The sequence below is a fragment of the Cervus canadensis genome, chromosome 21, assembly GCF_019320065.1.
Source record: "Cervus canadensis isolate Bull #8, Minnesota chromosome 21, ASM1932006v1, whole genome shotgun sequence".
NCBI classification, from domain to species: Eukaryota; Metazoa; Chordata; class Mammalia; order Artiodactyla; family Cervidae; genus Cervus; species Cervus canadensis.
This window is the reverse complement of record NC_057406.1, coordinates 5,723,665-6,006,015: the sequence shown is the minus strand read 5'-3', so window position 1 is coordinate 6,006,015 and position 282,351 is coordinate 5,723,665. Positions and strand designations below refer to the sequence as shown.

Genomic DNA, 282,351 nt, shown 5'->3' with positions numbered 1-282,351 from the left:
CCTCAGTTTCTTTTTCATAAATGGAGACAATAGCACCTACATTGAAGGGTTGTTGGGAAGATTAGTTTTAAAAAAATTTAAAAAGGTGCTTCAGTATAGCTCAATTAGTTGCTCAAATATTTGTTGAATTAATACACAATAAAACAGTATGTACTCCAGACATCTGTCAGCCATGAAAGTGTATTGAAGGCAGCATGAAAAGAGGAGAAACAATTTACAGACCTGCTCTGTTACATCCTAGGTGTCTGGGCACAGGACAGTCGCAGTCTGTCTCTCTCTTTTTTTTACCTTTCTTTTAGCATTTGTTCCAGAAAGGGTAATTCATTATTTATGACACACAAAATGCATCAGTGTTTGTCACTCTCCTGAATTTTTTAATCACCAACATCATGTGTTACAGGGCACAGATCTGCAACCACCGTGTGCATCGTTCTGCAGTAGTTTACTGCTTATGACACTTGTTTATAATTGGTGCACATGTAAGTTTAGACATCAGAAAACAAACCTTTAGTTGGAAAAAACAAACAGTGCCAAGGAAACAGAGTCTAAGCTCATACTGCTTGTCACATGCCAGGCCAATAAAGCCCAACAAATAAGCCCAATAAATCGAGAGACAGGTTTTGGGAGCAAGGAATAATGACTTTATTGAAAAAGCCGACTGACTAAGAAGGTGGTAGGCTCATGTCCTAAAGAACCATCTTGCCTGAGTTAGAATTCAGACTCCTTCTATACTAAAAGGGGAAGGGAGTAAAGTCAAACACTTCTTGGTTCCCATCAGCCTCCAGAGGGGATTTGTTCATTTCCTCCTGCCACCTTTCACAGGTGGACCTGGTCAGGAGGTTCCTATGAGCTAAACAAAGGTATTTTAGCTTAATGCTCTTTACCGGGAGAGCAGGATTCCCAGAGATGGGCCATTATGTAGAACTTAAGTTTATAGGCAGCATCCCTTCAGTGATTAACGTAATAGAATACAGAAAGGTTCTTCCCTATTACATTAACACAGTTAATACACAAGATCAAGAGTCAGCAAACCATTGGTCAAATCCAGCCCACTACCTGCTTCAGAAAGCTAAGAATGTTGTTTCTTTGTGACCACTTGCAACTTATTTGATGATAGCGAACACACTAACTTTGTACCCCAAATAAGTGAAATTATCTCCCCTCCTGCCCCCAAAGAAATCCATTCTTCTCATTTGTAGATCTCAATTGTTATTCTATTTTTAATCAATTAAAAATTGTGAATTTTTACAAAAGTGATGAAAAGCTAACAAGGTTATAAAACTTACATTAAGCAAGGAAAATAAATTAAATTTTTTTAAGTTGTGAAAATGTGTGGAACTTTTAAGTGGCAGAGTCTGGATTTGAACCTAGGAAGCCTAATCGTTCACACTACTGCCCTCCTGAAAAGCAAAGAGCCGCCTTCCGGAGAGATGGTGCACTTTCAAGGTGATGCTCTGAGCTTCGTTTGCAGGCTTCCTGAGACCTGCGCACCGCCTTGCCCAGGCCCCCGGAGCGCTTTGAGTCCATCACCATTTATGTTTGGCGCCATCTAGTGGAGCCAGAGCTACTGTGCACCCGGCTGCCTACGTCTGCCCCTCCTTGGTTCTGGCCTCAGCCCTTAACCCCAGGAGGTAAGGTTAAGGGTCACAGATGATGTGCTTAACTGCTGGCTCCTAGTAGGTGTTCAGTAAACACTGTTTCCCAGATGAAACGTCTCTGCAGTGGCTGGTTTCTGAGGCTGGTTCCTCGGGGTCATATTCCGCCAAGGAATATGAAGAAATACCCACAAGGAGTGGGATCAGCTCCAATACTTTGGCTACCTGATGTGAAGAGCCAGCTCATTGGAAAAGACCCTGATTCTGGGAGAGATTGAAGGCAGGGGAGAAGGGGGAGACAGAGGATGAGCTGGTTAGATAGCATCAGTGACTCAATGGACATGAATTTGAGCAAACTGCAGGAGACAGTTAAGGTCAGAGGAAACTGGCGTGCTGCAGTCCATAGAGTCACAAAGAGTCAGACACGACTTAGTGACTGGACAACATCGTGGGGTCAAGACCCCATCGTGGGGTGATCCGGCCCAGCCCCTTCCTGGCCTCTGCTGTCTACGGCCCTCTGCTTCCTTGGCAGGTGGTCCCACTGCCCCACCCCCCAGGCAGGGGTGCTGTCTTCATGTGGCCCCCACAGCCTTCTCCACCCTGAACACGGCACATCCTTCACCCAGCTCATCCCAACAAGGTTGATGGCAAAGTCTGTCCCGGTGTCTTTTTTGCTAAGAACCACCAGCTTCACATTGACTGAGGGCCAGAACTCTCAGTTACATCATTTTGAAGTTTGATGCAAAATGAAAACGTGGCAACTCTTGTTCAAAAATTATTAGGAATTTCAAAGCAACTACAGCAGCGTTAACCACATGAGGGGCCAACCTGCGCATGGGGGCCCTGGGCGGCGGCCCCGGTGGCTGGCCCATGAAGCCCGCCCTCCTGGGTGCACGACAGCATCCTAAGATCTTAGCCAGAGCTCCCCTCATTAACACCCTCTCGAGGACCCTGCCTGATGAGTAGTTTTATCTCATACATTATTTAATGTGATAAAATATTAATACATGCAACATAAAATTTACTATCAGTCAGTCAGTTCAGCCACTTAGTCATGTTCCACTCTGTGCGACCCCATGGACTGCAGCACGCCAGGCTTACCTGTCCTTCCCTGTCCATCATCAACTCCTGGAGCTGTCCGAGTCCATGATGCCATCAACCAGCCTCTGTCGTCCCCTTCTCCTGCCTTCAGTCTGGCCCAGCATCGCGGTCTTTTCCAGTGAGTCAGTTCTTCACATTAGGTGGCCAAAGGATTGGAGCTTCAGCTTCAGCATCACTCCTTCCAATGAATAGTCAGGACTGATTTCCTATATTAACCTTTTAAAGTGTCCAGTTCAGTGTTGTGATACAGTATATCCACATTGTTGGGTAACCAATCTCTAGAATTTAGTTATCTTGCAAAACTGAAACTTTTCCCACTAAACACTAATTCCCGTTCTCCTCCTCCCAGCCCTAATGACCACCGTTCTACTTGCTGTCTCTACGAATCTCACTCCTCCAGGTGTTTCACCTAAGTGAAAACATTTAGAATCTGTCTTTTTTGTGACTGGCTTATTTTATTTAGCATAACATCCTCAAGTTTCACCCCTGTTGTAGCCTGTGTGAGCATGTTTATTTTTCTTTTTAAGGTTGAGTAATATCCCATTGTATGTATTTACCATGTTGTTTATTCATTCATCAGTCAGTGGACATGGATTTGAGTTGTGAATAATCTTTTGACTATTGAGAATAACTCTGAATATGAGTGTTCAAATATCTGTTCAAGAGTCTGCTTTCAGTTTTTTTGGATATATTCTCAAATATGGGCTTGCTGGATCCTTTGACAATTCTGTGTGTCATTTTTTTTGAGGGACTGCCATACTGTTTTTTACAGTGGCTACAACTTTTTTTAAGTTTTGAGGCACTTTATTATAAAAAGCTGGTGCGTGAGTGCGTGTGTAGTCATTCAGTCATGTCCGACTCTTTGCGGCCCCCATGGACTGTAGCGCGCCAGGCTCCTCTGTCCATGGGATTCTTCAGGCAAGGATACTGGAGTGGGTTGCCATGCCCTCCTCCAGGGAATCTTCCTGACCCAGGGATCGAACCCAGGTCTCCAGCATTGCAGGCAGATTCTTTACCATCTGAGCCACCAGGGAAGCCCAAAAAGCTGGTACATAAATGAATAAGTATTTCAAATTCACCATCCAGGAACTCCCTGGCTGTCCAGTGGTTAGGACTCCACACTTTCACTGTGGAGGGCCTGGTTTCAATCTCTGATTGGGGAACCACGATACCACAGACTGTGCAGCTTGGCCAAAAAAAAAAAGGTAAAATTCATCATACATTTACTTCATGTTTTAACTTGACCGTCTAGTAAATCTTTAGCATCATTGATTTTAGACTGCTGTATGAGGAGATTCTCCCTTGCATTTGTGATTTAAAAGCATAATTCATTGATAAACATTGCTTACTTTTCTTTGCTGGCCATAGGACTTACACTGTAGCAGTACTAGTGCCGGTTCCCTTGTCCCTTTGGGTTCAGACCCACCTCTGTCGTAGCCACCACGGAAGGCACATTTTGATAGACTTTGAAACACTTGTTCTGCTTAAGGTTCCATACGCTTCCTGACCTGTGTGGAGACATAAAACGGCCTGCAAGTCCTGCAGCAGGAGTGATCAGCCCAGCGGCTTCCACTTCACTGGCCGAGGGTCCCGCCCGGCTGCCCTGCCCGCCCCCGGGCCTGGCTCATCCCAGCCCAGAGGCCACAGCCGCTGATTCCACACCTTGACCACCCTGGCTACAGCATTTCTTTTTTCCTTAGTTGCAGCATGTGGGGTCTAGTTCTCTGACCAGGGCTCGAACCTGGACCCCCTGCATTGGGAACTCAGAATCTTAGTCGTTGGACCACCAAGGAAGTCCCATTTTACATTCCCTCCAACAAAGCACAAGGGTTCCAATCTCTCCACATCCTCACCAACACTTATTTCCTGTTGTTGGGTTTATTTATTTATTTCAGTAGCAAGGATGATGTGGTATGATATCCCTACTCTTTTAATATGATGTCTGAAAAAAAAAAAGGAACCTGAAGCTTGGAGGCAGGAAATAGCTTGGCCAAGGCCATGAAGTCCATCCACGTCATTAACCCAGCTGCGATGGTCACTGATTGCCCTGATCGACTCACGTTGCTGCGGAGGAGGCCAGCCTGCCTTTGTCAAGGTGCCAGCCAGGACCACTCGAGGGTTCTGACGGAGCCCCAGCCCAGCTCCCTGAGGCCACGACGAACCTCCGGGGTGCCCAGTTACTCAAGAGCCAGCAGCAGCCGCCACCCTGCTTAGACTCAGGGCAGTCGGCACGCCCGGCCCTGCAGGCTCACGGCCCTCAGCCCCTCAGCCACCACCACGTGCCCCCCGCCAATGCTGTCCCGCCCCCCAAAGCCTCCTGCAGCCTCAGTGCCACGCTCAGGTCCTGGTGTGGCCAGGTCCCCAGCACCCGCACCCTGAGCCCCGGCTGTGTGGAGGCCAGAAGGCCAGAACCAGGATCCAGCCCGAGCATCCTCTAAGACAGGGGTCCCCAACCTCTGGGATGTTATGCCTGATGATCTGAGATGACGGTGAGGTAATAATAATAAAAACAAAGTGCACAATGAATACAGTGCACTTGAATCATCCCGAAACGGCCCCCTGTCCTGGTCCATGGAAAAATTACCTTCCATAAAACTGGTCCCCGGTGCCCAAAAGGTTGGGGACCACTGCTCTAAGGACTGAGGAGGGGCTCCGGTACTGGCCCTGGCTCTGTCTGACCCGTTTTTGACCCACAGTGGGAGTCGGGGGAGAGAGCTGTCTGGTGTGGAGCCAAAGGAGCAGAGTTCCTGTGAGCTCAGACATGATGGAGAAGGGACGTCCCCGGCGGTCCGGTGGTCAGGACTCTGTGCTCTCACTGCTAAGGGCCTGGGTTCTATCCCTGGTTGGGGGGCTAGGATCCCGTATGCTGCACAGCACAGCCAGAAAAAGGAAGAAATGGGTGAGAATGGAAATGGGGAGGGAATCAAGACCTGGACCTCCTTGGGAAAAACCTCTCAGGAGTAGCTGCTTTCTTGACAGCATGGTTGCCCAAGAGTGGGTTGCGAGCTCTGTTTAGAGGCAGGACCAGCATTAGAGAGCACACAGTTCATTTGAAACATAAGTTACCGGGGCCTCACTCCATGAGTGGGCTTCCCAGGTGGCGCTAGTGGTAAAGAACCCACCTGCCAGTGCAGGAGACACAAAAGATGTGGGTTCGATCCCTGGGTCGGGACGATCCCCTGGAGCAGGACATGGTAACCCACTCCAGTATTCTTGCCTGGAGAATCCCCATGGACAGAGGAGCCTGGCGGGCTGCAGTCCATGGGGTCACAAAGAGTTGGACATGACTGAGCGACTAAGCAGCAGCTGATGAATTAAGCTCCCCAGGCCCAGTTCACACCACGGTCTCTGCATCACACCTCCATGGCCACAAAGGCTGACACCAATTCCCTGTTCAGCACAGCTGGAAAGTGAGGCTCATGGGGGCAAGGAGGCTGGCCCAGGCCCCACAGTTCTTCTTTAAACAAAAAATCTCTTTTTAAAAAAAAAAAAAAAAAAAGAATGTATTTATTAGATTGTGTCAGGTCTTAGTTGTGGCATGCGGGCTTAGTTATTCAGCAGCAGGTGGGATCTTAGTTGCCCAACCAGAGATGGAACCTACAACCCCTGCATTGCAAGGCAGATTCCTAACCACTGGACCACCAGGGAAGCCCCAGGCCCCATGGTTCTTCCGGGCCCCCCGCAGGCCTGGCCCAGGCCCTGCAGAAGATTCGCAGGGGCGGATGTTCGGTCCTGACGGGGCTGCACAGGGCTTCGCCTCTTCCCTCAAAACCAACAGTCCCACCTCACAGGCACCGAGTATTAGAGGACTCAGACCTCTACATGTTCAGCTGAATAGTTTTTCCCAAACCCAACCACCCCCCTAGACACTGAGGCCCCCAAGGGCAGGGGCTTTGGACGCCCTGTGTTGTCTCCAGAGTCAGGCTGCTCAGGGGAGACGCCAAGGGCAGGCTGGGATGAACAGGTGAGGGACCCTGAAGCTGGGAGTTGGTCCCACCCGAGTTCCAGTTGGGGCTTTGACCTGCCGGCTTCCTCGTCTGTGAGTTGGGCTCCAAAAACGTGCTTCCCCGGATTAGAGAGAGGAGAAATCTGTGCTGCAACGGCTTCTCGGGCTGTGGGCACCAGCCCAACGCAGGCGGCTACGCATCTGTTTCCAGACCCTGATGTTGGGCAAGATTGTGGGCAGGAGGAGAAGGGGGCAACAGAGGATGAGGTAGTTGGATGGCATCATGGACTCAATGGACTTGAGTTTGAGCAAACTCCGGGAGATGGTGAAGGACAGGAAAGCCTGGCATGCAGTCCATGGGTCGCAGGGTCGGACACGACTGAGCCACTGAACACCACCACCACCAGGTTTAAGCCAGGGCCTCCTCTCCAGAATTCTCCTTCCCAGGAAGCTCGGTCCACTCGGGGGGCTCAGCCCAGTCCCTCGGGGGGCGATTGTGTCCCTCCACCTGCTGGGTGAGCAGCTCCCTTCCTTCTGAGGCAAACGTCCACACTTGAGCTTCCAGCCCCCACATCTTTGCTCACACTACCCTCCAGCCCAGAATGTCCCCCCGTGAACAATCGGGGTCAGAGAACGTGCGTTTGGCATGTTTTGAGACACCAAGCTGCCCTCCCGGGAGGCCGCATCCACATGTGTTCCCAGTACAGCTGCCCCAAAAGACAAGGTTTCTGCAGCTCTGCCCACGCAGGGTGTTATCAACGGCTCACACGCTCGGCGGTATCAGTATTGTTTTATGTGCGTTTCTTTCGTTATTCATGGGGATATGGGAGTACATACACTTCTTCAGAAAAAAGGACAGGACAGCAGAACTTTGTCTTTTTTTTTTTTGCAGCTCCGTGAGGCTTCAGTTTAGTTCAATTCAGTCGCTCAGTCATGCCCGACTCTTTGTGACCCCATGGATTGCAGCACGCCAGGCCTCCCTGTCCATCACCATCTCCCGGAGTTTACTCAAACTCATGTCCATCGAGTCGGTGATGCCATCCAACCATCTCATCCTCTGTCGTCCCCTTCTCCTCCTGCCCTCAATCTTTCCCAGCATCAGGGTCTTTTCAAATGAGCTTGGGGGATCTTAGTTCCCAGACCAGGGCTTGAACCCACACCCTCAGCAGTGAAACTGCCAACTCCTAACCACTGGACTGCCAAGGAATTTCCCCCTGCAGAACTTCAAACGAAATTATTTCCTGGGAGTTCCTCAGCAGTCCGGGGGTTAGGACTCCTCACTCTCACTGCCAAGGGCCCAGGTTCGATCCCTAGTTGGGAGTCCATAAATAAATAAACAGTTCCTATGAGAGAAAACAGCCCTGAACACTGTGGTCTCCCAGGCCCTCATCGTTCTTCCAGGCAGGGGAAGGGGAGTTGAGAAAGCCATGATCAGCAGTCGTGAGATGAGGAAACCCCAGGGCCTGGAATGAGAAACTGTGCACCTCATCACCTGCGGGGCCTCAGTTTCCTCCTCTGTAAAATGGGAGCTGCAGGTCTCATCCTATAGGGTTGTTGTTGATGATGAAATGGGATGGAAGGACTTCCCTGGTGGGCCAGTGGTTAAGAATTCTCCTGCCAGTGCAGGGGACGCAGGTTTGACCCTCAATCTGGGAAGTTTTCACACGCCCCAGGGCATGTGGACTAAGCCTGTGTGTCACAACTCCCGAACCCACACACTGTGCAGCCCGTGCTCCACAACGAGAGGAGCCACTGCAATGAGAAGCCCGCCCGTCGCGAGGAAGAGTAGCCCCCCGCTCGCCCCAACTAGGGAAAGCCCACGTGCAGTGACGAAGACCCAGAGCAGCCAGAAACAAACAGAGCAGTGTGTACATGTAAAAATAAACAAATAAATAAAATCAAAATGAGAACCAAGATGGCAAAGGGGAAATTCATTCATCTGTGAAACAGATGTCTACCGAGGGCTCGTCACGCGGGGTGCGGAGGAGTGAACGCATACACAGCCTCCCCTCTTGGGGTTTACAGACGGGGCCTTCCTGGAGCAGAGGCGTGGACAGCAGCGGCTGCCGACACCATGGCCAGTCATCCCTGCTGAGTGTGGGCCGAGGGAGCCGCTAGGACCTCTGTTATTGTTTTGAAAAAATCTGCTATCGTGCTGATAAACTCGGCTGTCAGGAGGGATGTTATTTCTGGGTGAAGGGAGGTTCTGCGGGACCGGGGCTCTTCCTGCCGGCACCCACGTGGGCCTTGTCCCTCCTGCCAGACCCGACTTGAGCGATAACCTGAGGCCTTGAGCCTGCTCCTGGCAGGGGACACTGGTGGCCAGCGCGGCAGGATGTCCACAGTGGGCTGCCCAGGGCCTCCACAGTGTTTCAGGAGCAGATATCACCCCCTCCCTGACCCTGGATTCCTGGAATTGTCTGACAGAGTGGAGGTCTGTTCTCCGTCCCCCTGACAGGTTGCAGGAGATTAGGTTATTTTGGTCACACCGGCCATTTCGGTTTTTGGCTGGAGCTTGTGTCTATTAAATTGTCCTGGCTCTGAGTGGAGTGGCCTGACTGGTTAAGCCTCGTAATCTGCTCTGAAACGTGCTGGCTCTGTTTCCAACTGTGATGGTCCCCTTGTCATCAGCACCGCTGGCCTCTCCTTGGGTTCCACCATGGGCTCAGCTTGCCAAGTACTCTCTGGCAGCCAGGAATCTGGATCTTGAGTAAATCCTCACTCTTCACTGTCTCAGGTCTGATTCATTGTGCTTTGTTTTATTGCATTTTAATTTGTATCAGCTTTACTTTACATACCCCAAAGTATGTAGGCATTCAGCTTACATACAAATCTGAAGCATTCAGCTCAGTGCAAGGAGACCCAGGTTCAATCCCTGGGTCCGGAAGATCCCCTGGAGGAGGGCCTGGCAACCCACTCCAGGATTCTTGCCTGGAGAATCCCATGGACAGAGGAGCCTGATGGGCTACAGTCCGTGGGGTCACAAAGAGTCGGACACAATTGGAGTGACTGAGCACGCGGGCACCCCTCCGACCACCAAGCGCGTCACCCCAGAAAACTCCCTCCTGCCCCTTTCCAGCCAACACCCCCCCACCTCGAGAGGTGGCTGTTAGCCCCTCCATCACACAGATGCGCTTCGCCTGCTCTCCGCCTTCACACAAACAGAATCAGGCAGTGTGTTCTCTCTTGCGTCTCTGCTTCGACCTTCTTTCACTCACCATGCTGTCTATTGAAAAGTTACTGTTGAGGGCGCTTCCTTGGTGAGTCAGTGGTGAAGAATTAGCCTGCCAATGCAGGAGACACAGGTTCGATCCCTAATCTGGAAGGTCCCACACGCCGTAGAGGAACTAAGCCCAGAGCGCCACAACTACTGAGCCCTCGCTCTGGAGCTTGAAAATGCTGCAGCCCGTGCAATGCGACAAGAGAAGCCACCGCAATGAAAGCCTGCTCGTCGCACCTAGAGAAAAACCCACACACCAGCAAAGACCCAGCGCAGCCAAAAATAAAATGAATAAATACATATATATATTTTTTTAAATTAGTGTTTGGGGAATTCAGTATGATGTAGGTGATGGATAAACCCAGATGCTGTTACTGAAGAGAGGGTTTAAGAACTGAAGATGCCAAAAGCTGCATGATACAGTCAAAAATTTTTATTTTAAAAATTACTGTTTCATGACTAGAAACATAATACACATGTATAGCAAAAGTTACAAATACTGTACAAGAGAAAGAAAAGACCACTCAGCGATCCCCACACCTGTTACCCGATCTTGACCTTCTGGTGTGTTCCTCACACAACTTCCAGCGAAAGTGAAAGTCGCTCAGTCATGTCCAACTCTTTGTGATTCCATGGATATAGTCCATGGGATTCTCCAGGCCAGAATACTGGCCTTTCCCTTCTCCAGGGGATCTTCCCAACCCAGGGATCGAACCCAGGTCTCCCACATTGCAGGCGGATTCTTTACCAACTGAGACACACAACTTTCAAGGCAAATCAAAAAAAGTCTTCTATGTGAATCAACTCACATTATATTAAGACTTATCCTGCAGCCCTTGAATCTCAGTTGAGACAGCACAGGTACAGACGTCTTTCTGAGTTAGTGCGTATGGATTGACCTCAGACTTTCACATTGTATTACTTAGAAGCCGGTCCCCAGATCTGGGAAAGGTGGAACACGGGAGAAATAGGAGCTGAAAACAATTCCCAAGTCTTTGCCCTGAGTGCCTGGAAGGCCAGAGCGGCTGGCGGCTGAGATGGGAAGGCTGGGTGAGATGTCAGCTGGTGGGGTGCCGGTTTCTTCTGGCTGCGCAGGGCTGAAGCGCCCCCAGATCGGCGGGGAGATGGAGGAGCTTCTTTGCCGCCCAGTGGTCACCCGCTTATGCTCTCCACTCCATTTCCTGGGCGGCGGTCTTAGCCCTCTGTTTTCAGGCCCTGGTGTCCCCGCTCCCTGTGGCGCTCTGGCCCTAGGCAAGCCAGCGCCGTGGCCTCCCTCCAAGGCCAGAGTCTGTCTTGCATCAGGGGCCCCCCGTGCCCCCCATGCCGGCTCCTCACGCTCAGAGGCCCCTGTTGAGCAGAGCGGGCTGAGACTGCAAGGGGCCCAGGAGTTCAGCTCCGGGGCATCTGGGCCTGACCGGCTCATTTCCAGGGGTTCGCAACACATGGGAGATTCTAGGGGGCCACGGAGGGCAGAAATCCATCTGCATGTGTCTTCGGGGCTGTGAGGAGGTTCCTGCCAAAGCTTTGGGGGAGAGTTGAGGGAAATGGCGGCTGGGGTCACTCCCTCCTCTGGGTTTCCCAGATGTCATTCAGGCTGCCAAGGACCAGACTTGACCTTCAAAAATAAGCTCACTGCTGCTGACTCTTGTCCCCAGAGGCCTCTCGCCAGGACCTGGAGAAGTATCTGGTTCCAGGCAAGCACCCAGGGCTCTCCACCCACCTCCAACCTCCTCTCCATCTCCACTGGCTCCCGGCTGGAGACCCACCACACGGCGGGGCCCCAGCCCTGGATCTTGATCTCAGTCAGCCCCGCAGTCCCTGGGAGTTCTCAGAGTGCCCTCAGCTGTCACACAGCCTGGACCCCAGACGCCAGAGCCTGGGGTCCTCCTGCTACACAGGTCACGCAGCCTGGTCCTTGCAGACTCAGCCTACACCCGCCTGGCAGCAAGTCCAGGTGGGGCTGGCCTGAGCCCACACTCTGACCCCAAGGCCCAGGGGGAACCGCCCATGCACAAGTTCAACTCTCCCATCTTGGACCACCATTACCAGGCTCAAGAGAGACCAGTCCCCATGGGTTCCTCACGAACACTCCCGCCTTCCCCCACAGCTCCAGGGACGACCATATAAGTGCACACCCACTCCTCACATGGCGTCTTAGTGCAGGACTGTATTTCCTTCCAGAATATTCTGTACGGATTTTCTTTAAATGTTGGTCTACACTGGACACACTGATTTGTAAAGTGTGTTTCATTAAATAGATGATGTATCTCCAAGATAACAGTTTCTTTGTGAACATGTCAAACTCTTCATCAGTTTTTTTTTTTTTTAATTTGGCCACACCATGCAGCTTGTGGGATCCTTGTTCCTGACCAGGGATTGAACCCACGCCCTCGGCAGTGAAAGCATGGAGTCCTAACCATCAGACCACCAGGGATTCTCTCAAACTCTTCAGCAGTTCTTAAACCCTGTCTTCAATAACATCCTCTGGGTTTATCCATCACCTCCTATGTATCAGGCATCACGCTGAGAGCTTCCTGTGCGTTCACCCTCACAGCAGCTCTGGGAGGTGGGAACTTCACAGAGGATGGGCTCAGGAAGGCCCATTGCTGCCTGAGGCCACACAAGTTATAGTCGGCGGAGTCAGGATTCTAACTCACGGCTGTGTGACCCGGAGTCCCAGCCCTCACCGACCAGGCTGCAGGCTCCTGACTCAGAACATGCCTTTACCCCGATTTCCATTTTGTTTCACTTTGAGGGACTCATTGGAAGGGACCCTGATGCTGGGAAAGATTGAGGACAGGAAGAGAAGGGTATGACAGAGGATGAGATGGTTGGATGGCATCACTGACTCAATGGACATGAGTTTGAGCAAATTCTGGGAGATGGTGAAGGACAGGGAAGCCTGGGTGATGCAGTCCATGGGATTACAAAAAGTCAGACATGACTGAGCGACTGAATACAGACTCAGCAACAAACTCAACAACAACAGACTTCCCAAAGCTCAGCTACAGACCCCCAGGTCAGACGCATCAGAGAGACCTGGGTTCAAGCCCCAGCCCTCCAGTCTCTTGGCTGTGTGGCCGTGGACCCCTCAGGACCCCTCTTTGAGGCTCAGTTTCTCCATCTGTGCAATGGGGCGATCCACACTGCAGGGGTCATCCAGGTAAGACACCCAGCCCACCGGGCTCTCAATGGCCTCTTGTCCTGGGAAGCTGCCCCCACAAAGCATCTACCAGGTGGGCGCGAGTGGAACAACACTGTGAGGAGCTGTTCGCTCTAGCTCCTGGCAAGGAGCTCAGGCCCAGCTCAGGCAAGAATCTTGAAACCTTTTGACAGGTCCCTCCTGGTACTACAGAGCCCCTGTCAAAGCTGGAGGATTTTCCCGACAAGGTTCCCAGTCAGTTCAGTTCAGTCACTCAGCTGTGTCCAACTCTTTGCGACCCCATGGACTGCAGCACGCCAGGCTTCCCTGTCCATCACCAACTCCGGGAGCTTGCTCAAACTCATGTCCATCGAGTTGGTGATGCCATCCAACCAACTCATCCTCTGTCGTGCCCTTCTCCTCCTGCCCTCAATCTTTCCCAGCATCAGGGTCTTTTCAGATAAGTCAGTTCTTCGCATCAGGTGGCCAAAGTATTGGAGTTTCAGCATCAGCATCAGTCTTTCCAATGGATATTCAGAGTTGATTTCCTTTAGGATTGACTGGTTTGATCTCCTTGCAGTCCAAGGGACTCTCAAGAGGTTCCCAAGGCTGGGACAAAAGTCTGGGATGGCACATGGAGAGACAACCATTTACAACTTGCTTTGGGGACATCTCCAACAGTCCAATGGTTAAGACTCTAGGCTTCCGATGCAGAAGGTACGGGTTTGATCCCCGATGGGGGAATTAAGATCCCACATGTCTCGTGGCAGGGCATAAAAGAAAAGTAAAGAAAAGTAAAATTAAATAAAACTTGCTCTGACCCCTGGGTCCCCTGGGTGGGCCCTGGATGCAGAGGCCAGCACTTGGCAAACTTGCTTGGCCAACCTTCTCCCTGGGGTTCCCAGCTGCCCTCTCCTCCTGTCTCAGGCCTTGGACATGGGAATGTCCTCGCATCTTTCAAGTCTTTTCAGGAAGACTGCATCCTCACTGAGGCTTCCCTTGACATCGTGGCTAAAGGACCCACCTCTCCCCCACTCTCCTTGCACTCCCTGGCTTTTCTCTTCTGACTTGCGTGCTTGCTGTGTGCCCAGCTGCCCAGAGCTCTATTTTCTGGTCAGCTGGTTTCTCCTCCACTGTGTCCCGCACTTGGCAGTGAGCCCTGTATCACTGCCATGAACGAGTCATCTCTAGATCTCCATCACCCACACCCCAGCCAGGCATACTGTAGGTGTCAACCAATATTTCCTAAATGAATGATCAAAGCAAATCACAGTAAGAACAAAACTCAACCCTAGCTTGGCGCAGAGGGTCTGCTGGCCCATGGACCCCACAACTGCAGAGAGGTGTGGTCATGGCCCCAGCAGGAGGGGCTTACCTGGGGCTGGGGCATCCAGAAACTCTTTGGGAGGGAGGCTTCCAGGCGAGGAAGGGACTCCCTGGGGGTTAGGTTGCTCTCCGATAGCAGGATCCACAGTCCACCGGCCCTGGGACAGGCCAGCAAATCTCAATGAGGAAAGGGAAGCTGAGGCCCGGGAGGTGTGACGCCAGCTATGGTGGGTGGAAGGGACACTGCAGCAGGAGTAGGGAGACCCAGGCTTGACTCCACCTCTGTTGTTCATGGGCTGGTTGGTCTCTTACAAGTGGCTGGCTTTCTTCTGCAGAGCCTCAGTTTCCTGATCTGTAAGATGGGGCCATAACGTTTCTCTTGCCTGTACTGATACACAGACTGTTCATGTGCACTGGCGTCTATAATAACATGGGACAGTGGTAAGGATTGCAGGCAATAATAGAAAATGCTAAGCACTAGGATTGAGGGATCTGAATGGATCATGGCAGCTACTATTGTTACTGTTATTGCTATTATCATGTGCTATCCTTTTTTGGACTGACAGGAAGCCAAGGCCTTCTACAGGCCCAATTCCTATTCAAACAGCTTTTGCTTCCTCCTGTCCATTTAATCTGGATATTACTTGGGAACCTCGCAAGGCAAATATTTTCACTCACCCCTTCCTTGGGCACTTCTATCCCCTATCTGTCCCCAAACTGTCGTTTTTCCTTCATCTGTTCTGCTAATGTTTGTTGTTGTTCAGTCGCTAAGTTGTGTCTGACTCTTTGTGACCCCATGGACTGTAACACATCAGGCTCCTCTGTTCTCCCCTATCTCCCAGAATTTGCTCAAACTCATGTCGATGATGCCATCCAACCATCTCATCCTCTGTCATCCCCTTCTCTTCCTGCTTTCAATCTTTCCCAGCATCAGGGACTTCTCCAATGAGTCATTCTTTCCATCAGGTGGCCAAAGTATTGGAGCTTCAGCTTCAGCATCAGTCCTTCCAACGAATATTCAGGGTTGATTTCCTTTAGGATTGACTGGTTTGATCTCCTTGCAGTCCAAGGGACTCAAGAGTATTCTCCAGTGCCATAACACCAAAGCATCAGTTTTTCAGCCCTCAGCCTTCTTTATGGTCCAACTCTCATATCTGTACATGACCACTGGAAAAACCATAGCTTTGACTAGGCTGACCTTTGTCGGCAAAGTGATGTCTCTGCTTTTTAATACACTGTCTAAATTTGTCACAGCTTTCCTTCCAAGGATCAAGCATCTTTAATTTCAAACCACTGCCCCCAGTGATTTTGCAGCCCAAGAAAAGAGAATCTGTCACTGCTTCCACTTTTTCCCCTTCTATTTGGTATTAAGTGATGGAACCAAATGCCATAATCTTAATTTTCTTAATGTTGAGTTTCAAGCCAGGTTTTTCACTCTCCTCTTTTACCTTCATCAAAAGGCTCTTTAGTTCCTCTTCACTCTCTGCCATTAAAGTGGTGGTGATGGTGGTTTGGTCACTAAGTCGTGTCCGACCCTTGCGACCCAGGCTTGCGACCCTTGAAGCCCGCCAGGCTCCTCTGTCCATGGGATTCTCCAGGCCAGAAGGCTGGAGTGGGTTGCCTTTTCCTTCTCCAGCCATTTATCTAAGGTTGTTGATATTTCTCCTGGCAATCTTGATTCCAGCTTGTGATTCATCCAGCCTAGCATTTCATATGATGTACTCTGCATATAAGTTAAACAAGCAGGATGACAATATACAAACTTTTCATACCCCTTTCCCAATTTGGAACCAGTCTGTTGTTCCATATCCAGTTCCAACTGTTGCTTCTTGACTCACATACAGGTTTCTCAAGAAATAGGTAAGGTGGTCTGGTAATCCCATCTCTTTAAGAATTTTCCAGTTTGTTGTGATCCACACAGTCAAAGGCTTTAGTGTAGTCAATGAAGCAGCAGAAGATGTTTTTCTGGAATTCCCTTGCTTTCTCCAAGATCCAGTGACTATTAGCAATTTGATCTCTGGTTCCTCTGCCTTTTAAACCCAGCTTGTACATATGGAAGTTCTCAGTTCACATATTGCTAAAGCCTAACTTGAAGGATTTTGAGCATAACATTGCTAATATGTGAAATATGTGCAGTTGTACGGTAGTTTGAACATTCTTTGGCATTGCCCTTCTTTAGGACTGAAACGAAAACTGACCTTTTCCAGTCCTGTGGCCACTGCTGAGTTTTCCAAATTTGCTGACATACTGAGTGCAGCACACCTACTATGTGCCTGACACCATGTCTTCAGCTTTGAGATCCCTCTGGAAACATTCTTACACACATCAATGAGATCATGCCTTTGCTTTGCCCCTCTCTTTTTAAAAAATATTTACCTTTATTTGGCTGCGCCAGGTCTTAGTTGCAACAAGTGGGATCTAGTTTCTTGACCAGAGACGAAACCCAGGCCCCCAGCATTGGGAGCGTGGAGCCTTAGCCACTGGACCACCAGGGAAGTCTGCTTCCTCTCTCTGAGTCTGTTTTCTCATCTGCAGAGTGCGTTTAGAGAGAAGCCCCTATTTTGGAAAGCTCCTCCTTCCGTCTGTAAAGCTGCTGCTGCCACTGCTGCTAAGTCGCTTCAGTCATGTCCAACTCTGTGCGACCCCATAGATGGCAGCCCACCAGGCTCCCCCGTCCCTGGGATTCTCCAGGCAAGAACGCTGGAGTGGGTTGCCATTTCCTGTAAAGCAGCCCAGGGCAATGCAGGCTTTGCAGGGTTTGGAGTTTACCTGATTTGAGAGACCCTAACAGAAAGGATTACAAAATCAGAAGAGGCCAGGAGAGAGGGAAGGAGGGGTCTCGAAGCCGAAACTCTGCTGGGAGTTCACTAAACCTTTGATGATTATCTCCTCTGACCCTCCCTTTAACCCTATACGGTGGAGGTGGGAGGGGGCATGCTGTCATCCCATTTTACAGATGAGAACAATGAAGGAAAAAAATATTCATGACATCACTCCAGAGGTGGTAAGGAGGGGTGGGGGGACTCCCAGTAGGTAGCGAATAGCAGAACTCAGGGGAGAGGAGCCCCCCAGCACCTGCTCTTTCGCTCTCAGAAGAGGCAGCAGGACGGAGGCACACAAGCCTGCTGTGTTCCCGGGACAGCAGCTACTTTGTAACCCTAGTGGTCTGCCCTGCCCTCCTCCACCTCCACACCCCAGCTTAATATCGGTGGGAGCTCAAGACTCTCCTGCTCCCTAACCCACCCCAGGGCTGGGGACCATCCCTCCTGGAATTTTTCTGGTGTCTCCTCTCACCCAGGAGGTTTCCAGGGCCCTTCTCTGCCACCCATTTCCCCCCAGACCCAGGAGCCCAGAGCCGCAGGGACTGTCCTCACCATGGCAATAGGAACACAGGTGAGGTGGATGGTACAGCTGGAAGGATAGGGGGTGGGAGGAAGGGGGGCAGGAAGACCCCTGGCTTTGGTAGGATGCTGCTGAGGCTGTTTCTACAAAGCTGGAGTCTGACTTTTCACATCTGTGAAAAAGACTTAAAAATGCCTAAAGCCTGGACTTCCCTGGTGGTCCAGTGGTTAAGAATCTGCCTGCTGGGACTTCCCTAATGGTCCAATGGCTAAGACTCTGAGATCCCAGCACATGGAGCCTGGGGTTCGATCCCTGGTCAGGGAACTAATATCCTACATGCTGCAACTCCGGGAGTTGGTGATGGACAGGAGGGCCTGGCGTGCTGCAGTCCATGGGGTTGCAAAGAGTCGGACAAAACTGAGCGACTAAACTGTACTAATGCCGCAACTAGCGGCATAGCAAAAGAAAGAAAGAAAGAGAGAGAGAGAGAAAGAAAGAAAGGAGGGGACACAAGTTCAATCCCTTGTCTGAGAAGATTCCACATGCCTCAGAGGAACTAAGCCCCTGGAGCACAATTGCTGAGCCCACTTTCCTAGAGCCCTTGCTCCACAACAAAAGAAGCCACTGCAGTGAGAAGCGCAGATAACTAGAAAAAGTCTGCAGGGAGTAACACAAAGGCGCAGTGCAGCCATAAATAAATAAATTGTAAAAAAAAAAAAAAAGCCTAATGCCTGATGGTTGCAGGGCCTGGGGGAGGAAGGAGGAGTTATTGTTTAGCAGGTGTGCGGCCTGTTCTCAAACATGGGACGTTATGGAGATGGATGGTAGTGATGGTCGTCCAGCACTATGGATGGGTTTTGCCTTTTCATACTGCTCAGGGGGTTCTCAAAGCAAGGATACTAAAGCGGTTTGCCATTCCCTTCTCCAGCGGACCACGTTTTGTCAGAACTCTTCACCAGGACCCCTGAAGAGCTGACTCATTGGAAAAGACTCTGATGCTGGGAAAGATTGAGAGCAGGAGGCAAAGGGGCAACAGAGGATGAGATGGTTGGATGGTATCACCGACTCAGTGGACAGGAGTCTGAGCAAACTCCAAGTGGAGGACACAGAAGCCTGGCGGGCTGTAGTCCATGGGGTTGCAAAGAGTCGGACACGACTTTAGGGACTGAACAACAACATGGATACCACTACACAGTACACTTCCAAATGGTAAAGATGGTACATTCTGTTATGTGTGTTTTCACACAATTAAAAAAAAAAAAAATTGAAGAAAAAAACAAACCCAAACAAAACTTAACTCCTGAAGCGGCCAGCACAGAGAACTGGGATATTTGAGCACTGAAGTCACGCTGTCATTTAGCAGGTCATTAAGTTCTCTTTCATGCATGTACGTGGGGGAAAAAAAAGCATCAAGAAGCCCTAAGGACTTTTTGGGGCAATCCATGTCAAGACCCTGGATCACCCACCCAAATGTAGTCAGGGGGACTCATCCGGACAGTTCTGCCGAGCGAACCACAAACTTGCAGAGCGCAGGAGGCAGAGAGATAGTAAAGAGTAAACAGATCACCCCCTAGCCGCTCTGTTGCCTTTTGGACCCCGCTAGGTCCTGGAGTCGGGCGGGGAGGCGGCCCTGGGGGCGGGCCGGGGCGGGGCCGGCGGTTGACACCCTGGCGCACGCGGGCCCCTCGCCGCAGACAATACGCCTCCCGGCTCGAGCGCTGCGGACGCCGCCGCCGTCACCACCCGCCGCCACTGCCACCGCCGGACGCGAGGTGAGCCCTCCCGCCCCTGCTGTGACCCTCGCAACGCTGCCGGCCGCCCCTCCGCCCAGCCCGAGCCCGGCAGGTGAGCGCCCCGGGGCTGCCCTGGGCGCCCGCTGGAAGGTAGAGAGGCCAGTGGCCCCAGGTTTTCCTGTCCCGGCTGGATTACTTACTTGCGGGCGACGTCTGGGGACCCCGGCTCCGAAACACTCCCCTCGCTCGCCGGGGTGGGGGGGCTCCAGTTCCCCGGTGGGCGATCTTGGCACCCGCGGCCCCTGGGGGCCTCAGTCTCCGCATCTGTGCAATGGGATGGCCCGTCTGCGCCGCGCGGGGGACCCGGCGCCCCATCGCCCTTCTCCTCCCTCCGAGGCCGGACTCCCAGGTCCTCTGGGCATCGGACCCGAGCGCAGGGCTGCCAGCCCAGGGCCGCGACGGCGCGGCCACCAAAAGAAGAAAAAGGATGGGGGTGGGGTGGGGGAAGATGGCGTCGGGCACCGGTCCCCGCCGGCCCCGGGGTGGCGGGCGCCGCGCACCGGCCGGGGGGGCCCGAGCCCGGCCGGACGCGGGACGCGGGGAAGTCCGGAACAGGAACTGCGCGCCGGGCGGGCGCGGCGCCCTCTGCCTGCCCACGCCCGGGGCAGGTGCGCCCCGCGGGGAAGGCGCCCGGGCCGCTGGTGCAAAGCAGGGACCGCCGGGCGCGCCCCATCCGGGGACCGCGAGGCGTCCCGCCGCCAGCCCCGCGCGGCCAGAACCAGCCCTGAGGGGCTCCGGGCTCCCCGCCTCCTGGATGTGAGTCGTTTTGTAAACCGTTAATTGTTCCTATAGTTTTCGCCAGGACGTTGTTGTTCTTGCCGCTGCTGCTATTGTAGCATTTTCCGAGCACCTATGCGGCTTGGTTTCCTTCCTAAGCTGCGCTGCAGCTCCCCGGGAAGGGAGGGTTATGGCTTTATCCTTACCACGTTAGGGAGGGCTCTGTGCTGGCCGGCCTCCAAGGATGGGAGGTCTCCTTGTACGGATGGAGAAACTGATCCTGAGTTCAGGAGGCGTTATAAATGCGGTCTAGCTACAAAGCCCAGAGCTGTTTCCTAGAAGCCAAGCCAAGCTCTCCACTCAGCCACTTTCTGGCTGTGTTGTCTTCTCTGGGTTTGGGCACCCCTAGCCTCAGTTGCTCGTTCTGTAAAATGGGTCCATGAGGTTTCCCACCAGGGTTGGAGGAACACCACCCCCGAGTGTTGGTGGCCGTTAGTGACTTCTCCGGAGTTAGCTCTTTAATAACTCTATTTCTACTTATTCTGGGCATGCCCTTGGAATGAGTTCTTAGGAGGAGCGGCACATTTGGGGCGATTGGCACTTGATGCCTCAGTGGCCGGGATCCCGGTCTTCGCACTGGGCTGGCGGTGCTGGTCTTCCCCACAGTCTCATCTCCCCTCCCTCCTCAGTCCAGCATTTGGGGATTTCCCACCGTCTTAACCTCAAGGTCACTGTGGCTTCTCCAGCCTTACCAACGTTGGATTGTACAAGTTTACTTTTGCTTGTGTTTGGTTTGGGCAGAGTGGGGTCTGGGAAGAGTGGCTTCTGGGGGACAGTGCCTTGGAATGTCCTTCGGGGCAGGAAACATTTTTAATCTATCCTTTAAAATGGCTGCCAGGTGATTTTTTTTTTTTTGATGGGAACTTTATCAGCAGGAATATTTCTCTAAGCACCAGAGATTCTGTGCAGCCTTCCATGGGAGGGGGTGAGGCCTAAAGTAAGTGGAGTGATGTACTGTAGCACCGCCCCTGTGGATGTCAGACTCACTATCTCAATTGCTTCCTCCTCCGAGAAGCGTTCTGTGAATACCTGACCTAGAGCTGCAGCCCTCCCACTGTTCCCGGGGGTTCCTCTCCCCTAAAGCCTTTTTTTTTTTTGGATAAGTAAGAAGTGGATTTATTTAGAGAGATACACATACCATAGACAGAATAGAGTCTGTCTCAGCGAGAACGGCCTTGGGAGAAATATACTCTACTGAGAGTGTGGGCTGGCCTAGGATTTTACTTTATTGTTTTCAGGACTCTCAAGGCAGTATGGAAATTACACGTGCTCACTTAGTATGATTTACACGAGCCTGTAGCTCCATTGGAACAGGAATTTATTATTTATTTTTTTCTTTTTCTTTTTGGCCATGCCGCACAGCTTGTGGGATCTTAGTTCCCTGACCAGGGATCGAACCTGAGCCCCTTGGCACTGGAAGCGCAGAGTCTTAACCACTGGACCACCAGGGAAGTCAAAGAACAGGAATTGAGAAAGATCACACTAGAGTATCCCCCGTGCCCATCACAAGCTGGGCACTCTGGGAAGAAGCTGGTTAGAGCTTCTAAACATAGCTGGTTGTATGTATCAATATGTTTATTGTAAGTTTTATCAGGTGGTCAGTAGATATAGAAACTGGGCTTCCCAGGTGGCGCAGACGGTAAAGAATCTGCCTGAAATGCGGGAGACCTGAGTTCCTTCCCTGAGTTGGGAAGATCCCCTGGAGGGGAGGGCATGGCAACCCCCTCCAGTCTTCTTGCCTGGAGAATCCCCATGGACAGGGGAGCCTGGCGGGCTGCAGTCCATGGGGTCACAGAGTCAGACACGACTGAGCGACAAAGCACGAAGGACAGATGCAGAAACTAAGCTGCAAAGAAAGGAGAAACCAGTGTCGGTCCATCTTCTCACGTCTGATCGTCTCGGAAATGGACGGGGGTCCTCGGTGAGCGGCCCCGTCCACCAGTGAGTCTTGACCCTGACCTCCGAGGTGTTTCCCCCTCTCCCTGGAAAGCATCCTGTTTTTAGTGATCCCATTAAGTTTGTAGACAATTAATGGCTTCTGGCTTCCCCTCCTGTGGCCGTAGTGGATCCCACGAGAGTCAGGCTGTTTTTCTCTTGGCCCAGAACAATTCTTCGGTGTTTCAAGGAAGTTCCCGGCACGCTCGGGTTTTGTTGTCGGCGGCCACCAGGAAGCCTGCGGAGGGTCTGAGTGGACGTGTGCGGCCGGCGCTTTGTCCTGCCGTGGGTTGGTTGGGGCCGGGCCCTGGGCGAAATACAGAATGTAAGCAAATAAGTCCCCGGCGCGAGTCCCTCGCTGGCCTGGAGGCGGGCAGGAGAGGCCGGGCCTGGTGGTCAGGGCCCTGGGGCGGGCTTGGGGAGGGCAGCTGATTTCCCTAGTGTCAATATTGGGATGTGACAACACAAAACACCCGCTGGGCCTTGCCAGGCGCTGCCTGGTAAACCTGTTTTTCTGGAGGTGGGAGAAGACATGGGGTCACCCAGAGTCAGAGGAGAGGCAAGCTCGGGGCTGGAGCGGGCAGCCCACCTGGCTCTCTGGGCAGAGGCACTGGGTCTGGCGTGGAACTCAGCGAAGGCTCAGAGACCAGCCGGGGAGATGGGCGGATTTCCCATTTGCAGACAATGACGCATCCGGGAAATCCCAGCAGTGAACCGGGTGGGCGTGCACCTCTGCTGAGCTCCAAGTTCACGGACCAAGAGCCTCCTGTTAGTGAGCACTGACCATATACCAGCGGTCCCCAATCCTTTCGGGACCAGCGATCGGTTTCCACGGACTTGGGGGGAGGGGATGGTTTGGGGATGATTCAAGCACGCTATACTGATCATGCTCTTTCTTTCTGCTATTATCACATTGTGATATAGAATGAAGTAATTATATAGCTCACCATCATGCAGGGTCAGTTGGAGCCCCGAGCTTGTTTTCTTGAGCTCAGGGGGTCATGCGGGCGTCGGGGAGCAGCTGTAGGTGCAGATGAGGCTTTGCTCATTCACCTGCCGCTCACCTCCTGCCGTGCGGCTGGGCTGCTAACAGGCCGCACACCTATCCGGGTTTGCGGCCCAGGGGTTGGGGAACCCCTGCTGTGTGCCATGGATGCAACCTCTGCCTCCTCTCAAAAGCTGAGCGTGTCGGGTCCAGTGTCCCCTGGCCAGGAGTTGACTGTCCCGTGGGCCCAGTCCCTTCATTATGTTGGACCTTGTATTATCTGGTTCCCTTGGGCTGTCCTCGTTCACTAGTTCCTGCTCTGAGCCAGGGCAGACAGACAGGTAAACATTTAATGAGACTGTCATGGGCTGTGTGCCTAATCCAGGTCTGTTTACACAAGGTGCTGGGTTAGGAGCAATTAATTCTGTCCTGGGAGGAGGTGAGTTCTGGGCCTGGAGGAAGATGCAGGTCCCTGATGCCAACCTGGGGAGGTAGCGGGAGGTGTAAAGGTGGGCGTGAGGGTGTGAAAAGAGAGGAGTAGGCAGCCCAGGATCTGTCCCAGGAAAGGGGAGCCCCCAAGGCTGCCGACAGGAGGGGTCCGTGTCCAGATCTGGTAAGTGGTTGAGACCCCGCAGCGCTGGGGAGACCCAAAACTGTCTGGAAGGAAGGAGACTGTGAGGGCCACGTCTCTCTGAGCCCCTAGTGTCTGGCCCCAGGAGCACATAGTTCTTCATGTAAATTCTTGTGACCTTTAATTGAAGTATAGTTGATTTACAGTATTGTGTTAGTTTCAGGTATACATCAAAGTGATTCGGATATATACATATACATATATATATGTGTGTGTGTATATATATATAATCCTTTCTATTAGGTTATTACAGGACACTGAATGTAGTTTCTCATGCTATATAGTAAGTCCTTATTTGTTTTATATATGGTAGTGTAGATCTGTTAATCTGACACTCCTGATTTATACTCCTTCTTTCCCCATTGGCAAACATAAATTTTCTGTGCCTGTTCTGTAAACAAGTTTATTTATACTGTTTTAGATTTCACATATAAGAGATATCATTTGTCTTTCTCTGTTTGAGAATGGTAATCTCTAGATTCATACATGTTGCTGCAAATGGCAATAGTTCATTGTTTTTGAAAAAAAACAGTGAAAGTTGGTTGCTCAGTTGTGTCTGACTCTTTGCGATTCCATGGGCTGTAGCCCACCAGGCTCCTCTGTCCATGGAATCCTCCAGTCAAGAATACTGGAGTGGGTTGCCAATTTATTCTCCAGGGGGGATCTTCCAAACCCAGTGACTGAACCTGGGTCTCCCGCATTGCAGGCAGACTCTTTACTGTCTGAGCCACAGGGAAGCCCTCATTCTTATAATGACTGAGTAATATTTCATGTGTGTGTGTGTGTGTGTGTGTGTGTGTGTGTGTGCTGGGAGGGGATTTCCCAGGCGTGTGTGGGCTTCTCAGGTGACTCAGCAGTGAAAGAATCCGCCTGCAGTGCAGGAGATGGGGGTTTGATCCCTGAGTTGAGAAGATCACCTGGAGAAGGTAATGGCAACCCAACCCACTCGGACATGACTTCACCACTTAACAACAGCAATCATCTGTTGATGGGCACTTGCATTGTTTCCATGTCCTGGCTGTTGTAAATAGCACTACTGCGAATGGGTTTTCATCTTTTCTAGATATGTGCCTAGGAGTGGGGTTGCTGGATCACATGGTAGCCCTGTTCTTAGTTTTTTAAGGAACCTCCACACTGTTGTCCATAGTAGCTGTACCAATTTACATTCCCGCCGACAGTGTAGGAGAGTTCCCTTTTCCCCACACCCTCTTCAGCATTTGTTGTTTGACATACAGCCTTTTTACACTCATGCGGCAGACCCAAGCAGTCCCTTGGCACCTGTTCTTTTTCTAATGGTGATGGGGAAGCCCAGGGTCCCTTTTAGGTGCCAACAAGGACGCGGTCCCCTGGGATCCCCTCCAGACTGGCCTTGCAAGGCCGCCTCAACATGTTTCCCCCACCTGTTTCCTCCTTGCTTCGTTGAAGTGTGTATCCTAACACACACCGAAGTCTGGGTGGCTCATGAGCCACAGGTACTTAGCTCTCACTGTTCTGGATGCTGGAAGTCCAAGGTCAGGGTGTCACAGACCTCCTGTATCCCCAGTGGAGGATGTGAAGGGGGCACTCCTGGGCCTGGTTTAGAAGAGTCCTAACCCATGAGCAGAGCCTTCGGGATCTCCTTGCCTCCCCAGGCCCTCCCTCCCCTCCTTTTCCCATCACGGGCGTTAGGTTTTCCACAGAGGAATTTGGGGCGGGGCAGAAACATTCAGACTTCGGCCAGCTGGTTTAAAGACGATTTCAAAATCAGTTGTCAAGAGAATTATTCACCTGTTACACTTTCTCTTCAATTTTTTTTAATGGATATTTGAGCGGGAAAGAACAGAAGAGAATCTGTCCCCAGTGCTTGTTTTGTGAGTGAAGAATTAGGGGGTCCAGCGGGGCTTTAGGCTAAGATCAAGTGTAGTGTGGGGAATTTCCTGCTGGCTCAGTGGTAAAGAATCCACCTGCCAATGCGGGAGAAGAGCAGCAGACACGATCCCTGGGTGGGGAAGATCCCCCTGGAGGAGGAAATGGCAACCTGATCCAGTCTTCTTGCCTGGGAAATCCCATGGACAGAGGAGCCTGGTGGGCTACAGTCCAGGGGGTCTCGAAAAGTCCGACACGACTGAGCAGCTGAACACAGGGGCTAAGGAATTTGTCCAGAGTATCACAGCCAAGCTGGACTGGAACCCAGGGGTGTCTGCAGCCCAGGGCCCCTTGGCTCAGCGTGTTCCCGCATAAATAGTGTGTAACCAGTGAGATGTAAACACATCTCAGAACAGGTTCCATGTCTTGCTCCTGTCAATCACAGCTAATCATGACTTCTTTCCTTCCATTTTAGAGGCGGCCACCCTGCCAGGTTGGGAGGAGAAGAGGGTGCTGGCTTTGCATCGCTCTTTTCACTGACATTCCTGAGATCCTTGGGCCAGGCCCTGGGGAGCCCAGTCATCCCACAGCAGCTCTGGCCAAGAGTGTGTCCTGGCGTTGGGGCCGGATTTAATGGAGCTCCTCCACCTAAGTGGGCGACAAACCCTTCACTGTTAATTTGTTTGTTTGTTTCAGCTTCACTCAGAATATTCTTTTAAATTAATTTTTGGCTGCACTGGAGTTGCTTGGGCTTAGTTGCCCCAAGGTACGTAGGATCTTCCCAGACCAGGAATTGAACCCATGTCCCCCTGCATTGGCAGGCGGACTCTTATCCACCAGGGAAGTCCAGAAGTGCATTTTTAAAATGCACATTTCTTAAAAAAAAAAAAAGTATTCATCTTACAAATTATCCTACAATCCAAATATATAGTAGCTTGGAAAATAATGTGTAGAAAACAAAAGCCAACGTAAAAGACGGATTAAAACAGCTAGAACAGTACAGGCTTTATACAGCTCTGATTTTACGGTTTTCTTATTGCATCATCAGTATCAGAAATCTGTTCCTTCAGCTGGCTCCATTGCTCAGGATTTAAAGAAGTACATTTTCTTCCTGGTTTCATTTCACCTTCCAGATCCATCCAATAGTCTCCCATAGCCCTTCACTGTTCTAACCCTCAGTTAATCCGGAGGGAGGCTGGACCCAGTAGATGCTAATCCAAAGGGCGTGGGGTTACTGAGCTTTAAACTACAGGACCAGAGAGGGCAAGCCTTTGCCCCGAGGCCATCCCAGCCAGAAGCCAAGCCGAGGTTGGATTTCTCACTCTCTCTTTTGTTTAATGTGTATTATTTTTATTTATTTAATTATTTGGCTGCGCTGGGTCTTAGTTGCGGCATGCGGGATCTGGTTCCCTGATCTGGGATCGAACCCAGGCCCTCTCTTTCGGGAGCTCGAAGTCTTAGCCCCTGGGCTCGCAGGGCAGTCCCGAGGTTGGATCTCTTGCAGTGTCTGCACCTGGTTCAAGGTGGCCCAGGTCAGCACCTGCGCCGGGCTTCAAGGCGGAGGGCTGCGATGCCGGTGCAGTGGTAGGACTGAGGAAGCCCATTGCTCGGTCATGTCCGACTCTCTGCGACCCCGTGCACTGTAGCACCGCCAGGCTCCTCTGTCCATGGCGATTCTCCAGGCAAGACTGCTGGAGTGGGCTGTCATGCTGCTGGCTTCCAACTCCCATGCTGAATTTCCAGCCTTTTGCTTAAAATACCTTTCCCTCCTCTTACCTTCCTCTCCCCTCTCCTTTCCCCCCAGTCGTTCCTCCATCACTTAAGGGAAGTGAGCCCTGCCCACCTGAGACCAGCTGCTTCAGGCATCTGCAGGTTCCTAAGTCTGGCCTCCCCTGCCAGGTGGGGAGGGCGTGGGTGGGGTGGGGGCTGGGACGGGTTGGATGCTCGATTCCTGAAATAGACCTTGAAGACACACATTACCCTTTCAGACAAGCATCACCCTTAACTCAGGCGATGAACTGGAAACAATTATTTTTGCTCAATTTTTTGAATTAGTGAGACTAGCACTAATATTCAAGAAGACAAACATTTAGAGTTAAGAAAAATTAAGTCTCCTTCTTACCTTTTTCCCAGAGAGTTCCCTTCCCCTCTTTCCTGATCTTCTTTCTCTTTTGGGAGATGGATCTGTGCAGATAGAGGTGTTTGTCTTTTTTTTTTTTTTTAACACATGTGTGCAACACAGAAGGCAAAGGGAGAAAGGGACGACAGAGGATGAGATGGTTGAATGGCATCATCGACTCAATGGACAAGAGTTTGAGCAAACTCCGGGAGATAGTGAAGGACAGAGGAGCCTGGCATGCTGCAGTCCATGGGGTGGCCAAGAGTCAGACACCTTAGCCACTGAACAATAATAACACAGCACAGTCAATCTGTGTTCCCTGCTATGTTCATGAGCCTTCAAGATCTTGGCGCAGCGGTACCTGCCAGGTACATGCAGGCCTGCGCGGAGGACACATTTCTAGAAATCAAAGGGCTTGTGCATTTGTGACTTTGATAGACACTGTCAGACTGACCCCAGAGAAGTAGGGACTAGCGGGCTGTCACTCCCTCCTGGATCTGTTGGTTCCTTAACCAGCTATGGAGCCGCCGCCCCCGCGAGGTGGCAGAAAATGGGCCACTGTGGTGTCTTTCGATGCTCTTGGCAGCCCTGGAGGCTGTGCTGCTTCTGTGCAGAACTCTCTCTGAGCTGGGCTCAGAGTTAGGTGACTGCTCCTGTCTCACAGCAGCGGCAGAGCTGGGACAGGAACCTGCGTCTGTCCTGCCCGTCAGGGCTTTTCTGCTGGATGCTGTGGGCACTGGGTGCTTTGTACCCTAGGGCACTGGCGGGGGGGTGCCGGATGCGTGGGGGGGCCCCAAAGGAAAAGACTGAGGGCCAGGTCTTTGCAGCTGGGTCCAGGGCATCCACCGGCCTGGCCCCCAGGACTCACCTACCACAGAGGGCCTCACCGGTTCCTGCTTTGCTGCAAGGCCCTCAGAGACATGGGGAAGGCTGGGCTAGGGGGCGACTCGCGGTCCCCTCCTCAAAGCCGGGGCAGCTGTTTCCACCCCAGTGTGTGTGTGGAAGAGGCACACCCGTGACACTGCAGACTGGCCGGTCCAGAGCCGACGCCCCCTCCTTCCAAGCCCCACAGGCGTTCTCGTGACTGTGGGGGCAGCGAGGCTCAATTTGCATCCTGAGATCCAGCGGAAAATGGGTTTCCACTGCGTGTGTAGGAGGGTGAGCGTGGGCTGCCGCCTGCGTGGGTGTGCCTTCCTTTCCACCAAAGAAGGGTTTTAAACTTCTTCTTTGCAAATACGCTGGGAAAAAATAGACGCTTGAAACCAGTCCAGGCTCCTGGATCTGCAGCTGCAGTGATGTCAGTTCTTGCCCCTCTCTTTACTCACTTGACAGGCATTTATCTGCCCGGTGCTGTGGGCTGGGAAGCAGGGATTAATAACGATAGTGACGGCAGTTCCTTTTTTTTTTAACCTTTGTTTGGCTGCACCACAGGGCTTGCAGGATCTTAGTTCCCCAACTAGGGATGGAACCCTGGGCCCCCTGCAGGGTAAGCTCTAACCACTGGACCCCTAGGGGAGTCCCAGCTCCTGGTTGTCCCCCGTGGAATGGCTCTTGCTGGTGTCCTTGTTGACGGGTGAGGGAGCTGGGCACAGGGGTTGTCCCCCAGGACACCCAGCGGGGGCCAACAGGGGTGTCAGAGGAGGCCGAGAATGGCCAGCAGCACTGGCCAGGCGAAGACTGGAGGCCTGACATGTCTGACATGCACTCTTTAGTGTGGTGGGAGCCGGGTTAGGATTGGGGCGGCAGGGCTGAGGTGACCAGCGGGAGAAAAGCTCCTGTAGTGTCCCCTGAGGGGCCTGGGGAGCAATGGAGCGGGTGGAGGGGTCAGATCTGAGGCTGCTGCGCGGAGGTCGGATTGGAGCCCCCCAGCAGGAGACACGCCAGACGGGACGGGCCCAGCCCTCAGCCTCCGCTGGAGTGAGGGGGCCGCTGGGAGGGACCCACTCTGGGGGGCTGCTGCAAGGCCCCTGCCCGTACTCTCGGCCACACTGTCCTCTCGCTCAGATCTACAGCCCCAAGGCCAGCCTAGGTCTACTTGTCGATTCTCCTCCGTTAGTACCAGCCAGAACCATTGCACTGACCGGGGCAAGAAGGCTGAGGACTTGAATTTCTTCACTTCCCTTATTAATAGATACGGGGTTAAATGGTGAGCATTTTCATCCACGTACAGGGCTTAAATCAATACTTGGCAATAATTGATACCTAAACATCAGCCAGGATTATAAGACAGTGCCAGTTCTTTTTTTAAAGAAAATATTCTTTATTTGGCTGCACTGGGTCTTACTTGTGGCATGTGGAATCTTTAGTCCCCTGACCTGTGATCGAACCCGGGCCCCTTGCGTTGGGAGTGCAGAGTCTTAGCCACTGGACCCCCAAGGAAGTCTCTAGTGCTGGTTCTTGCCTGGAAAAGGAACCCTATTAGCATGGGACCATTATGCCCATTTAGCAGATAAGGAAAATGAGGGTCTTGCCCAAGATCTCACTGCAAGTGAGTGGTTGGTTAGGACATCAATTCAACATTCCCCCGCCTGTTTTGGAGCATCAGGGCAGGGCTCAGACGATGATCAAGGGAAGAGGGGAGTCTGCTGTCTAGACCAGGCCATCTCTGATCAGAGAGGTCCAGAAGGGTCTGGGGACCCACAGGAAGGTGCAGAGGGGCAGGCCCTGCCCCCGACAGCTGAGTCCAGTTGGGAGGCACCGCTGGAGCTGCTAACACGCAGTGTGGGCCTCACGCCCGAGCCGCCCGTCGTCACTGTCCCAGGTCAGGCACCGGCCCCGTAGGACTCAGGGACCCTCATCCTTTGGTACCCAAGGTGCCCAAGGATTCTAGGCACGTCTGCTGGGAACCGAGGGATGTTGGGATAGTGGGTCAAGGTGAAGCTCAGGCCACGTGCCCAGTGAAGTCCCCTGGTGACCCCTTACCAGTGGGGCAAGGCTGTCCATGGGGGCACAAGCCATCTCTGGAAAGGGAACAGCCCCATGCAGAGGGGCTTGGAGGGGGAGTGGGGGGTAAGGGAGCAGGGAGACAGATGCAAATGAGGGCTGGGGCAGCTTTCCCTGGAAAATGGCCATTTGCATAGACACTCTGGCCTGGTGCCTGAGGGCAGCGAGAGCTCCTGGTCCGAGTTCCTGAAGTGCCCGCCCAGCACAAGGTCAAGTTCACTGGGCTTAGAGCCTGTTTAATGTTAAAACCTGTGTCCATTTATCTGGATCTTTTAAGCCCTTTAATGGAATCTGTATTTATCCATAAAGGCATTTTTTTGGGGGGTCACCCCCCCAACATTGCATAGTATGCCGGATCCTAATTACCCAACCAGGGATGGAACCCGTGACCCCTGCAGTGGAAGCTGAGAGTCTCAACCACTGGATCGCCAGGGAAGTTCTTGTCCATACAGATTTTAAGCACCCTTTCTTAGATTAAAAAAAAAAAAACCCTCATATTTCCTGATCAGAAACCTTATATTTCCACAGTTGTATTTACTGTCTACAATATTTTCAGGTTGTCTTGTAGGAATGCTCTTGATTTTTCTGTGTTGATCTTGTTAAGACTCATTTACGGGACTTCCCGGGCAGTCCAGTGGTTAAGACTCCATGGCCCAAAAAAGAAAGAAAGAAGTTTGTTATCATTCTTTAGTAAGTTGTATCCAACTCTTTTGTGACCCCATGGACTGTAGCCCGCCAAGCTCCTCTGTCCATGGCATTTCCCAGGCAAGGTTACTGGAGTGGGTTGCCATTTCTTTCTCCAGAGTGTCTTCCCTATCCAGGGATCAAACCTGAGTCTCCTGCATTGGCAGGCAGGTTCTTTACCACTGAGCCACCAGGGAAGCCTGAAAAAAAAAAGTCTCATTTACCATTTTCCCTATAAATCTAACTGAAGTCCACTCCCCTCCCTGACCATGGTGTCAATGCCCCTCCTTCCAGGGGGGTTGACCGGGGAGCAGGATTTGTGACCCTAGTTCAGCATCCTCTAATCATGAGGGGAAGGGATGAAAGTCATCCCTGGCTACAAAAGTGGCTGCAAACCTTACTGGTTATGTCATCTACTCTTTCGGGCAGTGTGGCGGGTGGATCGAGACCCTCCTCATAGCTTTTAACTGATAGACCCCAGAACAAATGGGTGAAGATTTAGGCCCCGAGTGGTACCTGTGCTGGGCATCTGTGTTGCTAACAGCCTTTTAGGGGTCTTAGAAAAGTCCCCGGGACCCCCCCCCGTCTGTGTGTGCTGGCCTGCTGGTTTGCAGCGGGCTTGGGGTGGGGTTGCTGGCGGTGGGGGCAGCCTGCTTTTAACACTTTGCCTGCAGGTGCCCTCAGCAGGTGGCTGCACCCTTCCCCTCACCCCGCCTTGGGTGCCAGGGGCCACCCTCCTGGCTCCACCCACCAGGTCTGACCTGACAGTGCCTTTCAGCCCATGGGGGAAGGGGCTGTCCTGACAGGTGCGGCTGGCATATGTCAGACCGGGGCTCTTTTGTGGCCCCTGTGGCTGTGTTTACACGTCAGCTCTCTCCAGCCCCAGCGCCCGCGACCTGCCTTTCACGTCGGGCTTTCATCTGGAACAGATGTAAAACTGTTTCTCTCCTAGGAGACTGAAGCAGCCCGCTCCCTTTGATGCAGACTCTGGCCATGTATTCTCTGTGGAACAATGCTGTCCTTATGCGATTTCTTTCTCAAAGGCCAGGGTGCCCCAGACACCCAGATGCCTGTCTTCGCCATCCGATGATGTCATGTCCATCTCTGCGTGCAGTTTGGTTGCATTGTTGGGAATGACTTGTCTAGACTCTCCCGGTAACACCTGGAGGACCCAGGACCCTTACCTGCCGGCCCACGAGCCCCTGCCCCGTCTTTGCGTTTCCAGCCGTCACCCTTTGCCGCGGGAAGCACGTGGTGTGCTGAGTGTAGTTCTGCCTCTGAGCTGCAGTCAGGAGTGAACACTGGTCCACCCTGGCCTGGGGAGCAGGAGGCCTGGGTATGAACCAGTTGATTATTGATACAATTAATTTTTTTTGGGGGGGTGCCACATCCATGGCATGTGGGATCTTAGTTCCCTGACCAGCAGTGGAACTGGTGCCCCCTGCAGTGGAAGCACAGAGTCCTAGCCACGGGACTCCAGGGAGGTCCCTACCATTAATTATTATTGAAAGAATAATGCATTGAGGTCCAGAGGTCATAACAGTGCTGCTCCCCACCAGGCTCTGCTCAAAGTATTAGTACTTGGGACGCCCCTGGTGATCCAGCGGTTAAGAGTCTGTCTTGCAGTGCAGGGGATGGAGGTTCATTCCCTGCTCGGGGAACTAAGATTCCACATACCTTGGAGCAACTAAATGGGCACGTTACAACTAGACAGTCAGAGCACCGGAATGAAAGATCCCACATGATACACTGAGACCCAACACTGAGCCAAATAAATGAATCAATGTTTTAAAAAATGTTTTGACACTTAAAGGAGGTTCCTTCATCCCCCAGCAGCCTAGTGGGGGGACTCCGGACACCTTACAGATGAGAAAACGGTGACATCACACAGCTCCTGAGTGGATGAGCTGGGATTTGAACTCGGGCCCTTTGGTTCTTCATTGTGTTCTGGAGCGAAGGCTGTTTGATACCGCGTGGGGTAAATTCTGGTGAGCACCGTCATAGGCCTAACCAGCTGTCACACGTGATGATGTAAACAGAACTGCCCAGTCCATGTCTGCTCCCTTTCAACCCCCAGGTCAGACTCTGAGACCTCGTTGACTGGAAGTGGGTTACAGGCCCACCACTAGCTGCAAGGCATGCCGGGGAAAGTGAGAACAAAAGTGTTAGAACTGGCGTAGATGACACACGTCAGGGCCGCCCCAGTGAAAGCTAGTTCTATCAGCAAGGAACCCGGGGAGTGGAGAGGTGAGACAGTCAAGTGGAGAAAGGAGGTTATAAAATACTGGGGAAGGAGTGATTCCATTTTTTTTTTTTAGGTTCTCATTAGTTAACTGTTATGCATTTTGTTGTTGTTCAGTTGCCAAGTGGTGTCCAACTCTTTGTGACCCCATGGACCTGCCGCACGCCAGGCTTCCCTGTCCTTCACCATCTCTCAGAGTTTGCTCAAACTCATGTCCATTGAGTTGGTGATGCCATCCAACCATCCCATCTTCTGTCATCCCCTTCTCCTCCTGTCTTCAATCTTTCCCAGCATCATGGTCTTTTCCAACGAGTCAGTTCTTCGAATCAGGTGGCCAAAGGATTGGAGTTTCAGTTTCAGCATCAGTCCTTCCAATGAATATTCAGGGTTGATTTCCTTTAGGATTGACTGGTTGATCTCCTTGCAGTCCTAGGGACTCTCAAGATTCTGCTCCAGCACCACAGTTCAGAAGCATCAGTTCTTCGGCTCTCAGCCTTCTTTACGGTCCAGCTCTCACCTCCATACGTGACAACTGGAAAAACCACAGCTTTGATATACGTCAGTCTCAATCTCCCAGTTCATCCAACCCCACCCCTAGGAGTGATCCTGGTTTTGAAAATGTGTGTGCTATGCTGTGCATGTGTTTAAAAACTGACACTATCTCTCTGGCAGTTGGGATCGTGAATGACTTTTCCTTGCTTAGTTTATGATATTTGCCTTTTTCTGCTTAGGGGGAGTAGCAGTAGGAAGCTGGCAGAACCCAAGGAATTGGCACTCTGGATGGAGCCCAACCTTAGTCCACTATGACACCAGACATTTGGAGTTTTTTGCTTGACTATAGGCCTCTTGGGGACAGCATCAGAGCCTTGCATTTATAGTCCAATTTTCTCTTTTTGGGATGGCCACACCATATGACTTGCAGGATCTTAGTTCCCCGACCAAGAATTGAACCCGGGCTGTGGCAGTGAAAGTGTCAAGTCCTAACCACTGGACCACCAGGGGAGAAGTCCCTGATTCTCTTTTCACAAAGGAAGAAGGCAAGACCCCTTATAAATCTTCTCCAAATCCCTGAGACATGGATGAGAGAGAACAGAGAGGCATGGTGACCCTCCCAGAGGCACACAGCAGAATTCATGCCAGGGGGAGCTGGGGTAGAGGTGAGATGACTAGTAAGTGATACCCCAGGCGGCACACTTCTGAGCATCCAGTCCTTGTCTTTTTTCTTCCAGAGAAGAAATGTATCAAGCAAGACCCCTCTCTAGGAACCTCTTTTTGTACACCTTCCTACAAAACCATGGCCCAGGCTTCCTAGATGACCAAGACTCAGGGCTTCCCGGCGTGACCAGTATCTTGGAGTTCCACCCCGTCTCCCCCTACAGGTAGGTCCCAGAAGCCTCTGGGCCTGGCCCACCCCCGTTCCTGGTCAATGACTGTGGCAGGCGGTTAGCAGAGTCCTCTGCGTTCTCCGGGCAGGGCTGCGGAGTGGAAATTCCCCAGGTGTGATCACGGAGGCAAGCGCCCTGGGCGGAGCTGCTCATAGAGGAACCCCCCTGAGCACCCAGCACAGTCAGTCCCAGGACCGCCGTGCGGTGCGGGCCATCAGAATGACTCAAGCTTATGGCCTTGACGGAGTGCCTCCTGGCCCTTCTGACCACAGTCACGTCAAGGCCTCATAAGAGATGGATTTGGTTTTAGAGAACCAGAAGGAGGTGGCTTCAGATGCAGTTCCGAACCCTGGCGTTCAAGGCAGAGAGGAGGAGACTGTCCCAGCATCAGTGCCAGGGTACTAGAGGCTTCCCTCCCACTTCAGGCCGTGGAAAACTCTTAGTCATTAGGCCTTGGACTTGGGCTTGGGGCTGGTCTGGATCTTAGGGATGGAGGGACTTGGAAACCTGCCCCCTTCCCCTCCCTGTAGATGGAGTTGGGGGCAGAGTCGCCCTGACTTCAGCCTGCCACCTGATTGCCCGCCAGCCCTCCCTAGCGTCACCGTCCCCGCCTCCCCACCCCACCCCCCACCCCCGCCCAGACTGGGCAGGTGGCCGGGGCTAGGCTGGGAGGGACTTGGAGTCCGGGGAATTTCCAGCCAAGTCACCGGGTTGGAATGTGGGCAGCCCCCTGGGAGCAAGGCTGAAGCCGGCCCAGGTGCCCAGGGTGTGAATGTGAGCATCTCCGTTTCCATCAGGGAGTCAGTGGTGGGGGAGGGCCAGGTAGCCCCTCCTTTCTCAGAAGGGGTGGTGACATCAGGGGTGGGCTCGGGATTAGGGACCCGGGAACACGTCCCAGAGCTCCTCCCTGCACTCGCTGGGGCGCTCGGATTACCTTGGAGGGGAAGGGAGGCTAACTGCTGCCCCAGGCATTGAGTATCTCCCTGCCCTCCCACAAGCTGGGGGGCAGGGGGCAGGCTCCACCCGCGCAGCCCCCTCCCCAGGGTCCAGCACCTGTGCTCCAGGGAGCCCCCTGGGGATGGGACCTCCCTGGCTTCTCCTGAAGCAAAGTAGGAGCCAGAGGCGGGGGCGTGCGAGGGTTCCCTGCCCCCACCCTGGTGGATCTGGGGGTGGATCTGGGGGTGGGTCTGGGGGCGTGGGGTCACCAGCCCAATCCCCCCAGGTCCCTTTCCTTGCCTCCCGCAGTGACAGTCCACACTACCTGGCCATGCAGCTGGCCTCCATTGCCGATGAGATGGAGCTGAGGTTGCTGCTGCCCCAGCTCGATGAGCCCTTCTGGATGACCATGTACAGGTGACAAGCCCCAGCGGGTTCCAGGACGCCCGCAGACCAGGGCTGGCCCCTGAGGCTCCATTCATGGCGGGGGAGCCCAGAGCTCAGAGCCCCCTGGTCCCTGGAGCTGGCCTGGGCCACAGACCCCAGTGCCCTTCTTGCCCCCATCCTCAAGCCGAGACGGCCCCTTTCCCGCAGGGTCTTGACTGAAGACGACAGGAAGTGCTCAGGGAGCCGGGATGGAGCTCCGTGCCCAGCTTTACGGGCAGAGCCTTCTGCGTGGGGGAGGGGGTTCTTGCAGGAGGACTCAGCTGCCAGCATTTGCCAGCTTCCCTGCAGGTTCTCAGAACCTCGCAAACTTGCCCGGGTGAGACCAGAGAGAGCCTTGACTACCGAAGACCAGGATGCAAGCTGGCAGGGGCTCTTGGCGTCCAGGGAGGCAGCCTGCCTCAGAGGGGCCCGGGCCTCGCTCGGAACACGACTCCTCTGGGACGCAAGTCCAGATCCCCACCGGGGTGAATTTAGAACCAGAGGGCCGGGTGACAGTGGGTGGCAGGGGACAGGCCCTCTCCGCCCCAGCGGTCACCTGTGGGCCACCTCTGGCCCCTTTCCTGTCTAACGGCCCTGCCCCCTCTTCTGTCCTGCAGCTTGTTTTTCCCCTACAGCCACGTAGGGCTCAGGGATGTTCTGAGAAGCTTTATGGCTGCTTTCACCAACCTCAGGGAGAACCGAAGGCTCTGGAGCTTCCTGACTCTCAGGGACCGGGTAAGCGAGCCTTGAACTCCTGACCTTGATTTCCGTCTGGCGAGTGGTGACCGCTCTGGAGCAGCTGCTCGGGGCTCGCCCTCTCTGAATGTCACTCCCGACTGTCTCGTCTTGCCCGCTCCCCCCATCTTCTACTGCGGCCTGGTCCCCAGGGGCCTCTGGGTGTGAGGCTGTGGTTCATGGGCTGGATGGACGCATCTGCTTCCTCACCTGGGCTGTGTTTCTCCCCCTCTGCCAGGAATTGCCTTCATCGGGCAGACTGGCTGCTCACAGTTGCCTCTTGTCCTCACGAGCAGCTTTCCGGACCCGTCCCCTTCCCTCCCTACCAGTGCAGCAGAACGCCCCAGTCCATCCTGTCCGTATCACACCGGTTCTCCCAGCATACCAGCAGCCCCCAGTGGGCTGGCCTCCTCTCCTGCCGCATCCTTAGGGCCACGGTCCGCTCCTACCTCTCCCGTGTTTCTCATCTTTCCTGTCACCCGGCCCCAGACCCCTCCAGTCCTTCCTGCGGCCCCCACATTACCCGACGACTCCCCGCACCACCCCCGTTCCCACCCTCGCCTGGCTGATTCCCCGTGTCCACGGGGCGGGGGGTTGAACGGGCGGGCCTGCTGCCCACTGGAGGTCCTCACCTGTCGCCACCTTCATCCCACAGGTGTCGCCCAGCCTGTGGCCCGAGCTGGCGCTGTCCCTGCTGGTGGTGGCGATGCTCAGCTGGGGGTGCCGCCTCCACTGACCGAGCAGCTGGTCAGTGTGGGGGTGGGGCTGGCCCCTCCCCCTCGACCACCACCCTGGCGGTGGCCCGTTTTTGGTTTTGTCGTCTTTTAACTGTTTTCCAATGATGCTTTTTTTTTTTTTTTTTTAAATATTTAAACTCTGAGTGCTGGGACACTGGGGTTCATACCAGTTTTTTTTTCTTGTTTTTTTTTGTAAGAGAAATGAATTTATTATACCTCTGGGGTCGTTACTGGTTAACGACCTGCTCTCCCGGCCCCAGCCTGCTCTGCAGTGGCCTGTCCTGAGACGGAGCCTCCCTCTCACGGGCTGGTCGAACAGGGGGCTGCGGGGGGAGTGCTGGTCACACCCCCGTGTCTGGGATGCCCGTGGCACAGAGAATCTGCTGGAATAGATTTCTGCGGGGCGAAGAGAGCTCAATAAAATGTTGCTTTCCAGCCCGTCTGTGGTCCTCTCTGGGGGTCGCTGGGCTGCATCCTGCTGGTGGGGTGTGGGGGACGGCAGGGCGGGCGCCGGGTCACCAGTGCGCCTGTGGTACCACCAGCTCCTTCCTGCACCTTCCACGGCTGGCGTGCTGCTTGGCCCGCACGAGCTGGATTGCTCCCTCATCACGCCTTGGTGCCGGAAGCCGGCCATTAGGGAGTCCTTCCTTTGGGCTGTCAGTGCCTCTTACAATTGGGCCACCTGCCCTCCTCGCATCTCCTCATCCAGGGCTCCCTGCTGGGGTGCAGAGAGGGGGCTGGGCAGGGGCACCCGGGGCAGGAAGCCGGGCCCGCACCCTGCGGGCTCAGCCCACCCCAGACCTGACCTGGAGGCGGTTTCTAGACCCTGCGAGGCGGGCCCTCTTTCCCCTGGTGCTGTCTCTCCCCACCCCCTCGTGCCAGCCCTGGGCTAGGGTGAGCCACCTTCCAGCTCCCCCACCCCCGTTCCACTCCCCGGCCCCCAGCATCTTCTGCAGTCTCGTCCTCCACCCCCTCCAGGACTCAGGGATGCTGAGTCTTACGCTCACCCCCACTCGGCCCTGGAGCTGACCCAGCAGGTGCAGCTACCCCCCAGCAGCTCCAGGTCCAGCAGGCTGGTCAGACCCTGCCCGCCCCACCGCACACCTTCCAACCCTCATGACTGAAGGGACCGCCTCGCACCCAGGCCTTATGCCACAGCTCCCCAAGGTCTGGCCCTCCACGGTTTTGAGACTGGACTTCACTCCCTTTCCCAAGGTGTCACCATGTCAGGCCCTGAGAACCTCACGGCGGGGCTGGGGGGTGGAGCCCAGAATCTCCCAGTTCCCAGGCAATGGCTGGGATGTCCCATCTGTGCAGCCGGCTTTGTCTGGAGAGCTCACTCTCCATTCCAGACTGGTACCACATTCCCACCAAGCTTGTAGACCCGGGAGTGACCCCAGGGCTCACCCTGTGTGATCTACTGACTCCTAGGCCCAGGGACCCACTGTAGAATGGCTAGGGATGTGGCAAGGCCAAATCCAGAAGTGCCTCTTCCAGGAAGTCCTCCCAGCTTGTTCCATCTTGAGCTCTCAGGACAAACTGCCCACCCCGCCGTGTAACCCATGTGGATGCCCATGCCTTTTCAAGGAGTTTGGGGCTCCTCAGAGGAGAGAGGAGCCAGAAACACCGTATGGAGCCTCCGGGTGTGGCTGATGCTAGCTGGGCAGACTTCTCCCTGCGTGAATTCAGGGTTACTCGTTTGCCAGGGTCATCCTGTCCTGGGGTTTGCAACATTCTTTCCGTCTGTGGTATCAGGAGCCCCAACTGCATTACATCAGCCACTGGTGTAGGTTCTGGGGATGTAAAGAAGGCAGAGATCCCTGCCTCAGATCTCACATTCTCTTTAGGGAAGGAAAAGATGCACACTCATCAGCTAAGAGCACTGTCCGGTGTGTGCTGAGGGCACCAGGGGACTGAGAAAACGCTGGGGCCTGCAGAGGGTGAGGCGAGTCCTCTCCAAGGAGGGGCTTGGGGAGCTGGACTGCAGAACAAAGGCCCTGGGGTGGGGACGGGCTGGGGCGCGGAGGCAGAAGGGCCAGCGTCGGCCTCACTGTATCTCCCAGTTCACGCCAGCCCGGGCCTGGGTTAGCTGCCTGCCGTAGCTCTAGCTCCCACGCGGCACTTGACCTTCTGAGCCAATGCAGATCCGGCCGTGGAGGGCCAGCACTTCACTCCCGTCCACCTGGACAAGCCCCCAATGGGGGAAACTGAGGCCCAGAGGCAGGGGACTTGACCAAGGTGGCCCAGACTTCCATCACCCTAGGATCCTCCAATCCACAGACTGGGATCCAGAGTGAAACCCGCTCTGGCTGCTCCAATGTGGCAGTTTCCATAGGAGCAGAGGAGCTGAAAGCAGTCTCAATCTTGAGTCCACAGCAACACCAGAAATGACTCTCCAGTTTCCAAAAGGGAGAGCCGGCTTGTCCCTGTCAGGCAGAGGGCAGGGTGACATTCGGTTACCCACTGGCCACAGGACTCCTACTGGGCGGTCCCTGAGACAAAGAGCTGCGCCCAGAGGAGCAGGGAGGCCTGCAGCCTGGACGGCCCGCCCTCCACCGCCCGCCCGTGGGGCTGTGCCCCTCAGAGCTACCCGAGACACAGCCAGACGCCTGCGCCTGGACTGGACCGCTGAGACGCATGGTCTCCCAGGCTGCCTGTCACTGACAGCTCTCAGCCAAGGGGGCTCCAGCAGACTCAGCAACTGTTCACAAAGTAACGAGGGCTTCCCTGGGGGCTCAGGGGTAAAGAATCCGCCTGCCAGTGCAGGAGATGGGTGCGATCCCTGATCTGGGAAGATCCCACGTGCCAAAACTCCCGAGCCCATGCTCCCCAACAAGAGAAGCCTCCGCAGTGAGAAGCCCTCTTTCAGGGCAGCTAGAGAAAGCCTGTGCAGCAATGAAGACCAAGCACAGCCAAAAATAAAATAAATAAAATACAAACAAACAAAGTTCTTTGTGAAGATCTGATTCTCTAACAAAACAAAGGAGATCCAAGCAGTCCATCCTAAGGGAAATCAGTCCTGAATATTCATTGGAAGGACTGATGCTGAAGCTGAAACTTCAATCCTTTGGCCACCTGATGAGAAGCCGATTCATTGGAAAAGACTCTGATGCTGGGAAAGATTGAAGGCAGGAGGAGAAGGGGACCACAGAGGATGAGATGGTTGGATGGCATCACTGACTCAATGGACGTGAGTCTGAGTAAATTCCGAGAGTTGGTGATAGACAGGGAGGCCTGGCGTGCTGCAATCTATGGGGTCACAAAGAGTTGGACATGACTGAGCGACTGAACTGAACTGAATAAAACAAAGTCTGAAGAAATAGTTCTTCATTGTGCTCCAAAGGGCATGCAAACCTAGGCCTTGGTCAAACAAGGATCTGTGGCAGTGATTCTCAGCTGTGGGAGGACTGTGGGCTGTGGACACGGGTGGGCGTGTCTGGGGTCACAATGCCCAGAAATGTGACTGGCATGCAATCGCTAGGCGCCAGGACAGCGGCCCACGAGCACGTGACCATCCCACACAGTGAAGGCTGGTTCTGCTCAAAGACCAATAGCACTCTAGTTGAGAACCACAAAATTAAAAATGAGAGACCCTTAGGAGCTTGGGGTTTGCAGATACAAAGTACTACATATAAAATAGATAAAACACAAGATCGTACCGTACAGCACAAGCAATGATATTCAGTTATCCTGTGATTAAACCATCATGGAAAGGAATATGAAAAAGAATGTATATATATTAGTATACCTAACTGAATCACTTAGCTGTACACCAGAAATTAATACAACAGTGTAGATTAACTAGACTTCAATTAATTACAAAAGAGACACCCTACTGAGGGTTTGATGCATGCCTACACGAGTGACGTTTCCAGACGAGCCCAGACATCTCACCCCCAGTGAGGTTCCCCAGATCACTGTGTAATGAAAAAGCCACCCCAGAAGGTGAGAACTGATCACATTTAATACTGATATCAGCAGCGGGCCCCTGCGCGTGCTCCCGGTGTGGGGCAGACTGAGGATATGCTCGGAGGGCGGCCCGAGCTGGACGCGGCCCTGGGCACACACAGGCACTCGGGTGACTGCAGTCGAAGGGGTGACGTGGGGTGGGGGAGGACGCAGGGCCCCCAGCCGCCCTCCCCACGCCGCTCCCGCCTTGCTGAAGGACCCTCCTCCCCACCAAGGCAGAGGCCACTCGCTCCCTGGCACACAGTAGGCACTAGAGGTTTTCTGTTGGGAAGTAAACACATGGGGCACCGTATGAGTGATGGGGACAGAATGGCTGCCAAGGCCCGCTGGGTCCTAAAGCCCTTTGGACTCAAGGGGCACAGGAGCTAAGGTTTTGGCTGCGTCGTGTCCAGAGGAGGCTGGGCCAGCAGAGGAGGGTGTCCAGTGCTGGCCTCAAGCCATGGCCCACGGCGCCCACACGGCCAGAGGCCAGGCCTTCCCAGGCCTCAGAACACTTCTGCCTACAGAGGAGCCGCCTGGGGCCTGGGGAGGCGACGTGGTCTGCCCAGGAGGCGGGGGTGGAACCCACTGGTCTGCACAGAACCGGCACATTGCAGCTCCCCAGCGCTCAGACATGTTTCAAGGGCGGGAGAGACGGACACCGGCGTGTGAAGAAACACTCGTTTCTAGTGCTTTCCACAGGGCATTCAAAGCACACTATCCTCCCGCTCACGTGGAGGCGGCGGCCTGACAGGAAGGCCAGGCTGGGCTCAGCCCCCTGGAGCCCGAGTCCTCCTCGGCCACAGCCCGTCTACGCCAGGGTCCGCGGGAGGCCCTACAGCGGCTGCTCTGGGTCCTCGTCGGCCTCCAGCACCTCCACGTGACTGTAGGACCTCCAGGCCTGCAGGTTACAGCTCTTCAGGATGGTGCCCAGCTGCTTCCCGGGCCCCACCTCGAACGTCTGGGGGAACGCGGTGCCCTTCTTCCTCTCGTATATGGCGTGCATCGTCTGCTCCCACTTCACCGGGGAGACCAGCTGCCGGACCAGCAGTTTCTGGATGTGTCTGGCATGCGTGTATTTGTTCCCGTCGACATTCGAGTGCACGGAAACCAGGGGCTTCTTGACATCAATCGCCTTTAACACCCGCGCCAGGGGCTCCACGGCCGGCTCCATGAGGCTGGTATGGAACCCACCGCTAACTGGCAACATCTTGGTGCGTCTGAAGTGATACTTAGAGGAATTCTTCTGGAGAAACTGCAGAGCCTGGGAGAAACAAGAAGGGAGGTGTAAGCCAGCGAATCTTAGGGGAAGAAACACACAGGGAGGCGGTCACTACTGACCAAAGTCATCAGTCCTCCGTAGAGAATATGTGTATCTCTACACACCCACGCGTGTATTTCACCCCGCACAGTTGCAAAGTCGGTGTCCTGGAAGCCCCTCTGACCATTTGCATGCCCCGCCTGGGTAGGTGACCATCCTGGGCCTCAAAGAGAGCTGAGGCCGGGAAACGCAGTCCTGTCCCGGCTCCGTCCCTCACTAGCTCAGTGGCCCCAGGCAAGTCTCTGAACTTCCTTTATTCCATCCGTGAAGTGAGCACAATTTCATCTACTTCATAAGACTGCTGGGAAGTGACCAGACAGGAGGTGTGAAAGGATCTGACACACAATAAAAGCGCTATCTAATCCTGCTACTCATCGTAACTGTTAAAGCTTGTTTCCTTGTTACTCCGTAAACTTCAAGATGACAATTCAGGAGGCTCCGAGTCTCATGTCACAATCCAGGGTCTGAAAGCTCCCATCTGGGGTTTCTCTAGAGAAGACCAAAGCTCTCCTTCCTGCAGCCCGAAGTCACTCCCCGAAGGCTCCTCTGTCCAGAGGGGCCTCTGGGACTAACAGGCCCAGACTCAGAACCACAACATACTTGGCAAGTATCTTTGAACAGTGTATATTCTTAAGAGATCCTGAGCCCTCAGGACACAGCCCAAGGCATACGACCCTGATAGCCATTCCCCGGGATCCAGCAAAGGGCTTCCTGTGCGCTAAACCGTCTGCTGCGGCTCTCCAACCTGACGCCACCCATGGCCTGCTCAGAAGCTGGGCTAGCTGATCCCAAAGACTCAAGGAAAGTCACGGTAGCTGAACGACCTTGGGAAATTTTGCTTTATCCATCTCTGCCTCAATTTCCTCACCTGCAAAATGGGGATAACAACAATAGCTATCTCAGGACTGCGATAAGAACCCTGCCTGGCATACAAGCCCTACGGAAGGGTGAGCAATTACTGCCTTGTTACCGAGCCCTGGGATTGGGAACACGGAAAATACAGCAGGGGAGCTCTCTGTGCCACAAAGGGGACGAGGGGCTGATATTTTCGGTTGGATGGTGCTTGCTTGGCCCGCCCCGTGGGCCCCGCCCTGCAGGAATGTAGCCTGTGTCCAGGCAAGGCCGGTGCAGCCCGTGGCTCATAAGAGGTCACTAGCCTGGGCCCTGAGTCTGTCTATTCCACACCAAGGTCACTGAGCTGTCTGAGCCCTGGAGCAAAAGCCACGTGGAACAGAGCCCAGCACAGAGAACCGTCACGGAGGGTGATGCACACGTGTGGGCAGCACAGAGGGGGCTGGGCCGTCACTGCAGCAGAGTCCAGCCTGACCTGGTGCTTCACGCCCAGGACCATGCTCCATCCGTCTCCATCACCCCGAGGGATGTGCCTCTGGTGCGTCTCAACAGAGGCCTCATGGACTCCACAGCCCAAGCCCTTCCCACCTCACCTGCAGCTGTCTGATCACCGGCCCCTATGGAGACAGCTACTCAGCAGCACTTCCTGCATCACTGCTGGGGTCTAAGTCTTTCTGCGGGAAGTCTCTGGACTCACCCCACTCGAGTTCCAGGCGTCAAGGCCACAGTCCCAGGGTCCAGAGGCTCCTGTGCCTGGCGCTCAGCCCAGGCCCGGGTCTAGCAGAGGGCAAGCTGTTCCACATCGACCGCTGGGAAGAGCTCCGCTGCCCGGGGGGCCTGCTGCACCTGAGCTCTTTGCTACAGTACTTCCCGCTGCACCAAAAGGCTGAATCTGGGAAGCCCAGGAGTTGCCGCCTGGACTGGATGCCCACCTGTCTGGGAGCCCTAGAGGGAGACGCCTGCCCCTCCTGGCCCATTCCGGGCTTCCTTCTAAGACTACTAGTGGGAATGAATAGCCAGCTCCGTGACGAACTTGGGGCCACTGCAGCTGATCTTCCCGTCATCTCAGAACGGTTCCAGGAGGAACCCGCTGGCTCTCCCTGATTCAGAGAAGATACAGAAGGACCCCTGTACACCGACCGGCAAGGCCTTACCGAGGGGAGGAGCCCAGCACGGTTGAGTGGAGAACAGACGGGAGCCCTCCTCCCGCCTCCACCATCACGGGCACTGGCCTCTCTGCCTCAGCTTCCTGCAGCGAAGCTGCCCTGGTCACAGCACAGGACCAGCCCTGAGGACTGGATGAGCTGAGCCAAGACGGGGCAGCACCGGCCTGACTTCTGCACCCCACAGGCCCCAGCCGGGCTCACAGAACTGCCCCTTCTGTTTGGGGCGCCTCCTGGCCTGGGATGCCCCTGCTCTTGGCAACCCCACTCTCTGCGTGTCCACCAGACATGTCGGCCCTCAGATACTTCCCAATACCAGGGTTGAGCAGAGTGCCCACTAGGCTCGGCGGGCCGCCGGGTATGCAGTAATTCCACCTTCTGCACCTGACCGGGCTCTAGGAAGGCTGCTCCTGCCAACACCAACCTCCAGGTGTCCTGAGATCACCCTGCAGTCAGGAAAGAGGTAGTTGGACACCTCACACACGGGGTTCTCTATGCCCCGAGTCCTGCAGTGTTCCTGGGCTTCCAGACAGGCGAAGGCGAACTTGGACTGACGCTGGCCGAGGACGGACAGCATACCACTGGGGACGGCTTCCGAGGCTTCCTGCATGGCCTCAGCTCGAATTTTCACTGCGTACAGACCTACGCGGAGAGAAGTGCATTTGGAAAAATCAGGGCACGTGATTGAGAAGGGAAGCCCAGACCTGAGGAACAAAGCTGGAGACGTGGGCACTGGGGTCCATCGCCAGCCTGCAAGCCGCCACTCCAAGGACCCGACTGCACAGAGACGGTCCCCAACCAGCAGGGAGCAAGGCACAGTCCCGGCACAGTACAGATGAACCCACGGAGCTTCCTGCCTGAGAGCTGGCTGGTGCAGGACGGCGGTTCTTAACCAGGGTGATTCCCCCCAGGGCGGTGTCTGGAAACAGCTTTTGATCATCGGGGCGGTGGGGGGGGGGGCACTGACATCTAGTGGGCACAGGCCAGGCATGCGGTTCAACAGCCTACGCTAAACAGCCTCCAAGTAAGGGTCATCTGGTCCAAAACGTCAACAGTGCTGCTGAGAAGCCCTGGCATAGAATGGAAAGGAAGAGACTTTGAGCTGCATCACTTAAGGGAAGTCATAACCTCCTTCCAGGTCAAATTTCTGGCTAGTACAATGAAGATAATAATATCTAGCCTGCCTGAACTGTAGTGAAAACTGGGAACTACAAATTATTTCAGAGAAATGGCGCTGAACAAGGAAAATAATTAAGAACCTTTAGATGCTTGGAATGTGCAAAGATGCTTGTACAAACTACAAACAAGTACATGAATTTTAATGACATAATTATCGTAAATCAAGCATGACTGCCCTCACTGGAGAGCTCGGCACTGGCAAGGCAGATGAGCTGGAAGGCAGGGCTCCCGGCTCAGTGTGGCTCAAGTGTGAAGCGGGAGGACAGGGCTGTGTGCCCGGGGAGGCAGCTCCCGTGATCGTGATGTGAGAACGGACTGAACACGATTCACAACAGCCAGGACACGGAAACAGCCCGTGTCCACAGGTGAACGGATAAAGACGTGGTGTGTATATATACAATAGAGTGCCACTCAGCCACTAAAAAGAATGAAATAAAGCCATCTGCAGCCACATGCGTGAACCTAGAGACTATCATGCTAAATGAAGTAAGTCAGAAAGACAAGTACCATGTGGTATCAGTCACAGGCGGAATCTAAAATACGACACAGGGGGACTTCTCTGATGATTCAGTGGTTAAGCATTTGCCTTCCACTGCCAGGGACGCGGGTTTGAACCCTGGTAGGGGAACTAGCATTCCGCATGCGGCAGGGCAACTAAGCCACAACTAGAGAGAAGCCCACGCGCTATAACAAAGAGCTGATGCAGCCAAAAATAAATAAATAAAATATGAAAACAACTAAGAAAACCCCAACACCAATGAACATGCCTCAGAAACAGACTCAGATACAGAGAACAGACCACTTGTGGCCGCCAAGGGGGAGGGGAGGTGGGGAAGAAGAGGACCGAGAGTTTGGGACTCGCAGACGCCAACTATGATGCACGGGGACACACTCAATATCCTGTGATAAGCCATAGGTAAATGAAGATGAAAAGGTATATATGTATAACTGAATCACTTCACTGAAGAGCAGAAATTGACACAACATTGTAAATTCACTATAGTTCAGTAAAAACAGAAGAAAAAAGAATGGACTGCGATTACTGGATAGCGTCGCCCTGGTCCTGGGCCTGCTCCCTGGTGGGGAGGAGATGATCAGACCAAGAAGCAGTTAGGGGACGAGTCCAGGGTTTGACGGGACAACAAGGTCAGAGGAACAAACCCTGCACCCTTCTCTCAACACATCTTCATTCTCCCAGCACTGTGTGTGTCTGTGCTGGAGTTTTAGCCCCTTACACAAGCAGAACTGTGGAGCAAACACATTAAGAGCCCGTGTTAGGAGGCAGGAGGGCATACACAGAAACGTGGATACCTTCCCAGGCAGGCATTAAATAATGCAAACGTCAAGTGAAAAAACACATGTCAATAATTCTGCAAATTTTGTACACATTAAACTATATTTCTATAAAGTATCTTTATTAGGGTGAAGAAATACGAAAAATTTTTTCACTTTCTTGACCAGGCTTTCTTTCTATAATGCATTTTAAAAAAAGAGGTGAAATTCACATAAAATATAACCAGTTTTAAGTGCACAAATGCAGTGGTATTTGTGGTATCCAGCATGTACAGGACCTTCCCGGTGGTCCAGTGGTTAAGGATCCACCAGCAAAGGCTGGGACACAGGTTCAATCCGTGCTCTGGGAAGCTTCCACATGCTGTCAGGCAGCTAGGCTTGTAGGCAGCAACTACTGAGGCCACACCCTAGAGCGGTGCTCTGCAACAGGAGAAGCCTGTGCACCGCAACTAGAGACAAGCCCCCGTGCAGCAACAAAGACCCGGCAAGGCCAAAAAAACCTTCCCATCAGCCCACAAAACACCCCACCCCCACCGAGCAACCGCTCTCCATCTCTCCTTCCCTCCACCCCCCGGAACCTCTAATCGGTTGTCTCTATGAATTTATGTATTCCGGACATTTCATATAAAAATAAGTGAGTTCTGTGCCTGGCTTCTGTCACCTAGCATGTTTCTGATGTTCATCCATGCTGCCACATCAGTATTTTCTTTCTTTTTATGGTTGAATAATATTCCACTGGATCAATCTACCACAATTTGTTTATCCACTCATCTGATTATGGACATTTGGATCATTTCTACCTTTTGGAAATGAATATGAATAACGCTGTTACAAAGATCTCTGTACAAGTTTTCCAGTGTGGACATGTGTTTTCATTTCTTAGGTACAGACCTGTGAGCAGAACTACTGGGTCACAAGGTAATTCCATGTTTAACTTGAGGATCCACCAAACTGTTTCCACAATGGCTGCACTGCTTTGTATTTCATCTGTGTGTGAGGTTCCTACATCCTTGCCAACACTTACTATTTTCCTCTTGTTTTTTTAAATTAAAGCCATCCTGGTGGGCATGAAGTGGTACCTCACTGTGGTTTTGATTTGCATTTCCCTAATGGCTGGTGGTCTGGCATTCCCATCTCTAAGAATTTTCCACAGTTTGTTGTGATACACACAGTCAAAGGCTTTGGCATAGTCGATAAAAGAGAAGTAGTTGTTTTTTTGGAACTCTCTCGCTTTTTTAATGACCCAACGGATGTTGGCAATTTGATCTCTGGGTCCTCTGCCTTTTCTAAATCCACCTTGAGCATCTGGAAGTTCATGGTTCACGTACTGTTGAAGCCTGGCATGGAGAATTTTAAGCATTACTTTACTAGCATGTGAGATGAGTACAACTGTGTGGTAGTTTGAGCATTCTTTGGCATTGCCTCTCTTTGGGATTGGAATGAAAACCGACCTTTTCCAGTCCTGTGGCCACTGCTGAGTTTTCCAAATTTGCTGGCATATTGAGCGCAGCACTTTCACAGCATCATCTTTTAGGATTTGAAATAGCTCAGCTGGAATTCCATCACCTCCACTAGCTTTGCTCATAGTGATGCTTCCTAAGGCCCACTTGACCTCACATTCCAGAATGTCTAGCTCTAGATGAGTGATCACACTAGCATGATTATCTGGGTCATGAAGATTTTTTCTATATAGTTCTTCTGTGTATTCTTGCCACCTTTTCTTAATATCTTCTGCTTCTGTTAGGTCCCTACCATTTCTGTCCTTTATTGCGCCCATCTTTGCATAAAATGTTCCCTTGGTATCTCTAATTTTCTTGAAGGGATCTCTAGTCTTTCCAACAAACTATGGAAAATTCTTAAAGAAATGGGAATACCAGACCACCTGACCTGCCTCCTGAGAAATCTGTATGCAGGTCAGGAAGCAACAGTTAGAACTGGACATAGAACAACAGACTGGTTCCAAATTGGGAAAGGAGTATGTCAAGGCTTATATTGTCCCCTTGCTTCTTTAACTTATATGCAGAAAACATACAAAATGCCAAGCTGGATGAAGCACAAGCTGGAATCAAGATTTCCAGGAGAAATAGCAATAACCTCAGATATGCATATGACACCACACTTACGGCAGAAAGCGAGAAAGAACTAAAGAGCTTCTTCATGAAAGTGAAAAAGGAGAGTGAAAAAGTTGGCTTAAAACTCAACATTCAGAAAACTAAGATCATGGCATCTGGTCCCATCACTTGATGGCAAATAGATGGGGAAACAATGGAAACAGTGAGATACTTTATTTTCTTGGGCTCCAAAATCACTGCAGATGGTGACTGCAGCCATGAAATTAAAAGACGCTTGCTCCTTTGAAGAAAAGTGATGACCAACCCAGACAGCATGTTAAAAAGCAAAGACACTACTTTGCCAACAAAGGTCTGTCTAGTCAAGGCTATGGTTTTTTCCAGTAGTCATGTATGGATGTCAGAGTTGGACTATAAAGAAAGCTGAGCACTGAAGAATTGATGCTTGTGAACTGTGGTGTTTGAGAAGACTCTTGAGAGTCCCTTGGACAGCAAGGAGATCCAACTAGTCCATCCTAAAGGAGATCATCCCTGAATATTCATTGAAAGGACTGATGTTGAAGCTGAAACTCCAATCCTTTGGCCACCTGATGCGAAGAACTGACTCATTTGAAAAGACTGTGATGCTGGGAAAGATTAAAAGTGAGAGGAGAAGGGGACCACAGAGGATGAGATGGTTGGATGGCATCACCGAGTCAATGAACATGAGTTTGAGTTTGAGTAGGCTCCGGGAGTTCACGATGAACAGGGAAGCCTGGTGTGCTGCAGTCCATGGGGTCGCAAAGAGTCGGACATGACTGAGCAACTGAACTGAACTCAATGACTGGTGATGTTGCACATCTTGTCATATACTCTTTGGTTCTTTGTAGATCTTTAGAGACATGTCTATTCAAGTCCTTTGTACTTAACTATAAGCAAAATGTTTACCTGTTTACACACAAAAACCTTAAGAAATGAAATTAATCTCAAGATCAAACACTGATTTACTCTCTTTCACTTAATGAGTACCTACTGAGCATCTACCACATGACAGGCACTGGAGGTCCACGAGTGGACCAAGAATGCACAGGAACAGTGGGACAGACAGAAAAGCAAGATGCTTTCACAAGACTACAAGGAGAAAGGAATTCCCTGATGAATCATTCAAGATGAAAATCAGGCGAAGCCTGGTCCTCAGATCCCACTGTCATCTCCACCCATGTGCCCCCTTCTCTAACCCTGAGTAGGTCTAGAATTGTTTCTGGCAGTGCCCCTTTCCTCAGTGGGCCCTGCAAGACAACACCCCGTGCATGAAACCAATCCCCTTCCTGTGTACCTTCAGAAAACTCCATGGCTCCAGCGAACACTAGGGCTGCAAATTCTCCCACGCTGAATCCAGCAGCAGCAACACAGTTCTCAATGACCTGCAGGGACAGATGCAAAAGAACATGAGGCTGAATTCTCGGGGGAGTTCAGTCTGGGGCTCTGCACTTGGGCGCTGACTGTGTTCAGTGGCTCAGTGAGCCAGGTTCTGCTGGCCTGGTGCTCCAGCTGGAGGACAACACACTGAAGTGGTCTCGACCATCACTGACCAGCCCTTTACGGATGACGAACTTCCCTGGCAGTGGAGGTCAAACCCTGCCATTGGACTCCGTGGATAAGCTGTGACTCCAACCCAGGGCTCTGGATTCTCCTGCTTCTGCCTCTCAGGCCCATGGAGACACAGGGCACTAAGTACAAAAGTTAAGCGCATGACCTTCAGAGTCAGAGAGCAGGATCTGATGCTCAGCCTGGGAGAGTTCCCTAACCTCCTTGCCTCAGTTATCTCATCTGTGAAATGGGCAGAGCACGACCTATCCCCAAAGGGTTGCTAAGAGAGAATTATATGGAGATAAGGGCTCTAAATCGCTCAGCACAGACCTGGCCCAGGATAAACACTGGATGAATGTTATTATCACGACTTCACAGGACCCCTTAAGCTAATTACTATCTCTGCTGTCCTCTTTCCCTATCCATAAAATAATGCTACCAACCTCACAAGGCTGTGGTGAGGATGAAATGGGGTAAAGCTCTGTCTTAACATGTTTTGATATTAAATCATCCCACAACTTCAAGTGAAGAAATACTTTCATCATCTTCTCAACGACCCTTCATAAAGGTTCATCCTTCTAAAACCGTTTAGTAATTCATTAAATGATTGAGGATCACTTACAATCGAAACCCGGCCCCTCACTCCCTTCACACACTAGGCAATTTTCACAGTATATTTTATTCTCTGCTATCTATCTCCCTGCAAGGAGATCCAACCAGTCCATCCTAAAGGAAATCAGCCCTGAATATTCATTGGAAGGATTGATGCTGAAGTTGAAACTCCAATGCTCTGGCCACCTGATGCGAAAAACTGACTCATTTGAAAAGACCCTGATGCTGGGAAAGATTGAAGGCGGGAGGGAGACCACAGAGGATGAGATTGGTTGGATGGCATCACCGACGCGATGGACAAGAGTTTGAGTAAGCTCCGGGAGTCGCTGATGGACAGAGAGGCCTGGCGTGCTGCAGTCCATGGGGTCGCAAACAGTCGGACACGACTGAGCGACTGAACTGATCTATCTCCCTTCCCTAACACGCAAGCACCGATTCTCGTTTTGCTCACGCCAGTTTATCTCCTGCGCCTACAACAGCGCCTGGCACAGGTGGGACCTCAGGAAGGACCTGCCAAACCGAAGTCGGACGCGGGGAGCCCGGAGCCTCACCGCCGGCTGCAGGTGATGCAGTTTCTCCACGGCGGCCAGCGAAGCCACGAAGACAGCGGGCTGGCAGTGCACGGTGCGGTCCAGGGCCTCCTGCGGCCCGCGCAAGCTCAGCTCCAGCAGGTCGTAGCCGAGCACGCGGCGGGCGGCGTCGTAAAGCTCGCGGACGCGCGGGTAGCGGAGCAGCCCGCGGCCCATGCCCACCACCTGGCTGCCCTGGCCGGGGAAGAGCAGCACAGAGCACTGGCCCGGCTCCCGCCGTCCCGCCGCAGCCTCCGCGTCCCGGGACCCTCCGTCCGCCGCGGTCGCCTCTCGTAGCAGCGCCGCCACGTCCACAGCAGCTGGCGGAGGCCGTGGCCAGTTCGAGGAGCCGTGGCGGCCGCTCACGCTCCGGGCCCAGGCCCGGGCGGCCCGCGCCACCCGGACACTCATGGTGAGGGAACCCGGCCCCCACGCTCGTCACCGGGGCGACCGAGGCCCGACATCCGGCGGCGCGGCGCGGTCCTTGACGTATTTCCCGCCGGGCGGGCCGAGGTACCAGCTCAGAGAAAGGTTCCGCGGGTACCAGTTCCCGCCCAGGCTCTGAAACTGGTGCCTGGGCTCTAGGGATCTGTGGGGCACGTGCTAATTTAAACTCGCGCTGGAAAGAAGAAAACAGCACACCGCACCCTGAGCCCTCATAAACATTTATGGACTAAGCAACTTAGCGCAAGGTAATATTCGACCTAGCGGTGGAAAAGCGCTTGAAACGTTTCCATGTTCCTTATTGTATTTGATTAACCACCAGTGGTGTGCTCTCGTTTATGTTAATAATTCCGACAGCCCAGACACACTGTAAGCTTTCAGTAAACATCTGTTACATTGAACAGAGTCCTGGGTATTTTTTTAATTCCTCACAGTAACGCTATGGTTACTTTGGCCTTGGAGTACAGAATGAAGCAGGGCAAAGGCTAATAGAGTTCTGCCAAGAGAAGGCACTGGTCATAGCAAACACACTCTTCCAATAACACGAGAGAAGACCCTACACATGGACATCACCAGATGGTCAATGCTGAAATCAGATTGATTATATTCTTTGCAGCCAAAGATGGAGAAGCTCTATATAGTCAGCAAAAACGAGTCTGGGAGCTGACTGTGGTTCAGATCAGGAACTCCTTATTGCCAAATTCAGACTTAAATTGAAGAAAGTAAGGAAAACCACTAGACCATTCAGGTATGACCTAAATCAAATCCCTTACAGTGGAAGTGAGAAATAGATTTAAGGGACTAGGTCTGATAGAGTGCCTGATGAACTATGGATGGTGGTTCATGACACTGTATAGGAGGCAGGGATCAAGACCATTCCCCCAAAAAAGAAATGCAAAAAAGCAAAATGGCTGTCTGAGGAGGCCTTACAAACAGCTGTGGAAAGAAAAGAAGTGAAAAGCAAAGGAGAAAAGGAAAGATATACCCATTTGAATGCAGAGTTCCAAAGAATAGCAAGGAGAGATAAGAAAGCCTTCTTCAGTGATCAGTGCGAAGAAATAGAGGAAAAGAATAGAATGGGAACAACTAGAGATCTCTTCAAGAAAATTAGAGATAGCAAGGGAACATTTCATGCAAAGAAGGGCTCCATAAAGGACAGAAATGGTAGGGACCTAACAGAAGCAGAAGATATTAAGAAGAGGTGGCAAGAATACACAGAAGAACTATACAAAAATGATTTTCACGACCCAGATAATCATGATGGTATGATCACCCACCTAGAGCCAGACATACTGGAATGTGAAGTCAAGTGGGCCTTAGGAATCATCACTATGAACAAGGCTAGTGGGGGTGATGGAATTCCAGTTGAGCTGTTTCAGGTCCTAAAAGATGATACTGTGAAAGTGCTGCACTCAATATGTCAGCAAATTTGGAAAACTCAGCAGTGACCACAGGACTGGAAAAGGTCAGTTTTCATTCCAATCCCAAAGAAAGGCAATGCCAAAGAATGTTCAAACCACCGCACAGTTGCACTCATCTCACACGCTAGTAAAGTAATGCTCAAAATTCTCCAAGCCAGGTTTCAATAGTGCATGAACTGTGAACTTCCAGATGTTCAAGCTGGTTTTAGAAAAGGCAGAGGAGCCAGAGGTCAAATTGCCAACATTCGTTGGATTATCGATAAAGCAAGAGAGTTCCAGAAAAACATCTATTTCTGCTATTGACTATGTCAAAAGCTTTGACTGTGTGGATCACAATAAACTGTGGCAAATTCTGAAAGAGATAGGCATACCAGACCACCTGACCTGCCTCCTGAGAACCTGTATGCAGGTCAGGAAGCAACGGTTAGAACTGGACATGGAACAACAGGTTGGTTCCAAATAGGAAAAGGAGTATGTCAAGCCTGTATATTGTCACCCTGCTTATTTAACTTATATGTAGAGTACATCATGAGAAATGCTGGGCTGGAAGAAGAACAAGCTGGAATCAAGACTGCCAGGAGAAATACCAATAACCTCAGATATGCAGATGACACCACCCTTATGGCAGAAAGTGAAGAAGAACGAAAGTGATGAAAGTGAAAGAGGAGAGTGAAAAAGTTGGCTTAAAGCTCAACATTCAGAAAACTAAGATCATGGCATCTGGTCCCATCACTTCATGGAAAATAGATGGGGAAACAGTGAGAGACTTCATTTTTTGCACTCCAAAGTCACTGCAAATGGTGACTGCAGCCATGAAATTAAAAGACTCTTACTCCTTGGAAGAAAAGTTATGACCAACCTAGACGGCATATTAAAAAGCAGAGATATCACTTTGCCAACAAAGGTCTGTCTAGTCAAGGCTATGGTTTTTTCCAGTAGTCATGTATGGATATGAGAGCTGGACTATAAAGAAAGCTGAGAGCTGAAGAATGGATGCTTTTGAACTGTGATGTTTGAGAAGACTCTTGAGAGTCCCTTGGACAGCAAGGAGATCCAACCAGTCCATCCTAAAGGAGATCATCCCTGAATATTCATTGAAAGGACTGATGTTGAAGCTGAAACTCCAATCCTTTGGCCACCTGATGCGAAGAACTGACTTATTTGAAAAACCCTGATGCTGGGAAAGACTAAAGGCCGGAGGAGAAGGGGATGACAGAGGATGAGATGGTTGGATGGCATCACTGACTCAATGGACATGAGTTTGAGTAAACTCCCGGAGTTGGTGATGGACAGGGAGGCTTGGTGTGCTGCAGTCCATGGGGTCACAAAGAATCGGACATGACTGAGCTACTGGACTGAACTGAACGCTATGGTAAATAGGTGCTATTACTATCCTCAATTTACACATGCTGGATCCTTGAGTTGGGAACATCCTCAGGAGAAAGGAAGGGCTACCCCCTCCAGTATTCTGGCCTGGAAAATTCCATGGACAGAGGAACCTGGTAGGTTACAGTCCATGGAGTCTCAAAGAGTTGGACACAACTGAGCAACTTTCACTTTCACTTTTCAGACAAAGTCTCAAAGGTTGAGTGGCAGATGGTTAGTGACAGAAGGAGGACTGGAGATTGGGATTATCTGGTTTCTGGGTGGTGGTGCCAGCCTGGGTTAGAGAGAATCTAATTCTGAACTCACCTGTATCTACACCCCGTTCCTCCCCTGCCAGCCTCTAAGGAGCTCTGGACACACACACACACACACACACACACACACATACCCAGGCACACAGGCTCACTCACTCCACATCACACACACACACACACACACACAGGCACACACAGGCTCACTCACTCCACATCACACACACACACACACACACACACACACACATCCAGGCACACACTCACTCACTCCACATCTCAGACTGAGAAAGATCTAGGTGGACTCACATCATCATCTCCCAAGTGAGCTTGTCCTGAGAAAAGAATCAGATGAGCAAAGACATAGCTCTTAGGACATGTACAGACCCCTTGCTTTTGACACAGAAAAGATGGAAATGAGGTGCATATCCAACTAGAGGTGATTAGTTAATGATGGTAAGTCCATACAATGCTGTGTCCTCAAAGATGTGGAAGAGATTTTCAGGTTAAGACATAAACAGAGGACACGCTGCCCCCAGAAGCCCATCAACCCACAGAAGAGGAGTCTTCTAAAGACATAAACCACAGGACAGAGAGAACAGGAAAGGGGGACCTAGCAACAGAATCTCTTCCAGCTAGGAAGCAGGATGCCCAGTATTACCTGATTTAGCAGACTGCAGACAGCTGAGAGCTGAGAACCAGCCCTTATTCATACAACAGAATTCTCAAATGCTTAGGAACTGGCAGCGCTAGCCACTTGTAGATCTAAGGGTTAAAAAGGCTGAAATAGAACTATTTGAAGGTGTCTTTGAAGACGACAGATCTTTAGATATCTTTCCTCTCTCTAGCTCTCCCTCATTCTGGCAAATTCTTAGCTTTGGTAGGGGCTGGGCAAGCAAGGGACAGGGGTGAATGTGAGGACTGTCCCGAAACAGTTGGTACTGACTGCTGAATGCAGAGACTCTGCCCATGCTCCCCCCATCTGGGCTCCCAGAAATGTGCAGTCAGACCCCTACCCTCCAGGCGAGAGCCGGAGGGCCCTTGGGGACTGGGACCAGTCCAAGAAGAAAATCCTAAAGATACTGACAGGGACGTCCCTGGTGGTCTAGTGGTTAAGAATTTGCCTTCCAATGCAGGAGATGATGGTTGGATCCCTGGTTGCCACAACCTAAGATTCTTCAAGCTGAGCAGAGCTACAGAAATTAAAAAATAACAACAATGCATAGGAATCAGAGACTATGATGAGAAGAGAAAGTAACTGTCTGAAGAAAGCTGCCCTTGAGCCTGCGTGCCACAACAGAAGATCTCACGGGCTGCGGCTGAGGCCCGACACAGCCAAAAATAAATAAACAAATATCTAACAAATAGATGAGGATATTGACAGACCAGGAAGTTACCGAACAGCCACCAAGTTCAAGTCACAGTGAAGCTAATTCAACATATACCATCCATAGACTTATTTTCCTTTTTCTTCTAATCATGAGCAGCCAGCCAAAGATCCCCAAACATCTGAGGAGATCCTCTAACATACAGAAAAGTAAATAAATAAATAAATAAAACAGCAGCAGCGTGGGAATTCCCTGGTGGCCAAGTGGTTAGGACTTGGTGCTTGCACTGCTGTGGTCCATCTTCAGTCCTTGGTGGGGATTGGACCTAAGATTCTGCAACGGCGCAGTGTGGCAAAGAATAAAAAATAACAATAACAAAAATAAATCATAGCAACAATATAAAATAAAAAATAAGAACAGCATGTCCTCTGTTCATGTCTTAACCTGGACATCTCTTCCACATCTCTGATAGGAATCAAAGACTATCTTGAGAGAAGAAAGTAATTGTTTTAAGAAAACTACCCTTGATAACTGAGAGGTAAGTGAAGCCATTGCATCAGTGAAAAAAAAAAAAAAAAAACCAGGAAGTTTTTTCTTTAAAGAACATTCAGAAAACAAACAAACCAAAAAACAGTGCCTTGGAAATAACAAATAAGACAGCAGAATTTAAAAAATCAATAGAGGGAGTTCCCTGGAGGTCCCATGCTTGAGGCTCCATGTTTCCAATGGAGGGGGCACTGGTTTGATCCCTGGTCAGCTAACTAAGATCCCACATGCAAAAAAAAAAAAAAAATTAAGTAAAAAAATTAAAAAATCAATAGAGGTCCAGGAAGAGAAAGTTGAAGAAACTTCACAAAAGTTTTTCCTTTTTTTTTTTTTTTTTTAAAAAGCAAATTATGAGAAGTAGGAGAGGAAAGGAAGTTAGAAGACCAGCCCAGGAAGTCCAGGATTCTGAGTAACAGGTATGCAAGAAAGAGAAGTGAGGTGTAAGGAAGGAAACCAAAACTTTTAATTTCTGAAAAATAAAGGATATGAGCGTCCTGAGAGTTGGCACCACGGATGAAATTAGACCCACATCGAGGAGTTATCAGTGTGGAATTCCAGAACTCTGGGGACAAAAAGCTTAAAACCGCCCAGGAAGAACAAAACAGGTTTTACACAGAAAGGCTCAGAACGCAGAAGGGCTTCAGCTGGCTCATCAGTATGGCCTCATGATGCCGTGGGGCAAGGATCTCTAACTTGGAATTGTCACTCAGTCAAGCATCCTTCAAGTCAGCCATGGGATAGAACGCAAGATCTCCGAAATGATACCTCCTCTGCTGTCTTTCTTAAGGCTGCCTCCTGGAGGTTTCCCTGGTGGTCCAGTGGTTAGGAATCCACCTGCCAATGCAGGGGACACGTGTTTGATCCAAGAAGATTCCCCATGCCATGGAGCAACAAAGCCTGTGCACCCCAACTCCTGAGTCTGTGCTCTAGAGCCCGTGCTCTGAAACAGGAGAAACCCCACAATGAGAAGCCAGAGCACCACAGCTGGAGAGGAGCCCTGGCTCGCCGCGACCAGAGGAAGCCCGTGCAGCGAAGAAGACCCAGCACAGCCAAGAAAAGAAAAAACAAAAGCTGAATATCTGCCGAGCCTGGCCTAGGCGCGCGTCCACCCTTGGCTGTCTCGATCACTGTCTGATGAGCCCTTGTTCTCCCCTCCATGTCCTGCTACCTGGCTCCTTAAAGGACACTGTTCCACCTCACAGAAGGGTCCACCTCACAGAAGTGTCCACAGAAGAGCTCCTGAGAGCTGGACACAGGGGCAGTGAGCTCAAAAGCAAGAAGACAGACCACCCGCGCCTCTGACTGCTTTGTACTGAATGTTCACACCGCCGCCCTGCCGTACACGCTGATAGGGGAGCCGCACCCCGGCCTTGCCCTCCGGCTGCCCCCGAGGACTCTTGTCAATGCTTAGGGAGGCTGAGGCCAGTTTGTGCCCCAGAGAGTTCAATTTCATCTTCCCAGGGGTCTTCCTCTGGCCTGGCCATCATGTCCACTCTCTCCAGCAGGCGAATCAGTATAGGGCTGTTTGATATATGTTTCTGTTTGTTTGAAACAGTTCACAATTAAGAGAAACAATGCAGACAAGTGTTTGATGAAGTAGAAAGAGGTTTTTGATTTATTGTAAGGGGAAGAAAACAAATTTACAGAACCAGTGACTGTACCGCCTGAAGGCATCCATGCAAAGGCACGTGTGCCTATATGCTTAGAGAAAGGCACAGAAAGACTCTCTAAGTGTTGACGGTGGGTGATGGGAGAGCAGGTGACTTTATTTTTTTCCTTTTGTCTATATTTTCCAGTTTCTTTAAATACGAATTACTCATGTAAGAAGGTAAACACACAGATAAAACAAGAGGGAAATAACTCCATCTGAATCACACTTGGAATTGAGAAGCCGAACGACACAGTGGTCAAGAATGCAGGCGCCTAACCGACTGGCAAGCAGGGTGACCCTGTCACCTCTGAGCATTCTCTGGGGTTTGGGAGGGTGTTTTCCACGCCTCCTTCCTGGACTGACTGGGCTTTGCTTGTGTTGGAGCCGTCAGCCTTGGACACGTCGAGTTGCCCAGGATGAGGGGAAATGTGTGCACAGTCATGGAGGTGGGACAGGGTCAGGTAGTCGGGGCCTTGAGCGTCAGGTAAAAGGCTTGGACTGGATCCTAAGGCAGTGGGAGCCACAGAGGATCCTGAGCAGAGTGGAGGGGGGGCATGGAAGGGGCAAGAGAGGAGCTGGGGGCCAGCTAGGGAGGACAGCAGACCAGGCTCAGGTGGGGTCTCTGGGATAGGACAGAGGGAGGCGCAAGTTAACCGGAGGCTTCCCAGCACGGGAGGGGCACCCACATCTCATCTGGCCCCGCGTGTGACTCCCTCGGGCAGCCACTGGCCCTGTGTACTGTAGGGTCTCCTTTATAAAAAAGGAGGGCCCGGGTAGGTTTCTTCTGCTCCCAGCCCCCAGCCTGGCCCTGGTGTGCAGCAGGGGTTTGGGAGTGGACATCTCTGCCTCCTAGGAGGCTCCCCTGTGGGCCTGGAGCCCTGCATGCAGGCGGGGCTGGGCGGGAGGGAAGCTGCGATGCCTCCCCCCACGGGGCTTCCGGGGCAAGCCACCGGGCACCTCCTTGCAGGAAGAGGGCCAGGGCTGGCAGCTCGCTGGGAGGCGTGGCCAGACCCACTTCATTAGAAACAACAGCCGCAAGGCCTGGGCCCTGCTACTTTGAGGGATCCAGGAAAACGTAATTTCTTTTAAAATCAGAAGAAAAAGATGAAGAGAACGTCATCCTTTTTTCATCCCTGTCTTTATATCAACACCGTCAAAGGCAGAAGAGGCCCACGAAGGCAGAAATGCCAGGGCCTAGGAAAGTCAGACCCCAGCCCTGGGGACGCAGGGATGGTTCACCTTGTCCCCCGCTTCCCTGCCTCTAGTGTCCAGCGTGGGCAGTTGTGGTTGGGGCCCTGCCAGGCCAAGTTCGCCAAGGGGGCCAGGACAGGCCTGGGGCTGCAGGAATTGAGCAGCACCAGCAGATGAAGTGGTGAGGTGCTCAAGGTCCAGACCTGGACATGCTGTCTCGTCAGAGTGACCCTGGCAAACTGGAGGCCACCTCTGGGCTGTGATGCTCACTGATGTCCAGCTTCTGTGGTCTCCGGTATTACCACGTGGCATCCTCCTCAGTCCCACCACGCTGGGCCCGTTTTACAGATGAGGGGATGGAGGCAGAGCGAGCCAGCCACAAGGCAGCTAAGCCCAGACTCAGAGTGCACTCTGCCTTCTGTCCTGGGGCAACTGCTAAAGGAACTGGGGTACCCCTCCGGAGATGGGGGTCCAGGGCAGCTGTGGAGGAGGCTGTTTAGGGTTCTGCCATTAGGCACTGCAATTCCCCTCTCTGAGATCGGTGGCCTCTATCGCACCATTTTACAGACGGGAAAAATGAGGCTCAAGAGAAGGGACCTGCCTGCAGCGCCGGCTGGGTCTGCGCGGCGTGGCGGCCACCGCGGGGAGGAGCAGCGGCCGCGAGACTCGCTCGCGCCGGGGGAAGGCGGCGGCCGGAGGCGGGAGCGCCGGGACCCGCGGGGCTGTGGGCGGCACGGCCCGGGCTTCTAGCCAAGCCGGGCGTGGCCGGCCGGGCGGGGCGGGGCCGGCCCCGGGAAGGGCCGTCACCTCCCGCCGCGCACTGCCCTTCCCCGAGCCGAGTCCTCGTCGTCGCTGGTGAGTGGGGACGGGGCGCCAAGGGGGTGGCGGGAAGGGGGTCCCCCGCAGGGAGCGACCCCAGACATCACCCTCCAGCCGGTGCGGGGTCCGAGGGGAAACTGCGGCGGAAGGCCACGGGGTAGCCTCTGACCCGGATCGGCCGGAGGGGCGGCGGGGGCGGCGGGGGCGGCGGGGGCGGCAGGGACCCCAGTCCTGGTCTCCGCGCTCGCGTTTCTGCGCGGCGGGATCCTGGCGAGATGGGGGGCGCGGGAGGGGGACCTTGGGCAACCCCGCCCTGCTGCACCCCACCGGGGCCCAGGCACCCCTGCTTCCCGCCCATTCCCTAGCTGAGCCGCTGAGGCTGGCAGAGGGCGGGAGTGGCAGAGCCGGGTCCTTGAGGATTACAAAATGCCAGGGAGACCTCGTGCTCCTGACCCACTTGAGACACCCCATTTGTACGGGAGGAAACCCAGGCGAAGGGGGAGGTCACTTGCTCAAAGCCAGTGAAGGCCCTGCGGAGCCTTGGAACCGGGTGCCTAGATCCCAGTGTCTGGTGCTCAGGTGCGCAGGTGAACTGCAGCCTGAGCCCCTGGCGTGGGCAGAGACCCTCCGGACTTGCCTGTGAGCTGCCCGCCCCCCTGCAGAGGAGCTGGGAGCCCTGGTGGCAGGGGTGTGGTGTTCCCTGATGACTGGGTTTGCCTCTTGGTGTGTGCCCAGCCAAAAGGCACAACCAAGCCAAAGACAGGGAGAATGAAGGAGTTCTTACTTGCAACAACCAAGGAGAGGATCTTGCAGCTTTCCCAAGGCACTATCTCCTCCTACAGCAAAATGTGTGTGTTAGTCACTCAGTCACGTCCGACTCTTTGCCTGCCAGGCTCCTCTGTCCATGGAATCCTCCAGACAAGAATACTGGAATGAGTAGCCATTCCCTTCTCCAGGAGATCTTCCTGACCCAGGGATCAAACCTGGGTCTCTTGTATGGCGGGCAGCTAAGCATCCATGCGTATTCATAAAGGGGCTTGAGTGGAGGAGAATTCATAGAATTGGGACAAAGCTCAGTAATGTCCAAGCTTCTGTTGGTTGAAATCACAAGGGATCAGCAAAGGTCAACTTCTTGTTCCTTAGGTTCCAGTCGATCTGTTGGCTGGGAGTGGGGATTGCGAGGGTGGGGATGAAATTCTGCAAAACAGCTAAAAAAAAAAAAAAAAAGTGTTTCAGGCTAACTTTCACCACTGAAACAACTGGGAGTCTTCACAACTGACTTATTATCTTTGCTGTTGTTACTTCTTTTGCCTGTTTGTTCTTTCATTCCCTTAAGATTATTACTGGGATCTGTTCAAGGGCAAAGCACCCCAGCCAGGCTTAGATCACGAAACGGCTCAGTCCTAAAATGGTTTCTCTTGTGTCAAGAGAGCCATGCCTGGTTCTTCCTTGGGGATTGTTCTGCCCTGTCAGCTTACAGTGGGGGTTCCAGCTACAGACACAATGCTGAGTGCCAGAGCAGCCTGGCAAAGGCCCCGTGGTCTGGCCTGGGTTGGGAGTCTCTCCGCTGGCCTGATGAAGTATGATGGTCCCTGGTACTGGCCACGTGCTCTGGAGTGGACGGCAGGAGGACCAGGACTCAAGCCTCCCCTGGGTATGTGGGATTGAGGCTGTTCCAAGAGGGTCAAGTCCAGGGAGGAGACTGTGGTCGAGGAGCACGGCCCAGGGTGCCTGGCGCACAGGGCCACGGGCCCCCGTGTCTCTGTGAGGTGTGGGCACCCCACACGGGGCAGCAGCAGGCAGGGCCCGCCCCGGCCCGGTAGCTCTGGGTTGGGAAAGAAGCTAGGGAGGAAGGGAGGGGAGGCGACCAGCCTCTTTGGAGAACAGGGAAACAGGGGCTCAGCACCCCCAGGGGGGGCTCAGTGGGAATCCTAGGCATCCAGGGGAGACTTTGAACAGAGGGGGGCCTGACGCGCTTACCCAGCACATGGCCCAGGGGCTCAGAGCAGGGCAGCCGGGGTTCCGATGCTCTCGTGGTCCGATGGCAGAGCCCAGCCGCCTCCACAGTGCAAGCCCAGAGGCCACTTTCTCTGCCTGCAGAGTGTGTCTGTGTGTGTATGTGTGTACACACACGTGCCTGCCCGCCCGCCCATGACTGAATGGTATCTGGCTGGATCTGGTAGAAACCAGAAGCCACTGACAGTGGATTGCCAGGGAGAGGGGTGGGGGGGCTTGGGGGGCACTTCTGCTGCCTATGCTTTTGACCTTTCCCAATTTCATTTTTGAATCTGCCTCTCATTTGTATTTCCTGTGACTTATTTTTGATTGTGCCGGCAATGTCTTTGTATGCTCTCTGTCTTAAAAAAATTAGTCATTCTCCATAAAGCAGATTCCCTTTAGTCACCCCCAGCCCCCACTGCCCGCATCCCACACGGGCTGGGTTTCTAGCAGGAGGCAGACTCTTTTAGATCTGTGTGGCCTATTACATTGGATATTTTCATAATGAAAAAGATGAACAGAGCTTATTCTGAGGAGGATTAGCTGTGAGTCATTAAAAAAAAAAAAAAAGAGGGGGAGAGCCTTAAAACAAGTCCCTGGGACCATCAGTGGTGGCTTGCAGGAAAGATAAGGCCTGGGAGGGGACAGCCTGGGGGTGGGGAGCACAGAAACGGCAGAACTCTGCTCCGTTTCTGGGCAGCGGTTTCTGTCCCCTGCTTTCTCTGGCCGCAGAGAGCAGAGGGCTCCTCCAGAGCCGGCTCGACCCCCACTTCGCAGACGGGGACGCAGAGCCCAGGAATGAAGCATCACTAGGACTGGAGAGCCCGGGTCTCGCCCCAGGGGGACTGGGAGGACTCAGATCCTGAAACTGCTGCCCGTGGGCCCAGTCGGGGCCTGATGCCTCTCGGGGGATGGGACACTGGCCCTGAGGCTGGAGACAGCGAGGCTGTTGGCCCTGAGAGAATCCTCTTGCGTGCAGGCAGAGGGTGGAGTGGCCGAGGTGGGGTGGGAGGAGCTTGAGGGCTCACCCCACATCCCTGGACCTGGCGGGCTTCTGGGGCAGGCCTTGTCAGGCTGGAGGCAGAGGCTGGCAGAGGGGAGGTGGCCCAGCCCTCATCATGACTGGCCGTATGACCCAGAGCCAGCAGGCTCCCAAATCAGGGCCTGGAGGGGTGGTGTGGGCTTCAGGGTCACCCAGGCCTAGAAGCTTCTGGGACGCCCCGTGCTTTGGTTTTCTCATCTGGAGCGTGGTGTGCACCACGGAGGCCAGAGGCCGAGATGGTGTGGGCCTCAGGGCCCGAGTTGAGAGGCGGCTGGGCCCTCCCCGGTGGCTGCTGTGAAGCTGGGTGGAGCGATGCTGACCCAGTGTGAGCCCAGCCTGGGCCTCCGCCAAGCTCCTCCCCACCCTGCTCGCTCCCAGAGGCCAAGCGCCTTCTCCTGACCCCAGGGCCTGAGTGCTCTGCTTGGCCTTCTTGGTCTCGGATTCAGTGGCCTCAGGCCTCAAGGGTGGGGCCTTTCAGAAGCATTTTCACCCTCTGAGTGTTGCCTGATGGACCGGCTGACATTTTCTCAGCCTTGGGTCTGAAGACCCATGAGGCTGGGTCTTCTCCTGCAGGGACGCATGGCCTCCGACCCTGACCCTCCCATCCCTTGAGCCTCCCCATGACCCCATGAAGCAGGCAGGGCAGGTGGTAGCCATCTGATGTCAGGGGAAACTGAGGCCCAAAGCAGAGCTTTGGCCTGAATTCACCAAGAAAGTTGGGGACGGACCCAAAGTTCGGGCTCTGAGTCACCCTCTGACGGAAGCAGACAAAGGACAGGTGGGTGGCTTTGCCCCTCTGCTTGAGCCCCTTCCTGACCGCTGGTGGTCCCTAACCCTAACACCTGGGCCACCTGATGCGAAGAGCTAACTCATTGGAAGAGAGTCTGGGAAAGATTGAGGGTGGGAGGAGAAGGGGGCGACAGAGGATGAGATGGTTGGATGGCATCACTGACTCAATGGACATGAGTTTGAGCAAGCTCCGGGAGTTGGTGGACAGGGAGGCCTGGCGTGCGGCAGTCCATGGGGTCGCAGAGTCAGACACGACTGAGCGACTGAACAACAACCCCATCACAGAGTGGCTTCCTCTCAGGCCTGCCTGGGCCAGCTGCCCCACCCAGCCCTGCCCAGCCCAGCGTGACTCAGCCTGGTGGGTCCCCTAATCGGATGATTCAAGAGCCTGGCCGTCCCCATGAGGCCCCAGGAAGCTCCCTGTCTGACTGTCTCCACGTGGGCATCTGAGCTATGTGTTTTCTGACCCCAGGGCTGGGCAGACCCATTAATCCCCTTGTTCCAGCGGTGCATAAACACAGCAGCCTGGACAGGTGGGCAGAAGCGTGGGGTTCAAGCCGGGCTCTGTCACTGCGGCCTTGGGAGAGCCAGCACCCCTTCCTAGGCCTCTGCTTGTTCTGCCCAGCAAGGGGCCAGGGTGACGGGCTCTCCAGCCCGGTCAGCTGGCATGCTGGGGATTTCCTGGGCACTGGCTGGGTGCTGTGACTAGGTGAGACCTGCCCACGACACCTTGGGGAGAAGTATGGACACAGGCCACAATGTTCATAAACCTCAAAAACACGCTCGGTGAGAGAAGCCAGACCCCACAGTCCACAAATTGCGTGGTTGCATCTAGGTGCAATGTCCGGAAAAGGCAAATCTATAGACACAGGAAGCAGGCTGGTGGTTGCCAGGGGCTGGGGGCAGGAGGACTGGGGAGTGACCGCTCATGGGTGCTGGGCCTTTGGGGGGTGATGGAGATGTTTTGGAGCTTAATATAGATGGTTGCACAACATTGGGAATGTATGAATTTGCCCCCAAACTGTGCACTTTAAAATGGTTTCTTGTGTGTGTATGCCTTTCATTTAAATGAATCACAAGCAACAGGAAATAAAAACCAAATGGTCAGGAGCCTCTGAGAGGCCTTGGTGGCAGGTGGGGCGTCTGGGGCCAGGGGTGGAGGTTAGGGACTGATGCTGTGATGAATATAGGGAGAAACAAGGAGGTGATGAAAATTTGTGTCCAAAGCAGGATACTCTTTTTAAAAATGTTTATTTTGGACTAATTTTAGACTTACGACAAAGTACAGAGGTAGTACAAAGTTGCCACACACCCTTCACCCAGCTTCCCTTCCTGGACCAGGAAATTCACACCCTGTTGGTAACCCTGCTAACACGATCCGATCCGTTGGCCCAGGACACCGTCTGCCCGGGATCCCACCTTCTGTTTAGCTGTTATTTGTCCTTAGTCGGTGATGCATCCTTCTGTCTTTCCTTGCCTTCCGTGACCTGTCCCTTTTCAAGAGTGCTGGAGGGCAGGGCAGGTGTGTGGTCAGATGTTCCTCCAGTCGGGACTGTGACAGTCTCTCGTGACTGGACCCGAGTTTGCACTTGTGGCAAGAACACCACAGGGAGCGCGTCCACCTCGCTGAACTGGGACGCGTGTCTTATGCCGGTGGCATTAACCTTGGTCACCTGTAACAGGGACACTCCTGGCGGGGGAGTCATTCATTTGGGACAAACTGGGCATAAATTGGGACTGTCCTGGGGGAAGGTGTGTACGGTCATCCCGAGGAGGCCTGAGCTCTGGCCCGGCTCAGGGTCTGACCCCCGGCCCGCCCCTGGGCCTCTGGGCCTCGGTGTGCCTGTCTGTGTGTGAGAGTCAGTGCGGGGTGGAGCCCTCCCACCTGCCCAGCCCACGTCACGGTCCAGGGGAGCCCTCGGGCCCTGAACGCAGCTCGTTATGGTTGCCCAAGGGCTGCCACTTGACTGTGGTTTCAACACGTCTGTTAAACAGGCTGAGCAGGGTTGTGCCGGCTGGTGTAGACGAGAGAGCAGCTAAGGTGGCCTGGGCTCTGCTGAAGTGACACCGTGGTGGCCGGGTCCCCGGGCTCCACGTCCCCCTGGCATTGGGCCAGAGCTCTCCTAGACCCGGCAGAGGTGGGCCTTGTCCTGTAGTGAGATCAGATCCTCACCCCCGCCCCAGGAACAGTTCCATGCCCCTGGAAACCGGAGGGGTGGGCGGGAGGGGGTGAGGGAGAAACACAGGCTGGTTTACGTATCAGGAGCCAGCCCTGGGCAGTGTTTATCCTCACCGTTCACCTGTGCAGCGATCGTGGGGGGTGGGGGGTGGGGCTCACTGGCCCCATTCCACAGGTGAGAAAACTGAGGCCCGGGGAGGGAGCACTCACTCACTGGATGGCAGAGCCGGAATCTGCTAGATGCCTAACACCCTCCGACTGTTCCTTTTACTTTTTTCTAATATTTCTTTATTTATTTGGCTGCACTGGGTCTCAGTCGCGGCATGTGGGATCTTAAGCTGTGGCATGCGGCTTACTGTTTAAAAGTGTGCTCATTATAGACATTTTGGAAAACAGTAACAGAGCATCTTAAGTCCTGCTGGCGAGCGGGGGCTTTAGTCTCCCGAGCTACCTGCTTGTGGAGGTGCCCTGGGCAGCTGCCCCCGCCCTCAGCACCTCGGGTCCGTGGGCAGGGCGGGTAAGATGGTGTGGGCCCCTCGCAGGGTCAGAAAGGACGGTGCTCGGGCCGGGCTCACAGCGGTTCCCAGGAGGTGTTCGCTTTAGGGGGATGACGGCTGCTAACGTCTTCACGTGCTTGTTACATTAAAAAAAACTTTGTTGGCCACACCCTGCAGCAAGTCGAACTCACACCCCTTGCATTGGAAGGTAGAGTCTTAACCACTGGACCTCCAGGGAGGTCCGTCTTTAAAATGCGCATCCATGTTATCTATTTTTTGCTAAAATCGGGATCATTCTGTCGTCTATTTTACATTCTGCTTTCTGCACTGACTATTGAGGACAGTTGTCACGTTATTAAAGAGTCCGCCAAGCTGGACTTGGGGGTTGACCCGTCCCTTGCAGTCCCCGGTGCTGGGCACTGAGCTTGCTTCTGCATCTCGGGCGCTTCGCGGTGCTCCAGGCCAGCAGCTGCCCTTCTGCCCCCGTCAGCCTTCTTCCTTCACCCGGCGGCTTGAGGGCTCCCCGCTGCCTGCGGGTGGGCACAGCCTGGTCTCTGCACCTGCCTGCCCCTCCTGCCGGGTGCCTTCCGGCCCCTCTCCCCTCCCATGTCCTGGGACAAAGTGCTGTCTGTCCTTCGTGCACCCTCTTCTCTCTGACCCCGGGTTGGGGTGCCTGCTCTGAGGTCTGGGCCCCTTCTCCTCTACCCACCGTGGTGCCCAGCCCCCACCCAGCAAGTGTGCTGAACCGAGTCCTGCTCCGGGGCTGCTTATCTCCTACACACACACCGGGCCCTCCAACTGGAGTCAGGGTGTGTGAGCGGGAGCTCGGGCCCTTCATTTTGTGATGAGGAAACTGAGGCCCCGTCAGGGGTGCTGATAGGTTTGGGGGTCCCATGGCACACCCAGGCAGCACTGGCCCCCAGCGTGCAGCCGGCTGGACTCTCGGCCCCAGTGAGCTCAGCTCTCTGGCGCCCGGTAGGTCCTCAGCGCAGACCTGGGGGCTGCTGGGCAACGGGGAGTGGAGAGACCCGAAGACTGAGTCCCCTCGGCCCCTGCCTGGGGGGCTCCAGCCCCGGGGATGGTGTCGGCAGCACTCCTGCCCTGAGCCCTGCCAGCCTCTCAGGGCTGCTGAGGGGCCTTCACCAGCCTTAAACTCTGTCCCTTTTCACCCACAACCTTAAGGTTTTCGACCTGGGCAGAGCCTGGCCCCAGAGTGCTGTGTGACCCCAGGCAGGCTGCTTTCCCTCTCTGAACACAGGGAAGGGGAGGCGATTTCAGGGCAGACCTGTGGGCTGATGGTGAAACACCTATACACAGAGATACCCCCACTGGGCTGGACCTAGGTCGGGATGTTGATGTAGCGTCATTTGTCGGAGGTCACTGGGTTGGGAAGATCCCCTGGAGAAGGGAAAGGCTGCCCACTCCAGTATTCTGGCCTGGAGAACTCCATGGACTGTATAGTCCGTGGAGTGGCAGAGAGAAGTCGGATACTACTGAGTGACTTTGACTTTTCACAGCACGTTGGTGGGGAGTGGGGACTCGAGTGAAGCTGTGTGATACAAGTTGTCGCGTGAATGAGTGACTGAATGGGAAGTCCCGGAGCTCTGCGTGCAGGGGTGGACTGACGCAGCCTCGTAGAGCCTGGGCCAGCACTCGGCCTGGGCAGGAAGGGCTGGGTGGCCTTCTTGGTGGAGGCTACCCAAACGGCCTTGAATCAGGTGGCAGAGAGGAGGGGTCATTTACCAGGAGACCAAAGGTCAAGGGTGAGGATGCGAGAGCAGAGGAGCCTGGCAGCTGGAGCAGGGGCCGGCGTGGAGCCGGCAGTGGGCAGGGGTGCCTGGGGGCGCCTGCCCATCAGGGCAGTCTCGTGGGTGCGGCCTGAGTTTGGGTGGAAGTGTGCTCCCGGGAGCTCTGGGGCTGGGGCGCCGCGGGCTGTAGGGTGAACTCAGCACCCACCACCCCCCAGCCTTGCACGTCTTTTCTGCACCTCCTGCTTGTTCCATCAATTGCTTGGTCAGTCCATGAGGGACGAGGGGCCGGTAACAGACCCATTGCAGATCTGCTCACAGTAGGTCCTTAGGAAACGTCAGGGGAGGCCCCACCCCCACCCGGCAGCCTCCCCATCTCTCACCCCAGCCCTGTCTTCTCTTTCAGAACTTTCCGGAACAGCAGCTGCAGCCGCAATGGCCCCGCCCTGGGTGCCCGCCGTGGGCTTCACGCTGGTGCCCAGTCTGGGGGGCTTCCTGGGTGCCCAGTACATCCGCGGAGAGGGTTTCCGCTGGTACGCCAGCCTGCAGAAGCCCCCGTGGCACCCGCCCCGCTGGATCCTGGCCCCTATCTGGGGCTCGCTCTACTCGGCCATGGGGTAGGTGGGCGCAGGCGCTGGCGTGGCCCCTGGGTCTGTCCACCTGCCGGGCAGGCGGGGCAGGGGGGGCCCAGGCCCGAGGCCTGAGCGTCTCCTCCGGAGGTGAACTCTCCAGGTGCCCATTGGGAAGCGGGCACCATTTCCCAGCCCCGTTTGGCAAGTGAAAGTGGAGAAAGCTGTGAGGCCTGTTGGTTGCACAACCGAACGCTTTCCTCTGAGGCCTCCTGGAAGGGGCGGCGACCCCTCACTGGCACTCTGGCTGCTTCCACAACTTCAGGGAGAGGCCGGCCCCGGGTGTAGAGTTCAGACGTGGGCAGGCGGATGCTTCCAAGATCAATAGCAGTGACTGCAGCAGCAGTTTGTTGGGCATCCGCCTGGGGTCAGGCTTTGCCTTTGTTAGGATTCACGACCCCTCGTTTGACGAGAGACCTCCCAAGGACACAGGGCTATGGAGTAGGGACCCCACAGGCCTTCCTGGACGTGACCCTCGAGGTGCCAAGGGAAAAGCAGGCCTGGGTGGGGGAGGGCGCACCCTGCTGGCTGCAGTGGGATTTGCACCCAGGAGACTGGTCAGCTTCCCACCGTCCTCTGCAATGTTCCGAACCCATATGCACGTTCTGTGCCAGCCCAGTGGGACTGCAGGGGGCAGAGAGCAGAGACCGGGCTGATGCCCCAGGCTCCTGATGGGACTAAGACGGTCCTCGAGGCCTGAGTGTCAGCCGGGCCGCACCCTCTTCCAGCCCCGGGCCCTGCCCCATTGGCCTGTGGTTCTTCCCGCATCCCGCTTTCTCCTCACTGTCCTGGTCCAGAGGCGCCGCTGTTGCTGCCTCCACTTGCTCCAGCCTCCGGGCCTCCCCTCCCCATCGAGATTCCGATAGAGTGTCAGTCTGGCATCACCTCTCTTTTTGCGGAACTCGGCAAACCTCTGAGTAGAGAGCTCAGCCTCTGGCCTCAGACTAGCTGGATTCAAAAGCAGACTCACCTCCCGACAGCCTGCCAAGAACTCTGAGCACTTCTCCCCTCTGTGCCTCAGTTTCCACACCTGTGAGATGGGGGTGACAGTCCTGCCCACCTCATGGTGGATGAGTGAGCTAATGCTTGCAGAGAGGTGCCTGCATGTGTAAATGTGGAAGTGAAGTGAAGTGAACGTTGCTCAGTTGTGTCCGACTCTTTGCGACCCCGTGGACTATGTAGTGCATGGAATTCTCCAGGCCAGAAGACTGGAGTGGGTAGCCTTTCCCTTCTCCAGGGCATCGTCTCAACCCAGGAATCAAACCTAGGTCTCCCGCATTGTGGGCAGATTCTTTACCAGCTGAACCACAAGGGAAGTCCAAGAATACTGGAGTGGGTAGCCTATCCCTTCTTCAGTGGATCTTCCCGACCCAGGAATCGAACCAGGGTCTCCTGCATTGCAGGCGGATTCTTGACCAACTGAGCTATGAGGGGGGGCAGTAGCTATTGTTATCAGTGGTGGTATCACTGCCCTTGTGGTCCTAGGAGCCCCCCGGGACCAGGTTCTCTTCTGCTTTACCTCCCCAGGGCCCCCCTCAGACCTTGAGGTACTGTCGACAGTAACACAGGCTGACTCAGGTCTCATGTATGTCCCTGAAAGTGTTAGTCACTCAGTCGTGTCTGACTCTTTGCGACCCTGCCAGGCTCCTCTGTCCATGGGAGTTCTCCAGGCAAGAATACTGGAATGGATAGCCGTTCCCTTCTCCAGGGGATGTTCCCGGCCCAGGGGTTGAACCTGGGTGTCCTTCATTGCAGGCAGATTCTTTACTGTCTGAGTTAGCAGAGAAGCCCGTATATGGGCCTGTGAAGTCACTCAGTCATGTCCAACTCTTTGTGACCCCACAGACTGTAGCCTACCAGGTTCCTCCATCCATGGGATTTTCCAGGCAAGAATACTGGAGTGGGTTGCCATTTCCTCCTCCAAGAGAACTTCGCAACCCAGGGATTGAACCCGGGTCTCCCACATTGTAGGCAGACGCTTTACCGTCTGAGCCACCAGGGAAGCTCTATGGGCCTAAACCTTTACATATGTTTGTGGCCTAACCCTGGCAAACTCATCCTATCTCCTAAGGCCCAGCCCCAAATCCCCTAAGGCACGCTCACTGGCATGCCTTCTGTACACGCTTCACTCTTGACAACACTGATGATGATGATGGCAGTTATTTATTGAGTGTCCTACTCAATTACTTATTGAGTACCCGTCCTAAGGGCAGCCAGGTACTGCCCTTAGCACCGCCAACATATTAACTAGAATGTCTGCAGCGACCCCATGAGCAACAAAGGCCCAGAGAGGTTAAGCAAGTTCCTTGAGGTCACACAGCAGTCAGTGGCAGGGCATGCCTGAGTCATCACTCTGTGGTCTCAGAGGTGAGTGTGGCTTCCTGCCTTCCAGGGAGGCCCCTGGCCTCTTCCCTGTTGGTGCCCTGACTGGTAGCCTCTGTTTCAGGTATGGCTCCTACATGATCTGGAAAGAGCTGGGGGGCTTCTCGAAGGAGGCGGTGGTTCCCCTGGGCCTCTACGCTGGGCAGCTGGCTCTGAACTGGGCATGGCCTCCCCTCTTCTTCGGCGCTCGACAAATGGGCTGGGTAAGTGTGGCCTTGGCTTGTCTCCCTGGTCCCTGGAGATGGCCCCTCTGTGGGGGGACATGGGGTACCATATCCCAGTCCCCCAGGCCCAGGATCTAAAGGTGGGGGGCAGGGGAGGCACATGGCTCCTGGTCCATTCAGAAGTTCTTAGTGGAGGGTACTTCCCTGGTGGTCCAGTGGCAAGACTCTGCGCTCCCAATGCAGGGGGCCCCGGGTTCGATCCCTGGTCAGGGAACCTGATCCCGCATGCTGCAACTAAGCCAAATGCAGCCAAATAAATATAAATATTTTAGGACTTCCCTGGCAGTGCAGTGGTTAGGACATCACACTTCCAGTGCAGGGGGTTTGAGTTTGATCCCTGGTTGGCGAACTAAGACCCCACATGCCACTGGGTGTGGCCAAAAAGAGAAAACACAGAAGCTCTTAGGGGACCAGTGCCCCTCAGCTGCTTCTCCTCCATGAAGGAAGCCTTGTGGGGCTCTGATTGAAGCTCCGTGGATTTAGGGGCCTTGGGTGCAGGAAAGCCCACCTTACGGCTGATGCTGTGCACCCCTCCATGTGGCAGTCGGGCAAGGGTGACGGTTCCCATTTTACAGATGAAGAAGCTGAGGCAGAGGATGGCGCGGGGCCTGGCCAGGTCACTGAGAGGCGGCTGGAGAGTCCCCTCCGCCGCTGTGGTTAGCGGGCAGCTGGGACACACCGGCCCGTGGCTCGTGGCGCCTCAGGTCTCCCTGTCCTCGTCTCTGCAGGCCTTTGTGGATCTCCTGCTGACCGGTGGCATGGCAGCAGCCACAGCCATGGCCTGGCGCCAGGTGAGCCCGCCGGCCGCCTGCCTGCTGTACCCCTACCTGGCCTGGCTGGCCTTCGCGGCTGCGCTCAACTACCGCGTGTGGCAGGACAACCAGGGCCGCAGGAGCGGCCGGCGGCTCTCGGAATGAGGACGCCTCGCCCTCCGAGGACTGCAGCCGCTGCGGGTCAGGCACTGCCGGGCTCCCACAGCCACAGGCCGCCTGTCTGCTCTCAGCCCAGGGGGTGACCGGCTGAGCTCTCAGAGGTGTTCCGGGCTGAGCCCCCACCCCAGAAACAGCGTCCTGCGCCTTCAGCCCTGCTCGAGGCTCGCTTTCGGAACGTGGAATTTTATAAACCAAATAAAGTGTTTCAACTTCTTGGCCGTGGCCTGGTTGCCTGGGTGGGAGCCCTGGCTGTGGGGAGGGCGAGGGGCTCGCCCTCCGGCTGTGTCTGGGCTGGGTCATCCACAGGGTGCAGACTCACACCTCTCAGGACCCTTGCAGGAGAGGAGGTGGCCTGCCCAGGGTGGAGCGGCAGACACGGGCAGAGAACGGGTGCAGCCTCCGCCCCCAGCCTGGGGAGGGGGTCCTGTCCACCCTCTCCACATCCAGGAAGCCCAGCCCAGGCACCTGAAGGGCCCAGGCCCTCAGTCGGCCCGGTCCACCGCCGGGCTCTGCTCAGGCCCCAAGCATGGCCCTCCGCTGGCCTCAGCCGGGATGTGTGCCAGGCCTCATACCAAGCTCACCCCACCAGGGACAAACACCCCATCAGGGAGGGGATGTCAGAGGCGGTATGCAGAGAGCAGCCCCTCCCTGGCTTGGCTCACCCAGACATGGGAGGTGTCATCCTGACCCTGAATCTGGTGACCCATGACCTCTCCTGACACCTGTCCGGAGTGAGGCTGGCAGAGCCTTGGACACAGGCTCCTGCTAGAACCCCTACCTCCAGGCCAGGTTCTAACTGGGAGTGAGCAGGAGTGATCACTACCCCGTGAGGCATCTGATGAACAACCTGGTGTGAGCACTCGACCTGAGGGGCACAGGAAGGCCCCTGGCCTACGTTTCGGGGTCTCTGCCTTCATATTTTAACCTTCAAAACCCACTGGGGGCGCCCCTGTGCTGGCCGACAGCACCCAGGACCATCCCCTGCTGCCCTGTGGGAGCCTCAGGGTCTCCCATCATCCTCACCGCCAGGATGTGGGGACAGGCAGGGGGGAATTCCATCCCCCAAACCCCCAGGTTTAAGTGCTGGAGCCAGGATTCAGGGCTCACATGAGGACCCAGGTTCCCAGGTGTCGGTCACACACAGAGACGGGCCTCAGCTCCAGAGTGGTCCCTCCCAGGTCTGCTCTGAAACGGAACCAGTGCTGGGACCGTAAAGCTGAGTGCTGAAGAATCCTGGTGCTGGAGAAGGCTTCTGAAAGCCCCTTGGACTGCAAGAAGATCAAACCAGTCAATCCTAAAGGAAAGCAGTCCTGAATATTCACTGGAACGACCGATGTTGAAGCTGAAGCTCCAATACTTTGGCCACCTGATGCAAAGAGCCAACTCACTAGAAAAGGTTCTGATGCTGGGAAAGATTGAAGGCAGAAGGGGACAACAGAGGATGAGATGGTTAGATAGCATCAGCGACTCAATGGATATGAATTTGAGCAAATTCTGGGGGATAACGAAGGACAGGGGAGCCTGGTGTGCTGGAGTCCATGTTGGACATGACTTAGCAACTGAACCACCAGGAAATCAAGCTTTGGGTCAGGAACTGCTACAGCCTGAATATTTACTCTCTCCAATTCATGTTGAACTCCTAACCCCCAGCGAGAGGTTGGTTGGTGGGGCCTTTGGGAGGTGACTACGTCATGAGGGTGGGGCCCCCACAAATGGGATTAGTGCCCTTTTGAGAGACCCCAGAAACCTCCCTCCTCCCTTCCATCACGAGGACACAATGAGAAGATAGCGGACCGAATCAGGAAGAGGGTCCCACCTCAGACATCATTATCTGCTGTCCCCTTGACCTTAGGCCACCCCAACCTCCAGAACAGATTTCAGTTGTTTAAAGCACCCAAACCCAAACTGACTGACAAGGACTTGGAGACCTAAACATCACCTCATTACTTCTGTTTTTCAAAGCATGTTTGTGCATGCTCAATCATGTCCGACTCGTGACCCCATGGACCGTAGCCCGCCAGGGTTCTGTGTCCATGGGATTTCCCAGGCAAGAATAGTGGAGCGGGTTGCCCGCTCCTCCTCCAGGGGATCTTCCTGACCCAGGGATCGAACCTGTGTCTCTGGTGCCTCCGGCATTGGCAGGCAACTCTTCACCATTGTGCCACCTGGGAAGCCCCTTCACAAAGCCCTCATCTTGGTACTTTGGTTTTCTTCGACAACCAGCGGGAAACAACTGACACATCAGGCAGGCCTGTGGTTCCAGGGCCCCAAGGAGAAAAGGGAGGCAGGGGTACAGAAGGCGGACTTTATTGTAGCACAAACCGTCAGGAGGGGACAGGACACAGCAGCTCTCTGCGGGGAAAACCAGAGTTGAGGCATCCTGCCCTCTAACCTCCGCTCGGCTGGAGGGAGGGGTGCTTCCCCAGGACACAGGCTGAACTTGTGGGTAACAGACAGGATGGGCAGACACACCCCTCTGGCGGACACAGAGGTGAGAGGCACAGTCAAGTCCAGTTTTGCTACAAAGATCACTCTTGGCTCCAGAGTGAAACAAGCCACACACACACACACCACACACACACACACACACACACACACACACGAAAGCTCTGCAGGTAGCTCTCCACACACACCACACACACACACACACACACGAAAGCTCTGCAGGCAGCTCTCCTCCAGACAGCTCTCCACACACACACACACACACACACACACACACACACGAAAGCTCTGCAGGCAGCTCTCCTCCAGAAGTCAGACCCACCGCCTTGTGAGCTGGGCCTGGGTACACTGTGGCTATAGAAACTATGCTGCAAACGGACTCAAAATTCCAGAAACATAATGAAGAACGAGAACTCTGTGTTTTCTTCCCATAAATGAAAAAGTAACAAAAATCCCACTTTTTGACTCTGGCTGGTGGAAGGCGGCCTCTGGAATTGTCTTCTCAGCCATCCACCGCCTGGTGTCCTGCTGTCCACCTGTCCCCGAGCCCCCTCACCAATGTCCCAGCCAACCTCAGACGAGGTGAGGACCCCTGCGGGGCCCAGTGGGCTGGCAGGACCTGGCACCACACTGTGGCCTGTCCATGGGGCCAGATAGAAAGGCAACAGCAGCCAAGAGAAATGGCCTCCCGCCCTGGAGCCTCAAGGAGGTTTTGCTGGTGAAGGTTCGACTCTAAGGGTGAGACGTTTGGCTCTGAGAAGCCAGCTTCCTGGGGTGATCTGGGGACGCCTGTCCCAGGGCCTGGGGTGGAGCGTGGGAACAGCCAGTCTGGCCTGTTAGCGTCTGGATTCCCACGAGGGCTCCTGGGGAACCTCGTTCCTGAGAACATCTCGTCATGCTTCCCGGAACCACTTTCATGAACACCGCTGGAACCAAGCTCTCTGGGATAAAGCTCTTGCTGAGCTGCTATCGACCACCACACAGTCGCTGGAGAGGGGTGTGTGGACTAGGGCCTGGCACTCGACCCTAGGGACCGACCGAGGGGAGGTGGGCCCCCGAACCCCAGGGTGGGAGGCTGGAACGAGGGCTCGCGGGGGGTGGGGGGGGGCACGTTGCAGAAGCAGCTCCGAGAACTGAGGCTGGAATCCGCCCGTAAGCACCAGCAGGAGGGCCAGCGGGCGCCTAGAGGAGGCGGGTGACGGGGCAGCCGCTGGGCTCGTCCAGGAACAAGGTGCTGAAGATGTCGTTGAAGAAGCTTGGGTGGTACCTGCAGGCTCGCTCACAGTCCGGGTTGAAGTTCACCTCCAGGATCTGCGGCTGCATCACTCGCTTCCCTGATGGCACAGAAGCACAGCCTGTCTCACTCCAGGGAGGGGGGTGCTGGGGGCTGCGGGGCTTCTCTGGGGGGCGGCCTGGCCTGAAGCCTGCTCTTGTAGGGGGAAGACTGGGGCCGCCTCCAGCCCCGGGAGTGCCACGAGCCACCACACCCCGCTCAGATGTCTGGTTCAGTGGGATGCTAGGCCCCCTCTCCTCGCACGCAGGGAGCCTTTCCCCATGAGCCCTCTCCTTTCCCCCTGGTGCTCCGCCCTGCAGGCTGCGGACCCTCAAGGTGGGCCTCCTCTGACCCAGATATCTCCAGGTTAATCAGAGGCAAGGGGCGTGGGGCAGCATGGACCAGGCCGAGGCAACAGCGTCCCCTCTCTGTCCCTGGGGGGCTGGCGTGGTGTGTGTGGGGGGGCGGGTGGCTGGAGGATCGGCTCTGGGTAAATGGGGGTGGGGTGGGGGAGCCCCCTCACCATCTGGACGACTGTCCCACTTCAGCATGAGGTCGACGGCGTACACGGCCCGGGATGAGGGGTAGTCACAGATGCCCAGCGGGGGCGGCCTGGCACACGCCACCTGGAACAGCTCCGTGAAGGCCTGGAAGATTTCAGCCTGGGGGCCGGGAGGGGTCGGGGGACTGGGTCAGGGGGCCTGCAGGCTGACGCTGGGACCAGCCCCTCAGAGCAGCCTCTCAACACGGGGCTCACTGCCCCTTCCTGAGTCCTGGGCTCCAAACGGCCACGTCACCTCCTCCGACATCTTCCATGACCTGCAGCCTGACTCTCACTCCCCTCACACCTGGCACCCACTCCCTGCAGACCTGTGTCCTCCTGCCTCAGATCTTCCACAGCTCCTTCTGCCCCAAGCCTGGCATCTGAGATGCTGACTCCAGGACGTGGGGACCAGCCCCCAGGTATGCGATTCCTGGGATGCACAGAGCCCGTGTCTGTCTCAAGGGTGGTCCTGAAGGCCCCATCAGGCTCCTCCTCTCCCCAAGGAGCACTCATGACACCCCACTAGGGCCAGAGGAGAGGAGGGGGTCTCACCCATACCCTCTCTCTCTGGTGGAGAAGCCGGACCACCAAGAAGAGGCGAAGGCCCCCCATGTGCCTGATGCTGCCCGTGAGGCAAGCCCTGGCCCCTGGAGCTTGACCAGCACTCACCTGGACGCTCTTCCAGGGGAACTCTGGGTACTGCTTCTCAAACTCCGGGATGAACTCGTTGTAGTGTACCTGCAACAGACACAGGGCCCGTCATGCTCCTCCCGGGGCCTCCTCCACGCAGGGACGAGGGAGGCCTGACCTGTCCTGCCTTCACACTCGCTGGAGCTGACACTCGCTGGGGTCCCAGGGAGGCGCCCACAGCCTCTCCAGCTCCACCCCTGCCGGCACAGATCGGGGGCAGGAGACGGGGTCTGAGCTCTGGATGCATTTACTTCCCAGGGCCTCAGTGTTTCCATGTGTAAAACGGGACAGTGCTTCCCGCCCAGCAAACCTGCTTTGCAGGTGGCTGTGAGGTTCCAGTAAGGCAGTGAATGCTGAGGGCTGGCCAACGGGTCACCATGTCCCTCTCAGAACGGTCACTGGAGGCAGAACTTGGACCTGAGCCTGCAGGGCCCATGTCTGAGCTTGGCAACGGCTCAAAGTGCCTGCGGACGGCAAGGGCTTCTCAGGCCAAGACCGCACCCAGCACACACCTGAGCACGCCGCTCGGCGGCTCAGGTTCCTTCCAGAGAGGACCAGGATGGGCTCCCTAAGGAAGCCCAGGGTCCGCACCCTGCTGGACATGTATCCCCCATGCGGGGGCATCAGAGGAGACATGACCCTCAGAATGCCTGCTCCACAGAGGGACGGCGCTCAGGCCTGAGAGACGACCTCAGCTACAGACCTGAGCTCCAGGGCTCAGGGTCCTAGGGACCAGCTGCTAACACAGCCCCGGACAAGAGGAGGGACACGCAGCAGCAGCCCTGCTGGGTGGGCGTGTGGCCTGGCCTCTCTGACAGCACAGGGCCCCCAAAGGATACCTCACACATGGAACAGCGAGTGTTCAGTGCAGCTCAGGGCTTCCCTGGTGCCTCAGAAAGTAAAGAATCTGCCTGCGATGCAGGAGACCAGGGTTTGATCCCTCGGTCAGGGAGATCCCCTGGGGAGGGGCGTGGCAACCCACTCCAGTCTTCTTGCCTGGAGAATCCCATGGACAGACCATGGCGGGTCACAAAGCGTGGGACACAATGAAGTGACTAACACACACACACGGAGTTTCAGTTTGCTAATACATCGCCGTGTGCTGGGGCAGTAAGAGCCCCACTCTCAGGAGCAGCTCTGCTGTGTGGACTTGGGGACCTCAGGGCCACGGCAGGGCAGGACGGAGCAGGGTGGAGAGCGGCTGTGCCCTGCCTCCCGTCTGCCCCGAACAGTCAGGACCAACACCCCTCCGGGCTCTCTTCCTCCACCGGGAGCTGGGCCCTGCCTCTGCCCAGAAGGAGCCTCCCCCATCTGCCCCAGGTGCCCTGCAGGTCAGCTGGGGGTTGATGCCCTCACCTCGAAGGAGCTCTGCCCCCATGCTCTCTTGCTCAAGGCACCCAGACAGCCCAGGGAGGACAGAGGGTCCAGGCGGGGTCACAGGCCAGCAGCGGCCACCCGCCCTGGGCGCCATGTGACACAAGCCAGGGAAGCCTCAGGGCCCCGTTATCTCGACCTGAGTGTGTGTGCCCCTCCGAGCGCTGGGGGCAGCGCTGGGAGGGGACGCAGGTCCCAGAGGGCAGCTCCCCTGACCAGTATGCAGCTCGCCAGGAAGACACGCTGATGGGTGTGGGGTCCCGTCTGCACCAGCCTCCACGGGGACCTAGCTCCCCAGGCCCCGCGAAGCCTCACCTGCTTCAGCACCACTTCCGGGTCATAGTTCATGACAGTGAAATGCTTCTCGTAGTCGTCCAGGTCGTTGAGGGCAAAGGGCCTGCAGGATGAGCAGACGGACACTCAAGTGGGTCCCGAGCGCGGCTGGTCCCAGCGGGGTAGACAGGCAGGTGCTCGGAGCCCCCCGGCCGAGCATCCGTTCTCCCACTGGTGAGAGCGGGCGGGGTGGTCCCATGGCCCCCGTGGGCTCACCACTAGACCCTCACGAGCCCCTGAACATCGACAGGGTCTGGAGGACTGGGGTCTGTCACACAAAGGGGTATTGATTTGGGGAGGGTTACCGCCAGTTATCAGAAATGGGCTCAGCGGGGTCCCTGCTGGGGAAGGAGCCCCGGTGCAGGTGTTCTCATCCAGAGTAAAAGAGGCACACCTCCTCCCTCCCCAGCCCAGCCTCCCACCTGCCGCCCAGCTTTCATTACCGGTTGGAGAACCGCAGCCAGAACACGTCGTAGACGAATAACCTCAGGGGCTTCACCGACCGCAGCAGGAGGATGTAACGGATGTCGAACTTGACCCTCCCCACGTCTTCCCGAAGGAACAAGACGGGACTCTCGATGTACTTGGACACAACCTGAGGACACAGGAGCAGGCTTGCGTGTGCTTGCCTCGCCCCGGCCAGGACAGAGCGACCTGGCCTCCCTGGCCGTGGCTCATGCCCGGGGGACCCCTGAGCACGATCATGCCTGGAGGAGCGGACTCACTCTTGAGCCTACCTCCCCCCCAACCCCAGGCTCGGGGAGGCCCCCGACTTGGTTCCTGCCCCCTGCACTCTGCGTCTTCCTGTCTTTGCATACCTGTGTCTAAAACTGCAACAAGCTCTTTCTCGTCATCGTTAATTGAGAAAAGATGCCACTGATTTTTAGACTTTGAAAACCGGAAACAAATTCTCAGCCATAAATCCACCGGCTCCCCATCCCAGGGCTGGGAACCTCCCCAGTGGTCATCTGGTGACTTGTCTCTCTCGGGCCTCTGTCTGTCCAGGAGCAGAAACTGTGTCCTTCACTTCCCCCACTGCTGGCCCCTCGTTGCTACAGCACCTTTCTCCATGGCCCTGCGGGGCTCCCTGACTCCGCCACCTCCCTCCTGTGGGTGGCCCACTGGGGGGCCTCCCTCCCTGCTGTCAAGGGCAGCGAGCAGCGACTCCTCCCAGCTTAGCGACGACGCTGCCACCAGGACCTGCCGTCGCCGGTCCTCGAGAGCAGGCCTCCCCCCACCTGCCAGCGCCCCAGGGCCCCACCTTGGGGGAGCTCTCGCGGTGCCGGACGATGCTGTGCAGGTTCTTGGTGATGTGGGTGTCCAGGCTGCGGGCCAGGTTCCAGGGCTTGCAGATCCAGTGGTTGTCCTCACCCCTGGGAGCAGAGATCGGTTAGGCTGTGTGCCCCCAGGATTGCGGTCACAGAGCGGGCCAAAGGAGGGGTCCCAGAGAAAACCTCAAGGCTGGGCTTTGATAGCCAGCAGTTAGCTGAGGCCAAGGGAGCTGCCCTCCAGATGGAAGTGCCATCAAGCCCCGCAGCGGGCATGCAGCAGGTGCTGGCCATGGGGCGGGCCAGGCCGATTGGGATGGCGGGGTGGTCAGGGGTGGGGGCGACAGGGGCCTGCTGGGTGTTGTCTCAGCTAGCGGGGCGCACAGGGGAGCTCACCGCCTCTCCCGCTGCTGGAAGTAGCTGATGAACTGGGGCAGCTCCGTGCGCAGGTTGAAGGTGCGGGGCAGCCAGGCCGGGCCCTCGGGGCCGCCCGCCCGGCGCGCGATGGAGGCCAGGCAGTCCTTCACCGTCAGCAGGTTCTCGCAGGGGAACTGGTTCAGCAGCACGTTGGGCCTCTCCTGGCTCAGCTTCCTGCGGGGCCCAGGCAGGTGCCGCCGTTCAGGAGAGGCGGGGGCTCTCAGGGGCAGGGGAGGTGGGCTGGGCCCCTGGGCTGGGAGGTGCCTCACCTGTAGTCCTTGAAGTGTGAGAAGTTGTAGAGGACGTCAGCGTCCGCCTCGCTCTGGGTGAAGGTGAAGCGCGGGTGGGTGAGGTGGCTGAGCACTTGCCGGATGTCTGTGAAGACCCTGCGGGGGCGGGGCTGAGGTCAGCCAGACGGGCTCGGATCGTGCCGTCTGCATTGTCCGCCCAGCGATGGAGCCCTCGGACCCTGGTGACCCTCATCCCCCACTTGTGAGACGGACCCCAGGGCCCAGCTCCTTGTGCTCACCCTGAGAATAAAACAGGACAAACCCAGTGTTTCACCGACCCGGGCTCCTGCCTCCCATGTGCCAACAGGACGGGCGGACACACTTGAGGAGGGCTGCCCTCAGAGAAGCAAGCTGGCGCCCCAGGGCCCCAAGGCCCAGACAAGTGCCCCAGACAAGGCCTCATTCCACGCTGGCACCAGCCCTGGCCCTGGGCAGGGGAGAGGACAGGGGGCCTAGGACTGTGTCTGCCAGGGGCGGTAGACGTGGCCACACTTTGAAAGCAACGGGGCTGTGAGTGAAGGTGGGAGGGAGACAGGACTCCACCTGGACAGCATCTAGCTCATGGCCGGGGCACAGCTACGGCTGGGGACGAGGCGATGGGGCCTTGGTGCAGCCTCTGACCCAGGAAGTGGAGGGGTGTTGGGCGGTGGCCTCGGGGAAGGGGAGGATGGCTAGAGGGGAGGAAACCCCCAGGGTCTGGGGGGAAGGGACAGAGTGGAGGAGGTTTGGGCAGTCAGAGGGAGGGGACCCCCTGGAGACAGAGGCCAAGCTGCCCCGACGCGGCTTTATCTGGGGGGGCATCCCTCTGCACCTTCCTCACCTGTAAAATGGACCGTCTACTTCCACCCCGTTGGAGCCTGGGCTTGCAGGCCTACCTGGCCTGACGGAAGCTGCTAGCCCACAGCTGCAGACAGCTGGCCGTGGCCCCTCCTGGCCGCCTGGGTGCCCAGCACTGTTGGCACTGTCCGCGCTGGCTCCCGGCTCACCCTCCCTTCTCGGGCGTCTCTCTGTGACCCTCAGACCCCACCCCTGGGGGTCCCGTCACTGCTGTGCTGCCCGGAAGCGGCAGCCTGCACGGGGGATGTCCCAGGAGTCTGGGGACTGCGTGAGGAAAGGCAGCGAGGAGAAGTCTCGTCACAGTCTGGGGGTGCGGGCGGGCTACGCACTTGAAGATGTGGTCGCAGGGGTACCCCGCGGGGCTGATGGCCAGGGGCAGCTTCTCCTTGTTCTCCTCCAGTATGGCCTAGAAGGGAAACGCTGGAGGTAGAAACAGACCTTCAAGAAAGGGAGCAAGTGGGCACAGGCCTCCCGCCCGGCACACCAGGCTTGTGTGACCCCGGGGCCACACCTGGCTCAGGCAGAGCCCTTCTCAGGTGCCAGGGCGCCCGGAGCCCCCCGACCAACCCCCGCTCCAGGATCCTGGGGCTCGAGGCCGCTCAGGTCCCGAACAGCCTGTTCCGTGTCAAAAGAACAGTGTAGACACTGCTCTCAACCTTCCTGTCGCTTCTAAACGCCTCTTCCAAGTCACAGGCCATCCAGAAGGTGCCGGGCCTTTCCCAGCCAGGGTCCTCTCTGAGGGTAAGTGGCGTGATGGTTTAAAACCTGTTCACATACTGACATTCCGTTCAAAAGGCAGAGTTAACAACACATCTCCCCTTGAGTGTGGGTTGGGCTGAATGACATGTTTATAACCCACGGGAAGAAGCGGAGTCTGCAAACTCGTGAAAGGGCCTGTGGCCTCCTCCCATCTCCCTTCGGATCACTTCCTCCCAGAGTCAGCCGCCATGTCTCCCGAGGATGGTCAAGAGGCTCCCTCCACCCCCACAGCCAGCGCCGCCTCCCCAGGCGTGAATGCGCCACGTGGGGGCTGGTCCTCAGCCCGACCAAGCCTCAGACGACAGCCTGAGTGTGCTCATGAGAGCAGAGGCTAGAAACACCCAGCTGAGCCACTCCCCATCTCCTTTCCACAGAAAGCAGGACCTAACAAACATCTGCTGTTCTGAGCAGCCACGTTTTGGAACAAGCTGTCACCTGGCACCTGCTGACTCATACAGGCAACCCCAGGGCCCAGAGCACAGGCCTGACCCAAATGGGTCAAAAACCACCAGGATGTTTAAGAAAACCAGTGTCTGGACTCTTCTCCTCTTCTTGGGCCAGTGGGGGGCATTCCCCCTACACCCCTGAAAATTACTGATTTCATGTTCCTTTAACAAACTCAAGACCAGGAAGTCTTTGTCCCTAAGCCACCCGTCATCCACTCCTTTGCATTCACACACTCATTCAAGTGTTCAGTAAGCCGCTACAAAGCGCAAGCACTCTACGAGGCTCTGAAATACACCTCTGAATTAAGAAGGGTGGTCACTGAGTTTCTAACAGGGCTCAATCACCATTGGCTTAAATTCACAGGGAAAAGTGCCAACAGGCCCACCACGTCAGCCCAGCCCTCCCAGCCAGAGGATCACAGAACAGCTAACACCAGGCACCCTGCCCACTCATCTCGGGGTTAACTCGCTTCCTCCTTTCACAATCCTCTGGGGCGCTCGGTGGACTGGTAGGGGGCAGAGAAACGTCAACATGATGTGGAAAGGCTAGAGCCTCGGCCCGCAAGTTCCCAGGACCCTCCGAGTTTGGACTCCAGCTCTTCTGCCAGCTGTGTGGCCTTTGACAAGTGACTTAACCTCTCTGCGCGTCAGTTTCCCCACCCCCCACTAAATGACGATACAACAGGAATGGAGGTCCTATTCTAAGGGCTACAGCTGAGCATGCCCATCAAGTGCTAAGCAGAGGCTCGTGCATCCCTTGGTTTCCAACTGGGATGAGTGGATGAGAAGCAGCGGCTGGAGATGAAGGCGGGGGAGGAGGAGAGGGAGCTGGGGTGTTAATTCCCACTCAGCTCTACCTGGTTCTGCTCCCAAAGGCTCTGCTGGCCGCACCAACCCTGGCTCCCGATGCTGGCCTGCCCCACAGACTGGGCCCTCCACCAGTCAGGCCCTGTGAGTGGGTCCCCTGGTCCCAGGGGGTCCCAGACAACAGACTGTCATCCCCAGCTACGATGCTCATGATGACCACTTGTGGGCCTACTGTGCGCCATGAAACATAGCGTGTAGTGTGTAAAGTGTCCTCACACCCCCGGTGAAGGAGGTGTCATGAGACGAGGGAACTGTCCCAAGCCAGGATTCACAGCCCAGCTGCGTGGCCCCCACCGCAGACCCCATATGAGGAGCAGCACCCCACCACCCTCCACCAGCTCCACCCCACCCTCTGAAAGGACGGTTCCTAGCATTGGGACCCCGGGGTCTGGGCTCTGAGCTGATGCCAAGGGGTGCGGCCACATGCAGTTCATGTTTGCTCGCCGAGCTCTGAACTCGTGTCTCGCAAACACCCCCAGACTCCTCTCTACCTCCCACTGCAGCCAGCTGCGGCTCCGTGACATTTGGTGACCTGGCGGAGGACATTCCAGAAGCCATCGGGCAAACAGGCCCCGGGTGTCGGGGCCAAGGTCCCACCTGGTAGTGCTCGGCGGGCGGCTCAGGCGTGGAGGAGCTGAGGTCCAGCAGGTCGGTGGGGGCCCAGGGCAGCAGCACGCACCTCCGGATCAGCGGGTCGGCCTCTCCATAGGCGAAGTCCCGGGTCACCTCCTCTGCACCAGGACACGCGGGCTGTCAGCGGGGTGGCGGGAGAGCGGCCGGCCCCTCCTTGGGGGGTGGCGGGGCCCACTTACCGCCCGTGTCCAGGTCCCTCAGGGGCCACAGCAGTGTGTAGGCCACCTGCTGGGGCATGTAGAAGAAGGGGGCGGTGGTAAAGCTGGGCACGTCCGCGTGCTGGATGCGTGAGCCGAACTCATCCATGATGTACCACACGGGCACCTTCTCCTCGGCCGTCTGCGGGCAGAGCACACGCCACCCTCACCCACGGGTCCTCCGGTCCCCACACCTTTCCTGGCGTCCACAAACCGAACACCGGCTGCCAGCCCGTCTACACTCAACTCTCAGGGCCTGGAACACCCAGCAGGCACGCCTCTGGCCCCCTGAACACAAGGCTGCCGGGCCAGGGGGCTGCTGTGTGATCGTGGGTGGGGTAAAGGTGTGTGTAAGGGAGGCACTTAGCCCAGCAGCCACATGGGGGTGCTTGGTTTTGTGTGGGGGTGGGGAGGAGGGGGAGTTCAGGGAAGGCTTCCTGGAGGAGGTGACGGCTGTGATCACGAGAAACAACTTTTGTCTTTTCCCCAGCCTGAAAGTAGGGGGCTGGTGCATGGGGGTGGGTCTAGGGGTGAGCTGGGGAGTGATATAAGCCCCAGAGCGTGCTGAAGGGACCAGACTCTACTCCTGAAGGCAGCAAGGAATCACTAAGGGCGTTTAAGAGAGTGCTGGAACCTGCAGACACTGGGAAAGAGACAGCCAGGTCGCTGGGCCCACGTCTAGGGGCCTGGGCCAAGGTTGTGTCCAAGGCCATGTGGACACCTGGATCTCCGGCACTGGCTGGGCCGAGGCCAAGAGTAACAGGCCCATGACGAAGTCGCAGGGAACCAGGGCAGCTCCCACTGGCCACGGGAAGGGGAGCCTGCTCACTTGTGGGGTCAGGGGACTGCCTCCCACCAGCCCTGACAGCACGGGGCAGCGCAGGCCCGGCTGCCCCCCTTGGGGCCTGGCTGCCCGCTCACCCCGTGCGCCAGCTGGTAGGTCTGGTTGAACTTCCACATCTCCTCCAGAACCAGGTCCACAGCCTCCGCGCTGGGCAGCTCGCCGTGGAACTCGACGCCCATCAGGTTGGCCATGCGGTGCAGCAGCCCCGGCACCTGCTGCAGCTGCTGGCGGGCGTGCGTCACGCGGCACGTCCAGGCGTGGTCGATGAGGAAGATGCTGCGGGCAGAGGCCACGGGGGGTGGGGGTGGGGGTGGGTGAGGCTGCCACGCAGGCCAGGCAGGAAGGGGGGAGAGGTGGGCGAGGACCAGCGGGGGGAGCCGCGAGAGGAAGAGCTCGCGGCTGTGGCCTGGACCCGGTGCCGGGCCTGGGTGGGGGTCTGGCTCTGCCCGCTGATTTGTCCTGGGAAACTTCCATCCCTCTCTTCCAGTTTTTCTCAAACAGGGCAACACATCCCTACCCACCCCATCGCGGGCTGACGTGAAGATCAAATGAGACAAACAGCCGACCGCCTACATCGGATCCTCACGCGTGGAGGGATTGACTGTTACAGTGATCACGGTGAACATTAAGTGTCCTTGGCTGGATTCTGAGCTGCTGCAAAGTGGGCCCATGCCCCCCACCTTGCGACCTGCAGGCAGATGCGCCAAGAAGCCCCACTCAGAGCTTACTTGCGCTCATCCAGGACTTCTGGGCGTTGCTCAGTAGGTGCCAAGGCCTTGTGCGGGAGAGGCTTCGAGTCCTCACGTGTTCAGACAAGCAGCCCACCCAGGCCAGTCTCCTGGGCTGGCTATGTGGCTCCCACACCACCTCGCTGGAGGGCGAGAAGCTCCCCTGCAGGCCCGAGGCCCTGCCTGCCCCCAGCCTGCCAGTCAGGCTGCCCGACACCACCCCAGCCTGGTTGGACGTGGACTCCCTGACGCACAGCCCTGGTCCCCCCCACCCCACTAAAGCAAAAGCAACAGCAAGGATTCCAGTTCTGCGGTTGGGGGCCAGCTCACCACGCTCATACCACTTTTTGTTGGCACATCCTGAAAAAAATGAAGACTTAGCCCGGCCCTCGTGCACAAAGCCAGGAGCACCGGAGCGGGCGGGGGGGAACCCGGGCAGGTGCACACGGGGCCTGCCGGAATGGGGGGTGTGGGAGCGGACGGAGGCTGGGCCTGGCCACTGGGGTAGACTCACAAAGGTCTGAGCTCCCAATCTCAACACCATGCCCGTCACACCCCAGACCTGCCTGCTGCTGCATGTGGAGGGGGCAGGGAGGCAGGGAGCCCCGGAACCCCTTGAGGAGGCCGCTGGGCCTGAGTCCTATGGCTGGCACAGGCGGGAACAGAGCAGGCACACACACGGGTCCGCTGTACTGAACTTAATGAGTTTCTGAGTCAGAGAGTACATGGGTGGTGGTGCCTGTCTGCTCTGATTACCTGTGTGGCCCCTCCCACCCCACCAGTGGCCAGCGAAGGAGCTGGGAAAGCTCTGCGGGAAGAGCTACGGACAAAGACGCCCAGGGACCCACAGGGTTTGGTGAGTTCCCCCCGCCCCACCCCTGCCCAGGGTTTCAACAAAGTCGTGCCTGCCCGGCCTGAAGACAGTCCCTCGGCCCCTGAGAGGCAGGAAGCCTGGGGTCCAGTCCTGGCCCTGGCCCACCTCTGGGCCCCCCACAAGTCCCCACTCAAGGAATCAACCAGGCCACGCTGCTCATGTTCCCTGATGTGAAGTCCAGGGCTCCTCCCCGGAGAACCAGATTCAGCAGGACCAGTGGGAAGGCCCGGTGCGGGGCGTGTGGGGGGGTGTTCCTGGAAAAGCCCAGGCTCACGAGTTAAGACGGCCCTGGGGATGACACCCACACCTGTAACCAGCTGGGCGATCCTGGGTGAGCCTGTCCCCACTGGGTCCTCACCAGCAAGACGGGACCTCGCCACACGTGGTCAGTGGGACCACTGGGACAGTTTAAGAGGCACCCGGGGGGAGGCTGCTCTGAGGACAGTATGAAACATGACAAACACGGGAACATCGTCAGTGTCGGGGCCGATGGGGCCCAAAGTCCAGCTGGAAACGCAGCGGCCACCACGCACCCCGTCTCAGGCTGGCTTAAGTGGCCAGTGGTCTGGCCCGGAGGAGCAGGGGCGCCTGCAAGTACTGCTTCTCCCGGGGGTGATGGCCGGGGTGACGCCCTTCAAGAGGGAGCCGCGGCGCAGGTGAGAGGCGTCCGGACCGCGGCTCCTTACCTGTTGGGGTCGGCCGCCTGGAGCCCATTCTCGTTGGTCACGATGACCTTGTAGCAGAGCTCGCTGCCAGGGTTGGGCTTCTTGCGTGCTTCTCGGGCCACCTCGTCCTCACTCTCCTCCTCTTCGGCTTCCTCCACCTGCATGATCCCGAACATCTCCCCAGCGTCGAAAACCTGGGGGCCAGAGGCAAGGGGGCATTGGCAGGACACCCCATTCCTGCCCCGTTCCTTCTGCCACACACTGGCCTCGGGGACGAACTGAGCCCCGAGGAGGACAGGGCCTCTTTACGGTCCAGTTGCCCATCTTACACCCGGGAGTCAGGTTCCCAATGAGCGGGAAGGAGGCCCTCACCTCCCCTGCCAACACAGGCACCATTATCGGGGTGCCCCAGCCTGTGGGACCCACGCCTGGGGGAGGGACTACAAGCGAGCCTCCCAGTGACAGCCAGTCTGGTTTCCTGCTTCACAGGGAAAATGTGGCCCAGAAGGCCGACGGGGTGGCTCCGCTCACAGTTCCTGGAAAAGGCAGGATTATGGTGGGCCAGGGACTTCAGCTCAGCTTTGTTCTCACCAGATCCACTAACCCAACACCAGGGCAGCGGAGGAGATTTGGAAGGAAAAGGGGGGGGGGTCAAGAGCGCTCTGCAACCATGCCCGCCCAAGTCTGCACCAAGCATAGGCCTGGCGCTGGTATCCTGGGGCCCCGGGCCAGGAAGGGACAGAAGGGAAGGGCCTGGGTTTCCTTGAGTTTCCCTGGCAACTGCGAGCCACTTGCAGCTGGTGAAGGGGGCAAGCCAGTCAGTCCCCACAAGGCCACACTCAAGACCCAGAGTCTGCCACAAGTTGGCAGGTCACCGAACCATTCCATGCCTCAGTCTCCCCATCCACACAATGGGAATATTACAATCTATCTGCGGCTTGTTGGGAGGACTAGCTGATTCACACACACGCAGAGCTTAGAGGCTAATAGCTCTGTAAGCACTGGCCACCACGACACTTCTGAGCCTAGTCTCTCACCAGCGAAGGTGCCATCAGCCACCTTCCAGGGGAGCTGAGAGCAACACATCAAATCAGACAGTGCACAGAGTCCCCGGCACAGCAAAGACTCAACAAAAACCAGCTGCCCCTAAGATGTATTTCCCACGACTCCACTAAAAACCGGAGACACACGCATCCCAGCAGCTGGCCATCAGCCATCCATTCAGGCACGAACGGCGCTGATGTGCTGGGCCGGACAGGCACCCGGGGGTGTGAGGATGAGTGACGCATGGCCTTGCCCTGGGAGCTGACGACACAGAGCCAGAAGGGGCCATCTGAGCAGCCCAGATAACCCCTGCAGGGGCGCCATCCTCTGAAGTGAGCAGCGAAGGAAGCAGATGATTAACTGATTTGGCTGCTCCAGGTCTCTGATGCAGAATCCTATAGTTGCAGATTGTGGGCTCTTGTTGCCTGACCAGGGATCAAACCTGGGCCCCCTGCATTGGGAGTGGGAAGTCTTAAGACACTGGGCCACCAGGCAAGTCCCAGTAAGGGGAAGATTTCAACGTGTGGCCGTGGGATGGTGGTACAAGGACTTCAGGCAGAGTAGCTGGGGCAGGAAGGGCTGTGGGGCCGGTCAGGTGCATCCCAGGGGAGCTAGGGCACTTTCTGGGATGGAGTCTTGAACCGCCCCCCACCTCCCCCCCAGAAAGCCTGGAGGCGGGGGAAGCCACAACCCTTTTTCCGGTTTGGAGTTTAGGAGAGAACAGCTCAGAGGCTGGGGTCCAACCCAGAACCCCAAATCTCAATCCCTCCATGCCGAAACCTGACAAGGGGGAGGTGCAGTGTAGGACCCACCCTCCCCCAGCTGTGACACCATCCCTTCACAGAGGGGCTGGAGAATCCCCTATGTGGTAGAGGAGAGGAGTGGTTTTGCAGCTGGGAAGTTCCTCTTGGCCAGAAAGAGCTGAAATTTATTTCAAAACACTCCCCATGGTTTCCAAGCCAGTGGGGGGCTGGAGGGGCCCCCATTCCTCGGTCAGCAGGTGTCTGTTCTGTCAGCCAGCATCCTCCCCCACACCTGGGCCCCTAACAGCAGGTCTGTCAGAACAAGGGCTGCAGGTTTGGGTCTGGCAAAGTGGTGACTCACAGGTCTGCCCATCACCCAAGGGAGGGTCATGGAAAAGTACTAGGTGCCCCTGAGCAGAACAATGGTGGCCAGGATGGAGGGGACATTACACTTTGGTGACTACGTGCTGGGTACACCTCTGCACCCAGACTCCACCAAGACCGTGGGAGCTGGGGCCATGTTTCCAGGACTTGAACTCAAGACGGGTAAGTGACTTGCACGAGCGCCTTCACTGCCCACGGAGGCTGGCAGGGCCAGGGCTAGGGTGTTTCCACCTCATGATCCATTCACCCAGCACCAGAAGGCCATTTTATCCTATCAGACTCTGCGGTCCCCTTCCTGCCCAGCAGAGGCCTGGGACTAGGGCAAGTGCTTGGGAAATGCTGGCAAATGGAGGGCAGGCTTGAGGGGGAAGGAAATTCACTGTTAGAAAAGGCAGGTGCCAATAACACTGTATCTTTTTTATAGCAACTCCCCTTGTTTTGAACAGGAAGGTACTTGGTCCACGGCCCCACCCCCTTCCTGGAGGTCACACGTCCAGAGGCCGGCTGAGAGGGTGGGGTTCACCCAGCAGCCGCTGGGGTCCCAACGCACTACTTGCACTGCTTGGTCTGTCTTGACCCAGGACGCAGCCCGTGAAGAGCCTGGCTCCAGCTCAGAAGGTCCCAACAGCTGGCCCATGAATGTGCACTGGCTTCAGCATCTGGGCAAACCACCAAAATCCAGGGCTCACCCCTCAGCTACGACCCTTCGGAGGTAGAGGCTAGAGCACAGGCCAGCGGAAAGGAGCTGTTCCTACAAGGGAGACCCTCGAAGCATCCGAGCTCTTAAAAAAATTTTTTTTTTTAAATTTTTCGGTCGTGCCATGAGGCATGTGGGACTGAACCCCTGCACTGGAAGCCTGGAGTCTGGACTGCCAGGGAAGTCTCCGAGCTCTTTTTTTTTTCGTTTTGATGCTGTCTCTGCCTCCCACGGCCTCAGTTTTCCTTAATCAGCAAGATGACGGTGACCTGGGGCTCAAATCAAATGAAGGAACACGAAAGAATTCTATGAAGAAAGCTTCTAGTTCTGAGGTCAGACAGACCTTAGGAGGGTCACTTCCTCTTTCCGAGCCTCAGTTTTCTCAACTGTAGGAAAGGGGTGATGGATCCTAACCCTCACAGGGCTGCTCTGGGCTCGGATTGTGGAGGACTCAGCCCAGGGCCTGGCATGCACAACGGGAGCCAAAGTTCATTTTAGTTCCAGTTCTCGCCGCAGCCCTGGCCCAGCCCCAGGTGCTGGCAAGACCGGGGCTACAGGTAGAGGCTCCGGCCGCCGCTCTTAGGCCCCAAACCGCCACGAAAGTGAAAATTTAAGGCTTTTGGACATTAGGCCATGCTCAAATATCCGGCCGCGTGCAACTCCTGCGTCGTCCATCCACGCCGGCCCCCGACTCTCCCCGTGCGCGTCTCACCCAAGCCCGCCCGGGAACGCGCCTTCCCTCCCATCTCCACTCCGCCAAACACCCCCGGCGCGCGCCTCCCCCCTCCCCCCGCCCCCAGCGGTTCTCTGCCCGGAACCGGACCGCTGACCACACCCTCCCAGGTAGAAAAGTCCAGAGCCACCCAACCCGGCGGCGCGCTCGGGACCGCTGCAAGCGCGCCGCGAGGGCCCGCACCCCGGCTCCGCCCTGCACCCCGGGCCTCCCCGCACGGCGCCCCAACCGGCACCTCGTGCTCCAGCTTGTGCAGGAGGCGGCCCCAGTACCGCTCGGGGACTCCCGACGCGCGCAGCGCCGGGCCGTGCAGCGCCACGAACTCGGCCAGGGCCGCCCGCGCATCCTGCTCGGGGTCGAGGACCGACTCTGGGCCCGGCTCCGGCTCCGGCTCTGGCGTCAGGACCCGTCTGCTGCCCTCCGGCGTCGGGTCGGCCTGCATGGCGCCTCCGCCAGCGCCAGAAGCCCAGCGCGGCCGTGGAGCCCGCCGGCCCGGCCCTCCAGACTTGGCCCGCACGCCCCGCCCTCCTCCGGGTTCCCCCGCCGACCCCGCCCGCGAGCCCCTCAAGCCCCGCCCACAAGCCCAGGCGCCGGGCTGGCGGAAGGGCCTCCGAGGCAGCCCGGGGGGCGGGGCCTCCCGAGAAGGGCGCGTGCGTGAGCGCTCAGGGGCGGGGCCTTTGCGGCTCGGGGGCGGAGCCTTTGTGGCTCTTGGGGCGGCTGCCGGCGTGTGCGCACGCGCGGCTGGTGTGGGGGCGGCGGTGTCTTCTCGTTCAGCCCGTGGCTGTTCGGGCGGATGCCGGAAGTGAGTATGTATCGCTCCCGGGCGGTCGGAACAGGATGGGGTTCTAGACTGCACCGAAAGGGGATAACGGAGGCTCAGAGATACCCGTGGGGCAGAGAAGCTTCCTCGAACCGCACCGATCCGGCCTTGATGACTTGCAGACGCACGGAGGCGGGAGGCGGGGAATCCCTCGTTCTTTTGAATGCATTACCAGATTTTAGGTGCAGCAGAGCATTGACTTGTCTCAGTTTCCTTACATTTGGTTTCAGAATATGAATTTATTCAGATAAAACTGGGAGTTTTTTTTTTTAATCCTTCCTAGAAGTGCGTTGTATTGTTTTCCATTTTTCAACTTTTCAGTAATTGTAATTTGCTGGAAAGTGCTGCTCCTGCTGCTAAGTCGCTTCAGTCGTGTCCGACTCTGTGCGACCGGGTAGATAGCAGCCCACCAGGCTCCTCTGTCCCTGGGATGCTCCAGGCAAGAATACTGGAGTGGGTTGCCATTTCCTTCTCCAGGAAAGTGCAAAGGCAAAGATTTTTTGTGTGTGTGTGCTTCAGTTGGTGAATATCTTGATTAAAAAACTTTAAGCTGATTTTGAAAAAAAATGCACTAGTTTAGAGGACTTGTTCAATGGGACTAGAACACTTTAAGTTGTTGTGCAAAAGCTCAAACTTCCAAATTCTAGGTGATGATGAAATAAAATTCACATTTTATGGCAAGACAGAAACTTAAGCATAAAATCCCTCCCTTTTAGTATAAATTGTACCTCTGCATTAACCAAACCTCCTTGGAAGATAACTTTCCTAATCTTATCAAGGATCTGTACTCCTTAGGAGATTAGCTTCCTTCTTAACCCTACAAGAGGCCACAGTGACCCATGACCCACTACTTGTTTTGTGCACTGTGAATCTGGATTGTGTAGACTGTTGATAATATATCATTTAATGTATAGCACTTTTGGAGAAGGAAGTGGAAGCTCACTCCAGTTTTCTTGCCTGGAAAATCCCATGGACAGAGGAACCTGGCGGGCTACAATCCGTGGGGTCACAAAGAGTCCATGGGGTTGTAAGAGTCGGACACGACTTAGTGAGTAAACCATAGCATTTTGTCTCAAAAACTTAAAACACACCTGTAACTCAGTCAGTAAAGAATCCACTGCAATGCAGGAGACCCAGGTTTTATATCTGGTTTGGGAAGATCCCTGGAGAAGGAAATGGCTAACCACTACAGTATTCTTGCCTGGGGAATCCCATGGACAGAGAGCCTGGCGGGCTACAGTCCGTGGGGTCACAAAGAGTCAAACACAACTTAACGACTACACCACCACCACCACCTCCATGGTCAATGAATAGCACTGTGTCTCAGAAACTTACCATGCTGAGCTCTTGACCTCTTAACAGGCAAGACAGTTCTCATAGCTCTCTGGAAGACTGCTTCCCAGATTATAATATTTGGCTAGAATAAAAATGTCCATTTCTTTCTTTCTTTCATTGACATGGTTGAGAAACATGTTATAGGGGGAAAAAAGGTTACTGCCACATTGGAGGGCTTCCCTGGTGGCTCAGATGGTAAAAGAATCCGCCTGCAATGCGGGAGACCTGGTTTCTGTCCCTGCGTTGGGAAGATCCCCTGGAGCAGGGCCTGAGCACCCACTGCAGCATTCTTGCCTGGAGAACCCCTGCAGACAGAGGAGCCTGGAGAGGTACGGTCCACGGAGTCGCAGAGTTGGACATGACTGAGCGACTAAGCACAGCGTAGCCAGACTGGAATCCTTTTTTCTGTCTCACATCAGCTGTGTCTCAAAAATTTTGCAGTTCAATCACTCTGTGTGGAAAAATAATTGTAAATTTTGGCAACTATGATATCTAATTCGACTGATACAATTTTACAGTTTGTTTGGATTTAATAATTACATCCAATTCCAGGTACATTTCCGCTTCATGGGTTTTGGTTTGTTTTTTTGGATTTTATTTTTGGCCATGGTGGGGGATTTGGGATCTTAGTTCCCCTGCCAGGGATTGAACCCATGCCCCCTGCAGGGGAAGCATGGATTCTTAACCACTGAACCACCAGAAAAGTCCCATGGTGTTCTTAATTTAGTAAGAATGTTGGTTCATCTATGCAGTGCCTATTGAACTTTATATGAGTATTACCATTGCAAAAAGAAAAAAAAAACGCCTTTAGTGTTCAACTGTTAAGCTAAATTTAGCTGAGTAGCATTCACAATAATGTTAGTTTGGCACCTTGGAGAGAATGAACTTTCCAAAAGCTTCATTTTGATTGCGTGAATTGGAAGCCAAAAATGGAAGCAACTAATGACTTTGATACAATATGGCATCCACAATGAAATAATTTCTCAGCCAGGAGAGCCAGCACTTTTAACAGAGCACAAGAAAACTTGGAATTAGAAAAATGAGTGAAACAAATGTAAGAAAAAAATCATTTGATCTGAATGAAGAGTCATGATTTATAGACTGTTATGTCAGTTCATTTCTGCAACTTTACATGTTCATTCATTTTGAGGCAGTCTTAAAATAATCGCTGACTTTTAAAGTTCATGTGATACTTCTGAATGATTGATTTGCAGTGAAAGATACCTCTTTGGCCCCCATGGTGAAAGGTAAACATCAACAAACATTTTGTAGAAGTTTAGTTGCATAATCCTGAGAAATGAAAATATAGAACTTTCATTATTATTTTAAAATATCTAGTTAATTAACTTGGCTGTGCCTGGTGTTAGTTGCGGCAGGTGGAGTCTTGTTTTGTTGTTGTTGTTTTTAAGTTGCGGCATGTGGAATCTCTTTAATAGTTCCCCGATCGGGGATCGAACCCTGGCCCCCTGTACTAACAGTGTAGAGTCTTAGCCACTGGACCACCAGGGAAGTCCCTAGAACTTAATTTTCAGTTAAATGTGGACTTAAAAAAGGCTTTATTGAGACTTCCCTGGTGGTCCAGTCGTTAAGAATCCACCTTGCAATGCAGAGGACCCAGGTTTGATCCCTGGCTGGGGAACTTAGATCCCAGGTGCTGCAACTCAGCCTGAGGGCATAACTATAGAGTCCTTGCAGCAGAAGGTGCCACATCTAAGACATGACACAGACAAACAAATAAAAGTAAATAGCCAAAAGTTTATTGCTCCTAAAAAGGTTTATTGCACAATAAAGAAAAAATACCAGAAAACAGAAATAAAAAACTGTGAATTTATACCGTACTTCTTGTTCAGCCACTCTGTCCTGTCTGATACTTTGCGACCCCATGGACTGAAGCATGCCAGGCCATCCTGACCCTCACCATCTCCCAGAGTTTGCCTAGGTTATTCCATGCAAGAAGGGACAAAACCCTCTGAACAACGAAAGTGTTCCGACTTCTCTATACAGTCTGCAGCGGGACCACTCAGCCTCAGTCTGCCACACGTGACTCACCCACACCAACTGTCGTTTCCCGGAGTCGTCATGCACAGAAAACTGTGTGTCAAAAGGAATGAACATGGACGTGCACCTGGTAGACCACAGAACAGGCGCTCGGGCGGTGTGGGCGGGGGCAGCAGGGCCTCACTGTGAATGTTAGTACTGGCGTTGGAGAAGGCTCTTGAGAGTCCCCTGGACTGCAAGGAGATCCAACCAGTCCATCCTAAAGGAGATCAGTCCCGAGTGTTCATTGGAAGGACTGATGTTGAAGCTGAAACTCCAATACTTTGGCCACCTGATGTGAAGAACTGACTCCTTTGAAAGACCCTGATGCTGGGAGGGATTGGGGGCAGGAGGAGAAGGGGACGACAGAAGATGAGATGGTTGGATAGCTTCACTGACTCAATGGACATGAGTTTGGGTAAACTCCGGGAGTTGGTGATGGACAGGGAGGCCTGGCGTGCTGCAGTCCATGGGGTTGCAAAGAGTCGGACACAACTGAGTGACTGAACTGAACTGAACTGAATATTATAATTAGGAATGTCTATCTCACAGACCTCATCACTATTAGAAACTGTTACATTGTTTATCACACCTTACAGTCTGTGCCTATACAGATACATAGCACACGTGTGCTGTCGCTTCAGACGTGTCCGACTCTGTGACCCCATAGACTGTAGCCTATAGACCCTCTTGTCCATGGGATTCTCCAGGCAAGAAGACTGGAGTGGGTTGCTGTGCCCTCTCCCAGGGGATCTTCCCGACCCAATAATTGAACCCGCATCTCCTGAATTGCAGGTGGATCATACTTATAGTAATTATTTTGTTATGAGCAAGCATACGTTACACTAGCTGAAAACCTACTTGTCATCTTGGCATCTGCAGCTTCCTTCCCCACTGAATCAATCTGTATTTTATCCGATCCATGGGACAGTAAATCTAGCTCAAACTGGCTTAAGGCAAAAGGGTGTTTATTGGCTTCCATGGTGTTCTGGACTGGACATTTGCGTTCTTCCCAAATTCATGGTGCCCTAACCCACAATGTGACAGAATTTGGAAACAGAGCCTGTGAGGAGATGATAAAAGTTAAAGGAGGTCCTAAGGGTGGGGTCCTTAAAAGAAGAGGAGTAGATACCAGAGCATTCTTTCTCTTTACCTGATGAGGACAGAGTGAACAGGTGGCTGTCTGCAAGCCAGGGAGAGAACTCTAACCAGCACCTTGATTTTGGACTTCACAGCTTCCAGAAAATAAACTTCTGTTGTTTAAGCTGCTCAGTCTGTGGTATTTTGTTATGGCAGCCAGAGCAATCACGTAACCAAGGCGTTCATGTGGACTTCAGGTTCAACTTGATCAAGGGGCCCAAACATCACCAGGATTCACTTTTTCCATCCTTGTCCCAGCCTTGCTGTTCTGTGCATTGGCTTTGCTCTTTGATAAGGCTGTCCTCTTGTAGTGACAAAGTATTAATGGCTGCAACAGCTCCTGCCTATATCCTCCCAAGAATCCAGTCCCAGTGGGGGAGGGAGTCTCGCAGGTTCTCTCTGACACTGATCAGGTCATGTGAATGTCCCTTGGCCCATCCCTGTGACCGGGCAGGCCTATTTTCCATTCTCCTCCCCAAATGCAAACCCAATCAAATCAGATTCTTACTAGAAATCTTTTGTGATTGCCCAGTGCCCAGGAATAAAAACAGCCCTTCATGTGACCTCCAGAGTTCCGCGTGGTCCAGCTCTGCTGCCCTCTCCAGCCTCCTTTCAGCACACTCTTCTCCTCATTTCTGAGCCTGACCCGCTGGCTGTCTTCAGCCTTTGGCATACAATGCCTTGCCCCTGCCTCCAGGGTTTTCACGTGCTGTTCTGTCTGCCTGGGAGTCCTGGGCCTCCTCCCACTTTGTTGATTCCAACTCATTCCTCCGGTTTCAGCTGGAATGTTATCTTCACCAGGGGTCTATGGATATGCAATTAACAAGTTTTTTTTTTTTTTTAATTGGAGGATAGGTGCTTTACAATGTTGTGTTAGTTTCAGGTGTACCTGAAACAAAGTGAATCAGTTACACATACATATATCCACTCTTTCTGAGAAGGCACTGGCCACCCACTCCAGTACCCTTGCCTGGAAAATCTCATGGACGGAGGAGGCTGGTGGGCTGCAGTCCATGGGGTTGCAAAGAGTCGGACACAACTGAGCGGCTTCACTTTCACTTTTCTCTTTCATGCATTGGAGAAGGAAATGGCAACTCACTCCAGTGTTCTTGCCTGGAGAATCCCAGGGACGGGGGAACCTGGTGGGCTGCCGTCTATGGGGTCGCACAGAGTCGGACACAACTGAAGCGACTTAGCAGCAGCAGCAGCATATCCACTCTTTCTGATTCTTTGCCCATATAGGTCATACCAGAGTGTTGAGTTGACTTCCCTGGGCTACGCAGTAGGTCCCCATTATCTATTTTATAGACAGTAGTATGGGTACATCAGTCTCAGTCTCCCAATTTATCCCTCCACCCTGGCTTTCCCCCTTGGTTACAGTAAGCTATTTCTGTTTTGTTGTAAACAAGTTCATTTGTATCATTTTTTTTTTTTTTTTTAGATTCCACATATAAGTGATCCTAGGCTTATATATCTGGGGAAAACCATAATTCAAAAATATACATGCACTCCAATGTTCTTTATGGCACTATTTACAGTAGGCAAGACAAGGAAGCAATCTAAATGTCTCTGGACAGAGGAGTGGATAAAGAAGATATGGTACTTATATACAATGGAATATTACTCAGCCATAGAAAGAATGAAATAAATGCCATTTGCAGCAACATAGATAAACCTAGAGACTATCATATTGAGTGAAGTAAGTCAGGCAGAGAAAGACAAATAAATGAATAGGCAATTTAATCAACAGAAAATCACGTCTGTTTCCCTCACCTCTCCCCCACCTCAGGGTAAAGAAGACAGAGGGGAAGAAGACAGGGAGAGGGAAGAATTGAAAAAATAGCTTTCATCCTGAAAGTTGGAAGTCACAAATGCAAGGTGACTTTTGGTCCCTGAAAGCTTCTCCTGCTAGGAGCTGTGCTGAGGGTGCTCATAGAAAATGTGTTTCTCCTACACCGCGGAGTCTGTTCTCAACCAAAGAGGCAGTTATCTGCCTCCATGTTAGAGGAGTCACTTGGACCGTTGTTCTAACCACTGATCAAGAGACTGTGGACTGGTCTCCCAACGGCGTCTTCCTAAGGAAATGTGCTGGGCCCATGCCTCTGCCTTTGTTATCTTTTTAAATGTTTAATGCATACACAGTTATAGGTGGAACCCTGTGTGAGTGACTCAGCGTCGGCACAGCTGTACCTTCCTCTGCCGCAAGGGTGGTCACTGTACTCGATTCGATGTTTATCGTTTCCAGGCTTTAAAAAGTTCTTTCATGGGACTTTTCTAGTGGTCCAGTGGCTAAGACTCCGTGCTCCCAATCCATGTCTAGGTTTGTTCCCTTATCAAGGGAACTAGATCCCACATACGGCAACTGAGAGCTGGTGTGGCCAAATAAATAAATAAAAATTAAATATTAAAAAATTCTTTTATTACATATGATTGTATATTTAATTAAACAATGTATTGCTTAGATTTGTTTTGGAGATTAGAAGTATGGAGCTGTGATCTTGTGGGATATTCTTTTCTGCTCTGTGTTATGGTGTTTTGTTTGGATATGTTTTCACCCTCTACATTTTTTATTTTTTACTTTGGTTGTGCTGTTGCGGCTTGAGGGGGTCTTAGTTCCCCAACCAGGAATCGAACCAGCACTGGTTGGCCATGAAATCGCAGAGTCCTGACCACTGAACCACCAGGGAATTCCCTTTGGTATCTAACATTTCAATCTCTTGGCAAAACCTTATTTATAATGACTCTCCCAGAAGCTTGCTTATTAAGAACAACTGCTTTAAAGTGTGAATTTCATTTATGCAAATAAATATTTAATTTCTTAATTCTAAAATGGAAAGAAAAGCAACAGATGGCATGTACACATTATATGCTGAGATGCTCCCTCAGAGTTTGGAGAGTGTCCAGAGCAGTGTAACGTGGACCAGGCCAGTTCCCACACTGATACGGCGCTGACCTCTCCTCCTGTCTCGTCAGCTCACAGAGTAAGGCCGTGTTGAGTCCTACCCAAGGCCACAGGTGGGAGGCCTCGCACCAAGGCCTCAGAAGCAGAGCCCAGAACCAAGGTCACCTCTGAAACTGACTGAGCCCCTTTGTAACTTTGCCAAAAGCCCCCTGGATAATCACTAACAAGCCCCCTTTCTCCCAATTAAGCAAAGATGCCCACTCCGGTAAACACCCTATGGCACCCTAACCAATCGCTTAATGCCACCCTTCCAGCAGGAATCTCCTGTCTTTAGGCTGTAAAAATTGGCTATTAAGTCACAAAAACTGTCTGCGCTCCCTCGCCTGTCAGAAGGCCAGCCTGCTGCGCTTGCAGTGCTGCTTTATCTCTGCTGTTTGTTCTTAACAAACTCACTCCCTTCTGAAATGCTCTGTGTCTGGAAATTCTTTTCCAGCCCACACTCAGACTGCTCCAACAGGCCACAGCCAGCTCCTGCTCTCGTAGAATCTTGAGATTCACCTTGGATTTGGGATCTGGGGAATAAGTAAGTCCACGCTCACTGCCATGTTCCTCTCACATTTGTGAGCTGGGGTGCCCCACTTCTCAGCTCATTTCCAGTCTGAAGAGGCCTTATCTGTTGAGCTGGTCTTCATGGGAGCTTTGGCAGAAATGCCAAAATGTGTTGTGTGCTCACAGGATTCCATCATTGTTTTCCCCTTAAAATAAAAAAAAAAAGTAAAAGATGCATAATACAATGTTTACTATTCAAACTATTTTACAAAATGCAGGGACTTCTCTGGTGTCCAGTGGTTAAGACTCTGCTCTTCCAATGCAAGCGGTGTGGGTTCGATTCCTGGTCAGGGAACTAAGATCCCACATGCCATGCAGCATGACCAAAAAAAAAAAAGTACAGCCAAGAGGCATTAACGGCATTCATATTCTCCTGTAACCATCACCATCTTCCATCTCCAGAACTTTTTCCTCTTCCCACAGTGAAGCACGGAACCCATTAGACACCAACTCCCCATTTCTCCCTCACCCCCAGCCCCTGGTGACCACCAGTCTACTTTCTGTATCTGTGGATTTCACTCCTCCAGGGACTTGTGAGTGGAATCATAAAGGGTTGGTCCTTTTGTAACTGGTTTGTTTCACTTTGCATCATGTTTCTCAGGTTCCTCCATGTTGTAGCAGGTATCAGAATGTCTCTCCTTTATTAAAAAAAACACTTATTTGGTTATGTTGAGTCTTAGTTACAGCACGCTGGATCTCGGTTGCATCACGTGGGATCTTTGGTGGAAGCACGTGGACTCTCTAGTTGCGGCTGGTGGGCTCAACAGCTGTGGTTCGGGCTGAGTCACTCAATGGCACATGGGATCTTAGTGTCCTTACCGGGGATTGAACCTGTGTTCCCTGCATTCTGATTCTTAGCCACTGGACCTCCAAGCAAGCCCCAGAACGCCACTCCTTTTTAAGGCTGAATCCTACTCCGTTATATGGATAGACCACGACTTGTTTATTCATCCACTGAGGGACACTTGGGTTGCTAACATTTCTTCACTGTCATGAATAATGCTGCTATGTACATGGGTGTACCGATTTGAAACTCTGCTTTCAAATCTGTTATGTACATTCCCAGAAGTTTTCTGAGATTAAAAAAATTTTTTTTATTATTTTGGTTACTCTGGGTCTTCATTGCTGCGCTTGGGCTTTCTCTAGTTGTGGAGAGTGGGAGCTTTTTTTCGTGGTGGTGTGCGGGCTTCTTACTGCAGTGGTTGTTGAGGAGCGCAGGCTCTAGAGCGCAGGCTCTGTAGTTGTGGCTCACGGGCTGGGCCGCTCCGCGGCATGTGCTATCTCCCCGGGCTAGGGATTGAACTTGCGTCCTTTGCCTTGGCAGGTGGCTCCCCAACCACTGGACCAGCAGCAAAGTCCTTCCTTAGACTTACAAATCGCTTTGTTAAACCAGGAAAAAATCTGGTGTTTACTGTGTGATTTGGGCTTCCCTGGTGGCTCAAGTGGAAAAGTGTCTACCCACAATGAGGGAGACCTGAAATGTTTGATCCCTGGGTTGGGAAGATCCCCTGGAGAAGGAAATGGCAACCCACTCCAGTATTCTTGCCTGGAGAATCCCACGGATGGAGGAGCCTGGTGGGCTACAGTCCACGTGGTCACAAAGAATTGGACACAACTGAGCGACTTCACTTTCCTTTCTTTTCTTTGGGATGTTAATGCCATTTTTAAAATTGTTTTTTCTCCCCTTGAGCGCATGGTACTGAATAGTTCTCCACATTACTGAGGAGGACAGCGGTTATCAGCCTTTTAGTGGTTCTAGATGTCTTGGAGAATCTGATGAAAGCCATGAGCTGCATTCCCAGAGAAGTGTGTCCACATGCGTGCTCACACGTGCACACACACACACACCCAGAACACTGACTGTGCATCTAACTTCCAGGGTCCCAGATCCCTTATTGCCCACTGACTGTGACCCCCCGTGTAGACACTGGTCATGAGAAGTGGGATCTGCGTGCAGCTGTACTCTCGGGGGGCTCGCTAAGGGACCTGGCCTCTAACTTCGGGTGCCCTCCATGCGCAGCTCTCCTAATTCCAGTTACCTCTTCCCGCCCCGTCGTCATGGCCACCGATGACTGAGAGAAAGGGGCAGCATCTCAGTTCATTTCTTGTTTATTATGAAAGTGATTTTTCACAAATGTTTCATTACATGCATATGTATGAGCATGATGGCGAAAACAAAACGTTGAATATCTGAGGCAGCTAAAAGAAAAAGGCGGTTATGATGCTATCTGTCACTCTTTCGGGCAGCTCCCGGGACGGTATAGCCGGCGCCTTCGTGGAAGCCCACGCCAAAGGCTGGGCACAGGGGTGGGCTCCCCGTCCATCCCCCATCCCCCTGCCCCGCTCCACCCCCTGCCAGCGGTGCTCAGCCATCCTGTCTCTACAGGAACAGGGCTGGGGCTGCCCAGACTGTGTTACGGTTTTGACCTCAGTGGAATAAGAAGTCTCCCTGCAGATCTTTGTGGCCTCCGGACTGCAAAACAAAACACTTGGCGTCAGCCAGCTTTCTTGTCCTCCTTTTCCTCCATGCTCTCGGGACACCCAGAGCCTGGCAGCGGGGCAGGGCTGGAGGGGCGCTGGGTGTCTTCCAGGGCCGCGTGCGGGTGTCGGATGAAGGCACCCAGAGCCCCTCAGTCTGAGCCTCCCTGTCCCCCCAGGGGGAGAGGGCAGAGGCCCATCTCTGTCCGCATGTGCTTTCGGCCCTTGTTCCTGAGCAGAGCATGGGGAGAAGGCGTGAGGCCACGCACGACCATGTCGCCTGGGTGCTCCTGGTGTCCCCTGCACGGAGCCAGGCCGGCCGGCCCGGTGGTGACCGCAGCTCCGGGTGTGCCTGCAGCTGGCACACGGCCAGTGCTCAGGAAGGGCGGGCGGTGTGCAGGGTCGGGGGGCGGCCGTGGGCGGTAGGAGCTCTCGCCCTGGCTCTCCTTGGGTGACGGGCAGTGTCTCAAACATCGAATCTTTCCGCTCTGGCCTGAAGGACATCGGTTCGGGGCTGTAGCTGCCCCCACGTGTATCTCTGGAGAGGAAGAGGGGCCTTGGTCCCGGATGCAGTTGACCAGTCCAGCTGAGCTCCCGGGCAGGGAGGGGAGGAGGCAGGCACAGCCGCGGCCCCCTGGGTGCTGAGAAGGGCACTGAGTGTGCCAGGCGCCCGGCTAGGCAGTGGGCGAGGCGCCGGGGCGGAGATGGGGGTCCTGGGCGTGTCGGCCCGGGTGCTTCTCTCTCTGTAGGTGGAGAGGGGCGGCCGCTCCGTGAGGCCTGGCTGGCTGCAGTGTCTCCGTCGGGGTGTCTTTCTCGAAACTGTACAGTAGATTCTTCCTGCTCTGCCCCTCCACCCCGACCTGGGGTCCTGGGAGGCGAGGAGGGAGGGCTGGCTTTCTCCCGACGGTGGTGCTGGGCTCTGCCACCCAGGCCTCCATCTCCTTCCTCTGTGTGACCAGAGGGCCTTCCGGGGGGCACCTGCCAGCTCCTGGGCTGGGGGGTCTCGGTCTCTCTAGGAGCCTGGCACATGGGAGGTGCTCAGCACACGTTTGCTGAATGACCCGACTGAGTTCAGTCTCTTATTTTTCAGCGGGGGTGGTGGTGGAGGTGCTGGAAGGATTATTCAGGCCCCCGAATGGCACTTAGGTGCCTGCTCCAGCAGCTGGGGGGGCCTCCTCTTGGGGAAAATGGGTGACTCTGCCTGTATCTCTGGGGGAATGAGGGTGGGAAACGCGGGTTTCTGGGCGGTGTGGGGAAGAGGGTCTCTGCCGGCCATCCCTACCTGGGAGCTTCTCGGCCCGGGGTCTCAGTTCTACTCTATCTGCGTGTCCCAAACCCACGGTGGCAGGAGGGAAAGCTGCCTGAGGCCACCACTTCGGTCCCCACGGTCTCCTCGGGGCGAGGAGGAGCTGGGAGAGGTTGGGGAAGCAGGCCTGTGCCCCTGGCAGCTGCGACTTGCTGTCTGAGGCTAAAGGAGAGCCTGGCGGGAGGGGGCGGGCGGCACCACCGCGAGGCAACTGGAGGCTCTGGCGGGGCTAACAGAGCATTGGGGGAAAACAGACCTAACTCCGGGGAAGCAGGTGGGCGCCCTCACTCCCTGGCGCCTCCGCCTTGGCCACTAGACCTGAGCAGATTCCTTCCCCCGGCTCGGTGCGTTTCCATGGAAGCGGCGAGCCAGGAGGTGCCCGGCCCGCCTGGTGGGGGTCCCTCGAGGTCTCCACCGCGTCTCTGCAGAGCTGCCCTGGTGGCCCCAGCCCCGCTGGGTCAGAACCAAGCTCATCGGCACCACCACAGGCCTTGGCACCTGCTTCCAGTCCCAGCCAGCCGGGCAGACTTCCGCTTCCAGAAATATGTCACTTGGCTCCTCTCCGTAGAGTTTAACGATGGTCTGTGCGAGGCGGGCAGGGCGGGCCCTGGCTGGGCCGGGGCTCTGCGGCTGTTCAAGGCCAAGCTCCCGTCCAGGAGTGGGCTCTGCTCCTCTGGCTCAGCCCGGGGAAGCTCGGGACTCCTGCACCCCTGGTCCAGGTCTCCTGCCCTCCTTCAGAACCCCGTGCGGAACCCGGCTACCTGGGCCAGGCCTTCTCTGCCTCCCTTTCCTCTCCACCTCCACCTGGAGCCAGGTGGGACAGCCATCCTGGATCACCCAATGTACCACCTGTGTCCACAACGTGGCAAGGTGGAGAAACAAACTGTGTGGTCTGGAGAGACTCCCCCGGGACCACCAGGCCCCGAGGAGTGGCAACAGCTCTACGTTTAACAGGTGGGACCCCCAGGTCCCTCAGCCTGGGACTGAGGGCTGACGTGACGTTCGGGACAGACCCCGCCCTCCCCCGCCCCGGGACCTCCAAGTCCCCTGATGGCGTGGGAGGCGGTTTTACTGGGCAGGGAGGGCTGGATGGTGACTGTGGGTGGCTGGTCAGTTTGGACTGCTGGCCCCGTGGCACTCGAGATGGTCAGTCGGGGTCCCTGTCCTGTCCTGCCTGGGGGACGGAGGCAGGGTCTGACCGCAGTGGCGTGGTGAGCGTGGATGGAGGTGGGGGGCTCCCAGTGACAGGGTGGGTAAGTTAGTGGGTGTGCAGGTGGCAACTGCCAAGAACCACCCAGAGGAGCAGCAGAAAGAGCTCCACAGAGGAGAGCTCTTTCTGGGTCCTCTTTGGATCAAAAACAATCCAGAGAGGATTAAAAAAAAAACCCGCAAAAATAACCCTTCCCAGCGCCCTCCCCTAGGTGGCTGTTCTGGGGGTTCATTTTGGAGGATGCTCGTCTAATTCCGGGGGAGGACGATGGCTTGCTGTGGAGGACAGGGCTCTCTCTGCAAACTAGGGCTGGCCTTCAAGGACCATGCCCAGGACAGGCGGGTGGGTGGTGGCGTGGCCTTGACGGGGCTCCCCAGGAGACACTGACCTGCTGACCAGGTGCCACCCCTCCCCGCTCGGCTGGAGTTTGGCTGAGGAGGCGCTGGTGGCAGCTCTGGTCAGGCTGGGGACCGGCCACTGAGGATGCAGTAACGACAGTGATTCCTGAGCGCCCAGCCCCGGGTGGATCGTAAACCTGGCTGTGACCACCCCGGTCACCCGGCCCCGGCCCCCTGAGGCCTCACACACCCGCCCCCAGGCTTCACCCTTGGTGCCTCAAGCTGGGCTCGGCCCTGGCAGTGTGCGTGGGCCTGGGCGAGGAGGAAACCGCCTGGAGGTCGTGGGGGACGGGTGATGGGAGTTTGTGTTAGGTCTCCCTCCTGCTCCTGGGATGCTGACGTCTGGAAGCCTGAAGCTCCGGGGCCCTGGACCTGCGTGTCCCACGCCTCGGCCTGCTGGTGGTCCTCGCTAGCCCCATCCCAGGCGCTGGCTGAGCGGGCTGTGGTCAGCCCGCTCACACTCCAGACCGTCCTTCTTTCAAAGAGAGACGGGGAGAGCGAGGCCCCCGAGCGGAGAAGGAAGAAGACCAGGCCCCTGTCGGCTGGCGGCCTCCACCTGGGGGCCGCGCCCACCCCTCCCGGTGCCTGCATGCCTGCCTGGAGGCGCTCAGCACGGCCTGCGCTCACGGCGGGTGGGGGTGAAGCCTTGCCTCCCAGTGGCCGGCGGGCTCAGCATGGACTCTGCAGGTACGGCCTCAGGTCAGACGCAGGCCCCTTCCCAAGTTTACCGCCGGGCCCTGCGCCCCCCCCAGGAAGGGTCCAAGGAGGACACAACTTTCCAATAGAGGGAGGCACCCCAGGCCCCCAGCGTCTGTCCTCCAAAGTGTGTCCGGGGCCAGCCGGCCACCTCCTCAGTCCCACGGGCTCCCGGCCTCTGTAAATGGAGGGGGCGAGTGCCTGGAGAAGCCGTTTCCTCGGTCGGGGGCGTCGGTGACAGCTGGGCTCACGCTGGCTCACGGGAGAAGGGGTGGCGATGCGTACTTAGCGTTACTGGAGAGCAGTTCCCTCCGCGCCCGCAGATAGAAGTATATATATCTTTGTATTTATATTTACACACACATAGTGCTCAGTCAGATGCTCTGTCCTGGGGAGGCACCAATCCACACTCTCCCCTCCTAGCTCCTCTGTCCAGTCCCATCAGAGAATCCTGAGACCCCGACAACACACTCGCTTGGGGCCTGGGCCCTGTGACCCAGACGTGCCTGCGGGTGTGACGCTTTGCAGGCACCGAGCCCGGCTTATCGGAGCCCCCAGCCGAGCCTTCACGCACCCCTCCTTCCACGGCCTGGCCTCCCGTCCCGGGTTCTGCCTCTGAGCGCCTCCCTGAGACATGGCAGCCACGGCCCCTCCCTCCCCCAGGCAGAGGGCACACATGCTGCCCAGCTGGTGGCCAAGGTCCTGGCCCGGCGGGCGTCCCCTGGGACCGGCCGGGGAGCAGCAGGCGCACTCAGAGTTCTGGACCGCAACAGGCAGAGCGAGGGAGGGAGCCAGAAAGGCTGCCTTGAGCAACGTTCTCCCACCGGGGCGGCGTCGGAGGAGGGCAGCTGGGCTGGGGTCTTGGCCTGGACGTGGTCTCGCCATCCACGGGCTGGTCGGCGGTTCCCAAGCAGTGTGGGGGGCCCGCGGATCCGCCTTCGGCTTCGACTGTGGAAGGGCTCTCCCCTCCCCGGGCAGCCGGCACCCAAGCAGGGCCGCCGTCCCCGCGTTACTTGTAGGGCCGCAGGAAGCGGGACACCTTGGAGCGCAGCAGTTTGATGAAGGAGCGAGGAAACATCTCCTTGGACTCCTGGGCTGTGTACTTGAAGTAGTTCTGGGGGTGCGCCAACACGTCGAAGAGGGCCTTGATCAGCTTCTTGTCCTGCAAGACACGGCGAGGCCTGGCGTGAGGGGTCTGGGGCCAGGCTGGGTTGGGGGGCCTCTGGCCACTCGCCTCTGCAATGCCCGGGGCCCTGAAGGGGCCTGGGGGGTGTCCGCAGGGACACAGCTGGGCTGGCTGGTGGGTTTCAGGGCCCTACAGGCTCTGCCATGCAGAGTGATGCAGTTTTAACAGCCTGACTGGTTTTTTAAAAGTCTCCTGGCTCTAACTCTTGGAGTTCCACTGACATTTTATCTTAAAAGGGTATGCTGCAAAAACAAAACAAGACAAACCAACTGTGCTGAAAACGAGAGCATGTGGAGTGGAGAGTGAGGCTTTGGAGCTGAACCGACCCCCCACCATCTCCCCCCACAGTCCCCCCCGACATCGCCCCCTACAGTCCCCCACTGTCTCCTCCTACAGTCCCCCTAACGTCGCCCCTTACAGTCCCCCCAGCGTTGCCCCCTACAGTCCCCCCACCATCTCCCCCTAGAGTCCCCCTGACATCGCCTCCTACAGTCCCCCACTGTCTCCCCCTACAGTCCCCCACTGTTACTGCCTACAGTCCCCCCGACATCGCCCCCTACAGTCCCCCACTGTTTCCCCCTACAGTGCCCCCGACGTCGCCCCCTACAGTCCCCCACTGTTTCCTCCTACAGTCCCCCACTGTCTCCCCTACAGTCCCCCACTGTCACTGCCTACAGTCCCCCACTGTCTCCTCCTACAGTCCCCCTAACGTTGCCCCTTACAGTCCCCACAGCGTTGCCCCCTACAGTCCCCCACTGTCTCCCCTACAGTCCCCCACTGTCACTGCCTACAGTCCCCCACTGTTTCCTCCTACAGTCCCCCTAACGTCGCCCCCTACAGTCCCCCCACCATCTCCCCGAGCTCCTCAACCCTGGGGATGCCCTGCTGCTCTAAGGATGCCCTTTTCATCCATGAGGGGTGATGATTCCTGTCTCAGGGTGAGAAGTGCAGTCCTGAGAGCCAGTAGCCCCGCCCGGGGGCGCTCAGCACAGGTCCGCTGGAGGGTCCAGGTGGCCTGCACTCAGGCGCTGTCACTCACCAGGGGGGCCCCTGTCCCAGCCCAGGTGGCCATCTGTAAAGTGGGGCGATGCCAGCTTGGAGGAGAACCCTCAGGGTGGGCCTGAGGCTGGCTGTGGCCCCCCAGGGCCCCCAGGCTTGGTAGGACGTGCTCAGTGACCGGCAGCCACTGCACCGCGTACTTCCTGGCCCACGTGCTCGTCGTCTCCACTGACCGTCTTGGGGTGTGGCTCGTCCCAGTATGTGGGTGTGCACGCACACACACACACTCCCACGTGCACACATGCACCCACACCCCAGGAAACACTGGTGGGGCTCCTCCCACATGCTGGGTGCAGCGCCAGGTGCCAGAGACACAGGGCTGAGCGGGAAGCCCTGCAGCTCCGTCCCCCTGCGGGGAGTTGGGGGGAACCGGCAAAAACAGGACAAGACTGTGATAAACTGCAGGCCTGCTGGCCGAGACGGGGACCACGTGGCGCCTCCGAGTGCGACCTGGCTATGGAGGTCCAAGCAGGCTGCCCAGAGGACGCCCGAGCTGAGAGCAGCAGGATGGAAGGGCATGCGCTGAGCAGAGGGTGGGAAGAACGTTCCTGGGAGGCTGAGGCCAGGGAGTGGGGAGCAGAGGCCTGAGAGCCGCTGCGGAGGCAGGCGGCGGCTACGCCAGGCTGGGCCGTGCTGGCCAAGGCCTGGACTTCAGGGGTGGGGACACCTGGAGTTCTGGAGCTGACGGCAGAGGGCCGGGGCGAGGAGGGGAGTCAGGTACTGTCAACCGGGCAGGTGCGGGGAGGCCAGGGGACCCTCCAGTTCCTGCTCAACACACAGGGGCCCGAGGAGGGAGACGAGGGGCTTCGTGCTCCAAGACCCCCAGGTCTTGTCCGGGTACGGCAGCACGGGTCAGACCTCTTGGCTCACAAACTGCCTGCGGGGTTAGGGAGTGCGCCAGGCCTGCGGGAAGGCTCTGTGAGCCGCCCCGTTTTTCAGGCTCCAGGGGGGGCTCAGAGGGCTTGCCTGGGGCCAGGAGTGGGGAGGCGGCGGCAGCTGGAGCAGGAGTGGGGGTTGGGGCTGGCTGGCCCGCTCTGGTCTTCCACGCCACCCTTGGCTCCCAGGTGGGAGGTGCTGTTCGCCCAGGGGCTGGGCTGGGGCCAGACCCCCAGACCCCAAGTAGATCCCTGGGGCTGGCTCCACAGTGAAAACCCAGACCCTGACTCGGCCAGCGCCCGCCGTGGGACGGCCACAGCACCCTGCATGACTGGGGGGCTCTGCTTCTCCGGACGTGCACAGGATGCGGAGGGCGGTGGAGGACTCTCCTGATGTCAGACAGCACCCTGTCATGTGCTCCCCATTTCACAGACAAGGAAAGCGAGGCTGAAAGCTCGTAAGGAGCCTGCCCAGAGGCACGCCAGCAGGTCCCGGGCCAGAAGGACGGCTGCTGGGCCAGCCTGGCCCCCGGCCCGAGCTGCCACCTTCTCTCCTCCTGGGACGGCTCTCCTCGCCTCATGTCAGCATGGGGCTGGGGTCCAGGCTGGGGGCGGAGGGGCCCTGATCATCCCAGGATTACAGGATTGCCTCCCAGAGAGAAGCTCACTCACTTTCAAAATTTCCTGGTGATTCTCCGAGGCATAGAGCCGTCCGTCACGGACGATGTCTTCGATCAGCTGCTGGTAGTCCTCTGCGGAACCCGGAACCCGCAGAGGGGGAAGGAAGGCAGGTGAGGGCAGGGGCGGAGGGCGAGGGGCCCGCGTGCCCCCTGCTCACCGTCAGCCTCTGCCCTCCCCCGGGGCCTCACACTGCGGGCTTTGTCTTCCCCACCCACACCGGTCTCCCCCTAGAACACCCCCTCCAACCCCCCCAAACCCTGCTTGGGTAGCACCTCCCATGAAGGCCTGCGGACACCACCCGTACCTCTCGGGGGGCCTGTCTGGACCCCACCCTCCCCCACGGCTGGAGCTCCCCGAGGCCGGTGATGTGGGATTGGTCTGTGTTCCCAGGGCCGGGCTGGGTGGGCAGGATGGCCACACTCACCGTCGTAGGTGACGTAGGGCACTTGGAACCCTTTGCCGCTGTTGCCTTCATTGGATTTGAACTGGATCCAGAGCTTCCGGGAGCGGGAGGTGAAGGCGATGGGCCTCTCGTAGGTCTGGCAGGTCTCATAGGTGGTGATGGATGTGGGTGAGGCTGGGGGCGGAGACGCGTCACGGTTGAGCTGCCCCGGATTCACAGCCTCACCTGTCCCTGCCCGCCTGCCTCCTCAGCAGGCAGCCAGGCAGCACCTGCAGCGCCCAGCCCCCCAAACTCTCCAGCTCTCCGGTCCCCGCACGTGTCCCCTCGTCTCAAATGCCCTTCCCCACCCTCAACCCCAGGTTTTGCGTCCCTCTGAGACCAGTGTCCATGCCCCCTCCTCCAGGAAGCCTTCCTGACTGCTCCACTCCCACCATGTTTCCTCTCTGCTCTGGAGAACATTGTATCTCAGCCCCTTTCTACAGGCTGGTGGTCACTGTCTCCCTGCCACCTACTCATCAAGGACAGGGCTCACGCCTGCACCCAGGACAGAGCTGGGGCTGGGGGGGGGGGAGGGTCAGCCCCTTGCATGGTGAGCGGATGAGCAAGGGTGAGCTGGCTGACCCTTGGGGTGCCTGGGGCTGGCCAAAGGGTTCCCCAGTCCTCCCTGCTCCCTGGGGAGCTCTCCTGAGGCTCTCGAGAGGTGGGAGAGGCTGGCCCCCTAGAACCCGGCCCTGGGGATGCACAGTGGAGGGGGAGATGCTGGGGACGGGGGAGGCAGGGAGGGCAGTGGGCGGGGATGGTCCCGGACTGGGCTCTGACTGGCTGGAGGAGCCTGGGCAGGTGCCTCGCATGTCCTGGCCTCGACGCCTCTTTCACATGCAGAGATGGGGCGGGGGGCATTGCTGCTCGTCAGCGACCCGGAGCGGGTGATGCAGGCACCTGGGAACCATGCAGCACACAGGGGAGGAGGCCTCTGCACCCCCGTCCCCCCGTTCTCCTGCTCCTCATCCCAGGTCCCGCGGGCAGGCATCTTGGTGCCGCCGTGTCCCTCTCCTCCTTCCCTAACGTTCTGAGCCCCACCTGGGGCTCGCTCCCGGTGGGCGCTGTGGTCCTACCTCGGTGGGGAGGGCCCCTGCCCCTGGCGGAGGCACACGCTGTTAGGGGGAGGGGATTCTACCCGGTCCCTGGGGACTCAGGACCCCCCGCCCTTCCTGCAGCCATGGCCTCTGGGCACGCACTGCTGCTCACCCACCGCCGAGGGGCCGGCCTGCCACCTGAAGTCTCACCCTGAGCCCCCACGGGGTGGCGAGCCGGCCGGCTGCAGAGGGCAGGGGTGGGCCCTAGGGCCCCATGTGAACGCCCAGCCTGGCCCTTCACCGGCCCTGCAAGTCCCTGCGGGACCGGGGTGCTCCTGGGGCTCACCCTAGGTGGTGGTGTGGCGGGGTGGGGGGGACAACAGGGGCGGAGAGTGGCTGGCGGTCAGTGCCCAGACCGGGTCTGGCAGATCCTCGATTCCCAGGTGGAGGGCACGCCCCAGGCTCTCCTGATCCTTTCCCTGCTGTGCTGGAAAGCCCAGCCCTCGGGGTCAGACGCGAGTGCCTGGACGGGCACGTACCGCTCTTCCTCATGACCAGGACGTCGCCACACTCGTCCTCGATGGGCAGGAAGATCTCGGGGACCACGACGAGGATCCGGCGCTTGGGGGGCGGTGAGATGTGCCACACGCACTCGGCGTTGGCCGGGTAGTCGCCGGGGTAGTTGGGGGACTCGATGTAGCCCGTGTAGTCGCCGAGCTCGCCGCCACAGTGCTGGTCTGTGGGCACCGTGGCCCGCGGCCTGGTCAGGCCGGCTGGCCCTCCGCCACCGAGGAGGCCCAGGGAGGGCTGGCAGGCGCCGTGTCCCCTCCTGGGCCCTCCTCCCCCAGCCAGGCCCCGGGCTGGTCCTTCCTCGGGGACCCCGTCCTGGCTGCCCTGCTCCTTCCTGGGTCCCCTTGGGGGCCTCACCTGCAGCTCTGAGGCTGGGGCCTCATCCTGGCCTCCCTGCCTGGCGCCCTCGACCCCCGGCAGCGGGCTCTGCGCCCTGCAGCTGTCAGCTCCCTGCCAGGCCCCTGCTCTCCTCCCGGGTCTCAGCCAAGACCACCTGTGCCTGGACGTTCCCTTTCTCTCCACTGACTTGTCTTCATCCCGAGGGCCCCCCAGGTGCCAGGTGCGGACTTCCCCACGGAGCAGGCAGGCTGAGGGGCCACACAGCCCGGGCAGGAGACACGCTCCCTTTTTATTTTCCTTTTTTAGCTAAGCTGTGCATCCGCCAAGAGGCCAAATGTGACTTTTGAATGAACTAACTGGTTCCTAGCTTAACCTCATAAAAGGAAGTTAGGCAAAGAAAACTGAGTGTAAACACTAAATATACAGACTTCCCTGGTGGCTCAGTGGTAAAGAATCTGCCTGCCAATCAGGAGCTGCAGAAGATGGGGGTTCAATCCCTGGGTTGGGAAGATCCCTTTGCGAAGGAAATGGCAACCCACTCTAATATTCTTGTCTGGAGAATCCCATGGACAGAGGAGCGTGGTGGGCTACAGTGTATGGGGTCTCAAAGAGTCGGACACAACTGAAGCGACTTAGCATGCACACATTAAACATATGTAATTTTCTCTCATATTTTCATTTAAAACTCATTTCCTCACATCCTAATTTCTGAGAAATGTGACATTTTCACCTTATCATTCCAGAAACTTCCCTCTGACTTGACTTCCCCGCTTTTCCACATTAGGACGTTTAAACATTTAAAACCTTGACTCTACTGAGCTCCACCGGGAGGCGGTGTGCCCAGCAAGAGCAGCCCCGGCACAGGGGACAGAGTCCACCCCAGGATTAAGTCTCCTTCCCGGGCCTCTAGGCTGTCCCACCCGTGACCAGCAGCCCCAGAAGGGGTAAAACTGGAAGGGCCGGAAACTGATTGGAGAAAAGGTGAAATACCAGAAAATAGGCCCCAAAGGACTCTGAAGAGCGAGTCAGAAACCCCTAAAGACAGCATCTTCTGGGTCAGGCCTAAACGATGCCCTGGTTTGAGACCAGGGGGTGGCCTCTTTGCAGACTGGCTTCTGCTGCCTACATTGCTCATGGCTGGAACAGAGCCTCTTACAGACACAGCGTGGCCAGCTGGTCTCCCCGTCGCACCCGGACCCTGTATACACCGAGTACCTTGCCTCCCGTTGCTCGGCTCCTCCAGTCTGTGCCCCTGGGCAGCCTTCAGAGCTGCAGGGTCCCCTCGGGCAGCTGCCCCCAAGCCTCCCTGGCTGGGCCAGGGCTTTTCCCCTCACAGACTAGAGCCTGCAGTGGGGCCTGGCTGGGCACAGCTGAGCCACGGGCACCCACGAACAACAGCGCAGTCACGCCGCTCGGCGGAGCCCAGGCCGGCTGCACCCTCCACACCCGGGCACCGCACCACACGCTGTGCGGATGTGACGGGGCAGGGAGGGGTCAGCAGTCTCCCTGAGGACACACCGCGACGTCGCGGCTCACCCTGCCCCCCGACCTGTCCCCACCTGTCCCCAGCCGCCTCTGGCAGCCCCCGCTCCCCCGCCCCCGCCCCGTGGGAAGAGCAGCGCTCACTTTTGCAGTGTGTGACGTTGGTGGAGCCGTCGAAGTCCGTGCTGGTGTTGCCCGGACAGGTGATGCAGTGGTTCTGGCCGAACTCGGGCTGGTAGGTGCCGACGGGGCAGCGGATGCAGCGGTGGGTGGTGGTGTTGTAGTGGTGGCCAGGGGAGCAGTGCACTGTCGGGGGAAAGAGGCGGGGTGGGGGTTCTCCCTGGGGCTCCCTGTCCTCCCTGGCTGACTCCGCAGAGCTCAAGGCCCTTCCCCACCTCTGGGTCTGGGTGACCTCCTCCCACCCGTGCCAGGCCCTGAACGGGCTGACCCTCTGCTCCCGGACCCCCTCCACGACCGTGCAGGGTGCTCTGGGGACCACAGGGGTATGAGTGAGCCAGGCAGACCGAGCCCTGTCCTGGGGCCAGCTCCCTAGTCAGGCTGCGCCTGTCTGACCCTCCATGCAGGTAACATGGAAGATGCTTGGGGCCGCACGTGGAGGGAGGCCAGGGACGAAGGCAGTGAAGGGTCTGGCGTGGGGCCCTGAGGAATGCGGAGCTGGCCCTGATAGAGGGGGTGGCTGGAGCAGAGGTCGGGGTCACGGTGAGGACTGGCTTCCCTCTGAGTGAGAAGACCACCTGGAGCCTCCCCATGCCCCGGGCGGCTGCACTGGGAACCCGCTCGTCGGAGACTCTCGGGCGGGCGTGGGTTGGCCCCCTGCTGTCCCTGTCCCCGTGTGCAGCCCAGAGCTGGTCGCCAGCGTCCCCTGCTTGTGGGCTCCAGGCCCCTCCCCTGACCTTGGAGGCTTGCCACGGCAGGAAGTGAGGGGCGCCAGGGAAACTGTCCCTGAGCAGAGGGGTTGGGAGTGGGGTGCGGGGGGAGTCCTCACCTTTGGCCTCACAGTCTTGGAAGGAGGTGGTGCCCTCGTGCTTGGTGAGCAGGCCCCCTCCACAGGGGAAGCAGCCTGTGCGCCCAGGTTCAGGCTGGTAGGTGCCCACGGGGCAGGCCTGGCAGGGCCTGAAGCCGTCAGTGGAGAAGGACCCTGGAGAGCACTGGCCTGGAAGTCAGAGGTCACGGCTCAGGCTGGGGGAGGGGCGCCTCGCTCGGGCCCTGCCCTCCGCTCAGCCCTCAGCTGCCCGGGAAAGGCAGAGGGCAGCGGGCAGAGGGCAGCCGGGCTGGGGGAGGGGGAGGAACACGTGCTGTGGCCTTGGCCAGGCCTGGTGCCTCTCCTCCTACCCGCTGGGAGGGCTGCGGGGTGAGGAGAAGCACCCCTGCTGTAGACCTGGGAAGGGTGGACCCCACGGGTGGAGATGGGGGGTCATTTATTTCAGGGGCCTCTGCCCGAGGGGCAGGCCAGGCTGTGTCGTCATGTGGGACCAGGGGCAGCTAAGCTGAAGGCTGATGCTCCCTTGGAAAAGCCCCTGATGCTGGGAAAGATTGAAGGCGGGAGGAGAAGGGGACGACAGATGAGATGGTTGGATGGCCTCACCGACTCAACGTACATGAGTTTGAGTAAATTCCAGGAGTTGGCAACGGACAGGGAGGCCTGGCGTGCTGCAGTCCATGGGGTCACAAAGAGTCGGACACAACTGAGCGACTGAACTGAACTGAACCAACGCTCCCCAGTCTATCTGCCTGGCTGGGTCTGAGCAGAGGCAGGGGGGTCTGTGAGGTCCCTAGGACACAGCTGGGACAAAGGGAGGGGACGACACATTCCAGCAAAGAGTCAGGATGTGGAGTGTGTCCTGGCGCTGAGCAAGGCGTGTGCTTAGGGCTTTCTCAGCCCAGACCCTGGAATTTGCTGCTCCCCCAGGGGCCTCTCCTCATAGCACAGTTGGTAAGGAATCTGTCTGCAATGCAGGAGACCTGGGTTCAATTCCTGAGTTGGGAAGATCCCTGGAGAAGGAAATGGCAACCCATTCCAGTACTCTCGCCTGGAGAATCCCATGGGCAGAGGAGCCTGCTGTCCATGGGGTCACAAGAGTCGGACACTATTTAGCCACTAAACCACCACCACCACCAGGGGCCTCTCTGGGGCAGAGACCACACTCCTGGAAGGGGCTGGGCCAGAGGGCAGCCGGCCAGCCTGCAGGGACTCGGGTCTGATCCCTTCTGTCCCCAGAGAAGGCTGGAGGTTACTGGCGCCCTAAGGGAGACCCTTCCTCCCCCATTCTCTTGGGTAATCCCCACATGGCCTGGGAAGGGAGGCTGATGGGGGGAAGGCGATGAGCCCAGTCACAGATGAGTTAAGTGTGGGTAGTAAGTGGAAAAGCTCTTTGCAAATCAAACTGGCTGGTAAGTTGAGAAAGGGCTCTCCCAACCACTACAGGGCAAACTGTGAAGTTCTTTGCGTAGGGCACAGTTCTTGCCCAGTGTCTGGCCACACTCTACGAAGCATTTTGGCCCTGATGGGTGCTTCACGAGGGCTCACGTGTTTGGTGAACCATAAAGCACTAGGAGCCTCCGCTACAAGCTGCCTCGTGAGCAAGTGATCAACTGCAAAGTCCTTTTCGACCTGCACGGGGGTTCTGAAGAGCACCGAGAGCAGCCCAGCGCCTGCTCACCGCCGTGCACTCGGGCACGCGCTGTGGGTCTGCAGGGCGCTCTGTAAGAGCGGCTGCGTTGACGTCCCCCCTGGGGCTTGGCTTTGGGAACCTCAGGGCAGGCAGGAGGTGCCCCGTCCCCCCGCCCTGCCCTCCTCCGAGGCTGGGCCCCTACTCACCTCCGCACTCGGACACGTTTCGGGCACCAGCCAGGCCCAGCCCGTCGCTGCTGGGGCACGGTGTGCAGCTGAGCTGGCCGACCCCGTCCTGGTAGGTCCCCGGCGGGCATGGCACACACTGGCCGGGCTCCCCGCTGAAGTAGGTGCCAGGCCCACAGGCCACTGTGGGGGGCAAAGTGGAGAGACTGCTGGAGGCTGAGGTGTGGAGTGGGGGCCAGCGGGTCTGGCTGTCCATCTCCTGGCACCCCAAGCCCAGGCTCTGTCCTTCCACAGAGGGCACAGCTCTCGTCCCTGGGACCCAGACCCTTCCCAGAAGCGGGGGGTAGGGGGTAGGAGTCAGGCGGTGGTCGTCGGGGAGGACTCTGGTCTCACTCCTTCTCCTGGTTGCTGCTGCTTAGGGCCCTCCCAGACCCCTCCGCTCAGCCCTCTGGTAAGGGGCCTCCGCATGCTGCCCTCCAGCCCCGACTCCTCGCCCATGGACCACCTGCTTCTGGGATGCGCCTCAGTCACTTCATTCACATGAAACCCCTCTGCCTGCCCCTCCCCATCCCCGCGTGGGAGCTGCTACCTGAGGCCGTGGGGGCACAGCAGAGGGGCTGGGGGAGTGCCGGGGCCCCAAGGGGCTGAGGGTACAGAGATGCGGGACTGAGGAGAGCCCGGGGAAGCTGGCGGCGCTGGTCATGTAAGCACACGGACGAGGAGGCAAGGACATAGACTGAGAAGGCGAGGGGGGTGGGGGTGGACGTCTCCCTGAACAAGATGTTTAGAAACACGGAAGCTGGACGAAACCCGAACAAGATATTCAGTAACATGGAAAAAGACAAGGTTAGAAGGAACCCCAAGGTATTGAATCGGAGGTGCTGGTATGAACTCATGGTTTTATAAAACACACACATGCGCCCGCACACACACACAAAAGCATCATGGAGCAAATGCTGTTAGCCGTCCACAACGGGGGACTCTGGACAAAGCAAATGTGGACATTCTTTGTTCTGTCTGGTAACATTCCTGCAAGTTTGAAACGGTTTCAGAGTAAGTTATCAGAAGCACATGACTGACAGCACTGCCGGCCCCCCGCACTCCCGCGGGGTCGCGGGGCGGCACTCTGCCTCCTGTCCCCCCCCACCGCCCGGATCCTGCCTCCTCCCCCCACCTGCATCTCTGGCCTAGTCTATGCCGCCGTCTGCTCTGGGAGTGTGGCTCCAGGCTAGTCAGCACCTCCATGAAGGTGACTCACGAGCTTCTCAAGCTGGCCGGGACACCTGGAACCCCACCTCCTCCGGCCCTTCTCCCCCCAGGTTCCCCCAGATCAGAGAACCACGGCTCTTCTGCCCAGGAGGCCCACGCCCCAGGAGCCATCCTGGAAGCCTCTTCCTCCCCCGCCTCCCCCTTCAAAGCGTGCTCTGGATTTTTCTCTCCCGCGTCTGCCTCTCCTGCTGCCCCTGCTTCCAGGCCCCGTCATTTCTCGCCAGGTCTCCCCTCCTCCTCCACCGCCCCCAACTTGGCCTTCCCGCAGCTGAGGGCGGGTGAGGCTGTGCCCACTTGGTGCAGCCCAGGGCATCATCCCACAGTGCCCAGGGCCGCCCTGGGCTGGCCAGGCCCTCTTCTGGCCTGAGGGCGTGTTTGCCTGCTGGCTGCCTGCCTTCTCTCCCACGTAACCATGGACCCCGCTAAAACAAGGACTCTTGCTAGGTTCACCTCCTAGCCCCCTGCGGCTGGCTCAAAAGCCGTCCCCGACTTGATCCGCCAGTTCTGGGGCACTGGGCACCAGAGGCACTGGTCACCAGCCTCTTTCACGGGACCTGGCCACCCTGTCCCGGCCCCTGCTGTGGCCAGGCGCCCCCCTGCTCCTCGTGGCACAGCTGCCCCCTGGGAAGCCCTCAGCCTCACGGGCATCTCTGCCCGGCTCCTCCTTTGCCCTCGGCTCCCACGTGTCTCCTCCGGGAAGCCTCCTCTAGCCACTCACACTGGTCCCATACCCTCCCTGCCCCTGGGCGGGGGCCTTGCTGGCCCCGCTCTCCCTGCCCACCCTCCTTAGGACACAGGGACACGGTCCAGGCACCGGGGAGGGGTGCTATCTAATACCAGCCATCGTGTCTGAGTGCTTCTCCTCGGGGGGCCTCCCTGTGCCCCATCCCCTCCCGACGTGTCTGTCTCCCCCTTGGGCTGGGACCTGGGCTGGAAGGACAGAGAGCGCAGGATGACGCTGCAGGCAGGGACTCACCGCATTTGCTGTCCTGCAGCGCGTGGCCGGGGTCGCACGCTCCCGGGCCCTCCGGGGCCTTGGCCGGCCGCTGGGCCAGCTCGTACTCGGTGCCCGCGACCTGCACGGAGAAGAGCTGGCGGCTCATGGACTTCCGCAGGGTCTTGACGGCGGCCTGCAGGCTCTGCTCCACTCGCCTCCGCACGCAGTCGGCCTCACAGGTGTCTGCAGGGGCAGGTGAGACCCAGGCTCGCCACCTCCCCCGGGAGGGGCCTCTGCCAGCACGCGCCCCCCTCCGCCAGATGCCGAGGCGGCCGGGCCACTGCTCAGGGGCTGGAGAGGGGCGCGGGGGGTGGGGGCTGCAAACGTTTGACGGGATGGGGACCCAGGCTCCAAGAGGTGTGAGCGGTCCAAGGCCCCGAAGCAGATCTGAGAAGCAGGCGGGCTCCTGCCACCGCGACGCGTCTCTCCTCCCCGGCACAGCTCCCTGATGGGAGCCCTTCCAGCCACGCAAACACCCGTGAGGCTGCCTCTGTCTCCAGGACAGCGTTACAGCTGTCTGACCTTGAACCTGAGGCCCCTCGTGGCCCGGAGCCCCATGCCTTGCTAGCCTTGACGCCCTGCACTCGGACTCGCCGCGAACTCCGCCTTCCGGCCGCCCTTCCCTGCGCCCTGTCCCCTGAACGCACCCGCTCTCTCCGCCTCTGGGCCTCTTCCACTCCCTCTGCCTGAACACCGTCCCTGCCACCCGCTTCCACTTGGTGAACTGTGAGTCCAGGTCCTGGTCCGGACGACACCGCGTCTGGGGAGGTTCCGGGGCCCCTCTCTTGGGGAGGGCCCTGAGCGCTGCGCCCTCTTTGTTCTCACGCGCCCACCGTCCAGTGGCTCCCTTGGCCCTGGGGGTGTGTGTGCCCCCTCCCTGCCCCCTCCAAGACTGGCGGTGCCGCCAGCGTGGGGAGCAGGGTCTGTCCCCCATTTCTGTAGCGTCCAGGGCCAGGCACACGCCGCACACACTTGCTGACAGACCTCCGCTCCTCTGTCTCAGCTCGACACTCATTTACAGCCCGGAGGGAAGTGAGAAACCCCGTCCAGCCCACGAGGCCCCTTCTGGAACCTGGGGAAGGCCGGTGCTGGGTCTGTGGTCCTGGGGAGGACCTGCCCGGCCCGCGTGAGGACGGAGGGAGGGGAGAGGCGGCGTGGCCCTCCCTGCAGCCCCAGGCCTGCTCCTCCCGTGGCCCCTGGCCTCCTCTTCCACCTGCAGCTGCTTTGAGGCCCCACTGGCCCCGGCCAGCTCCCCCGCCTGCCCGGCCAGCCTCCACATCTGGGAGCCGTTGTGGCTTGAGTGGGAGCTCGGCTTTGGGCCCAGCGGACCCCTGCCATCCCTCCCCGTCTGCTGTCCTCGCGGAGGCTCTCAGCACCTTGCGAGGGGACCCCTCACCCACCTGAGGCCTCTTCCACCTTTGTCTCCACCTCGAACTCGGCCGTGATGTGGGTCACCTCCTTGGATGGGGACTTCCGGCCACGGCGCCTCTTCTTGGAGGAGTCACACTTGAGGGTCACAAAGGTCATGTGGCAGTTTTCTGGACAAGGAAGGGGCCACTGTGGCAAAGGTGGCAGGGGGCGGGGAGCGGGGTCCCACCTCGCCCGAGAGTCCAGGCTCAGATGGGCTGGAGAAGGCCAGGGTCTCAGGACGGGCCGGGGGGACGGAGCTCTGTACCCGCCCTGTTGAGGCCCTCACACCGCTGCCCTCGGGGTCCCCGGAGCGTGTCCCTCAGTGAAGCCGTGCAGCCCCAGCTCGGGGCAACCCAGCCCACGTTAGGCCTGCTGAGTGCCCAGGTCTGTCAGGTGTCAGGAATCGTCATGGAAACAGAGCTGGCTGCTTTCCTCTGGCCCTGCTCCCTGGCTTTGTCCATGGAGCTCCCCCGCCTGGAACACCCTTCTTGGCCACCCTCATTCAAGAAAGGGCCGCTGAGGGAGCCCCGGGGCTCCTTCCACTTGGACATGAGCCGGCAGAAAGCCTCGCTCTGGGGGAGCTCGCTGAACCCCGGGGTGAGGCGGAGCGAGGGGCCCCGGGGGATACTCCTCTGCTTGAACGCTGGCTTTCATCCCCAGGGACACCACTGCGGGCTGCGGGGCACCGGGGGTTCCGGGGGCCCCACTGCCCGCCGTGTGGGCTGGCACCGGGGCGGCTCACTCACCCAGCAGCAGCTGCCTCGGGGCCTCCTTGGCTGGCTCCCGGCTTCGGGGCCGGAGGTGGCACTTGGCGTCTCGGATCTTGAAGCGCGCCTTCTGCCTGATGCGGGTGGCGGGGGCACCTGGGGAAAGCCCACACCCAGTGGCGGCCTCTCCCGTGGGCAGGGGGGCGGTGGGGGCCGGGCACGGCAGGGGCGGCCTGAGGGTGAGGGGGCCCGCCGGGGGGCTACGTCCACTGGGAGCTGGGGGGTGGCCTCTGCAGCCTGACTGATCTCCCTGAGAAAGTGTGAGTGTGGACGGCGGGGCCAAGCGCAAGCCAGGGGTCAGCCAGCCAGAGGTCTGCGGAGGAGAAAAGGCGAGCCTCCCGCCTTCTCCCTTGTCACCAGAGTGAGTTTAACGAGTTTAACGGCTCGTGCTTTCGGGAAAAGGGGCAGCACAGCGGGAGAGGGGAGCACGGGAAGGGGGAGCACGGGAGGGGGGGCGGGAAACAACACATGTGCAGAGCCACCGACTCCTTCTGAGAGCAGCACGGAGCCCACAGTAAAGGCTCCTGGCGTCACAGCAGCTTAGCTTTGCACGGCGTATGCATTAGACATGTCACCAAGTCCAGCATCCCGAACGGGAAAAGCTGCCGAAGCGCCACCTCCGGCTGCGGGGAGCTGGCTGCGCCCCGGAGGGCAAGAGCGTGCGTGGAACTCCTGAGGCGGGGTCTCCCAGGGGAGCCCCGACTCCGGGAGCTTTTAGAACCTCATGGTCACAGCACATGTGACTCCTGTGAAACGGAATCTGAGATCCACAGGCTCACAGCACTCCCTTTAGGGTCACTGAACGACTCTGGATCTGTGGCCCAGAGACTCAGAGGCGGACGGGCCCTTCCGTGGTGCACGGGCCCTGGGCTGGGCCTCGGCCTGCAGCCTGGCTGCTTCTGGGTCCTGGCCCTGCTCTGAGCTCCCCAGAACCCTGAGCCAAACTGGGCAGGCGCCAGGTCGGGAGACCTTCCCGGGCCACGCCCCTCCGCTCCCCTGGCTGGTGCCGGGCACAGTTAGGAGGTCACGTGGGTGAGCTGCGGCCTGGATGGGCCGGGGACTCTACCTGAGCAGCTGGGCCCGGCGCTGGAGCTAGTGCCGTTGCGTTTCGGGAGCGCCTTGCCCTGGAGGCTGGGGACACCGCAGCTCAGGCTGTAGCTGTTGTCCGAGTCTGCAGAGAGGCCGGTGGTGAGGTGGGCCTGGGTGTCCCTGTCTCCCAGCACCCCAGATCCTAGGGGCCTTGGGGGGGTCACTGAATATGAGGAAGGTCGGGACTAACCCTGAAGTCCATTCATTCCTGCTACATGACCACGGGCTAAGTGTCTGCACAGGAACGGGTCCACTATGCTTTTGAGGAGGATGCTGTGGCCCCCGGAGAACCAGACAGCTGCCCAGGACCACTCAGTGACCGGGGCCGGGGGTCCTCAAGCTGGGGTCCTTTCCCAGAGAGCAGCAGGGAGCGGGGGCTGGATCCCGGGGGACGGAGCCCTGCCCCCCTCCCCACCACCCCCTCCCCGGGACAGCCTCCGTTACCTGGCGTGAAGAGTGTGTGGCCGGGGCAGGAAAGGGAGCAGCTCTCCACGCCACCCACCTTGCCGCAGGACAGCTGGGCCGGGGGTGAGGCCTTGGCCCGGGAGAGGCACCTGCCCGTCTCTGGGGAGAAGGAGGACACACGAGAGGGCTTGAGGGGCTGGGGAAGGCCGTTGGGAGCCGGCAGGCCCCTGAGCGTGAGCCAAGAGGAACTCCCACCGCCTGTGGGTGCCCTGGCCAGACCATCCTGGTGGGATGGGGCTGCGAGACGGCAGAGTCCACATCCATTTGGACGCGGGGGTGGGGGACGCTGGGCCCAGGGAGAGGCTCGCTTCCCCCAACACCAATCCGCGCTATCTGTGAGAAGGGTCACACTCCGTGCCCAGACCTGAGGGCGGGGTTGGACCCTCTCCAGCAGGTGTCCCTGCCCATCCAGGGAAAGGAATGGCTGAAAATGGACATGGGCTTCTTGGCAGTGACCGACCTCAAAGCATGGGGGTGTCACTGGGAACCCCTCTCTGGGGTGGCCCCCAGACACACCGACCGGGGTTTGAAGGTGTCCTGAACTGACCACTTTGGAGTTTCTCACGTGTTTATCTTTAGAGCATTAAACATTTCACCCAGGCTCCTAGGAAAAAGACTGACAGTTCTGTAGGCAAGGCAGACATGAGAACTGATCTCACAGGACCTTCTAGAATTGATCGGTGACACCTGTCACTGGGAACGTCACCCTCTGAGTCCATCATCAGTGGTGGAGTCGCCCTGAGAACGGGCGGACACAGGAGGCTTAGCTGGATTAAGACGCTGCAGTGGGGAGTTGCCAGTTTGGATGAGCTTCAACATGTGCCTAAACATTTTCAAGAGGAGTCTCAGAAAGTAAATCATCTAGAGATAAAAACAAACTCACGGCTCTCCAGATGAAACATCCAGCCCCCAAATAAACGCAAGACAGAAGTCCTCTGTTCCCAAAGAACCAAGAAACTATGAACAAAAACACCTGCAGATAATCCAAACTGAAAGGGCTGCTGGACAAACCAGTGTTCTCTCTGGGTGAGAAACAAGAGGACAACCATCCACCCCCAACCTTCCAAGGCAGACACGAGCCCCTAGCAGTTCCCTATGCTTGCTCTGACTTCCTAGAGGGGGTCATCAACAACTGCAGATGAACCACATGGTTTTCCTCTGTGCCGGGGGCCACCGCCCCTGCCCTGCACGTGCCTGCACATCCTTGTGGGGACACGGAGGATGCAGAGCACTGCCGGATCTTTTCCAGGGCCATTTCTTGCGGGTTTGTTTGCAGTGAGCAACCTCTAGGAGTGAGGTCTCATCTCCCTCCAGACAAGAGCAGCCTGGCTTCCGTTCACTGTAATAGCGAGTGGTGAGTTCCCCAAGCTGGGTGTCCTTCAGCTGGGATGCAAGCTCCCTGTCTGCAGAGCATCCTCTGGGTGGATGAGACCTAGGGGGCTGCTTGCTGAGCTGTGAGCTCAGAGACCCTCTGATCCGGGGGTCTCACGTCTCCTGTGGGTGCCCAAAGAACAGGGCCGGGCTAGCTTGCTCAGCTCGCATGCAGGGCAGATCTGACTCTACCATGCCTACCATCTGTCTTAACCATCTCAGAACATGGAAACCCTCAGAAAGAAGTTTAAAGTCGCTTCCCAGGTGGTGCTGGGGTAAAGAACCTGCCTGCCAATGCAGCAGACACAAGAGACGCAGGTTCTATCCCTGGGTTGGGAAAATCTCCTGGAGAAGGGCATGGCAACCCACTCTAGTATTCTTGCCTGGAGAATCCCATGGACTGAGGAGCCTGGTGGGCTATAGTCCATAGGGTCGCAAAGAGTCGGACATGACTGAGCGACTTAGCATAGCACACAAAAAACAAGAGGGAAGGCAAACTCAGTTCAGTTCAGTCGCTCAGGCGTGTCTGACTCTTTATGACCCCATGGACTGCAGCACGCCAGGCCTCCCTGTCCATCACCAACTCCCGGAGTTTACTCAAACTCATGTCCATCAAGTCAGTGATGCCATCCAACCATCTCATCCTCTGTTGTCCCCTTTTCCTCCCACCTTCAATCTTTCCCAGCATCAGGGTCTTGTCGAATGAGTCAGTTCTTTGCATCAGGTGGCCAAAGTGTTGGAGTTTCAGCTTTAACATCAGTCCTTCCAATGAATATTCAGAACTGATTTCCTTTAAGATGGACTGGTTGGATCTCCTTGCGGTCCAAGGGACTCTCAAGAGTCTTCTCCAACACTACAGTTCAAAAGCATCAATTCTTTGGCGTTCAGCTTTTTTTATGGTCCAACTCTCACATCCATACATGACTACTGAAAAAACCATAGCTTTGACCAGATGGACCTTTGTTGGCAAAGCAATGTCTCTGCTTTTTAATATGCTGTCTTGGTTGGTCATAACTTTTCTTCCAAGGAGCAAGTGTATTTTAATTTCATGGCTGCAGTCACCATCTGCAGTGATTTTGGAGCCCCCCAAAATAAAGTCTGGCAATAAATTAAAAAGGAGGAAGAGTGTACATTTGCCTTAAAGTAGGAATATCTTGTGGAGAAGGAAATGGCAACCCACTCCAGTGTTCTTGCCTGGAGAATCCCAGGGACAGTGGAGCCTGGTGGGCTTCCGTTTATGGGGTCTCACAGAATCAGACACGACTGAAGCGACTTAGCAGCAGCAGCAGCAGCAAGAATATCTTGTTGTGAGAGAACATGACAGAAGGTAGGGAAGAGGCAGATTTGAAAATCTGGGAGCTGTAGGAGGCTTGAGGGGATGTGAACTTGATTTGCTTTGGTTTATTAAAACCACTCAGCAGTGGGCCTTTCTGACCATCGTCAGTTCTTCCCTGAGTTCCAGACTGCACCTGCTCCTTTGGGACCATCATCAGATGAGCCTCCCATTCTCGGAGTCAAAGCCCTGACATGTGGGGAGGGACCTACACTGCAAATGGAACAGGCATCCAAAAGACACCTGAAGGGTTATTTTTAGAAGTCTCAGGAAATCCTACTCCCCTGATTCAGATTATAGCTGATGGGAGCCTTAACATATCTCTCTGTGTACGATCAAAAACCAGAATCCCTGAGGCAAACTTGCCATGGCATCCGCAGAACAGCTGGAGCGGAGCCCAGGAGAGTCCAGATTACGATAAACCTTTCTTTCTTTTTTTTGTATCAACATGCAAAGATTAGGCCAGGCTCTTGGGGCAAACTCAACAACACGGGAAGCATCTGTGAGGAAGGCTTGTCTCCCCTGCCTCAGAACAATCACAGCCTGGGATAAAGTAGTCGGAACGTCTACAGACCTTGTACCAGAACCGCCCTGAAGTCTGAGGGAACCACATGTAGCACGATCCCTCCCGTGACTGGGAAAAGCAGAAAAAGTACTTTTTGTTCTTGTCATTGAACTCCTTATGGTGTCTGGTTCCTCACACCACCATTGAGCAGCTCTCCTACCTATTCCTTTTTCTTTTTTTCAGCCACACTGCTTTTGGGATCTTAGTTCCTGACCAAGGACTGAAGCTGGGCCACGGCAGTGAAAGCGCTGAGTCCTAACCCCTGGACCACCAGGGAATAGCCCTTTCTGGAGGAGACACTCACCTTCATGTGTCTGTACTTTCCAGGGATTCATACACAGAACAGATCCTGTGGATGCTCTGCACCGAATCCCAATTTAACGTTGTTTTGCTGATGGGACTTTTTAATAAAAATTAAGACATCCTAAGATTCATATCCAGTCAATCCTAAAGGAAACCAACCCTGAATATTCATTGGAAGGACTGGTGCTGAAGCTGAAACTCCAATACTTTGGCCACCTGATGCAAAGAACCGACTCATTGGAAAAGACTCTGATGCTGGGAAAAATTGAAGGCAGGAGGAGAAGGGGACGACAGAGGATGAGACGGTTGGATGGCATCACCGACTCAGTGGAAATGAGTTTGAGTAAGCTCCAGCAGTTGGTGATGGACAGGGAGGCCTGGCGTGCTGCAGTCCATGGGGTCCAAAGGAGTAGGACAGGACTGAGTGACTGAACTGAACTGAACGTCCATCTCTGATTATGGGCAGGAAACCTCTCTGTTTTCAGAGCATCCTAAGGTGGCATGCATCCACTTGTGTGCATCTTTGCCTTTTCTGTTTCACAGCTTAACACACTAGAGAGGCCACAGGTTCAGGCTTAGAGCCCACTGGATCTCCTCCAGACTGGAGGATTCACGCATGCCCAGCTCAGCTCAGCTCAGTTCAGTTCAGTCGCTGAGGCGTGTCCGACTCTTTTCAACCCCATGGACTGCAGCACGCCAGACCTCCTTGTCCATCACCAACTCCCAGAGTTTACTCAAACTCATGTCCATCAAGTTGGTGATGCCATCCCGCCATCTCATCCTCTGTTGTCCCCTTCTCTTCCTGCCTCCAATGGACGTTAGAGGAAATGTCTTTCGGATCGTCCTGTTGGTGCCGCTGCTCAGGCCAAACTCCTCAGGCGAGGACCCGGGGGACCACGGGTTCCACCACACACTGTGCCTGGCCTCCTACTCTGCATGGAGCAGGGCAAGCGATCGCCTTGTAAGATCCATGAGGATGGCACCCGGCGGAGCCAGGCGACCCTGGGACCACCAGACCAGCTCCCGCAGACCTCAGCTAACACCTTTCCTCAGACCGCTCTTCCTTCCTTGTGGGGACAAACTGGCGGTCGCAATGGGACAGTGAGAGGCGCTCTCAGGGTGGGAGAGGACATGGCCAGGTCATGGCGTGGCTGTGACCGTCAGAATCCTGGGGAAAGTGTGGAGATGGGGCCCAGACTGAAACCACGCCTTCAGGGGCCCTCTGAGCATCTGCAGATGCGCTTCGTGGCTACAAATACGCCTGAGTGATAGTGTATTTACTTTCTGGATGAACTGAAATAGGCTCTTGTTGAAAAAAAAATAACAGCACTGAGATATTATCAAAATATTATCCCCAAATTCCTTATTTGGGATATTTAAACTAATGTACTTGGGAACATATAGACACATTTCACTGGGAAAGTTATTCATGAATTACTCATCAACTTCATGGCCTTTATTACCCCTAATTTTCTTAAAAAATAAAAACGATGTTTTTCAGAACTTACTGTAAAGCTACCATTTTAGAGGTCTGAGGTTTTTCAGAGAACCTCCAAAAGCAGTTCACAGAAACTGGTTGTTACCCAAGTTCTGATTCTCAGAACTGGCTGATGGCTACGCAGGGTAGAGGCTTGTGCCTAAGACCGCAGGAATAAATTCTCCTAGATGTTTGCAGCCACTGATTTCCACACATGCTTTTGCATTCCTTTGTTCCTCATTTCTTTGGTCATGTTTTCCCACCTTATGCATCCAAGGGTGTGCACTTCTGACTTCTCCTGTCATGTTTCCCTTGCAAATAATAACTCACCTAGATCTAGGCTGTACTAAGTGATAACCACCAGCTTGATTCTTTAAATCGGTTCTCCCAAGCTATCGCTAGGGAAGCCAATATTGAAAAATGATATTAAGTATGTGTAAACTCCAGGAGTTGGCGATGGACAGGGAGGCCTGGAGTGTTGCAGTCCATGGGGTCACAAAGAGTCGGACACGACTGAGCGACTGAACTGAACTGACTGATGCTGTGCTCAGCCGTGTCTGGCTCTTTACGACCCCACGGCCTGCAGCCCGCCAGGCTCTTCTGACCATGGGGATTCTCCAGGCAAGAATACTAGGGTGGGTTGCCATGCCCTCCTCCAGGGGATCTTCCCAAGCCAGGGATCGAACCCAGGTCTCCCGAATTGCAGGCGGATTCTTTACCATCTGAGCCACCAGGGAAGCCCAAGAATACTGGAGTAGGTAGCCTATCCCTTCTCCAGGGGATATTGCCAACCCAGGAATCGAACCAGGGTCTCTTGCATTGCAGGCGGATTCTTCACCAGCTGAGCTACCAGGGAAGCCACAAAGTACGCTACACGAACCTAATTATGATCCTCTTTGTAGACAATACATAAAAAGAAGTAGAATCCCCCTGCACCAGGAGAGGCCAATTCAGCCGTCTCACCGTGTATCTGGACTATCTGTCACAACACCACCCACGGACAGCATCCCTACAGCTCCATGAAGTTGACCCCCGTCTCATACAGAAGTCTGACTCACGGTGCCACCCCAGGCCCTCAGCTCACTGCCCTGTGGGGCTCTGGACTCTAACAATGAATGACTCCCTGGGATCCTCAATGAATGATGCCTCCTTGCAAAGCCTCTGAGGGTAGGACACCTTCCGAGGCACGTAATGACATAACCTGGTGAAGCAGATGGCAGAGGCTCTTGGTCCCATCCCTCGGGACTGGACAGCTCCCGTGGTCATCAAAAGTGTGCCCCTCACTTTGGGAGATGCGGTGAATAGTCCAGCCTGGGGCACGGCGTTGGAGGGTAGGACAGAGCACTCTGGCTGCCTACTGCAAGTAGTTATGGTAATAACAGCACCTGGAATCTTCTTCTGGGCAACCAGGGGAGTCTGTGCCCATCATTCTGAAGCTGGATTTACAGCGGAGGTGAGCTGAACAGTCCACACGGGGGCCCAGGAGAGAGCAAGCTGCGCACTGTGGACGCAGGAGCTGGTGGGACTGGCTTTCCTGCTCCACCTGGGAGCTCTTGAATCGTAGTTCTAGAGGACCTCCCAGGACCTTCCAGTAATGCCTGGGGTCACACCATCTGTCTCCTCACTCCAGGTCTACCGGACAAACCCTGGGAGCCCCTCCTGCAGTCCTGACTGCGAGAGGACCAAAACAGAGACTGAGAATTTAAGAGGAAAAAGAAGTGTCCTCATCCCTAGAGAAAGCCTGTACCTGATAGCTCTGGTCACCGGTAAATACCAGGCCTCACACGACCCTCATTATCAGTGGACATGCCTCGGAAAGCCTATAGGTTGATGACAACCCCGGGCTCGGAAAGTCAGCCAACTCTCGGCCAGTTCATTGAGCAGTCAGGCTAGTGTCAACCCAGGCTACCCCCACAGACCCCGCAAAGGCGTGCTCCTCAGACTGACACCCCCTAATCCTGCCTCTAATCAACACAACCCCGTGAAAGCTCTTCCCCTAGACTCTAGACAAAACAGAGGGTTTGCTTTGCTCAACAAGACCCCGCCTGGACAGCAGGGCAATTCTTCCTGAAGTGAGCAATTAATTCAGCTGTTTGACTTCGGTACTAAGAGGTGGCATCCATTCTTGGACACAGTCATGCACCCACTCAGCATGTACTGAGTGCCCACGACTGTCAGGCTCTGCTCAGGTGCTGGGAAGACAACAGGGAACAAGAGACGAGCAAAAATACCTGCCCACGAGTGCAGAGTGTGATCAGTGAGGACAGACTGACAACACCCAGCAGGCTCTGTGATGTACACAGAATGTCTGGTTGGTGTGAAGTGTGACGGGAGAGAAAAAGCAAGGGCAGTGTTGGGAGGGGGCACAGAGTCGGGGCTGGCTGCTGCTCTGCTCTGGGTTTGTGGTCAGGAAGTCTCACCCACCCCGCCCCACTCAGCAGACGCTTGCAAGGAGTAAAGAGTCCTCCGGGCCGAGAGACAAGCCCGTGCACGGGGCATGCTGCGCCTTCGAGGTCAGGGAGACCAGCATGGGCTGTAGGGGGCACGGTGAGGGTGGAGAGTGAGTGGGGGGTGGGGGGCGGCTAGCAGCCTCTGGGCCGCTCTAGGAACTCTGGCTTTGCTTCTGCGTGAAGAGGACTCACTGGAGGCTCTGAGCTGAGAGGGACGAACGCTGACTTAGATTTAAAAGGCTTAACGTGGGACTTCCCTGGTGGTCCAGTGGTTAAGGCTCCAGGCTCCCAGTGCAGGGGAGGGAACTGGTCAGGGAACTGGATCCCACATACCACAACTAATAGTCTGCGTGCCACAGTGAAGACTAAAGCTCCCACATGCTGCAACTAACACCCAGCACAGCCAAATAAATAAAGGACTTACCGATGAAAGATAAAATCAAAGGCTTAACTCTGGTGGCCCAGGGGATGTGAGGGCTTGGTGGGCCAAGGATCTGAAAGCTGTGTCGGGGACATAACCCCAGCACCCAGGACAGGCCCAGCACATAGCAAGTAGTCAGTATGTGTTTATGGAACCTGTAAGGTGGGGGCCTGCCCCGCACTCAGCCTGGAGGGGCCCGGGCCCCAGAGCCCCACGCTCTCCAGGAGGCCCTCCTTGCCAGACACTGCGGGGCCGGTGGCCCTGAGCAAGTAGCCGGCCTGCAAAGGCCCAGGTGCTCCCCAGGCCAGGCTCCGGTGCTGCTGCACCCCGGGTAACCCCCCTCTGCACCCCCAGCTTCCTTGGTAGGACAAGGGGGTGCACCTGAGGCCTTCACACTGCGCTCCGCCTGCATGCCGACTCAGCTCCTCCTGCGTCAGTACACACGGACCCCCGGGTCTCCGTTTCTGTGCTCCAGGCTGACACCCCGCGTGCTTCCCCCGCGCACCCCTCTCCTTCCTCCAGCCTCGGTCCCATCAGCCGCCCGAGAGCAGCAGAGCACCTGCCCAGGGGCCCCCGCCCCGGGCACTCACCCACGCAGTCCTTGCGGTTCCAGTGCAGGCGCCTCCCGGGGGGGCAGACGCACTCGTAGCCGCCCTTGGTGTTGACACAGCCCTGGTCGCAGCTGCCGTTGTTCATGCTGCACTCGTCCACATCTGGAGGCACAGGCAGGCGTAAGGGCAGGAGGCGGGCTGGACGGGCACCCTCGGGGCCGGCAGGGCGGGACCCACTGGGGCAGGGGGGCCAAGAACCCCGACCCTGACCCTCGCCTGGGGTTCTCACTGGATGCGGGCAGGCGACTGCGCGTGACACACAAGTGAGCACGCACACGTGCACACACACAGACACGTACACAGACACACACAGGGCCCGTGACACACGTGAGCTCACACACACACACACGCACACACACAGACACGGACACAGACACACACAGGGCCCGTGACACACGTGAGCTCACACACACGCACATGCACACACACAGACATGAACACAGACACACACAAGGCCCATGACACACGTGAGCTCATACACATGCACACACACACAGACACAGATACACAGGGCATGTGACACACGTGAGCTCACACACACGTGTGCACACACAGACACAGAAACACAGAGCACGTGACACACGTGAGCTCACACACACGTGCATGCACACACACAGACAGACACACACAGGGCCCGTGACACACGTGAGCTCACACACACGTGCACACGCACAGACACGGACACAGACACACACAGGGCCCATGACACACGTGAGCTCACACACACACACACACACAGATACACAGGGCACGTGACACATGAGAGCTCACACACACGTGTGCACACACACAGACACAGACACACAGAAACACACACACAGGGCATGTGACACACATGAGCTCACACACACGTGCACGCACACACAGAGACACGGACACAGACACACACAGGGCCCGTGACACACGTGAGCTCACACACATGCACACACACAGACATGGACACAGACCCACACAGGGCCCATGACACACGTGAGCTCATGCACATGCACACACAGACACAGATACACAGGGCATGTGACACACGTGAGCTCACACACATGCGCACATGCACACACACAGACACAGACACAGACATACACAGGGCCCATGACACATGTGAGTTCACACACACGTACATGCACACACAGACACAGATACACAGGGCACGTGACACACGTGAGCTCACACACACGTGTGCACACACAGTCACAGACACAGAAACACACACACAGACCACGTGACACACGTGAGCTCACACACACGTGCATGCACACACACAGACAGACACAGACACACACAGGGCCCGTGACACATGTGAGCTCATACACACGTGCACACGCACACGCACAGACACGGACACAGACACACACAGGGCCCATGACACACATGAGCTCACACACACAGATACACAGGGCACGTGACACACGAGAGCTCACACACACGTGTGCACACACAGACACAGACACACAGAAACACACACACAGGGCATGTGACACACATGAGCTCACACACACGTGCACGCACACACAGAGACACGGACACAGACACACACAGGGCCCGTGACACACGTGAGCTCACACACACAGACATGGACACAGACCCACACAGGGCCCATGACACACGTGAGCTCACACACATGCACATGCACACACAGACACAGATACACAGGGCCCGTGATACACATGAGCTCACACACATGCGCACATGCACACACACAGACACAGACACAGACATACACAGGGCCCATGACACATGTGAGTTCACACACACGCACATGCACACACAGACACAGATACACAGGGCACGTGACACACGTGAGCTCACACACACGTGTGCACACACAGTCACAGACACAGAAACACACACACAGACCACGTGACACACGTGAGCTCACACACACATGCATGCACACACACAGACACACAGACACACACAGGACCCGTGACACACGTGAGCTCACACACATGCACATGCACACACAGACACAGATACACAGGGCACATGACACATGTGAGCTCACACACACACAGATGCACACACAGACACAGATACACAGGGCATGTGACACACGTGAGCTCACACACACGTGTGCACACACAGTCACAGACACAGAAACACACACACAGACCATGTGACACACGTGAGCTCACACACACATGCATGCACACACACAGACACACAGACACACACAGGACCCGTGACACACGTGAGCTCACACACATGCACATGCACACACAGACACAGATACACAGGGCACATGACACATGTGAGCTCACACACACACAGATGCACACACAGACACAGATACACAGGGCATGTGACACACGTGAGCTCACACACACGCGCACACACACACACAGACACAGACACACACAGGGCTTGTGACACACATGAGCTCACACACACACACACACAGATACACAGGGCATGTGACACACGTGAGCTCACACACACGTGCACGCACACACAGAGACACGGACACAGACACACACAGGGCCCATGACACACGTGAGCTCACACACACGCACACGCACAGACACGGACACAGACACACACAGGGCCCATGACACACGTGAGCTCACACACACAGACACAGATACACAGGGCATGTGACACATGTGAGCTCACACACATGCGCACGCACACACACAGACACGGACACAGACACACACAGGGCCCATGACACACGTGAGCTCACACGCACACACACAGACACAGATACACAGGGCATGTGACACACATGAGCTCACACACACGTGCACGCACACACAGACACAGACACACGGAAACACACACATAGGGCACATGACACACACGTGAGCTTGCACATGTGTGCGCACACACACAGGGCTGCTGGAACCAACACACATCCTCCCCAGGAGCCTCAGAAGTTTGCCGAACTTGGGCAGCTGAGCCCAGACTCGGGGCGGGGCAGAGCAGTGGCACAAAATGGAGCTGCAGTCGGGTTTGGAGGGGCCGGGAACGCCCAGCAGCAGCCCCGGGGTCCTGAGGCCTCATCCCGGTGCGGGAGTCTGGACCTGCCCTTCCCAGCCCGTTCCCCCTCCCGCATAGGGCCCCGGGGCCCCGGGACATCTCCCTGAGGCCCTGCCTTCTCTTGGGCCGAAGCCCTGTGTGTGGAAGCTGGTGCCAGGCTTTTGGGAGTCCCTCCAGAAAACTCTGCAGCTCCCTGCAGCACCAGTTGTGCCTGGGCCCACCCCACCGCGCAGCTGTCCCCCCGCAGGGAAGTGTGGCTACCCCGGTCACAGGACAGGAGGAGACACGGGGCGTGGGCCGTGCTGGACGCCCCCCCTTCACCCCCCTCAGCCCGTGCATCTGGAACCCCCCCCAACATCCCTCCCCAGCCAGCTCCAGCCCCTGGGGCCCTTCCTCCCACGTCCGGAGCTGTGTCCCCACTGGTGCTCTGACTTCCACTCTCCTGGACACAGGGCGGCAGGAGGGCGCTCCTTACACGAACTTGAACTCACAGGTCACACCCTGTCTTGACCCTCCAGGGGCTTCTCCCTGTGCTAAGAGCAAAGCCACAAGGCTACTGGGGGCTCACGAAGCCCTGGGTCCTCCGTCGGCGCCAGGCACGAACCCTGCCCTCATGGGGCTCTGGCCCCAGTGGCTGCCCCTAGGCCCCTCTGTGATCCCTCTGCCTCAGGGCCTTTGCACGTGCCGACCCCTCTGGCCCGTCTCCCCTCATTCTGACTCCAGGATTCCTCCTTTGGGGCCCCCCACTGACCTGCCCCTTTCTGCTGTCAGCCCCTCCCCTGGAGTGAACTGACTGAGCGGCGCTCTGTCCCGCTGTCCTCCCTTCCTGAGTGGGGTTCCCCAAAGGCTGCTGTTTCCAGGCCAGTGCCCACAGCCTGGCTGAGGCCTGGCACCCCGCCTCCCACCCTTCCACCTCGCCCCTGGCTGAGCCCCTCCGCCCACCAGGCCCTCCCAGGCCCGTCAAGAGTCCAGGTCGGGGTGCGCGGTGCGGGGTGCAATGTGGGGGGCCGTGCGGCCGGGCGCGTGCCTCAGGGGGGAGGTGGCCCTGGCGGGCGAGCTGCAGACCTCCGCAGTGGGTGGTCCCGTAGAGCGTGTAGCCGCGGTGGCAGAGACACTGGAAGCTGCCCGGGGAATTGATGCAGGTGTGGTCACAGGTCCGCTCGAAGGAGCACTCGTCGATGTCTGTGGGGCCACAGGGAGAAAGGTCCGGGCGCAGTTTCAGGGCGTGGCGGGTGGCACGGCCTTGTCACTCAGAGGGACATCTGTGCACAGTGGTCCCAGGGCTCCGGGCTCAGCGCAGAGCCGACTCGTGGCAAACCTCAGACCTCTCGTCCCTGCCCGATTTTCCATTTTGTCCCCACGAACCGCATGGTACTGGGATAGAAGCCACCTCACTCTCTTTTTTGGAGGTGGGCAGGGTAGGAATATTCTGAGTAGAAGGGATTGTTTTGAATCCTTGCCAGTCCATTAGCTCACACGCCAGTGTGATTTAGGGGAGGTATTCAATCCACACCAGCAGGAAACTGACAGGTCCACCCAAGGAAGAAGCGGAACTGTCACCCCAACGCGTCTCTAGAGAAACTGGGGAAAAGAGCACAGATAGAAAGGGGGCGCTGGTCGGGAAGATACCGCCTGTGAAGAGTAACAAAGGAGCCTTGACAAGAGGTGAGATTTGATTCTGACCCCCTGGCAGCCAGGGTGAAAAGGGAAAGAGGGAGGGTCACAGAGGGCCTGTTCCTAGAAGGGAGGACATGAACGTTGGGTTCACAGAAGACAAGTCTGTCCTGGCCACAGTTCTGAGGGAGACGGCCCCCGAGGGACAGGTGACGGGGGCCAGAGGGCAAGGCAGATGCTGACCTGCCTCTCCTCTGAATGTGCTGTTCATGCGACCGCAGATGTCCTCATGACACACGTGCGTTTGTAATAACACGTGCACAAGGAACGAATCACTGTGGGCGCTCAAGGGGAGATGAGGTTCCTCCCGGGGTGGGGGATCGGGGAAGATCCCCTCGTGCCTGTGTGGGAAGGGCACTTTGGGCAAAGGCTGGGGGGGTGGCAGCACCTGAGCCCCAGGGATTGGGTGGGGCTCAGGGGGGCTGGGGTGCCCTTCCCAAGGGCCCTGAGTGCCAAGCAGAGAAGCCTAGACCCCTCCCCGCTGGAGCTGGGGACCCAGGGGCCGTGCTGGAGCGTGGCCCGGGGCCAGAGCCCAGGCCGTGGAGAGGTGGCTCAGGACGAAGGTGGAGGAGACTCAGCCGGAGTGGCCTCCTCCACGCCCGCTGTGGCCCCTCTCGTGGGGCAGCGGGGATGCAGTCGAGGCTGCTCCCTCAGGCCTCCTGAGAACACAGCCAGGCACAGAGAAGCAGGGCGCCCAGGAGCCTTGCTTGGGCCTGGACAGATGCTAGGCTCCCAGGGGGGCCCTCGTGGCCGGAGAGGAAGTCGGGGCTAGGCTGCCCGGCCAGGGATGCGGAGGCCCCGGGAGGGCAGGTGACCGGCTCAGGTCACATGAGGAGCCCCAGGCGGGGCTGGCCCTGGACCCTCCCTCACCAGCCTCTGCTTTCGCCTCTCCTGGGGCCCTGGGGGTGGGGGGTGCAAATCCCGGGCCCCTCAGGGCCTTGTTTGAGCGGCACTAAGAGTGGAAGCCTCAAGTCCACGGCCGGACGCTGCCGGCTGCACCCTGTGGCTGCTGGGACCCCCGCAACAGGGCGACAGCCGCCGTCGGAACCCGGCCGCTGTCCCATCCCCACCACCGCCGGCCCTCCGTCTGCACCCTTCCCGGAGCTGCCCCCTTCTTGACGGGCTCCCTGTGGTCCCTCAGGCTCCCCCAGCCCCAGGGCCACTTCCTGGATGGGCTGACCTCCCTGGCTCCTCTGGGAGGAAGACGTCATCCTTCAAGCACTTCACTCCTGTCTCCCCTGCCCGTCCTCAGGCTCTCACCTGGGCTGTGACCCTTGACCTCTGCCCAAATCTCTCCTCCCCTTACCCCAGGTCCTAGCAGGTGCCCCGGGGGGCCTCAAGGAAGGACTGGTGGGCAGCGCCTGCCGTGTGCGACACCTTCCACCAGGTGGCATCATCCTGCCTCTGAAGCCACCGAAGGTGGCCTGGGCGCCCGGGAACTGGGGTCAGGCTGAGGCACTGAGCCCTGCTACCTACTCGCTGGACCACCTGCACACGGGCTGACCCCTCCCCGAGCCTCAGCCACCATCCCTAACAGGGAGGGCTTGGACTGGAGGCTTCTGATGGCTTCTGAGGGCCCCTAGGGTCACAAAGGAGCCCTCGCTCAGGGCAGAAAAATTACGACCATTCCCCCAGGCCCAGCCCAGACTCCGACAAGCCCCAGCCCAGGTTGCCTCCCCTCCTGGGAGCCGGGGTGGCCTGGGGAGGGGAAGGGAGCCCCACGGGGATGCGGGCGGCTCACCTTGGCACGTCCGCTCATCGGTCAGCAGCTTGTAGCCCTTCCGGCAGCCACACTCGAAGCTGCCCACGGTGTTCCGGCAGAAGTGGTCGCAGCCCCCGTTGTTGACCAGGCACTCATTGATGTCTGCAGAGCCGGGCGGGTGGGTAGGGGAGGCGAGGAGAGTGGGCTGGGGTCCCCGGGGGCAGGCAGGACCGAGGCCCGGAGCCGCCCTTCCCTAACTGCCCGCTGCCCACCCGGGGACTGCTTTGGGTCCCCAGCCGGGCCCAGGAAGGGGGCCTGGCTCACAGCCGTGGCGGGTGGGCGGAGAGGCGATCCCCCCTCCCCTTGGGGACTTGGTGAGCCTGGCATGTGTGTGCAGGAGGGGGCAGGGAACTTGTGTCTGCTGTGCCCAGCCAGACAGCAGGGTCGATGCCCCCCACGCCCCTCCATCCCCGGGAGGTAGGCGGGCCTGGAGCAGGCGGCTGCCGCCTGAGAGCCATGACTCCGGCTGAGCTGCTGGACCCCCGGTCCTCAGCTCCCCATCTGTGAGAACAAGGGTCAGAAGCACCCCTACTTGGAAGGACAGCGTAAGGATGAAACGAAATCGCATCCCCAAGGTGCTGGCCCGACCAGCTCGTTAAAAAGTAGGTTTACTGCTCCAGCTTTACAGACAGGGAGACCAAGGCTGGGGAGCTAACTGGCTCCAGGTGTTGCAGGCATCCGCGGGCTGCTCACTTCCCAGCCTGGCTCCTCACCCTTCTCCTTCCCCACGTCTGCCCATGGTTTGAGCTGTTTCTTCACTCGGCATTTCACGAGTGGTGGTGGCACCCTGACGGTCCCCAGGCGTGACCCCTCCCGAGCACCCCTAACCCGAACCCGTGTTTCAGGAACAAAGCTGCCTAAGGAGGGGCCGATGCCCCAGGGGAAGCAGCAGGACCCTCTGGAAGTCGTGGCAACTACCAGGTACCACTTCGTGCTGGTGAGCAGGCCAAGCGCTTTCTGGCAAAAAAGTCACTCATGTGACGGTCAAAACAACCTGGGGCCGGAGTCCCCACTTCACAGGGGGGAGGTCACAGGTCATGAGCCCAGCCTCAGCTGCCTCCAAAGACAGGACCCCTCCAGTGTGGCTCGCTGGCCCTGCAGCCTCCAGAGGAAATGAAAGGGAAGTCACTCAGCCATGTTCAACTCTTGGACTTGTTTGACCTCATGGACTGTAGCCTACCAGGCTCCTCCATCTATGGGATTTTCCAGGCAAGAGTACTGGAGTGGGTTGCCATTTCCTTCTCCAGGAGATCTTTCCCACCCAGGGATTAAACCCAGGTCCCCCGCATTGTAGGCAGAGGCTTTACCATCTCAGCCACCAGGGAAGTCCTATCCAGAGGAAGCAGGTGTCAAGGTCAAAGCAAGGGCCTATCCAGGACAGAGGTTCAGCCTCCGCTGCCCCCTCTCCTCACAGGACGACGGCGGAGGTTCTACATAGAAGCCTCTGGCAGGAGACTGGAGGCCCCTCTTGGGTCTGTGACCCCGGGCAGGGAAAGGTACCTCTCTGAGCCTCAGGTTCCCCATCTGTAAACTGGGCTGCTAGCCCGCACCTCTCAGCATCATTCACTGTGATCGAATGTGCAGAGAGGACCCGCCTCCTTAGGAATGCCTCAGGCCTTCTGGAACCCCCTATTTCCACCCTGCTCCCTACCTGGGCCTGTCAGCTGTCATAACAAGGGGCTGTCATAACAGCCAGCCAGGAGACGGGGGGTGTGTCTCCTGGAGGCCCCGGCTGGTACAGCGGGTTGCTTGGGGGTCCCACTGGGGGAGCACTCATCCCCAGCTCTAGCCTCAGATACAGTGAGGGGGCGGTGGGCTTGGACAGCCCCTCGGCCTTCATTCCGACGCGCCACTGCCCCCCGCCACCTCCCGCCCCTTGAAGACTCCCCGCCTGTTCCCTGTGAGCCACCCGGCCCCGCCAGCGGCTGGAGCCCCCGTCTGGCCGCACAGGCTCGTGGCCTCCCCTCGGCCGCCTGGCCCTCCTCTTCTCTGCACCCCTGGCTCCTGCCGCAGCAGTGCCGCCCCGCTCCCCGGAACAGCTGCCCCCTGGGGAAGCCTTCCCTGATGTTCTCCCCAGTTTGCTGCTCTCTTGTCTCAGGACCTGCCCTCTGGAGAGGAGAGACGGCAGATAGGGCTCCCACGTGGAGCCCCAGGGCCAGGCAGGAGGCCTGCGTGGAAGCGCTGCCTAGGAGGGGGCACTGGACGAATGGATGAGTGAATGAAGAGTCAGGGGGCTGAGGAAAGGGTGGGGTCCTGGCCACCAGGTGGGACATTCACTGCCTCTGCCACTGTTTGAGCATCAGTGTATGTGGGGGAAGGGGAGGGGTGAGCCGCAGGAATATGCGATCGGACGACTGCTCCTGTCCCCCTCCGCCCATCCCACGGAGAGGGCACAGCCTGGCACCCCCGGGCCACGTGGGTGAGGGTGTGGGTAGGAGCAGAGGGAAGGCCCGGGGCGTGGGCTGGCTCACTGTGGGGCAACTGCTGGGCAGAGCCTGTGGGTAGAAGGCGGGCAGCAGACAGGCTGTAGGGGGCAGTTCTCCTGGACTGTTGCAGCAGGTGCTGGGAGGAGGGGCTGGTATCCCTGAGGAATTCAGGCTCCAGCTCAGGGAGTGGAGGCCCCAGACCTCCCTCCTCTCAGAAGGGCCAAGGAGCAAGCTGCCTACTTCCCAGTATCAGGCAGGGCAGCACCTAACAGGGCGCCTTGAGGCTGGAGCCCTGCCCCGACCACACTCTTCAGACCAGCAGGGGCAGGGGGCAGTCCTGCGGAGGCCCCATGGCCTGACCTTTCAGGCAAAGCACGTTCACTTTCCACGGCTGCCTCCCCCTGCCCCTGTGACCCCCAGCCATCCAGGGTTTTCAGTTCTGGATCTTCCAAGACCTCCAATGGTTGGTCTTGCTTAACAACCATCATTTGGCTTCCAGAAAACACTGAATCTTTGGTATCTTCCTCTGGGCCAGTGCCAAGACCTGGGTGTGCACGCTGACCGAGGAGCCAGAAGTTCAGGGCCAGGGGACCCCCGCAAGCTGGCCTGTCCCTGCTGGGCCCCTGCACCCTGCCCTGCACCCCCTCCAGCCAGGTCCTGGGAAACTCGGGCTGTAAGCCCAAAGCTCTGAGACACCAAACCCTGGGGTCTTGAGGTCAACACTTGGTTTCAAGGGTTCCCTCATTTGAAGATGTTACGATATTTGTATTATGCAGTTCTGGACCAGTCCCACAAGCCATAAATTCTAACATGCACGGCAATGTCCAGACTGTCCTTCTCCACCTCCACTGATCCCTGGCCCAATGCACTGTCACCTGAGCCTGGGTGTTGCCACACTGCTGTTCCAGACCTTGCTCTGGAGCCCCCGAAACCCCTGTCCCCAGAGCAGCAGGGACCGTCTCAGAACAAATGCCTGACCTGCACTGCTCCTGCCCAATAGCATCTCAGGATGAAGGGCCAACCCCTTCCCTCAGCCCAGCCTCCCCCAGATCTGGGCGCACGGGCTGCTTTGGGTCCTGGAACTCCCGGCCTCTGCACAGCAGTCATGGGGCCAGGATTAGAGCCTCCTCCTCTGGCCCCCTCCCTCGCCACCCCTGGTCCAGGCCAGGCCCGGTCTCGTTCTCCCGCCCCGCAGGACTACTCTACCCAACACCAAGGGGTTCATGATACATGCTTATCTTGGTGATCTTTAAACATTAAACTCTGTCTTCTTTACTCAATAAAAGATCCCGGGGCACAAGGAATCTCTGCTTCATTCACCGGCCTGCCCTGCACCTGCCCAGAAAACCTAGGGCCTGAGTGAACAAGAGGCCTTCCGACTCCAGGGCAGCGGGAGTGAGGAGGTCTGGCTGAAGGCAAAGGGGCAGCTCTGGTTAAAGGGCCCAGTTGTATTAAGAGGAATCACAGGAAACATGGTCAGGGGCTCAGACCGGTGGGCCTGGGGCTGTGTGGACAGCTGCCCTCCCCTGTGTGGATGTCCCCTATACTAGCCTCAAGGTGGAGGAGAACGGATGCCCCATGGCCCACCGTGGATGGGCAGGGGGCAGCACTCAGCACCCCCTTAGTGCTCCTTGGGGGCCACGTGACTGCTGAGGCTCCTGTCCGGTCCAGACAGGTCGGCTCCCAGCGGCGAGCTCCTGGCCTTGTGTCAGGACTGAGCCTGCCCCACCCTCAGCTCCTGGGTTGGCGTTGGACCTTGCAGGGGTGTGGAGGAGCCACACCCTGTAGAATCACAGAAGATTCTACCACCTTCTGTCCAGGCTCCAAGGGCAACGGGCCAGGCCTGCCGTGACGCTGCTGGGCAGTGAGGACCGCCGGGTCTGTGGTGGACCTGGGCCAGGCCTCCTGGCACCAAGCCCATGTGCAAGGCCTCAGATAGCCCTGGCCTGCCACCCCAGCCCCCCGCCCACTGGGAACACATCTCACTCTAAGTGGGCTGAGCGGGGGCTACAGAAGGGCTTTATTTTCAAATAAATAGGTGGAAGAACCGTTATTTCTGTCAATAATCACTAGGTTCTTCCCAGCAAAGTGGCTGGGGAGGAGAAGTCATACCCCGTCTATTTTTATAGGCTTCAAAAAAGCCCATCTCGGACTCCTTAAAGTCACCCTAAGCCTCTGCTGTAAATGTTTTCACCCACTGGGTTTTGGACGTTCAAGTTCCTCTCCCCTTCCACGCTGGCCTCCAGGCCTGCCCACTTCCTGGCAGGGTGAGTCAGAGAAAGCTCACTCTTCTCTGGCTTCTGGCAGCCAGCAAACCAGCCCATTCCTGATCCCCCCACCCCTGTTTCTGATTTTCTTTCATTCTTAGTCCTTCAGTTGAGACCCCCGCCCCTAACCTTCCCTCCTCCGGGGATGAGGGTGCACAGTGTCCTCATTGGCCCAGCGCCAACAAGAAGACCATCCTGTCCTGGCCTGAGCCCTGAGCCCCGCCTCCCCCCAGCTCTGCAAGACTTGCCCGACTAAGGTCAGCGAGCCAAGGAACCGACCCCGCCCAGCTCCCGGGAGGCCACAAGGAACCTCTGCTGGCCCAGGAAGCCCCAAGTAAAGGCACCCCGCTTGTTCAACCCAGGGCACAGCCACGTTCTTTGGCATCGAGCCCCACTTAAGCCTGTCGATATTCAGTGGAACCAGGGGCCCCTGAGCCCCACTGCAGAGCGCTGGGCCTGACTCCCTCTTCTCCGCCTCTTCAACAGAAACACACCCTCACCCCTGCAGCCACACGCGGCTTCAGGCACAGCACAAGCGGGCAGCCCCCCGCCTGCCCTGCCTGCCCCGCCCCAGGCCCGGCGAGGGGGGCGGCCTGTGCTCACCTTTGCACGTCTTCCCATCCGGCTGCAGCGTGAATCCCACCGGACAGCTGCAGCGCACGCCGGTGGCCGTGTCCTTGCACGTCCGGTCACAGCCTCCGTTGTTCACCGCACATGTCTCTGAGGAGGCAGACAGGAAGAGAGGGTCTCAGTCTCCTGGGACAGAAGCCCCCTGCCTTTCCCCAACCTTGGTGGGACGTCTCCTGAGACTGGAGACCTGAGTTCAAATTCTAGCCATGGGGCCTCTCTGAACCTCAGGCTACCGGTCTGTCAAATGGGAGAATGACACTGCCCCTTCGCAAGATGACGTTGGATGGGCAAGCTTTGGAACCTGCAGGAGGCTGAGCCCACAGGGTCAACACCACTCACCAGGGCCAGTGCCGCGATGGGCCTGGCTGGGAGTTGACCGCCCAGGGACAGACTCCGAAACTCTTGCCTTGCCTGGATTCAGATGCCAAATCCAGACTGGCAGTTACTGGGGTTCCCAAGCTTGTCTCAGCCGTGGAGATGCGAGGGGAGGCTCCCAGAGCCCACACACTATCCCTCACCTTGATGAGGCTCTCAGCCCAACATCTGTTCTCACTGAGCAATAAGCCAGAGTGTCTGGTTTTTGTCCACTTGAAGCTAGTCTAGTGATTTTTTTTTTTCTTTTTCAAATTCAAAGGAGCTGGAGTGGCTGGGGGGATCGCGGAGGTCACTGAGCCTGTCGTGCGGTGAGAGTGAGCCTCCCCAGGCCCGGGGAGGGGCTGGCACGCCCGGGTCACTGGGGCACACGGAGGAGCCTAGTTCCCGGGACCCTGGGCCTTTCAGTCCGGGTTTCTGCCTGGGCATCTGGCGCCCTTTGATCTTGTGGGAACTGTGCCCGAGTGGGCTTCCCTCTCCTCTGTGCGGCTAGGAAGTGAGGTGCTGAGGGCGTCCGCTCGTATAACCGGAAATTCCCTGCCTGCCTACCGTGGCTCCCCCCGGGGGGCCTGGCCCCAGTGGGCCTCTTCCCTGAGGCTTCTCCCAACCGGTTTACCCTGTCTCTCCTTCTGTGGTGCCTGCCTTCCTGCAAGTGGCCTTCGGCTCTCTCCAGGCGGAGCTTGGAGATGAGCGTGGGAGTGATGACTGAGTACGGGAGTCCCTGCTGCTAACGCCCTTCCTGTGAGCTTCACCTTTCGGGGGTGGTCGGAGCAGGGAGGGGAGGAAGCCAGCTTTCTCCCTGCGTGCGTGTGATTCTGGGGGTCATCCTGAACACCCTGAACTCAGGGGCTCCCGCTCCTTGAGGCTAACGTCTATACTGTGAGAGTTCGAGCCGTGACAACTACTGAAAGGCCGGTCTCCTGGCTCTGACCCCACAGCCTTCCGGTGTTGTCTCCACACAGCCCGGCCCCCGGCTGGCTGGGCGCGGCATCCACCTCTTTGCTGTGGAGTGTGCTGCCCGCTGCCTTGGAGGCCTCCTGTCTGCTCACGGTTCAAGGCCAGCTCACAGGCCGTCTACACAAGGAGCCTCCCGAGGCCCAGATGCAGAAAGGAGGCCCTCGCCCCCCACCCCGCTCTGCTCAGGCAGGCAGACCTCGACGTTAGTGTGGGCCGAGCTCTGCACCGCGTGCACCTGCCCGGGCCCTCCCGTCTCCCCACCCGCCTGCCTCCTGGGGCCAGTGGACGCGGGGCGGCCAGGGGGCGCCTCTGACGCTGTCATTCACCAAGTGACCCAGGTAGGCCAGCCCTCGGGGCTCCATCCCAGCACCCACGCCTGGCGGGGGACAGTGAGCCTTCTGTCCCCAGGGCCAGGGGGTGGGTGTCAAAGAAACCCCACCCTCCACAGCACCCAGCCCGGGGCCCAGCCTGCAGTAGCCGCTTAACAAATGTTAGTTTCCTCTCCTGAGGTTACAGAGGGAAAATCCCGCTTCCTACTCTCAAACCCACAGCCCAGGTACCCGCCCCCCAGGTGCCTCTCATGTGGGAGACCCCTCTCTGGAGAGGGCACAGAGAACCTGCCTGCTTTCCAGGTGCCAGTGGTCAAGCCCAGGCCTGGGAGAGGCGGGGGAGGCCCGGGAGCAGGGATGGGGCGCAGCCGGTGTCAAGGGGATGACGGCCTGGCCTCTCCCTGGCGGTGGAGGTGGGACGTGCCGCGGGCACTGGGGGCTGTGACCCTGAGAAGCAGACCCCCCGGGGGTCCCGCTCCTCCAGACCATGGCCCCACTCGGGGCAGCCAGTACCCTGGGGCTCACATGGTAACGCTAAGAGCCGGCATTCACTCAGGGCCTTCTCTGCCAGGCCCTGTTCCGGGCGGGGAGGGGTGAGTGAGGCGAGTGACCAGCCATCAGCCTGCCCACACGGGGACCTGCCCCTGTGCCGTTTCTGCCATGCCCACCCATTGTCCTGAGGTTCACGGACACTGTTGAGTGGGAGACATACGGAAAAGCTGACAGCAAGGCACAGCCAGTCCTCTGGGCTTTACGGTGGGGGCCAGGGACTGACAGGCTGGCCTGGGTGGGACTGAGAGCTTCATCCCCGGGGCGTTTCCAAGCAGAGCCTACTGGCTGCTCCGAGGGGGGATCCTGGCCTGGCTCACCCTCAGGCCCCCTGTCTCCAAGTGCCTCAAAGGACAGCCTCACTTCTCTGCACCCCAAGACCAGGGGCCACCCAGCCTGCTGCCAGGCCACAGCTGCCTCAGATGCAGAAACCAGACGGCCCTGTCCTCCCCCGTGACTACAGGGGCACCCCAGCTGCAAAGGGTGAATGGCGGCAGCAGGCTCTCTGGCCCGGAGAAGGCCCAGGGAGAGGCTCTGGGCCCAGCAGCACAGGCCATCTCCTCCGGCTCTCACTCGCCTCCCACTGGCTCCCGGGGGCCAGAAGGAGCTGGCATCTGAGGGCAGCTGCCTGCGGTCACATCTCACCCAGGAGCTCACACTGCCAAGGGAGGCTGGAGGCTAGGTCCAGGGGACAAAGCCAAACCCCAGAGTACTGTCCCGGGGTCTTGAGACTTCCCGTTGGACCCTTGAGCCCGCTGGTGTCTCCCTGCACTTGCCTCTCCAAGACAGCTGCTGGGTCTTTCTAAAAACCTCTCCTCTCCACCTGGAAGGGCCCCTCCCGGGGTGCCGCCCCGTGCAACTGGCATCACACCGTCTCATCCTCCAACCTCCACAGCCTTGCAGAGCCCCAGGGGTGGGGGGCCCTTTTGCAGGTGGAGGAACTAAGGCTCAGAGAAGTTGGGTACCTTCCTAGGCAGGATCAGGCACATGATCTGTGGGACCCGGGGTGAAATAAAAATGAAAGGCCCTTGTTCAAAAATCGTTAAGAATTTCAAGACAGCCAAGCACTCAGTCAACTGTGGGCCCTTCTGAGGGCAGGGCCCAGGGGCGGGGGGCCCCGGTCACGCAGCACAGCTGGTGGCCCGAGGGGGCAGCGATACATGCCCCAGTGCCTGGCCTCCTCGCCGAGAGAGTGGGTAGAACTCTCACCCCACAGAGTTGGGTTGGCAACTGGGCCAGGGGGAGGCTGAGCCTGGGGTCAGGGGACTGAAGTGGAAAGGGACTTGGGGGTGAACAACCCTCTCCAGTAGGCAGGAAAACCCAGATGGGTTAAAAGGGCCATGTTTAGTCTTTCCCTGAGGGGAGCCCTGTTTCAAACCAAGCCCCATGACAAGCCCAGGACACGGAGGGGGAGCAGACACCGCGCAGGGGGAGCAGACGCCGGGCAGCCTAGGCGGCCGCTCAGCTGGACCTGCCGCGCAGCCCAGCCAGGGTCTGATGCGAATGGACGGCGGTATGGCCCCTTCAGTTGGCACTGCCTGCGTGCACCACCCTAGATCTGGGGCCAGGTCCGGCCTGAAGGATGGTCTCAGCCACAGTGTACTGGCTGAAACAGGAGCTATATGGGGGCAGAAAACACCACTCCCGACGCTGGTCCTGCGAGCTTGGGCAAGTCCCGTGACACCCGAGAGGCTCTGAGCAGGTGAGCCAGGTTTGGCCCGGGGACCTACAGAGATGCTGCCAGCCCTAGGTCTGCCCTGCCCCTTGAAGGCCTCACCCTGGTGGTGGGAGCAGCCCAAAGTCCCCGCTGACATGTGTCCGGCCTGTTGGAGCTGGCCCACCTGCCTTTCTGCCCCCAGGGTCCCCTGGAGCCCGCAGCAGACCCCCTGAGCCCGAACCCTCTCCCGCAGGTGACTCCTGAGCCCTCGGTGGCTCCGAACACTTTGGGGTAAGAGCCCCGCTCCTGGGCCAGGCCCTGACACAGCGGCCGGTCTCCCTTGCTGCCCAGCCTCTGTGTGCCGGCCCCCCGACCCCTGGTCACCCTGCAGCCTGTCGTGAGCACTGGGGTCCCTCACCAAGCGCCACAGTGCGGCTGACCTTCCCCACAGGGCCCCCCTAGGCCGGGGTGCTGGGGGAAGCCGCCCCAGAGTGCCCAGGCCTCTGCGGGGAGCTGGGCCCCAGGGCACAGGCTGGTGTGATGGTGACGGCTGAGTGTGGGAGTCGTGGGGGAAGGGGGCTCAGGGCAGCTAGGAGGCAGGCGGTGGTGGAGGCCAGGACCGCAGGCCCACGCCACCCCTCAGGGCTCCCGCTGCCAGGGAGCTCGACTTGCCACGGGGGAGGTTTCTGTCAGTAGGACTGTCTCCCCGGAGGCACCGGGTGGGGTTGTGATTCCAGGGGCAACTCCCTTCCCATGGGCCTGCCCGGAGGGCGGGGGTTTCTCACCGGGGCTCAGAGGGCAGAATCTCCTGGACTTGAGGATGGCACCCTGTGGTCTGTGGCAGCCCGTGCCGGGGAGCTGAGGCCAGGGGTGGGGCCGGGAGACCCTGGGGAGGTTTCTTCGTCTGGTTTGCGGGATCTCGAAAGGCCCAGAAGGACACTGAGGTTTTGTGCTTAAGTGGGTGGCAGGGCACGCCGTGGCAGGAAGCCTCCTCCCTGGCCTGTGACTCCTGCCTTTCCTCTGTAAGTGGAGGCCGTGGAGGGCAGGCACGGGGGGCTGGCGTGCGGCCTCTCGCTCGAGGCCCACCCTCAGGAGGGAGGGCTCAGGGCCATATATCCGCTGAACAGGAGGTGCGGGGGGCTTGGCGGGCGGAAGCAGCCTCAGGAAGGTCACGGGTTGGTAACCGTCCCTCGGTGCCCTGCGGCCCCTCCAGCCAGACTTGGCCGGGGACCCAGGCGCCAGGCTCCCTGGCTCTGCCCGGCTCACAGGGGAGCCGTGGGCTAGTCCCAGCCTCAGTTTCCCTGCCCGGGGCCAGCAGCACCCTGCCACCTCTTCTGACTGTCGGGCACCCTGCTCCTCCCCTCGTTTGACCTCTTGATGTAGCTAAATCGCCACATCCCGCCTCCTTCCACTAGCCCTGGTGTGTGTGTATGCGTGAGTGTGTGAGTGAGACTGTGGACGTGTGTGTGACTAAGCTGAGGGCAGGAGCTCAGAGCCTCACCTGGGACCCCCGCTGACCAGCAGCGCTGGGCATCAGCTCAGGGACAGGGGTGAACACAGGTTCAGTGCCCGGGGCTCAGCCCTGGCTGGAGGAGGGTGCCTGCCTGGCCCTCGGGTCCCACCCTCCATCTCCCTCCAGCTGCCCACCACCCCTGCTGAGCCTGACCTGGGGAACTGCCTTGTGTTGCCCACCTCCCTCACCTGGGGTCTGCCTGAGCCCCTTCCCACGGCCAGGCTCATCCAGGCTCCGGGTCCCGCCCTTTCTCTCTGGGCCAGACACCCGTCTGCGTGAAAGAGTAGGCAGTGAGGTCCTGCTCCTCCCTGGGCACCTCCTCCAGGAAGCCTTCATCCCTGCTCTGAGCCAACCAGCTTCCCCTGGGCTCCGGCTCTGATCAAAGCCCTGAGCAGTGGTGTCCCCAGAGGCCATCTGACCTGTCCCCCATCGGGGGCTCCCAGACTTGTGACAAAACAGGTGCTGGAGGAAGAGGGGCAAGCTGTGGGGATGCGGGTGGCAGGGAAAGTCCAGTGAGGTCTGGACACGCCTCTGCCAGGTAGAAGTGCACAGGATGGCCCCTGGGCACAGAGGGGCAGGTGACACGGCCCACGGATGCAGGAAGCCTGGCACAGGCTGCGTGTGCAGGGCCTGAGGGGCATGTGGAGGTGAGAGAATGTGTGGGTCTGGGATTCGGGGTGGGAGGAGGGGGTCTGGGGCGCAGGTTAGTGAAAAGACCCAGGGGCCTAGAGATGGTGGCTGCAGAAGAGAGGTGGCAGGCAGGTGATGGACAGAGGAGCTGGGAGGCTGGGGAGGAGGCGTGTGAGGGTCGAGAGACTGACCTCTCGGGGCGGTCACGTGTGTGGTTTAGGAGGCTGGGGACAGCACGGGGCTTGGTCTGCGCGCCCATGCCAGCCGCTGCTCCCGCCAGCGCTGCACCCAGCCCGTCTGCCCTGGGCCTGCCGGGCCTCCAGCCCTCAGTCCGCTCCTGGGGCTCTGCCAACAGCCCCCGTGCCTGAGCGCCGCCCTGTCTGGGCACAGACGGCCCGGCCCGGCCCATCCTCGGGGTCCCCTGAGCCCAGCCAGGGAACGCCCAGCCCCGTCAGTGGAAGGGAAACCTGGGCGCCCTGCCCAGAGGCGCAGAGGGGCAGGGAGCTGGGCGGCTGCCAGCCGTGGGGGGTGCACGGGGAGGAGTGCCTGGCTCCCCTTCTGCGCCTCGGTTTTCTCACCGGTAAAATGGGAAATAATTCAGGGCCAACTCTCAAGGTGCCCAGGAGGTGAGGCTGTGGACAGGGCAGGACCCCGCGGAAGTCGGGGCTCAAGGTCAGCTACGCCGTGGTCACTGGGGCTCAAACGTGGGCGTCTCTGCTGTCCCGGGCTCGCGGGGGCCCTTCAGAGGCCAGGCTGTGAATGTGCCTTCAGCAGGGGTGAGTCCACCCGGCTGGCTGCCGGGCCGACACACCCGAGCTTCATCCCGAGCCTCCGGCCTGCTCTCCTCCCGACTGAGGGCCCTGGGCTCGGGAGAGTCCACGGGCCTGGACCCTCGGCCCAGACCACTGCTCACCGAAAGCGTGGCCCAGGCTGGGTCTCTTCCCCACCCAGGGCCTGAATTCTTCATCTGAAGAGTGGGGACAGCTGCTTCGCAGGGTTGTGGGGGGACTCATGGGGGCTGACTGGGAAGCAGAGGGCATGCGCTGAAGTGTGCCGACCGCCTTGGGGGACCGGGGGTGCTCACCGCTGGGGAGACTGCAGGGGCTGCCGGAAGCCCCCCTGAAGGGGGCGGGGACAGGGCTTAGGGCCCCATCCATGGCTCCCATGCTTCCAGCCCCTGCCCTGTGTGGGGAGACTGGGGTTCCCGGGGTAAATCCAGGGATAGCACAGCGGTGGGCTCTGCGTCAGTGGAGCTCACAGCTGACTGATGAGCTGGAAGCGTCTGCCCAGCCCCAGTTTGGACCGTCCCTGGTCAGCAGAACCGCAGCCCCTAAAAGGGCTGTGTCTTACTCCCCTGTAACCCCCCGTGGCAAAAAGACTTTGCAGATGTGATTGAATTAAGCCTGAGATGGGAGGTTGCCCTGGCTTATCTGGGCGGGCCCCAGTGTGGTCACAAGGGTCCTTAGAGGTGGAAGCGAGAGGCCAGAGAGAGAGGCGTGGAGATGCAAGCAGGCTCAGAGGGGTGTAGGGCTGCGGGCTCTGCAGATGGAGGAACGTGGGTGGCCTCTGGAAGCCAGAAAAGGCAAGGACACGGATCCGTTCCTAGAACGTCCGGAGGGAAAGCGGCCCTTGCTGACACCCGAGTCGAGTTTCTGACCCACGGGAGACAGTGCACTGGTGTTGCCTGGAGGCACTAAGGCTGTGCTAACTTGTGAACGGCAGCAACGGGAAACCAATCCGGCGTCTGCTCCGGGCACACTTGTGGGAAAGGCGCTGATTCAAGCCCTGGAGCTGACAAGTCTGACTCCCAGGGTCCCATGAGTCTGGCGGTAAGCAGGGCCCCAGAGGCCCGTGGTAAACTGAACTGCGACTCAGACGCTTCTCACGTTAGTCGGCCGGATTACGGAAATTTACCCCCCAGCCCCCAGATCCAAACATTTTAACTGATTTTAATGGGAATCTAAAATTGGTTACATCCTTGAGGCCTCTTTCCACAGAACTCTGCCTGTTCTTAGCCTGGGCTCAGGGACTGGGGGTAGCCGTCAAAAGCAACTGTTGGGGGTGACTGAGACCCCCAGGGTGGAGCAGAGCCACCTGGCTCTGAGTGGCCCCAGGCCACTGCCCTTCCGGGGAGCCCCTGAGGACCGCAGCCAGCCCTGGCGTGAGGGAGAGGCACTGTTGGATTTCAGTTGGCTTGTGGGTTCAGGTTTCAAAACTCGGGACCCCTGTGCCCTAAACGCCAGGCCCTGGGGAAAGAAAGAGCAGGCTCCCAGAGAGGAACTGAGAGGCTGAAATGGGGGAAAGGGCCGGGGTTTTAGCTCCGACAGTCTGTGTCCTCTGAAGTTTTTTGCTTCTGTCCTGGTGTTCTTGGCTCTTGGTGTTCAGAGGTGAGACTGCTAGTTCAACAACTTGCAGACGTCTGAGGGACTTGTGACCTTTGCGGTCTGGGCACAAAATATGTCTGAAATAACTCTAAGTCAAAGGGCCTACGGACGCATACAAAACCTGAATGGTCCATCTCCACCTGGGGAAGGTGAACCGGGGCGGGCCGCCTGCTGGGAGGAGGTGGGCGCTTACCCTCTCTGAGACACGGAAGGGGCTTCACCCTGGGCCTACTGCTGACGTGAGGTCACCGCTGAGGGTGGCGAGCCTGGGCCTGCGCCACGGAGCCCCTCGGGGCTGCCAGAAGCAGCCCTGCGCCCACTCGCTTCTGGAGGGGCAAAGGAGGCCCCTCTCCCAGTCCTGTCTGACCCACCCTGAAAACAAACTGCAGCCACACAGGCGATAATCACACCTCAGGGCCGGAAGACACCTGCCAGGCCATCTCAGCCACCAGGAGACCGCACCACAGGTGCCCGGCTCTGTCTGAGGGGGCCAGCAGACCACGCAGGGGTATTCCGGACCCCAGCCTTCTCTCAGAACAGCCCCTTGCCTCTGTCCTCCTGTGAGGCCGTGCGGCCACTGCAGCTGTCAAGAGTGGCCGAGGGTCTGCCCTTGCCATAGAACTCCTCCGAGTCTCATCGGCTCCTGAACAGGCGAGCCAGCTCCTTCTCCCCTGCCTCCTCCACACGCCTCCCTGCACCAGGACCTAAAATGGGGCTTGAGCAGGGCCGCCAGCCACAGGCTCCACGCTCCATGCGGAGGCTGGGCTCTGAACCCCACGTCCCAGGTGTGCTCGGACCAGCACGGCAGGGTGGGGATGGTCACCTCCCTCACTTTAGGCCACTCCTTCCCTCTCTTCATCCAGCCTGGGAGCAGCCAGGCCCCAGTGGGCTCTAGTAGGTGGGCTTGCAGCCCAACAGTTTCCTCGGTCTGTACCGCCCTAGGCTGCTCTCCAAGGGGACCCGTGAAAAGAACCGTGAGCTCTGGAAGAAGGACGGCTCGAGACGGTGCCTTTCCCCGGCGCTTCTGAGGATAATTACCTAGTTCTGGGCATGCAGTCTTGGCTGTGGGCCCTTGTCCCCCTGTGGCAGGTATTGTAGGGAGACCAGATGGGTGGGGTGGGGGCGGTCTCCTGCCTGGGGGGCCGGACAGGTTCTAAGGGCGTGGGGGTGCAGGGACACCATCAGGTGGGCAGCCAATCAGCATCCATCTTGCCCCCCGACCCGGTGCAAGGGGTCAGGCGAGGGGTCCCCTGACCTGCCCCCCAGGCCTGGGTGCCTGTGTGCCCAGGGCTCGCCTCCCAGCCCTGCCCCGCTGGGAGCCCTTGGCTCTTGGTGTTCAGAGGTGAGACTGCTAGTTCAACAACTTGCAGACGTCTGAGGGACTTGTGACCTCTGCGGTCTGGGCACAAAATATGTCTGAAATAACTCTAAGTCAAAGGGCCTACGGACGCATACAAAACCTGAATGGTCCATCTCCACCTGGGGAAGGCGAACCGGGGCGGGCCGCCTGCTGGGAGGAGGTGCTCTGGGCTGCTCTCTCTGCCAACTCTCACCAGACACGGATGGGGGCCTTTTCTCCACCCACCTGCCTGATGCTGACTCAGCTCAGCCCTCTTCCACCACCATCCTTTTGCTGGGAGGGGGGGTGCCTGGCACCTGGGAGCCCAGCTCCTGGGCACGCTGGCCTCAGGCAGCAGTGCCCCCTGTCCTGCAAGTGAGGCCTTGGGGCCGGGCCCTCTTGGGCCTCGGAGCACCAGCAGCTTGCACGTTCCTGCCACCTCCTCCTCTCTGAGCACCAAGCCCCTCCTCATTTCCACAGCACCGACTCCCCCCTTCGCACAGGTGGGAGTGGACAGGCCTGGCCGCTGGAGCCTCTTAGCCCACCCCTTTCAGCTCGTCCTAGGCCACCCAGAGGGCCCAGGTCAATGAGACAGCCCCGCACAGAGAAACTGCAGAGCGCGGGCTTCCAGCCTGAGCCTCAGTTTCCTCTTCTGAGACTTGGGCAGTGTACTGCCTGACTCCACGGTTCCCAAGGCTGCTGTGACCTAACCAGAGTGCCACCCCAGGTGACCCAACAGCTGTGTTCCTAGTTCCACCTGGGGGCCAGCAGCCCGAGAAGCGGGGCACTGACGGGCCAGAGGGACGAACGGATGGGGAGGCAGACGGCTCTTCTGGCCTGCAGACTGGGCTCGGCTGAAGACCGGTTATTTTCTCCTTTTTCTTCCCCTGCCCGGCATCAGCCGTCCCGAGCTGCCCCAGGTATTTCCAGACAAGACTCCTTACAGTCTGGATGCACGCGGCAGGGGGGGCATTGCTCAGAGTGCAGCTGGCCTCAGAGACCCCCCCAAGGCAAGTAGGGGCCCAAGGAGAACAGGGGAAAGTGGGCTGAGACTACCAGCCCAGTGGGCTTGGGCTGCAGTCATTCACAGGTCTGGGGAGCTTGGGGCCAGAAGGGGATGCTAGGTGACCCCAACAGGTCCTCCCCTCTCTGGTTACCAGGTTTCCCAACTGCAAAGCCAGCAGGGTGGACTGGATGCCCCCCAGAGCCCTCAGTCCTGGACCTAGACGTGGCTCCTCCCCCTGGACGTGGCTCCTCCCAGCGAGGAGATGGATAAGGAGGTGTTGTCCGAACCCCTGCTCTACACTCACATCCCACTGCTCCTGCTGCTTTGCCGATGCTGGGATCCTAACTGCAAACGAGGGCGTTCCTGCGAGGAGAGGGGTTCACAGCACACGTCTCCTTACACGCAGGGGCCCCTAGACACTGGCTCTGGGTTCTTTGCGACAAACACACAGAGAAATACACGTGTTCGATGAAGGGTAAAAACTTTAAAAAGGGAAAAGTGAGTTCACATCTGGAGCAGAGCCCCCCACACTCACACGTGGCACGCACGACCACACACGTGTGGGCACACCGCACAGACAGCCCCCACACATGCACACTCACAGGCCATGCGCCAGTACAACACTCATGGCCTGACGCACGAGCACGCACACAGACGCCCCACACGCTGGCACATCCCACCCACACACACGCACACACACACGCACACGCACAAAGGTGCAAGTACAACAAAGGAAGTGGAAGAAAAGTGTTACCCATGAGGAGCCGCCGTTTCACCCGCTTGTCCACATCAGCTACTGACGTGGCATTGAACTGAGAGCGCTCAATTGCAGCCTCATCCTTTTCTAAAACACAAGTAAGGGACAAACACGGAGCCGGTGGTTAATGAGAGCCCACTTCCCGCCTCTCGGCGTGGCGCACACACAGCAACGCAGCGTGAGGGCGGCGCGGCGTCCTCGCCGAGGGGCTAACCCCAGGAACCTCCAGGTGGCGTGTTCGGGGCCGGGCCGGGGTGCGGGCAGAGGAGGGGTGGCCACAGCAGGACACGGATGGGACTCGGCCCATCTGCAAGCAACACGCACACAGGAGGCGGCTGAGTTCAGAGCGGACCGGCCCCACGTGCGGAGGGCCGGCGAGGCGGGCAGCAGCCGCCCGAGCTCGCGAGGACGCAGGCAGGCACAGACGCCCGGCTCGGGCTGGGGAGGCAGGCTCAGGACAGGGGAAAGCGCCGCGAGGGCCGGTGATGGACGCGCCTGGGCGGCAGGCGCCCCGTCTCAAAGGTGTGCACGCGGGTCAGACACTCATGCAAGACCGGGGACGAAACGCACAGGGGAACAGACGCACAGACACACTCGACAGTGGACCCAACCGGACAGACACAGAGAAACCAGGGGGTCTATTTGGGCAGCGCTGGTTGCCTGCTTGTCACTGGAGGACTGGAGCGAGACAGTGGAGTGCTCAACGAGGGGCTGCAAGGTGGGGGTGGGGGGGCGGCCGCTTAGGAGTGTGCAGAGGGAGACGGCCGGGTGCCCGGAGCTGCCCGATGCTTCCCGGAGAGACGCTCGCGAGGTTATAGAGGGCTTGTGCGTCTGTGCTCGGTGGGACATGTGGGGGGATACCTTCTCCCCTCGGAGGGGGGTGGGGGCCCCGAGGAGCAAGGAGCAAAGGCAGGTGAAAAGTTCTCTGGGACAGCAGGGAGCCAGGGCCCCGGAGCCGGGCCTGGAAAAGGACTTCTAAGGAGAGGGGAGGGGCAGGGGAGGGCGGGGGAGTTATGTTAGAGAGTAGATCCAAGCAGGGACTTACACATGCAGCAGACATTAAAAGATTTAAAAAAATAAATAAGAGAGGATGAGCCAGGTGGACAAAGACAAGGTGTTAGACGAGGCTGGGGAGCGTCTGGCCGGCAGCGGTCTGCGCTGGTCCGGGGCCGGCAGAGGTGGCTCCATTGCAGGCGCGGCCGCTGCGGGAGACCCCAGCAGACAAGACAGGAAGGGGGCCCGGCAGCCCAGGAGAGCCCCCGGGGCACAGTGGAGACAGGGAGAGAGGCGGGAGGGGAGGTTCTAGACGGGATCAGGCTGCAATAGAGACACTGGTCTGAGACCGGGTTTGGCTTTGAATTTTTTTGTTTGTTTGTTTTCTCTTGGTTGTTTGGTTTGATTTGGCTTTTGGCTCTGAAAATAATTCATGAAGGTCAGTTATCAGACAAGACAGGCAATCAGGGACCATCACCAGAAAAGCAGGAGGAATGAGATTAAAATGAAACCAAAACCGGCTGTCTGAGAGGAGACCACACAGAGGAAGGGAGAACCACTCGGGCAGCAGCACCTGGGTCGAGAGCCGGGGCTGGGGACCTCCGACGCCCCCCGCCCGACTCCCCAGGGTACAGGGCGCGGTCACAGGGCGCAACAGGCTGCTACAGCAAGCCCCCGGGCTTCCTGGCTTTGCTGGCTTGCCAACCCTTTCCTGTCACTCGAAAATCCCTCAAGAAACACCTTTCGAGCTGATGATAAGAAAAGGGACTTTTTTTTTTTTTTAATGAATACGATAACTGACTTGTAGCAGGTTTCCTAAGTTTGCCAGTGTTGAAGAGAAAGAAGAGGATGAACTCTGGGCACCAACTTTGAAAATCCTCTTTTTCTCAGTTAAAAAAAAAAAATTGGCTGTTCTTTTTGAGTGAGGAAAGAACTTACTGGCGATTATAACTTGAGATGATCGCAAAAACTCAAGCTTCCCCTTGGAGATAGGGACCAGGAGGAAGCAGGGTGACAGAGTGAAATTGATCCTCCTGTTAACAGGCGGGGTGATGGGAGGGGGCGCCCGAGAAGAAGGGACTTTGGGGGTGGTGGGTGGGCGGCTGGGGAGGACCAGGCCTGGTGAGAGGCCCCGTAGCTCGGGAGCAGAAAGCAGCTAAAAATCACCCAGACCTGACCGGGGATTCACACCGGCCCTCTCCCAGGTGTTCCAGACAGACAAGACTGAAAGCAGGTTCTGAGAAAACCTCTCGGTTTTCCAGATGCTGTGGGAGGCAGGCTTGCACCACGCCGGGGCGGGGGGGTGGGGGGGGGGAGCTGTTACGAGGGGAAGGAGTCTTCAGCGTGTCTCCCGTTAGGGGAGGACACCCCCGTGCTTCTGGAACAGAAGCTGCCCTCCAAGGCGCACACACTTCCTCCTTCCCACCGGCCACCTGCCTGGGGCCACCCCCACCCCCCCAACACCGAGGAAGAGGACCCTCAGAAAACCGGCAGCGACAGAGCAGAGAGGTGCCTGGTCCCGGGGGCTGGACCACCCTGCTGAGTGTCTGCAGGAAGCTGCCCCTGGGGACGCCCGGAGCCAGCCCGGCGGGGCCCACAGGCCGTTCCTTGTCTTGTTTCCCAGAGCTCCCTGCTTGGAAACCAGGAGGCGGTGTCAGGCTACACGGTGGGTGGGTGGGGGAGCATCCCGCAGGGGCCAGGCGGCATGGGGTGCGAGCGCTTGGCGGGGGCGGCTACTCACCGATGCACGTCCGACCGTCTGAGTGGAGGGCGTACTTCTGGTGGCAGCCGCACGTGGGGCCCGTGTCCGTGTCCTCACAGCTGTGCTGGCAGCCTCCGTTTCCATAGTTACAGGTTACTAGTGAGGCCCCGTGGGCACGTACGTGTGTACAAACAGAACAACAAGAACGATTAGCTTGTTGCTGTTGGCCATTCCTTTCAAGGGGTCGGGGAGGGGCGTGAGGGTGCGAGATGATGAGTCAGAGGCACAAACTTCCCTGGACATCAAGCCCCTCTGGGCGGGTGGACAGAACCGCTCACTCCCTAGAGGGGCCCTGGGGAGGGACAGAGAATGGACTCTGGGTCATCTGGGCTTTGGACAGAGCACACAGCGGATGCACTCAGATGGTGTTCTTTGAAAGAAAGGGATTAAGCGGGACGATTTTACCCTTCCTAGGTTGCAAAGGGCACTTTAAGACAGCCAGTCTGGATGGGCCAAAAGTCTGCTAACATGGGCCAGACATGAAGTGGTTGGGGGTGGGGGGTGGCAGGCCCCTGTGAGGGGCGCTCATTTCTTCAGCTTTCGAAGACCTCTCTTTCCTCGACTGTGCCTCAGGGCGTGTGGAAGGATGTCCCCACGAACGCCTCTTCTCGCCAAGTCCCAGCAGCCCCCTCCACCTCTGTCCATCCTGAGCCCTAATCCTTCCAGGGAAATGTCCGAACAGACAGAACATGTGTGCATTAAGGTAATCTCAGATGCAGTTTTGAAAATGACCGTTAATTCCAACATGTCACATAGCGTGCAGGGTCTGTGGCCTGTGGGAGCTGGTGCCCTTCAGCCCAGAATCTTAAAATGTTTCAGAGCATCGGTACCTGGGGTGCTGAAAAGGGGGCTGAACAAGCAGGAGCCAGTTTGAAGTAGGGAAAACGGGCAGTTTGTTTGCTGTAGAGAAAACTCGACTGTTCTCTCCATCTAGGGTGAGGGATGTGGCTCAAGGAGACCCAAGACCTCCACGGGAGGGCGTCTTGCTGCCCCTGATTTACCGCTTAAGATGGCAGGGTGCCCGCCACCTGAAAGCAAATGGTCCACTGGGGCCTCGAGGACAGGGTGTCTTCCTGGGGACCTTAACCGTTTGTCCAGCACTGGACCTACACCCTGAATTTATTTGAAAACTTTAATAATGATCAAGTATGCAGAAATAAATCTCAGACCAGCCACGGTCAGAGGGGCAGAACATTCCAAATGGGCAGAGCCTGAATGACGTTCCATCAGGTGAACTCAGGAACAGGGCTGGGGCTAGAAGGTGGCAGCTCCCCAGGGAAGGACTGCGGGTGATTCGGAACTGAGTTCTGCGGCTGCCTCTGCCAGGTCCTCCCTCACCCAGAGAACAGCATGGAGGCTCCGGGGCTTCCAGCCTGGGCGACGCTGGCCCTGACAAACTGGACCCGGCCCGTCTCCCTGCCTGGTGAGGACGGCGCAAGGAGAATGAGCCCTGCTCAGGGTCCCGACACTGACCCCAGTGACCAGAGGCCCTGGTGGGCCGCCGCCTCCACAGGGAACGTCACGACCCTCCAAGGGAGGGACCCAGCTTCTGGGGTGACACTTCAAGGACACGCAGACTGCTTCGGGAAACAGCTGGGGCTTTGTCCCCAGGCCCTCTGGCCCCGCTGCATGGGAGCATCTCTTCTCCTGGCATTCCCCGATGCCAGCAGCCTGGACTTGGGGCCTCTCGTCTCTCTGTAGCGGAGGACCCTGGGGGAAGCCAAGGCCCCAGGGGCTGCCGCTTAACACGGATCTCAGGTGAGGGTAGAGCCCCACCTTGGGCTGGACGTCACGTGCCTTTCCAGACTGAGGCAAGCCCTGTCAGGGTGGGCAGGGGTGGGCCCGTGAGGAGACAGTTCTTCCGAGCTCTGGGTTCCAGGAGACGGACTGCACCCTGCCAGTGACTCTGCAGAGGACGCAGGCCTGTCTGAGGCCGCTCGGGGACGGAAGCCTCTTTCTCTTGCTCCCTCTGCAGGGTAGGCCTACATGACTCACAGACCCCACAGGCTGAGCTGTGGGTACCCAGAGAGCGGCCAGCTCGTTCATGGAAACAAACACTGAAGCCCTGAGCGCTGGGCACACCAGAGAAGGATGGAGAACACCTCCGCTGGCTCTGGAGGGAGGAACGTTTGGGCAGAGCTCCTGCGGTCCCAGCTCACAGTGGCAGGTTAGCCCCGGCCTCAGCCCCCAGCCCAATTCCACATCTAGAATTTCCGGGGCCTCAGGTGACCTCAAGGGCAAGTGGGACGTCTCAGAGCTGACTTTATGCTAATCCTTCCACATTAACCCCACAGAAGACACCAGAGCTGGCTGGGTGGACGGCCAGGGTGCGGTCCCTCTGAAGGAGGGCTGTGGGGCGGTCACCCACTCCTTGGCTTGGGGAGGGGACTGGTCTCTCCCAACACCTGGGCAGCACCTGGCCATCGAGCAGAGAAGGCAGGGCTGCCATTTGCTTCAGCTGAAGTTCAGGGCTTGAGCTGAGCTCTTCTCTGCTGGGGATGACGGAGTCTTAGCCCTGCACGAAGCTTCCTTGTTCCTGACCTCCCAGACCCGGTTTGCCCCTCAGGAGATGTTCTCTGAGCAAACCATCCCCTCGTAACACTCATCCCACACAGAACTGGAGGACTAGGTGGCCAGCCAGTTGGTCCCAGCCCCTTCCTGGGGCCCACAGCTCTTCCCCGGCACCTAGCTCAGGGTTTGGCCAGGGCGGGCTTCAGCCAGTCTTGCTGACTGAAGGAGTGTGCTTCCCTCACGGCCAAGCCTGTCACACAAGCCTGCCCATGCCACATATGCTGGTCCTTGGCCTTTGTCCCGAGGGAGCTCAGAGTACCTGGTGGGGAGGCCCGGGAAGCTAGAGTTAGACCTTTTCTACTCTGCAGGTTGCCGGGTGGCAGGAGGTTTCTCTGCAGCTGCAGGGACTCAGCTGGTGCAGAGGACATGAGGGCCTGTCCGGAGCCCCCGGGCTGCAGGTGGGCTTTTCCCCACCCACAGGGTCCCTGATCGGTCCCCCCTTGGGGACAGTGTACATGATGGTCACTGTGATCCTGCAGGACTGATTAGGAGAGGAAGCCTGCTCCACACCTGGGACCAAACCTGGGCAGAAGGAAGTGGCTTCACTCTGGGGAGTCAACGAATCATGAGCGGGGGCAGGAGCACAAGCTCCCTGCTGACGGACTGTGATACCTGTGGGTTCCCCCAAGCTCTGGGTGACTGAGGGGAGCGGAAGACAGCTGAGAGAGGCACAATGGCTTAGGATGACAGGCCGGCAGAGGCCTGCTGCTTTCTCCACAGATGAAGAATGGGGAGAAAAAGGTTGTTTCCTTTAGGAGGGTGGTCGGCCTCAGTCTCCTGGTTCAGGGGCCGGGCTGGGCGCACTCTCAGGGAGCTGGACCTGGGCTCCTCCACGCCGCTTTTCTGCAGCAGAGAGCGGGCCTGTCTCTGGCCGAGATGGGTGGCGCCCACACTGGCCCCCCGCTCTGTCTCAGAATCGGGGCAAACATCCCGTCAGGCCGGGCACCCTGGCTGCTGAGCGAGCAGACGCTGTGCCCCGCCACTGCCCGGGCAGCGCCGGGGGGCTGCCCTGTGGCCAGAGCTTGGAGCGCCGAGTGAGTCCACCCACCACCCTACTTCATTTGCTGGGGAGCTGGGTGGTCACATCAAGAGGCCGGACTACGCTTGAGTCCTGCAGGCTGACCTCCAAGCTGGTCTGGAAGTGGCACCTCTGACAAGGGACTTCGTTCAGTCCCGATTTCCCAGGGTATCATCATGCACAGCGGGCCTTGCAGGCCTAGGCGATGAGCTCTGGTCTTTGATCCTGGCATAAGCTCAGCACAGCCTGAGCCGGGACGGCCCCCACCAACCAAGCTCCTCTCCGCCTTTATAGCATTCTGTTACCAAGGGCTGCCCTGGCCCATTGAGAACACGTGGCCTCTCCATTCTGGCTGGAGAGTTTGCGTTCAGGGGCCCATGGGTCTCTGGGCATGGGGACGGAGGGTGGGGAAGGAAGGGGTTACAGAGAGCGTCACCCGACGACCACACAGGGCGCTGTGTAAGGTCCAGCCCAGGCCTGGGGCTGTGTCAGTGGTATTACACTAGGGAAACCCCAAGACTGGGGTTCACAGCCCGTCCCTTCTGCCTCCCAGGCCCCTTTGGGGGCCCCGCCCTTCTCTGCACCCCAGGGGACTGAGCACACTCCTTGAGTAACATCCAGCAGACTGGACAGCCCCCATGACCCCCACCCCCAAGCCAGGGCAGGAGACGCGTGCGGATGTCTGACCCGTGTGCCTCCATCTACCTACGTGTGCAGTCCTTCTGGTTCTGGGCAAGGTCAAAGCCGGGCCTGCAGTCGCAGGCCACCCCACCTTTGGGCGTTTCCCGGCAGATGTGGGCACAGCCATGGTCTTTGTTCATGCAGTTCATACCCTCTGGGAAGAGACAGACGAGAGAGGGGTTGGGGACCAGGGAGGGAGAAAATTTCAGGCTTAAAGGAAACCACCAGGGAAATGTCACCATCAAACGTCACGTTCTTGGGCAGCCATTAGCACACGCATGGCATGCACACACGGGGGCGCACCTAGCCACCCAGATGGAGACCCCCTAGGGAGAAGCCAAGGACACGGTTCCCAGGTCTGCAGGCACCAGGCCTTGTCTAAGGGACGTGAACGAGCTCTCGGGACCCACAGAGATATTCCTGACCCGGGTCAGATTACAGGGCCTGGGCTTATAGCCCAGAGCGCTTTTCAGGTCAGGGCTTTGGGTGGTTTGGTTTACCCACCAAAGCAGGTGGGGGTGGATTTAAAAGGATGGCGGTGGTGCACAACACTTTTCAGTTTGTACAGGCATGTCTCAGCCCTCGTGAGGCAGGTGGAGACTTTCTTGTCCGCCTGGGCCCAGAGAGGAGTGCGGCCCACTCAGCCCCCCTCGCTGCCTTCCTGCGCTAGTCAACGCCACTGTGCTGGCCCCCTGGGCTTCAGGGCAACCGAGGCTCGTCCTCACCAGCGCCACGGCGGGGCTCTGAACCACCCCCCCACCCGCCCCCACCATCCCCCAGCTGCCAGGGGGGTCTCCCCGTGTACCTGGTCACGCAGCACACTCCCCTGGACCCACGGAACCCCCAGTCCCAGAGCAGAGTCCTGCATGCCTGGGGCCCCCTGAGTTTATTCCAGGTCAGGCCACACACACCACTGTGTTCCTAATCTCAGCCGGAGATTCCTGCTGGTTGGCAGATGCTCCTTTTAAAATTCATCTTAATTTTTTGCAAATCTCAGGCACCTTTTCCTCTGAGGCCTCAACTTCAAAAGGCAATTTGCCAGGGATTCCCCTGCTGGCTGGGGCGGAGGCGGGGGCGCGGAGGAGGGGCCCCTCACTTCCTGTCCTGGCACCCCCACGCTCTAGCTCCTGCAGGCTTTTTTTATCTGGAGCCCTGTTCATGGTGGCCCTGCCTGGCAGGCCCCTCCAGCTGACTCAGAAACCTCGTCCCTCCCAAAGCCGGCTGGGTTCCCCATCTCCTCCCTTCCCAGGCTCCCAGTCTCCACCGAGAGGCACCACAAGGACCTGACCGGGGCCCTGGGTTATAAACCCCAGTCTCTGCCACTGCCAGCCCCGCAAAGCTTCGTGGAGTGCAGAGCTGGGTTGCCCACAGGCTTTGAGGCCAGGGACTACAGACCATTTGCCCCAGAGTTCTGGCCTCCACACGCTGCCCAGTGACGTGCGTGCCCAGAATTTCACCAAAATGCACCGAGGACCCTGGAGTCATCAGGGAGAAGGAGGGTTCCCTGGGGTGGCCCGTTTGGTCCCTCGCCCGAGTCACCCGCGGCTGCTGGGACATCCTCTCCACCCCAGCAGACCTGATCTCCCCTTCGGTCTGCCTGGAGCGGCTTGGAACCCCCTTCATTTGACCCCAGTTGATGTTTATCTTCCTGGTGATTTGTGAGGCGTTTCCAGAATTTATGAGGTCAGGGGTCAAGTGAGAGGGCAGAGGTCACAAGTCTATCAAGGGGCTAAATGTGGATGAAACGAAGAGCTGCTGTCTGCCCACACCACCCAGAGACTCCTCCCCCAGGTGATTCACGGGTCTCCCATTCCAGGTGAGCACTAGCTCGATCGTGACCTCGTCCACCGTAAGCATGGGCATGGGGCAACTGGGCAGTGATAGATGTTTTAACACACAAACACCTTGGCAGCTACAATCAAGGCCGGAAAAAAGTCTGAAGTTGAATAAAACAAGGCAAATCAAAATGAATGAAGTGTGCATTTTGCTGACCTCTGGTTTCATCTGATTTTATTCCTTCACCTCGATTTTTCTACTTAGGCAAATCAAATTGTCACACTGGGGCCTGAAGAGCTTGGGTTTATGTGTTCAATATTATGACGGCTATAAATATTTACTAGAGATTAAATGGGGAAATTTATATTTACTATTGAAAGTTAAAATTTATTACTCACTAACATTTAGTATGCCTGCATGTGTGTTCAGTTGCTCAGTATTGTCCAACTCTCTGTGACCGCACCGACTGTAGCCCGGGAGGCTCCTCTGTCCATGGGAGTCTCCAGGCAAGAATACTGGAGTGCGTTGCCATGCCCTCCTCCAGAGGATCCTCCCGACCCAGGGGTTGAAGAGGATCCAACCCAGAAGGTTAAAGACTTGCCAAAGGCAAGTCTTTGGCATATCCTGCATCGCAGGCGGCTTCTTTACCTCTGAGCCACCAGGGAGGCCCTAACATTAGCATATCGTTTGTTAAAGACTATTTCCCCAAACAGGGGGAGAGCTGGCTGAGAGGAGAAGTCTTTGCAGAGGAGATAGGAGGGGTGGGTACTGATTCTCAACCACACTGTTTGAACCCCTGGGGGCACAGCTGGGCCTGGTGCCCTGCCCCCTAGTTCTCCAGGCATTTGTCACTCTCGCTTCTGCTAGCATCTCGGTTGGCTGGGCCTGCCACTGACTGTCCCCACAGGGAAGGGAGGGGAAATGGGATAGCCTTGCCCTTCCTCCATGAGGGTCTGGGGCAGAGGGCGAGGTCTTCCCCCCAAGCATCCTCCATCCTGGGAAACGGGCTGATGGGGAGCGAACAGCTGGAAGCAGCAGTCACCGACAGCCAGGCTCACAGGCGGCTGGAGTCTGCTCAGCTCAAGAGCTTCCCGAGGCACCTTCTCCCTGAGACGGTGGTCGTCAAACAATCGCCATCACATTTAAAAATGACCCTAGCAACCACTCCACAGAGGGCTACAACTGCCTAGCTAGGGGCCGGGGGTACGGCTTCCTCTGTGCTGGTGACTCGGCGGGACGCGGGAACTGTGTGACATTGTTCCCCTCCACCCTGGTGCAGCACCAGCTTCCACGGGCTACGAGAAGGTCGGCTTCATGGCCGGCAGAACCACAGACAGTCAGGGCTGGAGGGCTCCGGGTCCATCCACCTTACAAATGGTTACAAATGGGGAGCGAGAGGCCTCGAGGCAGGAGGGATGCCCCAGCTCACACGGCAGGTCTGGAACCCAGGCCGCTGGGCTCCCATCCCTGGTTCACTGCGCGACCCCGTGTGGGACCCAGATGACTGGCAGGCGGCACACGTTTTCTGGGATGAACAGAACCAGGAAGCCGGCACAGAGCTGGTCTAATAAACCGTTCAGTTCAGTTCAGTTCAGTCGTTCAGTCATGTCGACTCCTTGCGACCCCACGGACTGCAGCATGTCAGGCCTCCCTGTCCATCACCAACTCCCAGAGCTTGCTCAAATTCAAGCCCATTGAGTTGGTGATGCCATCCAACCCTCTCATCCATCCTCTCTCGTCCCCTTCTCATCCTGCCTTCAATCTACCTGTCACTATTAACTGTCCTCAGAATTAAGAGCCTACGAAAATTGAAGGCGGATTCAGACTCTGGAAGCTCTCCGGGCAGCCCCTCGACGAAGCACAGAACGCTGTGCTCCTCTCTGCCCTTCTCCCAGCGGCCGCGGAGCCTGAGGGCGGAGCCTCAGCTCTCCTGCCGAGCCATCACGTCCGCCCGAAGCCTCGTCCCTCTGGCTGAGCCTCCCCGGGCAGCGGGAGGCCCTCGGCATGGGTGCTCTGTGCCCGCGGGGTCGCGACCCCCGCCCGCCTGTCCTCTAGATCTCACTCTCCCTCAGCGGCCACTGCCAGTCTCCCCACCAGATGGGAGGGAGCAGGGCGGCCCGGAGCAGGCCTGGCCACGCCCTTGGCGGCTGCTCCAGAAGGGCCACAGGCTCTCAGCTGACCGAGGTCAACTCTGGCCACCTCCTGAGCAAGCGGAGAGCGAGGGGCTGGGCTCTGCCCTCCCCGGGCCCAAGCTGAGTGGCTCCCCGATGCGCTCGCTCTGGGTGTGGCTCATCCCCTGGCTTTGTCCCGTCCTTCAGCGGGCACAGTGCTGAGGGGTGGGAGGCAGTCAGGCTCTGCACTTCCTCCGCTGCGTGTCTACCCAGGGCTGGCCCACCCACCAGCCAGCAAGCTCCTCGAGGCTGTGTCTCCCTGTTGTGTCCCATGCCCAGAATCCTGGCTGCACATGGCAAGTGCTCAGGGCACCTTACTGGGGAGCAAGTGCCGAGGTACCAGACGGAAGGTCCGGCCTGGTGCTCACACCATCAAGACACGCTGAGGAAGACTGAGCCTCGTGCACGAGGGGTTGGGGCCAGGACCCGCCTGCTCGAACCTGGGCCCCTGGTTCGAGGCCTTCTTCCCTTTTCTTAGCTGAGAAATGGGTTGTCAGCATCTTTTCCTCCAAGGGTTGCTGTAAGGCTCAAACGAGAAGACTGAGAAGACTGTGAGATGTGTGTGGCCCAGAGCAGGTCCCTAAAAAGCGAAGCTTTTAGCCGTGGCTCCCGCTTCACTCTCCCCGTGTTAAATGCGAGTAGCTGCTCAGCTGCTCTCTCCTGACTCTGGGTAGTTTGAGGGCAGACCTGAGCTTTACCCTTTTCTGTATCCTAACTACCCAGCACAGGGCCTGGACCAGAGTTAGGGGTCAGCAAACAGTAACTGGAGGAAAGCAGAGATGCGGCGGGTGAGAAACTGAGGGGAGGGGAGGAAAGGAGAGAAACCCGGTGGAGGAAGAGGACAGACAAGTGAAGGCTTTCTTATCTTCAGGCAGAGTAAACTCGTTGCCTGTTATTTAGGGGACGAGGCAAGGGCCTCAGGGAATCTGGAAAGCGCCGCTGCGGCAGCGCTGTTGTGAGTCTGTGAGACGCGGCCCCTCAGGGTGCCCGAGTCAGGGAGCCCACGACACAGGTTAAGGGCTCTGAGAAGTCCTGCAGGCTCCCGTGGGATCAGGGTCCCTGCCCCTCACTTAACACGACGCCCTGGGATGCCCTGCCCTAGCCCCTCTAGGAGGCTCTGTCACTTAACATGACGCCCTGGGAAGCTCTGGATTACAGGCTGCGACCCCAGGGTGGCCCGCTTCAGTCCCTCACCTTACAGATGGGGTTGGGGGGCTAAGGGACTCGGGCGGCGCAAGGCGATGCAGGGAACAGGGCGCGGGCTCCACCACCTGGAGCCTGGCCTGGCTTCCTTTGTGCCTTGGAGCCTCAGGGGTAGCGGACGGCTCTGCTGAGGGCCACGGGGCCCCGTGGAAGTCTGAATGTACAAGGTGAACCCACAGGGCACGCAAGGGGTGCGTCCCCAAGCGCTTCTGCTCCGGGAGAGGGGTCCTGGGCGCCACACTGGAAGGGGCCTTGGACCCTCCCCCAGCTGTGGCCCCATCTTCTGAGGCAACCAGGCCTGTCCTCGCCAGGTCCAGCTGGCAAGCCATCTCCATGGGTGCCTTCAGATCCTTCAGATCAAAGGGCTGAGCCTAAACCGGGCACAGAGCAGGCTTCTGCGAGCCTGTGGGACTGACGGGCCTGGCTGACTCTGTCCTGCTGCGGCCCCCTGCTTTGCACTGTGCCTGCTCCTGGGAGCTGGACAGGAGAGCTGCCCGGGACCAGGGGTGCCCGCGGCCTCGGCCCCGCTCCCCATCTTGATACCACATGGCGCGGAGTCCAGTGGAGAGCCCCCTTCGTCTCCCCTCCTTGCGGGGAAGTGAGATAGGGTTTCAGTGCTGTTCCCAGAAACCCCGGCCCTTGGGGGCCTGGTGCCAGTCAGGCCAGGCTGCTCGCCAGGTCGAATCTAATTTGATCCAACCCCTCCAAATCCAATTACGTCCTGCAAGCTCGGACCGCGTGTCTCCTCGGTGCCCGCGATGGGGCGGGAGCCGTGAGGACGCAGCAGCCGCACGGCCAGCTCGCCGAGGTCCGTGTTCAGACTCTGACCTTTGCTGCGTGAACTTGGGCCATCGCTTCACTGTCCTGAGCCTTGGTTTTCACCTGTGACCAGTGGCCACTCGGGGGACCTGCCTCCCAGTGCTTGCGCAGCATGCAGGCCCTTTCTCGGGGCCAGTGAGGCTGGCTGGGGGCAGGTGAGGACTTGAGGGCCTCTGCTTCGGGTGGGGATGTGCGCTGGGCTAGAAAGGTCTCTGGAGGCTGGGTGGAGGCCGTTTGTGGGGGCAGGGGTGCAGCTGGAGGCAGATGGCGGGGGTGCTACTGTAATCACCCTGAACACGACCAGGGAGCCTGAAGGGATGGCAGCAGCGGGGGACAGGGATGAAGGCTGGATTGGGACACATTTCAGAGCCCTCTCTTCTCAGCATTCCGAAAGTCAGGGGGTGGGGGCTCGGGCTCTGACTTTAACCCTCCCTGTAAGCCTGAGATGGGGGTATGGCTGTGGCAATCGCATACACAAGCCCACGAGGCTGGATCAGGTGAGGGGCCACGTGCAGGGGCCACGCCATGTATGGGGACTCGGGGCCACACCTCCTTCCCCCAAGGGCCCTGAGCCTCCTTCTCATGGCCCCCCCCTGCGTTCCGGTCCTCTTGAGGCCCTGGGACAGACACCACGACCCTTCCCAACCGGGGCCTATTTTCCCAAAGGCCTTCTATCAGTTTTGGAAGCTCTACAGGAGCGCGTACAGAGGTCAGCGATGGGAGCATCTGCCTGCCCCAAACCAGTGTGCACAAGCTGTGTGTCTTCCGTAAAGCAGGGTTCACGGATGCATCTGAAGCAGGCAGGGCGCGGGGGGCAATCCGTCTGTCCTGAGGGCAATCCGTCTGTCCTGAGGAGCCGGCCCTTCTCGCAGCCCCCACAGCCCAGGATAACAGAGCTGGAATGTGTGTCGCTCAGGGGTCGTTGCTATGGCGACTTCATCAATAACATCATTTTCCGCATCCCTGTCCCTTCCACACGCAGGAAGGGAAGGCAGGCTGGGAACGCAGAGCGGGGAGGAGAGAACAATGACCTTGCCCCGCCTCCCCCAGCTCGGGAGGAAGGGGCTCACCTCCCCTTCCCCCTCATCGGTAGGAAATTAAGGAGCCCAGAGAGAAGCTGCCGCCTTCCCCGACCCAGACCCCGCAGGCTGGCAAAGCCAGGCAGGGAAAAACAAACACGGGCTCCCACGTGCTTTGACCGGGGACTGAAGGGAACGTCAGGAGGGCTCTGCCGTGGGGGGACAGGCGCCAGGGCAGCAGCAGCAAGGATGGGCCCGTGGGAGCAGCGATGGGGACAAGAGCTGCCCCCGTCTGCCCAGAGCCGCCTGTGCACCAGGCTGGCCCGCACCCTTCACGCGTGTCATCTCACCGTTTCTCCCCCCAGCACCCCAGCAGCGCGCGCCTGTCCAAGTACTGGCCCCACTTAACGGATGAGAACACGAAAGGACCGAGAGATTCAAAACTGGGGGGGCTGGCTCCAGGGGCAGCCCACAAATGAGACAGAACGGTGGCAGCTCCGGGCTGCAAACAGGCCCACCAGAAACTCGCTGCAGGGGAACCATGACCCACTGTGCAAATGGGGAGACTAGCACGGAGAAAGGCGTGGGCACTTGCCCCAGGGACACAGAAGGGACAGGCATTCCCACTTCAGAGCCTGTGCTCCTGGGGGACTTCCAGAAAGCACTGGAGCACTCACTGCCGGGGGAGGGGCAGGGAAACCGGAGCTGTCCTCTCCCTTCCTCACCTTGGCCCCAGCGTGATCTGCAGCAGGGAAACGACCCCACCCTGCCCTCCCTGGGTACATCCACTTTTCCACATTGTCTCTCCAAGCCCATCTCAAATGCCAGCTTCTCACTCCAAACCTCCTCCAAGCTTTGCTTTCTCAGCCCAAACCTCCCGCAAGACAGGGAGTGCCATCTCCATGGTCCTCAGACCCCCGGCCTGAGCTGGCTGCGGGCGGGAGCACACTCCGTTCCCTCCTGGTCCGCAGGGCCCCGCCCCAGGTGGGGGGCAGAGGCAGCTATGAGAACACAGCCCCTTATCACGTCCCCCTGCAAGGCGAGCAGCTCTGTCATCATCTTAGAGTCATTCCAAGAGGCTGAGCACCTTGCCCCTGGTCACGTGGGTAGGATGTGGGGGAGCTGTAACTGGAAGTCTGTCCTGTGTGATTTGAAGACCGGCCCTTCTCTGGCAGCAGCAGAGAGAACTTTCTAGAGCATAAACCTGACAGCGTCTTCCTATTGCCAGAGTCCCTGCACTGCCCCACCCCAGCCAGGGCCCAGGGTTAGGCTGAGAGTTCTTGAACAGCACTCCAGGTCCTCCTCACCTCTGCCTGCCACGGCTGCGAACAGGGATGCTCGGCTGTTGGCCAGCAATTTGAGATTCCGCTTGGGCGTCACCTCTTCTAGGAAGCCCTCCTTGTTTCCACCCTCCCCTCAAGTCCCTAGGTTGGATAAGCGGCCAGGCCTGGCCTCCACAGCCGTCTGGACTCCCCCTCTCGTAGAACCCACCACACTCATTGTAACTTCTGGGTTAGTTGGGTCTCCCCCACCAGACTGGGGGCTCCTTGAGGGGGAAGGGCCCATGACCAAGTCACCTCTTTGACTCCTGAGGCCCTGCACTGTGCCCGTTTCAGGCCTGAGAACTGGGGCTGAGCTCAGCTGCGCTGCCGAGGGGCCTGGGTTCAGCCACTCTGGGCTCTGGACTCCACGCCAGAACACTCGCCAGTACTCAGACAACAGAACGCGCCCGTCCGCAGGCCCAGGCCCGGCTGCTGTCAGCAGGGCGCTGCTGGCCCCCGGCCTGGGCTGCCTGCCCGGCTCCACCTCGACCCCCTAATTACCCTCCAACAGCATCTGCGCCTGGATGGTGCTTCCAGAGTCTCTCATTACGAGGCCTGGGTCTAGCAGAATGCAGGGCTCTGTCTCCCATCCTGTCCCCCTACCCGCCCCGAATTACACCCTCCTGGGCAATTCCGGCAGCCGGAGGCCCCACACTAGAGCCCCCGGCTGACCAGGAGCCCAGCCCACTCCAGGCTGCATCCCTGGGAGTGGCCCTTACCTGGGACATGGGGTTCAGACTGCGGGTTTCATGTACCCGGAGGGGCTCAGGGCCAGGCCGCGTGCCAGGCTCTCTGCCCGTGTCCCTGTCTCCACGACTCTGCGTGGCAGGGACCATCAGCAGGCCCACCTGAGAGGTGACGACGCTGAGGCTCGGAGGGAGGGCTCCCACCTCGTGTTGGGGGGTGGGGACCCGCCCCCACTGTGGCCGTCCCAACGGCAGGCCTGCAGGGGTCCCAGGCCCTTGACCAGAGGCTCGCTTCACAGCCCCCCAGCCCTGCACCTGCTCAGCTGCCTCGGTGGCCCTCAGGGGGACGGGGCTCTGCTCTCTGCTGACCCTCTCCTCGAGGGGCCCACTGCCCACTCCCAGGCACACAGACCCTATGGCCCTCCCACCACTTCCACCCCAGCCTTCAGGCAGAAGGCCAGGGCCCTGGGGCCGGGGGGGACAGGCCCTTCTGAGCGCACACCCCGCCTTCTCTCAGCACTTGCCGCCCAGCCCTCCTGGGATTTGACCCCTATACCCTCCACGTTCAACGCTCACCTGCCTGCATGCTTTCCTTCCATGAACACAGGGAGGCCTCCTGGCCATCAGACCCTTCTGCAGGACGAGCCCACTTCTCGTCTGTGCCTTCATCCCGCTCTCCTCTCCCGGGGCTGGACCACAGTCCAGCCCGTCGTAGGTGTGTACCTGCACCCACAGTGAGGCAGGCCCCTCAGTAACCTGGTCAGCTCTGAAACCAAGCCAGAACCTGGCTTTACAAAGAAAAAAACAGCCAGAATGGACCAGTTTTCCAGAGAGCAAGAATTGGAAAGGAACTTAAAGAGCATCTAGAGGAAGCCTTTCCTTTTCCACCAAGGAGGCTGAAACCCACCGGCCAGGACTCGCCCTGGGCCACGCAGCAGTCAGCCTGGCGTCCACACCCAACCTTCCGGCTCCCAGCCCCTGGGCTCCTGATGCCTCGCCCCTCAAGTTCAGAGTTCTTTCCGTCACATCAGAAAGTGGCTCATGAGGCACTTCCGGTTCGGGAGCTGTTGACCAGCCTTCGGGCCCACCCATTCCCTCACTCCCTCGTTTGATACCTTTGCTGGCACCACCATGTCCAGGCCCTCTGCTGAGGCCGCCAGCAGAGCCAGCCAGGGTGCCTGCATGTCGCGGGCGCTTTTTCAGCTAAAACCAAGTCCTTTGCCACGGCTGCTCACCAAGTGTGTACACGGACAGACAGATGGACAGATGGAGAGCTGAGACCCTGGCGGGCTCCTGGTCTGCCAGATAAGAGCTGGGGCAGATAAGAGGGGCAGAGCTGGCCTTCTCAGAAAGCAGGGGTGGACCCCAGCCCACTTCAGCCCCTCACCTCCAGTGCCTGGGCCAGTCCTGGCACTGGGGGCCCCTGGAAGGCCGCCTCTGTGAGATGGGGGGAACCTTTCTGATGGCCGTGCACGCAGACACATGTGGACAAACGTGGGCAGCGCTGCAGTTGCCACAGGGAGGCTGGCATCACCGAGGTGGGGCGGGCCCGGTTTCTACCAGCTCCACTTCCCGTGGCCCTTTCTAAGGTGTGTGGCCTGGAACTTGCTTGGTTTCCTCCTCTGGGGAGGGGAGGAGGGAGGTCGTTAAAGGGTACTAAAGTGGGAAGGGCTCCAGCTCAGGGTCCCTGAGCCCCCTTGAAACGAAGCTGGTGCTCAGCGCAAGCGCCCCGGGCTTCCTTTATCCAGCTCTGCAGTGCCTGTTCTTTCTGAAGCCGCTCTTCACCCTGGACCCCGGGCCACCTCCATCCCCTGGCGCACTGAGGGTTCTTCCCCTTCCTGGCCTCTGGAGTTCCCCAGGCTGACCGCTAGGCGTCACCATGAGCACATCCACACCTCTCCAAGGCACAGGTGGTTGGGAGCAAGGCCTGCGAAGTTCTTGCCTCCTGACTTATCACTCTGCTCAGGTTCAGAGGCGAAGGGGGAAGGCCCGCTTCCTTCCCCAGGGATGCCAGACACAGCGAATGAAAACACAGGCTGCTTGGTTAAGTTTGGATCTCAGAGGAACAACAAAGACACCCCGAGTGTAAGCATGCCATGTGTTGCCTGGGTCACGTTTGTGCCAAAAAAGAGTATTCACTACTGATGTGAAATCCCAAGTTCAAATACAGGCTGTCCCGTATTTCACCTGGCTGCCCTTGCCCCCCCGCCCCCACAGGGCCCCTAACGCCGCGGTCCCCAGCCGTTTTGGCACTGGGGACTGTTTTCACGGGAGGCAATTTCTCCATGGGAAGCGGTGGGGGGAAGGGGTCAGGCGGCAATGTGAGTGATGGGAGGGTGGGGACTGGCCCACGAAGCTTTGCTCACTCGCCCGCCGCTCAGCTCCCGCTCTGTGGCCCGGTTCCTAAGAGGCCGGGACTGGGACCAGCCCGTGGTCCAGGCACTGGGGACCCCTGCCCCAAAGGTGGCCATGGTGCAGCGTGAACTGCGTGCCCCAGGCTACAGACTGGCTGTGACCAGGGCACAAGTCTGTTTCTCCCTCCTGACAGGTGACGAGGCGGAGGAGCTCCGGTGTGGGAAGGGCCAATGTGGTGGCCACGTGCGTGCTCCCCCTGCAGTTTTGGGGGGCCCTGGAGGGGCAGCTGCAAGGATGCTGGGGGGCACGCCAGCAGGAGATTCCCCAAGGACACGAGTAGCCCCCCGACCCCGCCTCACCTCCACTGTCCACCACGTGCCGTGGGGAACAGCCAGGCTCGGAGCCGCCAACACCTGGGCTCCGGGTGGGCTCCATCCCAAACTGGCTGTGTCCGCTGTCCCTGCCTGCACCTCCGCTCTCTCCTCTGCGCAGTGAGGGGGCAGCTGTCACCTCCCAGGGTCCCCTGAGGATGAAAGGGTAACAAGGGCCTGGCACACAGAAGGAACGCAATGACTGCGGAGTACCTCCCCCTTTCCCAGCGCTCGTATCGCGGGTGCGAACCCCCAGCTTGGGGAACCCACGCTGATTCCCAGCGTTCACTCTAACCGGAACTGACTGCCGCGTGGACTCCTCACTCAGTGCACAGACATGGAGGCGCACGCTGGGTCACACGGGGTAGGGCTGCGAGAGCAGGGAGGAATGGGGCTCCAGGAGAGGAATCGGCTCGCGCAGGGGCGTGGACCGTGCGCAGGGGAGCATCTCTGGACTTGTCACCTCAGGCCTCCCCACTGTAGGGGCCTTGGCCACCCGCAGGCTGACCCGGGGGCTGAACGCAGCCCAGGGAGCGAGCCCAGCCTTGGTGCTGCTTGGTGCCAGGGACAGGAAATAACTTTAATCCGATCCTCTTTGTCACGTGCCCTGCTCCCGCCCTGCATCAGACGGGGGTGAGAAACACACCCCCGCCCTTCTCAGGAGCTCACGCGCTGCCCCAGGAGAGGACGGAGCGCCTCGGGGCTGTGTGTGTACCCTGGGAGGATGACGTGCTTGTCCCGGAGTCGGAGACAGCTCCGTGAGAGGAGATGAAGTGAAGTGGGTTTTGAAGGATGATGACGAGTTCTCCAGGAAGGGAGGGGACTGGGGCCTGGTCGCTGAGGCAGAGCAGAGAGTGCACACTAAGGCCCGCAACTGGACAAGGGCTCCCTGGCCATGGGGAGAACAGAAGGCGGGTGGGGGGCTGGTGAGGAGCCGCGCTGTGGAAGGCGGGGAAGGTGAGGCTCAGGCGAGGGAGGGCAGCCTCGTGATGCACACCGCAGAGAGAGGAGCCGCGGGCGGGGCGAGTGCGCAGGGACGTGGCAGGGGGTCCCGCGGCTGTCAGAAGGCGGAGGGCTCGGGGGACCCAGGAACCAGCCACCGCACTAACTCGCGGGACAGTGGAGCCTGCCTGCAGGCAGAGGGTGGGGGGGGGCCCCTGGGGCTGCAAGGGGCTCCAGGCAGTGGGCCACCCCTGATCCCAGCCCTCCGTCCATTTGTTCATTCAGCATGGTTGGTCTTAGGAGTTGGCAAGACATGGGTTCGGATCCTGACTGTGCTAATCACTCACTAGGGGATGAATCGCCTCTCAATCTCCGTTTCCTCTCGGCAGAATGGGAGAACACAGCCGCACGGCATCAGACCGTTCTGGGGTCTGATGACCCGTGCCACCGTCTGGGCACAGTGCTTGGCACACAGTGGGGCCCAGTGACAGCTGACAGTTTTACCCACTTCAGGTCCAGGCAGTCCACTAGGGAACAGAGTGTACTCATAGCTTCTCATTTTGGTCCTCATAACAATTTCTATGACGAACACTAACGTTTGTCCCATCTTGTAGACAAGAAGAGTGAGGCCACAGGACTTGTAGCAGAGAAGGGAGCCGGGGCCAGGGCCAGCTACCCCTGCACTGTCCACATGAGGAGGCCGAGGCCACGAGGCACTGGGGTCCCTGCAGGGCGGCCTGGCCGGGGCTGGCAGGAGGCCAGGCCAGGAGAAGGGCGTGAAGCTGGGCTCACCAGCCGAAGGAGTTGTTTATGGGGTGGGAGGCTCGTAAAAAATAATGGGCTGGATTTATTGTCCCCGCCTCAAGGGCCGTTCTGGACTGCAAAGGGCCAGGACAGGCCTTCTCCGGCAGCACCGTAAATCTTCCTGCTAAATGCGAGAGCTGCCTCGTCTCCCATCCACCTGGTCTGCGGGCCGGGTGAGGGAGTGCGGGGGGTGTGGGGAATGAGGAGTAGCCCCCCAAAGGAGCAGCCAGGGGCGCAGCCCTGAGGCTGAAGGTGAGGATTCTTCAGAGAGGCCATTGTTGCCCTCGTTTAAAAGAGAAAGTTCCCAGCCACACACACTCACGGGAACCCAGCACCCACGGCTGATGACAGCCCTGGAACAGGGCCGGGAACGTCCCCGACCCTGCAGGGGCCACGCTGGGGCCCCAGGTCAAGGCCTGGCCCAGACCTCAAGATGTGGGAATCACGTCCCAGGAAGCGGTGGGCGCCGGCCAGCCAGGCACACCGAGGGGACCCTGAGCTAACGTCTGGTGGGGGTGGCTTGGGAGGGACGCTGAACCTCTGTCCAGAGGCATTTGAGTCTGGAGAACCCGCCTGCCAATGCAGGAGACATGGGTTTGATCCCTGGGTCGGGAAGATCTCCCAGAGAAGGAAATCGCAACCCACTCCAGTATTCTTGCCTGGAGAATCCCATGGATATACGAGCCTGGCTGCTACAGTCCACCGGGTTGCCAAGAGTCAGGCACGACTGAGTGACTAAGCCACAATGACGGGGTGGAGCAGGAGGAGAAATCTGGCCCCGTCCTGAGTGCTGCTTTGAGGCGTGGGCCCCGCTGGGGTTCCCTCCCGTGCTGGGGTGACAGTGCTCACCCGAAGTTCTTCCCGGGGCGGCTGCAAGCGTCACAGTGAGCCGGGTGTGAAAGCACCGTGGGAGCAGAGGGTGGGGATGGGCCGGCAAGGACATCTGCTGATGAGACAGGTGACACCTCCTGCTCTCTAGGAGCAGCTGGACAGGAGACAAAGTCTGGAGGAGGGTCAAGGACCAGCTGAGGAGAGTGGAGGAAGGGCCCTGGACGAGGGCTGGGGCGGACGGAAGGGGCAGCCGCCTCCGGTGAGAACCACCAGCCCTCTGCCCTGACCCAACCCCAGGGACTGCTGCCCGAAAGCTGCCCGGGGGCCTCTGCAGAGGAGCCCCCACCCGGTCCTGGGGGGCTGCGGATATTAGGCGGTGGGTTCAGGGCCCGAGGGCAAGGCTTCCGGCTTCGGCTGACCGGGGTGCAGGGTTCAGGGCCCCTGCATGACTCCGGGGTCTCAGTGTGGCCAGGGGGAGCACTTTCCTCAAAGTGCCGTGGGGGAGCCCAGCCCCTTCCCTGGCCTGGCCACGTGGTGGCTGACAGGCGGTACCCACGGCCGCTGTCCCCATACCCCTGACATCTGCCGGGAGATCAGACACTCCGGAGGCCCTGCTCCTGTCCCAGCCCGGCTCCTGAGCCTGTCCTCACACGCGCTACCCTGGCCACCTCCTCAGGCCCCAGGCCGAGCGGGCCGGAGAGCCTGGGGGCCCACACTGGGTGCCAGCTGCCTGGGGCTCCTGAGGTCAGGGCGGTGAGCCAGAGGCTGAGCAGGACCCGGGCTGCAGCCTCTTGCAAAGCAGAGACTGGCTGGTCCCGCTTTGGGCCCCAGGCTCCCCTCTGGAGCTCCTGGTTCCAGAAAGAACAAGGCCCCACGTGGTCCAGACCCAACCTCCACTGAACCACTCTGCACCGCCGTGATGCGGGGACCGGGCCTCTCGGCAGACGGGCCTGCCTGCCCTGCCTCTGCCCCTCCCCTCCGGCCCTGTCACCCTCCCCCTGCCCCTCCTGTCCACTCACACTGCCCCCTGTGAGTTCCGGACCCTGATGGCCCCCAGTGCCACCTCCCGGGAAAGGGCTTCATCTCCCTGCCCACCCGTGGTGGGCAGTGATCTTTCCGCAATGTGAACCATGCTCCCACTCTGGGGGCCGATAGGGCCCCTGTCACCTTCACAGCAAAGTTCAAACTCCTGCCAACCACGGCCCCCTGACCCTCTCTCTCACTGCCTGAAGCTCTGGGTCTGGCTTCAGGCTCCAGGACGCAAACCTTCTCCAATGGGCAAGAAAGGCTGCAGGCACGCTGACTCTTCTGACCCCCGGAGCAAAGCTAGAAGCTTAGACGGCAGGGACCCCCCTGGCCAGAGGCAAGAAGCCAGGCTGGCCTGAGTGAAGGGCCCAGAGAGGGAAGGACAGCTGGGCAAACACAGGCTGAAAAGATGGGAAGGGTGCGGGGCGGGGTTGGGGGCTGGGAGCGGGAGCGGGAGCAGCAGCAGACGCAGAGTCTCAAAACAACCCCATGGGGAAAGTCTCAGGCGCAGGGTAGGGCTCACATCTGAGCCCCTGTCTCTCCGGCGAGGCTGCAGGCTTACAGGAGTGACCTGAGGTCAGGACAACCCTGGCAACCAGTCTGCCAGGCACTGCCACAGAGGCACCTCCTCAGTTAGACAGCGCTGGGGGGCGACGGTGCCTGAGGGGCCCTCCCCTGCTCCAGACGGCGTCCCAGAACTCAGGCCCAGAAAGAGGCGTCACTGCACCTCTGTCTGGGGTTTCTAGCAGGACCCACGGGACCCTGGGTGCATTATCTGCCTCTGTTATTTGCTATCTGCACATGGGAGTAACCCTGTAGGGTTCCAGGGGTTAAGCGAGGTAATATTAGGGTGACCATATGTCTTCTTTCACTTGGGACAGTCTCAGTTTATACCTGCTGCCCGGTCACCATTAATGGCGCCTCCTTTCATTCTTGAAAGTGCCCTGGTTTGAACAGTAATTTATATAGTCCCTGGTTAAGACAGGTTATTATGAGCACTTTACCTGTCTTAACCAGGGACTATATATATCACTGAAATGCTGACTCTTGACGGCTAAGGTGGGTACACAACTCCGACGCGTCATGAGGTGGTCCAAATCATTCGCACGCACCCTACTAGCGCCGGCTTCCTGGCGTCCCTGTGGCTCTCCAGTGATGTAAGAGGTGACCGCGGGGGGACCCTGGGCGAAGGGTATATGGGATTTCACCTTACTATCTCTGCATTTCCTTACGACTCTATAATTATTTCAAAATAAAAGATTAAAGAAAAACCCTATTGTTTCATCTCTAATTACAAACTTACAGATAAAACGAACAGGTCCTAAAAATACTTCACGCAGGGTCTAATGAACCAAAAGACGAACTCCAAGAGCCATCCTCGGCACAATCACCCAGAGCACGCCTGAAGGCTCGGACACAGGTGGAAGCAGCTCCCGGGAGCACACGGCTGTCATGGAGCCCAAGGACCTTCTGGAGGAGCCGGGGGGCCCTCAGGCTCCTGTGGTCTCCGTGAGTGCGTCCAGACCCCTGGCTGCTGGATTCAGAGCAAGACCCCCCTACAGACGGGGATGTGGAATGGGGGACAACAGCTGGATGAGAAGAGCTACTTCCAGCCCAGGGGCCGGGCCCTTCAGCACGGGGCCAGACTTTCTGGTCCTCAGAGCAGGGGCTGTCTGGGTCACCGAGTTCATAACAAAAGCTGTGACTTGTAGGGAAGAGAGGCTGGGCCAACTTAGGCTGCTCCTCTGAGGAGAGCAGGGAAGTGGGCAGGCCATCTCTGGACACCTCCACCGCCAAGGGTTTTAAAGACGTCCTGGGTACCCGGGACGCTCACACCCGTGGAGCTGCAGGTGGCGTCAGCTGAGGGAGCATCTCTGCTTCTCCAGGCTCCTCCACATCTGGGCCAGTTGCACAGAGGACTGCGAGCCCCGTGGGAACCTCCACACGGTCTGCGCAGGCTCAGAGGCCAGCCCGCCCGAGCGCAGGGCCTGCCGTGCCACTGGCTGTGTCCGTGGGCACGTTGCCCACCCTCTTCGTGCCTCGGTTTGTTTGTCTGAGGGCGCAGGAAGCCCCCAGGAAACGTAGCTCTCATCATCACCGTTTCTACTGAATGCAGCAGAAGCCAAGCTTCCTTTCTCCTGGCTCCCACCCCTGGTTTTGGCTGGAGCCAGAGTCACCCTCGATGCCAAAAGACCCTGATGCTGGGAAAGACTGAAGGCGGGAGGAGAAGGGGATGATAGAGGATGAGGTGGTTGGATGGCATCACTGACTCAATGGACATGAGTTTGAGTAAACTCTGGGAGTTGGTGATGGACAGGGAGGCCTGGCGTGCTGCAGTCCACGGGGCTGCAAAGAGTTGGACCTGACTGAGCGACTGAACTGAACCGAGGGTCACCCTCGATGCCAGATCTTGGGCTTTGTGAAAACGTGGCCCTGAGTGCCACCAGGAATGCCGGTGGTGGGCGGGCAGTGCAGTTTCCTATCCATATTTATACGCGCATTTAAACAGGCTCAAGAGGACATCAAATGCATTCAGGTAAACCCGTGAAGTCCCTGCTGGGAGAATGCCAGCCTGGCGTCTGCTCTGCGTGGGCCTCGGCTTTGCAGGGACACGGCTGCCCAGCTGCTCTGTGGCCAGTTCCTGGGCATCAGACAAGGGGGAGGAAGCAGCACACTGGGGCTTCGGGCAGCACACTGGGGCTTCGGGGTGCGGTCAACAGCGCGATGGCCTCGCAGAGCCTCTGGGTGCCTACCCCTCGACCCAGGGACCACAGCATCCACCAGCAAGTGCTGATGAGGACCCTACCTGCACAACCCGAGGAGGTGGAGCGCCTCGGCCCAGGGAGCCGCTGCGAACAGGGCATCACTCTGCGACCTCCCTCGGTCCTTTGCTACGGGCCCCCTGTCAGTGCAGGGCACGGGGATGCATGGAACACGGTCCCTGCCCACAGGGCACCGCCAGGCTGCAGGGATGCAGGCAGTGGGGAGAACACTGCCCTCAGCAGCCAGCAGTGGTGGGGGTGGGAGACAGCCAGCCCCCTGAGCACAGAGGGCCAGCCCGGCACAGGCTGTGCAGTGAGCGGGCACTCTCGCCGGGGCTGAGCGGGGGGCACCAGGCAGTAGACAGGGTGGGTGGGGCACACTGGGCCCGGGGTGGGGGCGGAGAAGCAGCAGCAGACAGAGGCCTGAAGTCCTCTTCGTGTCTTGGTTCCCAAGCGCCTGTGCCCAGCGTGGCCTGGCACACTGCCCACACCTCCATGGGGAAGACGGGGCACTCCTGGATGGCAGGGGCCGGTCTGACCTCTGCAGCCCTCGGTGGGTCACATGGCAGGCGAGCCAGTGCAGAGAGCTCCCTGACGACGAGGCCTGACTCCTGACCACCTCTCCACACTGGGCGGAAACTCGGGCTTCAGCCAGCAGCCAGCACGCATCAGCAGAGTGCTGGTCAGTGAGCACCCAGGCCCTGACTCTGCTGCTGGCTCTGGACACCGGCCCAGAGATGGGGAGGCCCTGCCCTCATTGGGCCTGTTTCCTCATCTGCGATAAGTAACAATAAGAAGAGCTCACATTTACTGGAATTTTCTTTTCAATATCTTTTTAACTCTATGAAGTAGGTTCTATGTCATCCCCACTTCATAGACCCGGCACAGAGAGACTAAGTGACCTGCTTAAGGTCACACAGATGACAGGGTGGGGAAGCTGGGATTCCAGTCCGAGGCAGTGGGCCCCAGAGCCTGTGCTTCCTGATCATGATGACAGGTCTCCCAAGGGCCCTCCGGGCTGGGCTTTGGCACGGACAGCCCCTTAAGGCACTGGCCAGCCTGTCCTGCTTTCTATGACTGTGGGGACAATGTTTTAGGGGCTTCCTCTCCCTCGGGCGCCTTCCATGACCAGCACAGATAGGACCACTGTGGGCATTCTGCTGATGCTTCAGAGCGCGGCCGTGCCAGACAGCTTGCAGTGTGGGGGAGGGGGCACACGTAGCTCGTATCTCAAACCCACTTCCGTTGGCAACAGCAGCAGCCCAGGATCAGTGCCGGTGAGGGAGCGGTCCTTCACCAGGCTGGTCAGGAGACCCTTCTTACTACAGTCTCCCCTGTTCAGACAATACTACAGCCCTGAGAAGTGCCAGGTCCCTCCCACCAGAGGGTTTTTTCTCAACACATTATTATAAGGTAACTCCTAGGACCTCTGGACTGCAAGGAGACCCAACCAGTCCATCTTAACAGAAATCAGTCCTGAATATTCATTGGAAGGACTGAAGCTGAAACTCCAATACTTTGGCCACCTGATGTGAAAAAATGACTCATTGGATACACCCTGATGCTGGGAAAGATTGAAGGTGGGAGGAGAAGGGGATGACAGAGGATGAGATGGTTGGATGGCATCACCGACTCAATGGACATGAGTTTGAGGAAGTTCCAGGAGTTGGTGATGGACAGGGAGGCCTGGCGTGCTGCAGTCCAAGAGGTCACAAAGAGTCGGACACGACTGAGTGACTGAACTGAACTGAGGACCCTTATTTAGCACTGAATCCCCTTTTTAGATGGAAAGCTTCACAGAGACCATATGCCTGCTTTTCCTCACGCTGGGACCCGGGGGACCAGTGACACCCGGCTCGTGAATGGAGGAAACAGTGAGCTGCCACCACAGCTCTTCAGGCCTTTTGGAACTCCTTCTCCTCCCTAAATCAATTCTGCTCAGAATGAAAGAAAGAATTCTTTACTGGAAGGAAAGGGAAAAGTTCATCCAGGAGTCAACACCTTTTTGGAGCACAGATACGACATGAGTTTAGAAGAAAAGAGCAGGCATGGAGAGGGAGAGCGCGAGCGTGCTGGCGGCCTGGTGGCTCATCTACCCAGGGGCCAGGGAGCCGCGGGCCCTCTCCTCACCGCCTGAGCCCTCGGCCCCTCTCCCCACTGCCCGTGCCCCTCGGCCCCTCTCCCCACTGCCCGAGCCCCCCGGCCCCTCTCCTCACTGCCCGAGCCCTCGGCCCCTCTCCCCACTGCCCGAGCCCCCCGGCGCCTCTCCCCACTGCCCGTGCCCCCCGGCCCCTCTCCCCACTGCCCGAGCCCCCCGGCGCCTCTCCCCACTGCCCGTGCCCCCCGGCCCCTCTCCCACTGCCCGTGCCCCCCGGCCCCTCTCCCCACTGCCCGAGCCCCCCGGCCCCTCTCCCCACTGCCCGAGCCCCTCGACCCCTCTCCCCACTGCCTGTGCCCCCCGGACCCCTCTCCCCACTGCCTGTGCCCCTCCGCCCCTCTCCCCACTGCCTGAGCCCCTCGGCCCCCTCTCCCCACTGCCTGTGCCCCTGGACCCCTCTCCCCACTGCCTGTGCCCCTTGACCCCTCTCCCCAGTGCATCCTGCCTGTGGGGAGACAGAGGGACCACGGCGTGCTGGGCCGGAGGCTGAGCAGGAGGAGAGCGTGGGCTGCGCTGGTGCCCGAACCAGCTCCCGCAGGTGCTGAGCAGACGGACGGGCCACAGACCTCAGAGGCTCGGGGCTCCCTCCCACCAGGAGCACAGCCTGTGTCCCCAAGTCAGGCATGAGCTCTAAAGGCTTGAAGCTGCCTCTGTGAGTTGCCACCCCTAGGGCAGGCACTGCACTTGACCCCTTCAAAGCATTTCCCCTAACCAAGCTCTCACCTGCCCGGGGGGGATTACTGGTCCCAATGTACAGATGAGGAAACCCAGAGGGGTGGGAGTAACTGCAGAGGCCACGTGACCCGTGGAGATGGAGAATGACTGAGAGCCTAGCCCCCCAAGCCCAGCCCAGCCAGATCCAACGCCTCGGGTCAGGGTTTGCGCTGGCGCCTGGGAGGCAGGGCCACTCGGAAGGGCCGAGCCTAGTTTCTCGGCCGGGAGCCTGGACTGACCCTCGCTGACCCTGCTCATGTGTCTAGTCCCCTCTAATCAAGCCCAGTGCAGGAGAGGCTCCTTCAGGGCATCAGGGAGAGTCAGGTGACTTGAGAACTCTCAATTTGGGGAATAGAGGCCATTGAGGTACAAAACAAGCTGGGTCTCAGCACCCTGGACATGCTCTGACTCTCAGCTCTAACAGTCATCACTGACGTCAACGCACAGTCAGGACGGGCGCCCGTCATGGCAAGCGGCAGGCTCAGGAGGGAGCAGCTTGTCCGGTCAGCCCCTGCACGAAACCCAAACTCGGGCTCATGTTTCACCATGTCTGGCCCTGCCAAGCTCCCCTCTTCCTTGGCGATCTGTGCCCACCATCACAGCCTTCACTCTGTTTCCTGAGAGTCTGGCCCACCCACCTCAGGGCCCTTACACACGCCGGCCTAGTCCACCCCGGCTCCTCCCACAGCTGCTCTCCCTCCTCGCCCGGCGTCAGCTCACGGGCGGCTTCCTCCAGGGGGCCTCCCTGCCTGCCTGTTTCTCCACCGATTTCTCTCCTCACCAGCCTCATCTCGTCACAGCGAGTGACGGGCTGCAATCCTGACTGCCACGACCCTACAGTATGACCTTGGGCAGGTCGCCTAAGCTGACAGGGTTTAAGCTCCCCGCCGCGCCGGGCTACCCTGAGGGCCCAGCGCAGAGTGAGCTCGTGACCCCACGGCAGCCGCTGTTGCTGCCCGCCACAACACAGAGTCACGCCCCTGGCTGGCGGCGAGGCTTGCCGGGCGGCATCCCTAGGGCAGCCAGCGCTCACCGGCTACGCCAGGACCCGGTTCCGAACAGGGCCAGCCTGCTGCCCGGCATCACGCTGTCTCCCCGTCCTGCTCGCCCTCCTCTGAGCCAGGGCACAGCCTCACCTGAAGGCCTGCTGGTGGGAAAGCTGCTCTTCAAAGGAGCAGAGCACAAACAGCCCAGCTGAGGAGGGGCCAGCCGCCCTGTAAACCCCGCTCCCTGATGAAAGCAGGACTCACCCCCCACCACCACTCATGCTCACTCTTCCTCGTAAATCGGCTTTTCAGGAAACTCGATTTGGGGTCAGGGTCCTCACTTTGGGCAGCTCAACCCCACAGCCCCACAGCTGGGAGGTCTTCCACGTGGACGCCGGGACCATGCGCCTGAGGCAGGCGCCCGGAACGGCGGTATCCACTTGGCCCTTCTGTCCTCTGGGGACACGGCGCGGGATTATCGGCCATCTTGTTTTTGAGGAAACTGCCTCAAACACTGAGAATTCCAAGGACCCCAGTAACGTAGTTCTGCTTAATTACCCTGGGTTTTGTACTTCTTAAAAATGTTTTTTTCTTTTCTACCTCAGGAACTGTTTTCAAATAAAAAAAGTCACAGCCAGGGCCCCCGCGTCGCACCTCAGCGCCTCTGTTAGCTTTAGCGCATACTGGCGCTTTACTCCCAGGATCTGCAGCCAGCCTCCAAAGACCTTGCCGGGTCAACACCGCTGCCCCATTTTGCAGGTAAGGAAGCAGAGGTTCAGAGCAGCAGAGCCGCCCTGAAGAAGGGCGAGGGAACGGCAGCGCTGGCTTCACCCGCGGTCGGCCCAACCCGGAGACCAGCACCTGCCCTCTTGACTCCCTGCCTTTCAGTGTGGACCACTCTCAGGCCTCCTGCTGGTGCCGCAGACTGGAGGCGAGGCCCTTGCAGGATTTCCCTCCAGCACCTCCTCTGTGTCTCGGGTCAGTGATGGGGTAGGGCCTGAGGCTGGGGCCATGGGGCTGCCTAGTCCTCCTTTGGCGTCTACTCCCTTGACTGCTCAGAGCAGCCAGGTCGCAGGAGCACACAGCCCGCCTTGAGATGGCTGGATCTCGCCAATATTGTAAGGAAGACGCACCTCCACGGCTTCCAAGATGCTGTTCCCTCTGCCCGGAAGCCCCTCTCCTCTGAGCATCTGGGTCCTGGCTTCTGACCAGTTGTCCCATTTCACAGCCCTGCTTCTTTGGGCCCCAAATGGCCACCACCGCCCTGACACCATCAACCTGCACCTTCTGGGCTGGGCTGGGGCTGTCTCCAGGCTCCCCAGGCACTCCAGTTGGCTGGAGTCTTCCCTGCCCCTCTGTACCACCCCCAGGCCGGCCCCCCCATCCCACCTGGTCTACAGAGGGCAGCTGGCTCCTGGCCACAAGGACACCCTGCTGGCTGGTGACCCAGTGAACATGCCTGAGAGCAAGAAACCAGCAGCTCGGCCTGGTCAGACCTCGAGCCCCCACAGGGGGAAGGGAGCCAGAGAGGACGGGCCCCCTCATCCTGCCCACCCCCAGCCCCCAGCCCAGAATGGAGAGTGGCTGCTCTGGCGGCATCTGCCTGTCTGTGGCCCCATGCCCCCTCCACACAAAAGCACCAGGGACACCAGCAGCCCTGCCGCAGGAGCAGAGGCAGGGAGCTGCGAGGAAACCCCGCAGACCCAAAACCAGAGGCACGAAACCGCCCTCCCGGCCACCACCGGAGCTCCCCGCACTGGCCCCGAGGCCCCCAGGATCAGGTGCGGCGAGGCGGTTCCCAGGGGCCGCCTGACTCCGCGGGGCGTGCTCTGGTAGGACTCACCGTTGGAGCGGTGGATGCAGGTGTGCTGGTTGTCACTGAGGAAAAAGCCGCTGTGGCACTGACACTCATAGCTGCCCATGGCGTTGACGCAGATCTGCTGGCAGCCGCCGTTGTTGTCCTGACACTCGTCCACATCTGCGGCAAGAGAAGGGGAAAGAGAGGTCACACCTGGGGCCGGAAGCGAGGCGCAGTCAGCGGGAAGGCTGTGGAGGGCATCAGCTCCCCCGGCTGCAGAGCAATACTTCAGAAGTACCCCACGGTGGCACCCCACGGCGATTCTCTTCAACAGTTCTGCGTGGAGTTACCCCGCAGAGGTAGACAGTTACAGTGGCCCTGGCTTTCCTGGGTGCCCAGCAATACTCCAAGCGCCTTACCTGCTTTAACTCCTTCAGTTCTCACAGAAACCCTGCCCAGCAGATCTAGGTACTGGCCTATTTTACAGATGAGGAAACTGAGGGAGAGAGGCCGAGTGACTTGTCCAAGGTCCCACAGAAGTAGGATTCAAACCTGGCCGCCCGCCTCCAGACCTGGCTCTCAGTAACGGCACCTGGCCCTTCCTCTCTCTGAAGACCTGCAACCCGCACCGTCTCCCCCTGACGTGAAGGGCCTGTCCCCTTTCTTCAGTCACACCTCAGATTTACAACCAGCAGCACAGACCTTGCTGCGAGGGAGAGGCTGGAGGCCAGGGCAGCCTGCTTTCTGCCTCGCAAATTGATTTCAAAAGCCCAGAGAAGGGGAGGTTTTTAAAAGGCCCTGACCTCTGGCTGCCAAGACTGCTGCGGAAGGCTGCCAAGAGGTCTTTCCCACTCTCTGGGAGAGACAGACCTCAGGGCCGACACTCATTTTTGACCAGAGGCTGCTGGCACAAAGGGTGCTATTGGCTGAAAAGAGTCTTTATGGAGCTCTGGTCTTGAACAGAACAGCATGTTTCAATTACCGAAGTCATAACCCCCTACACTGTCAGTTTGTTTAATGAAAGAAGGGCTTCTTAAACCTTAATGTGCCATGTCTGTATTGTCATTTTAATAGGCAAATATATGAAACCACAAAGGCAACGTGAGCTACTGGCTGCTTCGAGCCAAGCCCACAACCCCTAATATACAGGTCTGTGTGTGCGCGCGCGTGCACGCACACACACACACACACACACACTCACTTTGGCACTGAACTTTTTAAACAGTTCTTTTTAACACAGCCATCTTTCAGAACTGGAACCAAAAGGATGTGAAAAGGTAAAGCATCAGGCAGACTGACCTGCCCTGAACCGGGGAGGACTCAGCGCTGGCACTCTGTCAGCTGGGTCCTACTTAGGCTCGGGGACAACAGACCACTTCACCACCCACGAGACCACGCGGCAGCCTTTGAGGCCAACGCCGAGGCAGGTCATTACTCTCCCGTGAGCTCAAATGTCGGCCGTGTGGTCGCCAGGAGGGAGGCAGGGCTCTGAACCCTAAAAGCCACCAACAGTTACAGCTGAAACGGTAGAGGCGGCTCTTGCTGAGAGGAGGCTGAGAGGGGGTCCCGGGGGGAGCTGGGAGGGGTGGAGAGGGATTTTTCTGAAGCCCTGTCTCCACTCAACAAGTCTTACTGATGGCTCCCTAAAGGCCCAGTGTCAGGGTCACCTTGGCCGGGGGCACCTCCCCTCCACCCCCGGCAGTCCACCCCTGCCTGCACTAGACCGTGAGCAGCTCTGAGCCCTGTTCCTCCTCCTAATAACAACACAAAGCTAACCTTCCTTGAGTGGTCATTGAGTGCTTTATGTACTTGATCTTTGCAGCAACTGTGAGCGATAAGGTTGTGTTACTGACTCCATTTTACAGATGAGGACACTGAGGCACAGAGTGCTGAAGTAGTTTGGACAAAGTCACACAGCTGCCTGGAGCAAAGGCAAGACTCAGACCTGCTGTCCAGCTCCTGAGCATGTGCCTTGGGGCCCCCTGCGAAGCAGTTCGGATTCAGGTGAGGAAGAACCCCGGCTGCTCTTGAAGTGAACTCAAGCTGGGTGTCACCTTGAATGTGTCCATGAACCCCCAGCTACCAACGCAAAGCCGAGCCAGCCTGCAGGAGTAACTAAGCAGAGTCCCGGCCCGCCGAGTCTGCCCAGTTAACACCTCCCAGAGGCTCCGACGCCCGCATTCCAGCGAACACATAACAGTGACATTTGAATCCTGGGAGCTGCTCCTGGGACTCAGGCCACACCTGCTTCAAGTCACATTCTTCGAGGTTCTTGAAGAGTCTCTGCTCTGTATCTCAGCTTCCCCAGCCCTAGAAAAGGTTCAACTGGTAAAACAAACGACAGACACAGGAATTCACAGTGTGGAGACACTGCGCTCACCCCATCATCGGTGAACTCCCTGGGGCTGCCCACTGGGCCTGGCCCACCTCCTCGCTGCACTGGAAGCTGGGAACCCAAGGTGCTAACGTCACACAGCTACAGCACCGCAGTGGGCTGGCAGGGTGGCTGGGCCTTGGGATGGGGCTGTTCACACTAGCAGCGAACAATGACTCTCCAACACTGATGAATAATTTGAAACAAATGTGGAGTCATGTAAACATTTCTTTTCCCCACTCCCAAATGATAAAGCCCCAATATTAAGCAGGAAGGAAGAGGGAACTGGCCCCTTGGCACTCTTTCTCCACTGTGGCCCTAGCATAGGCCTCCCCCATCTTGGGCAAGTAATTACAGCCTCAGAATCCCTTTGGGGAGTCTGAGGTCATTACCAGCTTCTCTAGCGACTGGATTAAGGGTCTTAGGCCCACCTCATACCCCTCACACCCCTGTGTCTGCAGACCTACAGATGCGATCCACAGTGAGGTCTGCATAGTGACGGACGGGGGCAGCTGGTCCTTGAGATGCCTGCCCACTGGCCTAGGACAGACTGGGGTCCCCTGGAGACCCTGATCAGGCCCACCAGAGCACTATGGGAAATAATAGCTCCTGGGCCCTCCTGATGGGGGCAAGCCCACTACACACTGCTCATTGGCTACCAAGGACATGGCATATTCTAAGAGGTGCCCCATGGCAAGGAGAGCACCCACACCTGGGAGTCGGACAGCCAGAGTTCTGTCCCCGGCCTGTGGCCCGTGTGAAGTGCCGAGATCTCGTCCATAGGAGGAGCTCAGGCTGTGTCCTCCAGGAAGCTCTTCTGGAGTGCCTGAGACACACGCAGTCCTCTTCCTTCTCTCCAGACTGCTCCATGCACGGACAGGCCCCTGTGTGGGAGCCCCGCCCCCTGCATGAGCATCCATGTTGTCTGGAAGGCGCTGGGAGCCTTTTTATCATAAATGATAGCCCTCATGGCTGGCCAGGTCCCAGCTGGAGGCCCAGGCACTATCTTAACATATCCGTACAACATATCCACACAGAGAGCATTATTCTTAGCACACCGACTCTCAAATGAGAAACGGAGAGGGGAAGAGACCTGCCCAGTGCTATAAAACAGGCGGAAAGAGGACATGAAGCCCTGTGGGTCTGGATCCAGGGCGCTTTCTTGCTCTCCCATGACTCAGCCTCTCCAAGTGAGGACACTTTGAGCCCGGTCCTGGTGGCGACAGTCAGGGCCCTGGGCATTTAGGCTGCAGTCCTCCCCCGACCCAGCATGCTCATGCCCCCAAAACCCAGGGCAGAAGCCCCCTCCTCCCCGAAGTCTTCCTAGTCCGGGGCAGAACCTGCCGGCCCCTGGCTTCCAGCCAAGCTGATTCGTTTCCAACTTTCTCCCTTGGGCTTGGCCGTCCTGTCTCTGCTCTGGGCTGACGACAGACCTGAGTCTCCTGCACGTCCTTGCTCCCGGCAGAGGGCCAGGCCAGGCGGGTGCTCAGCAGTGAGCAGATACACTGAGGGGCTGCGTGTCCTTGCACACCTCAGTGACGGGGAGCTCTGCCACAGGTCAGTCCCCTGGAGCAGGGTGCCGTCCGGCTTCCTTCTGGGCAGGCTGAGGGGCTCATTCAGGGCTCACCGCGGGCTGCCCACCTCTTCAGCCGCCCCACCAACTCCCCGCCAATCACACACGCCTTCACGTGCACAGGTGCACCTCTTCCGGGGACGCCTTCGCCCTCTTTGTCCAGACAGAAGTCCTTGCCTTTGAAATCCACCGGAAACACTTCTCCTGCAAACACGGAGCTCCTGCTATGTGTCCCACTCCCCATGAGCTGCCAGGGGCCCCACAGTGAATGCCCCTGGTCAAGCCCCTGCTCACCGGGCCGCCAGTGTGTGAGCATGGAGGCAGAGGCTCCATGGAGGAGGTGATGGGAGCTGAGAGTGGGGTTCTGTGACTGAGGCTGGAGGACGAGGAGAGGAGCTGTGGAAGGTGCAGGGCCGGCACAGGTGGGGAGGGCCTGGGACCACTTGGGTGAGAGAGGGTTCTGGACACTCCCATGGGCTGCACATCCCTCCTCGAGATTCCACCAGAGCTCTCACCAACCCGGCCCTGCCTGGGTCCTCCTGGCCTGTTTCCACCAGTCCTGCTGGCAGAGGGGGCAGTCCCCGGGGAAGACTGAGAAGCCAGAGTGTCACCAACCACCCACCGAGGCCTCGGGTGGAGGCCGGGCCTATGTGCGTGCAGTGAAGGCCCGGAGCAAGCCTGCTTCCCGCCCACGACCCGTGATCCCCGAACAGACTCCCAGGGGGACCGGGGCGCGCTCCGCCTCTGAACCCTGCTGGCAGCCCGTGGTCCTTCATCATTATTTATGACCACGGCTGAATGTTCCCAGAAGGCAGGGAACTCCTCGGCACAGGGCCTTGGCTCCAAAGCAGAGAGGAGGCCCCGTGGGCTCCGGGGCTGACGCTAGGAGGCTCCTCTCGGGAAACCCTTTTAATTGGCAACAGGAGATCTGAACAGCAGAGTGGAGAAAGGACCCCGAAGGCTCCAGCGCTATGAAGGTCTGGCACAGAGCTCATCGTGGGCTGCCTGGACCAGCCAGGTCACCTTCTGGAAGGCAGCAGCCTGCAGCAACAACCCCCCCCACCCCGCCCCACCACGAGAATGTGCTCCCTCCCGTAACACACACACATCTTCAGCTGAGCCTCCAGGACTGCTGGAGTCCCCCATCTTCTGGGTCAGGGTTGGGGTGGCAGGCCAGGGTGCTGGGAAGGGACAGTCCCTGCCCTGGGGGCCTCGGCTGGTGTGGCTGGGAGAAGACACCCTCTGAAACAGATCATCCCAGTGTGGTCTGGGGTAAAAGACATATGCGGCCTGCGTGCCTTGGGGGCTGCTCCCCAGCCGGAGGCCCTGAGCCTGGTGTGTAGTGACAGTGGAAGGTGGGAGGGAGGGAGGGGGACTAGGGCACCAAGGAGGCCAAGCAGGGGTCAGGCTCCAGCTCTGCCCACCCTGACCCAGCCAGCCTGGCCCGAGAAGCCCCTGCCTCCGTGCACCCTACACCCAGCAGTCCCTGAAGCTGCTGGCTTCCGTCAGTGCCCTGCCTGTCGGTCCCGCCTCCCCTCCCAGGGCACAGCCTCACTTGGGCCTCCGCCTCTCCCTACAGAAGATTCCACCAGGGCTCCACAAACCCAGCCCCAGATGGCCCGGCCTCTCTAGGCTCCTCCTCCTCAATCCCAGTGGCCTCAGTGAGGACTCTGGTGAGAACAGAACACAGCACCCTAAGCACCAAAGTGAAGTGAAGTTGCTCACTCATGTCCGACTCTTTGCAACTCCACGGACTGTAACCTACCCGAGGAACCCGGTATGGGGTTCTCCAGGCAAGAGTCTGGAGTGGGTTGCCATTTCCTTCTCCAGGGGATCTTCCCAACCCAGGAATTGAACCCCGGTCTCCCGTGTAGCAGGCAGACGCTTTACCGTCTGAGGGAAGCCAAGCACCAAGGCTGGAGTCCAAACAAGGTCTCCGGGGTCAGGTGCCCCCTCGCCCCTCCGCAGGGCCCTGCTGAGCCCAGCTCTGGGTGCTGGGGTCGGGAGAGACCGACCCTAGCTGTGACTTCTCCCCATTTCTGTTCAGTGTGCCCAACACTCACGTGGAAAAGGCCGCCCCCACACCCACCAGTGGCTGAAGGGTCGTGTCTGGGACTGGCCCGCGAGCAGTGATGGACGCGGCTGTTTTCCAGCAAGAAGGCGTTCCAGAGCTGACACCAATGGGCCGCAGGTCGATGTGCTTCTGAAAGGCCTCTGCAGGCGGGGCTGTGGTCTGCCCATGAGGTCTGCTTTCTGGCCCAAGGTGCTGGTGTTTGTTTTTATTAATAGCTGACTGTTTGTCCCCCTTTGGACCAGGAACCCGGGTTTGCAGTTATTTATAACGAAAAATTGCTTCTGGATCCTGCTTTGGTTGCTTTGTGTTTCCCACGAACGCTTCACAATTTGAAACAGAGACTCTGTGTTCTGCTTGAACCCCACCCATGTTCCCCCGGCTGCCAAGAGCCTACTGTGTGTCCGGCCCTGTGCCCGGCTCCGGCATCCCAGCTCCCAACAAGGGTCCGGGAACAGAGGCAGCGGCATTGGCCCATCTCAGAAACCAAACTCAGCCTCCAACCCTGAGAACTCCCTCTTGGTCCCGGAGGACAGAGGCCCCAGCCCTCCTCCGGCTCCTTTCAGAAGGGAGGCTTAGGCAGAAAGGCCTCTTGGCTATTGAGCGGCTCTTGCAAAATTGCATTTGATGAGTTAAGTGTAAATAAATGAGAACCAGATGGATTAGATTTCGGGTAAAATACACATGAGTCTTAGAGCAGCTTTGGGGCCTGGGTTCTGCCAGATCCAAGATACTCCCCGAGCTGTCAGAAGTGCTGGCATAGCAGGCAGGAGGTGTGACTGGAGTCTCCCGGGACCCATCTGCCTCCAGGTCTGGGCATCAGCTGGGGCCCTCTCTGGGGCTCCTGGCTTCCAGCAGGTTGGTTGTGTGCAGAAGACACAGGGTCTCCTGTCGTAGCCCTGCTCTGACATCGAGCCCCTCGGGCTAGGCCGGAGTCCAAGCTCAGCACTGGGCGATGAGGCACATGACTGGTGGGGTCAGCTTTCCAGACCAGCACGCTCACACCCAGACCCGAGGAGCCAGCCAGGGCAGGAGAGAAGCTGCTGGCCTGCAGGGTCTGGTCACTGCCTCCCTCAGCTGGCACCCCCCCCTCTTCAACCCCAACTGCTGTCTGCGGTCTCCCAGTGATGGCTGAGCAGCACTGAACATCTAAGGACCAGGAGTTTGCTGCCTAACTCCAACTGCTGACCGCTCCAGCTCACAATCGTGTGTCTCCCCGAGGCCACTGCCTATGGGTCCTGGTTCCTGCTCTGCAAGTCATACCATCTGGGCCACAAGATTCAGTAAGTTCTTGCTCTGTGACCTTGGCACCGTGCTTAACCATTTGGAGCCTTGGTTTCCTTCTCTGTAAGACAGAGATAACAGTACTTGTGGCTGTTTGGGGGAGTTAAGAAAATAATGGTGGTAAAACACCTAGCACAGGGCTTCCCCGGTGGCCCAGTGGTTAAGAATCTGCCTGCCAGAGCAGGGGACTCGGTCGGGACTTCGATCCCTGGTCCGGGAAGACTCCACACACCTCGAGGCAATGAAGCCTGTGTGCCACAACTTCTGAAGCCCCTGCACCTTGAGCCTGCGCTCGGAGACAAGAGACGCCACCGCAGTGAGAAGCCCGTGCGCCACAACAAAGATGAGCCCCCCCCGCCACGCCTAGAGAGCACCTGGGAGCAGCAGTGAAGATGCAGGCCAGCCAAAAATTAAATACAAACATACATGGGCACTTGGCACAGTGCCAGCACACACACGGCACCAATCCATCTTCACTACTGTTGAACAAAGCCGGGGGTCACAAGGGTGGACACCCTCTGGGGGATGGCAAAGTCCCTCCTGAGCTGGGAGACCGACCACAGGCCTCATCCAAAGGGAGTGCTCAGTCTTGCCTCAGCCTCCTGTTCTCCGAGCAGAGCGGCCTCAGCTTTCGGAATCGCTCCCTCCTGACACAGGTTCCGGCCAGCTAACCACCTGAGTCACCCTTCTCGGGGGACCACGACTACCAGCTGCTTAATAGTGCAGAGATGCCTATTGAAATCCTCTGCCCGCTTCTGAATTGAGGTTTTACATTTTTACTTATTTATTTTGGACTCTGCTGGGTCGTCACTGCTGTGTCGGCATTTCCTCTAGTTGTGGCAAGGGGGGGTTACCTCTAGTTGCAGTTCGTGGTCTTCTCATTGAGGGGGCTTCCCTTGTTGCAGAGCATGGGCTCCAGGGCACGTGGGCTTCAGTGGTTGCAGGTCACGGGCTCTAGAGCTCAGGCTCAGTAGTTGTGGGCACAGGTTTAGCTGCTCTGTGACATGTGGGATCGTCCCAAACCAGGGATCAAACCCACGTCTCCTGCATTGACAGCGACTTCTCTACCACCAAGACACCAGGGAAGCCCCCAGCCCACTTTTAAATTGGATTGTCTTTTTACTGTTGAGTTGTAAGAGTTCTTACATATCTGAGATAGTAGACCCTGGTCAGATACATGGTTGGCAAATACTTTCTCCAACTCCGTAGACAGTCCCTCCTTTAGAGTAGGCCCTGGGAAGTGAGTGCACCTGTGGGGGCCATGTCCAGAAACCTGAGTTCCTCTTGGGCTCCATTCCTAGGAGCTGTCACCCTGTCCCATGGTTTTTTCCAGCCAGCTGCTGGCTAACACTGCCCAAACCCCTAGGGCTGTCCGCTCCACCAGCCTCCAGACTCAGCAATCAGCACTTGCCATCAGTTAGACCTGAATGTCCAACAGGCAGGACAAACCTAACGTGGCCCACGATGACCCATCTCCACCTCCACGATGAAAACACAAGAGAACGAAGCAAAGCCCAGTCCCCGCCTCAGCCTTCTGAAGCTCAGCCGTGGCAGCACCACCCACAGCTGCTTCAGCCCAAACACCTGGGAGTCGCCCGGCCCCTCCAGTCATCGGTCCCTGCTTTGTGCTTGTGTCTCGGTCTCCTCGGAGAACGCGGAGTCCCTGAGAACAGGGACATCTGGCCTGTGGCTGTGTCTCGGGTTTTTAAACAGTGTGTTTGTGGACCGAGGACGGACTGAGAGCTGGCTGGGGCAGGCAGCTCTGGCCTGGAGGCCCTGGCTGCAGGCCTGCCCCATCAGGGATGGGCCGAGTGGCCCTGGAGGGGCTGCCCTGGGAGGCAGTGCTGAATCAGGGACAGGATTGAGTGCTGGCTGGTGGGTTTGCAGGGGGGCAGAGTGAGAGCTGACTGGAGAAGAGCTAGATTCACTTATCTGCCAGGCACAGCCTTGCCCAGCTGTTAATCCCACTGTCTGGGTGAGCACAGCCCCGCCTGTGGGCAGCTCGTGGGATGAGGATGGAGAGAAGGAGATACCCTTAAACACTGCCAGCCTGTGGGCTCTGGTGTGCAACGAACGAACAGAGCCACTTGGGACGCTTGGTAAGCTGGTGAAGCCCAAAGTGTCTTCCTACTTTGCGAATGTTTTCACTCACATGAGGACCAAAGTCTTCAGCTGAAGAAAACCCGTTCTGAGTAGTGCTTGGGGAAGCGGGTAGAGGGGGTAGGGTCTTGAAGACAGTGGGCTGCCCCCTTGAATGACACTTCATTGCCCTTGGACTATGCCAATTGCGGCCAGACCAGCTCTTCCTTTAATCTCTCCAGCAAGGGCAAGAGAGAAAGCTGCAGGAGATGGAAGGGAACTAACATTCCATGAGCCTCCTCTCTGCGCCAGCACTCCCATGACAGTGTCCCATCTGGCCTCGGCCCGGGGCAGGAGCAGCCGTGTTATAACAGGAGCTCCAGGCAGTGAGCGCGGTCTGCCCTCGGTCACCTACGTGTGGGTGACGGGTCCAGGACGGGAACTGGATGCCTTCATCCCCCGCCCTCAGGCCTCTGACAGGGCGGCCGTGAACGTGATCCTGGACGGACATCTGTGGGAGGCACTGGAGCTTTTAACAATCTGTTTTGATGGCGATGAGAACAGAGGACTAGAAAGAGGGAAGGGAGAAACACCAACTAACGGAACAAACCCTGGAACCAAAGCAAGAAGCTCTAAGAAAAGCAGGGGAAATGCTCTGACAGGATTCTTAATGAAATCCTCAGAAATAAAGCAGGCCCAGCTGGCTGTGATTACCCCTGCGGGCTTGGAGGGGGGACAGGGGGAGCCCCACCGCCTTGGGAAAGGCTCCACAGAGTCAAGGCGCACCCAGGAGCTCCCCGGGCCGCCCTGGCGCACACGGGCCTTCTGGTCAGTCCATCACACCTGACTCTGGCCAGGTCAAATGCCTTGCTCCCACTGTAAATTTCCCACCATTGCTACTGCCTGGAATTCCAAATCTTCAAGCATCAAATCTTCCCAAGTAAACTCAATATTTTCTTCCAACTTTTTAAACTGCTGAGTATAAGATCTGGGCCTTATCAGGCTGCTGTGGGTGCTTCCCGGTGGCCCGTTCCCTTCCTTCTTCCAGATAGCGCCCTCCGCCAGTCGGCCGTGGGAGTTCTCTGTGAGTGGGGGCCCCCACGTGGGCCCCCGCCCCAGCCTGCGATGGCTCCTTCACCGGGCTGGCAGTGAGCTGGCCACTTCCTTCCCGTGCTCAGCAGTCCCTCATTGCCAGGCCCTGGGTGGGTCATGTGGACACAGCGGGACTGAGAGATGAGTCTGTGCCAGGAGAGTCGATACACTTAAGAAAGTAGCGGGCAGAGGAGCTGGAAGCAGGCAGAGGTAGAGGGCTGACATGGGCACTAGGGAGCTTTGTGGAAAAGGCAGCACTGAGCCTGGCTGAAGCATCACAAGGGCCATGTGCCTCCCCAAGGCTACCCCTCTCCCTTTCCAGGCCAGGCTGTGGCATGACCTTTCCATAGCATAACTGCCCTCAAGAACTTAACATGGGTCCCTATCACTTGTCCAATAAAACTTTCATTATTCAAAAATGTGAATGTATAAGGAATTTTGAAAAACAGTGGGGGGAGAAAGATCAACAAATTTATACTCTGGCTACAACTCCTATCACGAGCATCTACCTTATTTTTTCACGTGCTGAGTTTCAGCTAGTGGTAACGAGTCCCGCTTTCACCCTCTCGCCCTGCTTCACTGAGAGCTGAGTCAGCGTCTTGGTCAGGCTGGGGCTCAGTCCTGGCTGCCCGTCTCACCTGCTGCTGTCCAGGCTGCAAGGGCTCCCTGCCCTCGCCTCAGAGTGCTGTCTCTCTTCCACTGCGTTAGTGGACTCCCCTGGGAGGGACACATCTGGGCAACTGTGAGGGACTTTTCTGCAGATGAATTCCCAGAGGCAGGACTTCTGGGCCCCAACCTTCTCATCATGCCTGCTGGACCCGTTACTCTGTACACGGTTTCCTGGCTTCCCACCCGAGAGCGCGTCCGCAAGAGCAGTCATTCCATCTGAAGCCATCTTTCTAACGCCCCGTCTCCCCTAGAGAGCTGTGATGGCACACGTGTTTGTGTCCCTTCATTTATTCAACAGGCAAGGAACAGGCAGTGAGCACGTCATCAAAGCCTGACCCCAGGGAGCTGCCCAACCAGGGTGGGAGAAGGAGTGAGACCAGGTAAGACCGGGGATTGGGATCGGGAGGCCAAACTGTGGGGCAGGGGAGCCTCTGTCTAAACTGCACAAGGACCAGCTCAGGGAGAGCCGTGTTTGGGGATGGGATGCCTGCTGTGTGTCTGTGTGTGTGTGAGTGTGTGTGCGCGCATACACACCCATGTGCATATGTTTGGTGAGGCTGGAGCAGTAGGTGGGGCCCTGGCGGCTGTCGAAGGAGGGGGCGAGGAGCCAGGATGGCGTCTGAGGTGCCCAAGGTGTGGATGGAGGAAGTCCCCCCCAGGCCCGCGTCTGCAGATCTGGATCTCCATGTCTCAGGCTCGGGGAGCAACGGTACGTCTGCCTCTGCTGACAGGCTGCCATTTTACACGCCTCGGTCTTCTCTCCCCGAGCCGCCACGCTCCTTTCTGACTGAGCAGGCTGCCATTTTACACACCTCTATTTAAAAGCAGAGACATTACTTTGCCAACAAAGGTCCGTCTAGTCAAGGCTATGGTTTTTCCAGTGGTCATGTATGGATGTGAGAGTTGGACGGTGAAGAAAGCTGAGTGTCAGAGAATTGACGCTTTTGAACTGTGGTGTTGGAGAAGACTCCTGAGAGTCCCTTGGACTGCAAGGAGATCCAACCAGTCCATCCTAAGGGAGATCAGTCCTGGGTGTTCATTGGAAGGACTGATGCTGAAGCTGAAACTCCAATACTTTGGCCACCTGATGTGAAGAATTGACTTACTGGAAAAGACCCTGCTGCTGGGAGGGATTGGGGGCAGGAGGAGAAGGGGACGACAGAGGATGAGATGGCTGGATGGCATCACCGACTCGATGGGCATGGTTTGAGTGAACTCCGGGAGTTGGTGATGGACAGGGAGGCCTGGCGTGCTGCGATTCATGGGGTCGCAAAGAGTCGGACACGACTGAGCGACTGAACTGACCTGAACTGATCTACTCCTCCTCCTGAGCCACCGCGCTCCTTTCTGACTGAGCCAGGCCGCCATTTTACACATCTCTGCCTACTTCTCTCCCTGAGTCTGCACTCCTTTCTGGCTGAGCCTCTTCAGCTCCAGGCTTTGCACCTGCCCTTTCCTCCTCCCCTCGCCCCATCCCCGCCACCACCTGGCAGGGGGAGACGGCCCCCCTCCCCGCCAGTGCTTCGGGCCAGTGTTAATGACAGCAAGGACACCAAGCTTCGAGTATTCCTGCACAGAGCCTAGAGCTCCCCGAGGGTGGGAGTCGCATCTAACTCATCTCCGGATCTCCTGACTGGTAGGTATGGGTACTCAGGGGGCAGCTGCTGACCAGAGGTTACAAACCATTTCTCCCAACCAGATGGCCACCCTAGCAGCAGCTCTCAGTCAGGCCCCCCACATCCTGGACTCAGATTCCAGGCCCCACATCTTGGCTACGTGATTACGCATCAATAGTGACAAAAGTTCTGATAGAATCTGGGGCTGGACGCAGCATACAAACATCAATGCATGATCCTAACCATATATGGTCAGTTCTACACACAGATGACCTCAGACAAGAACATTAGGACATGAAAGCTGTTGACCTGTTGGGGTGGCAAGCTAACGGGGGAATTATCTTCTGTCTTGTCTATTGATTTCTTTGAGTGTTTCTGTATAATAATTACATGTGTGGAAGATGGGTAAGTAAACAGACCTTTTCAACTCTGCTTGAGGAGCGCTGTGCCTCTGGTTGGTCCAAGGGCGGGGTGGGGACCGAGTCACCCTGCCAGGAAGGCCAGGGAAGAGGTGCATAAGGATGAACCGGGGCGCCCAGAACAGCCAAGAGGGGGCGTCCTCCAGGCGGGAGGAAGCACAGAGGGTGGGGACAGGCTTCACATCTGCAAGGCTGGAGTGGCAGGCAGAGCCCAGAGCTTGAGGAGCCAGTGGCCAGGCTGAAGACCCCAGACTCCTCCAATGGGAAGAGGGGCCCCAGGAGGATCCCACTCCACGGGGCCTCCGCCAAGGCTCCTCCCAACGACTCCACTGGCAAGTGACCCCTTGGCGGCCAGCACATGAGCCAGGGCGGGGCAAGGGGCCGTGGGATCCTCTCCCACCACTAAGGTATCACCTGAGGAGTTGCTAAAGACCCCAGACCAAGCAAGACCTGGGTGGCTGCCAGGGCCACCTGCTTCCCACAGAGGACGACTGCCAGCTGGGCACCAGCCCTCTCTGCTGGCTAGTCTATTTCCAGCTGCATGTGGCTGGGGTGAGGTGGGTGCCAGGGAGGGATGCGGGGGCAGGCGAGGCACGCGGCTGGCGAAAGGTCACGATAAACAGTCTGTTGGTGCTGGGAAAGGATGGTTGCTGCAGCACGTGTCTAGACGTGGCCTGGCCCGGCCCACGTCCAGGGTGGCCCCCAGTCACCACCCAGGCACGGACTGCTCCAGAGTAAGCAAGCTTATTGGCAGAGGACGCGCTGGGTCGCAGACTTTGGGACTCCCTTACTTGCTGATAACTCCCATTTTTAGGCACACAGTTCAGCTCTGGTCTGGGGTATGTGTCTTGGTGGTAAAGTATTTTTAAAAAGCTTTCACAAGACACTTATTTTCTGTTTACTTCTCTGAATTCTGACCAAGACCTTGGCACATGGACTGCAAACAAGAAAGATGAAGGGACGTGTCTGCTCGCCTGTCCCTTCCTCAGCAACTGGCTGTTTTTCTTTGCTGTTTATGGGCTCGGCCTTCTCCACCCTGGGACAGAGCAGGACTTCTTCCCCAGGTCACCACACTGAGCCCTATTCAAAGCTGGCACGGGGCAACCGACAACAGATTTCAACCACGTCCTACCAACAGGAATGGCCGCCCTGTATTGTGCCGTGGTTTCTGACCTGAAGGTGCCACCCAAGGGAGAGCAGGAAGGAGAGGCCGCGGGGCCTCCTGATGCCACAACGCCCACCTCACTCCACGCCTACAGCCCCCTCCCAGGAACATCGTCACCCCTCTTTTCTGGATAAGAAGAGTGAGCCTGAAGAGCTGGCTGCAAACCCCTGCTGGGAAGGGAGCTGGGGGCCAAGGGTGACGCGTCTGTTCCCAGGTCCTTGCTCTCCCCTCCTCTAGAGCAGAGACCAGAAGGAGCTGGGCCTGGAGACAGGACGGGACAGGGGAGCTCCACGCTCAGCCGGCCGCATGGGCCCCACTCATGTGGGCTGCTAGGAGACACCCCCTGCCCTCCCACAGTTCTCAGAAGTTTTGAGAGCCCCTAGCCCTGACCCAGGGCCAGGCTTGTGTGTGCACCACTATCAGACCATGCTCTCCTGGGCAGTCAGCATCAAACCTTCCGCCTCCTTCCCTGGCCACCGACCCATCCCTCCATCACACAGATGAGTCTGCGCCTGGGAACACAGGGCTAAGGCACTTTGGAGCCTGGCCCTCCAGGACCTCCCGAGGCAGGAGAGACCTGCCCCTGGGGTCCAGGGACAAGCCTAGGAACTCAGCATTGAGGCAGAGGGCAGCCTGGGAGGCTACAGGCACCCAGGGGAATGGTGTACAACTCAGGGGACGCTTTCCAGAGGGGCTGATGCCCGAGCAGACGTGTGACAAGGAGGGGTCATGACGAATTAATGAAGAGCACGGGAAAGGGTGATCTGGGCAGAAGGAACAGTAGGTGTAGTGTACTCCAGAGCAGGAAAGGTGGGATGCGTTTAGGAAAACAGAAGTTATTCGACATGCTGGAGATCACAGCTCTGAGAAACAAGGAGAGAGAGGTAGATGGGGATTGCATCTGGCAGGGATGAGGAGCTTGGCCACCGTCCCTGGGGACACTCCATGCCACCAAGACATCCAATCACGAGCTGTCAGAGGAAGAAGAACTCTGACACAACAGCCAGGCCGAGGGGTTCCAAACAGGGCCTTGTGGGGGATGGGCTCCCCGGAGAGCAGGGCTCTCATCCCTGCCAGTCTTGCCTCCCATTTCAGCCACAGCTGTGTGACCATGGTGGGATTCTGCTGAAAATAAAGGGTTCTACTGCTGGACACAAAACCCCATGGAATCTGAAAACCATTGGTTGAATCCCACCCCTTACCTCACATGTGATGGGGAAACTGAGGTACAGAGATGGAGGGAGTTTCCAGAGGTCCCCCTGCAAGTCCATGGCCCAAAGAGCCTGATTCCTGGCCCACTGCCATGCCCCGCAGCACTCGCCTGGCCCCCTTCTGAAAGAAGCGCCCATGGCTCTGCCCAGCCCTCCCCCCAACCCCCAGTCCTGAGCTGGCTGCAGGTTTGAGGCTGGAGAAGGCCACTCCACCCCCAAAACACACCTGGGTCTCCATCACTCCACCTCCCTGCCCGCTGCAGGAGCTCCCTGGTTCTGTAATGATTTGGGGAAAGAAGGAAGCCCATTTATAAAGATGTACACTGAGTCCAGTGTGTTTCTTTTTCTCAGGGCAAAGAATTTCCATCAGATTAACAGTTGTAAAAAGCTGGGAAGAGAAGTGAGTCTGAATCCAGCTTTTCCTCTGACAGTGAATCCCTCCAACCAAGTGTGTTCAGACCATGTGAATGTGGGCCAGGAACAGGGACCAGCAGGGAGGGAGGGCAGAAATAGAGAGGACAGGAAGAAACCTCCACAGTTTACCTTGAAAAATATTGGTGTTTATGGAATAAGTATTTGTCTGAAACTGTTTAGTGTCACATTAAAATGGTCAGCATTTTTTTTTCCTAGCAAGAAATGCATTTGTGCTGTTGAAGTATAAAGACAAATAAACAGAGGCGAGTCGAGCCTTCGTTAGGGGTTCAGGGAGCAACACATTGTCTCCAGCTGTCCTCCAGGATGAGAGGGGCGCCTTCAAAAGGGCCGAGGCGCGGCCTTTCATCCTGCCGGGGACCAGCGCGGCGCAGGGAAGAGCCGTGACCGCCGCACCGCCGCGGAGCATCTGGGCGCCCACGGTGCGTTCCTCCCACACGTGCACCTGGGCTCCCGGGCCCCGGCGGGCTCTGCAGAGCTCCTCTCCTCCTCTGTTCATTCTGCCTGGTGGCCTCTGGGGTAACCCGGTGCACATATGATCCTGCCAGACAGGCATCATGTTCATTTTGGAGACAACAAAACCAAGACTGAGAAAGAGGTGACATGCGCCCAAGGTCACCAAGTGAGTATTGTGGTGGAGCTGGGATGGACAGCCCTGACGCCACGTCGCCCATGTCAAGGGATGAGCCCAAGAACCGGTGCAGAGAAAGGGGTGGATTCTGACCGGGGAAGGTGGTGGGCTGTGGCTCGCTGGGTGGGGGCACCGTGTGGAACACGCAGGCCAGTCCCCACCGAAGGGCCTCACACCCGGCTCAGGGGCAAGGCTTGTCCCCCGCATCTCCACCAGCTCAGAAAAGACATCCACTCTCTTTAAAAAGTACCCTGACCGCACACTAGGAGTAAGTGCTAATTAGGTGATTCCCATTTGTCGAGCCCTTGTTGAGTGCCAGGCGTGTGCTCTGCATCTCGTTTGGGCTCTGCATCATCGCTGTCAAATAAGCGCTGCTATTAGCCCCACCAAACAGATGACGACACAAGGCCCAAAGAAGAGTGAAGTTACCTGCTCAGGGTCGCAAAGTTGAGTGATGGATCCAGCATTCAAAACTATGCAGGCTGATTCCCAGGGCTCCTCCAGGACTGGGAATATGCCACTCATGTCCAAACTGCAAGCTCCCAGCCCAGGACACAGCACAGGGCAGGCACTCAGGAGATCTTCTGAGATGAATGGCTGTTAAGGGCTCTCAATTTTGATGCCATCTAGAAGCTCTCAGTTCAGTTCAGTCACTCAGTCGTGTCCAACTCTTTGCGACCCCACGGACTGCAGCACGCCAGGCCTCCCTGTCCATCACCAACTCCCAGAGCTTGCTCAAACTCATGTCCATTGAGTTGGTGATGCTATCCAATCATCTCATCCTCTGTCATCTGCTTCTCCTCCCGCCTTCAATCTTTCCCAGCATCAGGGTCTTTTCCAATGAGTCAGCTCTTTGCATCAAGCGGCCAAAGTACTGGAGCTTCAGCTTCAGCATCAGTCCTTTCAAAGAATATTCAAGACTGATTTCCTTTAGGACTGACTGGTTTGATATTACAGTCCAAGGGACTCTCAAAAGTCTTCTCCAATACCACAGTTCAAAAGCATCAATTCTTTGGTGCTCAGCTTTCTTTACAGTCCAACTATTTTTGCCTGGAGAGAAGATCTCCCCTTTATAGTCCAACTAGAAGCTCTAGGCTGACACATTCCCCTGAACCCCAGACCTGACTACCTCACAGACTTTGAACTTGAATACCGTATCCACTCAGATGGCTACTGATTATGTCAAATTGAACTTGGCCCAACAGACTATCAGTCCACACTGTCCCCACTCCACAATCTGTCTTCCCCCAATCTTCCCCACCTCAGGCCCAGAAGCTAGAGTAACTCCAAGCAAAAAACCAGCAGTCACTCTTGATTCCTCTTTACCCTCACTTCTTGTATCTAATCCATCATCAGTTCATTCTGGCTCCATTTTCAAAACATACATGAATCCAACCACATCTCATCACCTCCACGATCATCACCCTGGATGGGGCCACCAACATCTCTGATCTAATGGTCTTCATTAGATCTAAACATCTCCATCATAATGGTCTCTGCCTCTTATTTCCCATTAACACATTCTCTATGTAGCAGCCAGAAGGCAAATCTATTAAGACGTCAATCCCTGGTTAAAATGCCCCATGGTTTCCCAGCTAATTTTTTTTCCCCTAGCTAATTTAGAATAAAATCCTAACTCCTAGGGCCTGTAAGACCCGACCTGACCTGGCCCGGCTCCCTCCTGACCTTATCTCCAGGCCTTCTCCCTCCCTCCAGATCCTCCAGGTACAATGACCTGTTCCCAAACTCACCCAACTTGTCCCTAGCCCTGGCCACCGCCTTTGTCCTCCCCTTTTTGCCTGGAGGGAAGATCTCCCCTAGATCTTCAATGGGCAGCTTCCCGTTCCTCCCTGAGGCCCTTCACCAGTTCCCCTCCCGGTGAACACTGGTGGACCTCTGTAACTGCCTTGATAGGCAGAGCTGGGAGGAAGTGCCTTCTGAGAGCAGACTGTAAAACTGCATCTTGTTCTCCTGGGACCCAGACGCTATGCTGTGAGGAAGCCCACACCACCCTGTGTGGACAGACCACACCGAGAGGCTGCCCAGAAGTGTTCTGGCTGACAACCAACTTCAACCATAAGACATCAGCAGAGAATTCTCCAGATGATTCCAGCCCCCATCAAGGCATCTCCAACCTCATGTCTTCCCAAACGCTGAGGCCCAAACGCTGAGCAGCTGAGACAGCCATCCCCGCTGCGTCCTCTCTGAATTCCTGACCCACAGAATCTGCAGGCAGAGTACACTGGTGTTTCATGCCACTAAATGTGGGGAGGTTTTTAATGCAGCAATGGTCACAGGAATACCACGCTCTCCAACACTGCTGCCCTGCCCCCATCAATTCCTATCACATAGTCGTTGTTCAATCACTCAGTTGTGTCCAACTCTTTGCGACCCCGTGGAATGCAGCAAGCCAGGCTTCCTTGTCCTTCACTATCTCCCTGAGTTTGCTCAAACTCAGGTCCATGGAGTCAGTGATGTCATCCAACCATCTCATCCTCGGTCACTCCCTTCTCCTCCTGTTCTCATTCTTTCCCAGCATCTGCATCTTTTCCAATGAGTTCACTCTGCATCAGGTGGCTAAAGTATTGGAGCTTCAGCTTCAGTATCAGTCCTTCCAATGAATATTTCAGGGTTGATTTCCTTTAGGATTTACTGGTTTGATATCCTTGCAGTCCAAGGGACTCTTAAGAGTCTTCTCCAACACCACACCTCAAAAGCATCAATTCTCTGGCGTTCAGCCTTCTTTACGGTCCAACTCTCACATTGGTACATGACTACTAGAAAAACCATAGCTTTGACTATAGGGACCTTTGTAGGCAAAGTAACATTTTTGGTTTTTAATACACAGCTTTTCTTCCCAGGAGCACGCATCTTTTAACTTTGTGGCTGCAGTCCTATCACATTAGTTTTATTAGTTTTCACTGCAGGTGACCGACTGGACTGAACTTACTTCACTGAGTGATGTGCTTCCTTGCGCACTGTCTCCTCCTTGCGCTGCTGCGGGCGCTTTACCGCCTCGTTCACCACTCACTGTTCCTTCAGCATTTAAAGCTGGCTCTGGCACACAGCCGGGGTTCTGAACATTTTTTGAATAAATGAATGGATGAATATTGGATGGAGCCTTGTGTCACCTGTGGTTTGAGCCGTGAACATTTCTGGGTTTCTCATGAATCTGGGGGTCCCATGACACGTGCTCCATCTAATTCCCCTGGATCTCCGCCACGTGCCCAGCACGGACGTTTGCTGAGCCTGAGGACCTAGGATACAAGGCACTTCTTCAAACTCATTTATTTGTTCATTCTACAAATATTTATTATATGCCTATGATTTGCCAGACACAGCACTCGATTCTGAGGAGGAAAAAGGAGAGATAAACAAGAGCGCTTCTGCCTGCAGGGGAAGAAGACAGAACTCTAGAACCGAGCTGAGTGGAGGCATGTACAACGTGGTCACAGAAGGCTTTGGAGAGAAAGGAGACGCAGGCTAGGTCTCGAACGACAAGCCAGACCTCACCAGGTCGTGCTGGGACAGGGGTCACAGAGAGCAGCACTGAACAGGAGGGACAGGTGGATGGTGGGTGTAAGGCCGGTGGGGCCAGAGGGCACAGGTGGGTAAGGAGGAGAGGTGAGGAGAGGAGGCTGGCAGTGCCCTGGCCCAAGGTGCGTCGTGAGCAGATAAACCGGGAGCTGCTGGGAAAGCGACGGGAGCCCCGTGAAAGGGTTCAGTGATCACAGGGCTCTGTGAGGTCACACGGGGAACACAATGTCCCAAAGCAGCTCAAGGGTGACAGAGCTCCGGCAGAGCAGCAAGGACCTGCCTGGGAGGCAGTACAGATTTTGGGGAACTCTCCAGAGCAAGGGCTGCCCTCATCCCCTTTAGCAGGCCACCCACCAGCCTGGGTTGGCAGACGCTAGGATTTCACTGTGAGTCCCAAACTCACGGGGGCGGAGGGGTGGGCTATCAAACCCCCAACGATCCGGACCAGCCTCCCAGAGCAGGGTCTGTTTCGGGTGCCATGGGGCAAGGGATGGGCAGTAGCTTATGGGCTTGAACCGGCAAATGAACAGATCTGGGCTCTGGTCACAGCTCAACCACTTACTGGCTGTATGACCTTACACGGGCCACTTTCTCTTTCTGAGCCTCAGTCCCTCATTTGTAAAGAGGGGGATACTAGTGGCTTCTGCTCAGGGCTGAGTGAGGACTAAGGAAGAGAACGTCAGCACAACATCCTGGGTGACTTCGGGCACACAGCAGAGACTCGGCCAACGTCCCCTCACCTCACCCAAGAGGAGCCGACTACCTAGCACCAGGCCGGGCACACAGTAGGTGCTCAAGAAGTGTTAATGGGAACGTCGCGATCTGCTTAACAAAACAACTTTTCTGCTGAATCTGGCTGTGGATGACTCCTCTTCATCAGGGGAAAATGTGCTGAGAAGCAAGTCCGAAATTCAAACTGTGAGCAACTTGAGAACCGTATTTTTCAGTAAGTCAAGATAAAGACTGGGGTCGCAGAGAACATCTGGCTAAGTGAACTAATGGCTTTAGGGGAAAAGGAGCCTTCCTTTGTGGAGTCGGGAAAAAATTATCCACCGCTGGTTTTAATTTAGGATGAAAAAAAAAACCTTATTCTATTAGCCTAAATATTGCTCTTATGTCCAATTGCATGGAGTTTGGAATAATATTTTTCAAACAGAACTACTGCTATTTCAAGTAATTACAATGCTAAAAGCAGTCATTTGGGGTTGAGCAAGGATCTCATCATGGCTTCAAATCCCTCTGGTGTCATTTTCTGTTATATTTGAGAAATTCCTCAATAAAGATGTCAAATAGAAAGAGGGTTTTACTCCCCAGAGAACAGATTTGGCCACCCTCCAGGACACGGTCCCAGGCAAACCATCTCCAAGAAAATAACCTCATTTGCTCAAAAGAAAAGGTTCAACTGTGAAAACCCAGGCAAGAAAATAACCCTTCAGCCATCAGCCTCATTTCTCCTACGAGCTCAGAACGCTTTTCAAACTGTGCTGACCAGGCTCGGTTCCAGCCATCATCACGAAGGAATTCAGTGGTGGTTGAGAGAGGGATGTTCCAAGCGGACGAGACTTCTGACCCAGGCTTTTGGAGACAAAACAGGAGATGTAAACAGGCCTGACTGTCCCGATGGGTGATGGCTGTGGGGTGGGCTCAGAGTGATTGACCAGAGACGGTCAGGGCTGCACAAAGCAGAGAGAACGCAGAACGGAGAACCCTCCCCAAACTCACTCAGCTTCTCACAGCAGCCAACACCCGCTGAGGGCAGGCCTTGTGCTGGAGGCTCTATCAGGCAGCGTGAACACAGCTCCTACTGAGAGCGAGCGGAGAGTTAAATGACCAACAGGTTGTGAGCAATAGAGAACAGTGGGGAGTGTGGCGATCAGGAACCTCCACACACTCTCCCGAGGCGGGGGCCATGATGCAGAGCGTCCCCGTTGCTGCTGTTCCCACAGAGAGGTGCCCCTGTTCTCGGCCTCATCCCTGTAGGGTTCCTGCTCTGCCACTCCTGTGGCTACGGCCCTCCCCACGGAGTAAGCAGTCCACAGGCGGTCACTGCACCTGGAACACACTAGATGATGTTCTGGGTGTTTGAGGCCCCTCAAATTCCCTGTCCAGCCCCCGCCCCCCACCCCCCCGCAAGCCTATCTCTTCTCAGAAGGACGAATAACAAGACCAAGAAAAAGGGAAGATGGCTTCAAGGCAAATGTCCAGGATTTACACACTCAGGTTAGGGGGCCCTCAGGCACCCTGTGGTATAGGACAGGGCCAGGGGTGAGAAGAGGGGGCGGGGAGCAGGCATTGCCCACGCTACCACTTTCTGGCATGAAACTCCAAGAAGTCCTAGAATTCTAAATTCCACTCCAGCCTTCCAAGTCACAAGGAAGGACTGCTTGTCAAGGCAGAAGAGATTGAACATATTTTAGTTTGAAGCTTCCTAACAATCTTTACATATCTGGCCATGTGGGATATGCATTCCTGCCCCAGACCCACAAAGTCAGGGATGGGAGGATTAGGGCCAAGTAGGAACAGAGCTGGAAATACTGAGTTTTATGTGACATCCCTTGATTTATAAATGTGGACAAATAATTCAATCCCCACCGCCATCATCATCACATCAGCAATATGGGGTGAGCGGGAGGGAAAGCAAGCACGTTCACGGGCTGGACTGCGGGCGAGGAGCCTGAAACCTCTGCAGCAATGCGACAACACCCCCGACCTGCGCAGAACCGCCCAGCAGTACGCGCAGCTCTCCAGGTCTACTTTCTTATTTAACTGGCACGGTGACCCTGAGACAGGTACTCCTGACCCATTCTGCAGTTAGGGGAACTGAGACTTGGAGAGTCTGAGTAACTGCTCTCAAACCATAAAACTCATGAGCAATGGTGACAGAATTTGGACCACATCTTCCAACTCCATTAAGTCGAGCTTCCTCCTACAGCATGACGGTTTCAGCCAGTGTTTACAAGCCTTTGAGATCCCAACACTGCGCTGGGCACGTTTTCAGCATTTTGTGGGTGAGGAGGTTGTGGCTTTGTGTTGTCAGGCAGGGCTGGAGCCGGTTGGAACCGAGGTCTGACTTCTCCAGAGCCGGAGTTTTGCCGTGAGAAGGAAAAAGCCCAAACATCAAGACGTCTGTTGCGAAGCGTCTGCCCTCAGCTAAAAGCAGAGGAGCAACAGAGAGAGCCTTTTCTTGGCTGCCATATGCGTGCGTTAGAGCCGTATGAAGTTGCAATCTGTGCTCAGAGGTGGGGGTGGGGGAGTCTTACCCAGTTCCTTAAATTAATCAGTATAAAAAGAATCCACTGTGGAAATCACGTTGTTGAAACCAAAACCTGCACAGACTCCATTAGTCTGGAGGCGTTGGGTATACCTGCCCGCCGTAGCCAGGAATAAGGGTGCTTACAAACAGGTGATTCTATCCAGGTAAGAGAGGTGTGAGGGGAAGGGGAGCCTGTGTGTGTGACACAGCCCGGGGACTGCAGCCAGCAGGCCCGGCCCCCACGAGGTCTCAGAGGCGTCAGACTAGCCCACCTTGATACGTCCGGTCTGAAAGTCGACCAGGCTAAGCAAGGCCCGCTGCATTTGCGTGCTCTGTGCCAGCCACTCTCCAGATGCTCAGCACCCACAACCCCATTCAGTGCTCGTGAGAGCCTGACAGGACAGTGACGGCGAATGCTGTTTCTGGTGAGGAAACAGGCCTAGTGGTGAAGTGGCCAAAGGTCACACAGCTGATAACTGGCAGAGCCAGGGGTGGAGCCCAGAGCCTGCAGGTCCCAAGGTCTGGCCTCTTGACCACTGGGGATATGCCTGCTCCTGTCAGGACATGCCCGACAGGCAGACTGTCAGGTCTGTCTTCATGGGCTAATCCGTTCCTGAAATGGACTCTATCATCTGAAAAAAGGGGCCAACAGGCCGGACGGTTAAATGTTTACGCTTCTTGGGAGGATTACATGAGATAAAACGTGAACAATACTGAACGTGGTGTCTGGTACAAGAAATGCAGTCCAGCCTCAGTTCTTTCCAGTCTCATCGAAGGCTCTGCCTTCCTCTCCAGCTCCACCTCCCAGCATTCCTCCCACTCCCCCCGAGCCCAGCCTCAAGGAGCCACCCACGGCTCTCCACACAGGCCCTGCCCTCACCGCTACCTCTGGAGATTCTGTTCAAGGCAACCTCCTCTTTGAGGTCCCGCAGAGGAGTCAGGCACACTTCCCACCACCGCCCTCCCCCCCCACCCCCACAGCCCATGAAGGGTAACTCTTCATAGACCCCTCTGGGCTTCCATAGTTTGCTGTCCAGACCTCCGTTTCGGCACTTTCTTTGGGTGTAATTACATGTTTACAGATCTGTTTCCCATAACAGCTCATCTGAGATCCAGTGTGCATTAAACAAAAACAGGCAGAGGAACTGGAGATACACTGATAATTCTGGAGGAGTTTCAGAGCACTGGGGATCTCAAGCTTCCTAGCACACATGCCTAGTCACTCAGCTGTTTCTAACTATTTGTGACCCCCTACACTGTAGCCTACCAGGCTCCTGTGTCCACGGGATTCTCCCGGCAAGAATACTGGAGTGGGTTGCCATTTCCTCCTTCACAAGCTTTCTATGCATACACCAAAAGCCCAGCTGGCATGATAGAAAGTTTACCCAGCCCTTCCAGGAGACACTGCATCAAGTGCCACCAAAAAATCCAAATAATCCTTTTGACCCAGAAGTTCCAGGAAGACTTGCTAAGGAAGCAGTTGGGAAAGCAAGAAAAAATGTTCTATGCCAAGAATCACCTCTGGGTTCTGATGGCAAAATCAAACAAACAAAATAAGCAAACAATGTAAATGTCCAACCACAGAAGGGTGGCCGAGTCACCTACAGTAATACTGATGCCTGTTTGCTGACTATACTCACCAAGCACCAGCCACATCACCGTGCTATTTCATTCTCAGACACAACCTGGTGAGGCCGACAGCATGTTATTCCTGTGGCTGTCAGGGTGATGGGAACACCTCCCAGGACTGATCGCCCTGGGACTCAGCACACTTCTCAGCTGCCTGGACATGATCGCAGTTACCGCTCACAGCAGCGTGTGAGACAGCTGCTCTGCACAACCTCCCTTTACCAACAAGACCCCGAGGCTCAGTGACCTTAAGAACGTGTTCACGGCCACGCCACACCCCTGCTAAGTCCACGGCCTCACCCCTGAGGCTCCAGCCGTTGTTCCCCAGGTCACTCAGCAACGGGCAGCAGAAGACGGCTGGGGGGACAGGGGCACCTGCTTGGAGACCATGGGCTTTCTACCAGGATCTGTTCCTCCTGCTGTGGACCGCAAACCACCTCTGTTATGGGTTTAATTACATCCCTCCCAAGATGCTGAAGTCCTGACCCCCAGGGCTGGTGCGGGTAACCTTTTTTGGAGATAGGTTACCGGCAGATGATCAAGTTAAGATGTTTCGGCAGGGTGCCCCCTAATCCAACAGGACTGTGTCCTTAGGAAGAGAGGACATTTGGACACAGAGATGGGCATGCAGAGAACAAAAACAATGTGAAAACAGAGAAGGAAAGTGATCTACGCTCAAAGACAAGCCCGAGGCTACCAGAAGCTGGGAGAGAAACAGGTCCTCCCCCTAAGCCTCATAGGGACCAACCTCGCTGACACCACAGCTTCAGACTTTGAGCCTCTAGGACTCTGACAGAATAAAGTTCTATCACTCAGGTCATCCAGTGTGTTACTCTGTTACAGCAGCCCCAGGTTGTTAGTCACTGATCAAATGATGAGGCAACTAGGAAAATGGTGATGACAAGGGCCAGGTACCTGATTGCAACTACAGGTAATCACACCCGGGTGCAGAGAGATGCCTGAAAACAAACACTCCAGAGAAACTAAGATGCTTTCCAGTTTTTCTTTGTTCTACATTTTCCCAGTTGTACCCAGAAAGTTTGCATTACTCATAAATTTATACAACTGGCTTAAAAATATATGTATTTGAACTAGGAGAATCTGGAAGTATATAAGAATCCTTGTTATGGGCTGAATTATGTTTCTCCGAAATTTATATGTTGAAGGTCTAACCTTTACCCTCAGAACATGACCATATTTACGATAGGACCTTTAAAAAGGTAATTACGTTGAAAATGAGTTGTCAGGATGGCTTCTACTGCAATATGACTGGTATCCTTGTAGAAAGAGGAGATTAGGGCAAAGAGAGAAAGACAGAGAAACACCAGATACGTGCATGCCGAGAGATGACCATGTGAACACACAGCAAGAAGGTGGCCATTGGCAATCCAAGGAGAGACCCTCAGATTAAAAACAAACCACCAGCACCTTGTCCTCGGACTTCCAGCCTCCAGGACTGTGAGAAAATAAATTTTTTCAGTTTAAGGCCCTCAAGCTCTGCTATTTTGTTACAGCAGTCCTAGCAAACTAATCACTGTTGTTGTTTAGACACTAAGTCATGTCAGACTCTTTTACAACCCCAGGGACTGTAGCCCTCCCACCTCCTCTATCTATGGGATTTCCCAGGCAAGAATACTGGAATGGGTTGCCATTCCCTTCTCCAGGGGGTCTTCTCGACCCAAGGAGCCGAAAGAGGACAAGCCTTCCCACTGCCCCCAACGTTACCAGCTGGAGTTGAGAGAGAGGCAGGGAGTGCCCAGTGGGCAGGGCACAGCGGCATCACTCACCCAGGCAGTTGTGTCCGTCGTGTGCCAGCATGAAGCCGTCAAAGCAGGTGCACCTGTAGTTCCCCGGGATGTTGATGCACTCGTGGACGCAGCCCCCATTGTAGAAGTCATTCTCACACTCGTCAATGTCTGCAAAGTGAGGTGCATGAGAAGTGTCAGAGGAAGCCGCAGGGGTCCTCTGCCCCCCGACTACTGAAGACACGGGGACATGAGTGGTTAGGGGATGACTCAACAGGCATTCACTGACTCAAGTCCTTGCTGGGGCTGGGGAGCTGATCCAAAGGTTACAAAGATGAAGATCTTGGCTTTGGAACGCAGTCAGCCACCAACCTGGGGAGCAAGGTCATGTGGCAGGCATGACTGGAGTGACTTTCAGATCCCCCGATGGTGAAGCAGGCAAGATTCACACTCAGCTCTGGCCCCCTTGAAGCCCTTTCAACACTAACAGCATGCAGGGGCCCTATCTAAAATCCCCCCAAACTGGCTCTTTTCAGGCTATTTGAAAGGTGCCCAGCGTGGAGAGCTCATTACTTGTGGGAGAGGGGCTAAGAAATAAATGAACTTCTCATACCACCAAAAAACATAACTTCTGGAATGAGACAAAAGGCCGTATACGCCCCCCAGGGTTTCCTTCCAGATCTGAATTTCTACTGCTTCAGTTTCCTTGTTACAACAAAGACGTCTGTCTCATGAACAATGGCTAATAGCCTTCCTAAAGGTCACCCTTTTTGCCGTTCTAAGTGTTTCTCAACATTTCCCATCAGGGGTCAAACAGCTATCAGTTCTGGAGTTCCAGAGATTAGAGAGGACCGGAGAGCTATAGCAGCGAGTCCAGTTAACATTCAATGAGCTACCCAAGTCCCAGGGGTGACACCATGTGTCATTAAGGCTCCAATCCCCGCATTAACTACGAGGCACAGACCCCGGTCATCTGTATTCCAATTTTACAAGGGAATCAAAGAAGCTGAGGCACAGCAAGGCCAAAGCCTTGCCAAGGGTCACACCTCGACGTGTTATATAAGTGGGATTCGAACCTGTGCAATCCCCCATTAGAACGAGGGGTACTGGTGGCGTTGAACCTACCCATCTCAACCTCTACAAGCTCATGAAAAGATGGCAACCGGAAGCCTCTCACAGCAGAACCGGAAGTGTTTCCACATCCTAACCGGAAGCAGGAAGGGGCCACCCTTAAGAAGAGGGAACTGAAGGCAAGCCTGGCCGCTTCCACAAATGCCTGAGGGGCTGGCAAGGGGAGACACCCAGCTCTGTGCTCTCTCCACATGGTCCAGAGGACAGAGCTACACAGAGTAGAGAAAAGCCAGAAGGACCAATTAATTAATGTTCAGGGGTAAGTATGTCCCATCGGGAAGACAGAGCCTGTCTCATGAGGTAGTGAGCCCTCTGACTCTGGAGATGACCAAGCACTGTCTGGACACCTGTCTGCCAGGAATGCTGCCAGCAGAGGAAATACCACAGCCCTGAAAGTGATAGAATACAGGGTCTGTGCAGCCTCCTCCTGGTACCCATCCACCCAGCCGTGATGAGGGAAGAACAAGCAGCCTGGATCTGCAGAGGTGCAAGAGTCAGCAGGCTTCCCGCCTGCAGAGGCCATCAGTGACTGCTGGGAAGCAGGCTCAGTGCTGTAAGTCATTTAAATTGCTCGATCAGTATACTTAATGTACTTAGAAGTTTTAAATAACATTAAAAGCAGAGTATAACATTTTGTGTTTGAAAGGGCACATGGATTTATAAAGACTGGGATATCGATTACCTCTCAATCTCTGTGGCTCTGACCTTTCGACAGAGCCCCAGATATACCAATCTAACTACCTCCTCTCCCCCTAGATCGTCCACATTCACTCCAAAGGCAGTATGGACCAACTTTAACTCATCAACCTGCACTTCCCTGGGGTTCTCCATCCCAGTAAATATTGTTATCCTTCCATTTCTCCACTGACATCTAATCAGCTACCAACATGTGAATCTTCTACACTCTTAACATGGGTGCGGTCTGCAAACTGGTCACCCATTTCTACTACCTATAAACATGGCACCATCTCTCAGCAGATCCAAACCAGCAGCTCCCAGACTATTGCCTCCCTCCTTTCTTTCATTCATGTAGATGACTCAGGAGAAGGTAGCCTGGTCCCAACTCTGGGGGTGGAGCCTGGTCAGTCTCACCAAATATTACATAGAATTAATGGCTGCTATTGTTCCCAGGGTGGGCATGTGACTTAGGCTGGATCAGTCAGACTGAGGGGAAGGAGTTTTATTTCATGTTGGGTAGAAGTCTCTTCCTCTCACGTTGTACCTCAGTATGTAGGTATCTACTCCTGAAACATACACCAACCCTCTGGAGTAGGTGTTTTAACTCCATTTCATGGCTGAGCAAACTAAAGTGCAGAGAGGTAATTGCTCAAGGTCACATAATAACTGGTAGGGCAAGGATCAAAACAAAGCCTTTCTGTTTACAAAGCCCATGTCTTTTCTAGTGGAGGTGATGGAATTCCAGTTGAGCTATTTCCAGTCCTAAAAAATGATGCTGTTAAAGTGTTGCACTCAATATGCCAGCAAATTTGGAAAACTCAGCACTGGCCACAGGACTGGAAAAGGTCAGTTTTCATTCCAATTCCAAAGAAAGGCAATACCGAAGAATGTTCAAACTACTGCACAATTGCACTCATCTCACACGCTAGCAAAGTAATGCTCAAAATTCTCCAAGCCAGGCTTCAACAGTATGTGAACCATGAACTTCCAGATATTCATGCTGGATTTAGAAAAGGCAGAGGAACCAGAGATCAAATTGCCAACATATGTTGGATCATCAAAAAAGAGAGAGTTGCAGAAAAACATCTATTTCTGCTTTATTGACTATGCCAAAGCCTTTGACTGTGTGGATCACAACAAACTGTGGAAAGTTCTGAAAGAGATGGGCATACTAGATCACTTTACCTGCTTCCTGAGAAATCTGTATGCAGGTCAAGAAGCAACAGTTAGAACTGGATATGGAACAACAGACTGGTTCCAAATCAGGAAAGGAGTACCTCAAGGCTGTATATTGTCACCCTGCTTATTTAACTTATATGTAGAGTATATCATGTGAAATGCCAGGCTGGATGAAGCACAAGCTGGAATCAAGATTGCCAGGAGAAATATCGATAACCTCAGATATGCAGATGATACCACCCTTATGGCAGAAAGCAAAGAAGAACTAAAGAGCCTCTTGATGAAAGAGGAGAGTGAAAAAGCTGGCTTAAAGCTCAAAATTTAGAAAACTAGATCATGGCATCTGGTCCCATCATTTCGTGGCAAATAGATGGGGAAACAATGAAAACAGTGACAGATTTTATTTTTGGGGCTCCAAAATCACTGCAGATGGTGACTGCAGCCATGAAATTAAAAGACACTTTCTCCTTGGGAGAAAAGCTATGACCAACTTAGACAGCATATTAAAAAGCAGAGACATTACTTTGCCAACAAAGTTCTGTCTAGTCAAAGCTATGGTTTTTCCAGTAGTCATGTATGGATGTGAGAGCTGGACCATAAAGAAAGGTGAGTGCCGAAGAATGGATGCTTTTGAACTGTGGTGTTGGAGAAGACTCTTGAGAGTCCCTTATCTATCTATCTTGTGCTGAAGAGAAATAAAATAGGTTGAAGAAGAGAAAGCTGGTGAATGTATGCAGAAATATGTTTGGTAATTCCAGCACAGTTACAAAAGGAAGGCCACAAATATGGCTCTGAGCCTCCTAGAAGCCAAGGTAAAGAGGGAAACACAATCAGTTACAGAGTCACCACATCCATAAAATTCAGTTGCATAAACTGTTTTAAGACATTGTCTAAGAAAGATGTCTTTCCCCAGTTAAGATAATCATACACCCAAATTTGCCTGGCAAAGCTCTAGTTTATGCCTATTGTCTGATAATTACTAATAGCAAACTTTCTAGTGTCAAAATGATAAACTATTTGATCACCATACACATAACGCATTACAAAGAGATTGCTTTTCTAAAGAGATTGATTGGATAGTCAATATAACAACTCTAGGACTTCCCTCGCGGTCCAGTGGTTAGGACTCTGTGTTTTCACTGCAGGGGACACAGGTTCAATCCCTGATTGGGGAACTAAGATTGCAAAAGCCACGGGGAGCAGACAAAAAATAGTAATAAATAAATAAACTAAAAATGAACTTAAATACCAAAAAACAGCTCTAGCCTTTCCCTTCCTTTGACTCCCCATAGTGTAGGCCACAGTGGATGTTAATGCCCTGAAGAGAGCAGTGTCTACTGTTCACATTTCTTCCCTTAATCCATTCCCCAAAGATTCCCCCAGATCTGAGCACTTCTTAGAATGATCAGCTCTTCTCCAATCACCAGCCCTGGAGTGCTCCAACAGGCTTCTGAGGCCAGCCTGCTTTACCTGCCCATCCAGCATCCTGAATGGAGAACATCTGCTCACAAGTCAAACCTCCCCTGATTTTCTGCATCTTTGCCTTGAATTTTTGTTTTTTAAAATCATGTGCACCTCACCCTTTAATGCATGAGAGATAAACACATAAACAAACAAACAAAAAACTCTGCCAAAGCAAGCAGGTTTATTATTGTAAAAACCGTATCCAAGAGCCGCCAGCCCCAGAGGAGGTCCCACAGGCCTCCAAGATGCCCATCCATCTCGGGCCACTTAAAAAATATTTTTATTGAAGTACAAATTGAAGTCTTGAATATTCATTGGAAGGACTGATGCTAAAGCTGAAACTCCAAGAGTTTGGCCACCTGACGTGAAGAACTGATTCATTTGAAAAGACCCTGATGATGGGAAAGATTGAAGGCAGGAGGAGAAGGGGACAACAGAGAAAGAGATGGTTGGATGGCATCACTGACTCAAGGGACATGGGTTTGGGTGAACTCCGGGAGTTGGTGATGGACAGGGAGGCCTGGCGTGCTGCAGTCTATGGGATCACAAAGAGCGGGACACGAACGACTGAACTGAACAGTTGATTTACAATGTTGTGTTAATTTCTGCTGTACGGCAAAGTGATATATGTATATATACATTCTTTTTAAATATTCTTTTCCATTCTGGTTTACCATAGACTACTGAATATAGTTCTCTGTGCTATACAGTAGGACCTTGTTGTTTATCCTTTCCATATATTCCAGCTTACATCTGCTAACCACAGTCTCCCTCTCTAGCCCTCCCCCCAGGCCCTTCCCCCTTGGCAACCACCAGTCCACTTTCTATGTCGGATCACTATGTAAGGACTGTTAAAGCTAGAGAATGAGGAATAGGCAGATGGAGTGGGGAGAGGGTGAAGGAGTGGCGGGGGACAGAGCCAAGCTCTCTAGTTATTTAATCTTTTTTTTAAAATTTGAAGTGTAGTTGATTTACGATATCGTGTTAGTTTCAGCTGTAGAGCAAGGTGATTCAGCGATATATTTTCAGATTATTTCCCACTATAGGCTATTACCAGATATTGAATATAGTCCCCTGCGCTATGTGCTAAGTCTCTATTGTTTATCCGCTTTATGTTTACTGGTTGGTATCTGTTAATCCTATACTCCTAATTCCTCCTTCCTCCCTTGATGACTCTAAGTGTGTTTTCTAGGTATGTGAGTCTGCTTTTGTTTTGTAAATAGATCCATTTGTATTATCTTTTAGATCCCACATGTAAGTGACATAATATTTGTCTTTCTTCGTTTGACTCAATTCATTTAGAATGACAATCTCTAGCTCCAGGCATGTTGCTGCAAATGGCAATGTTTCATTCTTTTTTATGGCTGAGTAATATTCCATTGTATTGAGTGGGTCAAAAAGTTTGCTTTTTGGCCAACCCAACATATATGTACTGTATCCTCTTAAACCACTTGTCTGTTGATGGACACCTGGGTTGTTTCCATGTCTTGGATATTGTAAATAGTGCTGCTACGAACATAAGGGTGCATGTATCTTTTCAAATTATAGTTTTGTCTGTTTATATACCCGGGAATGGATTGCTAGCTCATATGGCAACTATATTTTCAGTTTTTTGAGGAATCTCCGTAGTGTTTTCCATAGTGGCCACACCACTTTACATTTCCATCAACAGTGTAGGAGGGTTCTCTTTCTCTTCGCCCTCTCCAGCATTATTTGTAAACTTCTGGATGATGGCCATTCTGACCAGTGTGAGGTGATGCTTCATTGTGGTTCTGAATTGCATTTCTCTAATAATTAGCAACATTGAACATCTTTTCATGTGCCTGTTGGCCATCTGTAAGTCTTTCTTGGGGAAACATCTATTTATATCTCTTGCCCATTTTTTTATTGGGTTTTTATTATTTTGCATATTGAGTTATATGAGCTGTTTGTATATTTTGGAAATTAAGCCCTTGTTGGTTGCATCATTTGCAAACATTTTCTCCCATTCCATACATTATCTTTTTGTTTAGTTTATGGTTTTCTTTGCTTGTGCAAAAACTTTTAAGTTTGAGTAGGTCTCATTTGTTGCTTTTCACTTTTATTTCTTTTGCTTTGAGAGACTGGTCTAGATATTTATTCTCAAAGGGCTGTTGTGAGTTTGTGTCCCTCAAAAGAGGTGCTGATGTCCTAACCCTCAGTACCTGTGAATGTGACTTGATTTGGAAATAGGATCTTTGCAGATGTAATCAAGCTTTAGATAAGGTTGTAGTGGAGTACAGGCTTCCCAGGAGGTGCTAGTTGTAAAGAAGCTGCCTGCCAATGCAGGCGACATAAGAGACACGAGTTTGATCCCCGGGTTGGGAAGATCCCCTGGAGGAGGGCATGGCCACCCACTCCAGTATTCTTGCCTGGAGAATCCCATGGACAGAGGAGCCTGGCGGGCTACAGTCCGTGGGGTTGCAAGGCGTTGGACATGACTGAAGCGTGTGTGTGTGTGTGTGTGTGTGGGAGTTGGATGGGCCTAATCCAACAACTGGTGTTCTTCTAAGAAGGAAATTTGGATAAAGACGTACAGAGAGGATTTTCGGACAGAAAGGAGAAAACCATGTGAAAACACAGACACACAGAGGGAGGATGGCTTCAGCACCGAAGAAGCAGAGAGCACAGGGATGAAGCAGTGTGGCAAGCTCGTGTGACCACTGCTTCCATTGTCCTGATGCCAAGACCGAGGCCCAGCATGACTGATGTCTTCCCAGGTAGGGGAGCATGGGATGCATTCAGATGCAGGCTCTATTCCTACTGGAGCCACATCCTCAGGGTGCATGAGATGAACACTTTTTAAAAGTGCTTTATGCTTCAAAAAGTTATTAAGAAGAAAGTTGGGGAAGAGACATCATGTGCATCATCGCATTTATTTCCAAGGTCCATACCTGCTCCTGGGGTTAAGAGGTAGTGACAGAGATGTTCATATCAGAGAAAGTGGCCAGGACAAAGCTTCAACCCGAGTGCTCAGGATAAGAAGGCCAATAGCTCGCCCCAAACATCCCTGCTTCTTCTCCAGCTTGGATTTTTTTGTTTAATGAGAACTCAAGTCCCAACAGAAAACAGCTTCCGACATCCAACAGAGCAGAGAAAAACAGCACAGGGAGCTGCTCATTATAGGATTTTAAAAGGTCACGCAATTCCACTTTTCCAATATTAAAATGGCAGCATGCACGCACGATCCCACAGCTGTAGTTACGTGCCAACAACACTGGCTTGGACTCGAGTGGGAAGAGTTTGGGTTTTTTTTTTTTTTTTAAATTCAAAATTGATTCTTGCCGCCCCATAAAATGTACATTTATTCTGTAGTGCCTCAGTTCGAAGAGAGTCTACTACAATGAGTCAGAGATTCTTCTCATTTCAATACCATTTAGGGCATTTTAGTTCTAAAAATCAGGACTGACCGGAAAGGTTCTCCAAATGAGGATTTTTAAAGCACCCTACGCGCCACTCTCAGAAATCATTACTGACTATATCTCCCTGTGTCCCTTTGAAATTGGCATTTTTCTCGACATTCCTTGCAGACAGTGGAGAGCAAACGCTCTAACAAAGAACACTTCCCTGGCTGGGCGCTAACACGTCTTCTCCTTTGTCTGGGGCTTTAGGAAAAACCATGCACTCCTTAGATCAGGCAACCATTCTGGGAGAGATGTATGGCTTAGGAAGTTGAGTCCTTATTGGTGAATAAATCTTAATCCGGTTTGTTGGCTAATTACATTCGAGGGAAGGTGGTTCCGCAGGGCCGCCCAGCAGGAAGGATTAAGCCCCCTGTCTCCGGTGGCACAGGGTTAAGCTCTGGGTTTGTAATGACTGAGTAATGAGGCCCGCTCTCGGCGGACTCCTGGCATCCATCGATCAGGTTTCCCTTCTGCCGAGACAATGCCAGAAGTGGGCCCAGCAGTTAATTATGGGAAAGGTCAAAGGTCATGCAAAACCAACACAAATCTATATACTTTTTCATTCCTAACGGCGCACAATGACCATGGCTCAGCCAGAGGGTGGGAAGGTCCTCCCCCCAGTCAACCCATGATCCAAGGTAACCATGGGGTTTGAGCTGTGGGCTGACCTCTCCCAGTGGCCTGCACGGCTTCGGGCCTCCACGTTTTTGCTCACGTTGTTTTCCTCTGCCCGGAGCTCACAGACACCCACGCCCTTCCACAGACTGAGCCTCCGCATCACTGCCCGCTCTGAACTCTTGCAAATTGCCTGGCAGACAGGGGCGGGGAGGGGGGTGCTTCTCCCCACTTTCTGGGCCCCGCGGCTCCCTGAAAGGACACTGTCATTCCTGTCACTTGCTATGTATGTGTCCTTCGAGGCTGCGACTTCCATGGCGCAAGAACTGTGTCCTGTTGAGCTGCAGGTTCAGCAGTAGCAGCGTGTCTCTGCAAAGTCTGCTTGGCATTGAACGAATGAGTAGCCATCTCAATTGGAGCCCTCATGGACTGTATGCAGTCCATGGACTGTATGAGGCTGTACGCAGGCCCTTGGCTACGAACACCCTAAGAAGTGGGTATGAACATCTTTATCTGACAGCAAGGGAAACCAAGGCTCAGAGGTGTTGCCGCCCTGCCCGAGGTCACACAGCTAATACAAGGGGGGCCAGGAAGTGGGCCAGGCCATCAGACTTTGGAGAATGCTTTCTCAGTCACAAAGGGCCACGTTTCGTAGGCTTCCATTTATATGACGTCTATAGAAGAGCCAAAAGTATTGAGACAGAAACCAGATTAGTGGTTTCTGGGGACTGGGAAGCTGGGGAGCAATGCCTAAGGGGTACAGGGTTTCTTTTTGGAGTAATGAAAAGGGTCTAAAGTTGATTTTGGTGATGGGTGCACAAGTCTGTAAATATACTAAAAGGCATGGAATTGTGTACTTTAAGTGGGTGATGGTATAGTACGTGGATCATATCTCATTGAAGCTGTTTTTCTCAGTTAATGCTGTCAGTGGCCTCATACATCATGCTGGGGAGTCTCGGGGGCTCTGCCTGGGTGCAGACGCTCACTGTGAACTGACCTCAAGTGCCCTCTGCCCCGTGTGGGCTCACAGTGAGCTTTGTGGCTCTCCAGTATCAGGCTGGGACTTGCCTACCAAACCCGAAGGGCCAGTTAATTACTCCCTTTCTCACTCCCAAACACTCTGGACCCTTTGCTGTCCCCAGGTTCTGACATCAGGCCTAGCAGATGCCCAAGCAACCTGGGTGATGGGGAGCAGCCTTATCAGAGTGTTCAAGATGGGAGCGAGGAGCTGCCAGCTCAGAGCTGAGGCTCCCGCTGCTCCCTTGCCAATCAGAAGGACAGTCATTCTCCCACCCCCATTACCAAAAAGGCAGGGGGGACGCCCCAGATCCTGAGACTGCAGGCTCTGAGGGGGTGCTCCACGGACCCAACCCCGTGAACTCAACAGAAGGATCGTCAGAAATACAGTTGCCCAAAAACCTGAGCCACCACTTGAAACGGGCAGGTTGGGGTCCTAGAGCTCTTCCAGAGCACCCCTGGATTTGGTAAAAGGATAACTGAACCCAGAGAGGGGAACTGAAGAGCTGATCATATCAGCAGGCTGGGGCTGAACCCAAGACTCGCAGCTTGAACCTAAGACTCGCAGCTCAGGCTTCTCCCCCTAAACCCACAGGCTGCCCTCTGGGCTCTGGCCCATGGCTGGCCTGGTGCACTTTGATTTTACTCTCTTTCTCTCCAGATTGCCAGTGGAGTTGCCCTCTATTCGTCATGCCAATAACAGCAAGGGGGACTGCCTACCATCTTCCAACGGTCCGCAGCTAAACTCTTAAGCAGGAAGGGCTTCACTCTCCCTATCACAGAAAGAGAAACTGAGGCTCAGAGAACTGAAGGGACGTGTGCTACATCACCCAGGTAGTAAGTGGCAAAGCCAAGACTGGAAGCCAGGCAGGCTGGCAGCAGACTAGAGGCCTGAATTTGCAGTCAGCACACTAAGGCCCATGGAGAAGGAAATGGCAACCCCCTCCAGTATTCTTGCCTGGAGAATCCCAAGGACAGAGGAGCCTGGTAGGCCATGGTGCATAGGGTCGCAGAGAGTCAGACATGACTGAAGTGACTAAGCATGCATGCTAAGGCCCAAGAGGTCCGCAGACCTGCCCAAGGTCACACAGACGGGCGCCCAGGTCTTCACGGACCTGCATCCAGTCCTACTCCCCTGGACTCAAAGGGCAGGAGGCCCAGACAGAGGCAGGGGGTGGGGTGGGGGGTCTCCAGGAGAGGGGCGTGCCTCTGGGCGCCCCCGGAGGGGGCGGGGACTGAGCCGCAGCCCTTATTAACAGGGCAGCAAGTCCACGCCGGCCAGCTGGGGTTTTCCCCTCTCTCCTCCCAGGGGCTGCAGCCCTGGCCCATCTGGAAGACCCCCTCCAAGCACCCCTCCGAGACCCCCTGACCTTGCCTGCTCACACGAGCCCTCCGGCCCTCTTTGTCTCAAGGCCTTTGGGGAAGGCCACCGTCCACTTCAGTAGCATTCAAACGCCGACAAGGCCCGTGGTTTATTTTCTTAGAAATAATGGTTTTTGCTGGTTAGCATTCCTCGGATGGAAAAACAAATACAGCCACTGTAATAAGAAGCGGCCAGGAGGAGGCTAGAGGGCCGAGAGGAAGGGACGGGAGAGGCCTGCTGCCCGGGGTGGTGGGGGGTGGGTGCTCAGAGATGGGGTGGGGGTGGGGCAGAGGCCCTCTAACCCTGGGAGAGATGGGGATTTGGAGAAAAAGCTCGCTCGCAGGCACCAGTGCTGTCTTCCGCGCACTCTCGCTAGAGCCAGGCGCTGTCCCTCCCCCAGCTCCCACTCGGGGCCCTCTGGGTGAGACAGGTGCCTCCGGTCCCACGTCATGGGAGGAAGGCTAAGCCACCTGCTGCACTCACCGAGTCAGCAGGGATAAAGTCAGACCTTGGCACCCTTGTGACAGACGCATTCGGGGACCATCAGAGCCGGAAGGAGTGTCCGAGACCCCCTCTGCCTTCCTAACTTAGCCCAGATGACCACCTCTCCAGGGAGCCCTCTCAGACTTCCCCCTCCCCCAGCAGTGCTGGCCCCTGTCCTTCTCACCCCGCTGAGTCTGGTCTGTATTTCCACGGCTGTACTTTCCACGCCCCGTTAATGATCACGTCTTTCCCCATCTGTTTCTCCCCTGAATGGGGAGATCGGGAAAACAGGTCATGGCCCCAGCCCTGAGCTTGGCACAGAGTAGGTGCTCAGTGAACATTCTCCATCCTGAACTGAATCTGGTCCAGTGGATGCATTTACACCTGGGCAAACCGAGGTTTGGGGAGGCAAACGCCTCTTGGTGCTTTGATGCCAATGATACAAGCTCTTAACTTTTCCTTCCCAAAAATGGACTGGGGCTCCAAGAAACCTCAGCTCCACAACAGATCTGGGACCAGTTGCAAGCCACGCTGCCTAATTGCTAGCTGACAGCAGCTTGGAATTTTAAGTCACATCCGATTTCTTCCTGCCCGCTGGTCTGCCGGACTCCAGCGCTTTCATCTTCAGCAGGGCACACGTTAGCATGCATAATTGCACGTTTTAAGACTGGAAGAATTTCCCCTCCTCCCCCACTCCCAGCCCACCTCTGAACTGCCTTTGCTGGCCTCCCAAAAAGCAGAATAGTATCTGGAGTTTCAGTCAAGAGTGTAATAACGATGATGAAAATGATTTAGTAAGGTCATAGACATTATTTCCTCAGAAGGCCAATTGGTCTCAAGGTTTTTTTGTTTTTTTTCTGATGTTAAACTAAATGGATCACTGGGTGTGTTATTAAGAGTTTTGTTAAAACACTTAATAGCATGGCCTGTAATCTACCTAACTTTGCTGACTGACAAGTAGGCCCTGGGGATATAAAATTCAGGAAGTGACTATTTACATGCATTACTTACATGCTAATTTTGTGATCTCCGATGCCCATAAGGCTGTCATTTTTTTCCTTTTCACAGAAAATGGAAAATAGTAATATATTTGATATACTGTGGCCAAAACAAAAAGCTATTTCCCGCAAGAGTTTTAATTATGACGTTTTGGAAAAGGTCCGAGTTGGAACTTGCAAGTGGAAGAAAGCACTTGAATAAATGGTTTAAAAAATTAAGTACACATAGAAGGGGTGATGTGCACTGCTGTTTCAGACTAAACAGTGATTATCAGGAGGGTCTCAGTTATTTAAACAAGCCATTTGAGGGTGGTTTGCTCCACGTTTGGGACCTGGTCCTGATTATAAACGAGAGCTTTTCATTAAGATTAGCAAGACACAATTCAAGCTATAATTTGGTCCTTTTCCTTAGCACATGTCTATGAAAACAAAGCAATTAAGGTTAAATGAGTTGAAGCATTTAAAGGGACTGAAATGCCCCCTCCTCACCCCCGGCCTGCCCCCTCGACAGAAAACAGTACAAACAGGCCTGACTAATTCAGACCAGGAGGCCAGCGCAGGGCTGGCCCTGGCAGCTCCCTGAGAGTCCATGCACAGGGTACCTGGTGAGGCGGGTGGGGAATGCAGCAGCTTAGCTAAATGAAGAAGGATGGGGAGACAGAATGTGCAAAGGCCCTGGGTAGGAAGGAGCTGGCAAGTTGGAGGAACTATAAAAGGACAGTGATGCTGGGGGGAGGTTAGGGAGAAAAAGATACAGAGAATGAGACCAGGCTCAGAAGAGCTGACGGCAGCAAGGGGAGGTGTGAAAAGGTCTCTGCAGCCCCCTCTAACACTCCATAGCTAAGGCTGTTGGGGGTCTGGGCCACTGCTGGGACCTCACGGCTGACCAGAATCATAGTCCAGGCCCTCTGTCTCTTAGCTGGGCAACCTGGTGAGAGACTAACCTTCTTGGACCCAATTTCCTCAACCTAATTCTGCCACTGGTCCCCATCAGACATCCGTGGACTAGACCTCACCCCTTTGCAGACTTGGCTTCCTCATCCATAAAACCTTCAAAGTGTGGGAGGCTCTAGGAAGACTTTCCTGATACCCACCAGACATGGACAATAGTCATTCACCTCATCCACCAGGACCAGCTCTGGGCCCAACCCTAAGTGAAGTCACACAGGTCATGGCGACCCAATGGAGCTCTGAAGGAGTCATGCTCCCTGGTGACAGCTGACCTATTTGGGGCAGCAGGGAAGGCTTCCTGGAGGAGGTGACTGCTGCAACGTATCCATCTACCCATTCACCCAACAGATGCCTCCCAATCCCTGTGCCAGGCCTGATGCTGGGTTCTAGGCATCAGAGCTGAAAGATCATAGACCCTGCCCTTGAGGAGCCCACATTCCAGAAGGAGACCTGGGAACCATTAAGCCATTGTGAAGTGGGCTAAACAGGTTGTGTGAGGCTGGCAAAGGCAACAAAGAGGGGCACTCATCTATAAATAACGGGGGCTGCCTTAGAGGCCCTTTAAAGCTCATTCCAACTCTGCATGTCCGTGAGCTCACTTCGAGTGACTTCAGACACTGTCAAGATGAGAACCATTGAGAAAACATTGGTTTATCCTCAGCCATGCTCAGGGTCTTTCACAGCTGTCTGAGACCCCTCAGTCTGCCCACAGCAAGCCCCCTGCTGACGGTAAGCTGACCACATGTGGCCCCAGGCTGCTCCCTGGACACACCGCAGCTGCACATGCAGACACCCCACCATCATCACATGTGCACGTGACCACATGGCAAGATGGCCTTGAACGTGTGGTGAGAAGCCGTCCCCGGAACAGGGATCTGGTTGCTTCAGGTGCCAGGTTTGCTAAAGGGTTTTCCTCCGGCAGCAGGAGTTTCAAGGCAACACAGTTATGGGGCTCAGTTGGCCCCACGTGGGGAGGCAGGGAGTGGTCATAGGCTGACCTCTTCCTGTGGAGAGTGAGGGAGGCTGTGGAAGGCACCTTCTCTGGGCCTGCTAAGACTCTGTCCTCTCTGTTTACCACAGTAAACAGCAAAATCTTTCAGATCTCTAGGACAGGGGAACTCATTTCTTCCCAAACTCCAATGCCAGCCTCTGCAAATCCCACACCAGCTCAGGGCCTGCAGATAAAGGGGCCCAGGGAGGGAAATCAGGTTTGATTGATGCCTGCTAGTAGGAGAAGGTGGCAGCAAACTGCCTGCCACCCCTGAGGTTTAGTGCATGCTCAATCATTTCGAGCATGTCTGACTCTTTCGGACCCCATGGACTGTAGCTCTTGAGGCTCTTCTGTCCATGGGATTAATCTTAACCCAGGCAAGATTACTGGAGTGGGTTGCCATTTCCTCCTCCAGAGGATCTTCCTGACTCAGGGATTGAAATCGCGTCTCTTGTGTCTCCTGCTTCGGCAGGTGGGTTCTTTACCACTAGCGCCACCTGGAAAGCCCCCATTTACACCATGGAAAGCAGCAAATGCTACACGACGGAGCTTTGATGATGATGATGGGAGCAGATGACAATGATGACGACAACGTGGGTAATGGTACCGCCCCCTGTGTACTGAGGACCTACTGTATGCTGAGTGCCCACTGTCAACCAGGCACTGAGGTTGCCAGGGCTCTGGTACCCTACACCAGGGGTCCCCAGTCTCTGGGATTGAATGCCTGATGATCACAGGTCACGGTGATGTAATAATACTAGAAGCAAAGTGCACAAAAAATGCAATGTGTTTGAATCATCCCGAAACCATCCTTCCCCGGTCCATGGAAAAACTGTCTTCCACGAAACCGGTCCCTGGTGCCAGAAAGGTTGGGGACAGCTGATGATTTCATTCAGTCTTCAGGAGGCCTTAAGACGGATTAGGCGTTAGGGCACAAAAGAAGGGAAAGGAGCTCCATGAAGGGGGAACATCTGAGCTGGGTCTCAGAAACACGACTGGCCTGGTGTATGTATGTGTGGCCAGGGCACAAGGGTGTCCAAGCTTCAGATGAGGCCAGAGGCCAGAGCCAGGCTGGAGAGACCAGGAGGCCTCTGGCAGTTCCTGAAGCACACTCACAAGCCTTGTCCTCTTTTATCCTCATACTGGGGCCATTAGGCCCCCAGAGCCAGTGACCATGACCCCACTCTGGGCTCAAGCAGAGTGGAAAGCTAAGCTGGACTCTGCAGGACTTCAGGGCAACAGGGAGGACACAAAACGTGGGCATCCTGGGCAAGGGACAGCAGGGGGGTGACCTCAGGAGCTGGGCTGGAGGAAGAACAGCCTGGGTTAGTGGCTTCAACTGGCGGAGATGAGGGTCCCCTTGGGGCTCCCCGGCCACAGGGAAGAGCAAAAGATAAGAAAACAGCATCTCACATGTGTCAGTCAGAACCACCAAGCTCATGTCCAGGCCTAACAGCAGCCGGCCTGCTCTATCTGCCTCCAGCCTGGCCTCCTTCCAGAGGTCTGTGGGTAGGCGCCAGCTCCCCACTCTGGCTTCTGGGCCCCAAGCAAGGCCAGGGCTGTGGCCAAACCAGGCACAGTCCAGGACAGGGTCATCTATCTGGCACTCAGCCTTAAGTAGATGCCCAACAAATGAGATGGATAAACAATCCAGCGTGTCCTAAGGAGGCATAGCCATGTTTCCTATAAAACCCAACTCCTATAAAAACTTAGGAGCAGGCACCCACCTTGCTTTCCTAACACAAATCTCACACTTTGAAAACGGAAGGTGGCAGGGCTCAGGGAGAAGACAATGAGATGACAGAGAGCTTTGGGCAGGAATTAAGGAGCCTGGATATGAGTCCCAGCCATGCCCTTGTGAAACAGGGTGGTGGTGGCGGGGATCTTGCAGAAGTGACTTCTCCAACCAAAGCCTCAGTTTTCCTCATCTGTGAAGTGGGGACAGACAGGAAAGCCTTGGATACTGATTCTCAACCAGGGGTGCACATCAGTCTTGGAAGAGAGCTGTCTCTGGCCCCCTGATGCTGGGTCCTGTGCCAGACCCATGGAGGCAGAATGACCACACAGACCCTCCTGGACAAATGCTCCCAAAGGTTCTGTCTGGCTTGGGAAGTCCCCTCCAAAGACAGTAAGAGTGCTCTTGCCTCTGACTTTCAGCCTGCTGGGGAGGCGGTTTCTAGGGCCATACGCTCAAACCAGCATCCCAGGTGCAAGAAAGGAAGGCTGGACGTATAGACAGACAGCACCAGTCTCTGCTCACGCGCACATCATCAACACAGGAGACCTGAGCCAGCCCCACAGGTGCTGTGGCTGCTTCTGTGAAGTTCCCTTGGGGAAGCTAAACAGGGTATACAGATAGCTTTGGATTTGAAACTAGGGAGCTTAGGGTCTTTCTATACAGTTCATGGGGTTCTCATAGCTAGTATACTGGAGTGGTTTGCCATTCCCTCCTCCAGGGGGTACGGGGTTAGAGGATGAGATGGTTGGAAGGTATCACCGACTCAACGGACACGACCTTGGGCAAACTCTGGGAGATGGTGAGGGACAGGGAGAGGCCTGGCGTGCTGCAATCCATGGAGTTGCAAAGAGTCCGACAAGACTTGGCGACTGAACAAGAACAACAGCCACCTCGGGGGTCACCCCAGGCCTCTACCCCATATACATCCGGTCAGGGACAGATGGACAAATATACCATCCACTGCTCCACCTCAGGTGCTTATTAAATAGAAACCCCAAAAGTTTCAAACCCAGGGAGAGTTTAATACTCCTCGACCTCCCAAGGAAGCAGCCCAGGTTCCGGGGCAGCCTGCAGCCTCCCTGCCAGGGCTGACCAAGGCCACCGGCGAGGGCCGTGGGGGCTGCGGGTCTGGCCGGGCTCACCTTCGCACTGCCGGCCTTCCCCCTTGTAGCCTGGCTTGCAGAGGCATTTGTAGGACTTGGGCGTGTTCTGGCAGATGGCATCGATGTGGCAGTCGTCCGTGCCCTCCGAGCACTCGTCCACGTCGACGGCCCCTGCTGGGGTAGGGGAACAGCGGGTGAGGCGTGGCCAGGACGTGGGCAGACACTGCGGTGCAGGCAGTTCCTTTTGCCCCCTCCCCCCCCCTCCGTGGTCCCCAGGGTAATTAACAGGAGGAGCTGTCACATGACCACCTGGTGCGACAGGCAGTGATTGGTAGCATCTTTGGGGCAGCTGCTCTGTGCCAGGTGCTGGTCTTGTTTACTTTCACAATGGTTCCATTAGGTAGAGGTATTGTTCCCATTACAAAGCTGAGAAAACAGAGGCTTAGGAACATAGGACTTCCCTGGTGGCTCAGCTGGTGAAGAATCCGCCTGCAATGCGGGAGACCTGGGTTCGAGCCCTGGGTTGGGAAGATCCCCTGGAGAAGGGAAAGGCTCCCCACTCCAGTATTCTGGCCTGGAGAATCCCATGGACTGTATAGTCCATGGGGCCGCAGAGTCGGACATGATTGAATGACTTTCACTTTTCACTTTAGGAACATAGAGAGGAAAAGCATCTCTCTGCGTCTTGCTCTCCCCACAAGCATCTCTCCAACCCTCCTCCACCCTCCTTATTCTAGAATTTAGAGCCAGAAGGGTCCTCACAGGAATTTAAATCCTTCCCCTTTGGGTCGCAGATGGGGAAACAGAGGCTAGCCTGGCGCGCTGAGTGGGGGCTAAGCCAGCAGGCCCATGGGGCAGATCTGAACACGGGCCCCACCCAGCTCCTAGGATGTAGAAATAAAGGATTTTTTTCTAAAATATATATATATATATATATATTTATTTATTTATTTGGTGGCGCTGGGTCTTAGCTGTGGCACATGGGATCTTTGATCTTCACTGTAGCACGTGGGATCTTTAGTTGAGGCATCTAATTCCCTGACCAGGGATCAAACCTGGGCCCCCTGCATTGGGAGCGCAGAGTCTTCGCTACTGGACAGCCAGGGAAGTCCCTGAAGGATTCTTCCCCTGGCCTCCATGCCACCAGACTAGAGCATCCCAGTGGTGGACCCATTCCATCAGTTGGGTTAACCTGGCTCATGGATGCATCCAATCTCCCTGTCCTCTCTCTTCTCCACCTCGGAAATCTAGGTTTGAACCTGGTTCTCATACTCTGACTTCCAAACTCAAGTTAAGTTTAGATTATGAGGGTTCCTGGCTCTCCCCACCTCCTTCCCTCCATATACACCATCAGTCTGGAATCGCTGTTGGGCAAATAATATGAAATAGATTCTGTGCATCTGTGTATACACTTCCCTCTCTCTCACACACACACACACACACAGCTCAGGCAGCAGGAAGACCCTCAGAGCATAGGATAACGCAGCCAGAAGAACCTTAACTATAATCTAGGTTCATTCCTCAGGTTACAAATGAGGAAACTGAGGCCCAGAGAAGTCTGCAGATGGTCAGGAGCTCATTAGGAGCCGAGACTGGACTCTGACTCAGGATAAGCAGGTCCAGGGCTTTTCCACATGACCTGTTGCTTCCAGCCAGCTATGAATAGAGTACAGATGGGTGACAGACAGACAGAAGGACCCAGAGGGGAGCACAAGGAACTCTCAGTAGCTATGGCGAGGGCCATCACCCAGGGGCGAGCCTGGGGAACTCCTGGAATGCCCTCCTCTCTTCACGCCTCTGCTTCACCCTAGCCCATCTGGCCCTCAAGAATGTCCACTCTGAATTACTGCTCTGGCTGGCATCTGGGTTCTAAATTTGCATGGGGAGACGTCTCTAGGAGACCCACTCCCCTCCGGGACTGTTCCTCCCCAAGGCTCCAGCCTGCCCCTAAAGGAAGAGAGGCAGCAAAAAGAAACACAACAGAATCACCTCCCTACACACACACACACACACACACACACACACAGAGCAGGTGGCGTCCTTTCTCAGGGTGGTTTTATCTGCTCAGGTCAGCAGCCCACCCTCTACAGCTGCCCTAAGGATGGTGATCAGGGGCCAGGAGGCAGTCAGTGTAGATCAAAGCCAGTCATCAGAAGGCCAGGGGCCATGAGGAACATCAGGCCAGTGGACCATCCCCTTCTGGAGAAGTGACAGCGGGAGCCCTGAGAGGGGTGGGATAGCTTCAAGGGCAGGAAGCCAGAGACCAGAGATCCACACGTTCCAGGGGAGAGGACTGGAGTCACTTCTAAGACACGGCCAGCAGGGGCAATGGACCACACTTACAGCTCTTTCCACTTCTCAGGGGTCAAACTGCCTGGGGCTCTGGGGTCCCCACACCCCAAATCTCACACCTAGCAGGTGTCCTCATGGCATGAAAATGGATGGATTGCCAAGGGGCAGTAGGGGCACCTCCCAACACAATTTTTTTTTAATTGTAGTTTTTTTTTTTTTTTTAAACTTTATTTGGGGGGTCGTGCCCTGCAGCATGTGGGATATTAGTGAGGGATCAGGCATTGAACTCGATCCCCTGCATTAGAAGTGCAGAGCCCTAACCACTGGACCGCCAGGGGAGTCTCCCAACACACTTTTTAAACATGTCTTTAGGTGGGAGCTGGGGAGAGGGCAGCAAGTTGGAGGAGAGAGGGAGAGGAAACTAGGCCATGGGTCCCTGCAATTTCCCTGGCCCCAGTCCTGGCCTGGACAGCCCAGCCCAGCCGTCCCCTCCCATCGCAGGTGCTTGCTCTGACATGAGTTGTCTCACAGCAGCACAAGGCTTGCTTAGATGAGGGGTGCAGACAGATACAGCGGACAGACAGAGAGGAAGACAGGCGCATACAGGAGCAACCCAACGGGACTGAAGGACCTCAGAGACCAGGAGAGACACCCGCAGACACGTGGGGGTGTGGCAGCGGGCCCCAGTTTCCCTTGGGGCCACCGGGGGAGAAAACAGCTAGACTCCAATGGTAGAATAGTTTCAATGGCCCAGCATCCTCACTCAGGGGTTAACTCCCAGGAATAGACTTCCTGCCACCAGACACAGACCTCAGGGAGCCTGGCTGCGGGTGCAGCCAGGGGACCTCGGGGAGAGTGCCGCAGGGTCTCTCCCTTCCGAGGACCGAAAGGAGGGGAGCTCCTCTGAGGGACAGGGTCAGACGTGGGAGGGGAGAATGTGCCTTCAGCTTTGTGGAAGACACCCGAGAGAGCAGGAGGGGAAGGGAGGTCTGCCCCGGGCCCTTGAAATCCGTGGGGAACCCCGACCTCGCCACTGCCGCCTGCCTCTACCTTTCTGGATGCTCGATGCCCGCCCACCCCACCCCCAACCCCGAACCCCCAACCCCCAGAGTCTCCTGCCTCTCTCTCCTGGACCCCCTCAGGGTGTTCCATCTCCCCGCCCTCCGGTTCCAAGCATTTCCTTTCCTCCGTGTCTGTTCTTCAGACCTCCCCCTCCTGTCTGTCCATCTGTCCACCGCTTTCCAGCCATCTCATCCTTCCCTCCTTCCCTCGGTCTGGCTGGCTCCCTCCCCCTCTCCCCCAGCCCTCCGCTCTTTCTCGGGCGCCCCCCTGGCCGCACCTCTCTTTCCCTCTCTTCCCATCCCTTCCTGCCGCCCGCCCTCACATCTCCCTCTTTTGATCTTTTTCCTTCCAGATGCTCATCTGCCTCCTGCCTACTCCCTTGGGTTTCCTCCTTGCCCGCTTCGGTCTTTCTGGTCTCTACTCTTCCAGTCCGTCTTTCTCCGGGATTTTGTTCCCTGCGTCCTTTTGTGTCTGTCCGTCTGTCTCTCCATCTCCTGCATCCTCCTTCTCTTTCTCTCGGGGTCAGTCCTCTTTCTCTTGCTCACCTCCTTGGGGGTCTCCCCTCCCGGCATCCCTTCTTCCCCGGGGTGGGGGGGAGCGCCCGTCCGGCTCCGGGAGGGGGATAAATCCCCACTCCCTCCCGCCCTTGGGCGGTGCGCCGGGGCCGGCGGAGGAGCCCCTCGGCGGGCTGTCCTGCTTTCTTTCTTCCTCCCGCCCTCACACGCCGCCCCCGTCCCAGTTCCCCCTGGGCCCCAGCCACCCCCCTTCCTTGCTCCGGCCCCGCTGCGCTCCGGGAGCCCCCCGGCCGGCCCGGGCAGCGCGGAGGGGGCGCTCCGCGGGCGGCCCCAGAAGTTACTTTGCAGAGTCAGGGCGGGGCTGCAGCCCTCCCGATGGCGCGGGGCTGGGGGCCCGCCCGGGACCCCGCCGCCCACCGGGTCGGGGCTTACCTGGGAGCCCGCTGCCCCCCGCCAGCCGCCCGCGCGCGCCCAGGGCGAGCAGCACACACAAGTGCCAGCGCACGGCCGCCGCGCCCATGCTCACTGCTGGCCGGGCCGGGCCGAGCCGGGCCGGGCCGGGCGTGCGGGGCGTGCGGGGCGCTGGGACCCCCACCGACCGGCCGCTCGCCGAGCGCTCCCAGCTGCAGGCTCCGCGGCCAGCGCTCCGGCTCCCGGCCTCCGAGCCGGCGCGACTGACGAGGTGACAGCCGCGCGCTCATTGGCCCGCTGCCTCCGGGGGCGGGGCTCCACGCGCCACCGCCCAATGGGCGCCGGCCGCCGGCCTGGGGGGAGGGGCGGGAGTCCGGGGTCGCCCCCCTCCCCTCGGGGCCCGCGGCAGGTGGGGGGTAGGGGCCAGATCGCCCGGCCGCCAGGCGCACGGTCTAGGCCGGGCCGGAGCAGCCTCTGAGGCTGCTCCCTCCCTCTGCCCTCGGCTCCCGCGTCCCACTCTGTCCGTCGAGGGTGGCCGCTCTTTGGGGGGCAGCACCCATTCACCAGCACGCGCGCGCGCTCACGCGCGCGCGCACACAGACACACAGACACACACACTTGAGGGAGAGGGAGGGGGCCTGCCCACCGACCCTCGGAGGTCGAGAAAGGCCCCGGAGGTATCCATTTGTATCAAAAGAAACGCAGACCGCTCGAATCAAAATTGCTCTTTCATCCATTCGATGAGTTTTTATTGAGCACCTACTATGTGCAACTTCCCTGGTGGCTCAGATGGTAAAAGCGGCTGCCTACAATGCAGGAGACCCGGGTTCGATCCCTGGGTCGGGAAGATCCCCTGGAGGAGGAAATGGCAACCCATTCCAGTATTCTTGCCTGGAGAATCCAATGGACAGAGGAGCCTGGTAAGCTAAGAGTCCATGGGGACACAAAGAGTCCGACAGGACTCAGCGACTTCATTTTCACTGTGTGCCCAGCACTGGCAAGGCAGCCTCGAAGAAGCCAGGCAGGAAAACCTTCTGAAGATCGTTTTCACATTTATATTCAAAACAAACAAACTTTTTACCACTCCTCAAAGGACAATGGCCTATAAATGCGCTTGTCCTAGGACAACCGTGGGATCCGTGCCTTCAGGGGGGCGCAGCGAAGATTCTGTGTCTGCCTCACGGTCAGTCTTGGCTGCCGCAGCTTGTCTGAGGGCTAACCTCTTACACAGCAAAGTTTGATGAGCCCCCGGCCCCCAGAATGTGAGGTCCTGCGGGATGGTGGGCTGGGGGCGGGAAGACCAAGCGGTCAGGTTAGGGTTTATTCCACGCAAGAGTTGCTCCAGTGGGGCCTGGGGTCTACACCTGACTCCTTTGAGACCTGGATCCAAGACCCCCCACCCAGCGGGCAAAGTTGGAAATAAATGGCCCTTCTCAGCCCCAGGCAGGATGCTTGAAGGCAAAAAAGTTCAGCAAACCCCAAGGCCCATCTCCTTGACAACCACCAATAAGAGCTTCTTTTTTCCTCTCCTGCTCTCCAGGCCTAACTGAAAGACAAGACTTCCCTCTTTTTGCCCACTCTGCTTGCGCCAGTCCACACCCAAGTTTCCTCTCCACACTGGCTCCCTGCCCTGCCCCCCCAACACACCCACACACGCAGGTACACCCTCCAACACACCCCCTCAGGCATACAGGCTCTCATATACACTCACACTCATATACATCATCACCAACACCCTCGCACACAATCCCGCACTTTAAACACGCAAACTCACACATAAATGGGTGACTGCACACACACTCCCACAACCTTCTGGAGGCAGTCTCCACAGCCCTGGAAGTTAAATCTGTGTCCAACCACCTTTGCTCCCTGTCTGACCTTGTATCACGGACAGCCCGTGGCACTAGCCTGGGGGCTGAGGCAAGGGGTCCCCACACGGGGGGACCAGAGAGGGTTAGCCTTCTCCCCCATCACACTTGACATATCGTGTGTGGTTGTGCTGGCTGGTGGTTTAATTTGGGAGACCTTGTTATCAGGCTTTATTTTGCCCTCCTCCCAATTGTGTGGCTTTGGGTTTCTGGGGGAGAAACACCCTCAGAGCATAGGTTTCTGCCTGACACATACTGTCTTGTGCATTAGGTAGCAGGGCAACAAAGGTGAGTTGGGGTGGGATGGTAGGTCCTTTCAGGGGTTCGAACTGACTAGAAACAATGCTCTTTAATGGGTTTCTTCAGCAGCAGCCCCTCATCCCTGGCCCGGTGACTCCCAAGCTTGATGGTAGCAGGGGGTTCTTGTTTTAGGCTCTGTCGTCCCACATCAAGGAGGAAATGGAGGTAGGATGGTGGCCTGTTAGACTGTGGCCCTCCCAGAACCCAGAGGCAGCTCTCACTCAGGGACACCAAGTCCAGTCCCCAGCCAGCTCCTCCAAGTGTGCAGAGAAAAAGTAATTCCTTCCAAGAGATCATGGTCTGTGCAGAGGAGTCAGGAAGCAGAGAGGGCTGGAGAGGAGACACACTCCTAAGTTCCCCACAAATGCATTCAAGGACACGGCAGAGAAAGAGGTAGTTGGTTCTGGCCCAGGGGTGGTCAGGGAGGCCTCCTGGGGCACAGGACCCTAGAACTGGGCACCAAGGGTGAGGAGGGGATTTCTGCGATGGACAAGACCGTGTGCAAGGTCAGCAGGAGAAGGTGGGTACCTAGAAGTGAGTGTTCTCAATGCATCTCACAAACTGTACAGCACTGCACGAGGGTGTTGGTGACAGGGAAACCAGCTGCTCACAGAGACTGTGGTACCTGGGCAGCTGGCGGGGTGAGATCCCATTTGTCTGGACTCCAGCAAGGGGTATCTTACAGCATCTGGAAACAGAGCTGGGCGAGTGAGGCCCGGACATGGATGAGACAGTCACCTTGGGAGGGAACATTCCACGGCTCCCTGTCATCTTCCAAACAACGCTGAACACTCTGTGGGGCGAACAACGCACCCTTTGCCCCACGCAGTGGTCCTCTCCTCGACAAAGCAATACAAAGAGGGCCCCACAGGCATCCTGCTCTCACACCTCTCAGTCTTTGCCTGTGTGCCCCCCTCTGCCAGGATCACCCTTGATTTCCTTCTTCACAAGGCTCACCCCTCCTCTTCTGCCCCATCCCCGCCCCCAAACAGAGTGTAGGTCCTCCTCTGGGATCCAATAGGAGCTGTGGCTTCCCCATCAGAGTCCAGCTCACCCCCGGATTCATATTTGTCGCTTCCTAGACTGGGGGGTTCCTAAAGGTGGGGCTCACAGCTGATCCGCGTCTGGAGTCACAGCTCCTAGCTGGGACCTAAGAAATGATTGTTGGATAAATGAATGAATGGACAAAGAAACAAAGCAGAGATCACTTAACTGAGGATTCACATCACTCCAGGGAGTGGATAAAGGTTATTTTGGCTGTCTGATAGGGCCCTGGGGAGTGAATCCAGCTGCCCACCCTCTCCTGGTCACCTCCATCCTCTGCCCACCAGGAAGCTGGGCTGGCCAGCAGGCCTGCTATCCTCTGGGACCCTTGGGCGCCCCCTGGTGACACCTCGCAGAGGCTTGCGGAGAGGCTGACCTGAGCACTTCTCTTCCTGCCAGACAGACACACAGCCTGGGCCGCCCGGACTCCAGCCTGCTGACTCCAGCCCTCCGTGTAAGAACACCTTGCTTTTGTTTTTACTTCCTCACAAAAAAGCCTCTTGATTCCTAACAGTTGTTCTTTAGCCACAGAAAGTTCTTTGAGAAAATAAAGTTCAAGCATAAAATGTCACTACAGGGATGTGAAAGCCTTGATCTCGATGACTTTAGAGGCTTTTGTCATCCTCTCTTATTAAAAATGAACGTTCATAGTCATACTGCTTCGTGTTTGCGTACTTCTTTAGACCTTGAAGGCTCATCCTTTCTGTAATCGGTAGGTGACTACGGGGGCTTCTCTCTCACGCAACTGGTGGCTCAGTGCTAAAGAACCCGCCTGCAATGCAGGAGATGCAGGTTTGATCCTTGGGTCGGGAAGATCTCCCTGGAGAAGCAAATGGCAACCCAGTCCAGTATTCATGCCTGGAAATCCCATGGACAGAGGAGCCTGGTAGGCTACAGTCCATGGGGTCACAAAAGAGTCGGACACAACTTAGCAACTAAACAACAACAGGTGACCAGGGGCCCCATGGACCAGGTTCCTTGGCTCAAGCTCTTACTTGTCAAATGGGGGTCTCAACCCCCAGAAGCCAGGGATGTCTCCAGCTCACGTTCCAGACTCCTCTGAGATGACTGGCCTCAGATTGAGCATTCAGGGTATTCTGACCTCCTGGCTCTCTCTGGCTCCAATTATAACAACAGGTACAATGTATGCAGTGTCCCTGTGTTCCCAGCACTGTGCTCAGTATCTTGTGTGTTACATCACTTATCCTGAGAGGTAGAAACTGCCACCATCCCCACCTTACACCTGAAAAAGCAAAGACACAGGTCACTTCCTCGGGGACCACAGAGACAGCTAATGGCAGACACGGAATCTGAACTCAGCTCTGTGCAGCTCCTGAAGACAGGCTCTAAACCACTGCTTTCGTGCTAAGCCGTTTCAGTCGTGTCCGACTCTGCGACCCCACGGACTCTGGACTGCCAGGGTCCTCTGTCCATGGAATTCTCCAGGCAGGAATACTGGAGTGGGCTGCCATTTCCTTCTCCAGGGGATCTTCCTGACCCAAGAATTGAACCCAGGTCTCCTGCATTGGCAGGAGGATTCTTTACCACCTGCACCACCTGGGAAGGCCAAGCCATTACCTGCTAATAAAACCCACTCAAAAGGCATTAGGGTGTTGCTGGCTGTAACACACAAAGTGGTACTTTTTGGTTTCCATATTGAGAAAAGAGGTTTTTACACAGCAGACAGATTGTAACAGTTCACAATTCACATGGTTGATTTTAGGTACTAACCAGCTTCATGCCCTCCCATCTATCTAACAGCTCCCCCCTTCCCAGTTTATTTTCTTATCTAGGATGGCAACAAGTCACTCTAGGATACTGGGAGGGGTTGTGTAGAAGTGGGAAGTGATGGGGAGGTGATATGACACACACACACACCATCCCCTCAGGGGAAGTGACTCAAGCTGCAAGGCCGTAGATGCAGGGAAAGCTGCAAATGAAACCCGGAGACACTCCAGCTTCACAGAGCGGGGAACCGCCCCCACCCCCCCCTACCGCCCGAAGCCCAGATCTTCTGCCCCGTGGATGGGTCCACCGGGGCCCCCTCGGGCACCTCACACTCGCCAACTGGGCCCTCACCTCCTCCAGTCTAGGCCTGCTTTTCAGGGCTGGCATCCCTCCCCTCTCCTCTCCTCACCCACCAAGCCCTGTCAATGAATGGCACATCACTTCTCCTCTCCATCCCCCGGGCTGCTGGCTTTGATGAAAGAACACCTGCTTCCACCTGCGTGACTCCACAGATACTCACACCCATACCCATCAGAGCAGCAGGGTCGGTGCTCAAAGGCAGACCGGACCTCTCTCGTCCTTGCTGCCTATAGGACACCGTCCACTCAAGGCTGTGGGAGAGGGACTTCCCTGGTGGACCGGTGGCTAAGACTTCACGTTCCCAATACAGGGGCCTGGGTTCTATCCCTGGTCAGGGAACTAGATCCCATGTGCCACAACTAGAGAGCCTCCGTGCGGCAGCTAAGACGTGGCCCAGCCAAAAAAATAAAAAACACTGTGGGAGGTGGGTCTGTCCTCTGCCTGGGAAAGTCCATGCCTCCCCTCCACCCTGCACTGCCTCACACCTCAATCCGCAGCTTTCTCTGCTCCCTTCTGTCCCAACAAACTTCCCCATTCCTGTGTCTGATGGGCTCAGACTCAAGATTCAGGAGCTCTGTCCTGCCTGCGACTTTGTGGAGTGAATCCAGCCGCCCACCTTCTCCTGGCCCCCTCCATCCTCTGTGCCCCAAGGGCACGCTGGGCCTGCCAGCAGGACGGCCAGAATGTGTGGTCTGGGGCCCTTGGCCTTGCAGAAGCCCTCGCCATGGGCACTGGTTCCACTTTGAAACCTGGAACCAACTGGTTAGAAGATCTTTCCTTCACTTAGGTCAAGATGTTGGGGTGGGCAAGTGAGTTAGACTTCTTGGTCACCTAATATCCCTTACAGACCTTAAACCAAGGCTGCAGTAGTGAACAGGTGGCTCTGGCTGGGCCATTCATTGTATTTTATGCCCCTGGCCATAAAGTTCATCCAGAGAGAAGGGGGTGACGGGATGAGATGGTTAGATAGCATCACTGACTTGATGGACATGAGTTTGAGCAAACTCTGAGAGATAGTGAAGGACAGGGAAGCCTGGCATGCTGCAGTCCATGGGGTCGCAAAGAGTCAGACATAACTGAGCAACTGAACGATAAGAACATATGACTAAGCGAAGCCCATCAGATGTCTGCCTGGGGGTTCTCTAAGTGGGGCCGTTGAGGTGTGTCTACTTTCCTATGTGGGCATGGAGCAGTAAGGATGCTGCTCTCAGAACTCCCTTTGGCTGTGGTACTATTGTACGGAGAGCTGGCCTGAGAGAATGGATCCGTCAGAGAGCGGAGGAAAGAAATGGGAAGGGAGAGAGAAGACAAAGAGAGTAGAGAAGGCCATGGACCCCCCTCCATCATCTCAACCTCCTCTGCCCTTTAGGGTCACTACCTGGTACTCTTCCCAGTGACACTGCCCACGGACGCCACCTGCTTGAGATGCAAGCATCTCTAAAAACCCAAGCCAATATAGCCCTCCAAGGAGGCAAAACCATCAGGAAGCCAGACAAGGGCTTCATGGCTGCAGGCAGGATGAGACCCTTAATACTAGGTAGCAAGCAGAGACCCCATGAATGAATTAGGGGGTGACCAGTTTTCTTCTTTCCCTCCAACGTCCAGTAAGCTGTCTGGCAGGGCAGGCGCTGAGAGCAGGCATAGAAGTGGAGATGTCTGCCTGGAATCCCCTCAAACATTTTCTCTCGGGCTAATTGTTGGCAGCAATCATAGACAATCAGGAGGCAACGGTGCTGGTCAGCGACATCCCAGAGTGGGTCTCTCAGGATCCAGAAAGTCGGGGGCTCTTGTCCCAGGGACCCATGGCTTTCCCATCTTCTAGGGTCTAGTCCCAGATTGCCATTTGAATGGAAGATGCCGGCCCTTCTCTGGTCCTAGGGCCTAGCCTAGTTCAACTCCAAGAATGTCCTCAACACAAAGGAGGAAGAGCTCTTGTGACCACCATAAAGGTCTCCCAAGAGCCGCCCAAGGCAGACTGCAGCCGGTCACACCTCCCATTCACAATGAGCCATTGTGGTTTTCCTGCCCGACATCCTTATCTCCTAGGACTATAGGGGGCGGGAGGGAGACTGGCTCCAGTGAGCTTGACCAGGCAGCTTGGGTTCTCCTGCCCTGCCCCAGGGTCAGCAATGTGCTTTGATAGCTAGCCTCCCAGGCCAGGTCAGGCTGATACTGACAATGGACGTTTGCTCAGGACTTTACTAGACTCCTTCACACCCATCATCCGGTTTGATCCTCATAGACAAAGGTTGAGATCATGTGTCTCATAGCCTGTTTTGCAGGTCGAGAGCCTGAGTCCAAGAAAAGAAAATACCCCGCACTGTAGACTGCACTGTTTAGTCCCTAAGTCATGTCTGAGTCATTAGTGACCGCCAGGGACTGTAGCCCGCCAGGCTCCTCTGTCCATGGGCTTTCCCAGGCAAGAATACTGGAGCGGGTTGTCATTTCCTTCTCCGGGGGATCTTCCCAATCCCGGGATCGAATTCATGTCTCCTGCATTGCAGGCAGATTCTTTATGGGTGAGCCGCCAGGGAAGCCCATAAAGTGCAGCTACTGCTGCTACTGCTAAGTCACTTCGGTCGTGTCCGACTCTGCGCGACCCCATCCCTGGGATTCTCCAGGCAAGAACATTGGAGTGGGTTGCCATTTCCTTCTCCAATGCATAAAAGTGAAAAGTGAAAGTGAAGTCGCTCAGTCGTGTCAGACTCTTCGCGACCCCATGGACTGCAGCCTGCCAGGCTCTGGCTCCACCTAAATTCTTAGAGAAAGGAGAAGAATTTGTTGTGCTATTGTCCAAAAGAGACACAAGAGTTGTTTCCATTAGGAAGGCATTTACTGGGAATTTCCTGGCAATGGCAACCCACTCCAGTGTTCTTGCCTGGAGAATCCCAGGGATGGGGAGCCTGGTGGGCTGCCGTCTACGGGGTCGCACAGAGTCGGACACGACTGAAGTGACTTAGCAGCAGCAGCAGCCAGCGGTTAGAACGTGGCCTTTTCACTGCTGTGGTCCAGGATCAATTAAAAAAAAAAAAAAACAACAGAAATTTACCAAGCAATGACTTCCCGTGCAGGCTGGTAAGAACATAGGAGGAGACCTGGACCCTGCTTAGCAAGAGCTCAGGCTAGACAGGGAGACCCTGGCTCATGAATTCTGCAGGAAGCAGCCAAAATTCCCGCCAGAGGGCCCTGCCTCTTAAATTCACCCTTGCTCCTCTTCACTTTACTGCAAGTCTCCTGCAACCAACCACATGAATTGGTTTTAGACCGGAATTGGCTTCAGCTTCCCCATATGTAAGATAAGTATAAGAAGCTCTCATCATAAGTGCTCAGTGAGGACTTCCTGGTGGCCCAGTGTTCGAGAATCTGCCTGACAATGTAGGTTCAATCCCTGGTCTGGGAAGGTTCCACATGCCCTGGAGCAACTAAGCCACAACTACTGAAGCCCTGGAGCCCTAGAGCCTGAACTCCACAATGGGAGAAGCCACCACAATGAGAAGCTCACGGACCACAACTAGAGAGAGCCTGCGCACAGCAAGAAAGACCCAGAGCTATCAAAAGTAAATAAATTTTAAAAAGTGCTCAGTAAAGGAGAGATGAGATGATGAGCATGAAGCTCTTGACATGATTGTTGGCATACAGCTGACACTCAATAAAAACTGAAATAAATTTTAGACAGGATAGATTAAGTGTCAAGAAACATGTGTAAAGAAAAGTTCAGGGAGGGCCAGCTTGGCAGAAAGAGGAGCATGGCTTAGAGTTCATTGGTTGTGACAGAAGGTGGCTCTGGATAACTTAAACTACACAAGATCTATTGGAAAGAAGTGGATGCCTTACTGGTGGGGAGGGAAGGGGCTCAGATCAAGCCCAAGCTCCTTGTGGTCACGGGAATGAATTCGTAATGGACTGGAGTCAATGGGCAAAAGATGTGAATAGGCAGTTTACAGAGGAGGAATTCCTATAGGACAGAGTATTTCCAGAAAGGAAAAAAAAAAAACAAAAAACCAAAATGCTAACTTCACTCCTATCAAAGGGGCCAACTAGATCAATGAGACTTGCAAAAAAGACAAATATTAGTAACACTCAGTGCTGGAGAAGCTGTAGGGAGATGGACAGCCTGGGACACTGTTGTGGGAGGTAAACTTGCACTTCTCTGTCACAACTTTGAATGGTCTTTCCTTACCTCTAGGGTGGGGGTCTGAGTGAGGAGGGTACACACAGGAACATTCTAGGGGTGCTGGAAATGTTCTATATTTTGGTCTGGGTGGGATGACAGAGATATATACCTGTATATCGAATGTATTGAGCTGAATGTTATGCACTTTACTCCATGTATTGTATAAAAAAGGAAAAACGAAATAAAATGCAAAATCACCTTTGATCAACCACTGCCCATCCAAGAATCTCTATCCCTTGCTCATGGACAGAGGTAGCTGCTCCAGGATTTCAGGACCCAATCATTAGCAACAAGAAACACTTGAAAACAACTTACATATCTTTCAATAGGGGAAGGCTGGAGGAAATGGTGGCACAAACACAAAAGAAGATTCATATGCAGCCATGAAACAGCATTTCAGAAAAAATGTTCCTGCTGCATTGTGGCAAAAGCAGGTTTTAAAACAAGATCTGTGATGCTGCGCTTGCAAAAAGCACAGAAACTAAAAATCCCTCTCTGTTTGTGCTTGTGTATTTGTACAAAGTCTCAAAAAGGGACACCCAAGTGTGAACAGCAGTTTCCTTCAGTGAGAGGGATTAGGGAGTAGCCACTGGGGTCTTTGACTCTTTACTGTGTCCCCATGTGTCATGGAATTGTTTTGCAATGGGCACTCACGACTTTTGCAATTAAAAAAAAATTCCACAAAAATGAAATCAAGCAGGAGAGGTGCCTGGCAAACAGTAGGTGCTCACTAAATATCTGATGAAGGGCAAGGCTTCAGTTGTCCTCAGGTTGCTGAGGCTTCTCCTTCAGACTGCCTGCTCCCACCCGGGGTGGGCACGCATGACCCTGTGCCAGGCTCCCTCTCCCCTCCCGGGGGCTCTTAGGGCCCGGGGATGTTCCTGGAATGGATGCTAGGGGAAGCTTGAAGCCGGTGGCCACATTTCCCTGGGGACAGCTGCTCTACAGCCAGAGCTCTGCTGGGTTGGCCCCAATTTTTTATTTGTAGGGAGATTAAGAAAAAGTAAAATAAAACATATAAAGCGACCCAGCCATCCTTTCCAAGTCCACTGCGGGTGGATGGTGTGGCTTGGGGCGGGCCCGGCGCCTGCAGAATCGCCAGCCACAAAAAAACAAACACACGGTCGTGGGGGACAGAAGCGCTCTATGCGCGCCCCTCCTCCCGCGCTGGCCCTCGGCCTCCGCGCGCCCTCCCCTCCCCCTGCCCCTCCCCCTCCGGGAGCCCCTCCCCCGCCCCCACCCCGCCCCGTCCCGCCCCCAACCCCGCCGAAGACTTTTTGAAGTTGATCAATGAAACATGTTTTATTTACGGGCCCGTTCCTGGGCAGAGACTGTGCGAAGCCTTCGTTAGTTCCACATAATGAAAGAATGGGCCGATTCAAGGGGGCTTGGGAGAGAAAAGAGGGAAAATTAGAGTTCGGTCTGCTCACTTAAAAAAAAAGAAGAAGTGGGGGGGGGGGTGGGCGGGTAGGGGAGAAATTGTGGATTTGCTAAATAAAGCTCCCGGGCTGCATTCAGGGCCCGCGGAGAGGTCCCGGCTCAACCCTCTGAGTCCAGACAATGTGGGCCGGAGACTGGCCGGCCGGCGGCTCGCATTCCTCCCCGGGCTGGAAGGGCAATGGGCTGTTTAAATTGCTACTTAAGTTTCCAGCTGTTTTACCAGTGATTTGCCCAACCTAATAGCTCTTTAAGGCTTTAAACAAGAAAATAGCCCTTCTCACGGCTCAAAGCAGCGGCGCTGGTTAGCTCAGACGGCGCCCATTGTCCGAGGCTTAAACCCTTCTCTGCGCCGAGTCCCCTCCCCCCTCCCCAGCGGTCCCAGACTTTGTCCAGCTCGTGGAGGCTATTTATCCTTTTAAGATGCTGGTTTTCTGGGCTTCTATCCAGAGGACTTCTAAATAAGTCCTTATTTGAGGGGACTGCCTGTCTGCTGCCCTTACACATCCCCCCAACAAGTTAGTGACAAATTGTAAATTTCGTAGGACGCTAGCGCCTACCTAGTGAGCACCTACTGGGTGCCAGACCTTGGGTCCCTCCTCCCATTTCATTCTTGCCCTGGTCTACAAACCACGTGGTCCGGCTATGGGCGCCACTTTACGATGGGGACCCAGACACGGTGGAAGCAGCCCACCTGGCCAAGTTCACGCAGGGGCATAGAGCCGGGTCAGGCTGGTCTGATTTCCAGGGTCTAGATGCTTAACCACCACCTGCTGCTAGGTAGCCATGGAAACTTGAACGGGCCAGGGGAGGGGAGTCCTGGGATGTGGGTTCTAGCTTGGTGCCTCTGGCCTTGGACATTCAGAGAGCCGGGTTTCCAGGGAGACGGCAGGGGTTGGGGGGAGTGGGCAGGAGAGGAGGGGACCATGGGGAAGGTGATGGTGGGGGATCTGACCTCGTTCATCCCAGTCCAGAACCTCCCTCTAGTTGGATGAAAATAATTCTCTATCTATTATGACTTAACTCTGTGTCTGTGTGTGTGTGTGTGTGTGTGTGTGTGTGTGAGAGAGTTAGTCACTCAGTCGTGTCTGACTTTTTGCCACCCCAAGGACTCCTGTGACCACCAGTCTCCTCTGTCTTTGGAATTCTCCAGGGAAGAATACTGGAATGGGTTGCCATCTCCCTTGTCTGGATGACTTAGCTCTAATGAACTAAAAACCAGCAGGCTGTTTTCCTGACTATAAAAGTCATACATGTCAATTGTGGAGAACTTGAAAAAAAAATCAAAATAAATAAAGAAGCACCTGTTAAAGATTTAGTGTGCTGCTGAGCTGGGAGCGAGCACTCAGTCTGTATAAGCTGTCGTCATCTTTGTCATCTGTGTTATCCTTTTAAAAAGGATTTGATTGAACAGAGTTGCTTTACAATCTTGTGTTTCTGCTATACAACAAAGTGAATCGGGTATATGTGTACATATAACCCCTCTTTTTTTGAAATTTCCTTCCCATTTAAGGAAGTAGAGCTCTAAGTAGAGTTCCCTGTGCCATACAGTAGACTCCTACTGGTTTTCTGTTTTATCCACAGCAGTGTATATACGCCAGTCCCAACCTCTCAATCCCTTCTATTCTCCATTTCCCTCTTGGTGTTCAATACATTTGTTCTCTGTGTCTGTGTCTCTGTTTTTGTTTTGCAAATAGGTTCATCTGTACCATTTTTTTCTAGATTCTACATATATATATGTGTTAATATGCAGTATTTGATTTTCTCTTTCTGACTTACTTCACTCTGTGTGACAGACTCTAGGTCCATTCGCATCTTTACAAATGGCACAATTTCATTCCTTTTTCTGGCTGAGTAACAGTCCATTGTGTATACGTGCCACATCTTCTTTATCCATTCCTCTGTCGATGGACATTTAGGTTGCTTTATCCATGTTATCCTGATGAAGGTGCCGGACACAACTGCACTGTGGTGTGCCTTTCATCCTGGTCTTTTTCTCTGTGTATTTGAACATACCCAGTCTTGATCTTAATTTTACTATGCACTGTTTTGAACATGCATACATTTTTTCCTCTAAATTCATCAAGCCAGGAAGCTGTGATGAAGGCTTGTCAAATTTCTCTATTGACCCTATGCTCTCGGATTACGCACTGTAGATTATGAGCAAGATAACTGTGCAAAGGAAGTCATTAGAGATGACCGGGAGAAGATCTTTGCAGGGGAGCAAGCCACAGGAGGTGGGAAAGTTCCCCAGATGAGGTGCATGTTCAAAGCTCAGTTTGGGAAGTGGAGACTGTATGTCTGGCCAAACCACAGAAGGATGTGGGGCCAGAATCCGGAGCCTCAAGGCCAGACACAGTTAAGGGGATCTACTTTATTCCTGCAGGTGATGGGGAGCCACAGATGCTTCTTGAGCAAGGGCTGTCTGTGATCAGGATACTTTTGCATGGCCCACACTTAAAACACCAGGAAAGGCAGTCTTGAGGTCCAGCCTGCATCCTGGCTGAAAAACAATGACTGCTCCAGCAGAGTAGAAACTGGCTTCCCGGCCTCCCTTGGCCACCCCTTGAGGAATGAGACCCAGTCCTGTCTGCCCAGTGGGGCGGTCCTGGGGCCCCTGATGTGACTTCATCTCTGGTATGTGGGAGGGAAGAGCCGGCAGGTGTGGCCCCTCACCTGCTTCTGCCATCCAGATGCTCGCAGGTTAAGGCCCATTCACTCTGTTATTTGGTGAGTAGGTTGTAGAAGCGTCAATTCATTTTATTCCTTTTATTTTACAGATACGGAAGTTGAGGCTCAGAGTGGGGAGGGGATATGGCAGGTAAATGGCAAAGATAGAAATAAGAAACAATTTAAACTGTTGTACCACAATTTGTAATTTCTGCTCATTTCTGCCCTATTCCTTGTCTTTTTTTCTGTTTTTTAAACACATACTTAGTATAACAAGGGCTTCCCTGGTGGCTTAGAGGGTAAAGTGTCCGCCTGCAATGCGGGAGACCCGAGCTCAATCCCTGAGTCGGGAAGATCCCCTGGAGAAGGAAATGGCAACCCACTCCGGTACTCTTGCCTGGAAAATCCCATGGACGGAGGAGCCTGGGAGGCTGTAGTCCGTGGGGTTGCAAAGAGTAGGACACAACTGAACAACTTCACTTTTCACTTTAGTATAACAATATTAATATTATAATTTTGCTACTGGAAAAGGCACAGGGACACACAAATTGATCAGAGTGCCAACTACTGTAACTTCATGGGAAGGCGATTTGGTTACATCTATCAAAACTTTTAATGCAAAAGTCCACTCAAGGAGTAATTCCATTGCCTAGAATTATTCCTACAAATATATCCACATATGTATGCAAAGATGTGTGTACAACGATGTTCACCACAGTACTACTTTCTAAAAAACTTTACAAAAACTTGTCCTTTATTTTTGGCTGCATCAGGCCTCAGTTGCAGCCCCCTGGATCTCTGGACTTCAGGGGGCTTCTCTCTGGTCGTGTTGGGCAGGCTCACGAGTGCAGGCTCAGCAGTTGTGAGGCACGGGCTGGGTTGCCCCACTGCATGTGGGATCTTAGTTCCCCAACCAAGGACTGAACTTGAGTGCCCTGCATTGCAAGGCAGATTCTTAACCAGTGGACCACTATGGAAGGTCCACTAGGGTACAGCTTTTTATATCTCAAACTGGAAGGAAAAGAACTAGCAACTCTAAACATCTATAAATGCTGACTGGTTAAACTTTTCTATGTCCACATTATCAAGCCACACAAAAGAATGGAGGAAACCATTTCATACTCCTGATAACAGTGTTTGAGAGTGACTCTTTTCTCTATAAACTTAGGCATTATTTTCAAGCTTTGAAATTTTGGTCAATTTGATAGGTTAAAAAAAAAAGAATATTTTATTGCTTTTACTTCAGTCAGTTCAGTTCAGTCACTCAGTCGTGTCCAACTCTTTGCAATCCCATGGACTGCAGCAAGCCAGGCCTCCCTGTCCATCACCAACTCCTGGAGTTTACTCAAACTCATGTCCATTGAGTCGGGGATGCCATCCAACCATCTCACGTCTGTCATCCCCTTCTCCTCCTGCCTTCAATCTTTCCCAGCATCAGGGTCTTTTCTAATGAGTCAGCTCTTCGCATTAGTTGGCCAAAGCATTAGAATTTCAGCTTTTACTTACATTTCTTAATTATGAGTGAGGTTGAACATTTTTCATGATGTCATTCATTTTAAATTCTTTTTGTATCAATTTCCTTTTCATACACAGCTTTTGCCTGTTTTTTTCTGTTAGGTTTTAAGTCTTTTTCTCACTCATATGAGAGTTTCCCAAATTAAAGCAATCTGTCCTAAGAAGTATCAGACACTGTTTGGCTTTTGTCAAGACTTTGCTTATACTGTTTTTTCACCTAGACATTTGAAAATTTTATGTAAATCATATTTTTTAAACTTTGATTTTTTTTGGTACAGAAGATATATTTTTAAAAATAGTTGAATCAGTTCTCTTTTCCTTTTCTGATTTTTTTTTTTTTCAATCAATTTAAAGCCTGGAAAGTTCTCATCCCTCCAGAAACTTGGTCATTATTACTTGTATTTTTGGTCAGTCTTTCTAGAATTTAACTTGCTTTATAAATCATTTATTCTTCAGTATATATGAAATGGATTAAAACTTGTACTTTTCCTCACATGGACTCACACTTATTCAGCTTTCCTCTCATTGTTCATTAGCTGGAGAAGACACCATTATTATGGTTTGAGTTATTTTACAAAGGAAAGAGTTTCTCTGCTCTCCATTAATCATGGATTCTAATATCAGAGAGGGCTTATTCCTCGTCTCTTTGAAAATAATCTTTGGATTTCTCACTCATTTATTTCCTCAAATGAATTTTATTATGGCTTCTGGGTATCCTGCTTGGAAAGAGCTTTCCTTTCCGAGATTATAAATAACTTCACTTGTGTTTTCCTTTAGAATTTTTATGGCTCAATATTTTTTTGTTGAAATCTTGGATCCATCTGGAATTTATTTTGGTGTAAGGGGTGAGGTAGGGATTCAATTTTATTCTTTCCAGATGGCTGACTACCCAGTTATCTCAATGTCCTGCTTTGACTAATAGGTCTCTTCCCTCTGATATGAAATGCCTCCTTTTTTCCCCACGTGCCAAATTCCCACACATATTTCCGTAGATTTCTGTATTCTGGGATGGATTGAGGTCTAGTTCCTTCCCAATACTAAACTTTAAAAGTTACTGTACTTTCATAACATGTTTTAACATCTGGTAAAGCCAGTCCTCCCTCATTAGTTTTGTTTTTCCTTAGAATTTCCCTGGCTGGTCTCACGTTTATTTTTCCAGATGAAATTTGGTATCATTTTGTCAAGTTCCCAAAAAAATAAATAAATAAAGCCCTTGTTGGTTTAAGACCTTTCTTACCAATGAATATAGCTCCCCTCCCCCACAGATTATTGTTATTAACCTTTTGTTAGTTCATTTTTCTCCCTGTTAATTTTCTTCTGTGGTACAGAAGATTTTTTTGTCTTGATACAGCCCAGTCCTTTCTCCTCTGCTTAAAAAAAAAAAAAACCCTCAATAATTTTAAGAGCTTGAGAACATCCTATTCCTTCAGAGATCTGGTCAATATTCACTTATATTTTTGGCCGGTCTTCCTAAAATCTGCTTTGCTTTATAAACCATTCTTGTTGTATCTGTGAAAGGTGAGAAAAATGTATTTAAACTGATTTTTAAAAAATTTATTTCTTTGTTTGGTTGTACTCTTGAGAGCCCCTTGGACGGCAAGGAAATCAAACCAGTCAATCGTAAAGGAAATCAACCCTGACTATTCATTGTAAGGACTGATGCTGAAGCTGAAGCTCCAATACTTTGGCCTCCTGATGGGAAGAGCTGACTCATCAGAAAAGACTCTGATGCTGGGAAGGACTGAAGGCAAACAGAGAAGGGGGTGGCAGAGAAGACGTGTTTAGATAGCATCACTGACTCAATGGACGTGAATTTGAGATAGTGAAGGATAGAGGAGTCTGGCTTGCTACAGTTCATGGCGTCGCAAATAGTTGGAGATGACTTAGTGACTGACCACACACACACACCAGATCTTAATTGTGGCATGCAGGATCTAGTTTCCCAAACAGGGATAGAACCTGGGCTCCCTGTGTTGGGAGTGTGGGGTCTAAGCCACTGGACCACCAGGGAAGTCCCCTAAACTGATTTTTTTAAATGTTCTACTTCTTTCATTGTTCTTTGTCTACTCAAGACAACCCTATCATATCTTAAATTCGTTTACATGAGAAGGTTTCTTTGTCTCTATTCCATTTCGTCCATGCCTGCCCTGCTATTTAATCCAGGGGCTAATCATCTATTTTAACATCCAAGAGGACTGATTGCTTGTGTTTCTCAAAATATTCTTCGGATTTCTCACCCTCCTATTTCCCAGAATACACCAGCCTGTGTGATTCATGTGGCCCTCACAAAAACCTTGTGAAAGAGGCTAGAAGCCTTAATTCCATTAGCTGAGTGTCCCCTTGAGTGACAGGGCCCAAGGGACAGACTAGATGAAACACAGTTATCACAGCCCCGAGGGAACAAAAGTGTTCCTTTAGGATATGAAATGCCCCGGAGCAAGGGAACTGCCTGGCCTGCAGCACCTTTGGTTGTTGAATTTAACACTTAGAAGAAAAGTCAGGGATGGCGTCTGATACTCAGCCTCATTGATCAGGGGGCTGCCAACTGGGAATATTCAGTAAAGTGCGCCCCAGGACTGAGTCAGCATGAGGACATCAGGAGAAAGGGGCGGAGGGTCCCCTCTGGGCTGCGCTGGGGGCTGAGCTGAGATGGGATGAGGTTTCCCGCGTGCCTAAGGCACACACGCCTCCCCCGCCCACCGCTCTGTGACCTCAGGTGCTAGGCCTGTCCCTGGAGAGACCGTGCGTCAGCCTGTGTCCGTGTCATTAGCGTGTGTGGTGACAGCCCTTGGTAGCCCGGCTTCTTTCAAGGATTGAGGTTCTCAGACGAGGGGCCAGGCTGAGCATTCCTGGGAGAATCCCTCATTTGCAGTTGACATGGAGATGTCAATATCAGCAGCCCCTGAATGAGCTGGGAGGTTGACGCAGATGGGGTCTCGGCAGGAACCTTCCTCCAATCCGGGGCCATAACTCACCCAGGGGAATGGCCCTGATGATGGTTGAGGGCCAGTGGGGGGTGCCTGCCAGGTCAAAGGCGGGGTCCGGGGGAAACGAGACTACCACCCTCCCCAGGTCCCACCCTGGCAGCTCTGGCTGGCAGGCTCTGTCTAGGATCAGGGGGACGTTGTTTATTTCTTTTCTTTATTTTTAGCTTTTATTTTGATCAGACTTATACAGGCAAATAGTTCTACAACGTTTGTTAAGAAAAACAGCAGTTTCCTGCTCTTGTTCCCCACTCTCTCCCATACGCCCTCCCCAGAGGCGACTATTTCCCCTCCTTTAACTGATTATTTTGATTTTTACCTCCCTGCCATTGAAACTGCATCTTGGTTTCTGTAGTTGTCAGCTTTATTAACTGATTTGTTCTGGAAAGGGAGGATTTTGCTGTTTCCTGCCTCACCCCTACCACACACACCTCCCCATGTCCTCAGACCTCTCCCAGGCCTGATGAATGCTGGCCATCTCTGTTCTCAGTAATTAAGGGCATGGACTCTGGAGCCGCCTGCCCTGGTTCCAACCCTCGTTTTGGCACTTTCTAGCTGTGTGATCCTAGACAAGTCACCCAGCCTCTTGGTTGATAGCCACCTACTGGGATTTGCTGGTAGGTGAGTTAAATGAGTGTTGTTTAGTTGCTAAGTCGTGTCTGACTCTGTGACCCTGTGAACTGCAGCATGCCAGTCTCCTCTGTCCTTCACTGTCTCCTGGAGTTTGCCCAAGTTCATGTCCATTGAGTCGGTGATGCCATCCAACCATCTCATCCTCTGTGGCCCCCTTCTCCTCCTGCCCTCAATCTTTCCCAGCATCACGGTCTTTTCCAATGAGTTGGCTCTTTGAATCAGGTGGCCAAAGTATTGGAGCTTCAGCTTCAGCATCAGTCCTTCCAGTGAATATTCAGGGTTGATTTCTTTTAGGATTCACTGGTTTAGTCTCCTTGCAGTCCAAAATAAATGGGCATAAGAACTGAATAGACATTTTCCCAAAGAGAAAATGCAGATGGCCAACAGACACATGAAAAGATGCTCAACATTGCTAATCATCAGGGAAATGCAAGTCAAAACCACAGCGAGATATCACCTCACACCTGTCACAATGGCTATCACCAAAAATAAGACAAATATCAAATGTTGGTGAAGATGTGGAGAAAAGGGAATCCTTGTACACTACTGGTGGGAATGTAAATTGGCACAGCTACTGTGGAAAACAATATAGAGTTTTCTCGAAAAACTAAAAATAGAACTACCATATGACCAAGCAATTCCACACCAGAGTATATATATGAAAAAACAAAAGCATGAATTTGAAAAGATACATGCACCCCAACGTTCATAGCAGCAGCATCTACAATTGCCAAGTGCCCGTTGACATAAGATATGGATAAATGGATAAAGAAGATGTGCATATACACACATATACATATATACACAAAGACTCATACACAGTGAAATATTACTCAGCTATAAAAAAGAGCAAAATTCTGCCATTACAGCAACATGTATATAGGGGGTATTATGCGAAAGTCAAATAAATCAGACACAAAAAGACAAAGACCATATATCATTTATATATGGAGTCTTAAAAAAAGTACAGTAAGCTAGTGAATATAATGAAAAAGCAGACTCACAGATATAGAGAACATGCTAGTGGATACCAATGTGGGAGACAGTTGGCAACATAGGGATGGGGAGTGCCTGCCACCTATCCAACAAACCGTTGGATATAAGATAGGCTACAGGAATGTCTTGTACAACACGGGGAATATAGTCAATATTTTGTAATAACTGTAAATGGAATATAACCTTTAAACACTATATAAAAATAATAAATAAAATTTAAAATGAATTCATTTATGTAAAGTGCTTGCTTCACACAGGCTTGCTATAAAACATGCTCACAAGTGTCAAGATGAAGAGAAGGCCATATCTGTGACAGGCTTTGAGTCTCAGTGGTACCCCCATCCCAGCTAATAGCTGTCTTGTTTCTCTTTTGTTTAGGTTCTTCTGCTGATGTTGCTAATTCAGTCTGGAACTGGCCTCACAGGACTGTTGGATATACCAGGCTTTATCCACTTTCAACCTGGGGCTGGGCGGCTGTCCTGGGGTCTCTTTCCCCTAGCAGCCTGGGGATTCCCCTTGCCTCTTCCAGTTTCCTGTATCCCATATTTCTCTCTCTTTCTCTTTTTTAAACAATTTCTTTATTTGGCCACACTGCACGGCATGTGGGCTCTTAGTTCTCCAACCAGGGATTGAACCTGTGCCCCCTGCGTTGGAGTGCAGAGTCTTAACCACTAGACCACCAGAAGTCCCTTTCCTCTTTCTTGATTTATCCCCTTATTCTGGTGGTCTTGACAAGTAATGTCCTGAGAAAGAATGTGAGGAAAGTACCGTCCATTCTTATTATTTGAGGGAGTTAAATTCTATGAGATAATCCTAAAGGGAATCAGTCCTGAATATTCATTGGAAGGACTGATGCTGAAGCCGAAGCTCCAATACTTTGGCCACATGATGGGGAAGAACTGACTCATTGGAAAAGCCCCTGATGCTGGGAAAGATTGAGGGCAGGAGGAGAAGGGGGCCACAGAGGATGAGATGGTTGGATGGCATCACCGACTCGATGGACATGGGTTTGAGCAAGCTCTGGGAGATGGTGAAGGACAGGGAAGCCTGGCGTGCTGCCGTCCATGGGGTCGCAAAGAGTCAGACACAACTTAGTGACTGAACAACAAGGATGACATTCTGTGACGTCACCACAACACTGAGTTAGCCGATCCCGTGCCGTTGCTCCCGCAGAAACACAAGGTTAGATTGCTGTGAGTCTGTTGTCACGTATTTTCTTTCTTTTCTTTTTTTGACTCTTGGCAGCTGTAGTGGCTTGCGGGATCTTAGTTCCCCGACCAAGGATTGAACCTGGGCCACAACAGTGAAGGCCTAGAATCCTAACCACTAGGCCCCCAGGGGACTTCCACTGCATTTGTATCAACTGATCAACACCTACCCTTGCTTTCTGGGTGCTTTATGTGTATTTTCTGTGTACATGCATTTTATTTACTATGTTGCTGATTCACTGACATTGGGCTCTCGGCCGCCAGCACAGTGACTCACGCCTGAACGAAGCTCATCCGACACAGGTCTTTTCTCCGTAAGGCACCTTGGTGCTTTTGTACTTGGGAACAATAGACGACCTTTCAGCGCTATGCCTGGAACCACTTTCAGCAGCAAAATCACCAAGAAAAAGCATAAAGATGTAAGAAATGCGGCACTTCATAGACTGCTGAAAGGACGCGTTTCCAGCATGAGGGCCGTGAGGAGGGCTGCCGAGCGCAGCTCTGTGAATGATCACGGGAGCATCATGAGTGCTGATTTTGAGGTTACAAATACATTTTAGTGAGTAGGTGAATGTGCACATAAGGAATCCGTGAATAATGAGGATGGTCTGAAAATGTTTCAAGACTTTGCACTTTGCTTTGGACTGATAGCTTCATTTTATCCTCCTGTTGGATTGATCGCTTGTCCGGGTAAAGACATTTAGCTTGGGAAGTAACTTCTTCAGCATTTCTCAGGCATCGCCTGCTAGCTGCTGGCGTAGTCGAGAAGCCCAAAGCTAAAGGGAGCCTCATATGTGACCCTTTTCTGCTTGTGGGATTTTCTTTTGTCCCAGCATCTCAAGTTTCATGATGATGTACCCTTGTATGAGTCTCTTTTTATTCTTTGCCCAGAGGGGTACTTGGTGGGTCTTTATAATTGATACATTTAGATCCTTTTGTTTTAAAACATTCTCCAAGTGGTTGATGAATTGCTTCCCTCCATTTTCCCTGGTCTGTTTCTGGAATTTCTACTAATTGGATGTCATACCACTTGGACTGCTCCACTTCTTTGTTTTTCCTCCTGTATTAGTACCATTCAGTGGGGGAAGAGTCTGCCTGCCATGAAGGAGACTGCCTGCAATACAGGAGATGCAGGTTCAATCCCTGGGTAGAGAAAATCCTCTGGAGAAGGAAATAGCAATCCACTTCGGTATTCTGGCCTGAAAAATCTGTGGACAGAGGAGACTGGCGGGCTGCAGCCCATGGGGGTCACAAGAGTCAGACACAACTTAGCAACTGAACCACCACCACTGTATTAGTTTCAGGGCTCTCCAGAGAAAGAGCCAGGAGGAACCATCTTTATTTTTATTTCTAGCTCTACATCCTGCTGGTTTTGAATCTATACCTGTACATCTTATTGGTTCTATGTCTATCTATCCATCCATCCATCTACCCTATTTACACTCATGAATGTATGAAGGCTAAGTTATATAGGCTACTGTCTGTAAGCTGGACATCCAGGAAAGCTGGTGATGTATCTTCAGAGGCTGGTTCTGTAAGTTCCAGTCCAAGAATGGGAGAAGATGGAACTCTCAGTTCCAGCAGTCAAGAGGAGAGAGAAAATTCTTCCTTCTTCCACCTTTTCATTCTATTCAGGCCTCCAGAGAGTTATATGAGACTCGAGGAGAGAGAAAATTCTTCTTTCTTCTACCTTTTCATTATATTCAGGCCCCCAGAGAGTTATATGAGATTCACCCGCTTTGGGGAGAGTAATCTGCTTTCCTCTGTCTACAGATTCAAATATTAATCTCATCTTGGAAACACCCTCACAGACACAGAAATAACGTTTAACCAAATACTGGGCACCCTGGGATCTAGTCAAGTTAACACATAAAGTGAACCAGAATCTCCTACTTCCATCTTGGTTCTTTAGCTCTACTTTCTAGAATATTTCTCCAGATTTGTAAGTCAAGCTCTTCTACTCTGTTTAAACCTCTGCTAAGTTTTGGTTTCCAAGAGTTCTTTTTAGAAATTAAAGTGTAGTTGATTCAGTGTTGTATTAGGTTTTGCTTTGTACAGCAAAGTGATTCAGTTATACATATATATACACATTTTCTTTTCCATATTCTTTCCCACTATGGTTTATTATAGAATATTGAGCCTAGTTCCCTGTGCTATACAGTAGGACCTTGTCTGTCTGTTTTATAGATGTTACTTTATATCTTCTAATCCCAGACTCCTAATCTATCCCTCCCTCTGGTAATTACAAGTTTATTTCCTATGTCTGTGAGTCTGTTTCTGTTTTACATGTGTCATATTTTAGATTCCACATGTAAGTGAGATCATATGGTATTTGTCTTTCTCATCCTGACTTAGTATGATAATCTCTAGGCCCATCCACTGCAAATGGCAGTGTATCATTCTTTTTTATGGCTGAGTAATATTCCATTGCCTACATATGCCATATCTTCTTTATCCATTCATTTGTCAGTGAACATTTAAGTGGAATAGCTTCCATGTCTTGGGTATTGTATGTAGTGCTGCTGTGAACACTGGGGTGTATGTATCTTTTCAAATGAGTTTTCTCCAGATACATGCATAGGAGTGGTATTGCTGGATCCTGTGACAACCCTATATTTAATTTTTAAAAGGAAACTCCACATTGTTTTCCATGGTGGCTGTACCAATTCACATGCCCACCAACAGTGTAGGAGGGTTCCCTTTTCTCCACACCCTCTCCAGCATTTGTTATTTATAGACTTTTTTTTTAACAATGGCCATTCTCACCGGTGTGAGGCAGTACCTCACTGTAGTTTTCATTTGCAGATTTCTCTAATAATTAGTGATGTTGAGCGTCTCTTCATGTGCCTTTGGCCATCTGTTTGTCTTTTTTGGAGAAATGTCTATTTAGATCTCTGTCCATTTATTGATTGGGTTGTTTGTCATTGAGTTGCATAAGCTATTTGTATATTTTGGAAGTTAAACTCTTGTCAACTGCATCATTCGAAAATATTTTATTCTAGTCCACAGACTGTCTTTTTGTTTTGTGTATATTTCCTTTGCTGTGCAGAAGCTTGTAAGTTTGATTAGGTCCCATTTGTTTATTTTTACTTTTATTTCTATTGCCTTGGGAGACTGATCTAAGGGAAACTTTCCTTGGGAAACTATTGGTACAATTTATGTCAGATAACTTTTTGCCTATATTCTATTCCACGGGTATTATGGTGTCATATCTTATAGTTAAGTCTTTAAGCTGTTTTGAGTTTATTTTTGTGTAGGATGTGAGGTTGTGTTCTAACTTCACTGATGAAATCCAGTTGGTTTTAACCAGCTTAGCATTCAGCTTCCTCACCTGCGAAGTCTTTCATATGTTCTTCAGCTTCTTAAATTTGGTTGTTGCTGTTTCTCCCCACATCGTTTCTACTTTTCTTTGGTTCTGGCTTTCAAAGAGTCCCTTTGCTGTCTTTTTAATGGGGTTAGGGGAGGCAAAATGCCGATGCAGGTGTTGACTCCGTCATTTGTTGGAAGCCCCTGTTTATTTCTTTAATGTCTCTGGCATATTAGCCTGCAAGCCTCCTCAAGATAAGGAGTGGGCCAATTCCTCACTGAGTCCCCTGAGTGAGCACAGAACCTGGCCTTGGCAATTGTGAACTTGATGGTTTAGATGAGAAAAGCCAGCTGACTTTCCCACAAGGGAGGCAGATCTCAAGCCAGGAGATGGGACTTCCTGGAATTGGACAAGTCATTTTGTTTCTTTGTGCCTTAGTTTCTTCATCTGCAAAATGGGTACCTCACAAAGTCGATCTAAAGCAGAAGCCAAAAAGGTATACACGAGGGCACTGAATGAACATGAGACCACATTAGATATTTAGTTAATAGTAATATGGAAAGTATGATCACAGTATTAGAAGTAGGCAATGGTGAAGAAACACAGAATTAGAAATCTGTAGCTTTTTTAAAAAGGTTGAAATCTTCCAATCTTTTGAACTTGAAGAAATACCCTAGAAAGAATAGCATAAAAGCAAAGGCAGAGACAGGAGGGATGATGTTTCCTTAGCTCTCCCAGGTTGCCATCCTGCTTCTGCCCCTGCTTTTTTCTTCCTTTTTAAAAAAAAAGTATTAATTTTTTGGCCACACAGCACGCAGGATCTTAGTTCCCTGACCACGGATCAAACTTGTGCCCTTTGCAGTGGAAGTGCAGAATCTTAACCACTGGAGTGGCAGGGAAGTCCCAGTCCCTGTTTTTAAAAATAACTTTGATCATGTGTTTCCTTTCTCAGTTCAGTTTCTTCTCCTCCACCACCATCATCATCTCACAAGTGTGGATACACAGTCAAAGTGCAGATCTGTCATACCACCCGCCCTTAGCCAGTCTGCTCTCAAACTCGATAAACACCATGATTATATATAATTACATATGTACTTTTATTTGACTGTTATGACAACATTATGAGGTAGGTTTATTAGCATCACCTCTTAGGTTCAGAAAATGGAGACTCCTGGGAAGTGACTTGCTCAGTGTCATGAAGCTGAGGAGAGGAAGGAAGCCCGTAAACCTGGTTTTATCTGACTCACGAGCTTGCCTTTTACCTCTGAACGCAGCTGACCCCGGGGCCTCCCTAGCGCTGTACCTTTGTGATTCCTCCTAAACCTTGAGGCCCTGTGTTCAGGGGCCGAGAGACTGCTTCACATTACAGCTTGGGAGACTTTCCTTTCTGACCCTCATTTTCACTGGTTTTACATCGCGAGTGTTTTTAGGTGTTTTTCCGTCAAGTTAAAATACACTTTCACGAGGCTGGCGGATCCGACGTAGACTCTGAGACACTGTTTGACTTGGCACAGCTTCCAAATGTCTCCCAGCCACGGTTGCTCTGTATTGCTTTTTGCCAGGACCGAGATCAGAAATAACTCGGCTGTGAAAAAATATATATAAGCTTGGCGGCAGTCCTTGAGGAAGATGAATTGCTGGTGGGTTATTTTCCCCCCTTGAGTCAGAAGTGTGAAGGTAGGTGGGGGAAGCAGCAAGGTTTTGAAAGACCCATGTATATTTAGGTACCAGGATCCGTTCCATTTTAAGAGAGACGAGGGCTGAAGCATCGGTGCTTTGTCAGACAGGCCAGCTTGTTTTCTGCCAGGCTCTGACGCCCATGGGTCGGGCCTTCTTGGGAGGGTCGCTGAAACCCACAGGCCCAAAATGTGGTTGGTTTGTTTCCAGCTGGCAGGAAATATTTTCATTTTGTGGCATGAAACCTTTTTTTTTTTGTTTTTTTACTGGTCAGTTTTGAAACTTTCTGTGACCATATCCTGGTTGAAATACAGTTCTGAGCACCCAGGTGCAGCTGGGATTAGGAGCAAGTGATACACAAATATCTTGCACAAATGTTATCCTTTCTCCCAACACCTGAGCAAAACCGTCAGGCAGGGCGCGGGTTGGACTCAAAATTCACAGACTGTGCAGATGAAGCAGACTGGGTATTGTAATGAGGATTGGTTTGTTCATTCATTTATTCAACTTTCTCAATGCATTTCTCAGGTGCCCACAATATGTCAGGCTCACATCAGGCCTGAGAACACCAGACTGCCCTTCCTTCTGGCCCTGGAGGAACCCATGGTCTTGAGGGGAAAATAACACGACAGCCACCCCCACAACCACCACAAGAAGCCCACGGGTCATTACAGGCTGCGGTCGTGTGTGTTAATAGAGGCAAACAGGCTGAAAAGGCCAAAGCAAGTTCTGGAAAGTTCTCAGAGACAACTTCTGTTCCTGACACTCTGCCAGATTAGATGCCTTTAACAGCTCCCCTGGTTATAATTAACATGCTGGATAAAATATTTTTTTAAACTTCTTTCTTGACACATTGCTGAGTTGGCGTGAAAGTTGGGAAATGATGGATCTCCAAAATGAAGTGGAGGTGAGGCTTTTTGACCTGTTTCTGTAGCTGCTGAAATGCCAGGAACAGGAGATAAACACTGGATACCACTCGAGGGCAGGATTTGGTGTGAGACCCCCTTCAAAGTTAGAGTCCAAGGGCTATGGCCAGAGGGTGAGGAAGGAGTGAAAAGTACGTCTCACCCTGCAGAAGAGAAAGCAAGGCTGCCTGTTTTGACCTTGACATTGGGTTGAGAGAAGGGAAAGAAAAAGAATCTCCCTTGAGAGTTTGTAATCACAAGCTGGTCCTCGCATGCTTTTCAGTTTGAATTCATGCTACTTGTGTGGTTCACACAAACTCCACTGGAGAATTTAAAGTGGTCGCTGCTTGGTTGTACCCCTAGTCAACTGGCAGAAGCAAACTCTATGCCTCCCTCGAAGAATTGAACCACATGTCAACCGTATAGAATGTCCACAAATACAGTTCCAGAGAAAAGGAGCAGCTCGCAGTGAAAAATAATAATAAACTCCACAAGGAGGCAAAGAGAACCAGCAGGAATGAGAGACAGTAGAAACACAACTTTTAAGCCTTTAGATTTGAAACGGTCCTATGCGAACTGAAGCAAATTCAAACAACTGTTGTGCTTCTCAGGAAATGAAAGAGAGCTTTGGAAGCACCAGCAGAGAATGAGACTGTCATGAACAGTCAGGCTTAAAAATGAACCGAAGAAAACGGATAAGAAATGTTAAGACTTGTAACCTGAAACTCAATGGACAGATTGAACAGTGGATTCAGTTCAGTTCAGTTCAGTTCAGTCGCTCAGTCGTGTCCGACTCTTTGCAACCCCATGAATCGCAGCACGCCAGGCCTCCCTGTCCATCACCAACTCCCGGAGTTTATCCAAACTCAGTGGATTAGATACAGGCAAAGAGAGGATTAGTAAACCAGTTGAGCCACAGGAGTTATCCGGAAGAACAGAGTGACAGGGCCTCTGGTACATCTATTCAGAGCTCTAGACGGAGACAATAGGATGCAGGGACAGGCAACGAGGACACAACGGCTGGTAATTCTGGAGAACTGTTGTATTGACAGATCCCAAACCTCAGATCCAGGAAGTCCGGTGACTCTCAAGGAAGGTAAACGAGAAGAAATTCACATCTAGACACCTGATAACAAAATTGTGGAATATCAAAGAAAAAGGGACGATGCTAAGAGCATCAGAGAAAAAAATAATCTCCAAATAAATCCACTCCAGGGTAGATCCACTCTGGAGTCACATTGAGCGTCTCACTGTCCTCAATGGAAGCCAGGAGACAGGGGCACTGCATGTCCAGTGTGCTGAGAAAAGACCGCTGTCGGCCTAGAGCTCTATAGCATCCTTCACGAGTAAAGGAAGACGACTTTCCTGGTGGCCCAGTGGTCCAGACTTCGCCTTCCAAGGCAGGGGGCGCAGGTCGGTTCCCTGGTTGGGGAGCTAACATCCCACGTGCCTCGACGCCAAAAAACCGAAAACATAAAATCGAAGCTATGTTGTGACAAATTCAGTAAAGACTTTAAAAATGGTCCACATTAAAAAAACATCTTAAAGTAAGGGAGAAATTAAGACATATGCAGATGAATAAAAAACTATGAGATACTACCACCAAAAGGCCTCACGAAAGAAAATTCTAAATGTAATGTACTTCAGGCAGATAATTTTATTTATTATTCCAGGGAAAGAGGCCAGATACATAAGGGAAAATGGGCAAAGATATTGGCAAATATTTGGAGAGAAACTGAGAAAGATGAATTGCATCATTCTACAGGGCTTCTCTGGTGGTTCAGGAGGTAAAGAATCTGCTTGCAGGGCAAGAGGCCTGGGTTCAGTCTCCGGGTTGGAAAGTCCCCTGGAGAAGGAAATGGCAACCTACTCCAGTATTCTGGCTTGGAGAATCCCATGGACAGAGGGCTGCAGCCCATGGGGTTACAAAGAACTGGACACGACTGAGTAACTAACAGACGCACACAGTAATATCTACTTTATGGGAGAAGATGAACAGGCCAGTGCTAAACTTCTGAACAACACCATAGAGCTTTGGAGGGAATGGCCACAATTTAAGTTTTCAAATTCTTTCAAGTACTTGAGAAGAAGGCAAATACATTGATTAAGCTTAGACGTTGTTAGTTAAGTGCTCACTATTAAAATGGCTAGGGTAAGCAGGAAAAAAAATGTTATAGCATGGACAATTTCCAAACAGTTAGAAAAATTAGGATAAGGAAAAGAAGATTAAAAATCTCAAATGAAGGGCTTCCTTGGTGGTCCAGTGGCTGACTCCAGGCTCCCAATTCAGGGTTTGATCCCTGATCAGGGAACTAGATCCCACATGCCACAGCTAAGACCCAGTCAAATCAATAAATTTGTGATTTAATTTGTGATTTTTAAAAAAATCACAAATGATTGAAAAGAAGGTAAGAGGAGAGCTGGGGACGGGAAAAGTTAGAATGAATAGAAAATACATAGTAAGATAAGCTATCAGTAATATATGTAAAAGGACCAAAGTCTTTAGTTTAAAGGAGATTATCAGACTGGATTTTAGAAACATCTAGATTATGCTCTGTGACAGGAGATAAACTTTAGACATAAGGATCAGAATGTTTAAAGGTCCAAGTGTAGAAAAAATTTACTGGGCAAATATTGACTCAAAGAAAGCTGCTAAGACTGTATTCATAAGATAGAAATAGAGATTCAAGGAGAAAAGCATTAATAGAGATAAGATAGGATTAGATATATCTTAGATAGACAAGGTTAGATGGATGCTTCAATTTTCCAGGACGTTCAACAGTCCTTAATTTATATATAACTAATATCATAGCGTTCTGCCCAATCACTTCATGGCCAATAGAAGAGGGGAAAGTGGAAGCAGTGACAGATTTTATTTATTGATCTCTAAAATCACTGCAGAAGGTGACTGTAGCCATGAAATTGAAAGATGCTTACTCCTTGGGAGGAAAGCTATGACAAACCTAGACAGTGTATTAAAAAGCAGAGACATCACTTTGCCGATGGTTTTTCTAGTAGTCATGTGTGGATGTGAGAGTTGGACATTAAAGAAGGCTGAGTGCCGAACAAACTGATGCTTTCAAATTGTGGTGCTGTAGAAGACTCTTGAGAGTCCCTTGGACTACAAGGAGATCAAACTAGTCTATCTTAAAGGAAATCAACCCTGAATACTCACTGGAAGGACTGATGACGAAGTTGAAGCTCCAGTACTTTGGCCACCTGATGTGAAGAGCCGACTCTTTGGAAAAGATCCCCTGATGCTGGGAAAGATTGAAGGCAAGAGGAGAAGGGTGTGACAGAGGGTGAGATGGTATGATAGCATCACCGACTCAATGGACATGAATTCAAGCAAACTCAGGGAGACAGTGAAGGACAGGGAGGCCTGGCGTGCTGCAGTCCATAGGGTCACAAAGAGCCGGACACGACTGAGCGACTGAACCACAATATCAGAGCTGCAAAAAATATAAACAAACACAGGGAGAACAGGAGTAGAGACGTAGCCACCTCGTAACGGGATATTTCTTAGGCCATCTCAAGTGACATCTCACGTGACATCTGTTGAACACAATTATTACAATATAATTGTGCAAATTTACTATAAACGACATATGTAGACTATGGGATCCCAGTCACATTCTTTTCAAGCAGGAATAGAACGTTTAGAAAAGATGCTAGTCTATAAAGGTAACCCCAACAAAATTCAAAGATTAGGGTTGCAGTTTGGATCTCCTGGGAACCTGACTCTGAGACGGAGTTTAGGGTTCAGGAAGTTTATTATTAGGGAACAGTCTTGGGACTGGCACCAGTGAGGAGGGGAGGGAAAAGCAGGCTGATTATAGCAGGAGGCGCTGAGCTGCAGTGCTCTATTAACAGAAGCCTTGGCTGACTCCATGGAAAGCTCTGGGTATTGTCCTCTAGGTTCTTGGCTTGGGGGAGGGCCCTTTATCCTCCCACATTGATTGGAATCAGCCAGAAGGAGGCATGATCTTGGTGGGGCAGGGCAATTTCTTTAGCCCATGCCACCCTCTGCCTCCCAAGGCTGACACTGAGGACCACCTTCTGGACAGCTCCTTCAGCACCTGCGGGAGTAAGTCCTTCATCCCAGCAGGCGTCCTGAGCAGTGATCATAGCATCCAGCACCATGTGTATACAGACAGACTCTATTCTCTGATCACAGTCCAGAGTCAGATGTTGATAACCAAAAAGATAACCAAAACAAGCTCATACTGTTGGAAACTTGGAAGCAGGCACCCAAATGACTCATGAACCACCAAAGAAATCATAACCAAAATTAGAAAATACTTAGTACTGAACAATAACAAAAATATTTGCATCAAGACTTGTGAGATGCCACCAAAGTAGTATTTGGAGAAGAGTTAATAGCTGTAAATGTTTGTATTGGCAAGTAAGAAATGATCAAACCTAATGAGCTAAGTATCTAACTTGAAGAGTTAGAACAAGGACAGTAGAATCAACCCAAAGACATCAAATGATTACAAGCACAGGAATTAATGAAACAGAGAACAGACAGGAGGATGACTGAAGACAAAAGATGATTCTTGGAAAAGAATAAAAATATTAGACAAATTTCTTACAAGATTAATTAAGATAAAAGAGAAAGCACAAATAATCAGTATTAAGAATGAAAGGGCATGATGATAGATGAAGCGCAGACTACATGGATCATATAAAAATAGTATGGTGTTGTTCAGTCACTTCGTCATGTCTGATTTTGTGACCCTCACGGACTACAGCATGCCAGGCTTCCCCGTCCTTCACCATCTCCTGGAACTTGCTCATACTCATGTCCACTGAGTCGGTGATGCCATCCAGCCATCTCGTCCTCTGTCACCCTCTTCTCCTCCTGCCCTCAATCTTTCCCAGCATCAGGGTCTTTTCCAAAGAGTTGGCTCTTCACTTCAGGTGGCCAAAGTATTGGAGCTTCAGCTTCAGCATCAGTCCTTCCAACGAATATTCAGGACTGATTTCCTTTAGGATGGACTGGTTTGATCTCCTTGCTGTGCAGGGGACTCTCAAGAGTCTTCTCCAGCACCAGTTATGCTAAAAATAGTATAAATGACCTTATTTATTGGAAGTCTTAAATGATATGGACAAACTCCTAGAAAAATTAAACTTACTGAAATTGACTCAAGCAGTAGAAAACCTGAATGGTTCCATAATTATTAAATAAATTAAATTAGTAGTTTAAAATCTTCCTATACGCAAAACACCAGCTCCTGATGGCTTTATAGGTGAATGCTGCTAACTATTCAAAAACAGACTACCTCAAGATTACCTAAATTTCTACTCCAGAGTGAAGGCAGTACACTACAGAAAATTTTTAAGTTAACTTCACTCATGAACATAGGTCCAAAAATTCTTTTAAAAAAGTCAGCATAGTGATTTCAGCAATAATTGAAAAATATGGTACATCATGTTTAAGCTGTGTTTATCTTATGAAGGTAAGGTTGACTTATTATTAGGAAAGGAAGGAACATACTTCATCACATTAATAGTTAAAAGGAAAAACGTGATTATTTCATTAGATGAAAAATTATTCAATAAAACTTAACATTCATTCGTTACAAAAATTCTTTCCAAACCAGGAATTGAAAGGAATGTCCTTACCTTGGTAAAGGAAAATAGATAAAAATGATATGATATATAATAATGAAATAATGAAAATATTACCTTTAAGATCAGAAACAAATCAGGGATGCAAATTCTTTTCAACTTTAAGGTTCGGTTCTAGCCAGGGTTGTAATATAAGAAAAACTAAAAGACATAAAGATTGAAAGGAAGAAATAAAACTAATGCTAAAAACAGTATGATCATCTATTGGAACATAAAGAAGGCTGAGTGACGAACAATTGATGCTTTCGAACTGTGGTATTGCAGAAGACTCTTGAGAGCCCCTTGGACTGAAAGGAGATCAAATCAGTCCATCCTAAAGGAAATCCTTCCTGAATATTCATTGGAAGGACTGATGCTGAAGCTGAAGCTCCAATACTTTGGCCACCTGATGCAAAGAACTGACTCATTAGAAAAGATCCTGATGCTGGGAAAGATCGAGGGCAGGAGGAGGGGATGACAGAGGATGAGATGGTTGGATGACATCACCAACTCAATGGACATGAGTTTGAGCAAGCTCCGGGATTTGGTGATGGACAGGGAAGCCTGGCGTGCTGCAGTCCATGGGGCTGTAAAGAGTCAGACACGACTGAGTGACTGAACTGAACTGATTAATTGTGAAGCAGCAGGTATAAACTGATACTGTCCCAAGCAAAGAAAAACATATGTTCACTCTAACATTATCTCATTTAACCCCTTGAGCACTACAGGGTGGGTGAAGGACAGGGAAGCCTGGTGTGCTGCTGTCCCTGGGTCAAAACTGGACACGACTGAGCAACTCAACAACACCACCAACAGCTTATTAGAATCAAATGTCCAGCAAGTTTGTTCAATAGATAAAAACACATTAAAAAGTCAATTATCTGCCATCAGTTAGAAAAAGCAACCTAAAGGAGATGTCATTCTTGGACGTGGAGAAAAGGGAGCACTTGTGCACTGTTGGTGGGAATATAAATTCGTGAGCTACTGTGGAAAACAGTATGGAGGTTTGGAACTACCATATGACCCAGCAATTCCACATCTGGGTATGTGTCTGAAAAACCCCAAAACACTCACTTGAAAAGATACAAGCACCTCAGTGTTTATGGCAGCATTATTTATAATTGCCAAGATAGGAACACAGCCTAAGTGTTCATTGACAGATGAATGGATAAAGATGTGAGATATATATATGAATATGTATGAATATTACTCTCGAGAAAGTTCTGGACCAGAGAGGATGCACTCCAGAGCTCCCAGGGTGACTAGCCCTCGGGCATCCCTAGCTGCGTTGAACCATGGGCACCCCCCGCCCCCGCCACTGCTCTCCTGGTCCCTCTGCCTAGATCGTGGGACGGCAGTGCCCGGCCCCCTGCTCAGGTCTCAGGACTTCTCAGTGCCCCCACCCACGTGCCAAGTGTCCCTTCATGTCACTGTTGCACCCTCTGTGTGTATGTCTCCCCCTTCACCGCCCACCGTCCTACCCTGCAAGGTCCCAGCTTTGGGAGGATGGAAAAGCTTGGTCCCTGGGATGGCCCTGAAATTCAGGGATCTGGACAGACCTCATCTGGGAGTGGTCACTGACTGTGTGTATTTAAGCACCTTATGAATGCTCACAGAAGTAGCCTACGGGATGTTTGGTGATGTCCAGAGATATTTTTGATCGTCATGATCTGGGGATGCAAGACAAACCCCAGACAATGGAGAATTAAATGATGTAAAAAATGGTGCTGGGGTTGAGAAACCCCTTACCCGGCCTGGCTACCGAGGAGCCCCCTTGGTCTCAAATGCAGATGCCTTCTGAAGTCCAAGGGCTGCGCAAATGTCTTGGGGGAGGATTGAGTGCTGTTGAAGGGGGACTGAGTCATCCAGCCCAGCAGGAAGTGATGGACATCTAGTGCTGCCAGTTTCTGGTTTCTAAGAAAGCCAAAAACTCTGGACTAAGGTATGAAATCTGATTTTTAAATGCTGACAACTAAATATAATTTTCTGAAAACCTTTGTAGATTGAACAGAAGAACCCTATACTTCTTCCTCTGCACTTGGCCTGGCCGTGATTCCTGCGCGGATTGTGGGAGGGCAGTCCCGTGAAGGCTGGGGCGCTGCTGCCCCCCTGTGGCTGTGATGTGATAAAGGGGTCTGTGATTGTCCCCGAGGACCAGGGTCCAGGCTCCTGCTGACATTCTCGGGAGACCAGGGTTTGACTAAGAGCTGCCCAGTCTGCAGTCAGGGTGACACTCGGAATAACCCTCTTTGGGCCTCCATTTCCTCAACTGAAAAATGGGGATGGGTCTTCCCTGGTGGTTCAGTGGAGAAGACTCTGCACTCCCAATGCAGGGGGCCGGGGTTCAGTCCTGGTCAGGGAACTAGACCCCGCATGCTGCAATAAGGCCTGGAGCAGCTAAACAAAAATTTTTTTAAAGAAAAATGGGGATGGAAGCAGGGGTTTCATCAGGGTGAGATAACAGGTGTAAAAGGGCCGAGCATTGGCAAGGTGACGGGTGTGTGCACAGCCAGTGATCACGTCACTTTCGGGGAGGTTGGCACCACTGCCTGGGCAACACTCACCATCAGGTCAACTCTTCGTGAGCACCAACAACACCCCTGTGCTCTGCCCTCTGTGTAGAGGTCATCCTCCCTGATCCTTCCGTCATCCAGGAGGCAGGTGCCTCCAGCATCCTCACTGACCAGCGATCTGATGGGTGGGGTAGGTAACCACCCCAAGGGTTCCTAAAGCCGCAGGGCTGAGAGGAAGCTGAGTTCCACCGTGTTTATAGAGAAGCACATGATTTACCCACAAGGGGCCTTAGGATACGGGCTCCAGGAGTGGCTGCAGATACAGCGAGGGGCCAAAACTTGGAGATGGAGAGGACTCCTGCATGGTCTGGTCCGTGGAGCCCTCCCAGCCACCAGTGAGTCGCCTCACTGTCCCAAAGGGAGGCGGGCTTGTCCTGGCTGCAGCATCCCTGAGCTGCCATGTGGCCAGGGCCTCCTGCTTGCCTTCACAGTCTCCGAACCATCTTGGCTTTGGTCGCCCAAAGACAGGTCACCTTGGGGAAACTGAGGATGTGCAGCCCTACCGAGGGGCCCGTGTGTCTCTGCACTTGCTAATGAGGGGAGGTGGGCTAAGAGGATTATGATACTTCAGATCAATTTAGATGGGAGGGAAACTGAGGCCAGAGAGGAGATAGTAATTGCCAGGTGCCTCTGGGACCGACTCGTCTTATGCAGGGCCCTCTTCTCTCCTAAAGGATGATGGGCTCATTCAGGGAGAAGGGGTTGGGTAGGGGTGGGGAAGATGGTCTCTGGCAGATGGCGTTTGACTACTTGGCATTCTGCTTACTCATCCCTTTAGACGAGAGAAGAGTAGCATCCTACTGAATGTGGGTCTGCTGCTGCTGCTGCTAAGTCTTGTCAGTCGTGTCCGACTCTGTGCGACCCCATAGACGGCAGCCCACCAGGCTCCCCCGTCCCTGGGATTCTCCAGGCAAGAACACTGGAGTGGGTTGCCATTTCCGTCTCCAATGCAGGAAAGTGAAAAGTGAAAGTGAAGTTGCTCAGTTGTGTCTGACTCTTAGAGACCCCATGGACTGCAGCCTACCAGGCTCCTCAGTCCATGGGATTTTCCAGGCAAGTGTACTGGAGTGAGGTGCCATCGCCTTCTCCGGAATGTGGGTCTAACTCATATAAATGGTGGAAACCCACGGAACCAACCTCTGGAGAAACAGCTGCTCCTTGTAAGGGCTGTTTCTGCACCTGGTGGTAGATGTGCCGGGGACCCCTGCACTTCCCACCTCCTGGGTCCTGGCAGACCTGGCTCCCTATCTGAGCTCCACCTCCTGCTGCTGTGTGACCTTGAGGAAGCCCCTCTCTGAGCCTCATTTGTATAATATCAGTCACATCCTTCCTACCTTGCTGAACCGGTGGGGAGGGCAGCTGAAGCAGTGCTGCATGCTCTCCTTGCCCATTAAGCATGATTATGCTAACTACTGGGCTTCCCTGGTGGCTCAGAGGGTAGAGAATCTGCCTGCAAAGTAGAAGACCTGGGTTCAATCCCTGGGTTGGGAAGATCCCCTGGAGAAGGAATGGCGACCCATTCCAGTATTCTTGCCTGGAGAGTGCCATGGACAGAGGAGCCTGGCGGGCTACAGTCCATGAGGGTCGCAAAAGAGTCGGACACGACTGAGCAACTCACACAATGCCTATAGTTAACTGGTTCCTGAGGAGTAAGTGCTTCAGTCCCAGCCTCCTGCCCTCGGAGCCCACAGAGCCCATGGCTGTCTTGTTGCTCACCACATCACCAGCGCCAAGCCCGCAAGCTGGCCCTGTGTACACGTTTGGGAGTTAGTGAACTTTGTTTATAGTGTCTGACACATCTCTGACGTGTAAAAAGTCACGTCTAGGAAACCCATGTGGAGCAGCTGTTTGGAGGAACTTGTAGGGAGGGGGCGGCTAAGCCCCCTTCTCCCCCAACAGGCCACACCTGTCCAGGACACACCTGCCCACGCTCAAGGACAACGGCGGAAAGCGGGCACAGATGCACTTCTCGCCCGTGCCCAGCAGGTGGCGCCCGCCCCCGCCCACAGGCCAGTGGCGGTCTGTCTGCTTGCTGAGAGTTGCGGCGTCCCCTCGCGGTGTATTCGTTCTGGGGGGTGTCTGCTCACAGTTCCCAGCGGGGAGCAGAGGGCTTTGGCGCGGTCTTCAAGGCCCAGCTCAGGGGCCGCTCCAGGCAGAAGGCACCCTTCCCGGGTGCCCAGCCGGGGGTTTGTCTGGGGAAGGTGCTCGAATGTTGTCACCTGAACCACGTGGGATGAGACAGATCCCAGCGGAGGGCTGGTGGGTCTGGGCGTGGGAAGGAGGAGCCCCGAGACTCAAGTCTCATTTGTGTGAAATGAACAATGTTTAAATGTACAAAAGCCTGTGTCTGAGTTGGTAATGGGCGGATGTAAAAAGAATTGAAGGAAGGAGGGGAAGGGGGAGGAGGGAGGGAGGGAAATGAAAGGAGAGAAGGAACCCAAGCAGATCAAAAAGGCATATAGTGGGACTTCCCTGGGGGTCCGGTGGCTAAGACTCCTCACGCCCAATTTAAGGGGGCCCAGGTTTGATCCCTGGTCAGGGAGCTAGGTCCCAGACGGCACAACTAAAGATCCTGGTACCATAGCTAAGATCTGGTGCAGACAAATAAACAAATACTCAAACAAAAAAAAAACCCAAAATGGCATAAAGTGAAAATTAGGTCTTTCTGCCCCTACAGTCGCCCCCCAGTTCTCTTGGCTTCCTGAACATTCTTCCAGAGACCTCTACCCAGACGTGTGTGTGTGCACGCATGCACACGTGTGTTTGTGTGGAGGGGGGATGTCAGAGCCACACCATAGGGAAAGAAACAGTCTTGTCTTGAAAAACCCCTTAGCCAGAAAGATTTGGGTCCAACTAGAGAGAAACCGTCTTACCAGTTTGTGGGGGTGGGGAAGAGGGTGGAAATCAGACTCTGAGTGGGGGGGCCTCAGAATCTGACTCCCAATATTAGCATCTCTCATGGATGACAGTGCTTTGTGGCTTGCAAAACCCCCTTTTCAGTCATCCTCAGTACTGGCTTGGGGCTCTGGCAGCTCGGGTTGGAGGGTATCTCAGGTTTCCAATTGCATAGATAGAGACCAGGCCTGAGGATACAGGGGCAGCTCCATGCACACAGCTGGTGACAGAAACTGGAGCGCAGAGCTGGGTGTCCTGGTTGCCTCCCCCCGACTCCCCCCAGCCTCAGTGATCTTCCAGGTCCGGATGGCAAGGGAAAGACCAGAGGACCCGGGGACCTGACCCAGTGATGGGCGGACAGGCGGGCACCAGACCTGCCGGCCTCACCCAGGCCCCTCCAGCTTGGTGGCTCCTAGAGCCGGCTAGAGACCAGCCTTCAAAATATTTTCTGTTTTTCCGCCTCTCCCACTTCCCTCCTCCCTCTTTCCCACTTGTCAGGAATCTGCAAGAAGAGTGGAGAGCAGATTATAATTGCCCCCCGCGGAACTCACCTGCCATGAAAGGGTGTTAAATAACGCGCAATTTACATGTCTTCCCTGTAGGAAATTATAGAATCAGAGCTTTCAAATTAGCAATAGATTTTTCTAATTGAATCTATTTCTCCTACGGCAGGTGAAGTGAGAAGTGATCAGGTAGCTCAGTTTCCCCTGCAAATGGACCACCAGACAATTGAAGGAACAAAATGCTTACTAAAAGTGCAGGTAAAATTGATACTATGTTTCTGGGAAATATGTCTGCAGCATGATAGCTTAGGGGCATGTGCATCCACGTGGTCCCCCTTGTGACAAGATCAAGGGCATCTGTACCCAAGGAGGAAAAGGGTGAGGACGAGGGATGGATCTGGGAGGAAAAAAGGGAACCAGATGGTGGCCCCTGAGCTACTCATATTAGCACACAGCCAGACTGTGAGGTTTGGGGCTTACTCTGTTGTGTTAAGGGCTTCCCTGATGGTAAAGAATCTGCCTGCAAGGCAGGAGACCTGGGTTTGATCCCTGGGTCGGGAAGATCTCCTGGGTGAAGAAAAGGACTCCCCACTCTAGTATTCTTGCCTGGAGAATTCCACGGGCAGAGGAACCTGGTGGGCTACAGTCCATGGGGTCGCGAAGAGTCAGACATGACTGAGGGACTAACACTTTCACTGTTTTCTTCTGTTACCCTCTCTTTTTTTTCACCTGTGAACGGTAACCATAAGATAGTTATGGTGAGCTTGAGGAATAAATAAGAGAGCATGGGAGGCACTTAAAATGGTGCCGGCACTTAGAAGTTCAATCGCTCATTTGTGTCCAACTCTTTAAGACGCTGTGGACTGCAGCATGCCAGGCTTCCCTGTCCTTCACCATCTCCCAGAGCACATAGTAGGTGCTCAGTAAAATAAATATGTCTTACTATCAGTACTACTTCTTTTCGTTACTATGTTCACCTGGTGTATTAATTGTCCATTATAAACCATCACAGTGCGGAGTGGCTTAAAGCACCACGCATTTGTTATTCACATTTCGTGGTTTCTGTGGGTCAGGAGTCCGGCAGATATAAGGTGGGTCCTCTCAGCTTCAGAACCCTCCCAAAGCTCCAATCACGGCGTCGGGCCAGGGCCTGCAGTCTCACCTGAAGGTTCAGCTGGGGAAAAGGATTTAACCCCAAGCACCCGTGGTTGTTTTGGGACTCCATTCCTTGCTAGAGATCAATGTCAGCTCCTTGCCAAGTGGGCTTCTCCGGGAGAGCAGCTCAGAACACGGCAGCACGTGTCATCACAACCAGCAGGGCAGGGCGTCTGCTAGTGAGACAGGAGTCATACTCTTGTGTCACCTCCTCACTGGAGTGACATCCATCACCTTTGCCACATGACGTGTGTGTGCTCAGTCGTGTCCAGCTCTTTGTGACCCCGTGGACTGTGGCCTGCCAGGCTCCTCCGGGAATTTTCCAGGCAAGAAATACTGGAGTAGGTAGCCATTTCCTTCTCCAGGGAATCCTCCTGATCCAAGGATCAAATCCATGTCTCTTGCATCTCCTGTACTAGCAGGCAGATTCTTTACCACCATAGTCCGTAGCTAAAATCAAGTCGCAGGTCCTGGGACTTCCCTGGCTGTTCAGTGGTTAAGACTCTGTGCTTCCATTGCAGGGGGCACCGGTTCGATCCCTGGTTGGAGAACTAAGATCCTTCTGCCATGAGGTGTGGTCAGAAAATAAATAAAAATACATGCAAAAAAAAAAAAATCCATGATGAACAAAAAAATAGAAATTAAAACCAAAAATTCAAAAAAAGTCCCAGGTTCTGCCTGCACTCTGTGGGGTTGTGGGGGTCTTGGTAGAAGCTGCCAAGTGCAGTAATAATCAGGGGACTGAGGCAGAGAGGACCAGAATCTCAGCTGGTCGTGGTTCCCTCCTGGTGGAATGACCCAACCTTCATTCCTAAGGGGTCTGGATTAGCAGTCCTGCCTGGATCGGGCTGTCATTTCCCATGGATGTTTCCCCATCCCGATTCTGCTGTCAAGGACCTAGGCCACCTTCAGGAATAGGGCACTTTGCCCCCTACCCTCCAGGCATTTCAACCCTACATGTACCCCAACCTCCAAAGCTTTTTCCTGCCAGGAGTCAGCACACACCCTGAGCACTTTACACAGTGCAGGAGAAATCTCACTGGGAGAATACGTGTATGTGTGTTAGTTGCTCAGATGTGTCCGACTCTTTGCAAGCCCATGGACTGTAGCCCGCCAAGCTCCTCTGTCCATGGGATTCTCCAGGCCAGAATACTGGAGAGGGTTGTCATGCCCTTTCTCCAGGGGATCTTCCAGCCTGACCCAGGGATTGAACCCATGTCTCCTGTATGGCAGGCAGATTCTTTACCATCTGAGCCACTGGGAGAATAATCAAGCCCAAATCAAACCCCACCCAGGAAAGCTTATTGATTTAGGGTTTGATGGGAGAATCAAACCTTTTCAACCAAATTTAGAACTTGCAACCTAGGTCTTTGAAATATTGAGCTTGGTGGGAAAAAAACTGTCACCAGAGGAAACCCACAGTGTGGCAGAAGCTATGATGGGCAAAATGTGACACGGCTGGAAAACTGTTGGGAAAATGACATCGTCAGGGCAAAGGTCGTATGGGAAAATACGGATCCCGTGAATATGAGTTCAGTAAAATGAAAATAAAAATAATAAACTAGGGGATTTCCCTGGCAGTCCAGTGGTTAAGACCTCATCTTCCAACACAAGAGGTGAGAGTTCAATCCCTGATTGGGGAAGTAAGATGCCACCTGCCTCAAGGCCAAAAAGCTAGAACATCAACAACAGAAGCAGTATTGTAACAAATTCAAGAAAGACTTTAAAAAAGTAAACAAACTAGAAGCAAGTTAACCTCACGCTGTAGAAGACTGGCCAAGAAACTAAACCAAAGGAAGGAGCTTCAATCTTGAAAATGATACAGTGCTGATCGAATCCTGATGAGAATGTTTGTCATTCATAACAAGAGGCCAGAAGGCTGGGCCAGGCGTCACACTCTGCCCCCAGGGAGTGCCACGCTGTTCCCCCAGCAGGTGGGGGCCCCTCTATGGGGGTCCTAAGCCCCCCATCACTGTCCCCCTTCCCTGGGATGAAGGGTGCACAGCTGGGGCTCCCGTGCCCCGCAGGGCAGGTGGTCCTTTGCCAGGGGCCGTCAGGCAGGGTGATGATGCAGGGTGCTCGGGGCCGGCATGATGACAATGGCCTGGGGCAGAGGTCTGGGTGAGAGGACCCGGCGGGCCTGGCCTGGGCTCCCCTGTGAGGACAGAGGTTCCCCGGGGCCCTCCGGGTTCTGAGCTCAGGAGCCGGAGCTGGAGCTGTGCTGGGGACCTGGCACGGCTCGCTCGGCCCTGGGGCAGGCAGCCTGGGCGGCGGGGAAGGGGCAGGTGGCGGTCAGCTGAGTCCAGGTGATGGGAGGCTGAGGAATGAGGAGAGTCCAGGAAAGCAGGTGGGGAGACATGACTGCTTATTGAGCACTTACTGTATACGCCGGCACCTGACAGCTGGCGTCCAATATAGGCCCGTAAAACCCCACGCAGGAGATCACTGTCTGTCCAGCTTGTACCTGAAGACACAGCCCCAGGGGGAGAGGCCCCCCGGTCCCAGGCCGCTCCATGAGCAGGTTGCAGGCCCAGGTCTGTTCATCTGTCTCACTGTGTCTCCGGAGCCCCCCTCGGGCACGCGGCCTCCCGGCCCAGTCTTTCCCTGGGATCCTTTCTTACGGATTAAACGCCCCCCACCCCTCACAATTATTCCCCCTGATGAAAGCGCCCTTGTCTTTCCCGGGAAGCGCTTCACTCCCCTCCCGCCCTTTGTCCCAGGCCACAGCCTCCAGGCTTTCCCAACCTGGGCTCGGCCACCCCCCACCCCCCCAACTCCCTCCCGCACCCCCCTCCATTCCCACCCCCTCCCTCCCCCCAGGCCCCATCTCAGGAGGCCCCCGGTGAGGTCATCCCTGTGTCAACAGGAGCCGCACAATGGGCTGGGGTCTGTCTTTCTGCTGAAGAGGGAGACGGGGCTGGGGGAAAGAGGCAGGAGCCGGCAATTACAGGTCCCACAATGGGGCGCCGTCAAGGGGCCTCCGTCAATTAGAGCCGCTGCCCAGGCAGGGGGCAGGGGAGGGGTCGGGCACAGGGGGCCAGGCGGGGCCCAGGAGCACCAGGCCAGGTAGGTTCATTGTTCCTCCATTCCACACTCGGTCATTCACTCATGTTCATACTGTCTGAGCACCTACTACGTGCTAAACCCCCAGAGACCCAGCCGACAAGGTCTGGCTCTGACAGCGAACCCCGGCAGGGGAGGCAGCCAGTAAAGTGTGCGTGATACGTGCAGGTGTGCCAAACTTCCCAACAGAGTCAAGTGCCACGAGGGAACTAAAACAGCAGGAAACCGTAGACAGGTAGGAGCGTGCAGGTGAGACAGAGGGGGCAAGAGCGCCCAGGCAGACAGGGCGGGCTTCCTGGAGGAGGTGATGTTTGAGCTGAGACTTGGAAAGCGAGACCTGGCCAGCCACGCCGCAGCTGGAGGGAGGCGTGTTCCAGGCAGAGGATACAACAACAAGTGCAAAGGCTCCGGGGCAGGGACACGCCTGGTACGTACGGAGGTCAGCAAATGGCTGGTGTGGTACGAGGGACGCAGGTGACGGAGCAGACAAGGGGGGCTGTGGTGTGACGGGGGTGGTTCTCATCAGCTCCCAGCGGGCCGTCTGCACACAGCTGCTCCCACCTGGGCATGTGGGTCGGCAGCTTGAGATGAACCGCTGTGCGAGGACTTACACCACGTGTGCGTGCTAAGTCGCTTCAGTCGTGTCCGACTCTTTGCGACCCCAAGGGCTGTAACCCACCAGGCTCCTCTGTCCATGAGATTCTCCCGGCCAGAATACTGGAGAGGGTTGCCATTTCCTCCTCCAGAGCATCTTCCCAACCCAGGGATGGATCGAACCCGTGTCTCTTATGTCTCCTGCTTTGGCAGGCGGGTTCTTTACCGGGAGGTCCCCATTTACACGGTGGAAATCAGCCAGTGCTACGCGACAGAACTTTCCCCCCAGCAGATCTGCTGTTGGCAGTGGCATCTGCTGAGTTCATGCCAAGGCAGGCACTTTCTAAACACTTTACCTGCCCTGGCTTATTGAATACCTAGGATGGCGCTACGAGGTGGCGGATAAGAGTAACCTCACCCCGTGGTATAGGAAAGAGAAGAGACCCGAGCAGTGCTGCAACTTGGGCGAGGTCCCCCAGCTGGTGAGCGAGGGCCGGGGGTTTGGGGGGTAGGGGGGATCTGAGCCAAGGGGCTCCCGGCCCCTTCTCTCAGCTTCTGTCTCCCCCTGGGCAGGAGCCCGGCTTGAGCACACGGCTTGGCACGAGGGCTGCTTGTTAAAGGGATGAGGGACAGGGCGATGTTTGCTGGGGGAGTGCTGATAGGTTAGCGGAGATGCTGCCAGCAGGAGGCCACGCCAGACAAGGGCAGTAGGAGCTGATGAGGCTGGGGCAGGGCTGGGCGCGGGGGCCTGGCCGCGCATCTCCACCAACCCGCTCACCAGGTCGCTGGAGCCCGCGGGGACTGCTTCCCCAGCAACGTGGAGACGTGTGTGCTCCACCCACACACGGCGCACGCAGCAGCGGGGGGAGACGAGCGTGGCTACGCCAGCCCTGGGCTGCTGGGGCATCAGAGCCAGACACGCAGCAGGCACCAGGGCGTCTGCCCTTCTGACGCCCCACAGTCTCCCCTCAGCCTGTTTGCCATGTAAACACCCAGCTTCCTGCTCGAGGCTGCCCGGTCCTGCCCGCCTTCCCTCGGTGTCAGGCGAGAGAGGTGGGCAAGTCCACTCGGCTCCCGCGGGCCTCCTGGATCCGTGAGCGGCCGGGTATTTAGACCACAAGCTTCCAAGGGGCAAACGGGGGCTTCCCTGCTGGCTCAGTGGGCAAGAATCCACCTGCCAGAGCAGGAGACATGGGTTCGATCCCTGATCCGGGAAGATCCCACGTGCTGCCAGCAACTAAGCCCGCGAGCCCCAACAACTGCGCCTGCGCTCCAGAGCCTGGGAGCCCCCACTACTGCGCCTGCGCTCCAGAGCCTGGGAGCCGCAACTACTGCGCCTGCGCTCCAGAGCCCGGGCCGAGGTGGGGGTGGGGGGCCAGCTACGGAAGCCCACGTGCCCCGAGCTCGTTCTGCAACAAGAGACGCCACCGCCAGGAGAAGCCCGTGGACCGCAGCAAAGCGTGACCTCCACTCCCTGCCACGAGAGAGAGCTTGAGTGAAGCGGCGAAGACCCAGTGCGGCCAAAAATAAAGAAATAAAATTATAAAAGTGGAGGGCCGTCGGAGCTGTACCTATGCACGCATGCCTGCTACGTCGCTTCAGTCGTGTCCGACTCTTTGCGACCCCGTGGACCGTACCTGCCAGGCTCCTGTCCATGAGGATTCTCCAGGCGAGCATACTGGAATGGGTGACCATGCCCTCCTCCAGGGGATCTTCCCCACACAGGGATCAACCTGAGTCTCCTGAGGCTCCTGCATTGTGGGCAGATTCTTTACCACTGGGCCACGGGGGAAGCCCCAGCTGTACTTATGTCCACTGTTAAAGAAAGGAGGTCAGCCGAGGCAATGTGACAAGCTCCAGCTGACTGAAACAAGTCAGGCCAGAGGGTCCAGGTACGGACCTAGAAGGGCCGGTCGGACCCAGACCACACCAGGCGAGGGCACAGGCAGAGGCAGGCAGGCGGAAAGGACGGGATCATATTTAAGGGAGTCACTGGGGCCCGAGAGGTCCCACAGCACCCCTGTTGTATTGGAGCATTCGAGCTGCAGTCTGCCTTCTGCTGCCAGCTACCCAGGGGCAGATCCCGCACTGGTTCTGTCTTTATTTCTTTGGCTGGTTCTTTTTTATTTTCTTTTATGCTGATTTATTTATGTGGCTGCGCTGGGTCTTCGTAGCTGCTGGGTCTTTGGGCTTTCTCTAGTTACAGGCCGTGGAGGCTGCTCTTCCTCGCGATCCACGGGCTTCTCATGCCGGTGCCTTCTCTTGCCACAGAGCACAGTCTCCAGGCTCACGGGTGTCAGTAGTTGAGACACAGGGGCTCCATAGGGGTGGCCCATGGGCTTGGTGGCCCCACAACATGTGGGATCTTCCTAGACCAGGGATCAAACCCGTGTCCCTTGTACTCTGAGGCGGATCCTTAATCCCTGGACCACCAGGGAAGCCCCTCTCTTTGTCTGGTTCTTTTCGGTCCAACATCCAACCTAAGCAGAACTCTCTCTCTGCGCCAGGCGCCTGTTTGAAGTATTAATACAAATCAAGCCTTACAGTAGCCCCGGGAGATGGCGCATAAAGCCCATTTTACAGGCGAGGAAACAAAGGCTCTGACGTGGGGTCCAGACCTACCCAAGGTCACGTGGTAGGGCCAGGATTTAAACCGAGCCCCACCAAGCTCCAGAGCCTGTGCTGGCGTCGGGAAGCCATGGCACCTCTGGACTGGCCCCCGATCTGGGAGTCCACCCGTCCTCAGGCCTCCTTCCTGACGTGCCGGGGTGTGGCACCTATTCCCTGAAGCCCAGACACAAGGTGACCGATCGGGCGGGCGTCCACCAGGCCCTCCCAGGCTTCACGGGGGCCGCCCTCACCTCTGAGGCCTCCTGATGAGGGCAGGGGCGGTGGTGGGATGGGGCTCTTCCTGGGTTCACCAGGAAGACCTAGAGAAGGCATTATGGTCAAGCAGACAGCACTGCCTTTGCCTTTCTCCAGGGGCCCTCCTGCCGCTCGGAAAGTCTCTGAAAAGAGGGCATCAGGGGGACGGGGGAAGGGCCGCAGCTGCCCCCTCACCTCCTTTCACCTGTCAGCAGGCTGCCCGGAAGAAGCAGAATCGGATTGACAGATGGGGACATGAAGGCTCAGAGAATGCGGAGGGTCTCCGCGGAGGCGATGCTGGAGCCAGGGCTGGGGTCTCTCATCCTCATTCGAAGGCAAGGGCAGGGGACGGTTTCCTGAGACCACTGGTGTCTCCATGAAATCGGGTCCACCTGCCCAGCCCGTAGCTGTTTCCTCTGGGGGCACAGTCAGGATGGGGATGGTGGTCCTGCCTCCAGGAGCCCCACACAGCTGTCCTGAAGGGCTCGCCACGTGTTCACGAGGAGAAGCAGGGAGCCCACGAGACCCCATCTCCCGGTCCTAGGCTTCCTTAGCCATCAGGGCCTATCCGGCTGGACGTTGGCTGGCATTTGGGGTGAGTGTTGTGAGCACTCAGCGGGGGGCTTGGACCCGAATGACGGCCAGGACTCTCCTCTGAGCAAAAGCCGCCCTGGCTGAACTCCGAGGGGCTGATCAGGGGCTGAACGGAGAGCATCCCTGCAGAGGGAAGAACCTTGTCCAGACTTCGGATGGTCACCCTGATGGGCTGATTTGACTAATTTAGACAGTTCCAGAGGAGACCAGGTAGATTCCCAGCCTCAGTGTCCTGATTTGTGAAGGGGAGGGCTGGACCGCCCCTGCCCCGAGTGAGGACCCCTCCCTGCCTCCTGTAGCCGTGGGCTGGGGCTGGCTTCCCACCCTGCTGGCCTGGCATCCATGCCAGAGACCACACATGGGGTCTCAGGGTGTGAGCCCCAGTGGGTCACGTAACCTCTCTGAGCCTCAGCTTCTGCACCTGTTCAGCCAGAACAACAATATCCACATCATAGTTCACCCTTCTGTTTACCAAAGGATGTGGCACAAAGTAGGTGCTCAATAAATATTTTTCAAAATAATGAATCGACATTACAGGATAGGACTGAATATTGCATTCTTAGCACAATGCCTGGCACATAGCAGTTCTAGATA

The 282,351-nt window shown here is 55.5% G+C and overlaps 4 protein-coding genes across 9 annotated transcripts; 1 reads left to right on the top strand and 3 right to left on the bottom strand.

Annotated features, from left to right (window-relative positions):
* Window positions 1-41,791: 41,791 nt before the first annotated feature.
* MCAT (malonyl-CoA-acyl carrier protein transacylase) lies at window positions 41,792-52,887 on the bottom strand. Of its 2 annotated transcripts, XM_043441009.1 has the most exons (4): window positions 52,403-52,886; window positions 50,986-51,073; window positions 45,554-45,771; window positions 41,792-43,057 (listed from the first exon to the last, which is right to left on the bottom strand). In XM_043441009.1, the coding sequence occupies exons 1-4, from the start codon at window positions 52,829-52,831 to the stop codon at window positions 42,629-42,631; spliced, it is 1,164 nt and encodes a 387-aa protein (XP_043296944.1). In that variant the 5' UTR covers window positions 52,832-52,886; the 3' UTR covers window positions 41,792-42,628. The 2 variants fall into 2 exon arrangements, with proteins under 2 accessions (XP_043296944.1, XP_043296945.1); XM_043441010.1 differs by lacking the exon at window positions 45,554-45,771 and having other exon boundaries at window positions 42,978-43,057; window positions 52,403-52,887.
* Window positions 52,888-61,355: 8,468 nt separating this feature from the next.
* TSPO (translocator protein) lies at window positions 61,356-74,093 on the top strand. Of its 2 annotated transcripts, none has more exons than XM_043440202.1 (4): window positions 61,356-61,493; window positions 70,117-70,327; window positions 72,786-72,924; window positions 73,674-74,093. In XM_043440202.1, exons 2-4 carry the CDS (start codon window positions 70,146-70,148, stop codon window positions 73,860-73,862), a joined length of 510 nt encoding a protein of 169 aa, XP_043296137.1. In that variant the 5' UTR covers window positions 61,356-61,493; window positions 70,117-70,145; the 3' UTR covers window positions 73,863-74,093. The 2 variants fall into 2 exon arrangements, with proteins under 2 accessions (XP_043296137.1, XP_043296136.1); XM_043440201.1 differs by lacking the exon at window positions 61,356-61,493 and adding an exon at window positions 62,959-63,111.
* Window positions 74,094-76,821: 2,728 nt separating this feature from the next.
* TTLL12 (tubulin tyrosine ligase like 12) lies at window positions 76,822-93,511 on the bottom strand. The gene is made up of 14 exons (XM_043440200.1): window positions 93,198-93,511; window positions 89,383-89,555; window positions 87,172-87,370; window positions 86,233-86,392; window positions 86,018-86,151; window positions 83,678-83,754; window positions 82,491-82,607; window positions 82,201-82,395; window positions 81,798-81,909; window positions 80,980-81,131; window positions 80,519-80,600; window positions 78,809-78,877; window positions 78,119-78,257; window positions 76,822-77,656 (listed from the first exon to the last, which is right to left on the bottom strand). Exons 1-14 carry the CDS (start codon window positions 93,402-93,404, stop codon window positions 77,505-77,507), a joined length of 1,968 nt encoding a protein of 655 aa, XP_043296135.1. The 5' UTR covers window positions 93,405-93,511; the 3' UTR covers window positions 76,822-77,504.
* Window positions 93,512-103,898: 10,387 nt separating this feature from the next.
* On the bottom strand, window positions 103,899-235,347 carry SCUBE1 (signal peptide, CUB domain and EGF like domain containing 1). 4 transcript variants are annotated; one of them, XM_043440478.1, is made up of 23 exons: window positions 235,118-235,347; window positions 230,856-230,990; window positions 213,726-213,854; window positions 186,949-187,083; window positions 163,189-163,314; window positions 158,870-158,986; window positions 156,133-156,222; window positions 144,616-144,732; window positions 139,299-139,421; window positions 136,949-137,065; window positions 132,890-133,012; window positions 124,359-124,478; window positions 123,892-123,996; window positions 122,805-122,921; window positions 122,049-122,186; window positions 120,628-120,831; window positions 118,404-118,565; window positions 116,571-116,738; window positions 115,709-115,870; window positions 113,713-113,910; window positions 112,119-112,271; window positions 111,686-111,765; window positions 103,899-109,055 (listed from the first exon to the last, which is right to left on the bottom strand). In XM_043440478.1, the coding sequence occupies exons 1-23, from the start codon at window positions 235,203-235,205 to the stop codon at window positions 108,903-108,905; spliced, it is 3,060 nt and encodes a 1,019-aa protein (XP_043296413.1). In that variant the 5' UTR covers window positions 235,206-235,347; the 3' UTR covers window positions 103,899-108,902. The 4 variants fall into 4 exon arrangements, with proteins under 4 accessions (XP_043296413.1, XP_043296414.1, XP_043296415.1 ...); XM_043440479.1 differs by having other exon boundaries at window positions 230,856-230,987; XM_043440480.1 differs by lacking the exon at window positions 156,133-156,222.
* Window positions 235,348-282,351: the final 47,004 nt, after the last annotated feature.

Coding starts and splice junctions, on each gene's coding strand:
- SCUBE1 (XM_043440478.1), bottom strand. CDS start 235,205: ATGGGCGCGGCGGCCGTGCGCTGGCACTTGTGTGTGCTGCTCGCCCTG. Junction 120,832..122,048: donor AAAGGTGGAAGAGGCCTCAG/GTGGGTGAGGGG, acceptor CTGCCCCTGCAG/ACACCTGTGAGGCCGACTGC. Junction 118,566..120,627: donor GCTGCAGGACAGCAAATGCG/GTGAGTCCCTGC, acceptor TGCCCCCCACAG/TGGCCTGTGGGCCTGGCACC.
- TSPO (XM_043440201.1), top strand. CDS start 62,961: ATGCTGAGTGCCAGAGCAGCCTGGCAAAGGCCCCGTGGTCTGGCCTGG. Junction 63,112..70,116: donor AGGACTCAAGCCTCCCCTGG/GTATGTGGGATT, acceptor CTTCTCTTTCAG/AACTTTCCGGAACAGCAGCT. Junction 70,328..72,785: donor TCGCTCTACTCGGCCATGGG/GTAGGTGGGCGC, acceptor CCTCTGTTTCAG/GTATGGCTCCTACATGATCT.
- MCAT (XM_043441009.1), bottom strand. CDS start 52,831: ATGAGTGTCCGGGTGGCGCGGGCCGCCCGGGCCTGGGCCCGGAGCGTG. Junction 51,074..52,402: donor TGCATCACCTGCAGCCGGCG/GTGAGGCTCCGG, acceptor CTGTCCCTGCAG/GTCATTGAGAACTGTGTTGC. Junction 45,772..50,985: donor AGCCATGGAGTTTTCTGAAG/GTACACAGGAAG, acceptor CTCTCCGCGTAG/GTCTGTACGCAGTGAAAATT.
- TTLL12 (XM_043440200.1), bottom strand. CDS start 93,404: ATGCAGGCCGACCCGACGCCGGAGGGCAGCAGACGGGTCCTGACGCCA. Junction 82,608..83,677: donor CCCTGCGACCACATCTTCAA/GTGCGTAGCCCG, acceptor CCGCCCCCGCAG/GGTCTTCACAGACATCCGGC. Junction 81,910..82,200: donor TTCCAGCAGCGGGAGAGGCG/GTGAGCTCCCCT, acceptor CTCTGCTCCCAG/GGGTGAGGACAACCACTGGA.